Source organism: Dreissena polymorpha, chromosome 1 (assembly GCF_020536995.1).
Source record: "Dreissena polymorpha isolate Duluth1 chromosome 1, UMN_Dpol_1.0, whole genome shotgun sequence".
Lineage (NCBI taxonomy): Eukaryota > Metazoa > Mollusca > Bivalvia > Myida > Dreissenidae > Dreissena > Dreissena polymorpha.
In genome coordinates this window covers 131,095,405-131,360,443 of record NC_068355.1, presented here as the reverse complement: position 1 = coordinate 131,360,443, position 265,039 = coordinate 131,095,405, and the positions used below count along the sequence as shown (strand labels likewise).

The 265,039-nt window shown below is 35.6% G+C and overlaps 5 protein-coding genes across 22 annotated transcripts; 2 read left to right on the top strand and 3 right to left on the bottom strand.

Moving 5' to 3' along the window:
- Positions 1 to 1,984: 1,984 nt before the first annotated feature.
- LOC127850223 (uncharacterized) lies at positions 1,985 to 21,925 on the bottom strand. The gene is made up of 11 exons (XM_052383098.1): positions 21,437 to 21,925; positions 11,535 to 11,807; positions 11,122 to 11,233; positions 10,334 to 10,457; positions 8,617 to 8,797; positions 7,583 to 7,684; positions 6,928 to 7,048; positions 6,043 to 6,164; positions 5,144 to 5,263; positions 3,364 to 3,502; positions 1,985 to 2,522 (listed from the first exon to the last, which is right to left on the bottom strand). Exons 1-11 carry the CDS (start codon positions 21,483 to 21,485, stop codon positions 2,252 to 2,254), a joined length of 1,614 nt encoding a protein of 537 aa, XP_052239058.1. The 5' UTR covers positions 21,486 to 21,925; the 3' UTR covers positions 1,985 to 2,251.
- A 17,152-nt stretch (positions 21,926 to 39,077) lies between these two features.
- LOC127850218 (17-beta-hydroxysteroid dehydrogenase 14-like) lies at positions 39,078 to 50,432 on the bottom strand. Its single transcript, XM_052383088.1, has 9 exons — positions 50,206 to 50,432; positions 46,492 to 46,530; positions 45,959 to 46,056; positions 45,279 to 45,345; positions 44,700 to 44,791; positions 41,415 to 41,519; positions 40,914 to 40,981; positions 40,361 to 40,457; positions 39,078 to 39,700 (listed from the first exon to the last, which is right to left on the bottom strand). The coding sequence occupies exons 1-9, from the start codon at positions 50,291 to 50,293 to the stop codon at positions 39,536 to 39,538; spliced, it is 819 nt and encodes a 272-aa protein (XP_052239048.1). The 5' UTR covers positions 50,294 to 50,432; the 3' UTR covers positions 39,078 to 39,535.
- Positions 50,433 to 56,959: 6,527 nt separating this feature from the next.
- LOC127850152 (metallophosphoesterase domain-containing protein 1-like) lies at positions 56,960 to 65,533 on the top strand. Its single transcript, XM_052382979.1, has 2 exons — positions 56,960 to 58,006; positions 61,694 to 65,533. Exons 1-2 carry the CDS (start codon positions 57,336 to 57,338, stop codon positions 61,845 to 61,847), a joined length of 825 nt encoding a protein of 274 aa, XP_052238939.1. The 5' UTR covers positions 56,960 to 57,335; the 3' UTR covers positions 61,848 to 65,533.
- Positions 63,305 to 149,426, bottom strand: LOC127850081 (septin-1-like). Of its 12 annotated transcripts, XM_052382898.1 has the most exons (14): positions 98,558 to 98,574; positions 97,970 to 98,128; positions 91,772 to 91,877; positions 90,824 to 90,910; positions 89,920 to 90,043; positions 84,643 to 84,777; positions 83,910 to 84,027; positions 83,136 to 83,237; positions 82,093 to 82,238; positions 80,695 to 80,799; positions 76,069 to 76,101; positions 68,993 to 69,059; positions 67,927 to 68,041; positions 63,305 to 66,178 (listed from the first exon to the last, which is right to left on the bottom strand). In XM_052382898.1, exons 2-13 carry the CDS (start codon positions 98,003 to 98,005, stop codon positions 67,943 to 67,945), a joined length of 1,158 nt encoding a protein of 385 aa, XP_052238858.1. In that variant the 5' UTR covers positions 98,006 to 98,128; positions 98,558 to 98,574; the 3' UTR covers positions 63,305 to 66,178; positions 67,927 to 67,942. The 12 variants fall into 12 exon arrangements, with proteins under 12 accessions (XP_052238858.1, XP_052238840.1, XP_052238837.1 ...); XM_052382880.1 differs by lacking the exons at positions 97,970 to 98,128; positions 98,558 to 98,574 and adding an exon at positions 149,276 to 149,426; XM_052382877.1 differs by lacking the exons at positions 97,970 to 98,128; positions 98,558 to 98,574 and adding an exon at positions 136,875 to 137,584.
- A 15,680-nt stretch (positions 149,427 to 165,106) lies between these two features.
- Positions 165,107 to 260,874, top strand: LOC127850028 (unconventional myosin-Ic-like). 7 transcript variants are annotated; one of them, XM_052382780.1, is made up of 32 exons: positions 188,156 to 188,197; positions 189,766 to 189,893; positions 196,265 to 196,601; positions 198,019 to 198,134; positions 208,905 to 209,103; positions 210,474 to 210,554; positions 214,766 to 214,945; positions 216,639 to 216,737; positions 217,517 to 217,633; positions 218,777 to 218,848; positions 220,908 to 221,027; positions 223,326 to 223,393; positions 224,525 to 224,630; positions 226,454 to 226,534; positions 227,048 to 227,185; positions 228,018 to 228,113; positions 228,678 to 228,758; positions 229,990 to 230,213; positions 234,047 to 234,160; positions 236,503 to 236,579; positions 238,396 to 238,464; positions 239,136 to 239,220; positions 239,977 to 240,136; positions 240,524 to 240,607; positions 241,089 to 241,182; positions 242,470 to 242,528; positions 243,462 to 243,603; positions 245,416 to 245,489; positions 246,070 to 246,093; positions 250,047 to 250,147; positions 254,303 to 254,406; positions 255,193 to 260,874. In XM_052382780.1, the coding sequence occupies exons 3-32, from the start codon at positions 196,476 to 196,478 to the stop codon at positions 255,255 to 255,257; spliced, it is 3,156 nt and encodes a 1,051-aa protein (XP_052238740.1). In that variant the 5' UTR covers positions 188,156 to 188,197; positions 189,766 to 189,893; positions 196,265 to 196,475; the 3' UTR covers positions 255,258 to 260,874. The 7 variants fall into 7 exon arrangements, with proteins under 7 accessions (XP_052238732.1, XP_052238750.1, XP_052238731.1 ...); XM_052382772.1 differs by lacking the exons at positions 188,156 to 188,197; positions 189,766 to 189,893 and adding an exon at positions 165,107 to 165,217; XM_052382790.1 differs by lacking the exons at positions 188,156 to 188,197; positions 189,766 to 189,893 and adding an exon at positions 169,037 to 169,117.
- The last annotated feature ends 4,165 nt before the right edge of the window (positions 260,875 to 265,039 follow it).

The following is a 265,039-nucleotide window of genomic DNA, read 5'->3' as shown; positions in this document are numbered from 1 at the left end:
TGTTATTAAAGAGCATGTCAAGTTTCGAATTTATATGCTGAAACGTAATGTTATAACACACAAACGTTTTACTGTAACAGACAGTTTTTTAAGATAAGTGGTACAGAAAATACACGTCAAATACCTTTTTAAAGATATTTCTTGTTATTTTGATCGAGAATGTAACCCGCCTCCCAGTTTCGCTGAAAGGATCAAGTTCCCACCGGGTACTACTTCCCCGTACCCCCATTTTTTTTCGTACCCTACATTTTTCGTACCCGATATTTTTCGTACCCAATTTTTTTTCGTACCCAAATTTTTGCTCGTAACCAAATTTTTTTCGTACCCATTTTTTTCCTACCCAAATTTTTTTCGTAACCAAATCTTTTTACGTACTTAATTTTTTTGGCATAATTGTTGTACCCAAAATTTTCGTACCCAAATTTTTTCCACCCAAAATTTTCGTACCCACATACACAATTGTGGTGATGTAGATAAACATAAATAGATGCTTTTATATCAATCCTGTTCAAAAGCATCGTCACACCAGAACTGTCAGTACTTTGATTTATATTGATTTCGTAAGTATAGTCTGAATAATACCGAGACCGCGTAACTGGCACTATGTTTTAGTGTGTGTGTATATATATATATATATATATATATATATATATATATATATATATATATATATATATATATATATATATATATATATATATATATATACACACACTTATATAATGCAGCGTAACTAAATATATATATATACACACACTAATATAATGCAGCGTAACTAAAGTGCACGTTGTCAATGACATTTAATATTGGATCACGACGATGACCGGATATTATGGTACATTCTGTATAAATCTCATGTTTGGTATGACATGACTGTTTACCACAACATGAACAACAATACTCCGCGCACGTGCTCAGACAACCCTAAGCATCAGTCATACACATGTGCACATGTGCAGGTTTATGTGTGTTTACTATGGTTCAATTTTAGAATTATTTTCCTGCCACGTGTTTCAGTTTTTATTTTTATAACTTGCATGATTATTAATCCATTCAAGAGAAGAGCGCTCTGTTTACACAATCTTGTTAGTTAGGCCATCTATTTGAGTTTTGGTTCCGTAGTAAAAGCACAATGTTATTAGTGTTAAGAAGTTCGTCTAAAAAATAATGGTAAATATTATTTACATAACAAATTCCTGGGTATGTAACAATATCTCTGTCAAATTTCACAATAAGCAACATTAACGATCTTGTTGTTTTGGTAGTTTACTTTTATTTTAAGTAAAACTGCACGTATGGTTGTGTTTATATTTAAATTATTATACGTTTTGGGAGTTGTTTTAATAACAAATTGGTCTAGATTCAGTGTAAGTAGAAGTGATAGTCGTTATAATACTAATACTAATAATTGGTAGAAGTAATCGCTTTATTGGTGAGGGTAATCGTGGAAGTTGTTATCATTGTGTATTATCTGTTCCTTGAATACAATTAAGACTATAAATTATCCCTCTACATTAACCCATTTATGCCTAGCGTCAAGAAAAAAGGCCTTGGCAAACAGCGTAGACCCAGATGAGACGCCGCATGATGCGGCGTCTCATCAGGGTCTGCGCTGTTTGCTTAAAGGATTTCTGTACGAAATATTCTAAATATAGAAAAAAATATACAAGACATACCTAATTTTGGAAATAAATTGATTCAATTTAGAAGGATGGGAGAGTCCATTAAGGCATAAATGGGTTTAACAGTATAATTTATCCCTATACAGAAAAATAACATGCGTATCAAAATAGAGGCCCTCGTGCATATATACGTATTATATATATACGTCTTGTTAAATCATATATTTTAATAGAATATGCCAGTTAAAGGTGCCAAAATAATTTGAAATGATACATATGTTCACAATATTAAAACGGCAGCATCCCAATCAACAATATAGTCGTTGATTCATGGTTATGATTCAAAATAACGTGTAAACAAATTAATATACTTGTATTTATTTGTTCTTATTATGAAGACTTACATACAAAGATCTATACTTTATACTGAAACTGGTTTTGGAATTCATTTATATTTACATGAATCATTTACATAACATATTTACATATATCATATAAAAACAAGTGAACATATATAATAGTAAGATACACATAATTATAGTATAATACATGACTGGTATGCATAGCTGTAGACAATTATGCATCTTATAAGAACTGTGACGTAATTAGTGTCCATCTTTAGCACGTGTTCAGTGCAACGCAGAAAACGCCATAAACATGATATTACACAGTCCAACAAAGAGCATTGGAACGTTGTTTATCACGAAAGCCTTGGTACTGCCAGAAGTGGGGCACGGTTTGCTATATCCAGGGTATTTCGCGCACAATGAAGCTTCATTTCCAGGTTCCCTAGCAACGAGGCGGTACGTGACGTAATCGTCCGTTGTCGCGCGCAGCCAATTTGCACCCACAAGCGTCATGTTGTGGTCAGACACCAGGCGGTTGATGTCAAACAGATACCTAGAATTTGTTGATAACGATATGTTTACTTGTATGATGATCCCCGCACGTTGCATGATATGAGTATTATTATATTTTATGTATACTCTTTGTTTGGTCAATTACGTTAATACTCGATTCACCACATTATTGAACATGCATAATAGCAAAAATATTAAAGTCATTTATAAGTGTTTATTGTGTGTTTGTTTCTGCTAGTTACACGGTATAGACCAATATGCGATGGCCCAGATCTTAAATAAATCAAATAACATATTAGTTCGTATAAAAGGCGTTGTACTAAAAAGTTACCTCTTGAAGCTGTTTGATGAACAATTATAAAATTAGATAACAATATGCAAACTTAGTTTTGATGCTCAAAGTATACATTTTGCTGAAGAAGTAATACTTTTTCCTTGAAATATCATTTGTTTGGTTAAAACTAAACGAGTATGTTACCCGAATATCAAATGTTTTAAATATAAATACTACTGAAGCGAATGTGATATGCTCTAAGATTTTAATAAGAAATTGCATAAACCGTGCATAAGTCAATGTCAATATTACTTTAATGTATTTCAATCTTTATAATATTTATCTTTATTGTATATATGTCCAGCATGACATGTGAATTCTTATTAATGCCATTAGATTATGATATCTTAACGAATTAATTACATTAATTTACACATATACTCTTTTGTCAAAACTACAACTTTTGCCACCTTTGATCTCCTAGCAACAATGCAAAAACACCAAATGCTCTCGAAAATCTTCAGACGCTTGGGAGTTATGTGTTCAACAATGTCCACTTGAGAACAACCATAGTTTTTAGAAAAGAGACATCATTAATCGAGCGTACCTTCCGTTACTTGGGTCAGATGAGTACGATGGCATTGCCGTCGCGTTCAGGGGGACGTCATGTCTGTACAGCATGAAGTAGTAGTAGTGGGGCTTGTTGTCGGGTGGCATGGGCCCCGAATAGTTGCGAACCAACTCCCCTTTGAAAAATGAAAAAGGTATTCTTTGTAACTTTTCGCAACGACTTATCACAAAAGTTTACAACCATACCGTGTACATTAAGTTCCATGAAAAAAAACAGTGCTCAATGTTCATTCGTCAAAGAACACGTAGGTGTGTGCACGTGATTTAAACCTTTAAATTCCAGCGAAATGTGACCGCGCCCTCCTACAGAACCATATCAAAAGTAATGTCGATTTAAAGGAATGTTTCTAATTTGTAATATTTATCATGTATTATATATTTGAAGCAAGATGTAAAGCGAGTAAAATAATAATAAACAAAATAATATTGTTCATCGGCTAATATACAACGCTTTACCTAGAAAAAAAATATGTGCAACATTTTCTTGATCATAGTACATTAAAACATTCAATATGCAGTCACATTATACACATACATTTTGTTCAGATACACATACAACACATAATGAACATGCAAATTATATGTAATTACTTATTACGGAAGTAACATACTGTGTATTAAAGGTATAAAGTCATATATATGTAAATGATCTAAACAATATAAAAATATTGCACATTATATAGGGCTTGTACAAACAAAATTGAATTACAAATGAATACAAAAATAGGTTATTGGTGCAGAATCGGTTCAATTTACTTAGCGATCAGTTTCCATGATCACAGTATCGGTAAACATGCTGACTAGTGACCATTCTTTGAAATCATCATCTGTTCTTGTTTGTTTTTTTTATATAGATTTTGATATTTTAAAAAAGGTATCTTTTAATTACTAGAAATAAAATATTGAAATCATTTGTTTTTTGAATTTGTAATTCCCAAAATCATGTCTTGACATGTGATCTGGATAGGTAAATGCTGTCTATTTCTATTAATAAAATGAATTGCAAATCTAATAATTTCTTGAGTATATCTACAGTTCCAGAACTAATGTGTAATATTTTCTTTGTTTCCATTACAAAATGTACAAAGATTATCAGTAGCTATATTCAATTTAAACATGAGTGATTTTGTTTCAGTCATTCAATGTACTATTCTGTATTGGAGCCATTGGATATAGGTTGTTATACTTATGTCAAAAACAAGTGAATGTACATCAATATGTGAGAGTTACCTAGAAATTACTTACACTTGCGTTAACATATGTTTTTTTAAATATTGATCGGAACGACAATCATCATTTCAATTTTAATTGCAATGCACAATGATTATGCAATAACAACCTCGGGTTTACAAATATCACATGATCTGGTAAATATATTTCCAATTTAAAATGAAATATGCTATTTTCATTAAGCAAACCTTAAAATTGGACTTGCCTTAAAACCTTTTTCAGTATGCATTTTACAACAAAAATTATGTTTTTGTTTACATAAATACCTTCGAGTTCCATTTTAGATTAATGGCGTGTCCCATGTTCGCATAAATTATCTGTAAACAACCGGATTTCAACCGGTTTGAACAACATATGCTTGGCATTTTCTATCCCAAGACGATAACAGAATATTTAACTATGTTAACCTTTTAAACTACTTTTGTTTTGTATGTCTTGTATTGAAATGGTAAGCGGTCACTTGCCTTAAATAAAAAACTAACGGATTGGATAACGAGTTTCTCTATAAACAATGTTCTTAGACTTACCAGTGCTGAAGTTGCCATCCCTGATGTTGATGAAGAGGCCGTGTAACAGGGGCCGTTCCTGGGTACCAGCGGTTGGCGATGGAACATCAGGGTCCATGGTCACGATGCTGTGCATCTCCCCTAAAACCGTAGACGGGAAAACCGTTTGGTCGCTTGTTTTACATCAGAGAGTAGTCTTCAGATGCGTATCAGTTTTACCAACAAATTGTTGCGTGCCTGCTACATTTACAAAATCCCAGTGAAGTAGGCTTCGATGATATAATCAGTTTAAGTTTGGGATTGAACATTTCCATTTACATAATTGTTTGTTTTTGTTGTTTTCATTAAAGACTATTCAATTATTTCAATAAGTAGTCCATGTAATACATTTATTTTCATCAGTCCTTATACCGCTTAAACTTCATATTTGTTCTGTATTTGGAAGCCAGTCATCAGTCAGTAATCATTGTGTCAGTCAGACACGTTCAAACTAAATGTAGTTGTGATATAACTGATTAAGGTTACTCCATATTGTGTGTTACAGTTAATAATGTAAACTGAGCTGTGAATTGCGAAAACTTTTCTTTGATTATGTTATTCCTCAACGAAGTATAGATATATGTAGTTAAATCAAAAATGCACAGGTAAAAACTGTGTATGCAAACACAGTGATTATTTAGGACAGATATTTGGAGAGAACTAAATAGCAACAACTGAATAGTGAAAGTCCGAATGCTTGAAGTCAACATTTTAAATTAAGATGAATTTAAGAACATTGTACCATGATAATTGTTTAAACTGTGCGGCTTTAATATTATATGAGAACATTAGAACACAACCTATATTACAAACACACAACGCTATATTACAAAAACACAACCATAAATTACACAGACATAACAATATATTACAAAACCTACCTGTTAAGTTCGATGGAAGGTAACCGGCCTTCTTAAGCGAGTAAGTGACTATAGCCTCGCTCCTTACTTTCGCCGTGTGGTAGATCTGGTTCCCTATAGGGTCCAACTTTCGGGTTCCAGCGCTGGAAATACGGTGTGTGTTTGAGGGTTCATATTTACGCACAATATGATGCATGTTGCGCGTAATGCCTACTTAATTACATATCAATGACTTTCTAGACGATTTGCTCGATATGCGTCTAGATTAAATTGTGTTATTATGTGTTTTATATATTTTTAACAAGATATGTGTTTGTTAGAAACACTGTGTTCCCTTTTGCGCCGATTTGAGCTATATATTTGACCTTTGACCTTTAAGGATGACCTTGACCTTTCACCATTCAAAATGTGCAGCTCCATGAGATACACATGCATGCCAAATATCAAGTTGCTATCTTCAATATTGCAAAAGTATTCATTAAATGAGCGATTTTGACCCATATATTTGACCTTTGACCTTGAAGGATGACCTTGACTTGACCTTTCGCCACTCAAAATCAGCAGCTCTATAAGATATACATGCATGCCAAATATCAATTTGCTATCTTGAATATTGCAAAAGTTATTGCAAATGTTAAAGTTGGGGCAAACAAACAAACAAACATACACACAAACCAACAGAAAGGGCAAAAACAATATGTCCCCCACTATAGTGGCGGGGGACATAAAAATATGAATGGTAATAGAAGGAGGAGTACTAGTGGTATTTGTTATTGTTGTTGTTGTAGTTATTATTTTAATATTCATTTTAACATTAATAATAATAAAATTAGTATTATTATTATAAGGTACCAATAAATACCTTGTATGACCATGGGTCTTTGGTGGTACCTATAAATAACATACCCGAATGTGGACATGTTACAGCAGACTGAGTAGTTGAGACTGTCAGTCGTCATGGTAACGTCCAACCAGACAGACAGCTGAGTCGAGTTGCTGAAGAATGGACGGGGTACTCGGTGCAAAGCTGCAAAAATGCGAAACTAAATCCATGAGTACTACAACGATAAAAATATGTTTCTAAGGTTTTCTTAGAAAGATGTATGTGCGTTTCAACGATAGTCTTACATGGGCATTTTTATAAATGATATGAACAAAATATATCGCAGTTGTCACAAATAGTAAATACGATGTGAATAGGTCTGCTCCTAAAATATATCAAAGAACTAAAATGGTAGCTGACTTTTTCAGGGGCACTCTGACTTGTTCTGTAAACTCTACAATGTTGGTCTAATTCGAATCAGCGTTACGTATTGTCTTACATTTATTAAGATTATGCTTTAAATTGTATCATATGTACAGAGTGCATAACGTGAAACAAAGGATAAAAAAGATTGTATTACATTCTAAAACAGAGCATTATCACACAAAGAAAAACAATCAAACGAAGCAAATGAAACTGCGTCAAAAAGTGCGTCTTAATTTAATTACCGCGGGGAATAATAACTTATATACTTAAACTATTGAACATGCCTCTAATAAAATATGGTTACTCGCTGACCTTTTGTTGAGAAATCCGGGCAAAAGAATAATCCAAAACTCTCTGACATGGCGGCTCCATACTCGTCACCCGTGACAACCACCCAGTTCACAGCGATAGGATCTGCGCAAGAATGAGGGTGGAATTACCTTTTTGTTTCTGAAGAGTTTGCGCGATTAGTAGACTAATCAAAATGTGATACCGTCCTACTTTCTGAATTGTTTCATACATGGCGTAGGATCTCTGTGTTGTCGTCTCTCATTTCCCCTAAACGCCTACACCGGTCAAGGTAAAAATATTGCTGATGATGATAAACTGTTTATAAACCCCGGTCAGCACAGTGGGACTGATATAAAGTTGATGTAAACAGTTAGAAGAGCTTATTGTATTGATTGAGCATTCGCTCCAGACGATGCTAAGGGTATAACTGCTAAGGTTCTAAGTGTACGGTGAGGGCAGCTGATAATTCAATTAGTTAAGTGATCATTGAAGACTTTTTTATTTGGGTATACATGTAGTAAACCCCTTATAAAACACTGCGAATAAGATTTTTGCAATAAATTGTACATTACTGCTGTAGAGAAAAAAATGTTGTTGGAGAAAAAAATACGATTATTGATCAATTATTGAAAAAATCAATTTTCAAGTATAACGAAGAGTTTTAACCTGTTCTTAAGTAAAAGTCGATAAATCGTTGCCTGATCTCTGAGAAAACGTTTATTTTTTATCATCGAATCTACCATTGGAATATTTTAGTCAGATTAAGACGTTCCAACTGTTTTTCTCAAGCAATCTTTGAAGTTGTTACTTTAGACCAATTTACGTAAAACATTTGTAAGTAAAAGCAATGCATACTAAAATCATATATATCACATAGGCGAAATTACAAAACAAAGCAATCGTCAAAAAAATACCATTTGTTTCAGAAATAGTTTTAAGATATGAATTCGTCTTCAGAATATTTGTTTTGTTCGTTTTTAATTCAAAGTTTGATTAAACAGATCCGTTTTTGATAAATTATTTTCTCATGAAAAAAGAAGCACAAAACCGTTTACCTCCCAAATTGAGTTTTTGTGCGAACTCGTAAATTGGCCAAACTTGGGTCGAGTTGGCGCGTATACTGATATTCTTAAGTTCTTCCGTCACATTGACCGGTTGCAAATGTTTGTAAAGCAGGAATATGTAGGGATTCTGTAGATTGAAGCTTACTCTCGGGCCGTGGTACGCTTTAACAGCCTGAAATATTTGAAAGTTTTTGATTTGTCTGTAATTTAAACCATTCACTTGTATTTAAGCATGCGTTCTAAACTTATTGCAAAAACGTATATCTATATCTTACACCTAATTGCAGGGAGATATGTCATTTTAAATTTTACTTTTAAAAATTTAAAAATGAGTTTCGTACAAGAAAATATTTTACACGTGATATCAATTCGGCCATAACATTTTAGGACTTTATATTGACAAACATTTGCAATAGAAAGTACACATTGATAAAACATGCTCTAAAATAAGCAGTAAAATAACTCTACTAAAAAAGATATCAAATTATCTCACTTTTGATATGAAGAAATTATTTCATAATTCATATATTCTAACATGTTTCGATTACTTTTGTACGATTTGGGGCAACGCTAATAAAACCAATTTAAAAAAGTGAGTATTTTACAAAAACGCGCAGCGAAAGTCATTCTACAAAAGCCAAATAGAACACCATCCAACGAATTGTTTTTACAGTTTTGTTGGCTCTCGTTTAATAATAGATGTAAATACCACACGGCAATCTTGATATATAAATTTGTCAACAATCAGACTCCAGAATATTTAAATAATATTATAACTTTTTCTCAAAATCAAAAGCATAACTTAAGATCTGCCACCCATAGCGATATTGTTAATACCAAAGCAAATAAAGGTTATAAGAAACGAGCTTTTTCATACCAAAGCATGGGTATTTGAAACGGTATACCGATTGAAATAAGAATGGCATGCTCTATCTCTGCTTTTAAAAGGCAATATAAAGCACATTTATTTTCTAATCAATAATATGTCATATGTTGTGGGGGGGGTTTCTAATCAATGATATGCCATGTGTGTCTGTCTGAAAGGCAAACTGTGTGTTATGTATTGGTGTAAGAAAATATTGTTTAAATGTTTTACTTGTTATAGACCTATTTGTGTATGTTAGTTTAAGAAGGCCAGATTGTAAAAAAGTATTGATTCATCTGCATAATATGTATAATGAGTCATTGTCTATATGTGTAACCTTCTGTTTATAAAGCTTTTATTATTATTATTATTATTATTATTATTATTATTATTATTATTATTATTATAATCAATAATATTTCATGTGTGTCTATCTATGTGTGTTATGTATGGTAGTAAGAAAATATTGTTTGAATATGTTTACTTATAGACCTATTTGTGTATGTTAGTTTAAGAAGGCCACATTGTAAAAAAGTATTGATTCATTTGCATAATATGTATAATGTTTCATTGTCTTTATGTGTAACCTTCTGTAAATAAAGGTTTTATTATTATTATTATTATTATTATTATTATTATTATTATTATTATTATTATTATTATTATAATACAATTTTCATGACGAATAGCGGAGTTAAAACACACAAAGAAAAAGTGAGTTTCAGTTCCAATTCACACCAATTAGTTTAGTGTCATAACAACGAATACGACTTACTTTATTATTGACACAATAAAACAACGTACACGAATTCATTTAAATGGATTTAACTTAGTTATATTTACCTGCCCGCTACTTAAGTTGTTTCCCCTGACATTAACGTAAACGGCATGAGCGAACAAGTATCCGGCGTCATAAACAATCAACGTGTAGTAATCTGTAGCGTTGTAACTCCAGGTAATGTTGGGTCTGCGAGAAAAACAGATCACGGCATTTACCATCAGGGTCATCATCTGGTTAAATATCGCAATTGGAGTAGCCAATGATTTTCTCCTTGTCGTATGAAGTTGTCGTTCATTTATTGTATTGTACAAAGTTTTGCTATTCTTTAGTAATCAAATACCATTTCATCATTTGACAACCAAATCATAGTTTGACACGAAAAATTACAAAGGTCTGAGATAAAATTACAAATATCAGTGGCAAGTTGTTTTCCGTCTTTTGAATGTATTTATATTCATATAATATGAAGACAAATACCATGGTCAATATACTTCTTTTTAATGGGTACGTGTGTTAAAAAAATTGTACATATAAAATGCTTATACAGCATCGATAAAAAAACTCAATCCGTCTTTTTAAAATGGGATTATCATAATAACGAAATTGGCGAACAGATTATATTCTCTATCAAGCACATTTAATGAATTCATTGCTGTCAATTTTACTTCTTCTTTGCGGAGATTATTTTTATGAGCGAATTCGATTATTTTACCTCTAGGGAAGCGTGTGTACGGTACATGTATAAATTTCTTGACCATTTATGACCAAAAATCGTAAAATGCAGTGAAAGTAGAAAAATCGGTCAACAACGAAATCGATGCTACAGCTACCCAAAATAAAAAGTATTTACGTGTCTCGAACAAACCACGGCGTCTCTACATCATCTGAAAGTGGGTCGACATCTATATTAACCCTCTCCTTGCCGTCCCAGGTGTACGTCGTACCGCATCCGGTGTAGTTTCCTGCGGAAAAAAAACTTTTGACTTTCTTTTGTCATTGTTGCGGCTTCAAATTCGTAGAGGTCGTATCCTTTATTGTAGGCAATCGATAAAACACTATTTAACTTTGGTAGAACCCTTTATATTTGTATAACTAAACTAATAGCAAAGCGTAATGATATGCATGCTAAGGACACCATTTTGAAGTGATTTTCACGACTGAATAAATTTACTGTTGACGGCGTCCTAAAGCTGTTTTTTCTTCTATGTCCACTCATAACTTTATGTTGTTGTTTTTTCAAGCAAACGGACCCGGGCTACTCACTTCCGATAGATTCGAACCGCACAGAGAGGAACCTGTCCAGTGAATTAATCACGTTGCTTTGGAAAAGCCGGGTACCAAAACTGTCTGCAGTGTTCGGCCGGAAATTGGTGCACTTTGGGTCATAGCTGGCTCCCTTTAGCGGGCACCTTATAGCGTACTGTCTCCCGAACCAAAATGCGTCGTTGTCCATGAATCGCGTTTTGATCCCATTGATGCAGTCGAGCAGATTGCTCGTGCGGTTCTGCACGGAGCATGGTGATGCCAGCACCGTTGCTGAAACAGGAAATGCTCATTTAATTATATCACGAATGTGTTTAGACCTAAAAGGTGGCCTTATATTTACGATCTTTACCTAGGAAACAAAACCATTTTACAGAATTCAACGTTCAGATTATGACACTAAATACGATTCTCATCAACTTAATAAAAGCATCGTTAAGCAGTCCATTGGGACTATACAATTAATTCGGACATACAGACTTTTTGTGGAAATCCATTTGTAAAATAGACTAGAAATGCTCTACACATGTGATAAGGTAATTATAATTTAGACAGGTAATAAAATGCCAGATTGCTTTCTATAGCTTATCTTAAGTATAAGTATTAAATAGTTTAATGTATTTCTAAATTACAAATATCTGTACCAACTGAACTTCTTGTATCGTGCAAAAAATTATAACTGCACAGGTGCTTACATAAGGTTATGTAATAATTGGTATAATGATAATTATATGTGTCTTCATAATTGGTATAAACACGTACGCGAAACATCAAAACAAGAAATTATAAAATTAAACATCTTAAGAGTGTTTAAAAAAAGCGGTAACCGTTATAGTATCTGAGTTATTGTGCTTGTGGTGCAAATCCAGTCCATCACTAACTCCAATCGTTTCAAAGGTAATAAGAAGTAAGCTTACATACAGTACGAAATGTATCTAGTGGAGTAAATCGCATACTCTAAACTGAACATGTGCACACAAATTTGAAACTGTTATGTCTCAGATTTCGAAAATACCATAATAAACCAGATGCTGCGTAAAATAATAGGTCCTTAAATTGGTCAATGTCGATGTCAAAATAAGGATATGTAATGTGGTTAAACATCCATGCAGGTATAAAAGCTTTGTAGGAAACTTATTTGATGTTATATGTATCTTGTCGTTTTTGGTTTAAACGTCGTAGGGACGGAAAAACAAACTAGTGCCGAAAAGACCAATCTCTTTAATTCCCCCGCATCTGCAGATGCAGCGGCCATGAACAAGTTTAGTTCAAATTAACGAAAACACTAGTTGGTACTTATTTTGAACTATAGCAGTTCATTTTAAGCTTGTTATGTGTTAACTGAAATTCATTGAATTTGTAATGGTTTTGTGGTGTATTATGTGAAAGTCGGAGTAACTGAAGGAAAGTCAGCCTTACGGTATGGTGTAGCCAACCAAATTCACATGCGCATGCATTAAATTCGGATCACCTAAGTGAGACCAGTGTATCAACCACTAAGCTAGCCGGACAGCCAAATCAACGTCTCGTGTTGTAATTAAGAGTTTATTTACAGGTCGTCATTCAGTATCGACCTGGGCCAACGTCTCAATACGCTTTTCAGCTATTTATACCACGTGGGCACAGCTAACCAATTAATTTCATTTATGGAGTCCCCATGCGAATTAATAATACGTTCATACGTACAAGTTAGTGTTACATAAGCCAAGAAGTGAAGGCATCTGACTTGCGAAGGCGCCGGTGTTTATTGAGTTTATTCGCTTATAATTGTTAATTGAATTTAAAAAAAAACACTTTGATTTCCAAAACTATTGTATGTTACAGATATAGAAAAATAAATCTATGAACATATCTAAGTAAATAAATAATAAATAAAATGCCTTTCCCTTTAAAAAGCTGTATAACGTGTATGTCCTAATGTATGTACATCTCGATATATGTGAGGTAGCAGCTTTAAGTGGCCAGCAAATTAAATTCCTGTATTTACGTGCGGAAATGTAGTTGGGACAGCTATTATATTTGCTATTTATTTTTAAATCTCCCTCATTAACTCAGGTATTTCAGGTATTTCAAGTTTAAATACCCATGGCTTTTAAAACACTTCCACAGATCGCTGACCTAGGCCAACATACTGGTTAAATAGCTAGTTAAGTGTAACGAAACACTCTGATGTGAACATAGGCATAGCGATTGTCATCTAAAGATTGCAATGTAGGGTTGTTAAATAAAAGCGGGTAAACAGTATATTTATTTATTTATTTATTTATTTATTTATTTAGTGAACCGAAACGCAATCAGGTTGTGCCTCGTACATCATCATCATCTTCTTCTTCTTCTTCATCATCATCGTGGTCGTCGTCATCTTCGTAGTCCACCTCATCATCATCATCATAATCATCAGCAGCAAAAGCATAATATCAAAATCAGCATGCATCATCATCATAACAATTAACAACATCATAATTAAATCATCATAAAATTCGCAATATTCATATCCACGGCCATCGTCATCACCGTCAAACTATCCTCAGCCCAATCAGAGGCATTCTTCCCACCACCAATGTATCAATACTACAATCACCGGTCAATATACATTCGTTTGCATATGAAAATATCAGGAATAATCATATATGGTTACTAAATTATTATTGCTTTGAAACTTTTGACTTATACTCTCATGATGAATATAGATACATTGTGCATTATATGCTGAAATTGGTGATAATATGATGATAATTATAAGTAATTATTTAGATTTTAAGGACGATAACATTGTGATGCTAAAGACAATGTCGATAATGGCGGTGGTGGTAGTATGAAGTTGTTTATTGTGGTCGTGGCGGTGGTGTTTTTGCTGCTGATTCTCTTGTTCATGATAAAATGATGGTGAGCAAGATAATGATAAGGATAGAAAGTGAAGATAATGACAACGATTATTGTCCACTATTTGTTATCATCGGTAATAACAAACAAAGAACTAAATGCTCAGTGCGTTCCAACGGTAACTTATTTTGGAATAGAACAATATTATGGCTTGACACCAACGTGTGGTGCAACATGAAACGGATTTTTTTTTTAAAGATTTTTGTTCGCAATCGAACAACTAAAAATCATACAACTGTATCAAAGAGGAACGATCCAACATAAATTCACCTAGATTATTCAAGGATTTGTCAATGTAAATACCTGAACGTTGTGTAAGCTATAGGAATTAAATTTTGCATAAATGGCAAACAAATAACAAACAATCGCCTATGGATAGTTTCTATCCGATTTTGAAAATGACTGTATGCAAAGATCGGATACTATTGTGTTATTATCATACAATTGAACGATGCTTAGTTGATCGAATAAGATGAGTATCGTATTCCATAGAGTATAACACGGTTTTCATCGGCGTATGTTCCTCAGATTACTTTGACCTAGATTTATATAAGTGATGATGCTGTGGGATTATTCAATGCCCAATTTCATAGCTCAGATTTATATAGGTAATGATGCAGTGGGATTATTCAATACCCAATTGCATTGCCAAGATTTATATAGGTAATGATGCAGTGGAATTATTCAATGCCCAATTGCATTGCCTAGATCTATATAGGTAATGATGGATTGGGATTATTCATTGACCAATTGTATTGCTCATATGCATATAGGTAATGATGCAGTGGGGTTATTTAATGCCCAATTGCATTGCCCATATTGATATAGGTAATGATACAGTGGGATTATTCAATGCCCAATTGCATTGCCCAAATTTTTATAGGAAATGATAAAGTGGGATTATTCAATGCACAATTGCATTGCCCAGATTTATATAGGTAATGATGCAGTGGGATTATTCAATACCCAATTCCATTGCCCATATTTATATAGGTAATGTTGCAGTAGGATTATTCAATGCACAATTGTATTGCCCAGGTTTATATAGGTAATGATGCAGTGGGATTATTCAACGCCCAACGTTTTGGTAAATTGCCAAAATTGAAAGAATGTTTCTGATTCGCAAAATTTCGTTGTAGTTATGATATATGTGAGAAATACTGAACATTTACCATGCTCTAAAATATCCATTATATGCATCTGTTGAAGATTCGGTTATAAAGTGGTGCAAAGCGAAACGATTGAATAATTTGGAGATTTATGTTTTTGTCGTTATATTTCGTGATACTACTAGGATTGTTTATATAAAGTATGACATACTAAATACGGATGGTCGAGTTGTCTACGCCAGATACTTCCTCTCCAGGGGTCAGTGGTTCGAGCGCAGTTGATGGTTACTTTTTTTAAATTGTATTCGTGTTCGTTTACGGGAGCTTTTTGGATCTAATGTTTACAATTATCAATATAAAGCATTTAATGGCAAACTTCAATACATGCCAAAATCTGTGAAAAGGTCCCTTAAATAATTCTCCCCATCAACTCAGGTATTTAAAATTTAAACACCTCGGGCTAGGTAATGTTATATCATGTTAAAACTCTTACTGATCGCTGACCTGAATCCATATTATTGTCAAATAGATAGTCAAGCGTATAAGAACACGCTGCTGTATAATTATACGAAGAGATTGTCATCTAAAGTCTGAAGTAATGCAAAGACCTATAGATAAGAGTATTATAGGTCTTTGAGTAATGTGATATTTGAAGATCATTCATCCATTTACATGCGAAAAAATCCACTGAGCTCTACCTTTAAATTGTTACACACCATATTATTTATTTGGGCCGTGCTCTGTGAAAAAGAGGTTAACAGCATGTGCGTAAAGTGTCACCCAGATTAGCCTGTGCAGTCCGAATGAATTAAACCCATTTACACCGAGCACGACCCATTAAAAGAAATTTGCATTTTACTCTATAAAGTTTGAAACACACGTTTTACGAATAGTAATTTTAATATGCATGTTGTCATTTAATGTATAAATAAATATTTCCGCGTGTCGAAATAACAGGCATTTAGCGTACGGAAATGTTAGCGAATCGCACGTATCAAGGTCATAATACACCAAATAGTTTCCCTATATAATTCAATGTAAAAGCGACAACTTTGAGCGAAAATAAATGCAACATTTTGCACATAGAGACCCCCATAACCATACCTTTTCTTAAAGGCCATTCTAAGCGGAATCGATTTATGCAATAAAAAAGATATGTCATGTACAATGCAAGAAAGAACTTGACACAAATCAAAATCGACTGTTTTTGCAACTTTTTTTTTTCGGCCGTTTCTTAGTGGAATGTAACCTTTTCTAGTGCAATGGTTTACTATAGTCTTCAAGTGTATCATATTTCAGGGATTCAGTAGTGAACACCTATTCATGCCCTACCATTATCTCCGCAAGATAACACCTGAATAATGGTAAAAAGTGTAAAACATGCCTTCCTGTCAACTATGATATTTTTTTAGAGAGTACAGCCCTACATGAAGCGATCATTTAGTGTATTGTAACCTCAAAAGGACATAAAGATATTTCAAGTTGTAAAAATTGCAATTTATTGCTGGTTACATACAATCCGATTATGAGTGGTTGTCAGATACTTACCGTTAGTTTAAACGATCGTTAGATGGACAGATTATAACTGACAACATTTTAACATTGTTAGTGTTGTGAAATATTTGTTTATATTAAGGAAAAATATATCTTTAGCGTTGGTGTCAAATTAATAGTCCAGGCCCGTAGGCAGGGTTTTAGGGGGGTGCGAATTTTCCCTAGAAAATGTTGAAAATGAAACGTAAAATCCTGCATTCTGGTGACTTTTTATCTGTATTTAGAGACTGAAGTTATAGAGCTTTTTATATGAAATATCACTTGTATTGACCATACTCAGTGACTGATGGACATGAATATGATATAACATAAATGAATTCCCCATTACCGTTTTTAATAACCACCTTTTCGATCAGTCACGGACTATTTTATACGGTGTTAAACACGACACTAGTATGCGCGCGTACACTTTGTTTACATATGCAACAACAAATTTATAGAATGTAAAATCAACAATAAGAACAGTATAAAATATCATTATTTATTGGAATCTTGATAAAATTTTTGTATTTTACCATTCAAAAATTCTAATATTTTTAAATCAAGCAAATTGAAAGGAAATATTTGACTATTTTTTCAAAACAATTGTTTGTCTGCTACTAAGGATAGTACCAGAGGCCTAGCATTGCACTAAACGTGATTATAGTGCATTGTACAACAAACACTGATTAACAAAACTGGGTCTTCTCTAATCTGCATCAATACTAAACGAATATCAAAATGCTATAACTGGTTACTTCAACAAAAAACACTATTTTTAACCAATCAGTAATCTATTTCTAAACCAATTTCAGAAACATATAACAAATAAGGCTTCATAAAGACCCTATAACCACAAGCTGCTAGCTCTATGGCCTCAAAGTCCTTAACAAAAAGATGGACTTATTTGCCCATTATGCTCAAGATCCGTCACAGTTAATGAACATTAAACGTTAACGTCCACCTGATCATATATTATAACGCTTTAAATTCATTTTAACAACTGTAAGAGAAGGACGTATGTTCAAGTGTCAAATTTGACATAATTAAAACGTTGTTGAAAGTTCTGTATGTGGAGCTATCTTGGAAATGACTTCATTGAGGAATTAATTATATGGTGACCTGTCGGTAGCCTATTGAAATCAACATTATTGTAACGCTTAAATACGAAGACTCACTGCATTCCGGGGAAAAGAGAAATAAACGTTTGTGCGTCGAATAAAGTTGGCTGCAACTTATAGTACATTTTTTTTACTCGTCAAAAAATATTGGGTGCGAACGCACCCAACGCTTACACCCCCCCCCCCTCCTGGCAACGGGTATGAAGTCGCATGTTGACAAAATATCTAAGGTAACTTTAATTTGAATGACAATACCGTGCTTCAGTGATTTATGTGAAAAACTATTAACAATGCCATTTCTCCGATAACACTAATCCTATTGTTATCAAGCGATAAGGTGTGAAAACATGTTTTCCAATAGGGGCTACTGTATTGATCGATATGTCATACATTAACAACTGTATGTTACATCAAATCAAATCAGTTTATTGTTCCGTCATTTATTTTCAGTTGTAACCAAATTATTTCATCTAATATCGAGATGATTAAATCAGCCATTAATTAATGTGGTATTCAAACATTATGTAGCATTGTGCGCTGTGTGCGTATTTGGTTGTCTTTGTATGCTTTGTACGCTCAGTATATTTGTGAAGTTGTGTGTCTTTCAGTAATTTCGTAACTAAGAAGTATGCTAATAGTTAATCAAACATAAAAATAAACATTTTGTTTATAAAACGTGTTTATATATATTTCTAAAAAAAAATTATAATCGTGATTATGTATAATGGATAACAAAGTAGTTTTTATCTTAAACCAGTGTCAAGATTTTTTTTCCTACACAATGGTATACAGTAATTATAGTTACCCGGTGTCATCGTAAATTTCTACCTCAATGGCGGCGCAATTTTGGCTGGCAGAAAATTTAGCGAATTTATTGCAGTACATTTTGAGGTCGGTCACGATGACGAATGGAAATTAGTGTACATAACGTATAAACCATATGTCCTGTATGACAAAACACCTTCCATTGCGCGACTTCATAAAAAGCGCACGTGCTAACAAATAAAATACCAATTCACGAGTTCATAAAATGTAGAAGTAATATATGCTGTTGTTCTCATTTACATGTTGTATTGCAATATGTAAAGGTGCAGGGGATTTTAGTGGTGATGTAGTAATAGCTGTTAGTGAAAGAAGTATTGGTGGAAGTAGAAGTACACATGTCAGTGGTTGCGATGGTGGCAGTAGTAAAGGTGGTTAACTTTGCTCTTTTATTGTTCCTTAAGGGCCCCATACACCAAGCACGTTCTTAGACAGTTCGACCACGTTTTGAAGAAAATGCAGAACAGGATGTGAACTTGCTTGAACGTGTAGTTTTGGTCAGAAAAAAATCTGCAATATGACTAAATGACGTTCATACATAGTTCGCGCTACGTGCAGCTCGTTCCTATCCCGTCCTATCCCGTTGCCAGTCCGTCTTTATCCAGTTCAAATCGGGTCAATTTCCCCATTGTCCCCGTTGGAATACCGTTTCCAGTCAGACCGAGCCCGTCCTCAGCCAGTTCGATTACGTTCGTACGCAGTTCTTCATTATTCGTTGTGCAGTGGTAACTCGCTCAAAGGCAGTTCTCGATTATAAAACCGACTACGTTCCTGCCAGTTCTCATTTATGTTTCACGCTTTGAGCCGACCAGACGTACCTCCAAGAAATAATTCTGCCAAATTTCTCACCCAACAAGTTCTGTGTCGTCTCCGCCTTCTTTCTCGGCCCAACAAAACAGTATATTGCTGCTCTGCTTCTAGCATAAATTGCACGAAGCCAACATTTACAAAATTAAGAGCTCCAAGATTGTCAATGTTTCAACTTAATATCACAAATGATGAATTTTGAGACAACGACCTCTATTTATATGCACATTGTCTGAACGTATTGTATTTACGGTTTGAACGTTGTAACAACTGCATTAAACGAGTACAACGTACTTGGAACCTACTGCGAACTCCTTAAAACGAGTACAACGTACTAAGAACGTACTGAGAACTCGTAGAACGTGTTGCAAACGTTGTAAGAACTTATCATTAAGTTTCTATTTATTTTCACGAAACAAGATCGTACTTGAGACGTAGTGCGAACGGGGTCGACCTGTCTGAGAACGGATTGGACGGACCAGAAACGGACTCGATCTGTGTGGCATCGTACAGGTAATTTCGGTCCGATCGCACTACGTTCTGGCACGTTCCTAACTCGACCTTAATACGACCTTTCCGTTCTTAGTACGTCCATTCCGTTTCTAGTACGTTGTTACTACGTTTAATTGTAGAACGGGATGATCGGAAGAAATTTTGAGTAGGCTCAAAGTTCTGAAACACCTCTCCCGTTCAACCCCGTTCCAGGGTGTCCACAAAGTTCAAAGACAGTTCGTAACACGTTGCTACTAAGATCACTCCGTTCTCACACAGTTCGAGCCCGTTTAGTCACATTTTTCAGAACGTACTTCGAACGGAGTCGGTGTATTGGGGGTATTACGTGCAATTGAGAGTACATTTCAATCCCTCGACATACGAAAATGCGTGCAGTGTGCAGCGACATTACCGATTACCGAATAATTCAATAATGCATTTGGTTGTTTTTGTATTAGGTTGTTGTTGTTTTTTATCTGACGAGTTGATGCGTCAACCAATATTTTGCATTAAAACAGCGGCAGTACATTCTACAAATATGCAAAGCAACTCGTTCTCGAAAGATACGCATGTACATGTACATAACAATCAACATTATCTCGCTTGCAGCTCTGATTACATCTGTATCGGATCAAAATAGAGACAAAAGGCCTACGTGCATATATATATGTATATAAGTATGTATATATGATATACACTTTATAGGATATTTAAATGTGCCTATAGGTTTATATGAAAATATACAGTTTTTCGCAGTATTAACAAGAAATGTGGTTGTCGGAAACACTATGTCCCCTTCTGCGCCGCTTTGGTTTTTTTATTGATTTTTTTACCTTTGACCTTGAAGGATGACCTTGACCTTGACCTTTCACCACTCAAAATGTGCCGCTCCATGAGATACACATGCATGCCAAATATGAAGTCGCCATCTTCAATATTGCAAAAGTTACGGCAAAATGTTAAAGTTGAAGCAAACAAAACAACAGACAGACCAACTGACTGGGCAAAAACAATATATCCCCCACTATAGTTGTAGGGAAAATAAAAAGTGCAGCCACACCCATCAGCGAAAAATTCATCGATTCATAATTTTGAATTAAAATGCCTTCTAAAACATACATCTAAGTATACTTACCGACATAAGTAGCGACAATGACAGGATATATCCAAATCTTGAGGCTCATGTTTTTCCTGCTTTAAAAACGACGACCTGTTTGAGTATCCAAATTAACGTGTTCCAAGTTCGACGTTACGCAATGTTTCACAGTCACAATTTAGAACACCGCCGAACGGGTCATTGTGCAATCTCACATGTAATTGTGGGTTTACTCTGTGTTTAACGAGCCGTTTCGAACACACTCTGGCCTAGCTACCTATTTAGATGTCACTCTTCACTTATATTGCCTCAGGCGATACGTATCATGTAGCATATATATATATATATAATCAAGTATGTAAGCGACTTCTTCACATATGTTTTTTTTCGCCTTTTTTAAAACATTTCATTTTACGTATAAAGCTTATTTCCTAAAGAACCCACAAATTACAGGTAGAAATGCGTCTGAAAATTGAAACAAAAATGCATCAACCGGTGTTGAAACCTCATACACTACGAATGAAGCAATATACGCCTCAATAAGTAGCCCGTTCCCATTGTGTACACACCGGTCTTACTGACAATAACCAATATTTCAACTGAGAAACAAAACCATTTCACTGAATTTAACATTACAGATGGCGAGACCACATACGATACCGATCAAATACAATCAATCAAAACACCCTTTAACAGTAGCAAATAAGGACTATACAATCATTTAAACGACTCTTTGAGTCGTTATGGTTAAAACCATTTTAAAATGGAATAGGACTCTTCTGTACATATACGTGGGTAATTGTAACAGAGTATTAAATAGATTTGTGATTTTAAAAACTGCAAAACGTCTGTTTCAACTGAACGATTATAAAATCTACTTAAAAGTAAATCTTTCAAATATAATTACTGCAGTGGTGATTAAATGTGGTTATGCAAGTTCATAATTGGTATAAACAAGTGCACAGAACCGAGAATCACGCGTTAAATTGGAATTGCTTTAGGACAACAATCATGCTAATATTTAATTCAACGCTGTTTATCTTTTTTAAAGACATTTCCTGGCTCGCCAGATGTGTGTGCCTCAACATGTATAACGTTGAGTTTGTAAGCACCCCGGCAAGTACGGATATACATGTACCGGGTAGTTGAGATTTATTTAGAATTTCCCCAAATCAACTCCGGTATTTAAAATGTACACACCTCAAGCTACCGGTAGGTACTTTTTATTCATGTAAACCACCCCATAAGTCGCTGACCTGAATCCATATCATTGTCAAATAGATAGTCAAGTTAAATTCACCATAACACGCCACTTTATACATATACACATGTATGTGGCGAATGTCATCTATGGTATGCAGTAATTTGATATTTAAAGACTATGCAACCGTATACATGACAAAAACCCAGACTACAACGCCCAAAACTTATAAGTTGTACCTACGCACCGCTTATTTAGGCGCATTGGGTCATTGTCGACCTGAAATGGCTTGAAGTCACCCGGGGTGACTAGAAGCCGATTCATGTCACCCTGGGGTGACCTCAAGCCAATTCTAGTCACCCGGTCGGCTTGAAGTCACCCCAGGGTGACATTAATCTGCTTGAAGTCGCCCTAGGTTGACAAGAATCGGCTTCTAGTCACCCCCGGATGACTTCAAGCCATTTCAGGTCGACAATGACCCAATGAGCCTTATTTAGTATAAACAAAATCTGGGTTGGTGAAACACGATGCCCCTACTGCGATTTGAACTGCACAGCAGATGTAAGAGAACACTGTTAAAGGGACCGTCAACCACGATTGACGAAAAAAAAAGGTTCTAAAATACCGTATTTTATATTGATTACAATAGTACGACTGGTATATTACATTACTTGAACAAAAGTTCATATTTTCAGTATATCCGGTAATAACATTTCGCGATGTGAAATCGAAAGTACATCGCGAAAATAGTTGGCATAACGATATACACGCTTTAAATAACGCAAGTAGATTGATCATTTTATATATAAAATATATACAATTCACTACGCATGCACATTTTTTCCCTGGGTTTACCACGTGAAGATGATTATCAATCTGCTTGCGTTATGTATAGTGAACTGGTAGCAACCTGGTACCTGTACCCGGTAAAATGTATTACCGAATATACTGAAAATATGAAAACTTAACCACTTTTTTCAAGTAATGTAATACACCAGTCGTGATATTTTAATCAATATAAACTAATAATTGTAAAAAATACGGTATTTTAGCATTTTTTTGTCAATCGCGGTTGACGGTCCCTTTAAGATAAAGTTTTTATTAAACAATTCACCCGAAAGGCCAAAAGCCCAAATGAACTAGTCTGTGATCTGTGTTGGGAGAATAAAGCGCGACCCAGTTAACATTTTAAATGATGTCTTTTTAAATATTTTATCACTTTTAATGGGAAAACGTGGAGAGCCCGCTCATTCGTAAGAGTTTTCTATAGGTATCATGATCTTTTTAAACAAATAAGTATTTTTTCAGTAAAGTGCAACCGCGCGTTTGTAATACGAAGTCCCCACACTGATCCGACATTTTTCTAACCGTTCAAACGCGCGGTAGCACTCAAACCATATTTCAAACACAAATGTGACCTCTATTTAGTCACTAGTCATATGCGCTCTTGCAGCTCAAACCACAGTTCGCACACAATCTTAATTCATATCACACATCTTACGGAAATGATACCGAGATTTAGCCACTTTTCAGATGCGCTTTGGCAACTCAAATGTGAACACACTTTGGCCACAATAGGTGACACGTAAGACAATCCCAGATTCGATAAATTGGCCGCCGCCATATTGGCTATCAAGTGACCCGCTGCCATTACGGTACTGAAGAATCTGGTATACTACAGGGTGCAGAATCAACGGGGTTTCCCGGGTTTTACACACGGGCTGGACAGAATGTAAACACACCGAAAATGTGTAGGATGTCAGAACATGTGTGTGTTTTTTTTAATTGAAAATTGCATATCTGCTTTTGTTTATAACTTTATTTTAATCTTATTATTTAAATAACATTTTAGTATTAAAATCAATGTCTTTAGCCTGAAAACTGTCTTCGACTAGTTATCAATATTAACTTAATTGATTTCTTGCTTTATTTTATTTTTTATTTTCTCAGACAGACAGACAGACAGACAGACAGACAGACAGACAGACAGACAGATGTTCCTTCATTCTGAGATCCACGCAACATACTGTCATTAATTAATCATCGACAATTACGCTGAGATTAATAAGCACGTGTGGCAATTATTAATTTGCCCAAACTGCTTAATAATATTGTGCATCAAACGGCATAACACGTTTTTATAGAACACACAACTGGTGTGGTTAAACTATTTATTGTGTTTGTTTTCTCATTACTCGTTCATATGTTCAATAAATAAAGATACAATAATAACCTTTTATAAAGTATGTATAGCACCAACAATTTTGAATAATGATCGAACAGTAATGATCATGCATTTGATATAAAATCTGTATAAACTCTTAAAAATTACGTCCATTCCAAATGACACGCTTTGTTTGTCGGACAAAATGGCGGCCAGATAAGCGTTGCTAAGGGGTGTGTGAAAAATCGATATCTGATTGGCTGATCGAAAAATGTGGGCGGAGCGATCGATACTTTGGCGACTGGTCAATTGACATGACGCCGCCTGTCAATCAAGTTCTTATCTAAGAACTGATCTACCAATCAGCGATCGATAAATCGGTCGCGTTAGTTAGCAACGAACTGTCCGCCATTTTCTAGACAAGCTATGTATAGGTTCACTTTTACTTTAGCGAGTTTCTTTTGTTTTCCTCTTTAAAAAAAGTAGATTAAAAATGGTTAAACGGTGTCGATGGGGACTTTGTAACTCGGACATTCGATATCCTGAAAGATTAGTTGGTGACATTTAATTTATATCGTTTCCAAAGCCGAAAAGAGATCTTGAGAAGTGTAAGAGATGTATAAATGCATGCGGTCGTCACCACGAACAACTGAACGTCAACACTGTCAAAGACAATTATAATATATTTTTATCGGATATACTAGCAGATTTAAATAGTTTATGTTATCGATCTGATTATCACATAATATTTCACGTTTTTTTTAAATAGTTTTATCAGTTACTAGGTCATTAATATACAGAAGCGAGGTTCATCTGCATTACTTAAAGAGAAATAAAACCCAGCATGAAGCCTAATTCGTACTGTATTTTATTACTCTGATAGTAATGCACTTTATTGCCATTATACATGTTATTAGAATGTGACACGTGATATATTATATTAATAACGGTATCTACACATGTGCAGACATGTGATGTCACCAATGAACGCTTTTAATCCACCTTTGAGATCGAATGCCTAGTTCTCATTTTTTTCAACGAGTTTCGTTTGATTTGTTCGAAAAAAAAGCGGAAATGAAATAAGGCAAAAACGGTGTGAATAGGTTTTATGTACTCTGACATTCGGTATCTATAAGTTAGATTAATTAAATACATACCATTTCAAACGCGGGAATGCGGTCTTGACAAGAGCAAGTGGAAGCTACAATGTGTAGAATTACCGAGATCACCCTTATGGGGCATTTATTTATTTAAAAAACTGGAAATGTTATGTTAGAAATAACTACGCATTATTAAGTATGAATTATACCACGTGTGCTTGTAGAATAATATAGAAGATTGGTACCAACTTTGCTTAACTTAACGAAATCCCCGTTATAAATCGAGTTTTGTGTGTCAGAAACAAGTGAAAACGATTATATGTTTCTATTTTAATAGAATCGAATCGATAAATGCCACATAATAAGATTTATTATTATATATTACTGATATAACCAATAAATGCCGAACTTGGGAGAAGTCGGTACCTGCGCAAGCGTCTGATACTGGTAGCTTTACTGAATTCCCCTTCATACAGCGCTACTTTATATATGACAATGACCAAACTTATTGTGCTGTCTTGCACTTTCAATTATAGTGATTGATAAATGTCCCATAAGCAATGTTTAATATTATTAATATCACTTTTATACGTAATAACATGTGGGATTTTGGTACACTCGGTGTCAGAAAGCGTGTAAAACTCCACCGAAATCCCAGTTTAAAGCGCTATTTCGTGTCAAATACACGAGTGGAAATGTTTCGTAAATAACATTGGTAAATGCCGTTGAAGAAGTGTTAATTTATTGCTAATACCAACATCACACGTAATAACAGGTTCGATTTCGGTCAGCGCGCAAGCGTTTGAGAGCGTTATTCATGTACCGAAAAACCCGTTATAATTAGCCGATGTTCTCTATAAACGTATATTTTTTGCATTCGCAGAATAACTAAATGACACAAACCCCTTATACAAGTGTCATATGGTGTCAAAAAGTCCATAAAAATAATCCGGAATATCGCGTTAATTTACATGCAATATATAGGCAATGAAGCCATTTTGGTTTTAGCTTGTCTAGGTTTGCTACCCGCTGAGCCACGTGATTAAGTGGGCGGAGCGATCATAGATCAGGCGTCATGTGAATTGGGTTCCGTTTAGCGAACTACGTGTTTAGAGACTAATTAAATAACTTATTAACGAGACAAACAACGCATATATAAACGAATATGTAGATTATTTGTTTATTAAATCCCAAAGTGGAATATTAAGACAAAAAACATAAACCAGTACAATCGCTTGCAGTCAATACAACTTAGACGAATAGTTTAATCGATCGAGATTATCAAACCTCGTGCACATGCTTATTTTGCTCTTTGAAACGGGATAACGAAAGGTTGTTCATTCCTTTGTTAGTATAGGTCTCTGGACAATCAAAAACTTGCTTCGAATCGGTTGGCTCTGAAGGGCCATTCATGTGAAACAACGAGCAATAACAACCCGATGGCATTATTCTGCGTCATCAGTAGAATAATCTGAGTCCGAGCCGGAATCATTGAATAGATCACTTCTTAACTCGGCTATACGGTCGGCTTTGTGGTAAGCCGTAATCATTGAATAGATCTCTTCTTAACTCGGCTATACGGTCGGCTTTGTGGTAAGCCGTAATCATTGAATAGATCTCTTCTTAACTCGGCTATACGGTCGGCTTTGTGGTAAGCGTAGTTGTAGTACATGGAACACACACCTTCGATGACAGACATCTTGAGGCGGAGATTGTACCGGAAGACTCCGTTGCCAGATCTCTGCGTCATCTTGTAGCGTTTCTTAATTTCGCGAAGTCTCTGTAGTAGATGAAAAATTTGATTGCAGGCTGTCTTGAAGCGACCCTTCGCTTCAATCAACGAGAATCGCTTTTCAAGTGTTTTCTTTCGTGTACGCATTTTGAAGAGTTGTTTTGAAAGCTTTTGCATAAGTGATTTCACTAACGCCGAACCAGTCATATATACGCCGGTGTCGTGAGTACACAAGTCAGCGATGTTATAACTTGACACGCTCGTATGTTATTTCTAAGATGACACTCGCTTATCAACAATTGTCGTTGAAACAGCAATGACACGTTATCGATAATACATCACCATGACTCGATAATCGAATAAACATACCACACATTATACACATTTAGGTTTGAGTGATAGCCGTCTTGTTGTGGATATACTATTTATTTCTTAGTTTATTATTACTGTCTCATCCAATATTAACAATTTTCACAATTTTACATATATAAAGCATTAAGATAAAACATTGGCCATTGATAAAATGAATTATAAGAGACTTATTTTGTGTATCAATGTACTTTACATGACAATCAATATACATTTTAAAAGCTATATTGCCACCACCAATCTTACCCATTGTCATACAAATGTGTTGCCGTATATTATCCAACATTGTGAGTTGTGACATTATTGCACAAACAGTTAACCAACTAGAAAGAACATGATAATATATACTTGGTGATAATATATACTTCTAACATATTTAAAACTTGCAATAAGTTACATGTATCAGAACGTTGACAATTGCTCTGTATAAGATTGAAGGGAACTAACTCTTCCAACCCTATCGTTAAAATATCTACTTTTTAAACCCTGAAGAGTCACCTTTCCTTCATTAACATTCAAATGCACTAACAAGCAAGTTTAGTGCATTATTGTAGTCCTAGGATATACAATGTACTGTAAAAATGACTTAAGATTCATTAAATTGAAACATTGCATATGACCACTATACAAAAGCCTTATAAAGGGACTTTGATATTCATAGCACCAGACAAACCGGACAGTCGCTCCTTCATTATTTTGACAACCCGGGCAGTCGGTCCTACATTATTTTAACAACCCGGACAGTCACTCCTACATTGTAAGGACACCCCGGCAATCGTTCCTAAATTATTCATATATGACATTCGGTCATATGTGCCAATTTTGCGAGTGGAATTAAACATAAAAATCACATTAGAAGTGGATATGTTGATCTTTATTTAACTTGTCTTTATTATATGATTCGCACCTTTTACTTGTGTTACCTGAAAGTACACGCTATGACATTATCCCCCGGGTGTTTTAAAACGATCATAAATTTTTGTAAAGTAAGTATTTGTATTCCTTTTGAAAATATATACAATTATTAATATGTTGAAGTCTAATATGTTGTTTTGTTTTCAATGTATAGCTTTTTCGGGTGTGAATTCATAATGATGTTAAATACATAACCATTTTTAAAAAAACAACCAATAATTAATTAATTAAATGGAACCATGTGATACCAATTAACCTATCAGAATCAACTTCAATTACTTGAAGTCAAGCATATAGTACAGATTATGCAATACACTTGTTGTTTAATGTTTATTCAGTTGTTAAAAAACTTTAAAAACTTTTTCTTAAGTTTTAATTACTCTAAAAATAAACACAATTTTAAATTAAAACATGGTTATATATGCTTAAAACATGGTTATATATACTTATACTAAGTGCTCTGTTTGTAATTATAAATCTTATAATGTCATCTTGATATTTGTATCATTTTCTACCTTTTAACTGCATCTAATTTAAAAAAAAAGATGAAATGAAATACCTAAAAAAAAATTGGAGGGGGCTAACGTCCTAAGGGGCAAATGTCCTAAAGGCAAATGTCCTAGGTGGCTAACGTCCTAAGGGGCTTATGTCCAAGGGGCTAATGTCCTAGGGGCTAATGTCCAAGGGGCTAATGTCCCAGAGGGCTAATGTCCTACACTCATTACGACTACGCCTACCACAAAGCCGACCGTGTAGCTGAGCTTAGAAGATATTTATTCAACGAATCCGTTGATCGTGTCCGGATCGGACAATAAGTATTCTTCTGATTATGCAGAATAATGTCATCGAATTTTAATCGCCTGTAGTTTCTTGAAAATGGCCCTTTGAGAGCCAAATACACATTATTTAAGGCATTTTCTTTGATTGTCACACAATGAGTTTATTCCATAACATGCACTAAGCATACACGTTTATAATTAAATACAATACAACTTTAAAATTCCATACATGAACGATGTGGTTTTTGGTTTCTTACTAAGTATTTAAAGGGAGATTATACGATTTTGTCAATTATTAATGAATTTATATAAAATGTGTAAAAAAAATATTATACATATATTTCAATATAAATTGAAATAAAAGTTAAGAAGAACATGTGTGGGAAAATGCGAAATAAGCCAGATATTTAATTCTGAGATCGAAAATGTCTGTACAGTCGAATTCGCCATCATGTATATCATGTTATACTACTACTACTACTGATACTACTACTACTACTACTACTACTACTACTACAACTACAACTACAACTACAACTACTACTACTACTACTACTACTACTACTACAACTACTATTATTATTATTATTATTATTACTACTACTATTATTATTATTATTATTATTATTATTATTATTATTATTATTATTATTATTATTATATTATTATTATTATTATTATTATTATTATTATTATTATAGTATAATGTGTGGCATGTTTATTGGATTATCGAGTCATGGAGATGTATTATCGATAACGTGTCATTGCTGTTTCAACGACAAGTGTTGATAAGTGAGTGTCATCTTAGAAATAACAAGCGAGCGTGTCAAGTTATAGCATCTGTGTATGCACGACACCGGTGTATAAATGACTGGTGCGGCGTAAAAGGAATCATTATCTCGTTGCAGTTTCCAGAGCGCAGAACACGCCGCCCCCGCACGAGCGCACCCACGGCTCGGGCTCGCTCGGCGTGGGTACGCTCGTGCGGGGGCGGCGTGTTATGCGCTCTGGGAACGGCAACGAGATACAGCCCTCCACGACTGACCGACGGAAGTAAATAACTGACAAACTCCTCCTCTTCAGCTCCAGACAAATGCACAACAACACACCACAGACTATACACAACCATCTACAGATCACCATCGCGGTGAACACGCGGGTGTGGCACTCGCATACTCATCACTCGTTATGAGTAGTGTGTGGGTGGGTGTTCTGGGCCTTACTCTCCGGGTGATGATGGGATGTGGGTCGTGTTGAGTGTCTTGTATATGAGTAGTGCGCGGGACGATCCGCGTGATCCGCACCCCATCACCACCATACGGTAGAAGGCACATTAAGGTCTCATTGGCCAGCGTGCACTGAACTCTCTCTTAAAAATAACAAGAAATATCTTTAAAAAAGATATACGGCGTTGATAGTTCAATGAATGTGATCAAGGATAGCGAATGTCTTTTTTCTGTGCAGTTCTTAGCTGCATCACACCCAGTACGGGATGTTACGCGGAGTTTTCGCGGCTTATTTTACATTATTATATTGCTGGTCATAAACCTATAGATACAAAACAGAAAACCAAAAGAAGAATGGAAGTGAAATTAAAACATACGAGTCAACCGGCCACACGAGAAGTATCCGTATTTATAGGCGCGTTCTTCGAACAAACCTGTTTAAGTGGTTTGTCGGGCATTGCTATTTGATTCGATTATTAACAGTATCGATAATCATCGCGCTCATGCTTAATACATTTGTCAATATGGTGGAATAATTATTGTTAAATTAATCAAAAATAATATTTATCATTGTATTGTTGAAAACACATTAAGAATCTACATATCTCTGGTCTAAAGAAAATTCCAGGTCACCTAGTTCACAGATAGCGTATTTATTATATAACTATTATTTTACTGGCCGCGAACTCCGGTGATGACCTGTATATAAACTCTGACATTCATACACTGGCCGCGAATTGACCCGATACCTCGCGGGTTGAAATGCAATGTATTAAAGTGAGGCCTCGCTTCCACTGCTCTTTATACTTTTACATGTTAACATGTTGACAAGAATATGGAAGTAAGTACTAAATATGAGAACATATCCTTTAAATATAAACGCGTTGCGCTGGTAATTCTCTGAAAATAAAAGGTGCACGCACAAACTGTATTGATGTCGAGAATTGAGTGTAAAACTGTTCTATCTATTAAGCCTTTTCATTAGAAATAAAATTGTTTCATGCAGTAAAACAGTGTTACAAAGACGCGGATATGTTTCCAATGTTCTGGTGGAATACTCAAATCAGCAAATGGAATAAATGAAGTCTATTCATTCGTACCTAGCCGCGGGAAATCTTATTTGAATTTTATTGGAAACTTACAAAGGTCAGGAGAGGTGCAAAGCTGGCTTAATACAGCTTACGCCGAAAAATCATTTGGCGAATACCCGGGCAGACGGGGTAAATTTGACCTACTCTCTACTCTAGCTCAAAATTAACCTTTATCCCCTGAAAGGTCACAGGGGCAGGTCGGGCTACAAAGACCTCGTAAAGAGGCCAGTAGGACCTGTAAATAAACTCTGTTACACACACAAAAGAAATCATTAATGAAAAAGCTCTCAAAACAACTCTTCAAAATGCCTTCTCGACGGAAAACACTGGGCAAGCGATACTCGCTGATTGAAGCGAAGCGTCGCTTCAAGACAGCCTGCGATCAAGTTGTTCATCTAAACCTTCGGCTTTGCGAAATTAATAAACGCTACAAGATGGCGAAATGATCCAGCAACCGAGGCTTCCGGTACAAACTCCGTTTAAAGGAGGCTGCCATCGAAGGTGTTCGTAACATGTATTACGACTACGCCTACCTAATAAGCGATCGTATAGCCAAGTTAAGAAGAGATCTAGTCAATGATTCATTTGAGATTGTGTCTGGTTCGGACTCAGATTATTCTTCTGAAGACGCAGAATAATGCCAACCACATATTTTCGAAGGAATTTTCGTTGAACATCCAGGGACCTATACAAACAACGGAAAGTTAGTAACCTTGCGTTATCCCGTTACAGAGCTCAAAATAAACAGTTTTAATCTCGATCGATTAAACGATTTATGTATCGACCATGCGTCTTAGTGATATCGACTGCGAGCGATTTCTCTTATTTATGGTGTTTCTTGTTTATTAATATTCCACTTTTGTTTGTTTAATAAACAAATTCATATTCGTTCATTTATGCGTTGTTTGTCTTGTAAATAAATAATTCGTCTTATTAACACGCAATATGCTAAACGGACTCCCAATTACCGGATCCGTTGACAGTAACAGTACCATTTGTTTCTCAGGGTTTCAATTGCCATTGTTTGATCGCACGTATGTGCATACATGTATACAAAAGACCGGCCTTTAATTTATTAATCGCTATATTGCATAATCTTAGACGCAAGTCATTTTCAAAATTATGTTATAGCTTTTTAAATCGAAAGGTTGAAATTAACACAACCCATACACATGTATAAAGAGTGTGTCTTAACGCACAGGTCGAGATGTGTGTGCACTGTTTATCCTCATATTTATGTTATAGAGATAACAAAATAAGAATAACATGTCTCTTTTTTGACGTTCTGAAAGCATTAAAAATATGATGAAAATGGTATAATGAGAACCAGTAAATATAAAATAAAATTTGCAATCACCATCATATTAAATGAATATTGTTGGAAAATCAAATATACATATTACACTAAGAATATAATTTCATATTGGAAATTCCCCTGACAAAACTTTTTTTGGCACCATATACAATTCAAAATATAAAATGAGATAATTGATTAAAATAAATAAATATGTTTACCCTTACTTTCTTGTTGATGCATTACTTGTTACCCTAGTAGTTCGCACGGTGTCAACCATTCTCTTACCTTAACATTGGTATGGAACACTCGTGCGCTTTTTTTGGCATAGCTGTTTTCCCAGCTTTTCACCTTAAATGATCCCTTCATAACACCAGCAGGCACGAATTGATACATTCGAATATTTTCTTTTATAGGCTGATTCGAAAGAAATCCCCTGAAATTTGCCTGCTTCACTGTGTCTGTTTACAGCGGAAAAGATGTAACACTGTTCAATGTACGAAATCCAGGACTTCTCTCAACATGTTCAAACGACACATAGACACAAAGTGTGGCCCAGTTACGATTACGCGTTCCAATCCATCTATCAGAATTTCATGGCCTGTACTCGGTCACTATATCGTCAGGGGAAGACATAATTGACTATCGTTAAACACAGTTTAAAAGGAGAAAAAACACTACCGAAATTGTATAGTGTCACGGTAAAAGGAAAATCGTTAAATTATCTAACCACAAATGTTTGCCGTACTCGGTCAGAACGTCTGGTAATTAGGGCTGTCACGATTCACCGGTATATCGGTATATCGCGGTGCATGTCGTGAAAAAAATCGCACCGCGGTACGGCGTTGCCGCACCGGTTTTTTAAATATTATTATATTAGCACAGATATAAATACATTACATAATTAATTTGATATAGATATCGTTTTAAAAACTGTAGAAGCGATTCAAAAGGGCTAAATAAATAATCAGTTAATATCCAGGTCAAGCAAGCGCTTCCACTGGTAGATGTTTAACTTTCACGTTTAAAATACGGCGATGTATGGGTCCGTACCTTTTTTGGAATTTGGGACAGATTTCCCTAGCAAATCAGTTCATAATTATCCAAAAGATGTTTACTCTATTTCTTATTTTCTTTCTTTAGTATATCGATCGTTCAAAGCATGGCACTTCCGAATCATGTTATCTTAAGATTATGAATAAGTCGCGGAAGAGTCAGAACGCTACGAATTTTCAATACTGGGCCTGCTGACTCCGCATTTTAAACATGCCCTTGAAGCGTTCGATTTACACAGATTGTAGTCACAGCTATTGTAAACAACATGGCGGACATTTTAGAAAAAGACGCGAATAACAATAACAATGACTACTTCTATCAAGTTTATTACAGTTTCTTTTACAGTTTCTAGTCATACTATGATACCAGTGTTTTCTGATTATTGAGTTTAATAAAGTTTGTAAAACTTGTTATTCTGCTGTTTTCTTCACAGATTCATATTTTTGAAATATCGCGGTACGTACCGCGATACAGTGTTGCCGTACCACGATATACCGCGGTACGCTCACGGCGTATCGTGACAGCCCTACTGGTAATAGTTCCTGAACGCCTTAATAGGTTACCCTTATTTGCCAGTTAGCTGTATTAGCGTTTTTTAATTCAATTTTATATTGAAATGCATTGTGCTAAAATTACCATTTACAACTCGAAATAAACAGACCCGCGTCAAGCGAAAACGGGTCTTATGCCATATGCGATCATAGCTATAGCCCATCCAGCCTGCGCACGTCTCAGTCTGGTCAAGAGATACATAATGATACCATAAAACCTTGAGTGTTTTTATAACGGCCAGCATCGCATCTGACCAGACTACGCAAATGCACAGGCTGACCTTTAGCTGGCCGACACGCCATAAGATCTATTTTTGGATGACGCGGTTATGAAAGTGTGTTTTGAATGTTTCTAACGAAAACTGCCTGTAACATATAAACACACGATATATTTCGATGGTGGAGAAAGAAACTCATAATAAGCCATGCGAGGACGCATATGATGTGAACTCCCGTAGTATCTACTAACACTAATGTGTGCTTTGACAGATTTCATGCGGTGAATACGCGACTTACAAGTGAAAAAATACACACAATTGTTTAACTTTTGTTTTTAAATTTAATTATTTAGAAACATTCATTTATGAACTTTATTTAAAAGCCAGCATGTTTGCCGAATATCTTTTTTAAAGGTATTTCTTATTATATTTAGTTGTTTTTATATTAGGTTTTAGCGATTATAAAGTTTTATTGTCGTTGTCTATATTGTACCTATAGTTACTGGTGAACTCATGTCCACCGTTAAGAGATCGCCGCTATCTGTTGAGAACAAAAGAACCTTTTCCCGGACATATCAAATTTAACCCCGCTGAAGTAGCTAGCACTATCAACAAGGTTACGCAACAGACGCGTGATATTGTATTGGACTCTCATTATACCTTGTTGATCACCAATAGTTTTATTTTCCCGCATCTATTAAAAGCCTCAGATTATGAATAATGTGCTGAGCAAAAATACCACGTCATTAAGTCTGTGTTCCCGTCTTTTTTTGGAGCAGAAAACACAATTTATGTTTTCCTTTCTTATTTGGGGTGCGGAAAACACAATTACTGTTTTCCTGTCTTTTTTTGGAGCGGTGATGTCACCTTAGTGCCACCGAACACGTGACGTCGTGTTGACTAAACTTGTGAACATAGGTATTAGTTATAAAACAAGATAAGTATTAATGCAAAGCATCAAAGGGCGTCGGGAATTTCAGTGTAAAAGGCACTAAATGAAGTTAAATGGAACGATTTTTTTCTACTGTAAATATTAATATATTGGCCGATTATTTTAAACTAAATAGAAAAAATATACTGGTATAACCATTATCTATGATTGTGTGTTATAACCCCCAAATAACCATTATCTATGATGTTGTGTTATAACCCCCAAATAACCATTATCTATGATTTTGTGTTGTAACCCCCAAATATTTCATAGTTCATTTTATTTACATTGGCTTCCTTTTTTACTGGCATCCGTGTGCAGTTTTCATTAATGGAACAGAACTGTGTAGGTTTTAAAAAATCTGCTTCATCTTGTAAGCGTAATTTCATATTTGTCTCAACTTCAAGGGGAGATGATTCTGAACTTATTCTAACGTTGCTCATTTACGATAGGGGTTGAGTACTCATTGATATGAAAACACTGTAAAAATGTTTATGTGTTTACAACCCCCCCACCCCCCACCCTCTCACACATACATTTCATGGGCATAATAAAAACAAAAAATGGTTACAATAAAACAGCATATTTATTTAAACTAAAATTTCTACATCAAAACAAAAAGTTAACATAGAACACAAATAAAATAATTTGATTCTACTGGGGCTCGAACCTTGGGCCTCTCACATGTGAAGCGAGCGTGTAACCACTACACTACGGAACCGCTTGAAAAATCACCTTCTAACTAAGATATTAATAGGCTATTAATAGTCGGTTTAAATGTAAACCCGTTAGTTTAAACGCTGGATAGTGAGCGGGGTTAAAGGTCCATACCAAAGGGTCCATACCACTGGCAAGATACAGGTCAGGCCTGCGGACTTCTATATGAGGTTCTAAAAAAAAACCTGTAGGAGGACTTGATAGTAATGAGACTGGAGTGCTGTGATGGTGCTTCTCAGTGATAAGCGGCTGCTTCCTTTATCAAGACTCATTATTACAATTAATAATACGTGGCGCGCTTGGCGCTCTATAGTGCCTTTATTAGTAACTAGGTGGTTGCTAGGATAGTGGAACAAAGAAGTTTTGATTTTATACAAAACCAGAAAGTTTCACTAGTTCGCGATTTTGCCCAGTCCCTGTGATCTTTTATTATTGCCCAGTCCCTGTGATCAATTATTAATTAAAAGAATTAGCTTTGTATTATTGGCAATAAATGTTGTAGTAAATGTAATAGGCACGAAATTTAATGCAGTACTTATTTACACTAATTTACACAAAAAATCACCACTATGCAAGATATTCTGACAACAAAAATATATACATTGATCCGTAAAATAACTTCTCCTCCCATAAGCGAAAAAAAACGTATTACATACTAGTCGCCGCACTTCAGTGCAACGCCAATGATGACTATTTTGAAATCCACATATGCATAATGTAAAGTCTTGTACATAGTGTACACGTACCATGTCTTACCCAGAGTTATTTTATGTATCATCAGGGATCAAGCAAGGTGAACACTGTCACCAGTTTTGTTTATTCGGTTTTTAAACGATATTGGTTAACTGGAAGTGTACCCGGTTACAATGATATCGATAGGCGATCGTTTGATTTTCGATCTGTTTGCTGTAATCGTTTGCCGATGACAATGCACTCATTTGTTCTCAAGAATACTAAATAAATGGAGTATGGAGTATGAATGTATATTATCAGAACGTAAGGTTTGTTGCTGTTGTGTTGTTGTTTTTCAACATAATAAATATATACACATTCACACTGGTGTTAATATTTAGATTTGTTTACGTATTTAGCTACTTATTTAAGGAATCCTTCAATTGCGATTCACTTGAAACGTGCACCATATGCGCTGAATGAGCGGGCTCTCACGTTTTACAATTAAATTATGTCATTATTTAACAGATGCAATTTAGATATTTATACTAAATTGTAAGATATTTATATTAAATTGTTACTTGTCAACGCAATGGTAACACAAATAATACAAAAAGGCTGCGCAGTATGCAGGTCCTGTGGAATTTAAGATATACCCGAGGTGGTTGAATTCCACTACATACTCTGGAAGCAAATACTTGGGAATCGTAAACAATCCTCAAATGCTTCTGTACTTGGTGAACATGGCCGCTTCCAATTTATCTGACATTTATAACGAACTAGTCAAACTATTGGTTTAAAAGCATGAGATCACAGAATGCTTTGATTTATCGAGTAAGTATTTAATTCTTAAACTACTGACGACGGTCATCTAAGGCTATTAAACGTACACGTAAAATATCGAAATTCATCTATTTTGCAATCTCAAAAAGAAAAGATATCATTGATTAACCTGTTGCTTCATACCAATCGTAGTCTCAAATTTGATCTATTTTGAAATTCACATTAGCTTCACTTATATGTTATATTCATGTCATCTCTATACGTCTCTATACCTTATTTGCATGCTATAAATTAGTTTCCTATACATGGAGAATAATAATCAGAATAACATAAAATAATTCTTTGTATAGCCGAACTTTAACTAACTACGCATATGTATTTATAAATTGATTGCATTTTGGCAAAAAGCGTGTATTGTTGATTATGGGAATTAATAAACCATAAGAATTTCTCGGATCAACAACACAATGCACTTTCTTACGGCATCTTTGTATCACTTGCGAAAAAGGGCATTTTCAATAACATTAGTTAAATATTTTCGTTTTTTAAATATTTTGATAAAGTGGACTGATCTATTAAATCATAATCAGATAGAATAAGTCTTTCGCGGTTAGCCTGACTGTGCGGACTACCCATTTTACAAAACATGGAGTGAGATGACATAAAGTTGAAGTATAAATGCAATTTAGAAGTGAAATATTTACTTTTTGGACAAATACACATACACGGAAATTTTCTAGATGATCAAGAAAAGAAAACGGCGCCTCTAAAAGGGACTTTTGTTAAGTTATCATGTCTTCTTTCAACTGGGCATTATACTTTCGAAAACTGGTGTCGTTCACATTCTAAAATAGTTTCAATGACTTACACAAAACAGCCGATCAGCAGTAACGTTTTAATAAACATGTACATTTATGCAGCAAAATAGAAATGCTGTAAGGGGCAGTTCATTTATCAATCCAGAGAATGAATACCTGTATTCTAAAAGAATTCAATTGAATGCCAGTATAACACGAATTCAGTTAGGTTTTAACCGGAAATCTTTGAAATTTTCGCTCAAGATCTTATTAGAATCTTTACAGAAACTAATTTATCGTTTGCTGGAAATCCGGTGGATTAAATAAACATGAATTGAGATTAAAATTAATTTAAGTAAATACAAATTAAAGACCAAAACAAATTCTAACAGATACTAATTTGTATTTTTACAAGAGTTTAATGGAGTTTCATGCTGGAAATCTATGAGATTAAAAAAAGTATTTTTTACAGGATCTGGAATTCATTGGGATCTAAACAGGAACTAATTGGTGTTTTTTTTACAGAAACTCATTTGGGCTATTTACAGGAACTCAGTTGGATCTTTTTGTAGTGGATTTTTCATGCCATAGTTGAGCTCCGCGCCTCCGGACAGCAGGATGTTGATGCCGGTACAGAACGTGGCGTCGGCGGCGAGGTAGAGGCAGGTCAGGCCACACTCACGGATCGTGCCGAAGCGTCCCAGCAACTGCACGAGTTTGTGACACAGATATAGAGACTAAAATTGTATGTACTGATCGTTTTTTAATATATTACGCGAGACTTATGATAAAATAACGTAGAGTCTTTATAGTTGATTCCAGGTAATACGAACAATTTATGTATTCAATTGTAATAGACATTGACTGATCTGAAAACTTCCTGTTCACGCGATATAAAAATGTATATTAGAATGCGTTATATCAGACATATATCAATGTAATTGTATGATAAAAACTAGGGCAAGAGCAACAGGAAAGGATGGTCATCATAAACCTGATACAGCGAACTTTATAATCGGCTTACCGTTTACCTTTGATTTCCGTACCGGATTGTTATATTATGCGAAACAGTATTTTTGTTTATGCATAAATTTAGGACATTATCCGGGAAATGTTAGCGAGCAAAAGTAGAGTTTTAATTACCATCTATGCTTTCACATCGTGCATTCTAACTGATAATAACAGAACATTTTTGTTGCAATTTATTTGCTTAAAAGAATGTCTCTTGGTCTGTATGAAAATATCTATCACATGTAGAAATATAAAATATGTTTTTGTTAATTGACATTACATCTTTCAATGTGTGCGATTTGTTTAAGTTAACTAGTATTACTAGTACGTGAAAACGGTATATGGAAACGGTTTACTTGTGCATTTTCGCCGTTGCGTTTGCACTGTTCTGGATCCCGAGTCTGGTTTGCACCATCTTCCCACATCGGGGTCCAAATGTTACCCGGCGCAAAACTGTAATACACGGTATTATCACAATAAAAATGGGCGCACACAAACAGATACTTCTGAAATACATAATAATTTTGATACCTTGGCACAACGGTTGCAATAGTTTTTTAAACCCTACTTTGTTAAACAAAACAAGTAACATCCACTCATTTGACTTAGAGGCTGGCTATTTAGATATCTATGTATTTTAAATTTTGAAAACCAGTGCTATCGCATTTTTGTAAAAAGGTTCCAGGGAAAAGTCAGAATATTGTTTGAAAAATACTTGGCCTCAAAAGACAAGCGATACATATGCTCGTCTGCCTCTTGTTGCTGGTTATTTGGCGTTGTCCACGTGTATGATGCAATTTATCTGTGGTGTTTTTTTTAGTTCTTTTAGTTGTCGTAATATATGATGTAATGGGTGTTAAGAAATGGCATTTGTTTATTTATTTTTAATAACGTAAATTAGGTACGTACGTGTTTACCCGAACGCCGTTTGCGGCCTCGTCAATGGCAAGAGCTTTAGTAAGAGAGGTTACACCGCCCTGAAATAGACGAGAGCTTTAGTAAGGGAGATAACACCGCCTTGAAATAGACGAGAGCTTTAGTAAGGGAGATAACACCGCCCTGAAATAGACGAGAGCTTTAGTAAGAGAGATAACACCGCCATGAAATAGACCAGAGCTTTAGTAAGGGAGATAACACCGCCCTGAAATAGACGAGAGCTTTAGTAAGGGAGATAACACCGCCCTGAAATAGACGAGAGCTTTAGTATGGGAGATAACACCGCACTGAAATAGACCAGAGCTTCTGGTATTTTCATATTGGGCTTAAAATAGAGTTGCTTCTCAGAGTTATAACGAAACAAATCAAATAAACGATGAGAAGTAAAATCTAAGAACTATAGATAAATACATAAACACTAATTTTAGAATGTACACTCAATTTCTCTTGTGTTCGTTTTACTTAGCGACTCACCTTTGAAGCAACGTACGTACAAGAGCCGGGTTGTCCGATCTCTGCCACGAGGCTTGAGTCCTGAAGGATACAACCTTTGGTCTTCCGTAGATAAGGCATTGCATACTGAAAACAGATTTCAAAAGTGAATCGTACACACTAGACTGTTAACAGGCCTGCATTATAATTTTATCATTTTTATAGAGATTACTCTCTCCTAATTCTTGTACTGTACTTATACTATACAGAGTAACGTTTTCTTATCTGCTTAAAATAATTCAGCCAGAAGAGCAAAGGAGCTTTGATTTTGTATTGCAGTACATCTGAAGAAGTAATTGTGAAATTAGAAAAGAAAAACAAATTATCAGTCTGTTGACAGACTACGTATACACTTGCCATAATTGGTCTCCCTTAGATATGGCAACAGAGGCATATGAGCCTCGCTTTGGGAAAACATAACTCAATGCATGTGCGTAAAAGTTCGTCCCGGATAAGCCTAGCAGTGGCTATTCAGGGACGACACTTTATGTGATGTTTCGTTGTATGGAAGTATCTTAGAAACAATCCAATTTATGTGGAAAGTTACGTCCCTCAGTAGCATGTGCGGGCTGCACAGGCTAATATGAGACAAAACTTTACGCATGCATAAGGCCCGGTTTTTCCATATCGTGGCTCATATACAGTTAAGGATTATTATTTGGTGCAACATAGTAAATGTCTTTATACTATATGAATATTATACACTTCTTAGTCTTGTTTATAAAGGCAACGGGTGCACTCTAAAACGAACAGCATGTACGTTTATGATTTTCCATATGAAATCTCCGTACATGTGGCAACTCATATTGAAATCACAAGAGTATGCCTTAAAAATGCACCGATTGATCGTAGTCTGTAGATGCGATAGGCGCATGTTCAACCCGTAAGGGAATAATATATCAATCTTTTGATCGTAAACTAGTTTGATGACCTTCCTCAGATGATGGGTGGTAACTTCAACAATTATTCAACTGTCTGTGTAGATGACTTTATTGTTTACATTGCCTATGACTGAATTTGATTTCACGGACACAGTTGGTCAGATTAACACAAATAATAATAATATAACATCGTTATCGTGAAAATATGTTGAACGCTGGACAATATGTTGGAACTCGTTTGATAGGCAGGAACTGCAAACTGAACAGCTTGTTTGACATGATTGGGTTACCTGAAAATTCATCAAGTAAAATAGCATGATGCGATGGAAAATCAGACGCCGTTTCCATTCGCAGCAGCAACGGTAGCAGCAGTATTAATGGAAGTATGTGTTAAAGTTGTTGTTGTTGTTGTTGTAGCAGTAGCAGAAACAGCAGAAGTAGTAAAGTAGTAGAAGAAGTAGAAGCAGCTGCAGGTACTGGTAGTAGTAGCAGCAGTAGCAGCAGTATTTATGAAAGTATTGAAGTTGTTGTTATTGTTGTAGCAGTATCAGAAACAGCAGTAGTAGTAAAAGTAGTAGAAGAAGTTGAAGCAGCTGCTGCTGCTACAGGTAGTGGAAGTAGTAGCAGCAGTAGCATTATACGTAGAAGCAACAGAAGTAGAAGTAGTAGTAGAAGAAAAGTCATTGGAAGGATTAACAAGAGCACCGCCTTGCGGGTGCAGACCGCTCATCTATTTTCTTTTTAAAGGTGAAGGGACTCTCATTTTCAATCACAAAGGAGGGAGGAGTGGAGTGAAGAGGGGTGTATAGTGTGGGGTTGTGGACATTTATTACATTATCTTCCAAAAAAGCGAAAAAAAAAAATAATAATAAAAAAATCGGGGGGGGGGGGGTATAGTGTGAGGGTGTGGTGATAATTTGTGAGATGATCTTAAAAAAAAAAAAAAAAAAAAAAAAAAAAAATCAAAAAAAAAATTTGGGGGGGGGGTGGGGGGGGGTGGGGTGGGGGTATAGTGTGAGGGTGTGGTGGTCATTTGTGAGATGATCTTATAAAAAAAAAAAAAAAAAAAAAAAAAATTAGGGGGGGGGGGAGGGGGGAGGGGGGGGAGGGCACGGGGGATGGTTTGGGTGAAGTCTATTGTGGTATGTCAGGTAAGAGTAGTTTCATCAAAGTATCAATCAAATCTAATCATAAATAAAGAAGTTATGGCAATTTTAGCAAAATTTAATAATTTGACCTTGAGAGTCAAGGTCATTCAAAGGTCAAAGTAAAATTCAAGTTGCCAGGTACAGTAACCTCATGATAGCATGTAAGTATTTGAAGTTTGAAAGCAATAGCCTTGATACTTCGAGTGGATCGAAACACAAAATTTAACCATATATTAAAAGTTACTAAGTCAAAAAAGGGCCATAATTCCGTAACAATGACAACCAGAGTTATGCAACTTGTCCTTTTACTGTACCCTTATGATAGTTTGTGAGTGTTCCAAGTATGAAAGCAATATCTATGATACTTTAGGGGTAAAGTGACCAAAACATAAATCTTAACCAAATTTTCAATTTTCTAAGTATAAAGGGCCCATAATTCCGTCCAAATGCCAGTCAGAGTTACATAACTTTGCCTGCACCGTCCCCTTATGATAGTTCATAAATCTTGCAAGTATGAAAGCAATAGCTTTGATACTGTAGGAATAAAGTGGACCTAAACACAAAACTTAATCAAATTTTCAATTTTCTAAGTATAAAAAGGGCACATAATTCTGTCAAAATGCCAGTCAGAGTTACATTACTTTGCCTGCACAGTCCCCTTATGATAGTTAGTAAGTGTTGCAAGTATGAAAGCAATAGCTTTGATGCTTAAGGAATAAAATGGACCTAAACACAAAACTTAACCAAAATTGTCAATTTTCTAAGTATAAAAAGGGCACATAATTCTGTCAAAATGCATGCCAGAGTTATCTAACTTTGCCTGCCCAGTCCCCTCATGATAGTAAGTAAGTGTACCAAGTTTGAATGCAATAGCATTGATACTTACTGAGAAAAGTGGAACTAAACGCAAAACTTAACCAAAATTTTCAATTTTTTAAGTATAAAAAGGGCACATAATTCTGTCAAATGCACGCCAGAGTTATCTAACTTTGCCTGCCTAGTCCCCTCATGATAGTAAGTAAGTGTACCAAGTTTGAATGCAATAGCATTGATACTTTCTGAGAAAAGTGGACCTAAACGCAAAACTTAACCGGACGCCGACGCCAACGCCAACGCCGACGCCGACGCCGACGCCGACGCCGACGCCAAGGTGATGACAATAGCTCATAATTTTTTTTCAAAAAATAGATGAGCTAAAAATAATCACATTTGAGTAAAATGATCCATCGGGTACTCACTTTAGCGACCAGGAAGTAGCTGACGAGGTTGATGTCCAATAGTCGCCGGAAGTCATCTGCGCTGATGTCGTCGATCTTGCGCACCGGTGGGTCTGGAACAAAAACGAACGGATAAAACACGCTTGGTTAGTATTACTGTACACAGGAATTTATTTACAGTAGCATATAGTTTTAATTAACAAATATACAAGCTGCTTATACTGCGGTGTGCATTAAAACACATAAAATCGCTGTCAAGTAATACTTTGCATAAATCGGAGAGTTCAGCGTTTAAAGTGATAACCGTAAAAGAAACCAAATACAAAAGAGTCGCGTTCTGAGAAAACTGGGCATAATGCTTGTGCGTAAAGTGTCGTCCCAGATTAGCCTGTGCAATCCGCACAGGCTAATCAGGGACGACTCTTTCCGTCTTAACAAGATTTTCGGTAAGAAGAGACTTCCTTTAAACGAAAAATATCATAAAAGCGGAAAGTGTCGTCCCTGATTAGCCTGTGCGGACTGCACAGGCTAATCTGGGACGACACTTTACGCACATGCATTATGCCCAGTTTTCTCAGAACACGACTCAAAAGATCTTACGCGTTCCTGCATTATTAATGACGCAGTCAATCTGTCCATATTTCTCAACAGTTGTGTTGATTAAATTCTGAAATAAAATTAAAGAACCACAATAATCCAAGTGCCAATAAATGCAAATGTATGCGAACTGGTTACGCTTTCCCGCTGAATTAATGGTTTAATTTTATGTAACACCAATCGTACGTAATTGGCTATCGTTTGCATTTGCTTCAAAGTATTATTTACAGAAACACGAGTAAGACATTTATATATCTAACGTTCATGGAGTAAATTTACAATTGCGTAAAGGAACGTTTAGCAACTACATAATAAAGACGATGGGAGGGGGTAGGCAGAAAATTACGAACATATGACAAAATGAAGAACGATATTTTTTATTTATTCAAAATAGGTTTAAATATTAAGTTAACTGGTTAAAAACGTCATTCCCAAGCCCGGATTATTTGTCAGACCATACAATAAAATCGTGTCATAAATATACACGTGCTCGATCTCACACATTTTATATGATAACAATAGATAATTATGCGTGTAATAAACTAATATAAACCTCTCGCACCTCCCTTTTTTATTAATCGTCTTCGGTGCCACTTAAAAATTGGTCAAACGAGATTCTTTATAGCTTTGTAAAAGTATATTTGATAAAACAGCATGATTTGTAACAAAAATCTCCTTCATACCTTGATGTCATCCTCGCTGCTCATATCACAGCGAACGAAGAGCGCCGAGCCCGGTCCCTGCGCGTTCATTCGGGCCTCCAGGTCCCGACCTTCCGTCTCTAGAACGCAATCAGTATTTGGTGATAGTTTACATGAGACATAATCACGATGGGTATGATCACCGTAGCCGTTTTATGACTGCACAAATGTGACGGTTTTTTTCTAACCGAGTGGAAAGACGTCGTACAGCTAATGGTACTGTATACGTCCGTGAATATAACGTCTTTTCGAGTGCGTGTTTTTGCTTTGTATTTGACAAAACCATACACGAAAATCAACAGTTAGGAGTTCGTATTCCGATTTGCAGAATACAAGAAACTCAAGGAAGATACAGCTAGCCAAATTAGTTTCATTATAGCGTTGTTCGTTATTCTACTGATTATAAAAGAATATACGAAAACTATGTCCCTATTCATATTTCGTTTCAATCGGAAAATGACGAAATTCAACGTTTGAAACGTGAACTGAAGTTATGAGGGTAGAAATGTACTCACCTCCCCGTGAGCAGAACACGACTTTGGACCCGGCTTCGACTGAAAATGTAATGCACGCCTATAAGCATGGATTTATAAGTGTCGAAAACAGGACGATTTGACGAAATAGGTGCAGCGTATGGTTAGCTTCTGACAGGATTCCAAGTTGAGTAATTCATTGGAGTACAACTTAAACACGCAAAAAATGTCAAATGTCGCTCACCCGAGACTTAACAGGTTTACATTTTTCAACGCAGCATTGATTATCCTTCAAGAACTCTGCCATGATATCCTTATAGCAAACTGTTGAGCAATTCTTCATGACGATTTGGTCAAATGATGAAATCTAGAGTGTTCACATGGTTTCACGCGAGCAATAAACTCACTGGAGACGATGATTTTGAACGGACAGAAACCATTTTTGGAACACTGTCTAGATATTATTAAAACAATTGATCTGAACATAGTTTCACGAAGATTGGACAATAAAAATGAAACTTCTCGAGTGTTCAAAATATAAAAAACATTTTCGAACTCAAACGAGATATTATAAAAAAATACCGGGTATGCTGAGCATGTTTCGTGATGATTTACCTGATATTTAGGGTGATCTTAGGGTTAACCTGTCTCCTACCCTCTAGCGGCCATCTTTTTTTCAACGGCCGGAACCCGTTTGGAATTCGGATAATAGTAGAACAAATTGAATGCGATATTAGTAGAACCAATTGGATGCGATATTAGTAGAACAAATTGAATGCGTACGGTTATGAAGATTGCAGTAAATATTTGACCTCTTAAGTGTTCAGATGCATCCAATTTACAACAAATGGAAAATTGCCACAATCTCCTAGCGGCAATGTCAACGGGCAGGAATAATTTTTAAAAGCAGCTGAAATATCATTAGGTCAAATGTTCTGAGCAAATGTCATAAAGATAGACTTTATTGTAATTTGCCAAAATATGTGACCTCAGTGTTCGCAAGCTAATTCACCAATCCGCAAAATAGAGACATATTTTTTGGAAACGTGTGACCGAGTTCCCGAGCTCAGCATACGGCCTTGGACTTGACATTCTCAAGATAAACCTTCTGGCAACGTTTTATCAAGATTGAGTCATACATGTGGCTTCTAGATTCGTTACAATGTTTTTTTTCTAAAATTCGACCTCGTGATATAGTTTTGACATGCACTTGACCCAGATTCAAGCTCGATCTTGACATTGTCAAGAAAAACATTCTGATGTGTGTCTGATAAAGTGTTGACATAACTAGAAAAAGTGGCCTTATATTGTACGAGCTAAAATTTGACTCAGCACGAAACACGACATACGACGCACCACGTCTGACGCCGGACATAGACTGACTACAATATATCATCATAAGCAGTGAACTGAAATTATGTGTGGTGTTTTACTCAACGTGTGTTTATTATTTTTAATGGGAGAAGAAAAATGTGATGTATCCCAAATCAGAGGTTCCATTTATGCATATTTGCTTTTTAATACATTTAACATGAAATTTATGAGAAATCAACATACATAAATCCCCAAGATCGCAAATAGGAACATAGAAAATAAAAACGAACGTAAGCTCACCACGGGTTTAGTTAACATAATAAATACAAACTAAAAGATGAATGCCCCGACAAGGTCGTCCCTGTGACCTTTGATCTATTGATGTGAAATACTTTGTAGTCATCCTTCGTCAATACTAAACAGCAAACTAATTTATAAAATCCTCAGATTTCTCTAAAAACATTGTTTGGAAACAATTTTATGTCACAAGCCCATGTGGTCATCTCTTTGACCTTATGGCCTCAATATATATAGCCATCTTTATTTGCTCCCTCTTAACATGACTTGCAAAATAAAAGGTTATATGTCAACCCGTTCTGTAGATGGTATGCGGAAACCGAATACCTGATACAACACATGTGGGCTGTGGTCTTGAACTGTGACCTGATGATCTCAAACTGAATAATTTAATATGCATCTTCCTTTCTACCACAGTAACCATAATACCAATACCTGCATGATCGCAGGTAAAAGCCTTTCCCATATACCGGTATTGCGGATAAACTGATCTCTAGCATCATGCGTCTGTGACCTTGTCCTTTGACATGTTGATCTAAACATTAAGATGCGTCATTATTATCGCCGAAGTAACGAGCTTACCAATTTACTCGATCGTATGTAAAGGTATTCTCTAGTTATCATGTTGAAACCAATTTTTTGATACGAGCTCATATGACATTGATCTGTGACCTGGTGATCTCAAAATGCTTCTTCTTTTCTGCCCGAGAATTTAACGACTGTACCACTTAGCATGATGGTAGATCGAAGCGTTCTCAAACAATAGTGAAAAAATAGTCCTGATACAACCCCTGTAAATTGAACTGGTGACCTCAATCTCAAAAGGCGTCTTACCTTTTACCTTGTACAGCTCGATCGGTCATTGTCGGCTCGGGTACTACTTACATGTACCCCGGGTACCCTTAAGTATACTAACATATACCCCGGTACGGTAAATAAACTAAAACTTACCCGAGAATTGTAACGCTAAATAGGTCGTTATCGGCTATTTTTTGTTAAATTAATTATGTTCACATTTATGTTAAATGGCCTCTATATTATCGGAACTCATACTCAAAAAACATGTTGATGCAGTTTTTAAAGAGAATTTTGTTAAAGATAAACAATATCGTTTTACGGTAATCGGTAGCGTGTTTTACGACATCGGATTTTGGGCGGGAATACAACTCGGGTACAGTCTAATATCGACCGCGTACGTTTAAGTATAGTTACCGTACCCGGGGTACATGTAATTATACTTAAGAGTACCCGGGGTACATGAAAGTAGTACCCTAACCGATAATGACCAATCGAGCCCTACTACACGTACACCAATTTCAATGATTATATGTCAAAGCGTTCCCAATATATCGTGCGCAAACGAATTTATTGAGTGCGACAAACCTATGTGATATTGACCATGACCTGTTGACATAAAAGTCGATGGGCGTCGCATTTTACCAAAATTCATCTATGAAGCCTCTAAGTCAAGGCGTGTTCTAGATAATATATGGAAACGAATGGTCAACGGACCAACCGACCTATACCCACGGACAGGTCCATATCAATATATCCCCGCCGACCTATACCCACGGACAGGTCCATATTAATATATCCCCGCCGACCTATACCCACGGACAGGTCCATATCAATATATCCCCGCTTCTTTGAAGCCGACCTACCTATCATACAACGTGTTTTGGCGACTAATGAATTTTTCACACTCACCGAGAAAGGGGAAGAGCACAATTACAACGAGCGAGGCATAATATAGGGGAGATAATCTGGGTTATGGTTAGGTTAGTGTTAGGGGTCGGGTTAGGGTTAAGGTATGGGTTAAGGCTAACCCTAACCCAAACCCGACCCCTAAACCTAACCATAACCCTCTAACCCCCCCCCCCATGCGCATTACAATACCACGCCTCGCTCGTTGTCCGCTTCCCGAAAAGTTAATGTTGAATCTTAGTAACCATGAATACTTCCGGTTTCGATATAAATACTCGTGCATTTTCATATCAATCTTACCCCTTAGGTTAGACTTGATACTGCTATGACACTAGTATTTGTATTATCTTAAACGTCAGGATGCAATTTGTGATGAAAAAAAAAATCATTTAAAAGCGTTGCATTTCTTATTATGTATATCCGAATATCATATACACTCACCAAATACTTCTACGCATCCCTGACCAATTCCCTTGCTTCCGCCAGTTACTATAGTAACTTTATCCTTGTATCTTAAAGCGGATGCCATTTTATGTCCTAGTGTACCTAGCTCTGTGTATGCAACATAATGTGTATCTCAATGTGTAATAGATCTACATGTACAACGGTCAAAGTATAAAGTGCATATCTGTTAGCCACGACCTAGTTATCCCGTGATTGCATATTGTATCATTAAAGTTGTATTCGCAGTTTTACTTCTAAATATAGAAAACAGTTGGTTTTGTAGTCGTGATTATCGATGACTAATAGTTCGTGTTATCTGTATAAGTAGATATTCTAGTTGAATGCATCGTATGCCTATTAAAGGGGCCTTTTCACAGATTTTCGCATGTTATGAATTTTGTGATTAAATGCTTTATATTGATAAATGTAAACATTAATTCTTAAAAGCTCCAGTAAAAAATCAAAACAAAATTTAAAAAGGAAAAAAAAGTAGCCCGCAGCAGGGTATCTCAATACTGTCTCTTCTGCTTGCTGTCTCTTCAGCAAAAACCAAAGGACCCCATTGGAAATAAGTGCTTGCACTTTCATGGGTTATCATTGACCACAAGGTCAAAAAAAATACATTCAATACATTCTGGGGCAAGGGGAAATCAACACTGGCCAATTACATGATGGCCACGCTTGACGCAGTGCTGTTTGAGAATGGCAAAAGCACGGACATTAAATATGCATACAAGGGCCAGAACTATGTTATTTTTGATTTGTGTCGCAGTTGTAGCGAACACATTAACTATGGGGTTATTGAGAGTTTGAAGAACGGTAGATTTTGTAGTTATAAGTATGAAAGTACTTTTAAGATGTATGATGTGCCCCGAGTTGTTGTATTTATGAATGAGGGGCCTGATATGACTAAGTTGTCGTACGATAGGTACGATTTGTATGCACTGTAGGTACATGTTTGGTACCGTGTTTTACTCACAGCATAAAGTATTTAATGTATTTATTGGTGTTGTTTCCCCTACTTAAACCATTACTCCCAATACATCGCGAAGCTCTAAATAGCCGATAGCGAGATACGAGCGCAGGCGTGACCTTTCTGAAGTAGAATTTTCAGTTCTGTGCGTTACGGAGTATAGCACAGAACGTATGTCTAAACATAACGCACCGCACAAAACAGGTATATGTGCGGTTCGTTCATGCGTGTGGTTGTCACGTGAGTGATGGTCACTCAGATGGACATAGGCGGGAATGTGCACGGGGTGTTCATTGTTTGATCAGTTCTACGCTAGACTTCGATCAGTAAACTTGTGTTCGTGTACAAATCCTACATCGTGTTGTCGACTTTAGCAGAACACAGGGTGTCCATGCTGCAAGATTTGGAACGCATCATAGAAAAGATAAGTGCTAAAAGAAACGTAAATCTGTTAAATCCGTTATACTGAATCTCGAGCATAGTATCGAGTGTTACGATGTAGTAACAGAGTTGAAACGATGTATATTTCAAGTAACAATTTCAGCACAAGAGAAAGCCGATCAATTTACAAATAGAAATATTGATGGCACGTGACCGAAAATTCACAGGTCATTAATGGTAGAACACGACAAAAGCTTTCGAACTTACTGGGGAATAAATTGCTATTCTTTGTGGTGTTGTATACATTCTATATGTATATGTGTAAATGTTTTACGAGTCTGATGACGTAATGTTTTTTGCAGAAAAATACAAGGCAGAGGCGATGGCATATAAAAAGGCGGAAACATAACGCCACGCGGCGCTCTTGACGTGTCATATCAGAAGCCGGAAGCTTCATCTAACATCGCAACACAAGGGGCTGAAACTCAATTACCATTGAGACGCACAGGACTATGTTTCGCATGTGGCGAACCGGGTCATCGGAAAGGAGCAGCTGGATGTTCAGCAAACAGCTCGACCAATAAGTTAAGTTAATTATGTATAGAACCCCGTTATCAGAAAATGGGTAGTTTCGTGTTCTTCGGAAAACGTAACGTACAGAAAGTTCCTAAAGTCGAACGTGATCAAAAGGATCCAAGTATAGTTCGCCGGTAAGTTGAAGGAAGGCCCACGCGGTTAAGTAGCAGGAGACTACTGATAGTAAGTACATTGTCGATGTAGTAAATGGCGGTTATAAGTTTATTTTTTCCGTCGGAAAACGGTAACGTACAAAAAGATCTGTCTCAATGTATCAAAAGGATCTTATTATAAAAGTGGATCAAAAGGATCATAGTATAGAAATTGATGCTAGAAGCTCGCCGGTAAAAAGAACGAAAGCCCATGTAGCCAAGCTGTAGCAGGCTACAGATGGTTGTTACATTTTAGATGTAGTAAATTGCGGTTATATGTTTCCTTTTCCGTCGGAAAACGGTAACGTACAGAAAGAGATAAAAGGAGCAATTGATCAAAAGGATCATAGTATAGAAATTTATCAAAAAGAAAAAATTCATAAAATAAAAAATAAATATTGTTACCGGAAGTTTGTCGGTTAGTAGACTGAAAACCCACGTGACATTTATCATGTTGTTAATACGCCCGTTAATACGTTTATAGTCGTATTTAATAAGAATGGGAGGCCTCGATATATTTAAAATTATTATTTATTTATGTGTTCTACTTTCGATATTAGAGGAGCGTATCATGATATTGATACATTCACGAACGGTGTGGTTTGAGCTATCAAGAGAATAGCAGGCAGTGTTAGGTTGTTATAAGCTTATATTTGGCACGATAACGGCCGATCATATATTTATTTGTTCTACTTACGATATTAGAGGAGCGTATCATGATATTGATACATTCACGAACGGTGTGGTTTGAGCTATCAAGAGAATAGCAGGCAGTGTTAGGTTGTTATAAGCTTATATTTGGCACGATAACAGCCGATCATATATTTACTAAAACTCGTTAAAACTAAATTGAGGTGTACTAGCATTCTTACGTCAAATTGACTTAAAATAGTTATTTGCTTTTGTGATGATGGCATACATCACAGTGTAGAATATGAAAACACATTATATGCTAGTGACTAGACGAGTTTGGATGTTAACTGGCTGAAGAAACAGTATTTTGATTCCTTCTCAGAGAGTAGAATGGCTCGGGCATGTGATCGATATGCATAAAATGCAGTTTTTCATAATTAAAAATTGAGTAGCTAGGCTAGAAAAAAGTATTGATTCGATGATCTATCTTATTTATCAAACGAAAGAAAAAGTAGTACCAAAAGATAAATTAATAGCTAGTCTTGTAGGGCAGATAATTTCCTTTCAGAGTGTGATTGTAAATAAAGTTTGTGATAACAATGCATATATACAATTGCATAAATACCAGAGCTAGTTGGAAAGCTCCCGTTATTGTAACGTTGCAAGCTATTTCCAAACTTAGATTATGGAAAGAAAGCACTAGGCAGTTAATCAACGAAAAGATTCAAACACAATCAGTTGTTTTTGTGTAATATATTTGCTGATGCAAGTACCACAAGTTATGGTTTATGGAGGTTTTATAGAAAGTTGTAGCTTTAATGTAGATATAGGCGAAATGACTGTCAAGCTAACGATTTTCATAAAAATAAAAAATAAAATTTATTTTCAATTTGTTTTATTCCATTGACGAAGAGAGTAAAGGTATGTACTCGTGGTCTTTGAGACCCGAAAATGAGAAATTTGGAATGCACATGATCTTAATAAAAAGAGCAACCTGTTCCCGGAAGTGAACAGATTATTGACGAAAAGAGACAAGTTATTCCTGGAAGTGATTACTATATTACACTGTTAAAATCAAGGAAGTACACTGTCAGTGTTTCTATAAACGAAACAGGTAATGCATATTGTGATTTAATATGAAGTCAATGGGTGGTGCGGTGGTCGAGTGGTAACACTCTGGTCTACCATTCCAGATGTCCCCGGTTCAAATCCCGGCCGGGGCACTGGAAATTTCAGAAATGCTTCAAGTGTTTCCCACCCAACTAGAGATGTACTGGTATGATACCCAGGTAATTCTCGCGTGTATCGGTGCTATACACTGAGCACGTAAAAGAACCAAGGTATCTATTCGCAAAGAGCTAGGGTATCGCACCCGGATTCCTTGTATCCCAATACTGTCTCTTCTGCTTGCTGTCTCTTCAGCAAAACCAAAGGACCCCATTGGAAATAAGTGCTTGCACTTTCATGGGTTATCCTTGACCGCAAGGTCAAAATAAATACATACAATACATTAAGCCACCGGAAGTTGGTTTTCAAGATAAACCGGATAAGTATTCCGTCGTTCAATATGACGTAAGCAAAATTTCTTATGATCAAGAAAATGCCTTGCATACGGCTAGACAAGGTATGTTATTGCTCCCGGAAGTGAGCAAAAAGAGTTTGCTATGGTCCCCGGAAGTGGACATAGAGCCCAGTAGATTGCTCCCGGAAGTGAGCAAAATTGTAGGCTATGGTCCCCGGAAGTGGACATAGAGCCCAGTGGATTGCTCCCGGAAGTGAGCAGAGATGCTCCATGAAGAGAGCAGAGAGTATGCTATGGTCCCCGGATGTTATGTTATATGAAATGTTTTAAATGCTTTGCAAAATTCGTACATCAAAGTGTATTCAGACAATGAAATGTAAAATGTATATTATTGAATGGTAGTCAAAAGAAATAGCTTTAGATTTAAATATGTTGTGTGGATACTGGATTCAATGAAAAGAGGCAGTGGGTGCCTTAGTTCAATATGGGGAAACAATGTAAACTGGTTAGTTCAGAAACTAGGTTGGTATCAATCTGTATCAATAAGATGATATCGGAGAAAGCAAAATGCATCCGTGTTGTTCCAAAAAGGGGCAGTTCGCCTTATTGGCTAATGTTGATTTGTCATACGGACATTTTAGAGATATTGTGAAATATTGCACAAAATTTGGTAGAGACTGTATGATTCCAGGTTGTTTTGGTAACACTAGATTATCATTAAATAAGATAGCGTTAAGGTGCATATCACAATACAGTTATTGATGTATAGTGCATATGTTTGACAGGAAATGTTTTGAGAGGTACTCTGAAGGAGCGATTAGAGGGCTCGGGCTTGCATGGGCTTCGAAGAGATTAGATGGCGGACAGAATGGCTAAGTAAATACTTAGAACAATCAAGAGCAGACAATACAGTGAAGAAAAGAATTCTTCATGTGCACATTTCAAATACTGTGAAGAAAATGTAGTCGCCATGCCAGCCTTACATATATCAGTAGTAATGTACATGGCTCAATTGATGGATCGAGGAAATCTAATAACGTTTTTTACATCTGTGTTTTACAGTATTAAATGGATCCATTATATTAATAGTGTAAATGATCCAAAGAAAGATTTAACAGACTATTATAAGAAGCTTCACAGCGTGTGTGCTTCAAACCATTTCACAAGAAAGATGTATCATGTACATGTACTTTCATTAGAGATGATACAAACATTGTGTTTGATATAAGGAGATTCCACTGTTTTCATTGATTGATCATTTTTGGGTTATGCATGTACATGTATCATGCATATTAACAAATTAAGTGAGTTTCATTGTAATGACCTACAATTGAAATCTGATCACTTTGGTATTAATGTACGCCATTATAATACTGGCATGTATACGAATGGTTCGGATATTATAATTGCAAAATGTACAACTACAACTTCCCATATGGCGTTTTATTAACAAATATGTAATTAGCAAATTGGTCAGATGAGTCAAATGATTTTTTGTTCAAACCAGTTATTGGTTATATATATGTAATTATTTAGACTAGCTAACGTCGAGGGCGTGTTTTAGAGATGTTTGAAGCGACATGGTCGATGGAAGTCTGATAGGGCTAAAGATGGGTTCATTGATGATTCTCTAGACAAAAAGCTTTTTATCACTAGACAATTGAAATTATAATTGATTTGCGTTTCGAATTTAAAACCTTACTAACCTTTGTTTTTGTTCTATCGCAAGCCTTGCCCAATGCAAAACGTGTTGTGTTTTGTGCTTAGTTGTGTGAAGACTTCAGTTCTGTGCGTTACGGAGTATAGCACAGAACGTATGTCTAAACATAACGCACCGCACAAAACAGGTATATGTGCGGTTCGTTCATGCGTGTGGTTGTCACGTGAGTGATGGTCACTCAGATGGACATAGGCGGGAATGTGCACGGGGTGTTCATTGTTTGGTCAGTTCTACGCTAGACTTCGATCAGTAAACTTTTATTTTTTTAAATTCGAACCGCATTAGTAGTAAATTGGCTCAAATGACATGTTATGTTTGTATTACATAATGTTTAGTTACATGTTAATATTGGTTGTTTTCAGGTACAGTTTTCCAGAGTTATTTTACATTGGGCTTCTGATGAATTTTTATCTCTGGTTTTTACCCTGGCCTTGAAAACACCAATTAAGGACACAATACTAGAAGTGATGTATACACATTATAGTTATAATTTGCTATATAATTTATAGTTCGAAAATTGTCTTGTCAAGGTTGTACTACGATTGTACTTGATTGCTATATGATACGAATATGTAATATTCGTGGATGTGTGTTGTCAATAAACTGATCGCAAGCCTTGCCCAATGCAAAACGTGTTGTGTTTTGTGCTTAGTTGTGTGAAGACAGTATAAACAGCGCGGTTTAGCGCATAGTTAATAATAGTATAAGTTGGGAACCCAAGTATAAAGTATTGCACCACATGTTGTAATGCATGAGTAATGCCTATAAATAGAGTGACGTAATGGTTTATTTGGTTTGGAACTAAGTTTAACCAATGAGAATCCAGTATACCTTGGACCACTAGTATATATAAGGCTGTATGGTACAGTATTACCCATACAATAAAGCAATAAATCTCAAATACACACAGTATTACCCATACAGACCTTGGACCACTAGCTTGGATCATTTTGCGATAAAGGATATTAAGTGATAATATTGAAGAAGAAGAAGATTGAAGAAGAAAATGGGCGTATGGAAATTATCGAAATTTATAATTTTATTCAATGAGAGAATTTAAGAAAACTGTTAACAAGGGACTACATTCTGTTTCAATGCGATTAATTTTTATTCTAAACTATTATTGGATAGATTCATAAAACATATCCAATTGTTTTCATAATTCAAAGTATGAATTTAGATTTCACAGTTCATAAAGTTGGAGCTGTAGGCGCGGAGAACGCCAACTGTGTGAGGATTGTTCATATATCGGACACCCACATGCGCCATGCTGTTTACAAGAAGGATTTGCCACCAGGTGATATTCTAATCCACTCTGGAGATTTCTGTCAGTACTCAATTGAGGCCATGTTTACAAGGAAAAGCACTTTGATGCGAGAGTATGTATCAGAAGTAAACTCGTTTTTTTCTGATCTTCCATATAGTCATAAAATACTTGTTGCTGGTAATCATGAAATGTGTGCTACCAAGTCAGATAAGGCACTGCTAGAGGCTTCACTGTCATCAGTTACTTACCTGCAGGATAAATCTGTAACCATAGAAGGGTTGAATATTTATGGAACTCCGTGGACAAAAAATCGATGGTATTCATATGCAGACAGTTTCACTAAACGGCAACATGGCTCTTTAAGAAAAGTGTGGGACAATATTCCAGAGTCTACTGATGTTCTTGTCACACATATGCCTCCATTTGGGATACTGGATCTTGCACTTAAGAAGTTTTCTTTAGTGAGGAGTATGTTTTCACAAAGTGAAGAACTCTGCAGTTGTGGGGAGCAACACCCAACAAGGGATCATTGGGGGTGCCATTCCTTAAGAACAGCTGTTTTAGATCGCATCCGGTAAACATGCACATCTTTTTTTCATGAGTTTTTCTTGTTCCTTTCAAGGTAGGATGTCTGTTAGTTAATCTTTTCGAAATTGAATATGAAATCTTTCATAATCAATATGAATTACAATCACTGAAATTAACTGTACTGTATGAATACTTGTGATTTAAATACCTCAGATGCAATACTTACACAAGCTTAAGCATATAACTTTAATTAAATTGATTTAACTTTGAATATTGTAGACATTTATTTGACGTTTGTTTAGTAACAGTTGTTTATTGCGTAAAATAAAAATAAAAGATTGACCAATTATCAGTACATAAGTAATTTTTAATTTCATTCCAATAAAATGCGAATAAAAGCCTTTTTTTCTTTGGGGTTGAGAATGGGTTCCCTGTTCATTGATTTTTATAATGAAAAAGCCATTTGGTATGTTTACTAACATATCTGTAATGGTTTCAATAGTCTTAACTAATTAAAATTGCAAGAAAAAGTTATAAAAAATATTGCCTTTGCCTGAAATCAAACCAGAACGCCTGAAAGAAAAAGCTGAGGTGCTACCACTGAGCCTAGCAAGCTAACAAGATTTGTATGCTCCCCGAAAATTTTCAGTGAGCATATAGTTGCCGGGTTGTCCTTCCTTCCTTACATACTTCCTTCCGTCACACTTTTGTTACAGTTTCTCATAGCGCCTTCAATATTTTACTGATCTCTTACATATTTGGCATGAAGGTACCTTACATGGACCTCTACCTTTTGATGAGGTTTGAGGTCACTGGGGTCGAGGTCACAGAGGCTAATAATAGAATTTTCTGTCACACTTTTGTTACAGTTTCTCATAGTGCCTTCAATATTTTACAGATCTCTTCCATATTTGGAATGTAGCTACCTTGCATGGACCTCTACCTTTTGATGAGGTTTGAGGTCATTGGGGTCAAGGTCACCGAGGCTAATGATATATTTTTTTAGGTGGTTATTGGCTTATTGCCCTTTGATAAGTAATATGACAATCTAAAGAATTTGATGTTTCTATGATAGATCACAGGAATGTATTATCCGAAGTTTATGAAGCCATGCAGTATCCTTCATGGTGGGCATACCTAAATATGTCATAGTGTTCCACTCCAGTGAGTTCTCAAGGAGTTATGACTCCTTGAATAATAATTAGTTTCCACATAATTAACACATAGATTGACAAAGCGCATCATCAGGGAATATCCATCAGTTTCACTGATATTCTTGTTTGCAAAGTATTAACTGTGTATTAGAACTCAACATTTTTTCCAATTATCAAGAAATAACATTACAACTGCTTAATTATTCTAATATTTCAAATGAATATCATCTGTTAATTAAATTTTAATTTCAAACATTTTTGTTAGTAAGGAGTTAATTTCCCTTGTTAAGACTGAAGCATAATTTTTTTAATCCATTACAATTATTTTAATAATTGTGACTTTACCCAATTAACTGTGAACCCTTTAACCAGAACTTTTTTCCTTTACTCAGTCTCACCATCAGTTCTGTTCAATTAGAAAATTCTGTTTTTTTCCCTAAATTTCACATGAATAATCTCCTTAATAGAGCACTTTCATACTGTAACAAAACAGTTGTATGAGTCAATTTTCAACTTTATGTTGTTTCTGGTCAGTAATTGCACATTGCCATAAAAAATCTGCCTTGAATGGATTCTAACTTGGTTTGAAATTTTCTACAGTGTTGTCAAAAGTGCCCATGTTAAGACCCTTGTGTTAAAATATAGGAAACAGCTCGAATTACATGGTGTCTTTTACAATAAACACATTTGACAATGAAATATTGCTTCACACAGTAAAACAACAGGGGATAATTGTTGCTTTAGGTAGATTTTAACTTTAAATTCACCAGTGATCAGAAAAATCAATAATTTTATGCATGGCTTTTCAATTAGTGAAAATATTTATATTTTAAAATTTAAATGACTTCATCCAAGGTTTTAAGGGTATACACATTCAACATAATTGTGTATCACAGTTTGTTTTTCAAACAGATAATCAAGATTCCTCACATAAAAAAATACAAATAATTCTTAATATTACGTTTTTGTTTTGATACTGCAGTGGTTTTTTATGGCAATTTTGGGGCCCGATATTCGGCCCCATTCCCCTCAACCCTCAAGAAAGAGTATATATTTTTCCCCATTTTTGTAGAAAATATCCCGTCCAAATGATCAAAAAAAAAATTATTTTTTTTTTAGAAAGAACTGTCAAATGATAAATATATCTCAATTTATTTCAAAAGCAACAAACAAAGTATATAACTATAATCAATATGATTTTGAATTATTATAAAGAGTTATATTGAGTTAGTTTTCCCCAAATCTGTTGACTTTTCACATGAATTGCATTTTTTTTCCCAAAATAGCCAGGAAAAGGCCGGATATATCTATATTGTGTCAATATTTGTTGATAAAAACATTCCAATTTGGTTAATTTTATTGATAAAAAATGCTCAAATTTGCCATTTAATTGATTTAAAAAATCCCAATTAGACTCAAAATGGCTAGGAAAACTGGGACTGTGCATGAAGGCTGAACTGTCTGAAACTAAATTAATGTTGAAAAAAAACATTGATATATATTTAAGAAAAAGGACAGAGACATTCAGCTGTGAACATTACATTCATACATACATGTGTATTCATATAACAACAAGGGCTGTTTGTAAAACATGCATGCCCCCCCCCATATGGGCTGTCAGTTGTAGTGGCAGCCATTGTGTGAATACGTTTTTGTCACTGTGACCTTGATCTTTGACCTAGTGACCTTAAAATTAATAGGGGTCATCTGCCAGTCATGATCAATGTTCCTATGATATTTCATGATCCTAGGCGTAAGCATTTTTAAGTTATCATCCGGAATCCATTTTACATTTTCAAGTCACTGTGACCTCGACCTTTGACCTAGTGACATGAAAATCAATAGGGTTCATCTGCCAGTCATGATCAATGTATCTATGAAGTTTCATGATCCTAGGTGTAAGCATTCTTGACATATCATCCGGAAACCATTTTACTGTTTCGAGTCAATGTGACCTTGACCTTTGACCTAGTGACCTGAAAATCAAGAGGGGTCATCTGCCAGTCATGATCAATGTACCTACATGTATGAAGTTTCATGATCCTAGGCGTAAGCATTCTTGAGTTATTATCCAGAAACCATTTTACTATTTCGAGTCACTGTGACCTTAACCTTTGACCTAGTGACCTGAAAATCAATAGGGGTCTCTTCCAGTCATGATCAATGTACCTATGCAGTTTCATGATCCTATGCCTGAGCGTTCTTGAGTTATCATTCGGAAACCATCTGGTGGACGGACCGACCGACATTTGCAAAACATTATACCCCCTCTTCTTCAAAGGGGGCATAAATATCAATATATATAAAAGAGTGAATTTTTTATTTTCCCCTTTTCCTAAAAAACAACGCGTTTTGCCCCTTTGGACGAGCCCTGCCACCATTCCCCTTTAGGTGAAAAAAATCCCACTGTACTGAATGTTGCTATTGGGTTGTAATAAAAAATCGGGACAGTCAACAAAATTGACACATTAATTTTGTAATTGATGTTTGTACTTATTGTCAAATCCTGACATTCACACAAAAATGTTCATGAATTAAAAAAATGTTGTTGGTTATAATTTGAAGAATTTATTTTTCAGACCATTGGTTCATTTGTTTGGTCATACACATGAATGCAATGCAATCGTCAACGTGAATGGAGTGACATTCTCAAATGCTGCCATGAAGTTGAACCCTACAATCAACGTGATTGATGTCTATAAATCAAGGACAATTGATGTGGAGGGTCAATGATGGAAGTTATAGAAACTAGTTTTGTACAATAAAAGTGTGGACAAGAAAAAAATAAAAATAAATCTATGTACCTTATAAACAGTATTTTTAATGATATTGGAATTCAGTTGTATTATACTTACTCATCAATTTGTAATCTGTTAAAATGGAGGGGGAAGGATGCAAAATAAGTCATACAAGCATACATTGTATTTTCCCCCAACATGGTGACGCCAATTTAGATGGCTGGACAGACATATTACATGTATATAAGTTTCCTTTATGGTGACTGTCTTTATAACCATAGCAACCACAATTCTGGTAAAAAAGAAACAAAATGTGCATAATATTGTTATTGTTTCTACCCACTACCAATTCCAAGTTTCACAAACCTAGCTTATTCACTCATTACAGTGACCAGATTTGTATGGGCATTTGAAAGGTTGTTAGCCTGTAATTTCAACCATTGAAAGCAGTATACTTATATATCACAAGAGCCGTGCTCTTATAACAGCCAATAATGCTTGTGAGAAGTGTTCATTTAAAAAATCCAGTTTAGGCCCAAAGTATTGTCCCTGATTCTACTGTGTGGACTGCACAGGCTAATATGGGAGAGCACTTTACGCATATGCATTTTACCCAATCTTGTTATCTATCTGGCTACAGATTGTAACAGGATGTGGCTAATAAGCCATCTGGTTATGCCAAAATTCACCTTGCGTTAATAATTTAATTAAATATCTTTATCTGTAATAAAAATTTTGATTTAAAGAAATCCATCCTCTAGCTGATCACAGCATTGTCAGAAAATAACGTTGCTGAACAGAATGGTTTGTAATTGAGATCTGAAGGAACTGTTTTACAAATGTTGTGAGCAAGTTTCATTTGGGCAAAAAATTTAAATCTAGTTGTTTTCAGGCTTAACTATAGCCTTATATTGCCCAGCTATTTTTGTAATGAACCAGAACCGCTATTTTTCAATGAACAAGAACTATTTACAAACTTGGCAGAGATATCATACGAGTGTTAACAAGAATTCGCTATGGCCAGATAATGAAAACTGACCTGCTATCTAACAGACTTCTATTATAAACAGACTGGAACCATTTTCTAACTCAGCCAAGACATAAGAAAAATGTTCTCAACCAAGTTTAATGTGACTTATTGAGTGTTCACATGCATTGTCTTAACTTTTATCTAGTAACTTTGTTTTTGACCCAGCATGGCCCAGTATTTAAGTCTGCCAAGATATCATTAAGACATGTTCTGACCATGTGTCATGAAGATTTGGCAATAGATGTGGCCTCAAGAGTGCTCACAAGAAAGACATTGAACAATGAAGAGGTGATCACAAAAGCTTACCACGTCACCAGAAATGTTGTGCTCAGGTGAGCTAACAACAGATATTGTAAGCGATAAATACCCATACAATACACATAATTGAAATCTATGCAATCCCTTTAATAAACAACAACCAGTGGCAATAACATAATTTATTACTGTTTTCAACATAATTGGACTAAACATATTTATGGTATGGTATGTCTATAAAGTATGCCTACATGTACACGTTTAATGCAATAATACACTCACTAAGATACTGACATCTGATTCCGAGTCATTGTATAAAATAGTATAACATACACATATTATGAAACATCATAAAATAGTTCACTACAAAAATGACAGTAATAAAATACAACAATTCTAAATGAAAAGTGCAAATGACATGGGATTCTAGGCAAAACAAATTAAATGGGACCTTATGATTCAACTAATCATGGTATGAGTTTGATGCAGAAAAGTATTTGCTACCATATATTCCCTTCATATATAATGAAACGGATGTACAAGTTATTGACAACACAAGAAAGATATCTGCTTATATCTGTTTTATGACATTTACTCAATAATTTATATAATGGTATCATTCCAACACTAATGCTGTATGAAAGGCAAAATATCCATACTCAAGCAGCTATTTTAAGGCACCAGTCTTGAAAACGATATATAACACATCATATTTGTTTATACTTACTACTTGCTCATGACCCTCACAATTTAGACCCAAACAAATTAGCCTCTTCAATTTACAAGGAACATGGCAGTAGTCGCATTATGTCTCCATCTGCACAAAAAGATTTGACTTCTATGGAACCTTAGTCACTAAAGATATTTAATATACATTTAGCACACAAACAGAAACTGCTCATAAATATTCATGTGAAACATTACTTTTTTTAACACTGTGATGCATTTTCACGCTTACAACTAAATCATGTTCTTTTCTCTAAAATGGTGCAAGAAATGAGAGATAAATATTGCAAAACAAAAATGCCATTAACTAAAAATGTTCTGGCACTTGTGTATTTGATGAAGCCATTATATTAAGCCAATAATGCACACTGTTCTATATTAAACGATTCCAGCACATTAATTTGGAAGACTTAAGCATTACATGGCACTGCCAGAAAATTCTATATATACAGATATTCTTGATTTGACACAAACATAACAAAATGTAAGTAGGAAGTGTCTGAAATAAATTACTGATTTGTTTTTAAACGAATCCTACTATTAATATGGCTTCAGTTGAATCTAATTGTGTTGATAGTAAACAAACACACAGGTTTGCTAAAAGTACAATCTATAGCAGATCTGCAACTATCATAAGAAAAACACTCGTCAATGGTCACATAAGAAGTATATGATATTAAATGTCCTTTTCTTTTACAACTCAGTGAATTAATTTTTGCAATACTTTTACCATACCACAGATCAGATCTACTTGATAGATACATATATTGCACTGTACAGTTCAATACCAGAATCTCCATTCTAAAACAACTACAAATAAACAAAAGTAGACTAAAAGACAAAACAGACAATGAAACTTTTACACAAACATTGACTTCTAAATTACCAAACTTTTATTTTAAAACATATTTCAAAATAAATATAAATTACATTCTATAGTTACAACAATTGATTAAATTACTTCTAAAGATCCCGCTTATTTGTTGCAAGACATTTAAGACTTAAAAACACCAGCATATGTTCTTCTTTTTTGTATTTTTATCGTGTATAAACACACTAAAACAAAACAAAAGGCAAGTTGTAAATAAATTGATAATAAGTAGGCAAGTTGAAAATAAATGGATAATGAGTACAAATGAAATATTGAGAAATACAGAAAACTATATGGGTGTTAAGGAATTCCTTTCCTAAACATTGATTACATATAACAAAAATAGAGCTTTATAATTGCCTTCACATTTCAATTTGTATGCATCAATATCCCACCAAAGGAACTAATTTTGAACTAAGTCAGCCAAAGGAAAACACAATAATGGAATAAGATGTCCATTTTTAAGTAAAGGTCTGTATACCAGTGACAAAATGTTATTCTAGCTAAATAAATAATTGACGACTGATTTTGAGTTTCACACATTAACTGTGTGTAATATATAAAATCCATTCACTGACTAAAAATACCCTCAAAACAACAAAACAATCTGGACCCTGTTTAGGCCAAAGAGCACTTTACATATAAAATGAAATGTAAAATATACAAGCAAATTGCAACACAGACAATCACAAAGAGGCAGCATGTAATACAACTATTAAATTTTTTATAAGTCATATGTATAAGACAGTTTTACCAGTTGCCAAAAATGACTAAATGTTCTTAATGATGATCCAAGCATTCATTCATTTCCTCAAAAAAGGAAGATAAGAAACATTCAAATATATCATCATATAGCTTTAAGCACTACACAAAAAAATCTAGATGAAAGCAAATGTCCATGTATTAAAAATCACAAAACTTGATTTTCCCAAAACTTGCTCTTTCTCTGATACCTAAAATGCAAGATTAAACAAGATGTGTTTGTGAAACACTATGTCCCCCCTCCATATATTTGACCTTGAAGAATGACCATGACCTTTCACCACTCAAAATGTGCAGCTCCATGAGATACACATGCATGCCAAATATCAAGCTGCTATCTTCAATATTGCAAAAGTTATGGTCAATGCTAAAGTTTGACGCAAACAAACAGACAGGGCAAAAATAATATGTTCCCCAGTATAGACTGGGGGACATGAAAAAATAATTCTGATAGCATTTATGTTCAAAGATTGTCAGGTTACATGGTCTTGAACATGAGTAATCAACTAAACATTATTCACATTAAAACTATAAAAGATTCATTCAAATACATCTCAGACACTGAATGTTTCGTCCCTCGAAATGCATGGTTTGATGCCTGGTCTTTGCAAAGTTGGTCATTAGGGTGATTTACATCACGCTTTGTCAAATATGAACTTGTCTTGGCACATCTTTCGGTCAACTGAAAAATACAATACAAGTCTTGTTCAATGCTTTTAATGCTAAAAAGAATGCTAATGACCCACAAAAAGGAATATTTCAAATCTGATATAAGGGGTGTGATTTTTCCGCGGATTTCCGCGGATCGGGTTGTCCCGGATGTCAGTTCTGAGATTTGCGTAAATTCGTTTTAAAAAATGTGGGGGAGAGGGGCTACCACCGATTCCGCGGACGTATTTCATAAGCGGCCCGAAATATCCGCGGCCCGCGAAATCTCTCCGCATTTTACACTGGTAGATTCTGCCTAAGCATTTTAAAAACGAGCCATATAATTGGCTGTCGTTTCCCAATCTTCCAATTAAAATCGTGTTCTTAAAATGCGCTCTGTGATTTGTTTGCAAATGGCGCCGTTGTGAAGAGAAAATTAAGATTATTGAAATAACAAATAGCAATCGAATAAACGACTGACATCACCTAGTCTGACAGGAATAATGAAATGTGTTTGTCAAAAAAAAGACTACGTTTTAGATACAAGCAACACATATTTTGTTAAGAAATGTGCCCACTGAATTTGTGTCACTGAAACCAGTGTTTGCAAATTGGAGTGTAGTCTACTCGCGAAGTAAAACAATTTAGAGAGTATCGTTCGAACATGGAAATAGACAATCATGATTTGATTTTTATATGTCTGTGGGTCTGTGTATAATCAGATTCATATGCATATTCTGCTTTATTATGTTTGTCACGCTGTTCAGTTAACTGAAATAGCTTTGAACTGAGTGAAGATGTGAAATACAAGATATTGAAAGGTAAACAAATTAAATATATTAATTTAACTCAGTTAATACATCATTAACACCAGAAGAACACTCAAGTGTGTTTGTTTATATTTAGTCTATTAACTGTCATTCAATACATTGAAAAACTGCTGCTATTGATCACAATAAATACTTACTTAACTGTTTACTTTGCATCCTCAGTATGTTAAATGTGAAGTTTAACAGGTTTTTATAAAGAAATATTGTTATGACAAAATTACTTATGAAGTTCAAAAAGTTGTTTATTATAATGTCTGTTTTTATGTCTGTCATTGCGTTATGCGCGCCATTCGCGTAGTCAAAATCAGTCAACAGAATTTTCCTCCCCTTTGACTTTGCCTCAATCACACCCCTGGATATGTATTCTCAACTTAAAATACCGACCAATCACAGTGCTTGTGACATTTGAGCTTTGATTTCCATTGGTCTAGTAATACAGCTTATGGCCAAGACTGGACAACATGAAGGAACAGACACTAAGGGTTATTAAGTTACTGCGAAACCAACATTATTGTTCTGACACTTTTATTTTGCTGGCCCTCTTAACCACCAACTTATATTATTATATTATATTATACATTGTTAAATAAAAAATAAAATAATAATAATTAAACAAAGCCAGATTATATGAATTCACATAATTTATGTCAACACAAAATAAATGAATCCACATCATTGTAAAAGATGTTTAAGCAAACCTTAAACAGGGAAAAATGAATTTAATGCATGTGTAAAGTAATTTCCCAGATTTAACTAAGCAGTCAGTAATGGCTAATCACAGAAGACACAATCTGCTTTTATGGTATTTTTGGTTTAAAACAAATGATAATCAAGTTTAGGTGGAAAGTGTCATCCTTGATTAGCCCAGGCGGACTGTACAGGATAATCGGGGAAAACACTTTACACACATGCAGTTGACCCAGAGCAAACATCTAACATCCTGGTGGCTCACCGTGTTCTCTCAGCCCCTATACGTCATGTGATCGCACTCCGTTCTGCTTGCCACCTTGCTTCTGTGCCTCCATCTCGGCCTGCATCTTTGCTACCATCTCCTGCATGCGCCGTAACTGCAAGAAACACCATACACCAGTCAAAATGCTTCTTGTTCATTGTTGTTCAAAAACAGTACAAGGCTTCATTTTCAACTCTTTGATACTGATGAGAAGCAAACAGCTTAAAACCTGAACAGACTGCGAGTTACTCACAGGCTGTTCTGGTTTTATGCTGTTTTCACATTTTAACTTCGCTTCTTATGGGAGGAATGGGTTGACACACTAGTATCTGAAATTTCTTGGGGAAACTGGTTTTCCAGTACTGAGTGTACATATTCATGTCTATTACTGACAACATTATTGGAATCAGAAGGTGAAGATGGCCTCTGAAATAATTCCATACAAGTTCTTGCCTAGGCTGTTGCTCAAATCCTCTATCCTAAAACAGTTAGTCAAGCTCTCTACCAACTGAGCCAGCCAGGTTTATTAATCTAAATGATGATGAACCCTTTCCTAAATAAGAATCAAAGTGATAATGGCTTTTGCAACCAGCATAAAACCAGAACAGCCTGGGAGTAACTCGCAGTCTGTTCAGGTTTTATGCTGTTTGCTGCTCATCCGTAACTGAGGATTGGAAATGTGGCCTTTAAAACTTGAATCTAGTAACAAAAGTCTTTAACTAAATTAAACTTTCTAAGGGACAACACATGTGTCAAAATATCTAAGTGATGAAAGGTTAAAATTTAATTTCACTAAGACAGATCACTTGATTACCAGATGTGGCAATGTCTGAATGAAGTTATTCACATTGTTTGGGTAAAAACATTTTTCAAGATAGAGCAGTTCCTGGTTTTACAGAAGCATTACTATCCATCGGGAAAAGCTGATTTTTCAAATAATTGAAGGCATGTGTGTAAAGTGTCATCCCAGATTAGCCTGTGCAGTCTGCACAGGCAAATAAGGGATGACACTTTCCGCTGTTATTGTATATTTTTGTTTAAAGGCATGTTGCATCCTGATTCTTACCTCCTTCTCCTTTTCCTGTAAGACTTGTTCCCTCGAATCAGCACTGCCATTGTCTCTGTTGGACCGACTGAAATATAGTGCAATGCAGAATATATGTGACTTGTTTTGGAAAAACAGGGTGCAGTCCGCACAAGCTAATCAGGGACGACACTTTCCGCCTTAATTGGATTTTCACTAAAAAGTCTTCCTTAAAATGACACAATCATATAAGCAGCAAGATGTGTACATGTACCCGGCAAGATCAGACTCCACAGGCTAATCTGGGACGACTCTTTATGCATATGCATTAAGCCCCATTTTCCCAGAGAGCCACTCATACCATTTATGTAACAGTCGAAATCTGTACATACTGGCCATATATTAAACATAACATATTTACACATGTGCAAATTGCAAAGCATTTGTTATATCTTCATGAGATTTCATTTACAAACACTTACATTTAAATGTTTTCACTTTCAAAATACATTCAGTAAGATTCTATGCAACAAAAGTGTTTAGACTTGTATATATTTGGTATTATACTACCTGCTATATATTTTATCTCACTATGCAGTATAGGATTCAGACATGATAAGGTCAAAAGCATAAGGAGAAAATTTAAGTCCTGCATATATGGTATATAAGTGCAGTGTAATATACTTACTTTGTGCATTATACAATTTATGTGCATGGTGATAATAGCGAGGACAATAACCAAATGATCGCTAATGATGATCATAGAGATAATGATGATGGTGATGGACATCAGGTGATGGACATCATAATCTTGATTTAGATCACGATTTAACTGATGATGATTTAGAATATTGATTATTGTAATGATGATAATGGTGTTGGTAATTATTAAGACCTTATCAACGATGATGAAGTCAAACATGACACATGCAAATTATGATAAAATGACCAACACAAAATTACATTGATGAATATAAAATATAACAAATTGCCAATTCAGTCAGGAAAAAGTTTGAGATGCAAGTCTTGAGGTAAAAAAAACTATCAAAGTATTTTAAGGGGGGTGGGGGTGGATTGATTGTAAGAACAAGAGATGTGTTTGTCAGAAACACAATGCCCCCTATTGCGCCGCTTTGAAGCCATATATTTGACCTTTGACCTTAAAGGATGACCTTGACCTTTCGCTTCTCAAAATAGGCAGCTCCATGAGATACACATGCATGCCAAATATCAAGTTGCTATCTTCAATATTGCAAAAGCTATTGCAAATGTTTAACCAAGGTTAGAGTTTGGACGCCGCTTTGAAACCATATATTTGACCTTAAAGGATGACCTTGACCTTTAACCACTCAAAATGTGCAGCTCCATGAGATACACATGCATGCCAAATATCAAGTTGCTATCTTCAATATTGCAAAAGTTATTCATTATTGCAAAAGTTTAACCAAAGTTAAAGTTTGAAGACAGAATGACAGACAGACAGGCCAAAAACAATATACCCCCGATCATTCGATCCGGGGTCATAAATAAAGTGCTCTCTGATCAAGTTCATTTCTCATTAAGAGTGTGCTAGATCAACTCAAATATCAAATCAGGACCGCATATGTTCAAACATATATATGTAAATACAACAGCCAAGTTACTTGAGTCTTAATTTACAGAACATCAATGAATTACAAACTCAATGTACATGACTTGTAGGCAAGTTACAAACCTCAGTGTATCAAAATATTTACTCTTCCTTTTATTTACTTGGGCTTTTATCTGTTTTCAACAGTATTTCAGTCTTATGAAGGCGGTCAGTTCACCAACTCCCACATTGCCTTGGTTAGCTGGTTTACCAGCACTAAGAGCACATTCATGTACCTATGCCAGTTAATGACTTATTGACAACTGCTATAATTCCATCACAGGTATGGAGAGGATGGGTTAATAAACAATTTTCTGACAGATTCCTAAAATAGTGATGCGGCCAAGCAGGGTTTTAAACCTACGACCCTTATAAAGTACACCAGACCTCTACCAACTGACCTATCAAGCCTGACTCAAAATATTATGACACACAAACTATGAATGGATAATTATGTCCATCACCCATGTGTATGTGCTTAACATAAGAAATGAATAACTCCGATGAAGAAAAATGTAAAAACAAGCCAGATTTATTTGGACATTAAGCTTTACATTGGCACATACCAAACATTCAATTTGTGTGAAAATAAAGCAAACAAGATAACCCTCTGTTGCTCACTTGAGAGCCAGTTATTAGAATTACTTTAAAATGGTAGTTAATAACTTGTTTCTTACTTATATATGGATTGTGCTCTGTGAAAAAGGGGTTTAATGCAATTAAGTGCGTAAAGTGCATTCCTAGATTAGCATTTACGGACAACACTTTCCGCCTAAACTTGATTTTCCTTAAAAACAGACTTTCTTAAAACAAAACATATCAGGAGCGCAAAGTGTCTTCCCTGATAAGCCTGTGCAGACTACACAGGCTTATCTGGGATGACACTTTACGTACATGCATTAAACCCCATTTTTCACAGAGCACGGCTCATATAAAATCTGCATTTTGATTCTCAAGATATCATTCAAATAAATGTTTTCATCAAGTGTCTAGTTGTTTGGTAAAAAAAATGTGAACAATATATGAGCAGGACAAATGTTTTCTCCAAGCTCATGGACGAAAAATGATTACTAAGTCTCACAGACAGTGAGCTAAAAATATGTTTAAATATACATTGTATGTATACATTTTATTATAAACAAGAAATGTGTTTGTGGGAAACACTATGTCCCCTTCTACGCCGCTTTGAAGCTATACATTTGACCTTTGACCTTGAAGGATGACCTTGACCTTTCACCACTCAAAATGTGCAGCTCCATGAGATACACATGCATGCCAAATATGAAGTTTTTATCTTCAATATTGTAAAAGTTATGGCAAAATGTTAAAGTTGGAGCAAACAAACCAACAGACAGACCAACAGACAGGGCAAAAGCAATATGTTCCCCACTATAGTATTGGAGGACATAAAAAGTTATGGCCAATGACAATAGCTCGGGTTTTGTCCGAAAACAGCCGAGCTAAAAATGTGTTTGTCAGAAACACTATGTCCCTTTCTGCGCCGCTTTCATTTTTTTTTCTTTTCGACCTTTGACCTTGAAGGATGACCTTAACCTTTCACCACTCAAAATGTGCGGCTCCATGAGATACACATGCATGCCAAATATCAAGTTGGTATCTTCAATATTTCCAAAGTATTCATAAAATGAGCGATTTTGGCCACATACTTGACCTCTGACCTTGAAGGATGACCTTGACCTTTCACCACTCAAAATGTGCAGCTCCATGAGATACACATGCATGCCAAATATCAAGTTGGTATCTTCAATATTGCCAAAGTATTCATAAAATGAGCAATTTTGGCCACATATTTGACCTCTGACCTTGAAGGATGACCTTGACCTTTCACCACTCAAAATGTGCGGCTTCATGAGATACACATGCATGCCAAATATCAAGTTGCTATCTTCAATATTGCAAAAGTATTCATAAAATGAGCGATTTTGGCCACATATATTTGACCTCTGACCTTGAAGGATGACCTTGACCTTTCACCACTCAAAATGTGCAGCTCCATGAGATACACATGCATGTCAAATATCAAGTTGCTATCTTGAATATTGAAAAAGTTATTGCAAATGTTAAAGTTGGAGCAAACAGACCAACAGACCAACGTACAGACCAACAGACAGGGCAAAAACAATATGTCCCCCACTATAGTGGGTGGGGGACATAAAAATTAAACAACATACACACGGCAGAAAACAATTGCTTGATACAAGTATGTGCCAATGTACAGCTAGAACAATAGTAAGTTATTTCAACCAGTACAATTCAGCCAAGAAATGAGCCTCCTTTAGGAACAACATGGCTTAATTCATGTGCGTAAAGTGTTGTTCCTGATTAGCCTGAGCAGTTGCAACTGCATAGGCTAATCTGGAACAACATTTTATACACTAGAATAAAGCCCAATTTCCCCAGAACCATGCTCAAAAGTAAATAGCAATACAGAGTGAGCACTACAACAGTAATACAGCACAACAACCATGTAGATTGTCTTACCATGAATACACGCAGCACACAACAGAGCATTGTGTGTATGAACCACCAAGGGGCGGCAGCAGGAAAGAAACAAAAACAGCAATATGTTAGAAATATGTTCATATATTTATTTTATAAAAGAATGCAAGATCAATAGGGTCACTTTCTAATCTACAATTGAATTCATTTAACTCATGTAATATGTGTATCCATCAATCTGGCACACTTTATGAATGAACTTAGATATTTTACTGAAAAGATTATAATACACTAGTATAAAAACTGATAATGTGTCAATCTGGATTATTCTTGGACAAACCAACAAAAACTGAATTTAAATCGACCATATTTTGACAAACTAGTCTACAGGCTATAAGATAAATCTCCGGATAGTAATATGATCAGATCATTGTCTAATGTTTCTCATAGGTCCAACCCTTCTGATTGGTTGCAAAGGTTTGTTACAACTTGGATTGTATTGGATAATATGTATACCAATGTCAATATAAAAGTGTTAGGTATAAGTTATTAACTATGTGAACCATGCGTTAATCAAATGCTCAACACATTCAATTGAGCATCAATCTGGGAACATGGGGCCTAATGCATATGCATAGTCTGTACAAGCTTATCTGGGACGACACATTCCGCCGTAACTGGATTTTTACCCAGAAGGGACTTTTTTTAAACAAAAAATACAATAAAAACAGAAAGTGTCGTCCCTGATTAGTAAGAGTGGACACCACAGGCTAATCAGCGAGCATTAAACCCAATGTTCCACAGGTGAGTCTCAATTTTTTTTATGCTAGCAAATCTATGCAAGTGATATTTCTCTACAAACTCAATGCAAAACATTCATTCCAGAACTAAATTCATATAATATAAATATTCAAACTACAAACTAGATCAGACTGGCACACATTTATATATATATATATCTTATTTTTTATGATTGAGAGATGAAGAAAGAGACAAAAACAGCCTTAAAACACTCCTAAGAAGTAATACTATGACAGAATATCAACCAGAAATTCTAAGAAATATCTGTCCACATTTTCAATGCCGTATTAGACCAGGCATTTCTGCAGTGGAGAAATTAGTTTCACGGGTATCGAACATTAAGGATATTGGTATGAATATCAAGTATGTCAAACACAAAATTCAAAACAGTCAGTTTTTAAGCCAGACTAATAATTAAATGGGGGATGTAAACTCTTCCTTGCTTTTATTAAGATATGTTCCTCTATTTTGTCTTTCTATCGAGCATGCTATCCAACGTTAAGTGGAATCATTGTTGGAACTCCTTCATTATCCAGCATGGCCAACTAACATCCAGACATGTCACTAGACGAAAATTTTAAATGCCCTAAATATTACAATATAAGTCTTCTGTCTGTTATGGCATTTGATAATATTTCAAGCTCAACATAGACACAGTTAACAAAAGAAAAGTCTTATTAAGACTTAGAGACGGGTCATACAAAATGGGTCTTAAGCCATATACAGCACAAGTGTAGCTCCAAACTAGCCTGTCCATTTGGGCATTCAGGGTTCCCGCTGTTGATCGCCATTGGCGCCAATGGCAACAAAATAAATATTCTGGCGACTAATTTTCGCAAATGGCGATTTTTCGAAAATCCACATTTTTTTCTGCTTAATAATTCCTTCAAATGACATAAGAAGCTCTGTTTACCAGCCGCTTTACGGCAGTCGTTATGCAATCGATTTCCATCACTGCTGAAATCAATGGAGCATGCGACTGTCGCAAAGTGGCATGCAATGGTGATAATTACAATAATCTGGGGTGTTGTTACAGTTTATCTTAATTGGTCGGCAGTTTTATTGCTTCAGAGATAAGGCAACATTGACATATACCGACTTTGCGCTTAAATGTGAAGTGTTTGTCACAGTGTTCATAGCCGATTCAAGATCGTTACGATGACAACCATGACAATCAAAAGGTAAGTATCAATTGTTTTTAGAAAAATTGGTGTTATTATAGAAAATAATTAAACATTTAACATGTATTGGTTCTATTTAAAAGTGATATTTCTGTTTTACTCGTCAAAATGGCAAGTTCAGAGTGTATAACGACTTTAAGAAGGTTAACATAAGATTCTGATAATGTTGAGACCCATTCAAAAATGCAAGCGGTCCCCCGCTAACTTTCACCAGCTAACAAACAAAAACCAAACAAAGACAGTTGTTAATCAGAATTTCCTTTCCTTCAATATGATTTCCAACACACAATCTATGCTGTGTGAACTTTTTATATCAATTCATTCATAGTTAAGCACATGAAAATCAATTTGACATTTGATATACACAAACGCTTATTATATTCGACTGTTGTGCTATGGGCTCTATGCAGTATGCTAGCGCACATTAATATTATTTATATACTTCACAATAATTGATTATTATTAGTATTAAATTAATATTATATTTCCTTTTTGTATTTTCAGATTATCAGAAAGCTGCTGAAGCACCCAAACTGTGGCAACATATTCAGGCTGCTAAGAAGGTGTCAGTCAACAAGACTTACAACTGATTGAATGTGCCTTTATTAAATGAACACTGTTAAATGTGTTGTGATTATTAATAATACTGTTATTTAATCAATTCATTTAACATACTGTAAAATGCTCAGTTTTTGTTTGTTTTATAATAATATGATCTTCATTGCCCAAATGTAGCCCCAGTGTGGCGACAACATTTTTAATTTGGCGAAAGTAAGTGGTGACAACTTTTTCAAACCCAGAGGGAACCCTGGGCATTCATGATCTCATTAGCAGGCTGGTCTGGTCTTATATGACATAAGATACATTTTTGCAAGACACTCTTTACATGTACAAGGTGCAGTGAAATACTTATGTATCTTTTATAGGAAATGTTGAAAAGGCAAAACTGTTTGTCTCTAAACCATCTATGTGAATTATTTTAATATCACATGCGGCAGCGTTACCCTATGCACCAAGCTATGTATAAAAATGCCATGGCAACATACTCTGTCTGCGCGGAGGGTTGTTGGCGTCGAGAACTGACAAGGCAAATATCCGAAATAAGTACATGACAAGGAGTCATACTTGATATAATACTTGGAAATAGTCAATGCTAAAACTATACCTAACTATACGATATGGAAATGATGCCAAAAACAAAAAGTTAGATAATTTGATCTGTATTAACTGCATACCTTGTAAAAAGAATGTATAAATTTAGAATAACTTTTGTTTAAATATTATCACTGACTAAACATATTATTGTTAACCTCTGTATATGTTTAATTTAATTTACAGAGACAAATAACCAAATATCTTTACAGCATTTACTAAATCAAGTCAATCAAGTTATAAACGTACTAATAATTTACATTCTATACTGGAAATAAACAAGAGATGTGTTTGTCACAAACACAATGCCCCCTAATGCACTGCTTTTTTTTTTTACCTTTGACCTTGAAGGATGACCTTGACCTTTCACCACTCAAAATTGCAGCTCCATGAGATACAAATGCATGCCAAATATCAAGTTGCTAAGTTCAATACATGTATTTCAAAAGTTATTGCAAAACTTTACTGTAAGGTTAAAGTTTTGGGACAGAATGACAGACAGACAGGCCAAAAACAATATACCCCCGATCATTCGATCCGGGGGCATAAAAAATTGGGAAATTTAAGTACATTTAATTAAGCAACACCCAAAACAAATTAAAGCTAATCAAAATTTAATTGAATTATTTGCAAATAACTAAAGCATATCAACCACTGAACATTTCACAGGCAAATACATGGGCCATGACACATGTTTAATGAATCTACAAAAACAGTTATCAGCAAGTTAGGCAGAGCTCAGAAAATCCCATGTTTCATACTAAACATAAGTGAATCATACTGTAAGAGATTTCAATGAATCTTGGGTAAAACAAATCAGAGATGCATATTTATGCAGATTAAATGTTGCTTTAAGTATATCAGAGAAATGTTTGAATATCAAGATAATCACATAAGTGTAAAGGACTGGGAAAATCTAGACAACAAATCAACTTGAAGAAGAACACCACCTTTTAAAGTTTAACCCTTTACCATTTAGATACATATTTTCACGCATTTGTAGTCCCTTAGAAAGTTATATTTAATTTAGGTCCTTTCTTACTAGATTCATATTTTTAAGGCTTCATCTTCAAACATTAGATACTGATGAGCAGCAAACAGCATAAAACCTGAACAGCCCTTATCAAGTCACAATTATAGTAAGACATTGACAAAACTTTTTCAAACAATAAAGGTACTATTGCCCAATGTTTGATAGCAAAGGAACTAACACAAACAATGTCCAATCGGTTTTAAGAACTCAACTGATTTTAAGTAAAACTTTCCCAGTCCTTTGCCTGGCAAAGATTCTGCATAACAAAGACAGATCAAATAGAGGCTTCTTACACTTCATCGCTGTATGGTTAATAAAAAATAAATCGTGTCAATTAAACACCACAAATATCTGCAATGCAGAAGCAATAAGCAATACCTTTTTTACAGCTCAACAAATTCATCAAAATCAAAAGTGCAAAGACGCTCTTAGAGCATTGATGCCCCCACATTCCACTTTTGTCTCAAGACTCAACTTACTGTAAACGTATAGAAATTCGTCGGTATGAAATTTCGTGGTTTAATAAAAAGCAACTTATTTGTTGACACGTAATTTCGTGGATTTCAAATTTTTTGGGAAGACTGACCATCATAATAATTAAACTTTTATTAAAAAAATTAACGAAGCATAATCAGCTAATCTGTGTTGACAGCAAGACTTGAGGTAAATGTGCACTGAAGCATGAAAGTATTGCCGATAATTGTCGATAAGAGCGATAAAGCGACACACTTGTGGGTCCCCTCTCGCTAATTGCCATCAATGTCGTTTTGACATTTGCAATTCTCAGCGCAATTGGTTCCCTAGTAGTAACAATTGAGTAATAAGGTCCCCAAAATACACGTGTGAAAACTGTTATGTCTCTTTTAACTTTAATTGGCACTAATTGACATATCTGATAAACTGTTAACTGCTATGTATTATATTTATTAACCATGTTGAATAAAACATTTATTATCGATGATGAATAAAAAAAGAAACACTCATAGATATAGTGGTGTAATGTGACCTTCTGAAGTGAAGTTACTATTACCAAAGACTCATACTATTGCAAAAAGCAAAATCTCGCATAACCGACAACAAAAGAAAATGTTGGAAATGACATTCGCAAATGACTGATTTCGCATTAAAAATGTATGAGTAATCGTTGGTACTTAAATTTGATGTTCAGCGGAACAACGAAATCCACGAAAATTCGTAACACACGAAATTTAATGGTTTTACAGTATGTCAGAAACAACCTCTTGTTTTAAAGGCAACTGTGAATTTTGACATCTATGTCTGAACAGTTCAACTTGACATTTGAGGTCGGAAAATGAGTGATACATGAAAGACGCCTCTTCCTGGTGGGCATTGTGGAATATCTTTTAATTACATAATGAATGTGAATGTCTGGGCAAGGGGTTTTATTCCTCTTTTGACCTTTAAGAGTGACCTTGCAGTGAGATAAAAGCAACTTGTCTGATGATAGTTTACATTTTTGCCAAGTTATTTGAAAAGCCATCAATATATGGCAAAGGTATGGCCTAGACAAAAATATTTCAAGATATATCATGACTAAACTTGATCTATGACCGCTAAGTGTGACCTTGACCTTTTCAGTAGGGGGATGGGTGTTTCATACAAAGCATATAATGTTGAACATGTGTGCAAAGTTATTATAAAATGCATAATTATATTGCAAAGTTATGGCTGAGACAGGAATTTTGAACGGACATGCGGACATTCATACGGATGTACAGGCGGACAGCGCAACTGATTTATGCCACCTTTTTTGAAGGTAGGATAAAGAGAAAGAGTAAAACCGCCACAATAATAGTAACAAAAGTGTATGTTAAAGCACACAATATATAAACAACACTTCATGATATTCAGCTCTTGCAATAATACATGCTACTGAAACTGCAATACTGAACAATAATCTATATTCATCAACATTTTTTTGAATCAAAAACAATATCACTCATATTTTTGCCGACAAAATTGCTCACAATCCTGGTCAAGGCTAAGACGTAGGCTTTTTTGCAGTGAAAAGTTTACTCTTAGTCTATTTCGCATCTTGTAGAAACTAATTTTGATTTATTTGATAATTTATAGACTCTTTTTAACCGCCTCCATAAATGCATGTTGGTTAAGTGTTGTCCCTGATAAGCTTTAAGCAGTTTCTCCTTATATTGTACAATAGAGCTTTGTCACAGACGTGACGTATACCCCAACATGCCGCATTGACACAGACTATTTTGCATGCTGTCTTCACATAACAAGAGAATCTAAATGGCGATTTTTAAGAATTATTATGCCATTATTATTTATGGCCATTTTAACCTTTAAAATCTTGAATTCTTTCGCATAACACCGTCGAATGACTGTGAACAAAATTAATGTACAGAGTCATTTTAAAATCTCACAATTAATGACATAGTTATGGCCCGGACAAGCTAATTTATGGTCATTTTTCACTTTTGAACTCCAGGTGTGACCTTGACCTTGAAGATATCGTCATAATTCTTTCACATGACACATTGTCCAATGATTGTGAACAAATGTACCACGTAATTTTAAAATCTGACAATGAATGACATAGTTATAATGGCCTGGACAAGATCATTTACGGCAATTTTGGACCTATGAACTCACAGTGTGACCTTGATGGTGAACAAATGTGCCAAATGATTTTAAAATCTCACAATTTATGACATAGTTATGGCCCGGACAAGCTCATTTATGCCCATTTTTGACCTTTGAACTAAAAGTGTGACCTTGACCTTGGAGATATCAACGTAATTCTTTCGCGCGACGCACCGTCCAATGATGGTGAACAAATGTGCCCAATGATTTTAATATCTCACAATGAATGACATAGTTATTGCCCAGACAAGCTCATATATGGCCATTTTTTATCTTTGAACTCAAAGTGTTACCTTGACCTTGGAGATATCGACGCAATTCTTTGGCGCAACACACCGTCCAATGATGGTGAACAAATTTGCCAAATGATTTTAAAATCTCACAATAAATGATAAAGTTATGGCCCGGACAAGCATTTGACCTTTGAGCTCCAAGTGTGACCTTGACCTTGGAGATATTGACGTACTTTTTTCACACGACACACCGTACCATGATGGTGAACAAAATGTACCAAGTTATTTTAAAATCTAACGTTAAATGACATAGTTATGATCCGGACAAACTTTCGGTTAAAAACACACTAACTGACCCTGTGACCTAGTTTTTGACCCGGCATGACCCATATACAAACTTGACCTATACATCATCTAGATACAACTTGTGACGAAGTTTGGTGAAGATCGGATGAAATTTCGGGACAGACCAACTGACCGACATAGTATAAAAAAAAAAGTTGTCCTTAGTTAGCCTGTGTGGACTGCACACGCTGATCTTGGATGACACTTAACACACATGCATTACTCCTAGTTTTCCCACAAATCCGACTTTAATATTCACAAAGAAAAACTCCAAAGATACACACCTGGCCTTCTTTGATGGCATGGGTTGTCCAGATGCAAGTCTCTCTGCGCGGAAGTTCTCGTAGTGCACCTCCTGCGTCACTTCCTGGAGATCCTGCATGTGCGTACTGTGAAGAAGAGGAAGATAGTCTCGTACAACATAATAAATAAATTGACCACTTTTTATCAGATATCCAAATTGTTATTAATAAGCCCATACACAATAATGCAACAAATTATTTTGGCTCTAGCAACATTACAATTTAAATTGTGCAAATAAATGGGACTTTTTTTCTTTTTTTTCACAAGCATTTTCTTTAATTTGACCTAGTGTTTGAACCAACATGAAACTGTTTTGAACTTGGCCAAAACAAATTTGTTGCATAAAGGGTAAGCAACAAATGTGGCCTCTGAGTTTTAACAAGCTTTTTATTAAATTTGACCTAGTTACCCCATGTGACACAATTTACAACTGGGCCGAGATATCATAAAGAAAACATGTTCTGACCAAGTAAAATAAAAAATAACAAGGTATGTTTGTGAAACACTATGTCCGCACCCCCCCATATATTTGACCTTGAAGGATGACCTTGACATTTCACCACTCAAAATGTGCAGCTCCATGAGATACACATGCATGCCAAATATCAAGTTGCTATCTTCAATATTGCAAACATTATGGCCAATGTTAAAGTTTGACGCAAACAACCAACAAGCCAACAAACAGACAGGGCAAAAACAATATGTCCCCCAGTATAGACTGAGGGACATAAAAATTGGTAAATAATGCAGCATCTAAAATGTTTACAAGGTTAATAACGTTAATGACATAAGGCAATATAACAATATAAGGAAACATGCTGCAACTAATAGATATCAAGCATCAAGAAATACAAATTAATCACTAATGCAATAATGTTCTCAAGACCTCTTTAATCAAGAAACTTCAATGACCAACAAGCATCAAGCTTTAAACCCTATCTCGCTCAGAAGCAAAGTGGAACTGGGTTAATAAAAAACCCTTAGTAACCGGCTGTTCAGGTTTTATTCTATTTGTAGCTCATCAGTATGTACAGGTAAGAAATAAAGCCCTTAACACTTGAATAAAGAGAGAAAGGTCTTTAATTAAATTTTCTGAGGGACTACACATGATTTAAAGTACGTATCTGAATGATAAAGGGCTTATGCTCTTTAGCTAACGGGGGAAGTCGCAGTGGTACATTGAATATGGTGTCCGCCTAGCTACCAAGAAGTCATGGGTTATATCACCACAGTGGGAGTATTGTTTATATCTCCCCCAAGTACTGGTACTACCCAGGAAAAAAACTTGAGAGCCATTCAATAACACAATTAACCTTGCTTTCGATGCAATTGAGCTTAAAATATAAACAATTGAAACATTAACATCAACTGTCCCTCACATGAGCATGGTCCTCAGCTTGATGAAGTCACAGTGTTCTGGATTCTCCACCTCCACCACGCCCCAGGGGTACATGCGACCTCGCACCTTCTTCCCCTTCACCTCGATGATCGTGTTCGAGCCCACCACCGCAAATGGCACAGCTTCCTGTCAATCGGAAAATGTTGCATCAATTAGTGGGAGATAATCAAGAAGTAGTGTCAGATTAGTGACTCTGAAAAGTTATGTGGTCGGGCCAGGGAACATACCCTAAATCCTCTGAGTGGTAAAAGTTATTACCAAGATTTTACGACAAAATAACACCCAAAGAGTTGTAAAATGTTGTGGTTTTTTTTGTTTGTTATACAATAGTTACTTCCCAGGTGTTAACCCATTTGTGCCTAGCATCTAGAAAAAAGGCTTTGGCAAACAGCTTGACCCAGATGAGATGCCGCATGATGCAGCGTCTCATCAGGGTCTGCGCTGTTTGCTTAAAGAAATTTCTGTGAGAAAAAATTCTAAATATAGAAATAAATATACTAGACATCCCTAATTTTGGAAATAAATTGATCCAATTTAGAAGGATTGGAGAGACCACTAGGCATAAATGGGTTAAACAAACCAAGCGCCACTGCAGCAATACCTTCAGCTGACATTATGAACATGATGTCCACCTAGTGACCGGGAGACCAGGGGTTTGATTAACAACTGGAAAGCATTCTTTGGAATGACATCCAGTACTGGTTCTTCCCAGAAAACTAAATCAAAATCGTCATGATAATAGTTTGGCTTTTGATGCAAAAGAGCTACAATAAATAAGACTCGCTCTGGGAAAACAGGGCTTAATATTTGTGCTTTAAGTGTCATCTCTGAGACGACACTTTAAGCTTTAAAAGTATTTTTTGTTTAAAGGAAGTCTCTTCTTAGCGAAAATCCATGTAAGAAGGAAATTGACGTCTCTGATAAGCCTGTGCTAACTTCACAGGCTAATCTTGGATGACACTTTACACACATGCATTAAGGCTCATTTTCCACAGCGCCACCAAAGTATGTTTAGACTCTTACCTTGAGCTGCTTGCACTGTTCCTTATAGTCCTCATCCTCATCATCATCACAGTCTGGGAGCGGGTACAGGGTGATACCGTACTGCTCTATCTGATTCAGGATCTGGCAATACATTGATAGGAATTAAGAAAAAGTTTGACACTTATCATGCCAAAATGGGTCTTATGGCATATGCATCCGCGCAGTCTGGTCACAAGCTAGCCTGTCCACTAATGAGACATGCTTGACTTTTTAACGGACAGCATAGTTCTTGAACAGATTGTAGGATTGCATAGGCTTGTGGCATATGGTATAAGACCCATTTTTGTAAGAAGCAGGTCATTTTATGTTCATTGGTCGAAACAACATGTTGTGCTCAGGTGATCGAAAAATAATGATAGTGATTTAAAACTCTTTTAATTGTGTTAAATGTGCAATAATATTAAAAGCCTAGAGAAAGAAATTACAAATTCAACTATGTTTAATTTTAACTAATGTTTATACTTTGAACAACTGAGCCAAGAATTTGTCCAGCACTCTGGAAAAACTGTGCGTACAAATTTGTCCAAGATTAGCCTGTGCTAGTTACACAGGCTTATAAGGAACGGCACAGTCTGCTTTGTTGTTTGTTTAAAACAGCTATTTTCTAAGAGAAAATCCAGTCAAGTAGGAAAAATTTGTCCCTTATTTGCCAACGTCACAGGCTAATCTGGGACAATGCTTTAAGTACATGCCATAAGAACAGTTTTCCCAAAATGATACTCAATTATTCTCATTCTACAGAGAAAGGCAAACCTTAGTTTTCTGGTTGAGGACCTCCTTCTTGGTGAGTGTGTCTGCCTTGGCCAGCACTGGGACAATGTTCACCTTGTTGTGCAGGGCCTTCATGAACGCAATATCCAGGGGCCGTAAACTGCAACAGATCAAGTGGATAGCGGGTTAGTTTTTCTTAATAATTTTACACTTTCTCAGAAAGACATTAGTGGTTGGAAGAAAAATACCCAGTATGCTTCAACAAAGAAAAAATAATAATTCATGCATACATAGCACATGTTTTAAAACAATAAGACTATTGCCAAGCAATAAAAGTCCCCTACCTCCTACGCAGGATCCACCATTTTCAGCAATATTTGTAGCTTATTTGTTGCCATAGCAACCAGAATTCTTGACGTAGGAACAAAATGAAATGACATGCATAATCTCCATATTGCCATCTGTCCATGTTTCAAGTTTCATGAAAAAATATGTAGACCTTTTAAAGTTATCGCAGGATCCAGAAAAGTGTGACAGATTGACAGACACACAGAGCGCAAACCATAAGTCCCTCTCCGGTTTCACCGGTAGGGGACTTACAAACAGCAAAATGACTCTGGAAAAAATGGGGCTTAATGCATGTGCGTAAAATGTGCCTGATTAGCAGGTTGCAGTCCAAGCAAGCTAATCTGGGACGACACTTTATGCACATGCATTAAGCCCAGTTTTACCATAACACTGCTCATATTTAAGAACAAGAACACCTTCCACGTACCCGTGCCCTGATGGGTTGATGAAGTAGAAGCAGCAGTGTACGCGATTGTCGATGATGTGGCGACGATTCAACCCACTCTCATCGTTGAGGTATCGCTCAAACTGATCATCTACATACTGGAGTATGGGCTTGAAACTGGTGGGAAAAAAGATATCTATCTGTAAATCAATCATTTGTAACTGATGGAATACTCAGGGCTCTTGCTCCTTCATAGACAAGGATATCAGTAAAACTGATGGATGCTCCCCGATGATGATTTGTTGATATATGGGTAAATTGTGATGAAAAAAAGTGTGACCTTGAAAAAATCTATTATTAGCCTCAGTGACCTTGACCCCAGTAACCTCATCAAAAGGTAGACGTCCATGCAAGGTACCTACATGCCAAATATGTAAGAGATCAGTAAAATATTGAAGGCGCTATGAGAAACTGTAACAAAAGTGTGACAGAAAATCTATTATTAGCCTCGGTGTCCTTGACCCCAATGGTGTCAAACCTCATCAAAAGGTAGAGGTCCATGTAAGCTACCTACATGCCAAAAATGTAAGAGATCAGTAAAATATTGAAGGCGCTATGAGAAACTGTTAGAAAAGTGTGACGGAAAATCTATTATTATTAGCCTTGGTGACCTTGACCCCAGTGACTTCAAAGCTCATCAAAAGGTACCTACATGCCAAATATGTTAGCGATCGGTAAAATATTGAACACACTATGAGAAACTGTAAAACAAGAATATCAGTGAAACTAATGGATGCTCCCCGATGATGTGCTTTGTCAATCTATGTGTTAATAACCACCTAAAAAAATATATTATTAACCTCAGTGACCTTGACCTTGACCCCAGTGACCTCAAACCTCATCAAAAGTGAGAGGTACATGCAAGGTACCAACATGCCAAATATGAAAGAGATCGGTAAAGTATTGAAGGTGCTATGAGAAACTGTTACAAAAGCGTGACGGAAAATATATTAATAGCCTCGGTGACCTTGACCCCAGTGACCTCAAACCTCATTAAAAGGTAGAGGTCCATGCAAGGTACCTACATGGCAAATATGCAAGAGATCGGTAAAGTATTGAAGGCCCTATGAGAAACTGTAAGAAAACTGTGACAGAAAATCTATTATTAGCCTCGGTGACCTTGAGCCCAGTGACCTCAAACCTCATCAAAAGGTAGAGGTCCATGCAAGGTACCTACATGCCAAATATAAAAGAGATCAGTTAAGTAACAAAAGCATGATGGAAAATCTATTATTAGCCTCGGTGACCTTGACCCCAGTGACCTCAAACCTCATCAAAAGGTAGAGGTCCATGCAAGGTACCTACATGCCAAATATGAAAAAGATCGGTAAAGTATTGAAGGTGCTATGAGAAACTGTAACAAAAGTGTGACGGAGAAATCTATCAGTAGCCTCGGTGACCTTGACCCCAGTGACCTCAAACCTCATCAAAAGGTAGAGGTCCATGTAAGGTACCTACATGCCAAAAATGTAAGAGATCAGTAAAATATTGAAGGCGCTATGAGAAACTGTTAGAAAAGTGTGACGGAAAATCTATTATTATTAGCCTTGGTGACCTTGACCCCAATGACTTCAAAGCTCATCAAAAGGTACCTACATGCCAAATATCTTAGCGATCGGTAAAATATTGAACACACTATGAGAAACTGTAAAACAAGAATATCAGTGAAACTAATGGATGCTCCCCGATGATGTGCTTTGTCAATCTATGTGTTAATAACCACCTAAAAAAATATATTATTAACCTCAGTGACCTTGACCTTGACCCCAGTGACCTCAAACCTCATCAAAAGTGAGAGGTACATGCAAGGTACCAACATGCCAAATATGAAAGAGATCGGTAAAGTATTGAAGGTGCTATGAGAAACTGTTACAAAAGCGTGACGGAAAATATATTAATAGCCTCGGTGACCTTGACCCCAGTGACCTCAAACCTCATTAAAAGGTAGAGGTCCATGCAAGGTACCTACATGGCAAATATGCAAGAGATCGGTAAAGTATTGAAGGCCCTATGAGAAACTGTAAGAAAACCGTGACAGAAAATCTATTATTAGCCTCGGTGACCTTGAGCCCAGTGACCTCAAACCTCATCAAAAGGTAGAGGTCCATGCAAGGTACCTACATGCCAAATATAAAAGAGATCAGTTAAGTAACAAAAGCATGATGGAAAATCTATTATTAGCCTCGGTGACCTTGACCCCAGTGACCTCAAACCTCATCAAAAGGTAGAGGTCCATGCAAGGTACCTACATGCCAAATATGAAAAGATCGGTAAAGTATTGAAGGTGCTATGAGAAACTGTAACAAAAGTGTGACGGAGAAATCTATCAGTAGCCTCGGTGACCTTGACCCCAGTGACCTCAAACCTCATCAAAAGGTAGAGGCCCATGCAAGGTACATACATGCCAAATATGAAAGAGATCGGTCAAGTATTGAAGGTGCTATGAGAAACTGTAACAAAAGTGTGACAGAAAAATCTATTATTAGCCTCGGTTACCTTGACCTTGACCCCAGTGATAGATATATATATATATATATATATATATATATATATGGGGAGCTTAAAAAAAAGAAGTTTTTCATAAGATTTCAGATGTCTGGGACTCAAAAGTTAACTTTTAAGACAAGTTTGAGGTTCAGATTTTCAAAACTGCAAAGTGTGCCACTCATTTTTTCACAACTTTGAAATGTTTGCTATTCATTTTTTTTACAAAAAGAAGAGGACAAAGCCGCTTCACAAAAATGTAGAAAAAACATGATACTAGGAATAATGAGTCATTATTGTTATCACAAGGATCTGAACTTAAAAAGGTCATGAAAAACAGTGTTATAGATATGAGGGATGTTCTAGGAAAAATATGGGCTTACTGCATGTGCATCAAGTGCCAATATGGGCTTACTGCATGTGCATCAAGTGCCAATATGGGCTTACTGCATGTGCATCAAGTGCCAATATGGGCTTACTGCATGTGCATCAAGTGCCAATATGGGCTTACTGCATGTGCATCAAGTGCCAATATGGGCTTACTGCATGTGCATCAAGTGCCAACCCAGATAAGCCTGTACAGTCCACACAGGCTTATCAGGGACGACATTTTCTGCAAAGGCCAGACTTTTTTTTTTTAATTGGCTTCTTTCAACTAAATTCTTTAAAGCGAGATGATACGAATTTTTATAAGTGTTAAATTATAATATATTGATAAAATATGTTACAATAACACAAAATAGGCGAGAAAAATTATACATTGAAGAGGAATTTCATAACATGCAGCAAAGACAAATTAGCGCCCTGAGCCGATAATGACGAAGATATTTCGTACATATTTTCCTACAATTACCTAAGCATTCGTCTTTTTATTTGGTTCAGAGTTAGTGTCCGTGTGTCGTATGAAAATATATCGTTGCAGGAATTTAAAATGAACCGTTAAACTAAATTTTGATGCACATCGTACATGCATGATATACATGCTGGCGAATTCAACTGTACAGACATTTTCGATTTCACAATTTAATATCTGGCTTATTTCGCATTTTTGACACATGTTCTTCTTAACTTTTATTTAAATTTATATTGAAATATATATATAATAAGTTTTTTACATTTTTATATAAAGTCATAAATATTTGACAAAATCATATAATCTCGCTTTAAGCAGAAAGGGTTGTCCCTGATAAGCCCACGTGAACTCCACATGCTTATCTGGACAACACTTTGTGCACATTCATGATGGCCTATTTTCCCAAAACCCATCTCATATTTCTGAGCGCCCATCTCTACTGTATTGAAGAGATTTATCTTACAAGAGAGAAATGGGCCCTAAGGTGCTAAACAGAAACTAAAAGGAACCAGACAATTCTGAAATAGTGCTGATGATGCATGAAGATTGGACCAAATAAGGGACATCTAGAGTATTAACATGTTTGTTTGTTTTTAATTTGACCTAGTGACCTAGATTTTGAGCTCACATGACCCAGATTAAATGTCTGCCGAGATTTGATTGGGACAAATGTTCTGACCATTTTTCATAAAAATTGGCCAATAAATGTGGCTTATTAAGCGTCTACAAGTTTTAACTACAGCCATATAAGGAAAAATTGTCCCCCCCCTCTGGAGGCCATGTTTTTTTCGACAAACAATTACCATTTTAGAAATCAGATGAACCAATTTTCTGACTAAGTTTCATATTGATTGGACTTCCAGAGTATTAACAAGGTTTTACAATAGTTTTAAACAGATTTCTTTATGCTTGATTGCAAAAGAGAGGCAAAGGCTTATTTGAAACGCTGTAGAACTAGACCCAGTACCTGGTGTCTATGGGCGAGTAGAACTAGACCCAGTACCTGGTGTCTATGGGCGAGTAGAACTAGACCCAGTACCTGGTGTCTATGGGCGAGTAGAACTAGACCCAGTACCTGGTGTCTATGGGCGAGTAGAACTAGACCCAGTACCTGGTGTCTATGGGCCAGTGTAGAACTAGACCCAGTACCTGGTGTCTATGGGCGAGATCTAAAGCACCCTCCTCCCACTTTGAGGATCGAACCCTTGACTTCCTGCTCGCTAGGCAGGCAACATATCCACTACGCTATGGCGCTCCCTCAAACCGGAACCATTTTTTTAACTGAGCCAAGATATTATTAGAACAAATGCTCTAACCAAGTTTCATATAGATTGGACTAAAAATGTGACTTCTAGCGTGTTAACACTCTTTTACTATAGCCATATTAGGAAAATGTTCTGCTCTTTCGCAGCCATGTTTTTTAACAATCCGGAACCATTTTTGAACTCGTCCAAGATATAATTGGGACACATGTTCTAAAAGGTTTCATAAAGATTGGACTAAAAATGTTACTTCTAGATTGTTAACAAGGTTTTACTATAGCCATATAAGGAAAAATAACCTGTCCCCTGGCAACAATGTTTTTCAACAGACCGGAACCATTTTCGTTATTATTTAAGATATCATAAGAACTTAAGTTCTAACACAGTTTCATGAAGATTGGACAATAAATGTGACTTATATAGTATAAACAAGGTTTTACAATAGCCAAGAAAAAATGCCCCTTCCCATGGCAGCAATGTTTTTCATTGTGACACATGTCCTGACCAAGAATGAACATGTTGCCTTTAGAGTGTCAACAATATCGAAGATGGACAAAAGGCGATCACAATATCTCACCATGAGAAAGTTATGCTCAGGTCAGCTTAAAATCAGGAAAAGACATCAGCTGTAACATGGCAAGAGAGCAATCAGCCCCATACCAGTCTATAGAGTTGAGTGAGTCTCCAAAGCCCGGTGTGTCTACGACTGTGAGGCGCAGTTTGACTCCACGTTCTTCTATCTCAACTGTGGAGGCATCAATCTTCACCGTCTGCTTTACTTTCTCTACAACAAGGTGTGCAGAATTAGATGTGTAGCTTAATTCATGTTATTTTGTTAGAACTTGCAGTAAAATCATTTATATTTGTCAGCATGACAAATAGGGGGATATGGTGTCCACCAAGACATTAGACAGTCATGGGTTTGATTCACATTGTAGGAGCTTTCTTTATATATCTTTAAAGACGACAAGTACAATTTCTACCCAGGTCATGGATGGAGTCTCTACATGCAGTAGGCTTTCTATGCAAATAAAATAAATAGGTTTAATACTTAACAGTTTTAGAGACTTCATGCAAGTACAGTTCTATCTAGTTAAGTTTTTATGCAGTCATTTTAACATAACACTGACATTGTTGAATTCTGTTATGCATGAGATTTATCATGAATCCACACCTGGTTGAAGGATATGCAACAATAGTAGATACATGGACTTGGATAACTGTTCACTCTGCACAGGCTTATTGGAGAAGACTCTATCCACTTTTAAGGTATATTTCATTCAAGGAAGTCTCTTCTCAGCAAACATCCAGTTTAAGTGGAAAGTGTAGTCCCTGATTAGCCTAACTAAGTTCAAACTACTGTTCTTGAATCTACGTATTATATAATTATAATATATGTTCCATTTAATTATTAAAGGTATCTAATATACTGATAACTTAACTAAAAGCTGGATAATCATTTGGGTAATCGCTTACCGAATGATGTGGGTGTCTGCAAGAAACATGCCGTTAACTATTGTAGGAACTAGAATATACTCTGGACTCATCTAGGGCATTCACTTACCAAGTGCTGAGGGTATGTGTCTCTCTGGGTAAAGATCTGTGAGGAACAGGCTGTTGACTAAGGTGGACTTGCCCAATCCAGATTCACCTTTAAATAAGAGGACTTGTAGAGATATATAACAGATTTTATATTTTTCAATAACATGTATAGGGAGTATGATAAAAGGCATGTGAACAATGTTCACATATCATAAATTAGTAAAAGCACTAAAGCCCAAGGCTATGTGCTACACAAGTTTGAAAAGGTATAGGGGCCATAATCTCGTTTGTGTATAATTCATATTAAAACAATATGGGTCAGTGCTCCAGCTAGGCCTAAATTGAAGGGCACCCCGCCCTGCCTCTCTGAACCTCCGCCCTGCCCTTCCTAGGGCCCCCCTGCCCTTAAAAAAAAAAAAAATTTTTTTTTTTTTTTACATATCATAAGTAATAATTTCTTATTACAATACATTGTAATTAATTTATTCCTCATTGTAGAAATTATATTTGAATTTTTTAATAATAATTGGAATAATATATTCTAACAATTATTAATAACATATAAATTAACATGCAAGAGGAAGCATTCCAGAAACGCCCGCACGCTCGAATGTGCCCTTTTGACAAAATACTGCGCGTCCAAAGTGCCCTTTTGACAGAAAAGCCCCCCTGCCCTTTTCAAATCCTAGCTGGAGCACTGTGGGTAGTGTGAAAGCTTGCATGCTACTTAAGTTGCAGCCATACTTCGTGAGTTAACTTACAAGGCCATATCTGCAGTTAACAGAAAACTATGAAAACCCTCTAAAAACAATACTGTTTTAAAATGTTGAAGACAGAAGGACAGACAGACGAACAAGGGCGGATCAATACTCTCCAAGTCCCCTTCCCATATCATAAAGTTGGGGCATAAAACAATGAAAATAATTGTTTAAAATAGCAGAATAATCATAACTGCATCTTGCCAACTAACCTACAACCATGAGCGTAAACTCGAAGCCCTTTTTCACGGATTTTCGGTGCACCTGGTTCGGAAGATTGGCAAACCCCACATAGCCAGATTGGTCCGGGTTCACAAACTGGAAATACAAGATAAACAAGATGTTTATAAACAGCCCCCTTCTGGGAAAACCGGGCTTTATTTATGTGCTAAAAGTGTTGAAACTGATTAGCCTGTGCCGTCTGCACAGGCTGCCGTCCGCACAGGCTAATCAGGGAGGACACTTTCCACCGCACAGGCTAATCAGGGAGGACACTTTCCACCTAAACTGGATTTCAACAAAGAAGAGACTTCTTTAAAAGAAAAATACAATAAAAGCAAAAGAAACTGTTGTCCCTGATAAGCCTGCGCAGTAAGATGAAACTTTACGCACCTTCATTAAGCCTTGATTCAGCAGTGGAAGGCTTAAATACAACTTGATGTATTGATCTTAGACAATATTCAGCTTCGTTGTGAATATTCTAAATGGAAACTGATATCAAGTGAGATTTGTTATTACATTTTAAATGTTAAATCCACAGATTTCTTTAAAGAAATAATAATAAAAAACTAAACATCTCACCCAATTTAACAGTTAAAAACATAAAAATTATTTATATGTAAACATTATTAAAAAACAAGCTTAAGGAATTGTGTAAGTTCTCTTTAATTTATCCCTTTTGAGATTTGTGGATATGAGCTTTCCTGTTGGTGGATGGGATGGAATCCAACCATTATTTATATTCTTCAAAGTCTCCAGTTGTTTTTTTTACAAAAGGTTAAAGTTCATGTACATGTATATATTTCCCCCTAAAAGTAGATGACTGACTGAAAATTCTATCATCAGCTAATAATATACATGTCAGATAAAATAATTCAGTATCTAACCGTTGATCCCCATATCTAATACATGTATTTTAAAATCAATGTACACATTTACATGAACATACATAAAGTCTGCTTTTTAATTTACTCTTCTCCTGTGCAATTTTTACGAGAGCACTTTTCTAGAAAAAAAAATCGCCGCTTTCCCCATATTACATACAAAGAAAGCATGGAACTTCTCAAAGAATTTTGTTTTTATCAACTGATAAGAAATCATCAGGGAGGCTTACAAACGCTGCCTTCATTGCATGAGTTTATCAATAATGTGCCAGATTTCTCAGATACATAACATATCATCAGAACCATCAGTAAGAAATAAAATATATACTTAAATCCTTTCAGAAACGTTTCAAGGGAGACAAACTTCTACTGTATCAGAGTTCATTTTCATATGAACTCCATATGTTTAGTTTGTTTATTTGGATTGTACTCAGTATTTAAGTCATGTCATAGCAGTCAATTTATTTTTGTATCTCAAGCATAGAGGATCTTAGCTTGAATTCTAAGTGTATCTAAGCTATAAAGCTTCCCTGATCAAGCTTGAAGGCTTCGCAGATCTGAGCTCTGAAGCATTGCAGATCTAAGATTTAACCCTGTCCCCCATAAGAAGCAAAGTGCAAATGGCTTTTTGCTGCTCATCAGTATCTAGATTATAATTGAAGCCTTGAAAGTTGAATCTAGTGAGAAAGGTCTTTAATAAAATTTAACTTTCTTAGGGACCACACATGCGTCAAAATAGGTATCCAAGGAGTAAAGTGTTTAGTTTTAGATTTGCTTTAAATTCAGGGCAATCAGTCTCATTTATCTTTGATTTAATTTAAATTAAGCAAAAGTCACTCATTACATGCCCCTTTTATTAAATCCTAATTTTAAATACATGCACTGACGCCAAACTATTTGCATTGGATTTTTATAAAGTGCCTTGCAAAAAAAGGAAACACTGTAGCAACAGCTGTGAATGAAGGATATTAATGAGGACATAGTCACTTCTGTCAACATGTAAAACACTTCACCATAAAATAATAATAATAATGTGAACATTATAGAAGGAACTTTATACAGATACTGCATATATTATTAAATAATTTTGATTGTTAAACCATATTAAGATATTCAAAGTAAAATTAAATGTGTCCATCTTGGAATGAACTGATGCTATAAACTTTAAATGCAGAGTACACTTCTTACTATTTTCATTAATTTAAGTGTCTTAGGGTGATTAATAAACAATAATAAATTCATACACATCCACTCTATAATGCGTCAAGATAACAAATATAATCAGCCACCAAGTGACATTGAAGCCCACCATAATGCAGCAACACCTCACCACGGCACTATAAGTTATACCTACACAGCATTTTCCAGCTCCATTAAATGAGCCAGTCTATGGGATTTATGCACAGGCTCATCATGGCTGACCCTTCCCACTACACGGAATTTTCGTTTAGAAGGGAAATGAAATATTCCATAAAAACTGAAAGTATTGTCCCTGATTCACCTTCAGTAATGTCTATATTAACCACGTGACCAAATTTGGGATCATTGGCCAAGTTTAACCATAGGGCATTTTTAACAAACTTCCAAGATGACCAGAATATATATACCAATTATGACACATTTTGGCTTTGTAATTTAAGAGAATAAAGTTCCTGTACATTTATCAATAGTCTTTAATGAAAATGTGCCCCAATTGGACATGGCTAGTTATGATTCAATGGATATGATTTGAACAAACCAAATACCAAACCTCTTTGCCTTGGGGTTTCAGAAGATTCCACCTCCCTGTTAAAATCTGTACAAATCATAAGACCCTTTGGTTGTGGCAAGTGTTGATCCCAATTGCATAATTTGAGAAAAACAAAATTATACAGAACCACTTTATACAAATACCAAATATCTAATTAAGTAACTGTATAGTTCAGCAGAATCAGTATTCTCCATACAAAAGAAACAAGTCACTTCCAAGAAAGGGCCAGGTAAGACAATCTTCAGGTGCATCAATCTTTGTAATAGACCACTACCAGTATATGATGTTGCATACCAAACAACAAACAGCTGGGACAGTTCCAGAAGTTTTTAAAAATAATTTCTTTCTATATCTCTATTGCAATCATGTGACCTCCAGAGCTTGACCAGTTTTTACCCCCCCCCCCCCCCCAACTGTGCATGTTTGAACAAACTTTGTAGAGGACCAATATAAGATGTCATTACAAAATAGGAAAGGGGATCTTTCCCATTAAAATCATAACAAACTAAACAGCTTCTAAATGAATCTATGAGGTGGTACAACTCACCACCCTGATAAGCCATATGCTAGGTAGTATAAACATGAAATGCAGGGGAACATAATCAGGGTTATCCCAATTTAAAACAATCCTTCTCTGCATTGGAGCCTGACTCAAGGAAACCAGGGCTTAACACATGTGTGCAAAGTGTTGTCCCAGATTAGCCTGTGCAGTCTGAACAGGCTAATCAGGGACGACACTTTGTTAATATGCAGTCCTGGTTAACAAAGAACTTTAAATGCCTGGCATTTTTTAAAATGCCCTGGCATTTTTTACTGCAATGATTTTAACTTTGACTAGTTACTCAACCTTTACCTTCATGTCCTGTGTATAACTCAGCTTTTGACTTGACCTACTATCAACTAAACCTTGAATGGTAACTGTAGACCTGACTGTAATGACTTGACATTTTTTAACTTAAAACTCAACATTGACCTTCTACTTACAGTTCAAGGTTTTGTCAAACTCTAGAATGTTCCGGGGCAATATACCACACGTTTGTTTAGAAACAATTATTTCCTGCCAATGCTGAATCCCATAGGGTTTATATTCATAGGAAAAGTGCTGCATAATCATTCATACAGCAATATATTTACTTTAAAATTACAGTAGGTGGATGAATAAATATTAATTAAACAATGGACATATCTAAAATATATCTGCAATTTTAACATCAAAATGGTAATTTGGAATCTGAGGAATCTGTAGCCCAGTAGCATTGCCCTGATGTATTAGAAACAGCTGGCACAGACTGCACAATGGTATGCTTATATTCATGCTAATAGCTCGGCAGTTTTATAAATCATAATAACAAATAAGTATGTTCTGGCATCTCCAGGGATGCACACAGATTTATCATATAAGCTGCGCTCTGTGAAAAGATGGTTTCATAAATGTGCGAAAAGTGTCGCCCCAGATAAGCCTGCGCAGTCGGCACAGGCTAATCAGGAACGGGACTTTTTGGCTTCTATTTTATTTTTAAGTTTCTTCTAAGCAAAAATCCAGTTAAGGCGGAAAGTGTCGTCCCAGATAAGCCTGTGCAGACTGCAAAGGCTTATCTGTGACAACACTTTACGCACAGGCATTAAACCCCTTTTTCACAGAGCACGGCCCATATATATTATTTCTCATATTCAAACAATAAACCATCACTCTGTGGGATTTCTTTCAGTAGGGACAGGTAGCTGTCAGAACACGTGTGTTTTATATGATACTCATTAGGCGCCCGGAATGCAGAAGTGGTGAAGGAAATAAACTTGTTAAAACTCTAATGGGAAATCATTTGTGGTGGGGCTGTTGGTAACACTTTATAGTTGAATTCCAGTTTGCGCACATATTTTTTAAGTGAAGTGTCATTAAATGAATTATAAATACATTCTGCATCCCCAGAGGCGTATCCAGAAATTTTTTAGAGGGGGGGCTCAACAGAGGAGGGTGCGGGAGGGGTGTCCCCTTCCGTCGACGAATTTTTCGCAACACTCAATGGACGCAGCTTCCTGACATATGATTAAGGCCATCTAATTTACCAGTAAGTTATAACAAGAAATGTGTTTGTCAGAAACACTATGTCCGCTTCTGCACCGCTATGATTTATTTTTTTACCATTTGGCATGTTCAGATAATTACTTCCCTTAGATATTTTTTTTACCTTTGACCATGAAGAATGACCTTAACCTTGACCATTCAACACTCAAAATGTGCAGCTCCATGAGATACACATGCATGCCAAATATGAAGTTGCTATCTTCAATATTGCAGAGTTATGGCATAATGTTAAAGTTGGAGCAAACAAACAAACAAACCAACCAACCAACCAACAGACAGGGAAAAAACAATATGTCCCCCACTATAGTGGTGGGAGACATAAAAAGCACATGTCTATAATCATTCCTGTGCGTGTAATTTCTTGATCAGACATTCATTAATAAGCCTAGGCATTTCCCAACCTAGCATTGTACAGCTTAATAACAACACATTATTACAAATGATCTGAACTTGTATATTTTCACTGACTCGTTAACAGGCTTTTCAAGTTACAACAACAATTACAAGAAGAAAATTATTGATACTTAAAAATAAAAACCAAAATGTTCAAGGGAATAGTCTCTCTTCTAAAATTGTGTTCGGTGTTGCCATAGCATCCATCACCTCCAGGAAGTTCACCACCTTTCGTGATCACAGTGGAATATTAAGGCAGGAAAATTGGTCCCATGCTTTGTGTCAGTGTGTTACCCATAACATCCAGGAAGTTTAAGACAATTAGCATTCACAGTGGAATATTGACAGGGGGAAATGAGACCCATTGCCTTGTCAACTGAGAATTAACTGTCTCCCAGGATAGGGCTAATGATGGTGCATACAGAAGTGAGAAGTCAGTCCCCATACTAGTTGGGTGCCCTTGCCTTGAACTCTTAGAAATTTATTCAGAAATGACACACTTGACCCAAAAACTAATAGGCATAACAACAAAACAGTAATGATGGCAGATTGCACACAACATGTTCTTATGCCTCAGGGCTACGGTCCTTCACAGCCTTCTAGAGCACAGATCATTATCAGATGACTAATTGACAGCACATAAGGGATTGATTTTCCCCCTTATGGATGCAAATGACTAGATCCATTTTGATGGTCTATTTATGCAGTTCTTTTTGTTCAATAAAGGCTGTTTATTCAAGAAGAGGTGCACGCATGTCAACACAAAGTTGAATTTCAGTCTCTTTCGTTGCTTTTTCGAGATGTTATTGATAAATGTACAACAACAAGACATCAACAAGAAATCCATGGCTAGAGCAACAAAGGAAAATTGAAAATTCACCAAATTAGTTTTTGCATTCAAGAAACTTACGCCCATATAAATCGGCGACTCAAAGTAATTAACTATATTCTGCAAAAGATATTCATGCAGGGATGCACATATATGGTACTTTTAAAATAAGCTCTGTACATCATGAACAATATTTTACATACAATGATTTAAATCTGTTCCAAACCTACATTAACAGATCATGTAACTTACATGACTTGGCGCATCATCTGACCCAACAGGCAACATATTTGTATCTCCACGCCTTAGTATCCAAAACTGTTCAACAAACTAATCCTATTCACCACCTGGTGTTTACAAAATCCAGGAAATATTCACAATGAAACCTCCGTCATGAACAACACAGTGAGTCTACTTGGTAATAAAATCATTAGCTTACAAATCATATGTGTCTTGTTCTGTGAAAGCTGGTCATAATGCATGTGCGTAAAGTGTCGTCCCAGATTAGCCTGTGCAGTCCACACAGGCTAGTCAGGGACGACACTTTCCGCTTTTATGGTATTTTTAGTTTCAAGGAAGTCCCTCCTTACCGAAAATCAAGTTTAGGAGGAAAATGTCGTCCCTGATTAGCCTGAGCGGACTGCACAGGCTAATCTGGGACTGCACTTTACGCACATGCATTATGCCCAGCTTTCACAGAACAAGACACAATTAATCATGAAGCATGAAAAAATAATTTGAACACGACCCAATGACAACCATTAAAACACTTGTTACAACAAAACAGAAACAAAAATTCTTCCTCAATCCACTGTTTTTTAACTGCTCATGAAGCCTTACAGAAATCCTAGGAGTGCGCTGAGAGACTGAAGGGTTTGCTTCCCATCTGACAGTCTATGAGTCACATGATCATCTGTCTCAGAAGCTTTTTCTCTGGGGAGGATCTCAAGGCAGAGATTTCTCCAGAGTAAACACTGACAGGGGTGGTCTCATGATGATCTCACTTAGCAGCTATATTTACACTGGGGGACAACTCAGAAAGAGATTTCTCCAAGAGTAAACACTAACATGAGTGGTCTCAGTCAGTGCCCAAGACTTATACAATGGTACAATATCTTATTTTCAGTTTTGCTAAGAAATGGAGTTTGAATACTATAGCTATATTTATTGTCTTTACTGGAAATAGTTAAACATGCGCTTTACAAACACAATGATTTGATACAATTTGAGGGTTAAATAGCATATCATAGACATCTGTAGATCTATAGATCATTTGACATTTATTACAGGCAATACAGCCTTAAGGCTTTTGTGCATATGGTTACATTAAATTATTAAGTATATATAAGAGTAATATAATATTCATATTTTTGGTTAATCCCCACAATCTCAGAAACAAACAGTACATTTTTCGGTGAAGCTGTATACGCCAGCTTTTCACCTTACCTGACCTTTGTAACTGTCCAATAAAATTCAAATAACACTTCCTGCGGCTAGTTCAGAATAAATAGACTTCATTTATCCCATAGGCTGATTGGAGCATTCCACCAGAACATTGGAAACATGTCCGCGTCTTTCTTACACTGTTTTACTGCGTGTTCAGCATGAAACATTTTTATCTCTAATGAAAAGGCTTAATAGATAGAACAGTTTTACACTCAATCTCGACATCAATACAGTTTGTGCGTGCACCTTTTATTTTCAGAGGCAACAGCGTTTTATACTTAAAGGCTATGTTCTCATATTTAGTACTGACTTCCATATTCCTGTCAACATGTTAACATGTTAAAGTATAAAGAGCAATGGAAGCGTGGCCTCACTTTAATGCATTGCATCTCAACCCGCGTGGTATCACGGGTCAGTTTGCGGTTAGTGTACGGTTTATTTACAGGTCATAGCTGTGTCTTCGAATACGCTTATGTGCTGACCTAAGTTTGGGGCCAGTAAAATAATCGTTATATAATATAGACGCTATCCGTGAACTAGGTGAACTGGATTTTTCTTTAGACCAGAAAGATGTTGAAGATATTCAGCGATATTATTATGGTTTGTCAATTATAGATTCTTATAATTGTCTACGTTAGCGTTACCGATCGCCAAAATCGCCATTGGCGATTACAATTCCTGGCTGGCAATTTAAAAGAAGATTTTCATAAAATTGGCAATTGAAAAAAAAGACCCTATATCTTTCAAATCACCATTGGCGATTACAATTCCTGGCTGGCAATTTAAAAGAAGATTTTCATAAAATTGGCAATTGAAAAAAAAGACCCTATATTTTTCAAATCACCGAGCGTATATTGCGTCCGTGATCAAATGCACAATCTAAATGCCTGTTTTCAGGCTGTATAAATCGCCAGTAAGATTACACTGATAACACCATTACCGGAAAGGCCCCATGGGATAATGACAACCGCCTTGGTCAATAATCCACATGGCTAATGTCTTAATTTGTCACGCTTCACACTGCGATCAGACTTTTCCGAACATTGGGTTACTCGGCGATTTACGTAATAACTTAATCACTGACGCGTGCCGTGTAATGACCTATAGATGTTACGCTTCAACGTGATCGAATCAACCTGTACGAAATTGTCATTTAATAAGATGGGCGGAGGTATGACATTATTGACAACTAATTTCTCAAGATACGCGATTTTGATTGGCTAAAAAAGTATATAAGAGTAACTTCCCTTGACGGCTACTAAGTTTTTTTCCTTAGCGCCAACCTAGAATTGTTGTCAACAATACCATGATAAATATTATTCGGTGTACCTGTTTTAAGCCAGCTTTTCACCTTACCTGACCTTTGTAAGTGTCCAATCAAATTCAAATAAAATTTCCCGCGGCTAGGTACGAATGAATAGTCACTTCATTTATTCCATTGGCTGATTTGAGTATACCACCAGAATTTGGAAACATACCCGCGTCTTTGTAACACTGTTTTACTGCATGAAACAATTTTACACTGTTTTACTGCGTGTTCAGCATGAAACAATTTTATCTCTAATGAAAAGGCTTAATAGATAGAACAGTTTTACACTCAATTTTCGACATTAATACAGTTTGTGCGTGCAGCCGTGCACCTTTTAGTTTGAGAGATTTACCAGCGCAAAAGCGTTTATACTTAAAGGCTATGTTCTCATATTTAGTACTTACTTCTATCTTCCTGTCAACATGTTAACATGTAAAATTACAAGGGCTGTTTGTAAAACATGCATGCCCCCCATATGGGCTGTCAGTTGTAGTGGCAGCCATTGTGTGAATATGTTTTTTGTCACTGTGACCTTGACATTTGACCTAATGTAAGTTGTCATCCGGAAACCATTGTACTATTTCGAGTCACTTCCACCTTGACCTTTGACCTATTGACCTGAAAATCAAAAGGGTTCATCTGCCAGTCATGATCAATGTACCTATGAAGTTTCATGATCCTAGGCGTAAGCATTCTTGAGTTATCATCCGGAAACCATTTTACTATTTCGAGTCACTGTGACCTTTACCTTTGACCTTGTGACCTCACAAGAGCTGTCAGAGGACAGCGCGCTTGACTATTCGAGTGCTTGACAGTATAACGTAAGCCATCATGGGGAAATTGTTCATATTCAATAAGTTATTAGACAATCTTTCAAAATAAAAAAAGGAAAAAAAATTAAAAATTGGGGGGGGGGGGTAGGGGGGTGAGAGGGGGGTATAATGTGGGGTGGGGTAATTTATTAGATGTTAAAAAAAAATGGGGGGGGTGGGGGGGGGGTAGGGGGGAGTAAGAGGGGGGTATAATGTGGGGTGTGGTAATTTATTATATGTTTAAAAAAAAAATTGGTGGGGGGGGGGGGAGGTGGGGGGTAGGGGAGTGAGAGGGGGGTATAATGTGAGGTGTGGTAATTTATTAGTTGTTTAAAAAAAAAAAAATTTGGGGGGGGTGGGGGGTTTTAGAGGGGGGGGGTAGGGGGGAGTGAGAGGGGGGTATAATGTGGGGTGGGGTAATTTATTAGATGATGTTTAAAAAAAATGGGGGGGTGAGGTTGGGGGGGGGGGGAGAGATTCTGGTAGGGACGTGGGGTATTGTTTGGGTGGAATCCATTGTGGTATTCAGGTAAGTGCTGTTTTGTCAAAGTAATAATAAAATGTGATCATAAAAAATAACAAATGATCTCACACTGACATGAACATATATCCTCTTTTTATTAAACATGAAATTTAAACTTATTGCATTTGTTTCCCCTGTATATAAGAAAGATATAATAGTGTATTACCTCCCCTGTCCTGCTTATATTTATACTAATCAACAAAATTAAACATTAACACAATATTTAATACACAAAATATACAAAAAATCTCATATTCTGATAATATTTTTACTGATCCACTTTATTTTACTCAAATGATGATGTTTCATTGGACTGATAATTATAGATTTAGGATAACAGACCAGTTGCTTCAGTTATATTGTTCAGAGTCCGCCCTGTTGGCCGCGTATGCGTTCTTGAGTTATCATCCAAAAACCATTTTACTATTTCGAGTCACCGTGACCTTGACCTTTGACCTAGTGACCTCAAAATCAATAGGGGTCATCTGCGAGTCATGATCAATGTACCTATGAAGTTTCATGATCCTAGGCCCAAGCGTTCTTGAGTTATCATCTGGAAACCACCTGATGGACGGACCGACCGACAGACCGACCGACATGTGCAAAGCAATATACCCCCTCTTCTTCGAAGGGGGGCATTATAAAGAGCAGTGGAAAGCGAGGCCTCACTTTAATGCATTGCATTTCAACCTGCGAGGTATGGGGTCAATTCGCGGTTAGTGTGTGAATGGCAGAGTTTATATACATGTCATCACCCGAGTTCGCGGCCAGTAAAATAATCGTTATATAATTAAGACGCTATCCGTGAACTAGGTGACTTGGAATTTTCTTTAGACCAGAAATATGTTAAATGAAGGTATTCAGCAATATAATTATGGTATGTTAATAATAGATTCTAAATGTGTTTTCAACAATACAATGATAAATATTATTTTTGATTAATTTAACAATAATTATTCCACCATATTGACTAATGTATTAAGCATGAGTGCGATGATTCTCGATACTGTTAATAATCTAATCAAATAGCAATGCCCGACAAACCACTAAAACAGGTTTGTTCGAAGAACGCACCTATAAATACGGATACTTCGTGTGTGGCCGGTTGACTCATATGTTTTAATTTCACTTCCATTCTTCTTTCGGTTTTCTGTTTTGTCTCTATAGGTTTATGACCAGCAATATGTAATAATGTAAAATAAGCCGCGAAAACTCCGCGTAACATCCCGTACTGCGTGTGATGCAGCAAAGAACTGCACATAAAAAGACATTCGCTATCCTTGATCTCATTCATTGAACTATCAACCCCGTATATCTTTTTTAAAGATATTTCTTGTTATAACTCTCTTTAAATAAATCATCTCATAGCCCAAACAGGGATCAATTTCAAACAGTCTGATTTTAATCACCGCATAATGGTCAGTACCCTTGCAATGACAGCCATTTGTCATGGTCATTTACAATCAGCAGACCATGTGCACAAACAAGATTTCAACCATAATGATAAGTACTCAGTTTATGCCTACTGACAGTGAATAATTTACAATGACAAAAAAAACGAATACCTGATTCAAACCGTAAACTTTCAATAAATCACCCTGAACACAACATAAATTTCAGATACAATTTCAGAATACAATTTTTCTCTCTTCATTAAGGAGGATACAATTTTGACATTGACAAAGTCATAATACATTGGAGAGTTAGGTATTTTTATTACATGAAAAACTTACAAAAAACTGCAAATTTAAAAATAAATAACCTTCAGAGAGGCTTCCATATTTTTGCCTTTTCCATTTTGACGAATATAAGAACCGTATGATTACATTTTATTTAAAACAGAAGTCATCTTCTTGAAACATAATAGTGTCCAGAAATTTGGCAACCATAGTTCACCTTTTTTTACTGAGAAGCCAAGTTAAAATGGCTATGTGCAAACAGCATAAAACCAGAACAGCCTGCGAGTAACTTGCAGTCTGTTAAGGTTTTATGCTGTTTGCTGCTCATCAGTATTTAAGGTTTGGATATGGAAGTCTTAAAAACTTGAAGCTAGTAAGGAAGGTCTTAAACAAAATATAACTTTCTAAGGGACTACAAATGCGTTAAAATATATATCTAAGTGATAAAGAGTTAATAGCATTTATGTATGTCATATAAAGTTGATCTCATGAAAAATTGTAAAGCCATTACATTACTCACCCTAGGCGAGGTTATTTTCCCCTTTTCATTCAGGAAAATATTAGTACTCTGAGCGCTTACTGGACTCTGAGGGGTAGGGCTCAGAGGATCACTCTCCACCACAGTGGTTGTAGTGACTACCTCGGGCACTGGACTGACAGGTTCAGGCCCTGCACTACCCACAGAACTTGCTGTGCTTGCTTGCCTACTCAAGGTAGATTGACTTGAAGCAGATGACACTTCCGATCGTGAACCCGTTGACCCGTTTCGAACATTCACCGCTGGAGCTTTGTCTTTTGAATCCCGCGATGGTGTGACCTGTTCTCGAGATTTGAAACTTGCACCAGTGTCTCTAGCTTTACCCGTAACATCTTTTGAGTTGGCAGCACCCCTTGGAAGTTTTGATGGCACATTTTCCTTACCAGCTTCTTTTGCCTTTTTCGAGAAACTGGACACCACTGAAGACACTGTTGAACCTGATCCGACGCGATCCCTTCGATTCATGACTTAAAGCTACAACTATTTTATACTTTCAATCTTGAACTATAAGTTTCTCCTCTCTTCAACCGATATGTTCCAAGACAGCATAGTCATTAATTGTCTTCGTCACATACATCTATCTTAAAACAAACAAACTAATCCTTTTTGATTCTTACAAAGCTTAAGTTTAGTGTTATTCATCAAATAACAAAATGTGTAAATAAAGTTTCACTTCTATTAAATGTTAAATTTGTGAGTGACTAGTGAACAAGCATGACATTCAACACTTGATTCTCTTTTGAAACCCATTTATGACAGCGGAAACAAAAAAACCAGTCAGGTGGTATAAAAAAGCATGAATCACTTATTTTACACTCTAAGGCACGCTGTTTAAACATTTAACCACTCCATTTACATTCAATTTAAATTCACACATTTAAATCTTAACTCATTCATAAAAGCTAAACAAGTTTGGTACAAATTCAATCTGAATAATTTTATGGTGTTGTTCAGCAACAAGCCATTTGAATGAATTATGGATCAATGACAGATGTGAAAATGATTTGTATGTAATTTCTGCAGTTCAAACTCATTGCAATTCAACCCATTATTTGTTAGTTAACAATCTGTTTCAAGTGAAGATAACGAATTCATGAAATATCCATTAGAATATTTAGATAATTACAATGTTTCCTGTTGCAGTTGTTTCTGATAAGTCAGGTCTTTTAAAGTAACTAAAGTGTGATCTAATCTTTGGCAACAACTAAAGGATTTTGTTCAAAAGTTGATCATCATAAATATATAAATTACAAAGCTGTGATCAGCCAACATAGATCAATGGTCTTAGGGCATTAGTCCCTTATTAGAACTATCTGTACACATCACACATCATGAGACTAGTTATTGTTCTTATAATCTGTATTAAGTTATTGAGGAAAATCACTGATTAACATTGTATATGATGGATTTTCATTTGAAAGCATGCATGAAATATATTCCAATAGTGTATACATGTAAGCAATGCTGCCAAAAAAATTATGCAATTAAGCTATAGCTCTACCCGAAAGCGCAAATAAAAATATATTCGACTTAACATATCAAAAACTACAATGGAAAATCTGCCACTAACGTTTAGCTTTTATATCCACATACTAAATTTTTAGCTGTAATCTACAGTAAGATTACCTGCACCTGCACTAAATGTAATAATGTTCCTTTTTGATAAAACAAAGTAGGTAGTATAAGATATCTAAGATTAAAGATGCCCTGATACAATGATTGCAACTTTCATTTACATCACAGTGCTCTATCAAATAATATTTTGAAATATTATTTCTGTTGCTCTTAAATTCAGAATTTATTCATGCAACAATATAGCCAGAACTTATGACAAGGCACAAAACACAATTTGTATGCATTTATGGAATTATCCCTTTCCCATTCAGAAGCAAAGTGAAAATGGCAATGAGCAAACAACATAAAACCAGAACAGCCTGCAAGTAACTCGCAGTCTGTTCAGGTTTAATGCTGTTTGCTGCTCATCATTATCTAAGGGTCTGAAATGAAGCCTTTAAAACTTTAATTCAGTATAATGTCTTTGATTAAATTAATTGTTTGAGAGGCTACAAATGCGTCACAAATCGTTTCTAAAAGGTACAGGGTTAATTTCACTGGGTAAATTGTCGTTGAGAGGTGCTGTGCAATCTGCAATGTTATTGAGACTTTCCACATACAATGAACTCTTGATTAGCAGTCTCCACAAAAAGGGGCATGAAAAGGATCCTTGCTATGGAAAATCAAGGCTTAAAGGGGCCTTTTCACAGACTTTGGTATGTTTTGAAGTTTGCCATTAAATGCTTTAGATTGATAAATGTAAACATTGGATCTAAAATTCTCCAGTAAAGAATCAAGAACAAAATTTAAAAAGGAAAAAAAGGTTACCCTCAGCAGGGCTCGAACCACTGACCCCCGAAGTCCTGGAGTAAAAAGTCTCCCATTTAGACCTCTCGGCCATCCTTCCTGGTACAATGTTGCATGCATTTTATACTTTACAAAACCAATCCTTGTAGTTTCACAAAATATAACAACAACAACAGAACTCTCCAAATTATTAATTTGTTTCGCGTTGCCACGCTTTATAATTTTCAGGTTTTTAAATTGTCAAAAGATGCATATAATGGTTATTTTAGAGCATGGTAAATGTTCAGTATTACTGTTTCCTCACAAATATCATAACTGAAACGAAAATTTGCGAATCTGAAACAACTTTTTTTCAATCTTGTCAATATACCCAAACGTGAAAAGACCCCTTTAATGCATCTGTGAAATGTTTTGCCCCAGATTAGCCTGTGAAGTCTGCACAGGCATATCAGGGATGAGACCTTTTTCTTTAATTGTATTTTTCAATTCAAGGATATCTCTTTTTATCAAAAATCCAGTTTATGTGGAAAGTGTTGACACTGATTAGCTTGTGCAGACTTCAGAGGCTAACTCTTTCAGTGCGGGAACCAAATTTTGAAAGCCTTTGCAAACAGTTTGGATCCAGATGAGACGCCACAGAACGTGGCGTCTCATCAGGATCCAAACTGTTTGCTTTTCGTATAGTATTCTTTGAAAATAATCGAAAAAAATGCTAATTTTAGAAATTGAGCTGACGACATGTTAGCAGACAACAAATTTCCCAGCATGCAAAGGGCTAATCGGAGGCCACACATTGCACAGATGCATTAAGCCCTGTTTTCCCAGAGTGTGGCTCAAATGATAGTCATCAAGATTAGTGGACTGCACAATCTGATCCAGGCAACTGCCAGTCTATGTATAGTCATCAAGATTAGTGGACTGCACAATCTGATCCAGGCAACTGCCAGTCTATGTATAGTCATCAAGATTAGTGGACTGCACAATCTGATCCAGGCAACTGCCAGTCTATGTATAGTCATCAAGATTAGTGGACTGCACAATTTGATTGAGGCAACTGCCAGTCTATGTAGAGGGGTGTCAATTGTCCCAAATTTAAAATCAGGAAAATTAGGCCAGGTGTCTGGGTCCCCAAAGGGATAAAGGGCAGAGCCCACCCACCCCCACCCAGAGTCCTAACTAAATGTACTTTTTTATAGTCTTTTAAGTTGCAATTTCTGGTGAATACAATGCAAAATAATATAAAACAGACTGTATCACTGCATGCGTATTCATCATTGTATTGTTTTTATACAGAACATCGAAAAACTAAATAATAATTAACGAAAAATACTGTATCGAAAAAAACAACAGTCCAAAAAATGTACCAGTTTTGCACACGAGATAAAATGTGCATATTGTTTGACTGCAGAAAAATGAAAAAGAGTGACCTAGCAAATATGTAATTAATGTATAATTTGTTTAAAAAATTGCTTTACAATATGCTATTTCACTGATTTAATTTGCTTATCAATCTCTTGAAATATTTCAAGATGGCGGACATTTGCAACGTTTCGTTGACTTGTAAGATTTTTGGTTAGTAGCGAAGATTTGTTGTCAGTTACCGTTCATGTATGTGCCATCCACTAAACAATTACAAATAAATAAATAAAATACCGGCAAAATCTGTACAAGGCGCAATTTTCCAGAAAGCCAATGAAGCTTTAACAAAAATATTGATTTCCTACTCAAATGATCATGCACTCAAATGAACCCCTTAACCCCCTCCTTAAAACTCATCTGTTTATATTGATCTCAAAAACAACATCGGACGTCTCAAATCCGGATTTCCGAAATAATCCGGATAATTGACACCCCTGATGAATGAGTACTGAGCCCAGTTTTCCTATCTCTCATAAGTCATCTCTTGTCCATGTTTTCATTTTTGAAGATTGCCTAAGTAGAAAAGCAAAAAGGAATGTGGGTGCACAATTTCAATGAAACTTATCAACTGAAAAGTGAGATGGCATACTCACAGCTAATGCACTTGGATAGTGTTACTAAAACCTAGCAAAGACACATTACAGTGGAAAAGCAATTATAATGCTTGCTAAAATATTGTCTTTATGCAACAAAAGTCGCCTGATGTTACCAAAAACAATCTTTTTTATGGAAATTTACTGTCACATGCCGAAGGTTAATGCCTTTTCATTAAGCCCATGCACGTCATATCACGCAACCAAAAATTGTCCCAGGTTATCTTAGTAACATGTTACATAATGTTTTCTTTTGAAAGTCATCACTAAACCATGAACTGTAAAACACCCTGTCCTGTGCAGTACTGAATGGGCTAGCTTTCAAGAGCCCAGAATCAGTTTTCAAGGAAACAGAGTCAATTTAACGGGGACAATAATCCCTTATCAGAAAATGAATGGCTTAATGGACCCATATTTGTGTCAGTTTCACTTAGCACAAACCTCATTCAGTGAGAAGAAAATGTAAAATACTCTCAATTCAACTTAATTCAAGGGATCATGGGGTACACACTATTTATCATTGTGTAACAAGTTATTTTACCAAACCATAGCACAGTTTAAATATGTTAATAAGGTAGTGCTAAGGATTTATATGCCAGCAACATTTAAGACACTTTACAAGACCTTGTGGTCAGTCATTTATCTGATGTTTGGCGAAGTCTCAGACATTTAATAACTCAAATATTTTTAGTTATAAAAAAAATGCATGAATTTTGAATACAAGAGCTGTCTCCATCGAAAGACATATGCCCCCGAAAAATGCTTTTTTGAAACCTAAACACAGATTTCGAAACCTTAACGCGGACCCTAAATTCAAGGTCAAGGTCATAGGGGTCAAAATTTGTGTGTGAATGGAAAGGCCTTGTCCATATACACATGCATACCAAATATGAAGGTTACTTCTGAAGGGACATAGAAGTTATGAGCATTTTCCGAAACCTAAACGCAAAAGTGTGATGGAAAGACAGACTGACGGAAGGACAGTGCGACTGCTATATGCCACCCTACCAGGAGCATAAAAAGACAGTCAGGAGTTAAATTTGAACAATAATCAACTAGTCAGATACATTGATAATATGTAAAAATCTAAAGACGTATTTTATTTGACAGTCATGAAAAGCCTTAACTGCAGTTGAAGAAAATATTGTACAAATATGCACAACTGTTTGATTGTTTAGTATGTTATACAATATGATGCATTATCTACAATCAGACTGGTGCACTGCCGCTAAGTGTAGCAACTAATGCACAATTGTTTCTATTACAAGATAATCATGTTTTTACCTAATATACTCTACGAAACCTAAAAAATGGCTTGAAATAGGGGAAAAAATGCCCAAATATTAGCTAATTTACCCAACATCTGCTTTATGCATTACCCAAGTGCTATGAGAAAAAAGTACAGTCTTTATAGCAAGCAACTTAAAGAAAACAAGAAAAACCAAGAACCAATTAATATTCAATATCAGTCTACCAATTTGCTTTTAAAAAATAGTGCAAAATACTAAGAAAATCATAACTTGATTGCTAACGATACAAATTCATGATCACAGTTTCGTATTGTTCTTAAATGCACTGTAAATTGAGTTGAATATATTTCTTTGAAACAAATTCAACAGGAATAAAAAATCCTATCACACTAAATAATACAACTTGCACCAAATTCCAGAAATCAACTCCACTTAACAATCCTTGTAAAAAGTAAATAGAACAATCTCTTTTCTTCCAACCAATAATCCATTAAAGAACAATCACCATGCATTGTTGTATACAATAAATGTAGAAGGGTGGACTTCACTGAGCCAGAGCAAATTGCTATCCAGACCTTCCCATCAGCACAGCAACACTATAAATCACACTACTAATGGGTGTGTATAAGAGGTTACATAACACCAAATTGGTTTTCTGATTAAATGCCTCCATGTAAGTGACTGCAGTTCAATCATTTCCACCAGTCTGTAAGTTCTCCTTTTCAATTGTAAGGTTAATAATAACCCACATTTAACTACACAAAAATATGAAGAAATTTTCCCTAAGTCTGCAAAAAATTCACGACCAAACAAATTCACAAGTTGGATGATGTGTTTTTGTTTTAATATGATAACCCAGAGTAACATAACTTATACATGGAGACAGAAATATTCTGTTATATGTCGATGCCTACTCTTATACTATATTATGATCGCAGCATTTGGTAGTGTGTAACCTGCGCATCGCCTACTTTTTAGCCATAGCTTAAAGCAACTTCCTATTTTAACCAATCGATTCATCAATAACAGAATGTGGTGGCATGACATGTTTGGAAGTATCCCAAAATCATTACACAGTCAGTCCCAGATGGGAAACTAGATATATACAGGCTTGACATTAGTGTCAACCACTGCAAGAAAACACAGTTCTTGGCTTGACAATTATTGTCAACCACTGCAGAAAAACACAACTTCTAAGATCTAAGCTAAATATAAGCCACGAATAAAATAACTCCTAGCTCCTAGCACAAATAAACAAAAACATACATCTCAGTTATAAGCAGATACAAGAGATGTGTTTGTCAGAAACACAATGCCCCCTATTTTGCCGCTTCGAAGCCATATATATTTGACCTTTAACCTTGAAAGATGACCTTGACCTTTCACCACTCAAAATGTGCAGCTCCATGAGATACACATGCATGCCAAATATCAAGTTGATATCTTCAATAATGAAAAAGTTATGGGCAATGTTAAAGTAAAATATTACTTCCTTTGTGAAAATTATCTGTACCTGTCAAATGATAAATAGAAATTCACTCCCTTTAAAGCTTGTTACTTCCCTTGGAATAAGTTTTTTGACATTTGACCTTCAAGGATGACCTGGACCTTGACACTTCACCACTCAAAATGTGCAGCTCCATGAGATATACATGCATGCAAAATATCAAGTTGCTATCTTCAATATTGCAAAAGTTATTGGCAATGTTAAAGTTTTCGGACGGACAGACGGACAGACAGACAGTTCAAATGCTATATGCCACCCTACCGGGGGGGGGGCATAAAAACACATTTCAGAGTTTTAAACTAAGGAAAGAACAGAGATTTTCCCAGCAATTAGCTAACACTAATAACAACTCTTAACAACTAAACAATTAACAACTCTTATTTTTTATGCCACCATTATTCTAAGCCAAGGAAAGACACACAATTCTAAGCCAAGATAAGACAACCGTTTAATTCTAAGCCAAGGATAAACAATTCTAATAGCCATTTAAATCATCAAAGTGACTGTCATGGTAATAAACACCCGTTATTTAAATTTAAGGGAGCCCATAAAAAGTGTATCAACTGTCTTGTCACCTATTTACTACACAGAGTATTCAGCATAGCTTGGGTCAACAGCAACCCTGCTATTTTAATTCACTGACCATGGACAAGAGATAAAATAGACCCATAAAACCTCTTCAAATATAACTAGGACTGGGTTTAAAGCTTCCACAGCGTTAACACACTTGAAAACCTGTCAAATGTAATCAGAGATGCTCATCTTTACAGTTAACAATAACAAAAAAGGGGCTATTTTAAGAAATAACAATTTTCTATACATCAGAATGGCTGTTTTGAGACATAACAAAAAACATACTTAAAACTGACCGTAAATCAGCAACTGTGACCTTACTGCACTCTAAACAAAATGTTCAAATGAGTTTCGTTCTGGAAAAACTGGGCTTAATGCATGCATGTAAAATGTTATACTAGATTAGGCTGTGCATCCAGCACAGTCTATTCAAGGATGACACTTTCCACTTTTGAGGATTTTTGTGTTTCAGGGAGGTCCCTTCAAAACAAAAATCAGATGTTGGTAAGAGTTGTCCCTGATTAGCCTGTGTGGACCGCACAAGCTTATCTGGGATGACACTTTGCACACAAGCATTAAACCCTGTTTTCCAAAAACAGTGCTCAAAAAAATGCACTGTTGTTGTTTCTTGAGAATTGCAAAAGTGAATGGCAGCAATTATCCCATATTTAAATTTGTTGCATTAAAAAGAGAAGACAAAGTTTTGAACATTATTGAATGTAATACGAAAACCTACAACATACCACCCATATGACAGACTTTAAGGTTTTTAAGTAACATGCCTGTCAAACAAATATAAACCCAATCCTGCAACAAGTGTTAATTAGGTCTCGGCACTGACCCATGATGTGACTGATAGACACAGCTGACCTTCCATGTGCGACCTCTCAATCAGATACCATTCAAATGCCAACCAGCCGATAATCCCATGTGCAATGATCAATTCACACCAGTGCCTCAAAATGAAATCTGAAAATTCGAATCTATCAACAAGATCATAAAAAGCACTTGGTTTAAATACGACTATTCAAAACCAGGTGATGAAGTCGGTAGATAACCCATGATGGTATCATATGTCTGATATTAAATTCTTAAATAACGTTACAAAGTTACAAACCACTTACAATGTATGCTATTTGAATGATTTATGTACCAGTATATTTCCTTATTAAGTTATAAATATGACTATGAGGTATAATTAAATTTCCACAGAAAAAATATATTTTAGCCTCCCACTGGGAAAATAGGGTTGAATGCTTGTGCATTGTGTCTGCTTTAAAGGCTTGTGCACTGTGTCTTCTGTATAGGCTTGTGCATTGTGTCTGCTGTAAATGCTTGTGCATTGTGTCTGCTGTAAAGGCTTGTGCATTGTGTCTGCTGTAAAGGCTTGTGCATTGTGTCTGCTGTAAATGCTTGTGCATTGTGTCTGCTGTAAAGGCTTGTGCATTGTGTCTGCTGCAAAAGCTTGTGCATTGTGTCTGCTGTAAATACTTGTGCATTGTGTCTGCTTTAAAGGCTTGTGCATTGTGTCTGCTGTAAAAGCTTGTGCATTGTGTCTGCTGTAGATACTTGTGCATTGTGTCTGCTTTAAAGGCTTGTGCATTGTGTCTGCTGTAAAGGCTTGTGCATTGTGTCTGCTGTAAATACTTGTGCATTGTGTCTGCTTTAAAGGCTTGTGCATTGTGTCTGCTGTAAAGGCTTGTGCATTGTGTCTGCTTTAAAGGCTTGTGCATTGTGTCTGCTGTAAATACTTGTGCATTGTGTCTGCTTTAAAGGCTTGTGCATTGTGTCTGCTGTAAAGGCTTGTGCACTGTGTCTTCTGTAAAGGCTTGTGCATTGTGTCTGCTTTAAAGGCTTGTGCATTGTGTCTGCTGTAAATACTTGTGCATTGTGTCTGCTTTAAAGGCTTGTGCATTGTGTCTGCTGTAAAGGCTTGTGCATTGTGTCTGCTGTAAAGGCTTGTGCATTGTGTCTGCTGTAAAGGCTTGTGCACTGTGTCTTCTGTAAAGGCTTGTGCATTGTGTCTGCTTTAAAGGCTTGTGCATTGTCTGCTTTAAAGGCTTGTGCATTGTGTCTGCTGTAAAGGCTTGTGCATTGTGTCTGCTTTAAAGGCTTGTGCATTGTGTCTGCTATAAAAGCGTGTGCATTGTGTCTGCTGTAAAGGCTTGTGCATTGTGTCTGCTTTAAAGGCTTGTGCATTGTGTCTGCTATAAAAGCTTGTGCATTGTGTCTGCTGTAAAAGCTTGTGCATTGTGTCTGCTGTAAAGGCTTGTGCATTGTGTCTGCTGTAAAGGCTTGTGCATTGTGTCTGCTGTAAATGCTTGTGCATTGTGTCTGCTGTAAAAGCTTGTGCATTGTGTCTGCTGTAAAGGCTTGTGCATTGTGTCTGCTGTAAATGCTTGTGCATTGTGTCTGCTGTAAAGGCTTGTGCATTGTGTCTGCTGTAAAAGCTTGTGCATTGTGTCTGCTGTCAATGCTTGTGCATTGTGTCTGCTTTAAAGGCTTGTGCATTGTGTCTGCTGCAAAGGCTTGTGCATTGTGTCTGCTTTAAAGGCTTGTGCACTGTGTCTTCTGTATAGGCTTGTGCATTGTGTCTGCTGTAAATGCTTGTGCATTGTGTCTGCTGTAAAGGCTTGTGCATTGTGTCTGCTTTAAAGGCTTGTGCATTGTGTCTGCTGTAAAGGCTTGTGCATTGTGTCTGCTGTAAAGGCTTGTGCATTGTGTCTGCTTTAAAGGCTTGTGCATTGTGTCTGCTGTAAAAGCTTGTGCATTGTGTCTGCTGTAAATGCTTGTGCATTGTGTCTGCTTTAAAGGCTTGTGCATTGTGTCTGCTGTAAAGGCTTGTGCATTGTGTCTGCTGTAAAGGCTTGTGCATTGTGTCTGCTTTAAAGGCTTGTGCATTGTGTCTGCTGTAAATGTTTGTGCATTGTGTCTGCTGTAAATGCTTGTGCATTGTGTCTGCTGTAAAGGCTTGTGCATTGTGTCTGCTGTAAAGGCTTTTTTTTCAATAAAGTCTCTTAAACAAAATCTTGGCCGAAAGTGAAGTCCTAGATAAGCCTGTGAGGACTGCATAGGCTAATCTCTGACAAGACTTTGCACAAATGCATTAAGCCCCATTTTCACAAGAGTAAGGCTAATTTGAATTGCACAACAAGCTGTATAATAGACTAGTTTCACAATACTACCGCTGTTGCTATTTTTAGATATCACGTGACGCGTCAAATTTCAGAACGAGGCGGAACGTGTATAGATCTTTGGCGGAGCATATCGATGATTATAAACCAATTGATTTTTATTAATTCCAATCAGGATTTTCATGAGCACTGACACTGGTTACAATTACGGCAAACATATGCATACATGGATGTGTTGTTTAGTCAATAAATTGATGAGGGGTTATGAAATAAACATTCTCACACCCAAGTCATATTTCAAAGTCATAGTATATAGTATCACTAGTGTATACGTGTATATACATTTTATTTAATCTTGATTCAAATTCAAGATACCCATTGTCATCAGAGCAAATGTGATCTGAAGAATAAAAATTGATAATTGCACAAAACAAAGATATACAAAAGTCATATAATACAATAGGTTAATTTATTATATAACTGAACTTCTCAAAGCCAATTTGTTGGTCTTTTATATTTTTTACGAACGATCGAACGTGTAAAATGTGTGTTGACTCAATCATAAGAAAAAGCACTAGAAAATGCAAACAAAGCACATGAACTATTTAAATGTTGTGTCATTTTTCGTTTAACTTTAATTAATGTTCTTTTACAGTGAAAGACAATATTGAAGAATTCTTTAATACAGGTGAAAAAACGAACGTGGAGCAAACTGAACTGTCTATGCATGCGCCATGATTTCTCTTTAAACATGATTACAAGTGATAAATATATGTCACATCATGTCATAAATCTCCCTTGTGTGTGTGTTTGTGTGTGTGTGTCTTTATTTTTCGGAAACATTTTTTAACCAGGTGTGGTCAATGAAAGTGCTTGTTTTAATTGTGTTCCTCCATACACTAAAGAGCACTCTTTATAAGACTATGTAATGACAGAGTTTTATTTTAGCAGTACCCGCTAAATAGGTTTCGTGTTTAGCATAAAAGGTAATAAATATTTTAAATGTATTTTTATCAAGCACTTAATGATGTATCCAAAAATTCTTTCACCAGGAAAATCGTTCTTACGCTAATTTTGACAAGGCAGACATTCGTTCATACGTTGTTTTAACTACCCGGACATTCATTCCCACCCTATTTAGACATCCCGGACAATCGTTCCAACATTATTTTGACAGACCGGATATACATACTCCTACATAGTTTTAACGCCCTGATTTCTGCAACATTTTGGCAAATTACAGATCTCAGTGTAAGTCGATGTATTCGATTATTTTTCAACGTTATCATTCTCATGATCACGATTAAATCTTACAACAATATAAAGTATTACACAAAATATGAGAACATTATTTTTATAACTATTGTAATAACGACATATTAAAATACCGGATAAAATGCCCAGAGTGCCATATTATTTTGATAAAATGTGATAATAATGACCAAGATAACAAATATTCAGGAATGAATCTCCGGGCTGTCCAAATAACGATGGAACGAGTGTCCAGGCTGTCAAAATTATGTAGGAACCATTATCCACATTGTCAAAATAACGAAGGCACGAATGTTCAGATTGTAAAAAAAACATAGGAACAAATGTCCGCCTGTGTGAAAAATAGGCTAGGATGAATGTATAGCATTCACTGTATTATTTTTATTAAACTGGCTAATATCTATACAGTATTAAGATTGAGTATTTGGCGTTACATTAGTCTTAGAAATGACTACGTAATACTTCTACCACGATAAGACATTGGGGTTCCATACATGGTGTTCAATGACAAGGCATCTACCATGGGTGGTTTATGACACCATGCTGTTATTTAGTAATTGTCGGCACGGTATATGATCATAACGAGATAATGGGTTTATTCATAACACGGGCTATTTAACCACAGATGTATCAATAAACAAGATATATCTTTTTTCAAACAGCGTGATAAAAAAGCTCTAACAAAGCGTGTCAAATGTGTGAAAAAATCCAGAAAAACAAGTACTTAAATCAAGACAATTCATTTAATGTATTGACACTTATAATGTGAATTACATATTTATAACTTATTCTGACAATGTCATATTGTGTTGTTTTTTTTTAAGTCGTTACATCGCCAAATGTTCAAAAGAGTGAAAGGTTGAAATCACCTTCTGTGTTGCGCCGGAATATTGGACATTCATACACGTTCAGCCTCGTTCTGGAGTTCTGCAAGTCACGTGATTTTGCGCTCTTATCAATTTTGGCCTATTGTGAAAAGGGTCTATTGATGATCACTCTTTTTAAATTTCTATAATAGGTACCTTAAAGTGCAATTTAGGAAAATTGTTAATATTAGGCACCCAAATACTATTAAGAATTCGTTATCTTAACTCTTGTTTGTATTTCAAATGTTGTTAACAGCAAATTGTCCAATATGTGTGGCGTGAAAATAATTTACACATTAATGTACATTACAGGAAGGTAATCCATATCATTATTTCAGCGCATGAAATCAAAAGTTCAAATCTTAACCACAAATCTGGACTAATATATTCAATCTGAATTCACAAGTTAAATCCCATGAATGGCTGTATATCATTCAGTTCAAATGGCTCGTTTAAGATTAACCCTTTCTGATTTAACGACACCATGTTTTGAACTAATTTATTAAACTTAAACGCAATTTACAGCACTAAGTTCTCCAAAGTTTGAATCTAATCCAAAAACATCCACCATGTTCACTAACCAATATATCAAGACAAAATAAGCACGATGAAATCTTAAGTTATACAATTTAACACTGTTTCTTTATAACAGAAGATGTAAGATGACAAATTAAAATCCGCACTCTTGTGGAAGCCTGTATAAAATTAGGCAAACAAAACCTAACTGTTTGTGACACTTTTGTGGCCACCCTTTGCGGTAGTAAACGTTTACTCAATGATAGCGGTGTATGAATAATGTTGCAAGCAGTCCTGAAGGGGCTAACCAATAAAAACTGATTTAATCAAAAAAAATGAGAGTCAAAAGTTGAAAATTTAATTTTAAGACTAAATAATGCAGGTTTCCATTCCAGAAATGTATATTCCTCTTTACAACATGTAACTCTGGTGAAAGAAAATTTGAACATCATTCTAGATTTGTTTTCACATTTTATTTTATTTCCCCTCGCATTCTGATTGTGACAGTTGTTAAACTTTGTAACATCCTGATCAGAAAAGAACAAAATCAGCACATTACTTGTTAATAATGGTTTTGCATTAAGTTCTGAAATCAATGTCACTGCATATTTAACAATATAGAAGAAGCACAATTTTGGACAAACAATTATAAATTACCAATGTTTTTTATGTGTTTTTTATTGCAAAATACACAATACAATTTCCATTATTTACCTTACATAGTTAATTACTGAAATGTATTGCCTAGAAAACAACAAATATAAATGGACCGAGCTCTGTGAAAAGGGGGTTTAATGCATGTGCCTAAAAAACTGTCCCAAATTAGCCTGTGCAGTCTGAATAGGCTTATCAGGGACTTTCCGCTTTTATGGTATTTTTTGTTTCCAGAAAGTCTCTTATTAGCAAAAATCCAGTTTAAGCGGAAAGTGTAGTCCCTGATTAGCCTGTGCGGACTGCACAGGCTAATCTGGGACAACACTTAACGCACATGAAGTTAACCCCCAATACACAGAGCACATCCCATATATTATAACTAAATGTATTGCCAAGAAACAACAAATATAAATGAATGATTTTATTAACCTTGTTTATTTAATTGCCTTGCAAACAAAAGCTTATTCATGGTCGCACACAGCAAAATTAATTGACAGCACATGACTGAGTCTTACTACATTACTTATAGCACAAATGATGAATATGGCCCTGAAAAGGTTACACAATATATAAACATAACTAGACATCTGCATCATCCAACACACTGTCATACAGACAGGCATCAAATTAATCTGACCAAGCAACTCCAAATTTTTATACAGTTGCACACAGCTATTTCAAACAATGTTTATTTCAGTTATTTGCCATTTCAAAAACTTTTTCTCTGATCCCTCACAATTTTTTTTATTTGACTAAAATACACATCCCTCGTTCAAATTTTTTAATTATTTCATATCATCTCTATTTCCAACTAATTTTTAGTTTTGATCCAAACAGCTTTTTCACATTTTTATATTTGAGCGCTATGATCATGGGTCTTATATAACATAGGTGGCAAGCGAAACTCTAGACAAGCCTGTGTATTTACACAGGTCTGGTCAGGAGTTACCTTGTCCCCTTTAAGGCAACCAATAGGTTTCATGGGACGTGGTAGCCCCTGAACATACTGCCTGAATGTGAAGCTTGGCTTTGAGCTCTGCTGTGCATAAGGAATAGAACCCAGTTTTGCATGATGCGGGTCATTTCTTGTTTATTTCAAGATCACATCTATCTTCAAGCTCTCTTTTAAAGGTGTGACGACTTGGCGGTCATTAAGTGCATTTGTTTTCCGGCCATCGATTGTTTTCTAGATTTTTTTGGGACATGCTTAAACATGTCTATTTCAAACTATTCTATTTCAAACTTTCTTTGACAGTCCAAAAACTGAAAAAGCAGTTTGCAACTTGTATTGAGAGCTAAATGGAAAACTGTTTGCAATGTGTTGAACTCTCCAATGATTGGGTCTCCATCTAACGTAATTCCAACATATGTATGTATTTGTATCTGAACTGTAGATCAAACCACAACATATTATGTCACCTGTAATTGACAAATTGCAAACAGATCCTTACTGAGTGCAATACAGTTTATCACAACAAATGGAATCTTATAATCACATTATTTCTATTCCTAAAATCAAATGTTTTTTAATAGCATCACAATGTTTTAAGGCCTACCATGGTCAATAAATAACCATGAATAAAATGGCCGACTTTGGAAGACTATGATTTAAGTGACCAGGATCAACCAAGTTTGTTTATGGTATTTCATGGTCTCATCCACCTTTGTTAATTGGCTATTAAACACATTTGTGATGTGAAACAAAACATGGTCAACCATTTTGTACCATAGTTGTATGACCATAAAATATCAGGGTACTGTAAACGTATAGAAATTCGTCGATATGAAATCTCGTGGTTTAAAGGGGCCTTTTCACAGATTTTGGCATGTTTTGAAGTTTGTCATTAAATGCTTTATATTAATAAATGTTAACATTGGGTCTAAAAATCTCCAGTAAAAAAACAAGAATACAAATAAAGAATTAAAAAAAAGTAACCCTCAACGGGGCTCTAACCACTGACCAACCTGGAGCCATGGAGCAAAAGTCTGCTGCTCTATCCACTAGACCACGCTCTCATGACAAACAGTGTATTTTTCACATTATATATGCAATCCTCGTATAATTATAAAAAAATACGACAACAACAGAATTCTCCAAATTTTTCAATCGTTTCAAGTTGCAACGCTTTATAATTTTCAGGTTTTAAATCGTCAAAAGATGCACATAATTAATATTTTAGAGCATGGTCAATGTGCAGTATTACTGTTTCCTCACAAATATCATACCTTCAAGAAAATTTTGCGAGTCTGAAACAATTTGTTTCAATTTTGTCAATTTACCAAAGCGTGAAAAGGCCCCTTTAATAAAAAAAAACAACTAATTCGTTGACACATAATTTCATGGATTTCAAATTTTTGGGGAAGACTGACCGTCATAAAAATTAAACTTTTCATAAAACAACCACAGTTTTAACGAAACATAATCTGCTAATCTGTGTTGACAGCAACATTTGATGTTAATGTGCACTGAAGCATGAAAGTGTTGCCAATAATTGTCGATAAGAGCGATAAAGTGGCGCACTTGTTGGTCCCCAGTCGCTGATTGACATCAATGTTGTTTTGACAATATTTGCAATCCTCAGCGCAATCCATCCCCTATTGAAGTAACTATTGATTAATAAAGTCCCCAAAATACACGGGTGAAAACCGTTATGTCTCTTTTAACTTTAATTGGCACTAATTGACATATGTGACAAAACTGCAAACTGTTAATTTGACGACGTCACGTAAATAGAGGATATTTGTTGGATTCGGTGGATTATCGATTTTAATTCACGAGTGATCATAGAAAATAATATTTTCAAGAGTGGCGCAGCCACGAGTGAAAATATATATTTTCTATGACCACGAGTCGATTTTTTTATTTTATGCTCTTTTCAGTTTATATACATTGTTAAAGAGTTTAACTAAAGAATTTCGCTGGGATAATGACGTCATTTCGTTTAAAAAAATGACGTCATTTCACAGTAAACAGTGAAAATTATCGATACTTTTCACTGATAATTTTCATTGTTTGAAACAGTGAAATTATCAGTTTTAATTCACTGATATTTCTCTATAAACAACCGGAAAGCAAAAAATAAAAGAGAACAATCGTTGATGTACAGTTTAAATACCGTGCTTGATTTAAAAAGTATTATTACCCTTACACTTATCAAGAAAACAACATATTGTATAAACTAGCATTTCTCAATCAAACAATGTCTTTTTCAAAATGGTTGAACAAGTGTCGGAAATGACATTCGGAAACGACCGATTTCAGATTTAAAATGTATAAATAATTGTTGGTACTTGAATTCATGGTTCAGCTGACCAACGAAATCCACGAAATTTCGTACCACATGAAATTTAATGGTTTTACATTAAACCATGGCAGTTTATGGTAAAATAATCATCATTTTCCTTTGTGGTAGGAACCTAGAATACCTGGGCACTGGCAAATAAGTAGGGCTGCAACGGGTACCTGAAATATCCGATGATATCGGATCCAACTTCAGATTAGCGGGTACGGATCCATCCCTGGATATTTTGGTTCCGAATATTTATTTTCATAGTTGTATGTAACCTAGCGCTGTTTTCACAAGTATTGTTTTTTATACAGACTGGTTCTGTTTAAAAGATAAAAGATACGTATAATAGTCGATATTTATTAACGGGTGACAGTCAAATGGCAGATCATTCAAGCTCCTTCAGCTTTTATTGTATAAGAGTGTCATTGGACATTACGTTATGAGCACCTAAAGCAAAAAACTAATTCGAAATCATGGAGGATTTACACATTGCAAATGCAATTCTTAATGGCAATAAGTAAGTTTTCAATCCTTATTGTCTTTCTGAGTTGTATTTAAAACAACGGTCGTGGATCCAGTGTGGCTGGAATGTTATTCAGGTAAATATTGCATTATTTCGCGGCCTGTCAAATTGTGTTCCTGCATAAAGTATTGTCTTGAAAGCATATTTTGTCATATACTAAGTTAAAATGCTAAATGTTTAACAGCATGAGACCTTGTCAGTGCTCATAGGGCTTGCCTGGACCCGGACAATGTTGATATGTTAATTTTTGTGAAAACAAACATCAAACTGTATGAATAGTGAAGAGTGTATGTTAATAAGCTAACTATTAAGTGAATAAGTGTTAAGATTTCTTTTTATTTTGACATCGCTACAATGTTAAACGAGAAATTTGTTATCTTTTTGTTAATAAATGTTTGATGTTTTTTAGTCAAATTATACTTCTAAAACATCGATTTCTTTAATTTAGACAAAAAATTCTTATTTTCTTATCTGAGGGATCCGGATCCGAAAAAACTGCAAGAAACCATATTTGAATACAGATTCGGATCCGAACATATATTTGGATTCGTTGCAGCCCTACAAATAAGGGAACAAATATTGGTATGAGGAAATTTAATTAAGGCTTGCAATATGAATATCCCACTAAGATTGGAAATTAAAATAATAGGCCAAATATGTATGATGACAATATGTGTCTTGTTCTGAGAAAACCGGGCATAATGTATGTGCGTAAAGTGTTGTCCTAGATTAGCCTGTGCAGTCTGCACAGGCTAATCAGGGACAACACTTTCCGCTTAAAATAGATTGTCGGTAAAAAAGGGACTTCCTTTAAACGAAAAATACCATTAAAGCGTAAAGTGTCGTCCCTGATTAGCCTGTGCGGACTGCACAGGCTAATCTGGGACGACATTTTATGCACATGCATTTTGCCCAATGTTCACAGAACAAGACACATACAATTATAGCAATACATTAATGCATATTCTATAACACAAATGCCAATAATACTCATATGCATACATTATGTCATCAGTAAACTGAGGATCTGATCTCTTAAAAAAACCTTAAGATTAGAAACTTAACACCTTGCATCTGGAGTCAACATATGAAACATGTTCAACTTTGACATACTTCTGATGAGACAAGATACTGAAAACACTCAGACAAATGTGCACAACCCACAACATCTTGTGTGGCCTTCATATCAATTTCGTCTCATAAAGGTTACTAACATTTAAACTGCAAGGCAAGTAGGAAGGGTCAAGAGAGCTCAGTGGTCACAAAATCCTATCCTCTTGTAATCATGTTGTATTTTTCAAACTGAACTACATGTATTATCATCACAATGTAATATAATCAACATATCGTGTAACCAATATCAAATTAACTTTTAATTGAGACATGCTATTGGAAAATCAGGCTTCATGCATGAACATTGAGTGTAATCCCAGATTAGCCTGAGAAGGTGTTAACCCTTTGCATGCTGGGATATTTGTCGTCTGCTTAATTGGTGTCTGCTGAATTTCTAAAATCATCATTTTCTTCACTTTTTTTCAAAGACCACTATCAGAAAAGCAAACAGTTTGGATCCTGATGAGACGCCACGTTTTGTGGCGTCTCATCTGGATCCAAATTGTTTGCAAAGGCCTTCAAAATTCGGTTCCAGCACTGAAAGAGTTAAAAAGAAATCTGTCCTTAGTGAAAATACAGTTTCGGCAAAAAGTGCCATCTCTGATAGGCCTATGCAGAATTCACAAGCTAATCTGATGCAACACTTTGCGCACATGCATTAAACCCCCTTTTCCCTGAGTGAGGCATAATTATATGCTGGAAATGACACATTGCTTGTGTTCCTAATAACATTGAACATCTGGCATTTAAATCCCTTGTAATGATATACAGGGTACAAATTTTAATATATGGTAAGTAATAAAACTGGGTACATGTCATTAAATCTGAAATGGGAGCCTTTAAGCAAAATTTATGCAAGCCCATGATAATGCTTTTAACACTTACTCAGAGATTCTGAATAAAATACAAAAATGTTCTTTTTTTATTTCCTACAATATTCACAAATCCGATAGCAACTGCCAAATTTGCAAACTGGTTGGTTACTTTGTAAAAACAAATACAGTTGGAAACAAAATCCCAAATATTATAGGATACAGTTACGTGATTTGTGCATGTCCAAAGAGTCACATTACACTACTTGAAATCCTCATGTAAATTAATGTAAAATCTTAAACTTTATTAAACAAGATGTGTTTGTGAAACACTATGTCCCCGTATATGACGTTTGACCTTGAAGGATGACCTTGACCTTGATTCTTCGACACTCAAAATGTGCAGCTCCATGAGATACACATGCATGTCAAATATAAAATTGCTAGCTTCAATATTGCAGAAGTGACATTACAAATTGAACCATATATTTGACGTTGAAGGATGACCTTGACCTTGATCTTTCAACACTCAAAATGTGCAGCTCCATGAGATACACATGCATGCCAAATATCAAGTTGCTATCTTCAATATTGCAAAAGTACTCATAAAATGAGCGATTTCGGCCACATATATTTGACCTCTGACCTTGAAGGATGACCTTGACCTTTCACCACTCAAAATGTGCAGCTCCATGAGATACACATGCATGCCAAATATCAAGTTGCTATCTTGAATATTGAAATATTGCAAAAGTGTACATTAAATGAGCGATTTTGACCCATATATTTGACCTTTGACCTTGAAGGATGACCTTGACCTTTCACCACTCAAAATGTGCAGCTCCAAGAGATACATATGCATGTCAAATATCAAGTTGCTATCTTCAATATTGCAAAAGTTATTGCAAATGTTTAAGTTGGGGCAAACCAACCAACAGACCAACCAACAGACCAACAGACAGGGCAAAAACAATATGTCCCCCACTACTATAGTGGGGGACATAAAAATGAAGTCAACATTTAACACAAAGAACCCAACTTAACCATATTTTCCTTAAAGAGCATTTAAGAAATAAAAACTGTATCTCATGTGTCCACCTTTTGTTTGATTTTTAAACTATTTTTCCCCAGCTTCTTTCTAGTTGATTGTAAACTGCCTTCCGCAAGTGTTCCATTTCAGTCTCTAAGTTAAAACGTATCGGTGATTTCTTAGTGAATATCAATGTTTTCCACCACAAAGGTTAAGAAAAGAATAACATAACAAATCTGCCAGTAAATTATTCTCTTTTTTTGTGGAGAGTATACCATGGCATACCTCAGATATTTAGTATAATGAAGCCAAAGTTTCACATTATTAGTACTAATAAACAAGAGGGCCATGATGGCCCTGAATCGCTCACCTGACTAACCAAATACAATCCCAACCCAGATTTCATCAAGATAAATATTCTGACCAAATTTCTTAAAGATTGGATGAAAACTGTGACCTCTATTGTCTACACAAGGTTTTTCTAATATTTGACCTATTGACCTAGTTTTTGACCCCAGGTGACCCTAATACAATCCTAACCCAGATTTCACCAAGATAAACATTTTGATCAAATTTTATAAAGATTGGATAACAACTGTGACTTCTATTGCCTACACAAGATTTTTCTATTATTTGACCTAGTGACCTAGTTTTTGACCCCAGATGACCCAAATACAATCCCAACCCAGATTTCTTCAAGACAAACATTCTGACCAAATTTCATGAAGATTGGATGAAAACTGTGACCTCAATTGTCTACACAAGGTTTTTCTATTATTTGACCTAGTGACCTAGTTTTTGACCCAAGATGACCCAAATACAATCCCAAACCAGATTTCATCAAGTTAAACATTCTGACCAAATTTCATAAAGATTGGATGAAAACTGCGACCTCTATTGTCTGTACAAGATTTTTCTATTATTTGACCTAGTGACCTAGTTTTTGACCTAGTGACCTAGTTTTTGACCACAGATGACCCAAATACAATCCCAAGCCAGTTTTTATCAAGATAAACATTCTGACCATATTTCATAAAGATTGGATGAAAACTGTGACCTCTACTGTCTGCACAAACAAATTGTTGATGTTTTTCTATTATTTGACCTAGTGACCTAGTTTTTGACCTCAGATGACCCAAATACAATCCCAACTGAGATTTCATCAAGATAAACAATCTGACCAAATTTCATAAAGATTGGATGAAAATTGCGACCTCTATTGTCTACACAAGGTTTTTCTTTTATTTGACCTAGTTTTTGACCTAGTGACCTAGTTTTTGACCCCAGATGACCCAAATACAATCCCAACCCAGATTTGATCAAGATAAAGATTCTGACCAAATTTCATAAAGATTGGATGAAAACTGTGACCTCTATTGTCTGCACAAGGTTTTACTATTATTTAACCTGGTTTTTGACCTAGTGACCTAGTTTTTGATCCCAGATGACCCAAATACAATCCCGACCCAGATTCCATCAAGATAAACATTCTGACCACATTTCATAAAGATTGGATGAAAACTGTGACCTCTATTGTTTACACAAAGTTTTTCTATCATTTGACCTAGTTTTTGACCTCGTGACCTAGTTTTTGACCTCAGATGACCCAAATACAATCCCAACCCAGATTTCATTAAGATAAAAATTCTGACCAAATTTGATAAAGATTGGATGAAAACTGTGACCGCTATAGTCTACACAAGGTTTTTCAATTATTTGACCTAGTTTTTGACCTAGTGACCTAGTTTTTGACCCCAGATGACCCAAATACAACCCCAACCCAGATTTCATCAAGATAAACATTCTGACCAAATTTCATAAAGAGTGGATGAAAACTGTGACCTCTACTGTCTACACAAGCAAATTGTTGACGGACGCACATACGTACGCCGGACATCATACGGTCACATAAGCTCACCATGTCACTTCGTGACAGGTGAGCTAAAAATGGCAAGCTTTATATGGAAAGAACTTAAATTGTAGTATGCAGCAGGTTATAACTTAAAACACATTAAGGAAACTCATTCTTTCTTAAAATCAGACAAACTGTGTATTTTTAAGTTAACGAATGGAATATGAAAATATATAATTATTTGGACTTCTGATGAAAAAATAAATGCTGCATTAAAAATTATATTTGTTTTCCCTACTCATTCTGCCTACCTTCAACTACAATTTTCATAAACCAAAAAATAGAAATTGAGTGGCATCACTTATACCTGCCAAAAGAATAATCATGCCCTTGCATTGTTTATTGTGTTGTCAACTAACTATTTTTATCAATCCCAAACACTTAAATACGTATTTTGATGCATTTGTTGTCCTTTAGAAAGTTACATTTAATTAAATACCTTTCTTACTAAATTCAAGTTTTAAAGGCTTCATATCCAACCCCTAGAAGTTAGTTTCTGATGGGGCAGCAAACAGAATAAAACCTGATCAGACTGCCAGTTACTCGCAGGCTGTTCTGGTTTTATGCTTGTTGCAAAAGCCATTTTCATTTTACTTCTTATGAGGGAAAGGGTTAAGGATAAATTGCCATTTTTATAATTTTTGTATTGGCTTAACAACAAACCTTTGACTTTTAACAAAAAAAATATACATGTATGGCATCATAATCTTTTTCTTCCCCAATGTTGAATGTACACACAAAATTTGCCTACATTACCAGCATGCAAACACTTGATTGTTCAAATGTAAACATTAACCAGCTCTCCAACATGAGGCCAAAGACAGACATCATGGTCTCCTAGAAGCTCAATAACATGTGCTCAGGTGAGCTAAAGACATTTATTTGTGAAAAGTAAACTCAGTAACATAATCTATAAATGCATTAACTAGGAACAAGTTAACAGTATCTAACACTACTAACAGTTACTGTTGACTATCAAAGGAAATTAACTCCTGCATAACTTTAACAGCACTACTTACATCCCATGTGTCTACCTCAAACTGAAATATTTACAAAAGCATTATATTTTGTTTCATGCTAAATAATTGGTGTATCTTGTATTCAAGATAAAAACAAGAGGTTAAAGATGGATCTAGATTGCTCACCTCTATTAAGTTTTATAGAAGATTTTTGTTACAATCTTTCAAGTTGTTGAGGAGAAGTCTTTTAAAGGAAAAGTAAATACATGCATGGATGCTTGCACTAAAAGGTTAGCGACAACAGATAAGATTGGTATCCTTGAAGCTCCCCATGAGAACAATATGCTCAGGTGAGCCAAAAAGCTTTGATTGTCAATAAATTTTTTGGCTTTGGAATTGCATTTAAAAAAATCTTTGTTTATAACTTTTCAAATTATCACTTATTAGTTAATAACAATATCTGAAAAAAATGTGCTTGCAGAAGTAATACACAGTGCTAGTAAAGCCTCAAAAAAGAATATAATCACAATCAATAAAATTGGAATGATTTAGTAAAACCGAAAGTATTTGTCATACAAATTCATTTTCTTCTTTTCTTCATATACACTACGCGGCCTGCGATTTTTGCCTAAATCACCGGCACGAGGTGATCATTATTTATTTTGAGTGAAAAATCACCGCAATCTCGCGCGTTTCATCACGCTAGGTCAAGCATGATCACCGTGAATGCGATTAATATAATCTCCGTGGTGATTCACCGCGATTCACCGCGTTCCCGGTCAACGTGGTGAAGAACGATTTTTCCTACGTTACATGTACATATAAAATCTTCACAGAGATTATAGCAATATGGGATTATTAGCATTGTTGGCAGATATAATTGAGTATCCTTTTTAAAATGTCAACATGTATTTCATACCCATGTCCCTGACAGGTTTTTTTGTGTCTTTTTAAATGCTGCATATAAAACAAAACAGTGTTCGCACCTAGCTGTATAAAACCGCACCTTGAGGACAACTTCTTCCGTCTTTATCCATTACTCAATAATCCCGCATATGCCCGATTTCCATTTTAAAAGCGAATTCTGGTTAATATTGACAATAAGAGTCCCAAAGAATGTCATACACAAACGTTCGAAATTATCAAATGAATTTCCGCATATGTTTCTATTTAAAGATTTAATGAAATAAGCGCCCAATCAGATCAGCTGTATTGTACATGCTTAAATCACCTGACACGGTTTGCACGCGTCGTGTACACCTATTTTCCGTTACAAAATCTAGCCACAAATACATAGTGCAAATGAATTAAATTAATTTCTTTGTTCTGATAAAAAGTGCACGAAAATTGGCGTGTGTGTATTTATTTGTAAATAAACATTTCATAGTGGGTAAAACATTGATATCATTAATTTTAATTTCCATTAAAAGTTTCGTTGTGAATTTCAACTTAATTAACGGGGTACCTCGCGAAATACTTGGCATTGACATTTCCTCTAAATAAAATATAATTAAAACACGCTGTATTGTAACCGCTGTTTCAGCTCCTTCGTTATTGAAACAATTATTGCATTGTATACTGACTACACACATATGTTGTGTATTTTAGCAAGTTTAGCAAGTTTTATGCAAATATATATCGTTTATTTCAACGTTTAAAGCAAGTCTCGTTTCCGAGATTAAAATATGTAAATTTCTTCGATGTGGTTACTGACCTACAAAATCATTGACAGATGACATCCGATGGTAATTGTATAAAGTATGCAGAGAAGCTGACGAAATGTTAAAACAATCGCGTAGAAGTAAAAATATCAAGTTATTATCTGTACCTGTTTCTTATATCCGCGAATTATCGCCGAGTGCCTCAGCATGATTCGGAGTGAATACTCATTGTGGCTGTGGAGAAACTTCGAGAACAAAAGAATCTGTAGCCGCAAACTTTGTTGGTTTTGCATGAGCCGTACTGTACAATTGTTATTTCAACAAATAAAGATATTGTTTGGAAATCAGGATTCCACAATCAGCAAGTACGGTGTTGACTTTCATATTGGAATACATTTTTGCGATATAATGTGATCGTCAATAATAATGACATTAGTTAATAAGTTTAAATTTAACAAGATGTGTTTGTGAAACACAATGTCCCCCTATATGATGTTTGACCTTGTAGGATGACCTTGACATTGTGAAGGATGACCTTGACCTTGACCTTTCACCACTCAAAATGTGCAGCTCCATGAGATACACATGCATGCCAAATATCAAGTTGCTATCTTCAATATTGCAAAAGTATTCATAAAATAAGCGATTTGGGCCACATATATTTGATCTCTGACCTTGAAGGATGACCTTGACCTTTCACCACTCAAAATGTGCAGCTCCATGACATGCACATGCATGCCAAATATCAAGTTGCTATCTTCAATATTGCAAAAGTATTTATAAAATAAGCGATTAGGGCCACATTTATTTGACCTCTGACCTTGAAGGATGACCTTGACCTTGACCTTTCACCACTCAAAATGTGCAGCTCCATGAGATACACATGCATGCCAAATATCAAGTTGCTATCATCAATATTGCAAAAGTATTCATAAAATGAGCGATTTTGGCCACATATATTTGACCTCTGACCTTGAAGGATGACCTTGACCTTGACCTTTCACAACTCAAAATGTGCAGCTTCATGAGATACACATGCATGCCAAATATGAAGTTGCTATCTTCAATATAGCAAAAGTTATTGCAAAATGTTAAAGTTGGCGCAAACAGACAGACAGACCAACAGACCAACAGACAGACAGGGCAAAAACAATATGTCCCCCACTACTATAGTGGGGGACATAAATATAGTAGTCAAAGCCAATCACAGCAATTCGCGGTGTTTTGCGATGATTCAACAGTTGATCTTTATCGCAAGATGGTCGCAGTGAAATCACAGCGGAATCACCGCAAGTCACCGGTAGAGTGTTATCAAGGTGAATCACTGCGATTTGCGGCGAATCACTGCGATTTGCCACGTTGGCCCAAACGCGGTGATCGGTGATTTAGGCAAAAATCGCGGGCCGCGTAGTGTAGTTAATCTTCTTTTAAGTAGTCTCCCTAGCTTAATTGTTTATACATTAATCAGGTACACCAAAGGGGAATTTGAGCAATTGGCTTAGGGAAAAACGTTAGTTCTGCTGCAGAGGGACATAGCCAATACACAGCTAATTAAAAAACAAGAGCATCACATAACGGTGCCAACGCTCTGCTGCAGGTGCAGTTTTGAATAAATGAATGCTTGTCAGAATTTTTTGCTTTTTTGGGGGGTCACAGTGACCTTCACCTTTGACCTAGTGACCCCAAAATGAGTGTGGTGTGTAGAACTCATCAAGTTGCATCTACATATGAAGTTTCAAAGTTGTAGGTGGAAACACTTTGATTTTAGAGCCAATGTAAAGGTTTTAGCACAACGCAAACGTCTGACAACACCTGGCTATGACAATACCTCGGGGTTTTCTCCGAAAACAGCCCAGCTAAAAACTGACTTAACAAAAACGATTGTGATCAGATTTATCATTCATATTAAAATAACAATCAGTGCAGTGGAAAACTGCCTTTACTATCAATATAAATAACAAATTCAATCAAATACCGTATTTTACCATGTATAGCGCGCTCCCATGTATAAAGCGCGTTTGATTTTTTTAAGCCAAAATGGAGAAAAAAAAGAATTCAAGACCAAAAACCTAAAAAATTTGGCTGAAAATTGCCGCCATTCTTATATTGCGCATTAATTTAATCTGAGTTTTTCGGGCGCTTAATTTTTTGTTTTAAAGGTATAGGGAGCGTTTATACGATCAGCAGCATGGGTTGCATAGCACTATATTTTCGACAATTTTTAAGATTATTCTCTCGAGAACACTGTTTATGTCCTTATTGCCGTGCACTGCTAGTGTAATTTAAGACCCCTGCACGTTAAATTCGAACCACTATCACTATTACCTATTCCTCAAATTTGAACAGTGTAACATTTTCATTACCTGCCGCTCACAACATTGTATGACATAGTCTTCTGCAGACCCACAACATTGCAATGTCCAATTTACGCAAATCGTCTGTGGATCCCATTTTATTTTTCATCAACTTAAATATTTCCCCATTAAGAGATGCTCGCCATTAAATCCAGTTTGACCTGGTATTTCACGCCTTCACTGCGTCTAGTTGATAAGTATTTATAGTGAGACAAACAATACACCCGAACACTCGATTCCATACAGTTGGCGTTATCGGCATAAAGCCATTAGACAAATTTCATTTGTTTGTCTCTATTGAAAGAAAATAAAACGAGTCTATATCTCTATTGTTGGTTTGTAACCTACGTAGTATACTTTCACCGTAGCATATTAATGCAGAGATCGGAAAATAATTAGTGTCAGTTCAAATAAGACGTTTTGCGTTGTAAATCAACGAGTTTTCATGATAACAAAAACTTAAACAAACAATACCGCGACGACGTGGGGAACGATATACCTTTTTTTAATGAACAATCAATGAAGAAGTGTGAAAACACCAACAAAGACATTTTTTAAATTTTTTGTCAAAACTGAACTACCACGTTCATTCCTACCCTTTCCCGCTATTTGTTGTTTCGACAACGGCCCCTTCAGTCTATAACATTATAGGGTGTAGTTTTCTGCAATAAAAAAAATGGCAGCAATTGTGAAGATTTACAATTACGAAATGGATTTTTTGCAATTTAGCAACCAGGAAAGCGTTGTGTCAATGTATTACGCGAACTGAATTTTTAATTTGAAATAAGAAGGTAAAAAACTGCGCGCTATGCATGGTAAAATACGGTACTTTTCCCTCTATGACTTACCATACAATTCATATGTCAGTTTATATTAGTCAAATCATGCACAGTTCAGAATAAAAAACTAAACAAATAAATAATAAAATATACATCACTGAACTATTCATGCCAAACTCAATTACAGCATTATACTCGGCAAACTAACGATCCCTGCTTCTTGCTCCAGCCTAAACAAGGCCTAAGCCAAAAGCATTTCACCCCCTGACGATATTTACAGGCGACAAGTGCTGAGGGAAGTGACTCCTTCAATTGTCACAAACTGCTGGGGATAAAACTTCCTCACACAAGTTCATAGAAAACCTATATAGAGGCTTCATTGTTCATACAACATCTTTAAAAAGTGCATCCTACTTGACTAGATTTTTATGACAATTTGGTAAGACCACACATACAACAGCTAAGGATTTATTGGCAAAGTAACATGCTCAAACGGTCTCCAAACTGATTTGTTATTATTGATGTCAGGCCATGTCACTAGACTTTGCTAAACCATTTCAAAGCATTTTTATTTTGTAATAAAAGTTTAACAAACCACAAAAATGCAAACAAACACGTCCAAGTCTTGCATTTTAAACATAATATTGATAAGACAATCCCAATCAGTCATATTTTCGTTGTTATAAATAAAAGATTATTAAAAGTACATACATGGCTCTTAATATTGCCAAGCCTACGGGACACGTGGGGAAACAGCATTAAATGTAAATCATTACCATTTCACTGAAGAAACATTACTAACATTATGTGCAAGCAATAAAAGTAGACCTGTTCATTTATTTGCAAACTTAGGCCTAAAAGTCAATGCACAATGTAATAATGCAAAGGAAATTTGCCCATTTCATGAGGTACATTTGAAAACTGTTAATGGCCAATGCTGATGTCCTGTTACAGCGGGTAGACAATTAAGAAAGCTTGCAAATAATTATATTTATTCATGATACAAGTTTGAATTTATAGATTTACATTCTTTTTAACTACTGGAGGAAACGGATATATAGGGCCAAGCATGTGCAAAGGGAAGCTTTGAAATATACTTGATGTTTCTACCATGTGTCATCTATATGAGTGACAATCTGGGAAAACAGGGTTTAATACATGTGACTAAGTGTGATCCCAGATTAGACAGCAGGGTTTAATACATGTGACTTAGTGTGATCCCAGATTAGACAGTGCAGAGCAAAGAGGATAACAGGGACAACACTTTCAATTTTTATTGATTTTTTTTTTGTTTAAAGGCAGTCCCTGCTAAACAAAATTCCAGTGTAGGCAGAAAGTGTTGTGCCTGCGGACTGAACCTAAAGTGTTGACCCAGATGCAGTAAACTCAGTTTCTCTGGAATGAGGTTCATAGTATTAGGCTTATAAAACATAACCTTTTGCAGTGCTAGAACATACGCATATATGCCATAATTTTCAAGTCCAAATGAGACATTCCATAAAAATTGTCAGGGCATTTGACATCAAAGACAGACTTTTCTGCAAGGACACTCAAAAATACCATTCAATTCATCTTTATTTGTGTGATTAGTAACACTGTTGGTGTTGTAATTGAAAATCATGGCCTACATTGACAATAAATTAGTTTTTAAAAAAATCGACAACAAATGTCTTCCTTTTTTTAAGACGTAAAACACAAGTGCAATATTCGTGTGATCTCAATTTGGTGACATATGGGGTATGACTGTTTTTGACAGCCAACTGAAACAGAGGTATTCCCAGTGAACATGCATATGATACATCGCCAAACACGATGTTTGCCCATCTAGCACTGTTTTTAGTTTACCAATTGTCAATTTAATTTTAATTTAGATTGATGCAGCATAGGCCGACGCGTATCCCCACGCCGTATGTTTGACCCAGGGGCGCCCAGGGTTGGTAATGGGGCCATGCATAGTTGAAATTGACCGTATTGTCATAAGAGAAGTTCAGTATCAATAAGAAACGAATCGGTGTAAAAATGGAGAAGTTGTAGTAAAAGGCAATTTTGAGTGGGTGTGGCCTGTCGGCGGGGCGCCCCAGGGTTGGTAAGGGGGCCATGCATAGTTGAGATTACCCGTATTGTCATAAGAGGAGAGGTTCAGTATCAATTTAAAGTGAATCGGTGTAGAAATGAAGAAATTATAGTAAAAGGTTATTTTGTGTGGGCGTTGCCTATGTTGGCGGGGCACCCCAGGGTTGGTAATGGGGCCATGCATAGTTGAGATTAACCGTATTGTCAGAAGAGAGGTTCAGTATCAATTTAAAGTGAATCTGTGTAGAAATGAAGAAATTATAGTAAAAGTCAATTTTAGGTGGGCGTGGCCTATGTAGGTGGGGTGCCCCAGGGTTGGTTATGGGGCCATGCATAGCTGAGATTGACCATATTGTCATAAGAGAAGTTCAGTATCAATTTGAAGTGAATCGGTGTAGAAATGAAGAAATGATAGTAAAATGCAATTTTGGGTGGGTGTGACCTATTTGGGAGGGGCGCCCCAGGGTTGGTAATGGGGCCATGCATAGTTAAGATTGACCGTATTGTCATAAGAGAGGTTCAGTATCAATTTGAAGACAATCGGTGTAGAAATGAAGAAATTATGGTAAAATAACCTAAAAAAATGAGTAAAAATCTCTGACCCGGCCCCACCCCAACCCCCATAACTTTTGACCCAGAGGTCAGATCAAAATTCCAAATAGTGCAGGGTCGCTCATAGCTACCATGTGTGTAAGTTTCAAGGTTCTAGTGCTAATAGTGTAGGAGGAGATAGTGGCCAGGACGCTTTTCAAAAAGCGTGAGGATAAAAAAATAAGAAAAAATTTATTTAAAAAACAACTCGCATTTGACTGCATTCAACTTGTTAACTGACATTAACAATTTTTGTTTTTAATGATTATACATGTGTCTCTAAACAATATGCATGTTTGGGATTGCAGGGCTTAACACTAAGGCACGTCCGAACGACATTCACTGCCTGTACCTAGGTCCGGGGCTAGCCAATGTCCCAGGAACATGCCTGACCGGTCATGTGTATTTTGGGCGGAATTATGTGTTCTATATCAATAAACTGCGTTTTAAATAAGCTTTTCAAAGATGCAAAAATCTTATACAGTATGATCCAATGACAATTAAATCCCAGAGTGAAGTCAGAGACAACAAACGGATCGTAACTCGAAATAGATTTTGAACCCCCGGATTGCAATCAAAAGGAGGCTGAGAATTCAGAAAATCCCCGGCGTTTTTCCTAGTAAAACACGTCAGTACCTATTTTTAAAGGGAATTCTGCTAGGTACGGTTTTTGATTAGTTTATTCGAAGTGACATGTTTTCTCAATAAAAATACATTTTAAACTAAAAGCCGGGATTGCCCTGATCGTCTGTTACTGTAAAATTATTAGTTATTGATCAATTTAAAATCATTTTAATTTGTTTGATCGATTAGAAGTGTTTTGACAATCTTTTTACGCAATTCAATTAGCAAAACTTATATTAATGGTCGATCCCGGCTTTTAGTAGAGAGTTAACCCTGTACAATTGTTACGACTACCGTAACACGTTATTTTGCGTCACCTAAGATTCACTTACCGTTTGTTGTCAGACGGCAACCGCGGCAATCTATGTAAAAAAAGTTTTTATGTTTCATGTCGTTATTTAAATTTGGCTTTACGGGTGGGGATGGGGGTTCCTCGGATAAGAAAAGGGTAGGAGGAAGGTAAGAGAAAGTATAAGGGAAAAAAAACAAGGAAGTTTCTCCCGAAATGGCCTGAAGATTACAAATAGATGTCTTAAGTAGATGAATATTGAATTCATTAGCATATGTAAGGCAAGCTAATAAGAATGATTGAATCATAATTGCACATCTCCATGCACAAGAAAATACAAGTTGAATGATAAATATAAAGGTTTTGATAATACTTGAGTCAGGGCACATGAACGATTGGTCAGGGCTAGTAGGTTCTGCATTTACTAGCCCGAATGGGCTAGTTGAAAAAAAGTTAGTGTTAAGCCATGGATTGATTGAGCGAAAAAACACTAATGTGCTTTGCTATAGTTAATAGCAACACAGATATCTATAGCAATAAGGATTTAATATTTGTTGTCTATAATAGTGACAGTGGGACAAACAGCCCAAAAGCAGGACTGTCCTGTCCAGAATTATTACTTATAAAAACCATTTCACTCAATGATTCCTGTACATCACATAATAAAGCAAACATAATACATTTAAAACTGCTACCTTCAGATATCGAGACAGCAAAATTTCCCCACAACTTTTCCGCAGTTTTATATCCCTGAAAGCCTCTCCAGGTGAAGATGGCTCTGACGTGACCAGACTAGATGTGGAGTTCATGCTACAGTCACTCACGTTTGAAAGCTCACTGGACGTCTTTCGCAAAACTGGTTTAATGTAATTTTCTGTTGCCATGGTAACAAATATGTTGTTTGTGTTTGTGTTTCTTTTGTTTTTCTTAACTGAGAAATAATCCACAAATATACTTTTTTAAACTATTTCAGCAACTTATTATAAAGATGTTCTTTGTTTCCCAGAGTGAATAATTTTCAGCTTCAACAAATATTATTATCCAATAAGTACATCATAGGATTGTAAGGACAAATTAAGTACAAAATGCTTCAATACAACACACATGAACATTTTCTAAATTCAAAATTAAACATACATGTACTTTTTCTTATTTTAACCATCCATAAGAGGTATATTTATCTTACTCAAGCAAAGATTCACATAACTATTCTCAATTTACTGTGTCAACACTTTGCAAATTTAAACATCATCTTCAAAAACAACTTGTTCCCACAAAAATAACCTATATACTTGTAAAACTGAAACCAGCATCAGCACTTCCTGACAACTTTGGCATTTCACGTTTTAAAGCTTTTCCACACTATAATGAATTACAACACTGCATCCCCCATTAAGTCCATTATCAATGTTCAATTGTCTACAAATTACTTGAGCAAGGGGGATAACTTCCTAGTAAAATCATGTCCATGGGACACTTCAAACTTTTGCTGTTTTGTCGACATCCTTAGAGAATTTGACACAATAAAATCATCATTTTCGCAGTTAGATTTTATATGTAGTGTGAAAACCATCAATTAAGATATTATTTACAGTCATACAATCCAGAAAGTCTGTGTTGAAAGCATCACTGATTTTATTATGTATGTATATTAATACACACAACAAGCACAAGTTATGTAACACCAATTTTATGGAAGTCACTTTAGTACACTAGAAAAACATCATAAGTAACATTCTAGCGGGATGAAGTACAAGGAAAAAGTGCAAATGCATGAAATGCATCCGTCAATGCCAAACACAAAATCAACAACCACTTATTTGCTTGAACATTCTTTTTTGAATCCAAGATAATGATTGAAGTCTGATAAATGTAGATATTTGAAGGTGTTTGTAACCTTCAATAAAATTTAGAGTTCATAGGTACAATTGGAATAGGAATAAACTGTCTGTGTTTTTGTATTATCTCTTGCATAATATGGTTACAAATCCACTACAATGCTGTAAATATTTAAATGATGTTACAGTCAAGTACCATTTTTGTTTTCACAGCAAACTTAAGTTCTCAAGCGTTTTAATGGCCCTTAACTGCTGGAATTTATGATCCGTTCGCTTTTGAGACACTTTAAGTTATCTAACAAATCCAGTTGGGCTTTATATACCATCATCTCAGACAAAACATTGAACTTTAAGGGGCAAAACAATTACTCAACAAAATTTGCTCTCAATATGGTTGTAAATGTCATTTGTGAAACTAAGAAACACTATTTTTTTAAAGAAATTATATAAATTGCAATAAATAGTTCGAAATTAAATACCTCATTTATAGGTGCCTAATGGGTTGCAGGACATCGTTGATGACCAACATTGCTTTAAAAACTAACAATAAACTATTTAATACATTTTAAAGGAGCATGCTTTCTTTTGGAAGTATTTACAGTAAAAAATGTTATTTTCACTGAAGACTATTTAATTTGGAATTGTTTGGTACAAGTGTTATATATTACACTAATGTCAACCTGTACAGTCACAGCATAATTATAATCAATCGTTTTACTCTAGACTTATCACATGAATTTCTGAAACTTAAAGTACATTTATTTTACTGATTTCTGTTTATATCAATATTGGTTAGATATCCATAAAGAATTCCAGCAGAGATTTTTTTATTACTTGGTAAGTCAGTGTGTTTTTCGTTCAAATACGGGGCCAGTACTTTACCCCTTTCCAATGGAAACAGGTATATATTTGTTCCTAATGGGACCTAAAAATTGCTTATTGATTCCAACAACAAAAATATTATTTTTTTTAGATCTCAACATTAGTTCATCTTGCATCCAGCTCAATAAGTGTAACCTTAGTAAATATAACATTAAAACAATTTTATTCTCAACTTTAAACCATGGCAAAACAACAACAACACTAATTTCCCAATTTAAGTCAAAATACCATGATTTTCCCTATCCAAAGAGACCATTTCCGAAAATGGTGATAAAAAACAATGGTTGTGCTTTAATAAAATAATATTGTGATAATGTCAGCATTAAGTTGAAATTAATATTTCTATACTTCTAGCAACAAACGTAAGAAATTAACAACGCCTCATTCCACTTTGTTTCCTGGTAGAATCAGAAGTTGAGTTGAAGGAAATTAAGACCACTTCAACAATGTCCACTTAGGGATTGAAGTCACACACTTCCCATTTGAAAGGCTTTGTTTTGCCTCAGGAAGTAATTCCTTTTTGGTGCATGGGTAGAAACAACTCATTTATATGGAAACCCTATCAAATAGGGACGGTTTAGCTTATTCATACATGCATAATTTCCGAAAATCGGCCTTATTCCCAAACTCAAAAAGTATTACATTTTTTTCTCAAATGAGCCTAAAATTCCCAGGTTTTCAAGAACAAAAACATTATTAAATACAATATTTAGTTTATTTCCCTTTCCAACTCAATCAGTTGAGCCTTAGAAAATATAAGACAACCCTTTTATTCTCCATTGTAGGCAAATGACTATGAAAATGACTTTTCTTTGTCCCAAGGGGCCCTGATTTGAATGGAAGATTGAAAACTGAAACAAACAACATCACAGTTTTTAGTTCAATCGTTTGGCTCATATACAAACCTTTAAGTGTGCTTAACTTTCAGGTAACTTATCAATTAATTAAGAAAGTAATGAAGAGCAAAAGTTCATCCCAATTGAAAATGCCTTTTAAACTTGGATGATATAATACCTGAATTTTATCAAAGTATGAAATTTCAACCTAAGGAATGTTATAATTAAAAATAATTGACTGAAATTATATAGGCGAGAGATTAGAGTTTATTTGAACAGTAGCATTGTTGGCTTTATAATAAGCTTAGGTACAATTTATGTCATTCATTCCTTATTAGAGCCTGGTTCTGGGAAAACAGGGCTTAATGCATGTGAGTAAAGTGTCGTCCCAGATGAGCTTGGTTCTAACTAATCTGGGACAACTGTTGCTTACTGTTGTATAGACATTTGTTGTTGTTTTTACCTTAATGAGATCACACAATGTCAAACTATTTTCTCTATAAAACAAGAGCTGTCTCCATCGGAATACATATGCCCCCGGAAAACTCACTCTTTTTCGAAACCTAAACGCAGATTTCGAAACCTAAACGCGGACAATAAGTTCAAGGTCAAGGCTTAAGGGGTCAAATAATTTGTGCGTATGGAAAGGCCTTGTCCATATACACATGCATACCAAATATGAAGGTTACATCTGAAGCGACATAGAAATTATGAGCATTTTTCAAAACCTGAACACAAAAGTGTGACGGACAGACGGATGGACAGATGGACAGTGCGATCACTATATGCCCTCCTTCGCGGACATAAAAAGCTACAATCAGGAAAAGAAAGAATCAGAGAGACTGTTAAACATGCAATGATTTGATCATTAAGTGAGGCATTTTAGTAGCTTTTTATCAAGGCCATCAGGCATGTCCTTAACAGCTGTTACCCCCTGAAGACTTTATAGTTGGGTAACTGGGGATAGTGCCAGATTCAGGACAAACACCATGCCAGAGGTGACCATGGAACTTGCGCACCTAGTACACTGAAACTCAGTTAAACATGTCATGCAAAGACAAGTTAGTTATAAGGGTTGAATGGAGGATGAAACCTGCAGCTCCTATTAGTTCTGGCAAAAGTGTGTTACCATTAGACCACAGATCCCCTAAATGGGGCCTGTCACAGAAAAAAAACAGACTCAATGCATCTGCGTTATGTATAGAATGTATGGGATGGTCCAGGGTGACACTACGCATATACATTAAACAAGTGTACATTAAGCCCAGCTTCCAATCATCAAATAAAGTTCATCAGACTGACATGCAGCACTCCAAACATTGTTGAGGTCTCCAGAAAATCACAGATGACTGAATCAACCACAAAATAGAAACATTTCTATCATTTAAAGAAACTTACCAAATAACAAGGAAAAGCCAAGAAAACTGGTGAGGTTTTCACTGTTTGAATAATAAGTTAATTTAACTTCTTGTGCTAAGGTCTTCATGAAGGCTATCTACAAACACACAATTTCAGTGCATTAACCCCTATCCAAATGATAGTTATCATTCAGCTCAGTCCCCATGCAAGCACCCTTTATCTTAACCCTTTACGACATAGATAGGTATTTTGATATTTGACATCCCAGAAATTTAAATTAATTTAAAACCTTTCTAGTTCAAGTTCAAAAGGCTTCATTTCCGACCCTAAGATACTGGTGAGTAGCAAACCGCATTAAGCCTGAACAGACTGCAAAATACTCGCAGGCTGTTCTGGTTTTATGCTGTTTGCATATAGCCATTTTCACTTTGCTTCTGAGTGGGAAAGGGTTAAGTTTGACAAGACTACTGTCAAGCAATATAAGTCCCCTACCGGCTCCACCATTGTCAGAAATTCCACCATTTACAGATTATTATTTTTTTGTTGCCATAGCAACCATAATTTTTGACGTAGGAACAAAATGAAATGACGTGCATAATGTCCATATTGCCATCTATCCATGTTTCAAGTTTCATGAAAAAATATTAAGAACTTTAAAGGGATCTTTTCACGGTTTGGTAAATTGACCAAATGGAAAAAAGTTGTTTCAGATTCGCAAATTTTCGTTTTAGTTATGATATTTGTGAGGAAACAGTATTACTGAACATTTACCACAGTCCAATATATCCATTATATGTATCTTTTGACGATTTGAAAACCTAAAAATTATAAAGCGCTGCAACGCGAAACGATTGAATAATTTGGAGAGTTCTGTTGTTGTCGTTTAAATTTACGAAACTACGAAGATTGCTTGTATAAGGTATAAAATACTTCAATTGTGTATACTTGGCGGAATAGCCGAGAGGGCTAATGCGTTTTTACTTCAGACTAACTCCAGGACTCCGGGGGTCACTGGTTCGAGCCCTGGTACCGGATACATTTTTTCCTTTTTTTAAATTTTATTCTTGATTTTTTACTGGAGCTTTTAAGATCCAATGTTTACATATATCAATATAAAGCATTTAATGACAAACTTCAAAATCTGTGAAAAGGCCCCTTTAAAAGTTATCGCAGGAACCAGAAAACCACCATTTAAGCAGTATTTCTAGTCTATTTGTTGCCATAGCAACCAGAATTTTTGACGTAGGAACGAAATGAAATGACATGCATAATGACCATATTGACATCTATCCATGTTCCAAGTTTCATGAAAAAATATTAAGAACTTTTAAAGTTATCGCAGGATCCAGAAAAGTGTGACAGACTCACAGAAGCACAGAGCGAAAACCAGAAGTCCCCTCCGGTGAAACCGGTAGGGGACTAATAAGTTCTTAAGTTTGATCACGATTGGTCAATTCAAACTTAAGTTATTGCCTCCCTTTAGTACCAGCCTCACCCCCATCAAATAACCACTTGTTTGAAAAAATAGTAAAAATTCACTCAGATAAGTCACAATGTAATAATGTCTAAAAGAAACAACACCCTTTTGCATAATTGTAAAACATTACAAATAAAATTCAAAAATACAAAGTTCAGCCTTTTTGTGTGTTTACTTTTAAGTACCAGTAAAAGGAACTTTTCAAATTGAGGAAAAACTGCACATTTCCCAATTGCTGTCTGAGAAATTCCCAAAAGGAAGGAAAATATTGACAATTTAATTCCAAAAGTTGCAAACCATAAGCATTTATAAATGAATATTTGATTTGGTTTGAGCAATTTATACCAAGCAAATAAAAAGACTAGACCTCTAATTCGGCCAATATGAAGATTTGTCAACGCCAATAATCCAAATTTAAGTGTTTTGTGGTGCAAATTTGTCCCAATCAGTACAGTATTAGTGTTTTATCCAGGCCGTTTTAGCGTGGCGCGGCGCCACGCCGCTTTTTTGAAGCGCCTCGCTGCCCCTTTCAAAGCAAATCAGCGCCACGCTGCCCTTTTCAAAGGCCGCCGCCCTGTTTTCCGCCGTGCGCGACCTTATTGATAACATCTTAATTGCCTCTTAACCAAGCTTCTAAGCCGACTATTATCAGCGAAGATTCGCGCGGTTGTGAATTCGTCATGCGTGAATAACCATGTGTCAATATCAATCGATAATTTCAGTGGCTTTGTAACACTAATCGGTCCGGATACAATCGTGCACAGTTACTTAGGAGACTTGATGAAAACCTCGATGTTATTCACGTGGAAATTGTGCATTTCATGCATAATTCAGTTATATCAAAACATTTATTTTTACGCGTAATTAAATAAAAAAAAAACACAAGTTGTATCTGTAAAATATTGATTTGATTTCAATTTAATGCAAAACAGTTTTAAGTTAATAAAAATTAATTTTAAACAGGGCTTGCACTAAGCGGCGTACGGCCGTATATTACGCCCGATAATTGTTTTCATACGCCGATTACAAAACCCCATGACGTCCACTGTTCTTCCTGAAAATTGCAACCCGTGACATATTAAAGCTGTTGATTAAAATAACGCTCCGCCTCCTATCCAATACAATTGGCGCAGGCTCACAGTAGATGTGTGTTGATGAATTGTAGCAGACGACAATCTTAACACGTTTGCTGTTCACGGTTAGGCAGACCGCTCTTAATTGGAGCACGTGCTTGTTTATTGTCACGATGTTTTGATTACAATAACGTGTGAATGTCGGCAAAGAAGTTGATACCTCGTCTTGGACCCTGTTTGGCCAAAAGTTGTTAATTGTTGTAACAGTAGAAGGCCTGCACCATTGGCTCAATTAAGAACATTATGACCCGTTTGTAACTTGTCAAAATATGTTAATTGGCAAACACAGATATGAATTTTACAAAAATATTGAACTTGTACCACTTATCATTCGTGTTTAGAATGTCGCAACGTGCGCTTTCCGATTTTGGCATTCCACTTTCGACCAAACGTTAATTAGAAATTGATGCAAATTGCTTCGTAAGCAAAACAAGTTTATATCGGAGACCAATTAACGTGTATTGAATTAATTGACAATGAACAAAAGACAGTACGGCGCCGTTCCTAGTTACACTTTTTGCGAAATAAAATGTACACAATACAACACGTGGTCATGAAAGTTCAAAGTGAAAACAATACCCGTTTACAATTTTATGCTGCAACACTTTTATTTTAGTACATGCATATTTCACCATGTCATTTAACGCTTTAAATATAAATAATTGTTTAAGAGGGTAACTCATTTAACAGTATTCTAAGACTTCTTTGAAAAGCTATAGTTTGTATAAGATATATATCCTATGGTGTTTAAACTTGTTTTTTGTTACTACATGAAAATATAAAACACATAATATATACATTCTGGACTTTGTTGGTTTAATTATTCAACAATAAATCTCAAAACTATACATACAATGTTTGTGTGTAACAAAGCTTGTTATTAAGTCACTTTACAGATATATTTGTGCCCTTTTTATGGATGTCGCGCCCTAAAGTGCCCTTTTTTGAAATTTTGCACCACGCCCCTTTTCCTTCCTGTATAAAACACTAAGTATGGGTACTTTTTCCAATTGGGCAAAAATAATTGCTGAAATTACATGTACAAGTATGAGGCCATATTGACATGAAACAATCAACAAAATGACTTGTGATGACCATGTTGACTTTTAGGCAATACTAGCATATTATATTAAAAGCTACATGTTCAGTTGTAACACTAATTGATAGAACCAATTCATACTAGACTGTTAAGTGTCAAGTGAAGGTGTCATCATAAAAATTGCCCCTAAAATAGGGGGAAAATATAATAAACATTGAATAATCAAATTGGTCACAAAATGCTTTAGTGACACAACATATTAGCTAAGTAGTTTGATGCGTCTTAACCCTGACAGTTCAGACATTACACTGAATCATTCGAGCAAAAAACTGACACCTGTGATAATGAAAGCCAGATCTGAGGTAATGTGGGATATTCATTACAATTTTCTAAATGTGTCACAGAAAATGATGACCCTACAAAGCATTATATGTTTGGGCAAAGAAATATTCACAACATGAGGGCCAAGATGGCCCTAGTTCGCTCACCTGAGAGGAGTCCGTTTATTCAATCTTTACCTAATGTCAAACTTGACCTAGATATTGACCAGACAAACATCCTGGTCAAGTTTCATCATTATTGAACCAAAACTCTGGCGTAGTGAGTGTTTTTGTTTTTGTAAGATTTGAAATGGTGACCTATATTTTGAGTTGACCAAATATCAAACTTTGCTTACAAGGATTTTGTATAATATAATGAAAATTTGGACAATCTAAGGGCTATAATTATGGCATTAATTATGTGATTTTGCTCATCATCAAACTTGACTGAGATCTTTAAGCAACTTTGATAAAGAATGCTTGAGAAATGTGAATGCTAGAGTGTTTACGAACCAAATGTGGATGGACGGACAGCCGACAAAGACCAATCCTAAAACCTCACCTGAGCAATCAGGTGAGCTAATGTGTGTTTCACCGATCTGAGCCATTTCCCCCCCCCCCCCCCCCCCCCCCCCCCCCCCCGGAGCCATGTTAATCAACTGACCAGAACCATTTCCAACTCAACTCTCGTATCAAGAAAACAAATGTTCTGACCAAATTTCATGAAAATTGGGCAATAAATGTGACTTCTAGAGTGTTCACATGTTTTCACTATATACATATAGAGAAAAATGCCCCGCCCACTGGCGGCCATGTTTTTTCACCGATCTGGACCATTTTCAAACTCGTCCGACATATCAATAAAACCAATGATTTGATCAACTTTCATGATGATTGGGCCAAAATTGTGACTTCTAGAGTGATTACAAGGTTTCTCTGTAGCCATATAAGGAAAACTGCCCCGCCCACTGGCGGCCATGTTTTTCAACAGACCGGAACAACTTTTGAACTCAACCAACATATTAAGACAAACATTTTGACAAAGTTACATGAAGATTGGGCATTAAATGTGACTTCTACAGTGTTTACAAGCTTTTTCTTTTATTTTGACCTAGTGACCTAGTTTTTGACCTGGTACGACCCAGTTTCGAACTCGACCGAGATTTCATTGGGACAAAGCTCCTAGCCAAGTTTAATGAAGATGGGACAATAAATGTGGCCTCTAGAGTGTTTACAAACAAATGTTAACTGACGGACGGACGGGACGGATGGACGACGTCCAAAAAGACCGGTCACAAAAGCTCACCTGAGCAATCAGGTGAGCTAAAAAGAGATTGAAAGGCCAAAACTGGTTGCAATCAAATTCATTCTATAACGCTGAGCTACACATTCAGATGTTAAAGTTTGAGCAATTCTCAAAGCAGTAAGGAGTTGAACACACAATTTCGGAAATATCTATTGATATATATTGATAATAATACACTCGAAAAACACTCAATGGGCTGTAATTCTGCCCCAACTCATAGCAGCTGAAATGCCGTTCTTAACTATCATTAACTATATGCAAAGGTCATCAAATTGTGAAAGCTTTAGCGAAATCAACCAGTTACTAAAGAGGAGTTAAAAACACAAAATTTTGGGACTTTCAAAAAACTTTGGGACTATCACAGTGGAAAAACAAGAGGCCATAATTTGTCCAAAAATTGTGCAATGCAAAATGTTCTTAACAATCCTGTTCACATAAAGGTCATGTTTGAATGTTGAGCAATATTCACTGAGCAATTTAACGTAAATAAGTAAAGTGAAAACACAAAATTTTGAGACAATAATATATTGAGTGGAAAAGATAAATGGTCATAATTCTGAGAAAAAAATGCTGCCAAAATTATTGTCTTTACAATCAACTTAAATAGGAGTAGAAAGCACAACCTTGAGTTGAATTCATATTCTATGTTGAAGAAACAGGCAAAGGGCAATAATTCTACCAAAAGTCGTAGCAACCCAACATATTTTTTTCCGAACCACAACAAAATATACATGTATAAAGGTGAAAAATTATATATAATTTACATATTATTTAAAAAATATTGCCAACAATTAAACTAATTTTTTAATAAAAAGTACTAGTAATAGGTCATTACTGGTAAAAGTGACGGTAAATTTTACATCATAAAAATTTAAAATTGTTATAATTTAAATGAATTTTATTTGAAAATAACTGACACATTTGAAACTGATTTTCCTACAATTTTTTTAGCCAAGGGAAGGAATCCATTCATAAATCAATATTGATTTCTGACATTTATAACCAGAGTGAGATCCCCTGGTTGAGGAAATTGTGCTGATAAGTTGTGTTTATTAAATCTGTACAGCACATGTGGTATAACATAAACAGGACAATAAAAGCATGATTTTGACCTGGTCAATGATATAAAAGTGGTTTCAGTGTTTAGGAAAGGCATGAACAATGTCTGATTGTCTAAACTATACTTAGTAATATGTGTTCAAAGCAATTACCCTCACACCGTACATGCTGATCTGTTTATAGACCAATCAGGAAAGCAATGTAAAAATCATAAAATATGTAATTTATCTACTCAAAAGTAAACAACTTAGATCCTTGTTTTTAGAACATTGCCTAATAATACATACTCACCAACATTTTAGAAAATATCTTAAATAATTTAAGGATGCCTTATTTACGTATTAGCTTCCTGATCTCTAAAACAAATTACTAGTCAGTCTAATAATAAAGAAGTTAAATGCAATTCACAGAATTATAAAATCATGTGAGTAAAAATTTATTTTAATTAGACTTCTCAATGCAAACAACAAGATGCAAACTGGCTTACATGTTTTGCAAATACAGAAAACTATTTTTCGGCGTTATAGCTGTATACGCCAGCTTTTCACCTTAGCCTGACCTTTGTTAGCGTCCAATAGAATTCAAATAAATTCCCGCGGCCAAGTACAGATGAATACACTTCATTGACTGCATTGGCTGATTTGAGAATACGACCAGAACATTGGAAACATGTCCGCGTCTTTGTAACACTGTTTTACTGCGTGTTCAGCATGAAACAATTTTATATCTAATGAAAAGGCTTAATAGATAGAACAGTTATACACTCAATCTCGACATCAATACAGTTTGTGCGTCCACCTTTTATTTTCAGAAGATTCAGTGCGAGAACTTTTGCACTTTAAGGCTATGTTCTCATATTTAGTACTAACTTCCATATTCCTGTCAACATGTTAACATGTTAAAGTATAGAGAGCAGTGGAAGCGAAGACTCACTTTAATGCATTGCATTTCAACTTGCGATGTATATTGGGTCAATTTGCGGCCACTGTGTGTGAATGTCAGAGTTTACATACAGGTCATCGCTGCGTCTCAACCCTTTGTGCTGATCGGAGTTCGCGGCCAGGAAAATAATCGTTACATAATAAAGACGCTATAGCGTGAACTAGGTGAACTGGAATTTTCTTTAGACCAGACAGATGTTAAATGAAGATATCCAGCGATATCATATGGTATGTCAATAATAGATTCTTAATGTGTTTTACAACAATACCATGATAAATATTATTTTTAATTAATTTAACAAGAATTATGCCATCATATAAACTAATGAATTAAGCATGAGCGCAATGATTCTCAATACTGTTAATAATCGAATCAAATAGCAACGCCAGACAAACCACTAAAACAGGTTTGTTCGAATAACGCGCGTATAAATATTTAAAATATGTACGGATACTTCGCGTGTGGCCGATTGACTCATATGTTTTAATTTCACTTCCATTCTTCTTTTGGTTTTCTGTTTTGTGTCTATACGTTTATGACTAGCAATATGTAATAATGTAAAATAAGCCGCGAAAACTCCACGTATCATCCCGTACTGCGTTTGCTGCAGCTAAGAACTGCACAGAAAAAGACTTTCGCTATCTTTGATCTTATTCATTGAAGTCTTTACCTTTCATTAACTGCAACCACAATCAAATAATACCGTATATCTTTTTTAAAGATATTTCTTGTTTATCTTGATGTTGTTTAAAGCTTTTCTTTATTCAGCAGTTTTTTTAACTGAGTCGTACAGTTAATGAAGGAGGGAAACATCACAATTTTAGGTTAAGGACAAAGTGTACCATTAAAAGCATACCTGACCCCTGAAAGAGTAATTAAATGTAACCAAAATGCAGACAACTTACCACGGGTGTTTTCACTGGGGAACTATCAGTGGGTACACTCGGTGGACGAATTTTCTCTTGTTTTTCCTCCGTTGTCATGTTTTCTTCACCACTCAGCACCATAGTTACAACTGCACTCAACACGTATATTTAAAACTTTTGTCTTTAAAAGTTGGACACCTTAAAGTTATAAGTATCGCTTTAAAGTTAAAAGTATCCCTTGTATTTTTGTGCCAAATAAGAATTATACATTCACTGTTTCTAGGCAATATTATATTTTTAAAGCACAGGCTAAAAGTCAATATCAAAAATTAAATAAATGTGATAATGGTATATCAAACACTGACTTTTAACGCAACATGTCAAATTCCTGACAACAATAAAGTTCAAAGTACTAAGTGTTTTCATGTGAATCAAATTATACTGGCAAATTTATTTTTATATAGCATTTGTTATTGTTTACAAACTTAATGTTTCATGTCTGTCATATTAGTGTTCAAAGATTCTATATCTCATGAAGCAATTACGAAAAAACTGTATACCTCACACATAAAACAAAAGCTGTATCATCAAGCTCATATTCCAAGCAAGATTAAACACACAGCAAGTCTTCATAAACCGTCAAAATTGTCACACGCCAGCACAATTATTTTCACCGGGCAATTATCTCCAGTAATAACATTTTTACACCTTTTATTTATGAATTTATTGCCAAGCCACTACCATAAAAACACAATAACTTTGTTACGAATATTTCACATCTACCTCCAAACAATTCATGCCGATTCCCGAAGCTGCTTGCATCCAATCCACAATACGATCATTACACACTGTAAATTGAGCCCACCGCTATGCCTGTGCACAATGACACAATAAATCTTTCTGTGTTTAACCACCCATCAAACTTAATGATCTATAATAGTTGACATACCTCCATACCATAATATACCAGCTTACTTCAAAACCTTAGTGATGTTTTTCTTACAGCTCAGTACCTCAACATTGTTCAGCTAAGTAACCTATCCAGTAACCTATCCAAAAGTGGTTAAACACGGCTGAAATCATCACAATCACACATACGTTTTTACTTTTGGGTCAAGCTTACAGTAGTTTGGATAAATTGCCAGTTATTAAAGAAGATACACACCAAGCTTAACAAACAAGAAATGACAACCGAAGCCCAGTGGTTAATATCTGTCCACAGATCTATCATTCTTTGACAGGCCTCATTTGTTAATGACACTATGCAGTATTGGCAGATAACAATCTTCAATAATCTGATTATCGGGAAACTTTAAAATAACTTGTTTTAAAAGAAGAATTTATTGCTTGCTGCTTAAATTAAATGTCATGTTGTTGCTTTTTGCTTTTTCAATTGATAATGTAATTGACTTTTTAACTTACTAAACAAGAGTTCCGCGGTCGGAGATGACCGCATTGAAGCCGGATTTTTTATTTAAATGACAGGAAAGTACCTTTCGTGTTTTTGTCAATGCAATACTTAAATTACTGAAATATTGTTCAAAGGTCAAAATGAAATGTAAGTACTTTTCAAGGCATGAGCAAAGTTTGAGATTCTAGGTCCAAGCATACCAAAGTTACAACAATTTTAACATTTAAGTTCACAGTGACCTTGACCTTCAAATGAATGACATTGAAATGAATGACCTTGAAATGACCAGTGGTCATCTAAGTGTGCTTGCAAACCTTTACGTCAAGTTTGAGATTCTAGGTCCAAGCATACCAAAGTTATAACAATTTTAACATTTTAACATTGAAGGTCACAGTGACCTTGACCTTCAAATGAATGACATTGAAATGACCAGTGGTCATCTTCTAGTACTGGCCAATCTTTATTTCAAGTTTGAAGACTCTAGGTACAAGCATACCAAAGTTATAACATGAAATAAGAACTTTAACATTTTTACATTCAAGGTCACAGTGACCTTGACCTTCAAATGAATGACCTTGAAATGTCCAGTGGTTACTTACTAGTTCTGGCCAACCTTCATGTCAAGTTTCAAGACTCTAGGTCCAAGCATACCAAAGTTATAACAACTTTAACATTTTTACATTCAAGGTCACAGTGACCTTGACCTTCAAATGAATGACCTTGAAATGTCCAGTGGTTACTTACTAGTTCTGGCCAACCTTCATGTCAAGTTTCAAGACTCTAGGTCCAAGCATACCAAAGTTATAACAACTTTAACATTTTTATATTGAAGGTCACAGTGACCTTCACCTTCAAATGAATGACCTTGAAATGACCAGTGGTCATCTGTTAATCCTGGCCAACCTTCATGTCAAGTTTGAAGACTCTAGGTCCAAGCATACCAAAGTTATACCATGAAATAAGAACTTTAACATTTTTACATTCAAGGTCACAGTGACCTTGACCTTCAAATGAATGACCTTGAAATGACCAGTGGTTACTAACTAGTTATGGCCAACCTTCATGTCAAGTTTCAAGACTCTAGGTCCAAGCATACCAAAGTTATAAGAACTTTAACATTTTTTATATTGAAGGTCACAGTGACCTTGACCTTCAAATGAATGACCTTGAAATGACCAGTGGTCATCTGTTAATCCTGGCCAACCTTCATGTCAAGTTTGAAGACTCTAGGTCCAAGCATACCAAAGTTATACCATGAAATAAGAACTTTAACATTTTCGAGCACGCCGCCACCCTGCCCGCCCGCCCGCCCGCCCCCCCCGCCCGCCCGACAACATCAATCTATAAGCCGAGATTTTTTCGAAAAAAATCCGGCTAAAAACCATTTGTAACAATCGGTAAAACTGTGGAAGTTTTGTCAAGGCTAATCTGAGGTGAAAATTAATACACATGCTTTATTAAGCCCCCCTACCGTCAATACCCCAGAGCAGGCTTGGCGAAATTGCCGGTCCACCGGTCCTGACCGGCAGATTTCCATTTGGTCCGGTAGGTTTAACAAGAATATCGGTCCTGGCGACCGGCAAAATGTGAAATGAATACAAACAAATAATATTTTTTTCAATGTTAAAAATTCGAAGAGCAAACCCCTTACTACATCATGAAAATGAAATCGCTCATTGTTTTGATGTTTGCAATGAGTATGTTGCGTACAATTAGCAAATCCAACTGGTGACACAACACCTACTTCAAACTCAGTCGCAAAATCGGCAACTGCGTTCTAACAAAAAAGATCTTGGTAGCTTTGACATATTTTTCAAGTTGATAAGGACATTAACATATGAATTTCTGTATGAAGCATGGCTTTAAAAAGGTTGTTTATAAAATATAAACAATGTTCTAGTGATATCTTTATAACATGCACTCGTCATAGGTCTCAAACAAGTTATCATTTAAACTTGTACAAGTTAATGTCTGTTAACCACAATTTTATTTTCGATACTTCCTCCTTACTTAAGTCAACTTTGTTATAATGCCTTAATGGATATCATTGGTCAGTTATATATAGTTTGACCAATTAGATGCCCTGTTACATATTTCGTTGGATGATTATCATTATTTATGTTATAAATGTAAATAGTTGTGTTGTTTTTTTTTCGGTCCGACAAAATTTTCTCCGGACCGGCACATTTTCTGAAATGCCTGTCCAGATGACCGGCAGATTTTTTCAATTTCACCAAGCCTGCCAGAGGAAGACTCAAATTAAAATACGCTCAAATAATAAATAACTATATTGAAATAAAAATATCTGCAGGCAACTGACATTGACAGCAATACTTTATCAACAACAACATCTGCCCACTGGTAAAACACATTCAACTCTTAAATAAAACCAACATTTGTATCTCCATTTGTGCTTTAGAATAACACAATATATATCATAACAGCATGAAATAATCTTATTCAATATTCCATAATGTTGTTTTAAAGTTGACAAATTATTGTATATTAGAAACACTTGGCAGCTCAAGTTCAAGCCTTAACCCTCTTCCCCTTAGATACATATTTTAACTCATTTGCAGTCCCGTAGAAAGTTAACTTGAATTTTAGACCTTTCTTACTAGATTCAACTTTTTAAGGCTTCACCTCCAAACCTTAGATACTGATGAGTAGCAAACAGCATAAAAGCTGAACAGACTGCCAGTTACTCCACACTGTGAGTCAGGTTTACTTTAATAGGCAAAATACTTGAATTTGACTCCTAAATGTTGGCATGACCAGCAAGTGAAGACAGGCAAACATAATTATTTTCAAACTCATTCAAGATATCATTAAGACCAATCTTCTGACCAAATTTCATGAAGATTGGAAATAAATGTGGCCTCTAGAGTGTTAACAAGGTTTTACTATAGCCATATGAAGCCATATAAGGAAAAATGCCCCGCCCCTGGTGGCCATGTTTTTAAAGCAACCAAAACCATTTTCAAACTCATCCAAGATATCATTGGGACAAATCTTACGACCAAGTTTCATGATGATCAGAAAATAAATGTGACCTCTAGAGTGTTAACAAGGTTTTACTATAGCCATATAAGGAAAATAAACCCGCCCCCGTCGTGGCCCTGTTTTTCAACCAACCGGCATCATTTTCGAACTCGTCCAAGATATTATTGGGATGAATCTTCTGACTAAGTTTCATGAAGATAGGACAATAAATGTGGCCTCTAGAGTGTTAAAATGCCCCACTCCTTGGCAGCCATGTACTTCAAGCAAAGGTTACCATTTTTGAACTCATCCAAGATATCAGTGGGACAAATCTCCTGAGCAAGTTTCATGAAGATCGGAAAATAAATGTGGCCTCTAGAGCGTTAACAAGGTTTTATAGGGTCTTATAGCCATATAAGGAAAAATGACCCGCCCCCTGGCAGCAATGTTTTTCAACCAACCGGCATCATTTTCGAACTCATCCAAGATATTTTTGGGATAAATCTACTGACCAAGTTTCATGAAGATAAGACAATAAATGTGGCCTCTAGAGTGTTAACAAGGTTTTACTATAGCCATATAAGGAAAACTGCTTTGCCCCCTGGCGGTCATGTTTTTCAACAAACCGGCATCATTTTCGAACTTGTCCAAGATATTATTAAGATGAATCTTCTGACCAAGTTTCATGAAGATAGGACAATAAATGTGGCCTCTAGAGTGTTAACAAGATTTTAATATAGCCATATATATAGCCATATAAGGAAAAAAATCAAAAATGCCCCGCCTCTTTGCAGCCATGTTTTTCAAGCAAAGGTTACCATTATTAAACTCATCCAAGATATCAGTGGCACAAATCTTCTGAGCAAGTTTCATGAAAACCGGAAAATAAATGTGGCCTCTAGAGTGTTAACAAGGTTTTACTATAGCCATATAAGGAAAAATTACCCGCCCCCTGGCGGCCATGTTTTTCAATCAACCGGCATCATTTTCGAACTCGTCCAAGATATTATTGGGATGAATCTTCTGACCAAGTTTTATGAAGAACAGACAATAAATGTGGCCTCTAGAGTGTTAACAAGATTTTACTATAGCCATATAAGGAAAAATGCCCTGCCCCTTGGCAGCCATGTTTTTCAAGCAAACGTAACCATTTTTAAACACATCCAAGATATCATTGAAACCAATCTGCTGACCAAATTTCATGAAGATTGGACAATAAATGTGGCCTTTAGAGAGTTAACAAGGCAAATGTTGACGCCGCACAACGGACAACGCACGGCGGACAAAAAGCGATCACAAAAGCTCACCATGAGCATGTTGTGCTCAGGTGAGCTAAAAACAAGAGCTGTCAGAGGACAGCGCGCTCGACTATTCGAGTGCTTGACAGTATAACGTAAGCCATCATGGGAAATTGTTTATATTCAATAATTTAATAGACCATCTTTCAAAATTAAAAAAGGGAAAACAATTTTATTTTGGGGGGGGGGGGGTATGGAGGGTTGAGAGGGGGGTATAATGTGGGCTTTGGTCATTTATTAGATGATCTTTCAAAAATAAAAAAAAGGAAAAATAAAATTATTATTTTTTGTGGGGGGAGGGCAGGGATTCTGGATTGGGGCGTGGGGTATTGTTTGGGTGGAATCCATTGTTGTATTCAGGTAAGTGTTGTTTTGTCAAAGTATTAATAAAATCTGATCATAAATAAAGAAGTTAAGGCAATTTAACTCAAGTAATATGCGTATTATAATGGGAAAAGGGCCATAATTCTTACAAAATGACTGATACAGTTGTCTGCTCTTGTTTATAGATTGGGGTCATGTTGGTAAAGAAGTTTGCAAAATATGAAAGCAATATGTCAAGGGACATTGAAAATATTTGAGGTGGTACGCAAACTTTAACATAGATTTATCAATAATATGCATATATTCTAAGTGGAAAAGGGGCCATAATTATTACTAAATGCTTGATACAGTTGTCTGCTCTTGTGTATAGGTTGGGGTCATGTTGGTTAAGAAGTATGCAAAATATGAAAGCAATATGTCAAGGGACATTGAAAATATTTGGGGTAGTACGCAAACTTTAATATTTGCACGCTAACGCCAACACCAACGCAAACGCTGACGCCAGGGTGAGTAGGATAGCACCACTAAATATATTTCATATATAATAGTCGAGCTAAAAATACTGTTCAAAAGTGCAATCCTGTTACTAGCTTTGGGTTTAATTACACAAATAGAAATCCAAACACTGTCACAGGTAGATAAATTAAATGCCATTCCTGAGGTTAATAACATGTATCAAATATTCAGTCCAGTCTGTCAGAGATGTTGATTTCATCTGAGTCTTATAATGCAAACCAGGTGGAGATTGATTTTTCTCCTTTTTTTCTAGTTTTTTTCTATTGAAACTAAAGCTTAGAGTCGAAAGAAAGACAGATATAGACAATATACCAATTTCAAAACGCAAAAAAATAGTGGTTTTCCCAGGAGGGCAAAGAGCTAGGCATGGCACAGTCCATTCTAAAAGGGCATTTTAATGCAAAGTTTATGCAAAAAAGCGCAAAACGTTCAGTGAAAAACTGGTTTTTGAGGAACATTCAATTGCATCAGTGAAAGTGGTGGAAATTACATAAAAATATAAACAAACACATTTAAGGGTAACTGATGTATTTAACTTACTTCAATTAATACTCATATATTTACCATGCAATTTCTTCCATTTCAGTTCCAAGCTGAAGTAGCCAAGTAAACTGTACAGCATGACAAACATAATGAAGCAATATATGCATATCAATCTGATTATACACAGATCCCCTTACATATAAATGAAACCATGTTTGTCTAGTCCCACTTGCTAAAGATATTGTCAGATGTTTCAACTTTGCAAGTAAACTGAACGCCACTTTGCAAACACTAGTTTTGGTGACAAATATCTATTGTGTAGATTACCAGTGCTCAACATTAACCTAAAAACCAACTTAGTACTAAGAAAATCTTCTTGCCCTGAATGTAAAGCCATTTACCGAAACATGAAATATCACATTAACTGTTAACCTCATATTTTTTTTATAAAGATCAAAATGATACACCACAAAACCTTTTTTATTTTTGCACATTTAACAAAATGATTACAGCAATTAAAGTCTAATTAAAGTCTAAATTAAATGCTTTGTTATTTTTTGCACTTGCCCGGGCGTAGAACTAGATTATAAAGGAACTTGCCCGGACCCAACTTTTACTTGCCAGGGGCAATAGGACAACCAATAATGTTGAGGAAAAAGTGGTGAGGAAAATCTCTGAACAAAAACACCTACAGAATGGTTTATTGCAACACAAGTTGTCTGAACAAAATTCCCAGTTAAAGAATGTTCCAACTTCCAGGAAGACATAATTCTTTTGTCTTAACCCAGCTCGAATTTTTAGTTGCAATTATTCAACTCTCAGCTTTATAACTCAAAGTGTTGCTGAGAGTTGCAATATGTTGTCTATTTTACAAAGATTCAAAACTGGATCACCAATGCAATGGAACACTAAAACAGCAAAAACTTATCAACGTTTATACCTGTCTAAACAGCAAACCTATGCAAACGGTAGCATTAAAGCTGAGGCACAAAATAACTACCTTTTAATTACTTTGTTGTTTTTTTGTACTCTCTTTCCACCATCATGAAAAACTGCTGACATGTTGCCGACTCAAAGTCTCGCTATCGGTTAGGTTGCAGTACACCAGCCTTTGGCACATTGATTTTTGTCATGTAGCATAGGTCAATAACGTTTTTCGAATATTTACACTGTTCCAAATTACAACATAAAAATGTCAACAAGAATAGTGTGTTGAAAGTTTGTTGTTTTTTTAAGGTTCATAAAAAGGATAATGTCAGTAGGTTGCCATTCAGGTAAATTCAATGTATTTCTTAAGTTCATTCTTCGCTTTCCTTTATTGGTCATGTACGACATCTGTTTAGTGATGCACACTGATCAGCTGCACAGAACTGTGTATGTGTTTATGAAGGGGTGAATTAGTTGCAATAATTAAACTCTCTGCTTTATAATCCATAGGGTTGCTGAGAGTTGCAATGCGCCATCTATTGTCCAATGGTGCAAAATTTTATGACCACTGCGAAGGCTAAGGAACACTGATACTGCACACCTTTATCAATGTTAACCTGTCTAAAGAACAAATTCATGCAAATGGTACCATTAAACCAAGAAATTAATTCAAATAATTGCTTTTTATTTAGATTGTTATTCTTTTGTATGCTATATCCATCATATTGGGAACTGTTGTAATTTTGCCGACAAAAAGTGTCGCTATTGGTTCAGTCAGTCGCAGTACACCAATCTTTTGCACATCATGATATTTGATGTAACTAAGTTGATAATGATGTCAAACAATCGTCGAATATTTACACTGCTCAAAATTTCAGCAGTTCACTCAGATTCATCAAAAGAAATATCAAAACTTCAAATAAAAAGGTTAAAGAGACTGTCTACAAAACTTATGTAAGGCCCCAGTTAGAATACTGCTCCACTGTTTGGCATCCTTGGCAAAAATTTCTTATCTACAAAATTGAACAAGTCCAAAGATCAGCTGCTAGGTATGTCTGTAATGACTACAATTACACCAGCAGTGTTTCCTAAATGCTAAATAATCTCCAATGGCAAACTTTATAACAGCGTCGAAACATCAGTAATGTCATCCTATTATACAAAATCCAAAACAATCTTGTGTGGGTTGACCATCACCACCTGACACCCACCAGAAACCTGAACTACCTGGTACCATACTCAAGGACACAGTATCACTCCAATTCATTTTTCCCAAGTAGTATTTGTCTGTGGAATGGCCTGCCTGTGTCCTTACAAGCCAGTCCCAGTATAGGTATCTTTACTGGGCAGCTGCATCCTTTCCACCAGTTCTAAGTCTACTCTGAGTCTGATTTTAACTTTTTATCTTAGTCTTGTAGCTTCTCTTATCTGATATCTTTTTATCTGTACCTAGTTAATTGCACTTAACATACTATTAACAGCTATTTTCTGACAACGCGCCTGCTTCTGATAATTGTTCATACAATTGTATAGCAGCATCATGTAGATGTAGCCGCCAAAGCAAAACTTATCAAAGGCTCTACTCCTCTAGGAGTATGTTTATATGGACTAGGGGTCACCCGGTGCATATGAAAGTCTGGGAGTCTGTTTATATGGACTAATTTTGTGACTTGAGTACACGCTATAAGTCAACACAATCATTAGTTCATCTAAAATGCTTTAAGCATTTATGAGTACAAAGGTACAGCTCCCAGCCATCCGGAGTTCCATAATTCCAACTACCAAAATTCTTCGCATACGAAAACTATTAAGAACCGGAAGTAAATCACCAAGACAAAAATAAACAATATAATCATAGGTAATTTGCCTACCTGTCTGCCATCTGTAAATAGAAAAAAAAACTAAATAAATTCATTCATCTATGAATACGTTTAGACACTGCATTTTACGCAGCTGCAGAACTATAACAATGAACTTTTCATAAATTTATTTACAAAAATTACTCACCAGCCGCCATTTTCTATAACTAGCCGCCAAATGACGTCATAAATACTATGCCCTACCGTTACGAGTGAAAATTAAAGCAGCTGTCTAATGTATTATTTTTGCATATGTGTATTAAGAAAAAGGTCGATTGACTGTTGTTAGAAAGGGAAGATTGCTTAATTTGCTCTACAAATTTAAGCGGGCGACTGCTACTTGCAAGAATTGCATGCCATTGTTTTTTTCAAACAACCTCTGGATTTCCCAGATATAAGCACTACATTAACTAGTTCTGGCTATCATAACTTTAAATGTCGCTTTTTATGATTTTTGACAGGCGCGACTTTATACAGGTATGTCAATACTATATAAACTGTACGCTGAAGTTTCTTTAGCTACATGTTAACAACAGCAACAACACAAACAATATTCTGAAATTCAATTTTAAATAGTTATTTAATGATCGTGTCTAAACAGCATCTCAAAAGAGATCCAACAAATCCGAATGTCTCGAATGTGATCCATCTCCGCAGACAGATACGACATCAAACAGGACCCCAAAAGCCGACTTAATTACCGACGTTGTTAATCGTTAAAAGGTGGCTATTTCGGAGCCATACTCCATAATTTTCTATTATTTTAATCATGTCTCTGTCAACAGCCTATTCGGAAAGCATGTTCTCGTATTCAGTGAATGCGTTATATTTAAGCCTCGCTCTGCGAAAATATAGTTTATTATATGTGCGTACAGCGTCGTGCATGATTAGCCTGAACTATCTGCACAGGCTAATCATGGACGTGACTTTCCGCTTAAATTGGATTTTCCGTTGAAAGGAGTCTATTCTTAGCAAAAATCAAATTTGGGCTGGACTGCACACGCTAATCTGTGACGACTCTTCCGCACATACATTAAGCCCCGTTTTCCCAGAGCGGGATTCAACCGGACATTGTATTGGTACTGGCCGGACAAAGTCATTACATCAAAGAATGTGTATCAGTCCCAGCGTTTCCGTTGTCGGGAGACATGGTCGGACATATCCTAACATTCCATATTTGCCACGCGGTGTCGCGATTGCGTGCGGACAATAACAAGTATCGTATGAACAAAAGGAGATAAGCGTGTCTGAAAACGGTTATATCACGAACGACGCACGCTTTTGTTCGATCTCTGAAAGCTCCGCGCAAAAGTTCGTATAATTCCGAGTATCGTCTAATTTCTGCCGCCATTAAAAAAATAATAATGATCCATTAAAATATTGTTCAGTTATGTTTGTTTTTATAAGTGGTTATGTTTAGTATTCTTTTTTAATTTTTGCCATTAAACGACAAAACAATACCATGCATGCAGCCCGTGACATAAAGGGGGCATGGGAAATATTGTATTAACCGGCCTCTCTTGCGTGCTCGGGCGATATCTTTTAAGTGCGCACGCAATAGCTATACCGTGCGCACTCGATATCCCTTGAGTGCGCACGCAATTATAGACCATTGAAGCTTGCCGAAATGTCAGCCATTAAGTTACCAGCGGACTTAGCTAATTTATGTCTCTATAACGAGCGCACTTGCTAGCCAGTACGTTATTAAACTTTATCTCTCCATGCGCCCGCGATAGCAATTACTTGCGAATGCTATTGATATGACCTGCGCGCACGCAAGCTTTGACGTGCGCACGAAATAATTGTACCAAGCGAATGTCTCAAATGTTTGTAAAAGGACTGCATTAATAAGTATTCGCAATCGCCAGTTATCGCATGCACACGTAATAGTAGCTATCGCGTGCGCACTTTATAGCTATCGCGTGCGCACTTCATAGCTATCGCATGCGCACTTCATATCTATCGCTGTAGCTATAATACAGTATTTAATATGTCTCATTAAAACCGCCGCACACTTTAAATTAAATTATTCAAATTAAATACGGAACTAATTATATACGGTTAAGTCTTTATATCTGAGCAAATGTGATTGCAGTGTATGCCGTCGGAGGCATGTGATTGCAGTGATTACCATTTGAAGTAGGAGACTGCAGTATTACCGTTGCAAGCATGTGATTGAAATGATTACCATTTGAAGTAGGAGACTGCAGTATTACCGTTGCAAGCATGTGATTGAAATGATTACCATTGAAAGCATGTGATTGTAATGGTTACCGTTGGAAGCTTGTGATTGCAATTGTTACCGTTTGAAGCATATGATTGTAGAAATTACCATCGGAAGCATGTGATTGCGATGATTACCGTTGGAAGCACGAGATTGCAATTGTTAAGTCTGGGAAACAATCCACTGCGTCAGACGTCGAGCACAGACCAGGCGCAAGATTTAGGGATGGAAAGAAAAACGCCTGAGTTTGGTGAAACTTTGTGCAACTCATGGGCTACGTTAGTTCTTTTAATATCAATGTCATTATAATTATTTTATTCCAATCCATAGTATTGATGATGCGATTGGGCTGCACCTATGGCGCAAAACTAATGTTTTCTAACAACGAAGTTGATAGATTCGTATTTTGAACCCCATTTGAAAGACTTTTGTTTCTACAACGGCATACGCATAATCTATTAACCAAAGAAATATGAATTATTTGAAAAAAATTAAGTAGCGTTTTAAAATATTTTGAGATGTCAATTCCATAAAAACATTATGAAGGACATTCGATTTTTCAAAGCCCATACGAATCTTATCGGACTCAACATTACTTTGAACAGATTTAATCATTATAATTTTTACTTTGAACAAATTTAATCATTATAATTGTCAATATCTGTATCTTTAATTAATCGATATGTTAACACCCATCCTCCCATGTTTTAAACAGTGATTTTTAAGCTCCAAAAAAATGAGTGGAGCTCAAGAAATATGACGCTGTAACGGTAAAATTAAGTTGTTTGTTTCTAATAATATCTCCAAAACTGGGGTAAGAAGTTAATTAAGTTCATTTATCCTAATACACTTAAGTTCCAATTTATTTATTTATTATTATATGGGTGTTATTTTCCCTATTCTTGGGCAGTTTTCTTTTTTAACGAGGTGATGACCACTAAGTGGAAAGAATACATTCCGAAAAACATGAACATCGATGAAGGGAGATAACCGTTAAACGTTTTCAACGAAGTATACCACAAGTGAACAGCATTCTCGTTGGCGCGGTACGAACGCTATATACATAAATCAAAGCGCTGAAGGTGCTGAAGTTGTTCGCTGTTATCGTCCTTGATTAGCTTGTGCGCATTGCACAGGCTAATCAATGTGCACAAGCTTATCTTATTTGACATGCAGTAAGCTACGTTTTCCCTGAAAGCAGCCAGTATGTACATATTTCAATGATAAACACTAGACTCGCCAATGCCGTCTTTCAAGCTGGTATATACACTCACTGCAGAAGTAGAGCAGAAGCATTTGTCGTCTGCAGTGCAGACAGGCAGCGGTTATCGCGCCTAGCATAGTGAGTTGCGGTTCTTACCGTAGCTAAGGCTTCTAAGCACATACTGATTAGCAAAATATTCTCTGTAAATTTAGTCGGCCGCTAACGCGACCAACTAAAAAATAAATCATGCAGTCACAGTCTTTGGCTTATGTATCTGATGCTAAGTGTACGTTTGTGTTTCGAAGTTTATTAGGTCCTTCCGCGCCTGAGCCTGCATTATTAACTTACGATACTCACGAAGGTTGGGACATATTATAAATAATAGCTGCGATTTCCAGCTTTGCAGTTGTTATTGACAGATTATATATTTTTGATGTGGTCTTGTGTTTTTAGGAGGAAGCCAAAGTACCCCACCTAGTCGGTATGGTGCCCATAAACCAAACACACATGCTTCCTGGAGCGAGGACAGACCCGGGTCTCCTATGTGAAAAGCGCGTGAAACAAGCATTACGCAAACCGAACGTAATTGAAATATTAATTTTAAATGTAACACTAATAAACTGCGAACTGAACGGCTGATAACGACTTAGGGAGAATTTTGGCAACATCCGCACAGTTCTATCATTTATACGAAATAACAACGATTTGCATAAGATCAGTCAATGTAACACACTAAAAATCCTTCCTCGTTACGAAGGATTTTACCTACCGGTATGTGTCTCCCTTCAACTAGCATAGGAAGGTAAACACAGAGACGTAGCGACATTATTCGGTGCCCGCATACAATGCATAAATTGTGCGCCCCCCCCCCCCTCCCCGTGACACATTGTAGTACATTATTCGGTCCCATTGAAAATATGCGGAAACTAGTCGATGATCATTATTACAAAATAACACTATCGCCAAACCAGGCAAAAGTTGACGACGCACGACGGACAATAGGCGATCACAAAAAATAACATAGGAAGACAATTTGAGAAAATTAAATGAAAAACTTCTTGAACGACGACACAAATGATATTAACGGTAAGTCTATATCAACAGCCACCCAATGTGCCAAGTCCAAAAAGGCATCATACTAAATTGATTTTTCTCGCTTTCATGCCCGCAAAGTTGTCAATGATAAGTCTGTTTTTTCAACTGTTTCCTTCTCTATACTGAGAAGTGCAAGATCACCGAGGCGATCTTGTCCCATCCATGCCCTTAGATATGAGAGAATGGGCATCAGCTGGATGAAGGAACGCTCGCAGCTGGCTATTGATACTGAATTTGTTAAAAGAATTCGCAGAGTAATACGCAAAGTTGGGAAGAAATCACGTAGTCAGTAACATTGTACAGGCCCGAATCTCGTTGAACTGTTCTTCGCATTCTATTCAGTGTCAGAGAAATTCGCTAAATCGAAGCAATTTTCGCGAAGCGTATTCAAATCTTCGCTTTTAGTTTTAACAAGATTATGAACATCCACTAATTTTGAGTTCTTTTCAATGAGGCGAAAAGATCAACTTGTTGTTTCCTGTTGAAATATATTTAATACATTCTTCATTACGCACACAACCTCTTCACCTGCAGAAAGCTCGGCATCCCGATGCCAACTATACGGGCATCCGCCTCCTTCTGTGTTTTAATACCAATCCCCCATTCTTCACATGTTATCTTTGCACCGGTAAGTGTGTGTTCGCACAAAAAATCGCGCGTAGAGTTAATTTGTATTTCAAATGTTTCAAGATCAGATGCTGCATCCATTAAATTCATGGTACGGTCCTGAAGAAGTTTTTGAACCCGACCAATTTTCCTTAGAATATCTTTCCAGAAATCGATAAACATGAGGAAATATAATTCCAAAACATTCTCAATCAACCTTTATGCATCAGTTCTAGTATCATTTGACTGATTCGTATTTTAGTTTCTCTACCTATTCAAATAGTGTCTGTAATCCCTATGAGTTTGCTTTAACAACTTGAAATCTCGCACTCCATCTGGTTTCAGATTCCCTCTTTACAGTGATCCTTATATCTTTATTACAACAAATACTCGAGAATCGTATGCTTATTTGTGGTTAGAATTTGTTAACTTTACACGCACAATAAAATTGCAATGCTTGCCGGATGAGTTGAGCCTTACTCACAACTATTCTTCTTACGCGTAGGTCCAACGAATTTCTCACAATCGTCATAGAAAATAAAATAGCGCGTCTTTCTCTGTTAAGTCTCATAATGGGCGCCTTGCTGTCGTATTTCCAGAACGAGACCGCTGGTCAGCTCAGAACCGGTTCTCCATTATCTAGCCACTCGTTCGCTCTATCGTAGTAGACTTGTGTCTGGCACTTCAAATACTAGTCTAACACGAATACAATTAATCTTCTACGGGCGCCCCATCATGTTTGCGCCCGGGCAAATTGCACTCCCTGCCCTCCCTCTCTACGCCTCTGACCGCAAACACTACGAAAAGTTAGGTCTTACACAACCTCCGCGCAGACTGGCTTCAAGAATTGGATCAAGCAGAAGGTCACTTTGCACTTGAAGTTTGGGAGTTTGGGCCGAGTATGATAGTGTGTCGACAAGAGCACACCGAAATGTAACCGTGGAAATTGATCGTCGTGCAAATCGTGTACCGCGCCAAAACTCTTATAGTTTTGTCTGACTCCCTTTAATGATAGATTAAAAGAAGAAAATGCCGTTTTAAATGCATATATGGTGAGTTTTATGCTAGGTTTTTTTTGTGCGAGCAGCCCACTTACCGTTTTATTGTTGAGTTTTCATCTGAAGCATCGTGAATATTATCACGCATGTTTTATGTTACTCATTATAATATTAGACAACGGAATAATTTGGTCAGCATGGACTGTTCCTGCGAGTTTGTTTCGGACATCAATCTAACCTGTATAAGTAACATGAGTTTAAAGATTCCATCTAACATAAGCAAGTAATACATATTTACTTTTTTCTCTCATTGTTTGTATATTTTTATGTGGTGGGCTATTATTATTGTTTACATAAATTGGGCCTTATTTTAAGTTATTAGGTTTCACTAGTCTGCACAGTCTAATCAGGAATGACAGTTTTGGTGTTTATGGTATTTTTTGTTTATAGGAAGTCTCTCTTGGTAAAAATCCAGTTTCTGCCGTAAGTTTAGTCTTAGATAGCGTTTGAAAACAGCACTGGTTTATCTGGGATGACACTACCCACATGCATTAAGACACTACCCACATGCATTAAGGGGATGACACTACCCACATGCATTAAGTGGATGACACTACCCACATGCATTAAGGGGATGACACTACCCACATGCATTAAGGGGATGACCCTACCCACATGCATTAAGCCCAGGTTTATCTGGGATGACACTACCCACATGCATTAAGCCCTGGTTTATCTGGGATGACACTACCCACATGCATTAAGCCCAGGTTTATCTGGGATGACACTACCCGCATGCATTAAGGGGATGACACTACCCACATGCATTAAGCCCTGGTTTATCTGGGATGACACTGCCCACATGCATTAAGCCCAGGTTTATCTGGGATGACACTACCCACATGCATTAAGCCCAGGTTTATCTGGGATGACACTACCCACATGCATTAATCCCTGTTTTATCTGGGATGACACTACCTACATGCATTAAGCCCTGGTTTATCTGGGATGACACCCACATGCATTAAGCCCTGGTTTATCTGGGATGACACTACCCACATGCATTAAGCCCTGGTTTATCTGGGATGACACTACCCACATGCATTAAGCCCTGGTCTATCTGGGATGACACTACCCACAAGCATTAATCCCTGGTTTATCTGGGATGACACTACCCACATGCATTAAGCCCTGGTTTATCTGGGATGACACTACCCACATGCATTAAGCCCTGGTTTATCTGGGATGACACTACTCACATGCATTAAGCCCTGGTTTATCTGGGATGACACTACCCACATGCATTAAGCCCAGGTTTATCTGGGATGACCCTACCCACATGCATTAAAGGGATCTTTTCACGCTTTGGTAAATTGACAAAATTGAAAAAAGTTGTTTCAGATTGGCAAATTTTCGTTTTAGTTATGATATTTGTGAGGAAACAGGAATACTGAACAATTACCATGCTCTAATATAGCCATTATATGCATCTTTTGACGATTTTAAAACCTAAAAATTATAAAGCGTTGCACCGCGTAACGATTGAATAATTTGGAGAGTTCTGTTTTTGTCGTTAAATTTTGTGCAACTACGAAGATTGTTTATATAATGTATAAAATACGTTAAGAATGTGTACTCGGCGGAATAGCTCAGTAGGCTATAGCGTTTTTACTTCAGGACTCTGGCAGAACTCCAGGGGTCACTGGTTCGAAACCTGCTCCGGGCAATGTTCTTTTCCTTTTTTAATTTTATTCTTGATTTTTTACTGGAGCTTTTACGATCCAATGTTTACATTTATCAATATAAAGCATTTAATGAATAAGTTAAAAAATGCCAAAATCTGTGAAAAGGCCCCTTTAAGCCCAGGTTTATCTGGGATGACACTACCCACATGCATTAAGCCCAGGTTTATCTTGGATGACACTACCCACATGCATTAAGCCCAGGTTTATCTGGGATGACACTACCCACATGCATTAAGCTCAGGTTTATCTGGGAGGACACTATCCTCATGCATTAAGCCCTGGTTTATCTGGGATGACACTACCCACATGCGTTAAGCACAGGTTTATCTGGGATGACACTATCCACATGCATTAAGCCCAGGTTTATCTGGGATGACACTACCCACATGCATTAAGCTCAGGTTTATCTGGGAGGACACTACCCTCATGCATTAAGCCCTGGTTTATCTGGGATGACACTACCCACATGCATTAAGCCCTGGTTTATCTGGGATGACACTACCCACATGCATTAAGCCCAGGTTTATCTGGGATGACACTACCCACATGCATTAAGCCCTGGTTTATCTGGAATGACACTACCCACATGCATTAAGCCCTGGTTTATCTGGGATGACACTACCCACATGCATTAAGCCCTGGTTTATCTGGGATGACACTACCCACATGCATTAAGCCCTGGTTTATCTGGAATGACACTACCCACATGCATTAAGCCCTGGTTTATCTGGAATGACACTATCCACATGCATTAAGGGGATGACACTACCCACATGCATTAAGCCCTGGTTTATCTGGAATGACACTACCCACATGCATTAAGCCCTGGTTTATCTGGGATGACACTCTTCACATGCATTAAGCCCTGGCTTTCCAGAGCATGGCCTTTTTTTTTGCTGCAGCCTGCATTGTGTTGACTGTGAAGAAAGGCGTTTGTTTTAACCCTTATAGCGCTGTTTTTTTAAAGGCTTTTGCAAACAGTTTGGATCAAGATCAGACGCCACAAAACATGGTGTCTGATCTTTATCCAAACTGTTTGCTATTCCGATAGTGGTCTTTGAAAAAAAAATGAAGAAAATGCTAATTTTAGAAATTCAGCAGATGACATTTTAGCAGACGACAAATTTCCCAGCATGCAAAGGGTAAAAGTTGTGGAGCTATCAGGTGGGTAGCTTAGGTGACTGAGGAAGGAGAGAAATGGAGATTGATTTCCTGTAAGTCTCAAGCTGATGTGGTGTCTAATGGTAGATACGGGAAACTGTTTTTTATGAAGCTGGTAATATTTTCTCTTATTATCTATTTCAAATATTTCACAGGAGGATCAGTTATTGGGTGTGGTGGATGTCTGTTTGTGGGAAAACATGGACAATAGTAGACTGGCATTATTAAAAAGCATGGATATGATAATAATGCGTTTTTAGATTTCTATGTTATTTCTTTTTCTAAACATTAATGGAAGCTGCTTTGTCAATGAGTGGAGATAGTGCTTGGATTGCATTGTTTAATAAAAGACATTGCCAAAAAATTTATATCTAGGTATGCATTTTTCTTGTTAATTTTTTTTAAAGAATTTGTAAATATGTGTTTTTTTAAAATGCTGTTTCACATAAATCAGGTTTGAACAGAGGTGCTGCTGGATGAACTGGAACCATGCTTATAAGAGTCTGCAGAGACCAAAAAGGCACAACACTTTCAGCCTATACAGAATTTTCTGTAAAGAAGAGACTTCCTTTAAATGAAAAAAACACATAAAAGCACAAAGTGTCGTCTTGGATTAGCCTGTGCAAACTGCACAGGCTTATCTAGGGTGACACTTTATGCATAGGCATTTAGCCCAGTTTTTCCAGCACTTAAGACTTATATTATAATAAAAAAATAATTATCATAATTTTGCAAAAGGCACTCTTTGACTTACTCCTTTGTTGGCCCTTCTCATATTATCAAGGGGCAATGTTGATAAAATGGAATTGAAAGAATGTTAAGTGATGTCTGTTTGGATGGTACACATTTCCTTTCCTGAGTGGGTGTGTATATCCTGATATTATCAGTAGATGTCTGGTCAGAAACATCACGTTTGTGATCAGACTTTTCTAAATTGAGATCAAACTTTTCTAAACATTTCAGTGATGTTGAGAGTTCATGTTTAATGATATCAGTGCATAGCGATTTTACTTAAAATCCTGGATATATCTGCATTTTGATACAAATTGTAATTAACTGTTTGATTATTTGGCTTGTGTATCTGCTTGCATAGTTTTACATTTTTTATCATTTCTAACCATAAAACAACTCAAGGTCATCATATTTCTGGTGATGTGGTGTTGTTTCTTCACTATCATTATTTTCTTTGAGATAGGTATGAATCTTTGAGATATGTATAAATAAATACAAATATTCAGCACATCAAAGTTCACAAAACTCTAGCATTTTGTTTGCTGAAAAATATTATGTTTTATTTTGAGATTTATTTTTAGTCAAAAAACCCTTTTGGAAACTCCTGTTTTTCAATGGCTGTGTAGACAAACAATATTGCTGAGCTAAAGTACAATGTACATGCACTTTGACATGTTATGATATTTGAAAAATGTCATCTTTTGATTTGTGAACAATTCAACAAAAAGTGCATTCAAAATGTAACAGTGTTAACAGGTGAGGCATAAACCTTTATCTTATAAATTTTGATTATCATTATATTTATTATGCCAGTTATTTTTTATTTACAAGGTTTTTATCCAAGTTGAAAATCGTGGGTACTATAATCAGGCACGGCTGCTAGGTGGGGGCGTTAAACAAGGAGTTGTATGATTTATAAACACAACTTTGCATTGAAAAATCTTGATGTGATTTGAATCAAGGTTAAAAAAACAAACAACAGCAAACCAGTTGTTTCCTGCAAACAACTTTCATTTAGATGGAGATATTTTAACTGAAAGTTTATGTGAATGTAGCTTACATGATAACCTAGCTTGGCATTGCTTTTTGGGCCGTTTGGGTCAAGGTCAAGGTTACAGTTACTAAAAATGGAAAACAGCAAACAGATTGTTTCTGGTTCATAACTGTAGTTTACACAGACCAATCCTGATACAACTTACCATGTAGAAAGCTACATGTAGCCCTGGCTACAGATTAGTTTAAATTTATTTATTAAAGTCCATTTCCTGGAACTAGAACCAGTACTTGGTGTCTCTTATGCATGAATAAAATTATTTTCTAGTTAATTTTAAACAATGCTGTGTGTTTGTCTATTACAAAATCAAGTATGAAACATTCTTTGCGGATCTCGTGCGCATGAGATACCAAATTGACCAATCAGAAAAAGAATGAGTTCATATCACTAGTCTAAAAATAGAATCTCGCACAGCATAAACTTTTGTCATGAAAATTTAACATTTAAATCCTATTAAAATTAGCCAATTTAATTCCTACTTGACGCGCATGAAAGGGGGGGCGGCGCTCAGGTTATTTGTTAATAGAACAGAATAAACACGGGAAATCCTGGTTTCCTTGAATGGTTATTTAATTGATACCTCAAATGCAGATGGGAGTAGGTTTTTGTTTTCTTTGGAAGTTTTGTTATTCAAGTTGTCTGCAGCTTGCTTTTAAAAAAGAATGCTTCTTGGAAATAACAGTATCATAAAATAACTGTTTTCTATTTAGATATTTTTAGCTGGGCTGTTTTTGGAGAAAAGTTGAGGTATTGTCATAGCCAGCTAGTCGTCCGCCAATGTCGTTCTAAAACTGTGACATTTTGCTTTAAAAGTAAAGTGCTTCCACCTACATTTTTGAAACTTTATATGTAGAGGCACCTTGATGAGTTCTACACACCTCATCCATTTTTGGGTCACTAGGTCAAAGGTCAAGGTCACTGACATCTAAAAAAAAATATTCTGACAAGTTTTCACTTATTCAAAAATGCACCTGCAGCAGAGCGTTGGCACCCGTTATGTGGTGCTCATGTTCAGGCTTCAATTACATTTATTATGGGCAATAATCCCTTTTGACTTTAGTACCGATAGCTTTCTTAAACAACAGTTTATCTGAGGTGAAATTCTCCCATTCATTGCTACACCTGGCACATATCAGGAATGCTTGGCTAATTATGTTTATATCTGCACATACTGCCAGTATAATTCTAGATAATTGAAATTGTCTTACCAGAAGGTTGGTGTCATGAATGATGCCGATAAGTGGCATCACTGAAGTATCAGTATTTTCTTGGAACTTAGTTGATTACTAATTAATTTCAGCAAGCTTCCTTTTTATATATTTACTTGTTTGAACAGTTTATGTTCTGAGAAAATCCTATATAAAATGTTTTAGGTACTCATGTATATACTTATTAAAATAAAAGTACGCATTTAAATTTATAAAAAAAATAGCTGAATTTAACATGTATTTTGTGTTTCTTGTATTTTGTTTACTTTCCTCTGGCACTGCCCCAATTGTGTCTTATAGTGTACTGTCATAAGCCATTGACTCACGTACCTCACTCTTTTCTTTGTTTGGTGTTGTAAGCAAATATTAGATTAGTACTGCGCATCAAATATGAGACACCAACATCTTGTTCCATAAAAATGTATCCTCTTTTTTGTAATTATGTCACTTTACAAATTCTTGGATGCATTTACCATAGCCCCAAAGGCTTTGACTAGTGCTAAATCATGGATGACCGTGTCTTGACCAGGTTAAGAATTAACCCTTTACAACTTAGATATGTATTTTGACGCATAAGTAGACTCCTTTAAAAATGTTTAACCATGATATAAATCATTGGCTGTCCAGTAAGCACGATGGTAGGTACACACCCTTCTCATCTAGGCAATCCAGGTTCAATTCTTCCTCCAGTGAGCTGAGTTAGTGGTCTCAATACCAGACAGGTGGGTTGTCCTCCATCAACTCTGGCTTCCCCTCACAAATTTTTGTGAGTCTAGTAAGTAATTAGGTATGAGTCTAGTAAGTAATTAGGTATGAGTCTAGTAAGTAATTAGGTATGAGTCTAGTAAGTAATTAGGTATGAGTCTAGTAAGTAATTAGTCATGAGTCTAGTAAGTAATTAGGTATGAGTCTAGTAAGTAATTAGGTATGAGTCTAGTAAGTAATTAGGTATGAGTCTAGTAAGTAATTAGGTATGAGTCTAGTAAGTAATTAGATATGAGTCTAGTAAGTAATTAGATATGAGTCTAGTAAGTAATTAGGCATGAGTCTAGTAAGTAATAAGATATGAGTCTAGTAAGTAATAAGATATGAGTCTAGTAAGTAATTAGGCATGAGTCTAGTAAGTAATTAGGCATGAGTCTAGTAAGTAATAAGATATGAGTCTAGTAAGTAATTAGATATGAGTCTAGTAAGTAATTAGGCATGAGTCTAGTAAGTAATTAGGCATGAGTCTAGTAAGTAATTAGAAACGAGTCTAGTAAGTTATAAGATATGAGTCTAGTAAGTAATTAGATACGAGTCTATTAAGTAATAAGATATGAGTCTAGTAAGTAATTAGAAACGAGTCTAGTAAGTAATAAGATATGAGTCTAGTAAGTAATTAGATACGAGTCTATTAAGTAATAAGATATGAGTCTAGTAAGTAATAAGATATGAGTCTAGTAAGTAATAAGATATGAGTCTAGTAAGTTATTAGGTATGAGTCTAGTAAGTAACTAGATATGAGTCTAGTAAGTAATTAGGTATAAGTCTAGTAAGTAATTAGGCATGAGTCTAGTAAGTTATAAGATATGAGTCTACTTAGTAATATTAGATACGAGTCTAGTAAGTAATAAGATAGGAGTCTAGTAAGTAATCAGATATAAGTGCCCAGACACATGAAACTTCATAATACACAAACACTCATTGAAATCAGTAGCAATGTAATATAATGCCTACCCGAACGGGTAACTACGCTATGTGTAAAAATCGATCAATGAACAGGGGTGGTGTTATCATATCGATTGTCTCACATTCACAGTCAAACCGAAAAGGCGGCATTGTTTAATGTGGTTGTTAATTGGCTTTAATATACTGGTTTTATGACAGTTTGTTTGCGCAGGCTTTGAATGAGCGTCAACACTCGTAAGCAGTGTAACTGCAGTAAAGTCATGCAGACGACGAGTGACGTAATTTTCATAAGAGTGTGATTTTATGTCAGTTTGATGAATTAATTATGCACAACTGTAAATGTTTCGTTTGATTCTCAAATGAGCATTATTCAATATGTAATCAGAAACACGCTTCCTAATTAATAAACAGTGCTTTATTCTTTGTCTCAATAAAAAGCGTGCAAACATTATGCAGACATGTAGAACGTCGCATGGAAAGTGTGGGTGTATTTTGTGTTGTATAAAAACATGAACATCAGGTCAGGCGATTTAGGCGTGTTCAGTGGAAAAAACCCGCCCCAATTGGACGTTATTTCATCACATCTTTAAATAGTAACAAATGTGCTACAATGTTCTAATGCCGCCATGGATACATCCACGCGTTTCCTGCAGATATGTGACATGTACACAAAAGCAATTTGGTGCTCTTTTTTAACACGAAAAACACGTGGCTTGTATCTAGTAACGGCAGTAGTAATGTTTAATTTGAGTTAATCCCCTGCGAAATGTTGTTCTGCAGTTCACAAATAATTCGTGAACAGTTCATGAACTGTTCGTGAACTGAGTTCATGAACTGTTCACGAATTGTTCGTGAACAGAAAATTAGCCATGTCTGTGAAAAGTTCTTGAAATTTTAGTTCATGAACTGTTCATGAACACTAATGGCATGAAGTGTTCATGAAATATTCTTGAAACCTAATGGCATGAAGTGTTCATGAACTATTCTTGAACCCTTATGGCATGAAGTGTTCATGAACTATTCTTGAACCCGTGTGGCATGAAGTGTTCATGAACTATTCTTGAACCATTATGGCATTAAATGTTCATGAACTATTCATGAACATCAATGGCATGAAGTGTTCTTGAACAGTTCATGAACAACACAATTCTTGAAAAATTCTTTAGGGTTTTGCTGTTCACAAACAGTTCATGAACATTTTCCTTCTATTTTTCAATGGCTCATTTTCTGTTCACGAACTGTAAGTGAATAGTTCATGAACCATAGTTCTTCAAGAGTTCATGAACTGAGGTGGCATGAAGTGTTAAACACATGAACAAGAATTTGTCAATTTATGCAAAGGTTATCATAAGTGTTACTAAAGCTCAACAAACAGGTCAGGGTAAGAAGAAACAAGTCTTGTATTAGCACTTAACATATTGATAGCAACATATAACAATAATTTAAATATAACACTAATAACTTAGATACAAGTGGTTTGATAATACTCTTTATATTTCATAATACAACTTTGCACTATATGTTCATGAATAATTCATGTATTGAAAAGATTATGAATAGTCTCATTTTCAGTTCAAGAATCATTTACTAATCAATGGTTTCCCTGAAATGGTTACACGTACAGTGCCAAAGAACTTGAAATGGAACCAATGGCTGATCAGTTCAGCCGGTAATTAATTAAAGACTTACATTTTCAAATATAACATAAACCATGTGCCTTCCGTTTCAACTTCCTGTGCACACAATATTCTTTCTTTGTAAAAACAGCAATGCAATGTACATTGAGTTCTTGATATCATCTTAAACTGTTCTTGAAATAAGTTGTCCTTAAAACGTTCTTAAACTTGTCTTTTAAGTCTTCCAAGAACAATGACAGATCCTTTTAAGAACATATTGGATTCTTAAAAAGTCCATCATACGTTCAAAAACATAGTGTAGACCTGTTTAAGAACATCAGAAGGAAACATGTTGTTCAAAAAAGTTCTTAAAGTGTTCAAGAATAGTTTAAGAATAATTCAAGAACAGGAAAGGTCCTTAAAAAGTTATTGAAGTGTTCCTGAAGGCAGTTCTTGAACAGTTCTTGTACAAATGTTCTTAAAATTCTCTAGAACAGGTCAAGAACTCTAACTTACAGTGGTGAAAGTACTATGCATATTCATGCTAACTTCACAGGTTTCACAAATCTACAAGATTTGTATGCTAGACATTTCAATATTACTTTCAAAAATATGTATGAAACATCTAGCACAAAGGAATTCATGAATTATTCATGATGGATCCTTTAAGTCTGTCTCAGAAAAGTCATTAGAAATACTTGTGCATGAAATGTTCATCACTAAGTATTTATGGTTAGATGAAGAACTGTTCATGAACTTTGAAATGTTCAACAATTATTCATAAACAGTTCATGAACATGTCTTAAGAACAGTTCATGTCCAAAAGTTCATGAACCAAGCTCAGGAACTTTTTCAGAACCGTTCATGAACAGTTCTTGATTGGCTTGAAGTGTTCATGAAATCATGAACAACATTTCGCCGGGGATAGATCTTGTGTATTTTGGATAGTCTTTCGAACTTAGCAATTTACGATGTGAAAAAAATGCTTATCAAAAATGCATATATGTCTATATATATCGCTATATGTTTACATGTCCCGGAAAATCAGCAAAAGTCCCAGAAAATTAAGCTCGATGTCCCGGAATTGGTCTGAAAATTTATGGCATGTATGTAAAACAACTGGATATAAATCCCATAACATAACTGTCATCTCACAGCAGTAATTAAAGCTATTTAATCAAACTTCCATTTCAACTACATTGGAAAACATTTTATAGCAAATTATTGAGCTGAATCAGCAATTGCAAAATATTAAAATCATCTTAATATCTTAATCTCATCCCAAATGTAACCAATTTAATTAACTACATGAAACATAAAAGACGAGTATAAAAAGGTCCATGGAAAACTTACACATCCGCTAACATTAAACAAACTTAAAGAAATGTTTAGGTACATGCAAATATGTAGTCAGGTCTTGCACTTTAGATATTTATGGATGTCTATAAACTGCAAATTAAATGGCTATAAATTGTGTTTATACTGATAGTACAAATGGCTCAAGTGTGAACATAATGCTGTCTTTCTGAAAGTGTAGTGTAGTGAGATCATCATCAAATCATGATTCAAACAAGTCCAAAACAAAGTACCATCAAAGCCACATAATTGTTATTAATTAACATGCTTTTATAAAGTGTAAATGCATAATGTTATGCAACAGCCTGAATGGCTGAGTGGTTAAGTGTAAAGCTCTTTAATTCCAAGATCGCCAACGGTCATAGCTTGAAGCCCAAGAGGGTAATTTTTAGGTCGGCTGTTTTCGGAGAAAACCCGAGGTATTGTCATAGCCAGATCGTCGTGTTGTCCACCGTCCGCGTCGTGCTAAAACCTTGACATTTTGCTAAAATCAAAGTGCTTCCACCTACAACTTTGAAACTTCATATGTAGATGCACTTTGATAAGTTCTACACGCCACACCCATTTTAGGGTTACTAGGTCTAAGGTCAAGGTCACTGACCTCTTAAAAAAAAAAAAAAAATTCTGACAAGCTTTCATTAATTCAAAACTGCACCCGCAGCTGAGCGTTGGCCCCGTTATGCGGTGGTCTTCTTAAATTTTCAATTCTTTGTTGAATTCTATTCTTCATTTTTAGTTCCGATATTAACAGACATGTACACAATTATAAAATATCTAATTAAAAAAAAAATCAAAATCTGTGAGCAGTCCCTTTAAAGGGACTGTCAACCACGACGACGTAGAAAAGAAAAGTTGTAAAATACCGTATTTTTTTTACAACTATTAGTTTATTTTGATTAAAATATCACGCCTGGTATATTACATAACTTGAAAAAAGTTGTTAAGTTTTCGGTATATTTGGTATTAAATTTTACTTGGTATGTCTACCAGGTAACTATCAGTTAACTATAAATAACGCCAGTAGATTGATCATCATCATCACGTGGTAAACCCAGGCTTGCTAATTATGCATGAAGAGTGAATTGAGTATATCTAATATAGAAAATGATCAATCTTCTAGCGTTATTTATAGTGTGTATACCGTTATGTCACCTATTTTCAGGATGTACTTTCGTTTTCATATCGCGATATTTTATTACCAAATATACTAAAAATATTACCATTTTTCATGTAATGTAATTACCAGTCGTGATATTTAAATCAATGTAAACAAATAATTGTAAAAAAATTAGGTATTTTAGAACTTTTCTTTTTTCGTCATTCGTGGTTGACAGTCCCTTTAAGCTGTAAACAAAAATATATTAATTATAATTTGCTCATAGTCATTAATGCTCCCTAAAAAAACTACGGGTGCCTAATTGACTGTCACCCTGTAAATTCCTAGTGCTTAGGACTGTTCCATGCCTAATTGACTGTCACCCTGTAAATTCCTAGTGCTTAGGACTGTTCCATGCCTAATTGACTGTCACCCTGTAAATTCCTAGTGCTTAGGACTGTTCTATGTTAAGAGCGTCTTTTCTCATTATGATATATTGGAATTTGTGCTCTATAGTATGGTATTTTTCTTGGGCAATTTTCATTGTATTCAAATGTGTTGCAAACATTAGAAAAAGTTATATTGTTGTACAGATAGCTATATAACAATTAAACAATATTTTTCATGTTATGAATTAGGTCACCATGATTTGTATAGTATTTCATAATGTGACTTAAGTCTGAAGTATTGATTAATTGTGCACTTGTGAATTATTAAAGAGCATAGACCTGTCATTTTATATCAAAATTTAGATTGATATCCGGCATGGCTTACTCTACCATTTGCCATATTGGCCAATGGCTACAAACAAGGAAATTTGGATTAAGAAATGTCCATTAGTCTACAAGTTTTTCTGCATAGTTAATACCCCATAATATATCCAAGATAATAATAATTCAAATGTTTACAGTTATATGAAGCTTCAGAAAAGTTTTAGTCAGGGGATGCCTTGCCATGCATTTCAGTTTTCATTATAATGGGAATTTATAACTAGTAATATTTATAAGTTTGTCAGGAAATTGCCTGTGGTTTGTGGTGATTCAATGTTTTTGGTACTGTAAAACCCATCCTTTGATGGTTTTTCACCATACGTCTACAGTATGAAGTGATTTAACCCTCTACCACTAAGATACTATTTTGACGCATTTGTAATCCTTTAGAAAGTTATATTTAATTTAAGACCTTTCTTACCAATTCAAATGTTAAAGGCTTCATTTTGAACCCTTAATTACTGATTAACAGCAAACAGCATAAAACCTGAACAGACTGTGAGTTACTTGCAGGCTGTTCTGGTTTTATGCTGTTTGCACAAAGCCATTTTCACTTTTAAAAACAGGCCTTTTTCTGCCTATCTCACGGGTCCGATAGTCGGACCCATTCCCAATGCCAAATATGGGTGTTTTTTCCCAATAAAAAAAAAAAAATCCCAATTTCCGACCGAAATAATCGAAGCAGAAAAATGCGTTTCCCGGTAGGTACTATGTTTTAAATAATCGGCGCCGTGTTTTAGCGCACCAATGCGAATTCTGCGTAGAACGTCAATGTATTGAGTGCTCCATAATGCAATTTTGCGATCTTGACACTTCAGACAAAATGGCGGCCACTTGTGTCTATGCATTTCTTTAGACATATTTACGGTCATTCTGGTCAGCTTTTAAATAATGAAGTGCTGGATTATTCAGAATTATCAGGTATGTATACAACAAGTGATAACCATGTGTACGCATTAATTATTGTAAATTGGTTGAGAATCGATATTGATGATCTGGGGTAAATAAATGTGGACTAGTTTCACTTTCAACGTTACTGTGGTTCAAAAGAATAAATTTGGGTTAAACATTACGGAAATCGGACCCAGTGTAAAAAAATGCCGCATAATTCGAAGTACTATCGAAGTAAAATACAATCAATTGACTCGAAAGGCACAAAAAAAAATGTTTTGTGGGGAAAATTTATCTCCAGTCAGTCTACGGTTAACCCAGAATCTAATTCTTCTTGAATGCTCTGAGCTTTTATGGGTACATACGTACAGAAAGGGTTTCTGAGCAAGCAAGTGATGAACATTTGCCACTGCCAGATTCAGAGTCACGTAACCCTTTGTAGCTTCTTAACATTTCAATACTGTATATTTATGATGTTCAGCTTTACTTTTATGTTTCAAAAATGGTTGCATTCAGACATTTGGCAACTTGAATTTTGAATAAAAATATGTTGAATGCGGGTCCTATAACTATGAATATTCATAAAAAATCCTTAATGACAGATCGAGCTATGTATTTGATGTGAACTTCAAGCAAAACAAAGTCTGTTGTTGTTTTTTATCATACACATACTTACGTTAGCAGTTGACAATGACTGTTGCATGGTAAAAAACAGTTTAATACTTTCTTGGCAATACAAAAACTATGTATGAAAACATTAGATTTATTTAATCATTTAATAAGAAAAAATAAAAATAATTATTTCCCAAATAATGCTTTTGTCGATGAAAATTCTTCCCAATTTGGAAGATTTCGCGACGCGAATAATCCCAATTTTGCTAGGTACTTTTTCCCAAAATAGACAGAAAAAGGCCTGATAATCAAAGCGCTGAAGGCACTGTAGGTGTTCGCTGTTGTAAAATGTGATCCTTGATTAGCTTGTGGGCATCGCACAGGCTAATCAGTGTGCGCAGGCTAATCTTATTTGACATGCATTAAGCCCCGTTTTCCCTGAAAGCAGCCAATATGTACAGATTTCAATGATAAACACTTGACCAATCTCGTCTTACAAGGTGTTAAACACTATATGTCATATGTATAAACCCTCTGCTGCGTGTACCAGTGGTGAACTATAAACAGGCAAATGTGGTGGTTATCTTTTCTAGCAGACGCTGTATATAGTATTTGTCGTCTGCTGCAACAGGCAGTGGTTGTCTTTCCATACCGTACCTAAGGCTTCTAAGCACATACTGATTTGCAAAATATGGTCAGTAACATTAGTGTGAGCTAACACTCACATTAATCAAAATGCTGAAGGCACTGTAGGTGTTCGCTGTTGTAAAAGTTTAGACGCAACTCAGTTTAAAAAATTATGTTATATCTTTTTATATTGCAAGTTTTAAATGAACACAACCCATTCAAATTTATAAAGAGTGTGTCTTAAAGCACAGGTCCAGATGTGTTTTTTTAAAATCATTAATAAAAATATTAATTTAAGCTTCATTTTGGGAAAACAGGGCTTAATGCATATGCATAAATTGTCATCCCAATACCAGAGGCTCTCTTTAAACGAAAAACATCATAAAATCAGAAATGTCGTTCTTGGTTAGCTTGTGCGCATTGCACAGGCTAATCAGTATGCACAGCCTACTTATTTGACATGCATTAAGCCCCGTTTTCCCTGAAAGAAGCCAATATGTACAGATTTCAATGATAAACACTAGACTGGCCAATCTCGTCTTACAAGCTGTTAAACACTATTAGTCATATAAACCCTCTGCAGTGTACCAGTGGTGAACTATAAACAGGCAAATGTGGTGGTTATCTTCCGTAGCAGACATTCATAGCATTTGTCGTCTGCTGCAACAGGCAGTGGTTTTCTTTCCATACCCTAGCTAAGGCTTCTAAGCACATACTGATTTGCAAAATATGGTCTGTAACATTAGTGTGAGCTAACTCTCACACTAAAAACTGTCATTTAATCTGTGAGCGGCACTAAGTTTTGGTGAAATTTTAATGAGTGTAGAAGTTAAGACCATTTTATTAAATGTACAAATACACATATTCAGAAAAATTAAATCTGCATCATAGACAATTAATGAAATACTTAAAATATAATAGCTAGTTTTTTTGTTTTTAATTAAGAATCTGTTAAAAAAAGTACATTTGCAAATTGTGCAGTAATAAAATCAAGCGAGTTTTGAGTTAAATCTTTTGATACAATCCCTTCATTGTTCACTATGCATTGATCACATTTTTGTACTTCCTACTTTTGACCTTGTGCACTTCTAATATACTTCCAGTGGGTTTATATAGCTGTGAATCATTAAACTTGAAATGCAAAAGTCATGCTAAGTTTCATATGATGAGATCATTTTTATCACAAAAAGCCTTTATCAAAGGCAGCAGCTTTATTTTGTGTGCTAGTGTTGCGAACTGTTAAATTCATCTGAAGGAGTAACTGTTGGTTATTTCTTTTTGTGGTAAACAATTGCATGTTTTATTACAGCCTTTATCTAAGACATGTTTTATTTTGTGTGTTAGTATTCTGAACTGTTAAATTCATTTGAAGTAGTTTGTTATTTCTTTTTTTGGTAATCAATTGCATGCTTTATTATTTTCCCGCAGGTGGAAAGAATAGTATATATTATTTAGACTGCTTGTTTCATTTTGCTTTGAATTTGAGGTGTACATGTAGGTCTGGTTAAGACGTATGTCACTCAAGTAAGGAGTGGATCAAAATTATACCAATAAAAAAAAAATTGTTATAAAATGAGCATTTGGCAATTCCTAAATATCAGCTAAAGTTTTAAATTAAATTTGATTTTGAAAATTATGGTAACTATAATAAAAAAAATTACTCAAAGGTTTGTTTGTGAAATAATTATATTTTATATAAGTATTAAAACATTAAAAAGTCAGTTATACAAAATTTACATTAGGTTATTTTTGTTTCCTTGAACACAGAAGTGCTGCTTGCTCAACCATGTTCTTAATGTCAAGCATTCAATTTTGTATATAAGAAAAAACAAATATAAAAGATAGTTTGATATTTTAAGTTGATCTTGTATGTGCTTAATATTATACATGTATGAGCTGAAATATGTTTATATATATTACAAGCAGGTTACTATGTTGGATGTAAGGATCACTCTAATAAACTTCTTTTTATAACTCGATTTCCATATTATGAAAACATAAATTAAGTTTATGTATTTTTGGATTTTGATGTTATAAAGTTCATTGATTAGATTTCTATTACAAACCTTTTGATTTGCCCTTTATTTTATGAGTAGAATTCATTAAATGGATTTTCATTACATCTTGAAGCAACACATAAGCTGACATTTATTAACTGCATTTTAATGATTGAAATTTTATTGATAAGTTATATATTTGGAAGGGCACTATTTGGATAAACCAATAACTGCTCTCATATACGTATAAAATTACATTACTAAAAATCCAAAATTCATGTTTATATATTCCATTCAAATGAATTCAGTAATAATTAAAAAAAAGAGTGAAGTGCTCATGCACTTAAAGATATAAAGTGTTTTGTCTTCTAATTTCCTTTTCATCCTTGCAAAAGCAGTCTGCCTGGCTAAGTTGCTGCCGGTGTTTTTAAGATGCTGATAAACCCCAGAACTTGGTAACCAAACAATTTGCCAAACAAAATGGATGTAAAATGTGACTTTAAAGAAGATTGTAGTTTTTAATATAGTCAGGTGTCTTAGTCTTATCATAGAATGGAGGTACATGTTTAATGCGTGTGTGATCATATTTTGACATGGCCTTAATTTTTATCTAGAGTTTGGAAAGAAGAGTTGTACATTTCAAACTTTATTGTAAAGTCGAGTACCTGTACTAAGGACACTTAGATTCACAATACTTGTGTTGATACTTTTAATAAGTAGCATACTAAAAACTTTCAAGTGTTTTTATGTTGATGGTTTTCATTCTATTTGATAAGCCATTGTTGAAATTGGTTAAAGTGCCTTTTTTATTACCATGTAGATTGCCATGTTGCATCATAAGGTCTTAAATTTGTTAAAACGAAAATGGGTCTTATGCCATATACAGCCAGCGTAGCTCTACCCCAGCCTGCACATCCGCCCAGTCTTATCAGGAGGTTCCCTGTCCAATAATGAGTCCATTAAACAAGTTGCGCAACTTTTTAGCTGAAAGCCTTGCTCCTGACCAGATTGTGCTGATGTACAGGCTCAGTTTGGAGCGCGACGCTCATGGGCGCTTGTGGCATATGACCCATTTTTGCATGACACCGATCATGTTAAAAAAAATAAATATGTGTCACATAGATACACATGCTAATTTTGTGAAGAATTTTATAAGCAAATGTGTCAGAATGTTTGCACAATCTCTTTGTACAAAAAAATCACTTTCTTGTTTTACAAAATGTTTTCTTACAATGTCACATAAACATTTTTATAACAGAATGGTCAAACATCATTTTGAGGTTGTTCATAGCCAGCGATTTTCCTTGTCCAATTGGGAAAAGTACCCGTACCGGTCCGATTGGGAAAAATTGAGTCGTGAAAACCTCAAAATTGGGAAAAATCGAGTCGTGAAATCCTGAAATTGGGAAAATCGCGTCGTGAAGTTTGGGTCTTATTGAATACATCATACAGTTCATACTTAATTGAACATACCCATTTAAATAATCATTTGCAGGCATGCCTTAATGACCATTAAGTTATAAAGTTTATATAAATAACAAAATATTATAAAGAACACACCAAATCAATTACTAGTTGTTTTAATCTCTTTTAAAGCAATGTCTCTCTCTTTCATTTTTGTGAAATTTCAACAATCTTTGATGTGTAATCATCACTCAGTTGCTTGCATCCCTCCCTGCACAGCATCATTATTGCTGTCAATGTGTCCTGTGATTGATGGTTCCGATTGGTTTTTTGGCATAATATTTGCTATTATGAATCATTTCAAACTACGATAAGGTTACAAACCGACGTAAAACAGTACGCTGGCTGCCTGGCAAAAGAACCGGAAACAGTAACAACTCTATTGATTGAATGCGCTGAATAATAAAACCCGAAATTAATCGAGCGCGTGGTTACACACAACTATACGATTTTCTTTGTTCGCTCGCCGAAAGTTGGTTTTTTTACGAAACTTTCTATCGTTTTGAGAAAAAATTCGGACGCTGATTGGGATTTTTCCAGATGCCGATTGGGAATTTGGGAATTTTCGCTCGATTGGGAAAGTACCGTTTTGGGAATTTGGGAATTTTCGTTCGATTGGGAAAGTACCGTTTACCGGTACTTTATAAAGAAGGAGGAAAATCGCTGATAGCAATAACAAGAAATATCTTTAAAAAAGATATACGGCGTAAATAGTTTAATGAATGAGATCAAGGATAGCGAATGTCTTTTTCTGTGCAGTTCTTAGCTGCATCACACGCAGTACGGGATGTTACGGGGAGTTTTCGCGGCTTATTTTACATTATAACATATTGCTGGTCATAAACCTATAGATACAAAACAGAAAACCAAAAGAAGAATGGAAGTGAAATTTAAACATATGAGTCAACCGGCCACACGAGAAGTATCCGTATTTATAGGCGCGTTCTTCGAACAAACCTGTTTTAGTGGTTTGTCGGGCATTGCTTTTTGATTCGATTATTAACAGTATCAATTATCATCGTGCTAATGCTTAAAGGGGCCTTTTCACAGATTTTGGCATTTTTTAACTTATTCATTAAATGCTTTATTTTGATAAATGTAAACATTAGATCTTAAAAGCTCCAGTAAAAAATCAAGAATAAAATTAAAAAAAGGAAAAGAACATTGCCCGGAACAGGTTTCGAACCAGTAACCCCTGGAGTCCTGCCAGAGTCCTGAAGTAAAAACGCTTTAGCCTACTGAGCTATTCCGCCGAGTACACATTCTTGACGTATTTTATATAAGTGTTGCGATAGACACCTATAAACTGTTACATGCTTATAATATCACTTTAGTACATTAAGCAATATGGACGAATAATTATTGTTAAATTTATCAACAATAATATTTATCATTGTATTGTTGAAAACACATTAAGAATCTATTATTTACATACCATAATTATATTGCTGAATATCTTCATTTAACATATTTCTGGTCTAAAGAAAATTCCAGGTCACCTAGTTCACGGATAGCGTCTTTATTATATAACGATTATTTTACTGGCCGCCAACTCTGGTGATGACCTGTATATAAACTCTGAATGTCCGCGAATTGACCCGATATACCTCGCGGGTTGAAATGCAATGCTTTAAAGTGAGGCCTCGCTTCCATTGCTCTTTATACTTTTACATGTTAACATGTTGACAGGAATAAGGAAGTAAGTACTAAATATGAGAACATAGCCTTTTAAGTATAAACGCTCTTGCGCTGGTAATACTCTGAAAATAAAAGGTGTACGCACAAACTGTATTGATGTCGAGAATTGAGTGTAAAACTGTTCTATCTATTAAGCCTTTTCATTCGAGATAAAATTGTTTCATACAGTAAAACAGTGTTTCAAAGACGCGGATATGTTTCCAATGTTCTGGTGGTATACTCAAATCAGCCAATGGAATAAATGAAGTGTATTCATTCGTACCTAGCCGCGGGAAATTTTATTGGAATTTTATTGGACACTTACAAAGGTCAGGCTAAGGTGAAAAGCTGGCTTATGCAGCTTACGCCGAAAAAAAATGCATTTAAAATTGTGCAATACATTTGTATAAATGTTTTACAAGTACACAGATTTATAAAATTTAAAACTGAACAGTGGCACATGCATATAATAAGTTCATATATGGGTATGATTATCCAATTATGTACGTATATTACTTACACAATATTTCTTTGTTGACAAAAAGCTTTATTTACAATGCAAATGATACGCTAATTTTCTTTTCAAATTACATATAAAAGTCTCATTTGATAACTAAATAGATTTTAAATTTATTAAATTATTTATGAAAGCATTTCATTAAAAAACATGTAATTTGTCCTAGTCAGTCTGTCATATTTAGATTCCTGGTATTTTCATACCACTTAATAATCATAGGCGTTACATGTTATCTGTATAAGTCATATGGTCATTTAATTTCACAAGTAAATGTGGTTGGTAAATGTATACCAAATATAACCGTACTGAAGTGGAATGCAGTATTTAAAGGTGCCTTATCACGTTTTGGTAAATTGACAAAATTAAAAAAAGTTGTTTCAGATTTTCAGATTTTTGTTTTAGTTATGATATTTGTGAGGAAACAATAATACTGAATAATAACCATGCTCTAAAGTATCCATTATATGCATCTTTTGACGATTTAAAAACCTGAAAATTATAAAGCGTTGCAACGGGAAACAATTGAATAATTTGAAAAGTTCTGTTGTTGTGGTTATATTTTGTGACACTACGAGGATTGCTTATATAAAGTACAAAAGAAATCATTAATTGTATAAGCACGGTTGGCCGAGTGGTCTAAGCGGTAGAATTTAACTCCAGGATTCCAGGGGTCAGTGGTTCGAGCCCAGTTGAGGGTTACCTTTTTTTATGCCCCTGAATGGGGGCATATAGTGATCGCACTGTCCGTCCGTCCGTCCGTTCATCTGTCCGTCTTTTCGGCGCACTTTGCGTTTAGGTTTCGAAAAATGCCCATAACTTCTATGTCGCTTCAGATATAACAGACATGGCAAAAGCCAGTCGGCTTGTCGGCCGTTCCCGACGAAAATTTTAAAAAGGCCGACAGTGAAATGTAAAATCGTCGGCCTTACTGGCCAGCGATTTTTGCTTCAAAAGTTGTGTAAACCTCTTGCAGTTTTCACAACTACATTATTTCGTGATTACCGACTCATGATATTTCGGGACATAATTCGTTGAATTGCCTAACAAACTGCATCAATAAACTCTGAAAGTGATTCAAAACGTTAATTGAGTGTCTCGCCGAACGACATCATACTTTGAATTATTGGTTCACGAATGTTGACAAACATATACTAGTTAACGTTTGTTGTTAAGGTGATCAAGATGGCCGACAATGAAAAGAAATAACGATTCTCAGCGAAAAGGACAAATAACAATCGAATTAAGGGCGGGCGTCATATAATTCGTACAGATTAATGAAAAGTGCGTGTCATTCTACGAAGGAACATACGTTTTAGATACAAATAAAACTCTTTTTTGGAAATGTATGTACTGAATGTCACAGAAAAAGTGTTTAAAAATTGGAATGCAGTCTACTCTGGAAGAAAAATAAATCTCACAGTTACAGGGTTATTGTTCGAAAATGCAAAGAAAAAAGGACAAACATGATTTGATTTATATGCAAGTGGATCTGTGTTTAATCAGATTCATGTGCATATTTTGCTTTATTATGTTTGCCACTCTATACAGTTTACTGTAATGGCATGTAAGTGAAATTGATATTTAAAGGTAGACTTATTTAATATATTAGTTACTCTTAGCTAAATACATCGACAACACTCAAGTATATATGTTGAAAGCGTAAATATATCCACAAACTGAAACTAACACCCTTAATTTATTTGCTCAAATCAAATTTTCATGCTTATGTTTGCACTTTTGTGAATTTACTTTGCCATGCCGAGACTCCACGGTCAAACACTTAAAATTGAGGCCTGTGAATATTTCGACTGGCCTGTGAATTTTTTCTCCTGGTGGGCCAGTCTGGCATGTAAATTGTTACGGTCTTTCGCCATGTCTGATGTAACCTTCATATTTGGTATGCATGTGTATATGGACTAGGCCTCTTCATGCGCACACAAATTTTGACCTCTTTGACCTTGACCTTGAGAGGGGGGGGGGCATATGTCATCCTATGGAGAGTTGTTTCTTTTTATGCCCCCGGATCGATAGATCGGGGTTATATGGTTTTTGGCCTGTCTTTCTGTCTGTCATTCTGTCCCAAAACTTTACTGTACAGTAAAGTTTGCCATAACTTTTGAAATATTGAACATAGCAGCTTGATATTTGGCATGCATGTGTATCTCATGGAGCTGCACATTTTGCGTGGTGAAAGGTCAAGGTCAAGATCATCCTTCAAGGTCAAAGGTCAAAAAAATTCTGTCACAAAGTTTAATGTACAGTAAAGTTTTGCAATAACTTTTTAAATATTGAACATAACAACTTCATATTTGGCATGCATGTGTATCTCTTGGAGCTGCACATTTTGAGTGGTGAAAGGTCAAGGTCATCCTTCAAGGTCAAAGGTCAACAACAAAAAGCGGCGCATTAGGGGGCATTGTGTTTCTGACAAACACATTTCTTGTTTTAATTGTATTCTTGGTTTTTTTTACTGGAGCTTTTTATATCCAGTGTTTACATTTATCAATATAAAGCATCTAATGACAAACTTCAGTATGTGCCAAAATCTGTGAAAAGGCCCCTTTGTTTTTGAAAAGTTTTTGAGGGGGCATTACAGAAGGCCTGTAAAAAACAAAATTATCAGAACTGTATGTGATCATTTGTTATACCAGTACATAAATACTTGCACTTTCTTAACAGCTGGAGCAAGTTAAGAACATACAGCCTGTTGCTTGATATATGGTTTAAGTTTAAGTGACAGAGATTAATACATGGTTAGGGTAGATTGCAATATGTTACAAGCTACTGTAGTGTGTTGACTTTTAAGTCCCCATGCAGGAGGATATTAAATAGGGTGACAGGTAACTTGTTAATTTAATTTTGTCACTTTATAATGTCTGATAGTAAATTGAACTTTTGTTTGGTATATACTTTTCAAAGATTTTAAAATATTTTTTTATCATTTAGCAAAATGTGTTTTGTATTTATATAATTTACATATATTTAATGATGGCATTCTGTAATCACTATAAAAAATATTTTTTGGTTATAAGCCACAAGATAAGTATCAAAATAATGTTATATGAATGCACATAAGATTTATAGACGTTAACAAATTATCATTTACAAGAAAACCCCAGTCATAAGTCATACATGCCATACGTCCCGGATTGTCCGGGACAGTCCCGGAAATGAAGAACTTGTCCCGCTGTCCCGGAAATCTGTCAAATGTCCCGGAATTTACAAAATCCATATATACATGTACCTTATCTTAGGCTTAACTGCACCTCGAATCTGTGTATATCTGCAGCGTCTCCATGACAATGCCTACCCGAATAGGCAGACTACGCTACGTGTCAAAATCGATCAATTAATAGGGGTCCTGTTAACATATCGATTGTCTCACGTTCGCGGTCAAACCGAAAAGGCGGCATTGTTTAATGTGGTTGTTAATTGACTTTAATCTACTACGTCATTAATTCCCGCTGCGTAAGAGCAAAGGATAGTTGTTCACACATCTGAAGTCCAACATCGCTGAGTAAAAAATTAAAAGCAGTTTATGTTCGCACATTTAACCGACAAAGAAGTTGAGTAAAAAAGTAAGCATATAAAAACGTCATCCTTACTAGGTTTATTATTGTCTTGTTCTAACTGTATTGTTGTATGTTTTATTATATAAATGTTATAAATGAATAAAGGCGTATCAACAACTACGCGTTACACACCGGTCTTAATAACAATGACGCAGTGACGTCACCATCTGTTTAGAACGCTAACACTGAAAACACGTGGCTTGTATCTAGTAACGGAAGTAGTAATGTTTAATTTGACGTAAATAGATCAAGTGTATTTCGGATAGGCTTTCGAACTTTTGCAATTAACGATGCGAAACAAAAAAAACGTACCAAAATTGCATATGTCTATAAATATCGCTACATTTTATACATGTCCCGGAAAATCGGCAAAAGTCCCGGACAATTTAACGCAATGTCCCGGAATTGGTCTGAAAAATTATGGCATGTATGCATAAGTCAAGATTTTTTCATCCAAAAATTGATTAAAATTTTAGTCTGGACTTATGAGGTGGTTCATGAATCAAATAATGAAATTTGAGGAAGATTGATCCGTTTGGTGTCATGTTCATAGTTATAGTTGTTATTGTTGTAGAGCAAACTTGTTGATTTACAAAACAAAACATAGTCTTTTATCTGACGCCAATTAATTTAACCTCCATTTGCAACTTCACTATTGTTTTTTCATTTAAATAATTTTATCCGAAATTTAATATTAGCAAGTATCTTTTTGACTGAAATCAAAAACAAAGAGTCTGTAACGTAACTAACGTAACAAACATTTTTGGCATTATTGAATTAATATAATAATCAAAATTTGTATCAACGCAATAAACGAAATTTCATACAATTTTCAGTAGGCAGTCACCTAGATCAACATTTCAGTCACCTAGATCAACATTTCAGTAGCCACGGGTTATCAAACGTCAATAAGTGCCGGACACGAATATTTGCTTACCTTGTGTATCAACCTTCAGTCAATTCTGTATGTATTCGTTATGTGTCCGTTGCATACAACATTTTACATTGCACATGACTTTGCACACGACCCATCAGATTTTGCATGCGTTACAATAAACTTTTGTTTTTTTTTTAGTCAAAAGCAGTTTCACACGCACAGTCGAACATAAAAGGCGCATTATTTCTTGCTGTCGTGGGCGGGGCCCATTACAGGCTTTCGCTTTTATCTTGTATTTCACAATCACTGGAAAAGTTTGTGTTGAATTTAATAAGCAGAAATAAAACGCATAGAAATCAGAATTGGACTGTCTACATTTATGTGATTGCGTTCTCTACAAACTATGCCACAAGTCCATGGCATGAAAAAAGTCCTGTAAAAATTTGCACTCTGTGTGAATTGACAGTTTGGCATTTTCAAAAGAATGCCGCCTCCTGTCATTAAGCCATGAAAGAACACCTTTCTTGCAGACAAAATAACCTTCCTTGGCCTAGTGATAATAAGTAATGAACAAGCTAAACCAATTGTGAATTTGTTACTCAATTGCAATTCTCCAATTATGTAAACAGGGTGCAGAATCATAGGGGTTTTCAGGCGATTGCACACGTGCTGGACAGAATGTAAACACACCATAAGGAAGTGTTTTTTTTAAATATCTGAAGTTATTAAAATACATTTGCAAAAAGAAATTGTGCATAAAGACAGATTTTCTTGCAGTTTGTGCCGATATTGGTGTAAGAATAAATCCTAGATTACGTCTTAAATCAGTGACAAAATTTCAGGTTGCGTGCAGCATTACAGTGCAGTACACAACCATTTTTTTAACAAGATCACAGACTTATAAAATAAAGTAATTTTTATGTATTTTACATTGCCATAAGCAGCATAAAAATCTGTCAATTATGCACCAGTTGAAATTCTAAAGAAAATTTGTTATTTGAACAAAAAGCACCACTTACCGGTGTGTTTTCATCCATTAACATTTAATTGGAAACCCAACAAAGTCAGGTGATCCTGTGCCCTGTAATAGCATGTGCATAACTCCATCTCTTAAATCTTTTACTGAGAACAAAGGTGGAGTTCAGTCTATATAGTCTAGTTTTTGTACCACTTATGTTTTACGGTACTGTTGTCTTGTATAGTTTTTCAAATATTATTGTTTCTTTAAATTATATAGATAACTAAAATTAAATATCTTCAGAATATAAGTCACCTTATCTTATTTCATTATTGTGTCTATCTTAACATTTTAGTACCATTCTTAATATTTATTTCAATATTTGTAATTGATAATGACTAATGTATCAAAATCTCTTGTCATTCAGTTCATACTTGCAGTCTTGTTTGAAGGCCTGTGTATCTGGCTCAAAGGTAAAGGTCTGTGACACTTAGTGGTCAAAGATCACATATTAATGATGAAGCTAGTCCAGACTGTAATTCATCATTTATCTTTCCAACTTGTGACAAATGTACATTATAAATGTTGCCTACAAAATAAGTGTCCCTAGCTCAAAGCTTAAGGTCACACTTATTAGTCAAAGGTCAAAAATGGGTTTGAAGGAGCTTGTGAGTACTGTTACTTTATCAATAATCATGCAGCTTTACAATAACTCGCCAAAACACTATGTGGAGACAGTATGTCACGTGCAAAACACTATGTGGAGACAGTATGTCACGTACAAAACACTATGTGGAGACAGTATGTCACGTACAAAACACTATGTGGAGACAGTATGTCACGTACAAAACACTATGTGGAGACAGTATGTCACGTGCAAAACACTATGTGGAGACAGTATGTCACGTGCAAAACCTTTGTTATGGACATGATGCAGCTTGTGTAACTTGTATCATTGAACTGGTAATTTGAAATAAGGTAACCTGTTCAACTTTAAACACTTTCTGGCTAAGAAGCAAATTGAAAATGGTTGAATGCACAGCCCATATTAATACAGGGCCGTCTGTAAGGGCAGTCCCCCGGTCAGGATATAGCCTGACCACTTTTTGACAACAAAAAATAGAAAAGAAGGCTGAGCTAGGAGATGAATTGCTTCATCTCCTCTGGATCAGACATACTTTATCTCATGAAGAATTTATTGGACTTTACAAAGTTGACACTATAGATTCCAACACACTTTAACACACAATATAAGACTGCCTTCTTCGCCTGAACCTATCGTTGAAAAACTGCTGAGGGCAATGCTACGACGGCGCTATAGTAATATGTCTGGGGCAAAGAACGCTGTTGCTAAACAAATAAGCGACAGAGACCCAGGGCAGTATATACCCACTGTTATTGGCATGTACTGTACCTAGCAGTAGGAGACACAGTTAAACAATAGAAAATCATGCGTGATACTCTTGACACCACTTACGAGATGTCTAAACTTGTCAAATTTTCTCCAAAACGCGACAGTCTTTTTAAAAGAATTAAGCATGATTTAGCCCCTGAAACTTCTGGATTAAGTACACTGTGTCCAACCCGTTGGGCTGTGAAGGCAAACAGTCTCCAGAGTGTTGTAGACAACTATAAGTACTTCAAAGTTTATGGGAAGTCAGTCATACGTTTTATCAAAAGACACAGACATAAGAGCCAGTATTAAAGGTGTTGAAGCACAGATGAAATCTTTTGACTTTTTATTTGGTATATCATGCTTGGTCAGTCATTGATGCGCAATACTGACAATCTGAGCAAAGGTTACAGCACCATGACCTGTCTGCAACAGAAGGCCAATCAATGGCCATGTTGACAATTGACACACTGAAAACATTAAAAAATGAAAAGGCATTCAATCAGTTCTTCGATGATGTGCACCAAACGGCAGAGAATCAATAAAACGAAAACTACCCAAACGGTTTCAGTTGGGAGATGCCGAACATTTTTTCCCAGATTCCGTGGCTGTCCACTACTGACATGGCTCTTGATATGGTTATACGTTGTGTCCAGGACAGGTTTGATCAGCCAGGTCTAAAATTACTTAGAAATGTAGAATAACTTATTGTTAAGGCTGCATCGTATAGCTACGAGCATTACAGTGAAGAGTTTCTCTTTGTGACTGAGTTCTATTCAGATGACGTAAACAAGGACACGCTGAAAGTTCAATTGGAGGCCTTGAAAACACACTTTTCTAAACAACACAATGATCAGATCCGACTGTCACACGTACTTGACTATATGCGCAAGCATCCACCTACATTGCGGGTGATCTACTCAGATGTAGGGGCACTTATACGAATCTTACTGACAATGCAAGCTACAAATGCCACAAGCGAGAGGACGTTTTTTGCGCTTTGGAGAATTAAGACATATCTGAGAAGCACAATGTCCCAAACTAGACTCAACAACCTTATGACTTTGCACGTTCATAAGCAAAGAACGGACGCAATTTACTTAACTTAAATTGCAGAGGAGTTCGTTGCTTGAGGAGAAAGGCGCAGTTCTGCAACTTAGCAAATTAACAACTGGAGTGGTGGAAGGAAATGGTTTCTTTCAAACTATTTACCCTAGTTTATCGCATTTGCAAATAATATGGAGCCTGGTGAGGCGCCGTGTAACTTAGTAATAATATCGTTGGCCTCAAAACCTCCCAGATGTCTCCAAACCCCTTTAGTAGCTTAGCGCCTTCGCCGCTCGCAGGCCTCCGGAACTTACAGCCTGACCACTTTGAAAAGTGGATTTTACATACTGTGAAACTAATATTATTGGTTGGAAATCAATTTTCAGGCTTGTACCAGACATATAAAAAATATACTAATCAAAGGCCCTACAAATATGCCTGGTAATTTGCCACCTTGGTGCAAAAAGGTACCACGTGACATTGAAATTAAAGGTCACATGGTTCCTTTTTGCACCAATGGGGCGATTTAAGAATCCATGAAATAACATAAATCCACAGTGTGTTGCAACCTTTGACCAGTGCCTTAAAGACTTAGTAGATAAAAGTTTTATAGTTTTGTTTATGCTGACCACTATCTTTATGTGAACTCAAATGAACCGCCTGTAAACGGCTAACATAATGTATCAAAGTATAGAGCTGGGATTAGGCTCTGACCTTAATTGAATTGTGGTGGGTTTAAGTTCAAGAGCCCATTTGATCACAGACATTTATTACAACACCCTGATTTATAGAGACAATTTACAGGTCATCAGTGTTTGTAAAGCCCAGTGTAATGCCCTGGGAAGTTTATTTAAAGGTTTTATGTGTTTGATATTTTTTGGGTTTTCAGTTTAACTCACTTTTTGCATCAAATTAGTTATGTGGGTATATGATTTTGCAATTAATTAATGTATGTATTGAGTTTTTACAGAGCTTAATGTTGTCTATTATTGTTTGCTTTCAGCTTAACTTATTTGCCCCATTGGTATTCACTATTTTTATTAAGTAATGTGTTTAGTTTTTACAAACCGTGATGTTTTTAAATAAAAGTAAATGTTGCACATGATGAACAAATGCATTGAGGATAATCATATTGGATAGATTTGTTTTCACAGTTTTGAGCTTTCATTTATTTTTAAATGAAGCTCCTTTTAGTAGGGGACATATGCATTTCTACTAAAATCTAATAGGACATACTAAATTTACAGAGCCAACGTATGTGCTTAGAAAATTGCTCTGGAACAAGATGATTGTTAATTGGAAGCTACTTGTTTTTGACTCAGATTAAAACTGTACAAGACTTTCATGAAAACACAAATATATTGGTCAGTTTAAACCCTTTGCATGCTGGGAAATTTGTTGTCTGCTAAAATGTCATCTGCTGAATTTCTAAAATTAGCATTTTCTTCGATTTTTTTTTCAAGGAATACTATCAGAATAGCAAACAGTTTGGATTCCGATGAGACGCCACGTTTTGTGGCGTCTCATCTGGATCCAAACTGTTTGCAAAAGCCTTCAAAATTCAGTCTCATCACTGAAAGAGTTAAAACATATTTTGATAGTGAATTTATAATAGTAAAGACAGTATGTACATACTAATAATATAATGTAAAAAATCAATGCATTTATATATTTTTCATATTTAATATCAATACATTTATCTATATCAGAAAGTTTCGCATTGATGCAATTTAATCAAAATATGAAAAAATGTGTATTAAATCACAGGCTAAAATTTTCTAGATATATTGTGATGCTGAAACATATAGCTTATAAAGTATATTTACACTCCAGGGTACAGAGATTTATTTTGATTTATACAATTTCAAGCAGAGCTACTGAAACTTGATATATATTGAAGTAAATTAATGTGAAACAGTTAAAATAACAACAAAACCGTGGTTAAATGAAAACTGAAACCTTTTCTCTCTCAATGTTCAGAGCATTTTACTGTTGGTAAATTAAAACTTTGTTCATGATAGAGTTGTAGCTTCTAGGTATTGTATAAGGGTGAACATGTATTTGATTTGATTCATTGTCATCAGGAAGCATGAACAGACTTTAATTAAATGTCATATAAATTGCAACTTGTTGTACGTGTAGAACTGCTGTATGTGTTTATCCATAATGTATGGGTGTATTTATAATCGTAAATTTAGGTTGATAAAGATTACAGTTTTTTTTTATATTTCATAATTTTTGTAATTCATATTGTAAAGGGAAGTAAATTTAATCTATAATAACTCATTGAATTTGAATATTATTGTGAAAACCATTACTAACTTGAAAATATTATTTAAAAATATGACATGACTATATGACCCTATATGACATGACTATATGACATATATGACATGACTATATGAGCCTCTCTCTCTGAAAACAGAGTTTAATGCATGTACATAAAGTTTCGTCCCAGGTTAGCCTGTGCATTACAGTAAGCCTGTGCATTTCACAGGCTTAACAGTGACAACTATTTCGGCTTGCACTGGATTTTAGTTTAGCAAAAAAAAAGATCTCCTTTAAATGAGCAATCTATATAAGGGGAACGTGTCTTCCCTGTTAAGACTGCACAGGCTAATCTGGGAGGACATTTCACCCATATGCATTAAGCCCAGTTTTCCCAGAGCTTGGAGTCATACTACTCTCTTACTAAGTCTTCTTCGTCCACTTTTGGGTATAGGTTGTTCACAACTTCTTGAAGTCTGGTTTTGTCTGTGGCTCTTTGTTTGGTTCACACAAGACAAAGGGGCTTTAACTCTACTTGTTGTGTCCTTAAAGGTAAACCCTTGACCACTGAGATTTGCCCTTTGCCATGTTTGTAGTCCTTTTGAAAGTTGAATTACATTTAAGACCTTTCATACTAGATTCAAGTTTTAAAGTATTTTGTTCCAAACTTGAAATACTGATGAGCTGGTTGCATATAGCCATTTTCACTATGCTTGTTAGTTTGAAATTGTAAACTTATTTGTTAATTTATATATATTTTTTGAGTTATTACATTTATGTTTTTACTTTCAGTGCACAATGCCAGTAGGTTGAGTGTTGATAGTTACCAGATAAATCCACTGAGCTATTAGCATCTAATAGAGACAAATGGTGTTTGACTTCTGTAAATTGAAAAAAGGACCCAGAAGGAGTTTCATACTTAAGAATTGAAAAAAAGAGTCAAAGAAAGTAGTGTGAACCCAGATATAAAAAGTAGGCACTTTGCAAGGGGGCTGGATCAACAATGGAGGACCACCTGCACAAACGGGACCACGCTGGGGTTCAGGACTTTGTGTTGCTCGAGGACTACAGAAATCCTGAGGCGTTTCTCGACAACCTGAAGAAACGCTTCCATGAGGATCTTATATATGTGAGGCTAACAGATATATAAATGAATTTATTATACATCCATAAACAAAAGTTTTAAGGGCAGTATTACTTAAGTCACCATGTTGTGTGGTCTGTTGGTTTGTCTTAGTTATTCATGTCCTTTTTTTATGAATTTTCGTTTGATTTTAATGAAAATTTTCATTCTTTGTATTTGAAAGGTTAAGTTGTAAGTGACATTTTTTTCCTCCATAAAATATAAAATGGCTGATAGCCATATTGGATAATAGTCTATCCCTCATATTTCATATTCTAATCCCTCACATTTCATATTCTAACAGAGAAGTAATGTAAGTCATACATTTTCTGTTTAACATATTCAAGACAATCAACTGGCTGCAAAATGAGTTTGTTTGATTTTGTGGAGATGTAGATGGCAATGTCCTTGAAAAGTGATAAATTAGATGAAAGTGTTCATAATCCTGTTGGTAATAATATTTTTTTCTGACAACATTGAAAATATTCACCTCACAATAAAATTTAGAACACTCACTCAGCTGAGCTGACTGGTGCAGAGTGCAGAATCAATGGGTATTTTAGGGGCTTACACACGGGCTGGACGGAATGTAAACACACTGTTAAGAACTTTATTTTTGCAAATATCTCAAGTAATTTAAATACATTTGCAAAAATCTTTTGTTCATAAAAGACAGTTTTTCTTGCAGTTTGTGCTGATATCTTAAGGTATAAGAATAAATCCTTAAATATGTCTGAATTGGTTACAAAATTTCATGTTGCGTGAAGCATGACCGTATACATGAATAGTAAAAATAGAATTTTTTAACAAGAACACATGCTAATTAGATAAAATTCTTCTGATGTATTTCACATTGCCATGAGCAGCATAAACATCTGTCTTGTATGCACTAGTTGAAATTTTTAAGAAAAAATGTTTTTAAAGTTATTTGAAAAAAGCACCACTTAATGGTGTGTTAGATCCATTAATGTTTTATTGGGAACCCCACAAAGTCATGTGATCCTGCACCCTGGGGGGCTATATTTGATAAAATCTGTCATTCCCAATTTATCTAAAATGTTTGTGCGATTTCAATGAAACTTTTCTCGTTCAAATTAAAAATGCATATCTGTGTGAGACTTTCTCTGACTGATGGCCATCTTGGATGATTTTTTTTCATTTGATCTCTTCTTTATTTTTATTTTTGTTAAGGAATTTGATGCATGGAAAACATTTAGTATCAAGAAGAATCAATAGATTTTTGTTAGTTCCTATGTTATAGAAGGAATCTTTATTTTTAGACAAATTGTTTTCAGCCCTGTTGAAAATGCTGTTGAATATTATGCCTGTGGGACAAGTTATCTTTGCTACTCAACATTATTGCAGACCTACATGATTGTATGTAGCATAGACACACTACGTTTACAACTGCTTCATATTGCAGACGTATATTGGTCCAGTCCTGGTGTCCATCAACCCCTACCATGAACTGGACATCTACAATCACGATGTCATCCACAGCTACAAGAATGTGAACTTCTACGAACTACCTCCGCACGTGTAAGTGAGCAATTATAGACCTACCTTACATAAGTTGATACTTTATTTGTGCCTTGTTCCAGGAAACTAGGCTAAATGCATGTGCGAAAAGTGTTGTCCAAGATTAGCCTGTGCATTCAACACAGGCTTATCAGGAATTTTGGTTAGAAGGTACTTCCATAAAACCAATAATTCAATATAAGCGGAAAGTGTCATCCCTGATGAGCCTGTTCCGACTGCACATGCTAAAATGGGACAGCGCCCTCACACTACTTTGGGGGAAGGGGTCCGCAGCCCTTAGGAGGGGGAATTTTCGCGGCGTTTCCCTTTTTGGGGGATTTTTTTACTTATACTCTCATTATTACATTTGTACATGTTTGCACTATATTCATTGCATTTCTCATAATTTAGTATGTTTGCAAAGATAAAATTGAAATAGAATTGAGATATAATAATCATGAGACACATCTTTCTTTTAAAAAAAAAAACACAAATTTTTTTTTTTTTTTTTTTTTAGGGGGAATATTTCGCCCCAAAATGGGAAAAAAGTATACTTTTCAGATGGGGGACTGCCGCCGAATTTCGGCAGCAGATTAAATAGATTGAGGGCTCTGTGGGATAGCACTTAACGCACATGCATTTACCCCATGTTCCCAGAACACGGCTCTGTTAACCACTCTGAGACTATATAAACAAACCTGACTTGTACTGTCAAGAAGCAAATATTTGGCTCTACCTTTATGACAAAATAAAAGTTGTCATTTTATGTAGAAATTAGAAGGTATTGAAGTTGGGTATGTTTGTAGATACTTGCCCACAAGTGTTATAGAACATTTATTGTCATTTGATATTGGACATGTAGCTTTCAATTCTTGATTTCTTTTTATGCCCCCGAAGGAGGGCATATAGTGATCGCACCGTCCGTCCGTCTGTCCGTCTTTCCGTCACACTTTGCGTTAAGGTTTTCGAAAAATGCTCATAACTTTTATATCGCTTTAGATGTAAAATTCATACTTGGTATGCATGTGTATATGGACAAGGCCTTTCCATATGCACACAAATTTTGACCCCTTTGACCTTGAACTGTGGGTCTGCTTTTAGGTTTCCAAAAATGCGTTTAGGTTTCAAAAAATGCTCATAACTTCTATCAAAGCGTTTATTGGGGGCATAATGTCATCCTATGGAGACTGTGAGCTCTTATTATAAGTTTTTTCATAAAGTTTGTTTACAGCAAAAGCTTAATGCTTGCAGAGACACTAGAGTTTAATTCCAAGGAAGACCCATCACTGGTTTCTATGGAAATATCTTACAGGAACTTGCTCACAAAATAAAGCAATTTTTAGCTCGACTATTATATATGAAATATATATAGTGGAGCTTTCCTACTCACCCTGGCGTCGGCGTTAGTGTTCCCGTTCCCGTTAGCGTTAGCGTGCAAATGTTAAAGTTTGCGTACCACCCCAAATATTTCCTATGTCCCTTGACATATTGCTTTCATATTTTGCATACTTCTTTACCAACATGACCCGAACCTATAAACAAGAGCAGACAACTGTATCAAGCATTTTGTAAGAATTATGGCCCTTTTTCCACTTAGCATATGCATATTATTTATAACTCAATGTTAAAGTTTGCGTACCACCTCAAATATTTTCAATGTCCCTTGACATATTGCTTTTATATCTTGCAAACTTCTTGACCAACATGACCCCAATCTATAAACAAGAGCAGACAACTGTGTCAAGCATTTTGTAAGAATTATGGCCCTTTTTGTCTTTGTAACTTTGAATATTTTGTTAAATTATGTGTTTAGATTTACTTCTAAAGTATCAAGGCTATTGCTTTCAAACTTCAAATACTTTCTTACTATCATGATGTTACTGTACCTGGCAAGTTGAATTTGACCTTGACCTTTGAATGACCTTGACTCTCAAGGTCAAATTAATAAATTTTGCTTAAATTGCCATAACTTCTTTATTTAAGATCAGATTTTATTCATACTTTGACAAAACAACACTTACCTGACATACCACAATGGACTCCACCCATACCATCCCCAACGCCCCACCCCAGAATCCCCCTTTTTTTTCTTTTGTTTGAAAGATCATCTATTAAATGACCACACACCCACATTATACTCCCTATCCATGATGGCTTACGTTATACTGTCAAGCACTCGATAGACGAGCGCGCTGTCCTCTGACAGCTCTTTTTATGTCCCCCACCACTATAGTGGGGGACATATAGTTTTTGCCCTGTCTGTTGGTTTGTTGCTTTGTTTGTGTGTTTGTTTGTTTGTGTCAAACTTTAACATTTGCCATAACTTTTGCAATATTGAAGATAGCAACTTCATATTTGGCATGCATGTGTATCTCATGGAGCTGCACATTTTGAGTGGTAAAACGTCATGGTCAAGGTCATCCTTCAAGGTCAAAGGTCAATATATGGGGACATAGTGTTTCAAAAACACATCTTGTTTATATATTTTCTATAAAATCTAAATAAACATCCTTTTCCCAATTTGTGTGTGTGAGAGTAATGCCATGTCTAAAGTCTATATTGTTAAAAATAAAAAAGAGCAAAACAGATCGAAAAAATATCATGCTGCTTTTTTCCCCAATTTTGGCATAGTTGTTGTATCGATTTTATTTTTACTACGCATTTATCAGTTTGAGATATTTCACTTAAAAAAATTGTATAGGATTTTAGTGATATTGATATGTTTTTCATTCTATTATATGCAATAATGGTTACAAGAAATATCTCTTAAAAAGATATACGGCGTTGATTGTGGTTGTGGTTGATGAAAGATAAAGAGTTATATACATGCGACAAAAATGCCTTTATCTGCGCAGTTCTTAGCAGCGACACATGCAAATCAATTACGTTGGGCCAGATTGCGTGGCTTATTTCGCATTATTAGATAATATTGACCATATATCTATAAATATAGAACAGATATACACAAAAAAGGAAATTAAATTAAAATATACAAGTCAATGACCACACACAAATCAACTGTACATCTAATTAATTCATTTAATTTTATCACTCAAGTGCAGTTCAACACTCCACTACCACATATCATGCTGGGTACTCAAGTGCAGTTCAACACTCCACTACCACATATCATGCTGGGTACTCAAGTGCAGTTCAACACTCCACTACCACATATCATGCAGGGTACTCAAGTGCAGTTCAACACTCCACTACCACATATCATGCAGGGTACTCAAGTGCAGTTCAACACTCCACTACCACATATCATGCAGGGTACTCATGTGGATAATTGCTGTAAAGTGGATCAAATTACTGATTAGTAACATATTTATGTATATTATGTGAACATCTGTTATGTGATTTACAATGATGAAGTTGGTATTTGGTGTAAAAATTCATGTTTTTTCCATGAAATTTTCTAGCTAGAAAGGTTGGGGTTACAATCATGACAGTACTTAATAAATATACATGTACATTTGTATATAGCAGCTTATCATTCTATTATTATAAATCATCAAGAACTCTATAAAGTTTATGTGGCATACTATCTATGCTATCTCAACTTGTTTATATGGACAATAGCACATGTACATTGAAAAAGTAAGGAATATTCAATTTGTTACTTTTGAATAATTTGATATGTGTAATGGAAAATAAATTATCTTCATCATAATTTTATATAACATAATTATAAATATGCTCAGAGATAGTTACATAATTTCGAATATATATCATTACAAACTCTTTAAATCAATCATCAAATACAAGCACGATGCTCCTTATAAAAATGTGCTTTCGTTAATTAATATTACTTCTTTGATACATATTAAAATGCATGCCCCTGTATTTTTCTACAATCGAATCATATGACCGGCGTTTCACACCACCTTGGCTTGTTAATGACCCCTTAACAGTTAAATAGATTAGCTCTGATCTTGTTGAATATATGGAGAACGTATTTAACCGAGTAGGACTAAACACGGAGCGTATATTGATGAGAGTCCGTGAATAAAGATATTTCTGGTCATGTTCACCGGGATAACGCGATAGAGTTTATGTAATGAGTCTTGTACTGCCTGCGACCTGAACTTAATACCTTGCGAGATGGTTAAAGAGGGGTATATCATGATAGGGAACAACAATATTTATATGATCAGCAAGAAATACCTTAAAAAAAAGATATACGGCGTTGATTGTAGTTGGAGTTTGTAAAAGGTAAATAATATCAAGGATAGCGAATATCTTTTTCTGTGCAGTTTTTAGCTGCATCACACGCAGTACGGGATGTTATGCGGAGTTTTCGCGGCTTATTTAACATTATTACCTATTTCTGGTCATAAACCTATAGATATGAAACAGAAAACCAAAAGAAGAAAGGAAGTGAAATTTAAGCATATGACTCAACAGGCCACACGCTAAGTATCCGTTTATATTTTTTATATTTATACGCGCGTTCTTCTAACAAACCTGTTTCAGTGGTTTGTCGAGCATTGCTATTTGATTTGATTATTAACAGTATCGAGAATCATTGCGCTCATGCTTAATACATTAGTCAATATATAGTGGAATAATTCTTGTTAAATAAATTAAAAATAATATTTATCATGGTATTGTTGAAAACACATTAAGAATCTATAATTGACAAACCATAATAATATCGCTGAATATCTTCATTTAACATCTTTCTGGTCTAAAGAAAATTCCAGTTCACCTAGTTCACGGATAGCGTCTATATTATATAACGATTATTTTACTGGCCGCGAACTAAGGTCAGCACATGAGCGTAATCGAAGACGCAGCTATGACCTGTAAATAAACCACACACTAACCGCAAACTGATCCGTGATACCACCCGGGTTGAGATGCAATGCATTAAAGTGAGGCCACACTTCCATTGCTCTTTATACTTTAACATGTTAACATGTTGACAGGAATATGGAAGTCAGTACTAAATATGAGAAAATAGCCTTAAAGTATAAAACGCTGTTGCCTCTGAAAATAAAAGGTGCATGCACAAACTGTATTGATGTCGAGATTGAGTGTAAAACTGTTCTATCTATTAAGCCTTTTCATTAAAGATAAAAATGTTTCATGCTGAACACGCAGTAAAACAGTGTTACAAAGACGCGGACATGTTTCCAATGTTCTGGTGGAATGCTCGAATCAGCCTATGGGATAAATGAAATCTATTCATTCTGAACTAGCCACGGGAAGTTTTATTTGAATTTTATTGGTCAGTTACAAAGGTCAGGTAAGGTGAAAAGCTGGCGTATACAGCTTCGCCGAAAAAATAATTATATAATTTTCTTGGGGTTGGTTTCTAATTGCACACTACAAGATGAAAGACTAATCGCATATTTTCCAATGTTTGATCGATCTTAAGTGCAGCATCTGTCTCTACAAGATGTAGTAGAACATCTACAAGATGTAGTAGAACATCTACAAGATGTAGTAGAACCTCTACAAGATGTAGTAGAACATGGGGATTATTTATTCTTGATGGGATATTCTTGTAGCAGGACTACAAGAATGAATCATAAGTTTGAGTGCACTAAAACTATTGTTGTAAAGTGTTCTTCATTGTGAATAAGTTGTATAGCTAATAGATGTCGGAAAACAGACACAATTTAAATTGTTATTAGTCAATAAATAGAGTATATGAAGATGAGATGCAAGACTCCTATGGTTTGTGCAGAGCATGATAGTTTTCAATTATTATTCTGTACCAATCAGTAACTGCTGCTAACATTAAAGAAAGTATATAGCTTACTTTCTTATTTATTAGTTTTTACAAACAGATAAAATGTTGATAAATTCAAAACTTGAATGAAAGTCACAATCATATGTATCCTCCGATAACTGTGTATCGAGCGGTTCAGGAAACAAGCAAAAGTATTTCTGAATTTATGCAAACAATTCCGCAATAAACAGTTAAACTTTAAAGATTTATTTAATTCCCGTTATATCCATGCCAAAATTGTTAATTCTTCAGCGTTTTTAATCACACAAAGCCGAGTTCCATACCAACCTGCAAATTACATCCATTATGCGTGTTGTTTACCTTGTATCGAGACGTCACATCGGAAAAGCAAGACTTCTTGATTGCTATTTAGATTCACTGAACAAATTTATACCAACTGAAACAGTAATTTAACTTTTTTATAACTTCTTTTTACAATTTAACAAGTTTCTGTTTTATCGGTCAATCTTCTTTTGAGCAACATTGACACTAAAATGTGCTAAATAATTTCAGAACACAAACGTTCGCAATTTATTCCTATAAAATTACAGCATAAATGTTACTATTTATTTTGATTTGATAAAATTAGCATCCAATCAAGACGGGCTGTATATCCACTCAACATGTGTATATTGTCATGTCACCTATCTTTGCTATGTGTGCGCACAGATTGTTTCATGCAACATTTTTTGAGGATCGGGGAAAAAGTAAAAGAATTTTATTTAAAATGTTTACACTAGCTCAGTTGTCTGCATCACTTAGCAATTTATGTGGAAGTTAAATGAATAGATTAAAAAAAATGCATTGAAATGGGGGGAAATTTGGATTATTTCATTCAAGGTAAAATTTTGAAATGCAATAAAACTAGTTTTTTCCTCATTTTAGTTATGTCGGTATTTATTTTCAAGCAAAGAAATGTTAGTGAAACAAAATACTAGGAGCACATGCTATGTCAACACAAGAGCAGGGTTCTAAATGTAAACTAAGTGATCGAAATTAGACTATGCTCGATTTAAGGGAATCGTTCGATACCAAAAAACCAATGAAATTAAGAGATTTATACAATTGTTAATAATTTTCTGCTATACAGTCAGAAAACTCATTTTTTGTAAGAAAGATACACATGTATTTCCACTGTTGGGAAACTACTAATCTGTGCAGATCTCATTTAACAACACATAGAAACAATTGTTGGCTCTGCAACAAATGCAACTAGAAATGGCGCGGCAGAGGCCGACGCTTATCCCTAAGCCGCATGTTTGACCCAGGGGCGCGCCATGGTTGGTAATGGGTCCATGCATAGTTGAGTTTGACCGTTTTGTCATATGAGAAGTTCAGTATCAATTAGAAGTGAATCGGTGTAGAAATGAAGAAATTATAGTAAAAGGCAATTTTGGGTGGGCGTGGCGCCCAAGGGTTGGTAATGGCGCCATGCATAGTTGAGATTGACTGTATTGTCATAAAAGAGGTTTAGTATCAATTTAAAGTGAATCGGTGTAGAAATGAAGATATTATAGTAAAAGGCAATTTTGGGTGGGCGTGGCCTAGCTATGTGGGCGGGGCGCCCCAGGGTTGGTAATGGGGCCATGCATAGATGAGATTAACTGTATTGTCATAAGAGAAGTTCAGTATCAATTAGAAGTGAATCGGTGTAGAAATGAAGAAATTATAGTAAAAGACAATTTTGGGTGGGTGTGGCTTATTATGGGTGGGGCGCCCCATGGTTGGTAATAGGGCCTTACATAGTTGAGATTGACTGTATTGTCATAAGAGATGTTTAGTATCAATTTGAAGTAAATCGGTGTAGAAATGAAGAAATTATAGTAAAAGGCAATTTTGGGTGGGCGTGGCCTATGTTGGCGTGGCCCCCCAGGGTTGGTAATGGCGCCATGCATAGTTGAGATTAACCGTATTGTCATAAAAGAAGTTCAGTATCAATTTGAAGTGAAGTGTACCATTTATGCTGGATTAGTTATTTCATACTTATTTATCAAAGCACATATAAAAACATCCTTTGGTATTAATTCCAGCTCAGGTTTTTGTCTAGTATATCAGTCTATTTTAGAACTTTGTCATGCCAACATTCCTTTGATCTTCTTTCATGCTGACATGAATAAAAACACTTTCTTAAATAACAAGCAACAAGTTCTCCTGTTACTTTAGACTGACAAGTAATGAATTGTAGATTATTATGCTTTCATTTATTTTTGTTGACATAAAATTTGGTGAATTCATAAAATTGTGCATATTTTGAAATTTTAAATTTCAGTATTTTTAATTATTTCCAAAAACCTATAAAATTCATTGTCTATGTGTTATTCAATTTTAACACCCTTTACCCCACATAACATATGAACCGCGCATTGCGAAAAGTGTTTAATGCATGTGCAGTAAGAGTCGTCCCTGATGCACAGGTTAATGTTAATGTTAACGCCCTGATGACACTTTTCACGTAAACTTAATTTTTAAGAGACTTTCTTATAACAAAAAATATCATAAAGGCAGATAATGTGGTCCCTGATTAGCCTGTGGGGACTGCACAGTCTAATCTGGGACAACACTTTATGCACATGCATTACACCCCTTTTTTACAGAGCATGGCACAATATTATACTGAAACAACAATGTGTATATTACCCACAGTGTCCGATTCTTATCGTTTAAATATTGCAATAATGTTGTCACTATAACCTAGTGTAATATTCAATGAGCGGGTTGATCTGAAGGTACAATATAGCAGCATCACAACTAACAGTCCAAAATTTATGGTGCCAGTCTTGTTAATTGACATAAATCCAGTTAAGCGAATTATAATAGATTAAGCAATATGCACTTTTCATATACCCTGTATGTTTACTTTGTTTGCTCTAGAACAAAATATTATGCGATTGTCATAAGAACAAATAAATTGAGTAAGTAATTCACACACTTATAATTCAATTCAATAACTTCAAATCATATTGTCAAAGTAATATCCCATTTTATCATCCCTTTACGCATGTTCAGCAAAGCGTCTCTAGTAGCAACTGTGGGTTTTACAAGACTTCCTTTTACAGCTTCTTGTTAGGAAGCACTTATTCAAATATATTGAAATATAAATCAAAGGAGCTAACACATTTTCTGAGGTAAAAAATGTTGCCCGCCTTTAGTATGAGGTCTTCATGTAAGACTTTTGACATGAACTTTCTTCAAACATTTATATCCGTGGGTGAGCGGACCCCAAAAAACCACGAATATTAATGTTTTATCAATAGTTTTGCTTACACAATAATTTTGTTCTGTGTGACAGGAAGAAATTTCTTTGTTATACCTGGTTCTTTTTTCACCATCAAACAAACAGTGTGTTTGCTTTGCAAAATATAAATATATTAAATTTCTTCCTGTCTAGACAGTATATGATTTTTCAAGAAGTAACATTACTTTTTAACTTTTTGAGCCTTAAAGATCAATTGTTTATCTTTCATTTCTCAAGAGAATAGCTTTTTGCAACTCTTGGGTGCATCTACCAGGTGAATGTGTCATCCATGCCATAATGATTTCAAGCATAAATAATATTTTTAATTGAAATCACTTTTATGAATACCTTCTAAAAAAAACATGTTGACAAATGAAACTATATGAACATTAGCAAGATATATTGTAGTGGTGATGTAGTAGTTGCACGTTAGTATCTCAAACCATACAGGTTGACAACATGTATTATGGATGGCTTCTTATAAATAATTTGTGGTCAACATTTTTTGGAGGAAAGTGATACATAACATACTTTATCCATTAGTAGGTTCAAATGTTGTCAGGCAAAATACATTAACGTCACATACCACTGAATTATTATTTACTTTTCCCTTAGGTGGGTAAGTTTTCATATGACATTTAAGTGTGATGTGTTTATCTGATATATTAAAACACAACTTGATTATAGTGTGTCACAGTAGTGTCATTGTTATCATATTACTTGATAATGGTGTATTGAATACATAGCTTTACCCCTACCACCAAGCAACCAGCAATACATAGTACATTCTTGTCCGATTATTAACCCTAGTGTATTGGTACCTTTAAAATATAGTTATTTGAATACTTGAAAGATGCTTTGCTTTACTTTACTGGACTTGAGCATTTTTCTTTGAATGTGGTGGGAATTGAAATTGAAAAAAAAAATGTGAAGGAAATTATTGAATTTAAAATCTGAAGTCCATATAAGATAGTAATCAGTATATTGTTATGTTTTATGAAAATAATCAAATATATTTATTTACAATAGGTATGCTGCATCTATTAACATGTTTTTATGTCCCCCACCCACTATAGTGGGGGACATATTGTTTTTGCCCTGTCTGTTGGTCCGTTGGTTTGCGCCAACTTTAACATTTGCAATAACTTTTGCAATATTGAAGATAGCAACTTGATATTTGGCATGCATATGTATCTCATGGAGCTGCACATTTTGAGTGGTGAAAGGTCAAGGTCATCTTTCAAGGTCAAAGGTAAAAAAAAGCAAAAAAAGTCAAAGCAGGCGCAGAAGGGGACATAGTGTTTCTGACAAACACATTTCTTGTTTTAAATATAATATTGATTCCCAACTCCTGTAATTTCAAATACCTCTACATAATTTACTGGTATTAAATATAAACTGATGGGAATAGAAACCTGTTTTCAACAAATATCAGCATACACTGTAAGTCGCTGAATATGTTATATTTTGATATATTAATTTCACTTTCAACTTAGAATTATACAAGTTATAAGATTGATGTCCTCATAGGTCAAGACCATCTTGCAGTAATCAAAATTAGCAGTATGACCATGCAAGCTGCAATTCTTTCAAGTAGAGATCAAAAAAATGTTACAATAGCCAACCTATATATATCTATATTTAGAGTCCTCACATGCTAATTAGAGATGACACTTCCACTTTTATTGTATTTTTCCTTTTAAGGAAGTCTCATTTTCACCAAAATCCAGTTTAGGTGGAAAGTGCTTCCATTTTGCCTGTGCATACTGCACAGGCTTATTAGGGACAACATTAAAGCACATATATTTCCTTACAGATTTGCAATCGCAGACTCTTCGTACCGTAATATGCGCGGCGAGAGCCGTGACCAGTGTATACTGATATCGGGGGAGAGCGGCTCGGGCAAGACAGAGGCTTCCAAGAAGATCCTGCTCTACATCGCAGCCAGTAGCACGCACTCGCGTGATGTGGAGCGGGTGAAGGACCGCCTGCTGGAGTCCAATCCACTGCTAGAGGTGACGGCTGGTCCAGTGTCAGTTCACCTTGGCCTAGTATCATGTTCATTCCCCATTTTTATGGCCCGGATAGGGTGGCATATAGCAGTTGAACTGTCCATCTGTAATTGTCTGTAAGTCTGTGCGTCCTTTCGCAAACTTGAACATTGCTCATAACTTTTGCAATATTGAAGATAGAAACTTGATATTTGGCATGCATGTGTATCTCACGGAGTTGCACATTTTGAGTGGTGAAAGGTCAAGGTCATCCTTCAAGGTCAAAGGTCAACAAAAAATAATTCAAAGCAGTGCAGGAGGGGGCATTGTGTTTCTGACAAACACATCTCTTGTTTAACTCAAATCAGAATATTTTAGGTTTTAGTTTCCAATCAACTGAGTATTGAGAATTTTTGTCAGCTCTGGAACGGTATCAAATTTCTGCTCTAAGAATATGCACATATTTCTCCACAAAACTCAAAACAACTTCTGTGAAAACAATTAAATCAAGCCATGATGGTCAAAGTCATCTTACATATTTGGAAAAAAAGTACAAAATTTGAGTAAGACTGTTGACTAATTTATGTTCATAAAACTGGTCATACACCAAGGGAGGGCTTATATTAGAATCATTCTGTTAGTTTGAATCGCATAACACATTGTCATAGGTGTGTGGAACGACTTCTTTTATCAATTGATTGAATTGAAACTTCAAAGTATGTCATCACCATGAAGTGAGGATGTGCAAGACCGAATGGTCAATCATATTGATCCACAATTGTTACATGCAGTGATCCACTGATTCCTTAGTTCATGAATTGAACATAGCCATGGACTGGGCTGCTGCCGTGCTTGTGACTAGGTTATGCAGGGGGATTAGTCCGGTTTGTGACAAAAATCTCGTTTATCTTACAACAGGATTTGTATAATGTACTCTGAGAGTTACACTGTAAAAGCTATAATGTTGACCTCTATTTGTGATTGGTTATTATACCTGTCTCTCCCAAATGTGTCTCCATTTGTACTATTTTAGACTTTGAAATATGTCCAAATAACTTGACTAAGGTTTTGATTGCATATTCGTTTTCATAATAACTTGACATGTTAACTTATTGTCACACATAAAATCACATTCGCTATTTTAAAGATGCTTGGAGATCAAAATACATACTTCAATTGTCATCGCTGAGCATCTGTTTGTTAGTAGTTTGAATCTGCCGAGGCCCTAGGTTATTTTGTATGGCACCCTTTTACTATTATTGTCATTATAATTAGGCTACACATTATAAATAAGTCTTTTTTTAATTATTTCATTCATGTTTCGGCTACACATAAAAACAAGTCCTTTTAATATTATTTTCATTATCATCTAGGGCATATGTCTATTTTTTTAGGCCTTCGGTAATGCCAAAACAACAAGGAATGACAACTCGAGCAGGTTTGGTAAATACATGGACATCCAGTTTGATTATAAGGTAACAGTTATATCTAGAGCACAACAGGGTTTCAAGCTGTTTCATTTTCTATTGCATGTTGTTGTTGTATGCTTTCTTCAACTTGAATAGAAGAATTGGTCAGTGTATGCTAATTTTGACTATAATTATTAAGTGAACATACACAAAATGGCCAATTTTTCGTACCACTTTATACCCTTTAACTAATGAGCGGTTGAATTATGACTGAGTTTTTACAGTTATATTCGAGAAAATAATGATAACATAATAGTGGTAATGATATTTGGAAATCAAATAGCAAATTTTACAATTATTAGGAGTATCCATTTTGGAGTTGCTGTTGTGTCACTTGTAAATATTATGATGAGGGTAGCTCTTATAATATAAGTCAGATGTAATAAATATTGTAAATCACTGATAAAAAAGGGTTCAGTAATAAATCTGCTGAGCCATAAAGTGCTCACCTGAGTGATTTGACCTTATAACCTTTTGTTTGAATTCATGTGACCAAATTTCTTTCAGCAACCATTCTGATTGTTTCTAATGATGATTAGGTCACACATGATGCATTTGGAGGACTAAGAATTTTTGTTTCTAAGATTTGAAATGATGATCTAATGTCTTACCCAACTTCACCCAGATTCAAACTTGGACTATTTCTTGTCCAAAAAACATTCTGATCAAGTTTCATTAGGATGAAATCATGAGAGTATTATGCGTAGACAATTTTGGATATCAACTGGATTGCTTAGAAATCAATGTGAGTCAAGGCATTGCCAATTGTTGATGAAATTGGTGACATGGGCAGCATAACACAAATTAAAATAGAGAATGAAATTTGCTACAAATTATAACAGTGTATGAGTGAAATCAACAATTGCCTGTTTACTATACAAGTGATGCTGTTGTGGTTTTGAAGTGGTCATTTACTGGTACAGACAAATAGACTAATACTCTTGACATGTCAAGTGTGGACTGTTCCTGTCAGTGAAATAAGCAACATTACATGTCATCTTTTTTTATGGCGATGTAAACAATTCAAGAGGAAAAACCTGTTTTCTGTTGATTGACAATTAAGGCAACAAATTATTGTAACATGCGTTTTTGGATCATACTTATTGTTAATAAAATTAAATTTGCCAGAGCATCAGTTATTTTATAATCTTGTTTTGACATTAAAAATGATGGGACAGCCGTTTGTAATTAATCCCTTTGTATAACAATTATTGGCATTAACATGATTCAATTTTTTATATTTTCTATGCCACCTTCATCTTTTCCTATTCGTAGGCATATATGGTTTACCCATCAATCTGTTTGTTAGTTGTTCTGTAATACTGAGATAAACCCAAAATGACGCTTGTTGCATCAGCATTATACAATGCTTTGAAACTTCATGGAGGATTTCATTGAACAATATCAACACACCACGATCACTCTGACCTTGTCATATACTTGACATTTTGACCTTTTGGACTAAAACTGATTCATAAGGTCCGAATTCTTTCTGAACCCTCATTGTAGGTTTAATTAAACATTATTACTGGTTTGCTACAACACTTTCATATGTGCGTATATGTTACATGTATCTATGTACTCTCAATGAACCCACATCACCAGACCATCTTTTGGACTACTTTGAATGTCAGAATGTTTTGTTTCACATAATTGAATGTTCTTGCAACATAAAAACTACTTACTCAAAAGCTTGGATGCTTCCATTCAACACTGCATACTCACATCATATGACCTCATTTTGATGATTACCTCGACCTCATTTTGATGGTGACCTTGAGACCTCATTTTGATGATGACCTTGACCTCATTTTGATGATAACCTTGACCTCATTTTGATCATGACCTTGACTTCATTTTGATAATGACCTTGACATTAACTTTCTTGTGAACTTTATTTATTTTATTATTGAATGCAGCATCTTGTCTTTTTTTATAAATTACATGATCATGATTCTACAGGTTTTTTTTGGCTTAAAGGACAACGGACAAGGCATTCAGCGAGTATTCGGTGGATAATCATGCTGAATTTTCACACTTTGCGATCGAGTCGACATTTTTGTTCAAACCAGAAGTGACGTAGTCGTGAGACAACTTTCTTCCAATTCATTACAAAAGACTAGCTGATGCGAGTGTCATTGTATAGTTCGATAAATAACGACCAGTTTTCGTATTATACACACAGGACAGAGTTGTTTAATTAATCTGATTATTGAATTATGATTTAATCAAGACGACTATAAATGACACTTATTGAACTGATCAATCTAGTTATAACTAGAAATTGTTGTACGAATGCATGTCCAATTAACCGTTCAACTTTTAACACTTCAATAACATTGTCAATATGAATAATGTTAATTTGAAATGAATAATTCTTACATAAATGGTCACGTCATTGAAAACGGATTAATCGAGGTTATTCGTTTCGTTTCTTTTGCTCATATCCTGACATGTTCATTTTGTTGAAACCCGTGTGGTTACTGCGATGTGGTTACTGCACACGATTTTTTATTTATGGTAAATTAAACTCATTGTTGATGCCATTCACTACGAGAATTACCTCAGGTCTGCTCTCTTTTTATTAATAATTTGTCTTCATATGACGGAATTTAATTGTTTTAAACATAACACGAGTGTGTTTAATTTATATTTATATCATAACAGAGAAGCACCATGTCACATTCAAACTTTCGATATTATTGAAATGGATTACACAACACTTAATATGTAACACACAAATTTATTGCAACATTTAGAGTTTAAATTACCACTGACACAACAACACAACAAAGTGTACCATAACACCCTTACCATAACAACAAGTTTTAGCAAACTGGACGGATTTACTACATAAGATTTAACAGCACAATTTTGCAATACAACTTCAATCCGAGAGTCAACTCGAGTAACCTGAGAAAACTGGTCATAATGCTTGTGCATAAAGTGTCATCCCAGATTAGCCTGTGCAGTCCGCACAGGCTAATCAGGGACGACACTTTCCGCCTTAACTGGATTTTCATGTAGAAGAGACTTCCTTTTAATGAAATGCGGACTGCACAGGCTAATCTGGAATGACACTTTACGCACATGCATTATGCACAGTTTTCTCAGAACGCGACTCATATTATGGTACATTTCTCAGTTTTGTGTCACTGAACGTATGGACAATAACTCACTTAATACAATAAACAATGTTGGTGGTAGTTTTGCATAATTCAAGAGAGTGTGAGTTTGAATGAACCCACAATAAGTATCATATTTCAAAGAAGCCTTGTTTCAAACACAAGCTTTGTCTAATATGGCTTCATACATATAATAAGTCTATATTGATCACTTATTCAACGCCACCTTCGGGTTTCATAGTCATACTATTGTTACTTATTTCCTCCTGGAAATAATGGTCATTGTGCATCCATATTGTTTAAAGGCGTGTTGTAACCACATGAAGTAAATCCTATTTAAGTACTTTGTAGGGAATGATGAATGCCCTATGAACAATAGGGTGTCATTGAAAATTCTTACAAATGATAAGTACTATGAGTAATACAAGAAATTACAAAAGAGATTACTAATTTTCCTTAAGATAGCTTTAACAAGTTCATATCAGTCATTGTCATATGATAAGGATTGAAACCAAACACCTTTCATATTTCAGAATCCTTACTTTTAAATTGATGCGGCATAAACAAAGATGCCATGATAAAACAATCTAGATGAAAAATAATCTTTCAAACTGATCAGCCACAATTATCATATGTACTATGTTCCATATTGCACTACTTTTTTGCATGGTTCCATGTACAATTCATTTATTCAATGATACATCAGCATTTTTTGTAGTTATGGAACCTCATTTTAAATTTCACTAGTTGAATTAATACAACTTAATTTAATACTTAAACAACATTTTCTGAACTTTCAGAGTATCAACTATTGAGAAAATTATGTCTTGTTTGCATAAACGCTAACGGCTCAAAAATGCTATTTAATACCTAATATTACAACCATAATTACATGAACGAAAATTACATGTACAAAACATGAACCACAGGCTCATCAGGGACAGTGTTCTCTGCCTCGACTGTAGGTATTTTGCTAAGAAGAGACTTCCTTCAAATGAAAAATTCCATAAAGCCGAAAGTATTGTCCCTGATTAGCCTGTGCGGATTGGGAGGACATTTTATGCACAAGTTAGTGTTCCTTTTTCCCTCCAGGGTGCCCCTGTTGGCGGTCACATACTGAACTACCTGCTGGAGAAGTCTCGGGTTGTTCACCAGGCGCCAGGTGAGAGGAACTTTCATGTCTTCTACCAGTTGCTCGTAGGAGCTGCGCCCTTGACCTTGAAACAGCTGCATCTTGACGCTGGGCCGGAGAAATATTTCTATTTGAACCAGGTAATTAACTTTGACCTACTGGTACTTTTTTTGGCTTGATTTCGTCCAAAGCCTTAGTCTTAATGAATACTCTCGAGTCATTTAACTTGGTAGAACCAGTAATTGGTGTCTTTGAGGAAGATCTAGAGAATGCTCTCACAGTAGGGATCGAACCTATGATTTCCCAGTTGCTAGGCAAACACCATTTCCACTACGCCACGGCGACCTTCAAACAGAGGTAGTTGGAGTACGGTTTTTAATGTCGGCTGGTGGGCTGGCGGGCGGGCGTAACAAGCTTGTCCGGGCCATAACTTTGTCGTTCATTGTGAGATTTGAAAATCATTGGCACATCTGTTCACCATCATTAGACGGTGTGTCGCACGAAAGAATTACGTCTATGTCTCCAAGGTCAAGGTCACACTTTGAGTTCAAAGGTCAAAAAAGGCCATAAATGAGCTTGTCTGGGCCATAACTATGTCATTCATTGTAAGATTTAAAAATCATTTGGCACATTTGTTCACCATCATTTGACCGTGTGTGGCAAGAAAGAATTACATCAATCTCCAAGGTCAAGGTCACCACGACAAATAAATATATTTATTTTGAAACAAAGGGGGTTAATTTTAAACAATCAGTTCAGTTTGACTTGTCTCCCTTTATCAGACTTTTTTTTTCAAATTGAAAACCTGGTTTTCTGACAATTTTGTCCCTTGTTACTTGTTTTTCTGCTTATATACATGAGGCACAAATAAAATATGAATCACTGGAGTAATGTAATGTCATTCTAACTTAGTGACCTCAGATCTTTTGTCTATATGTAAATATGAATGGGAAATGTTTGTAGAAAACAGTTGTTTGTATCTTAGGATCAGTTCTTAGTAAAGTAGTCTTTGTAGGAGTGTTGTTAGTGTTGATGACTTCAATTGTGATGTGTTTGATTTTGTAGTGTGTTTTTTTCAGCAGTATTTCAATCATATCATGGCAGTCAGTTTACTCGCATGTTTCGTGGGTGAGCTTCTTTACCAGTACTTTGTGCATATATTTATGCCAGTAAATGACAACTGCCCTTCTTGAATCAAAGGTGGGGGAGATTGGCCGTAGTAAATATTTAATTACCAATGGCTATCAAAGAATGTTGCTTAGCCCGTGATCAAAGCCACCATCTTAGGATTTGAAGTCCAGACCGCTGACAACTGAGTTGTGCAAACGGCATTAAACCAGAACAGCCTGCGAGTAACTAACAGTCTGTTCAGGTTTTATGCTGTTTGCTGCTCATCAGTATCTTAGTGTTGGGAATGAAGCTATTTCAACTTTAATCCAGTAAGAAACTTTCTAAGGGACTGCAAATGCATCAAAATACATATCTTAAGTGGTAAAAGGTTGATGAAATTGTTTGTATGATAATATACTTATTAATAAATAGTCCTGATATGTGAGAGTCAAGAACATAAAAACTTACTTATTGACTAATTTTAGGATATTTCATTATTTAAATTCTTTAAAACTCTTAAGGTTAGTTCGTTTTTGTTATTCCCTGCCAAAGACAGAAGGATATAGAATTTGTGTTGTCCATCCGTCATTCTGTCCCTTCATCCTTCCATTTGTTATTCTGTCTAGGGGTGCCTGTGTTGGCTGCACAGACTAATGTGCGAAGACACTTTACAGATAAGCATTAAGCCTCATTTTCCTAGATCGAGGCTCATATCTTTCATAGGGTGAGGACAACTCTCTGCAGACTATGGGTGACCAGGCCAACTGGCGTGCCGTACAACACAGCCTTGATGTACTAGACTTCTCGCAGGAGCAGCAGAAAGTGAGACAACATTTAACATGCATGCATTAAGCCCTGTTTTCCCCGAGTGTGGCTCAAATGAATATTTGTATGCCCCCGGTAGGTTGGCATATAGCAATTGAACTGTCTGTCAGTCTGTCGTCTGTCAGTCAGTCTGTCCGTCCGTCTGTCCGAAAACTTTAACATTTCCCATATCTTTTGCAATATGGAAGATAGCAACTTGATGTTTGGCATGCATGTGCATCTCATGGAGCTGCACATTTTAAGTGGTGAAGGTCAAGGTCATCCTTCAAGGTCAAAGGTCAAATATATGGCTTCAAAGGAGTTCTGACAAACACATCTCTTGTAATTATCAGATTTTGTGTTAATGTTTTTTGTTTGAATTGTCTGAATGGTATTTTTACAATCAAACTTTATAGTGAACATTTTACCTACTTATTTAAACACTTAAGTTTTTAATTTAAAATGCACATTTGTCCGACCGAATATGTAACACCAAACAAATATCATTTATGATTAATGTGTCCATAAATTAAAAGAACATGTGAATGTTAGCAAAATAAAGAAATTATTCATTGAATAAACTTACATTAAGGGTTGATGATTGGCTAAAAGCTCTTAAAAGTTATTATACATATGTCTTTCATGCCATGTTTGATAAGACCTAGTCCCACTTGACAGCTTTGTTGTACTAAATTTACAAATACTTGTATATATACGAATGAGACATCAACATCATTTTGTGTATTATAATTTCTGTTTTTCAGATCCTATTCTCAAACAGTTTTCTTTGATTGCAGGCGCTGTTTTCCATAGTGGGATCAGTGTTGCATCTTGGGAATGTGAAATTTGACTCTGATGAGAAGAGTGACATGGCCAGAGTTACCAACCCTGAAATCGTGGCAACCATTGCAGAGGTGTGCTTCATAAAAAATGTTTTGTTTAAGTTGCAAAACATTGTATTAGTCTGATGATTGGGAAGGAAGGAACTAAGGCAGAACTATGGCCCTTTGGCTGTTTTTTCTAGGTAGAATGTATAGGACCTAGAATTGTCTGTTCTGTCCACTTTAACTGCTTCACAGATTTGTCTCAAATTTTCACAGTGGGATGACCATCGTGTATTGATAATTATAATGAAAGGAATTTTTGCTTCAACCTGTTTCATTGTTGTCTGGCTCGATGGTAGGTTTCCCACCAGAATATATAATAATCCCCAATATTGTGTGTAATGAACTCCCCTTTACTGATTGTTTGATTTTGTTAAAACTGTAACAACTAAATAAACTAAGTGTATAGTTTATTGTAATAAAAGGAAAGTTTTTGGTTCAAATATTGATGTGTGTGTGTTAACAAGTGTATTGGAGGCATCAGTTTCTGTGTTTGAATGGTCATAAATTGTTTTACACTGCTTTATTATTTCTTTTTAACAGTTTAACTGTGCATAATAATTCATTTCTCAGCATTTTCGCTAATTGTTTCAACATACTTATTATGCTTCATGCAAATCTATATAAAATGATGTGTGTTCACAGCATTACATGTTGGTTTGGATTTTCTGTGTTTCAAAATTGAAGGCAGTCAGTTTCTATGCCATTTTGGAACTAGTGATGCATACAGACATACATTATCAAAACATTCTTGAGCCATAAGTCCTGGAACATTGTTGACAGAGCAGTCATAAGACATCAGTCAGAGCTGCGTTCTGGGAGATCTTGGCTTAATGTATGACTGTTTATTGCGAATGCCCAGTCGCACAGGCTAATCATGAAGAACACTTTCTGCCTTAACTGGATATTTGATGAGAAGAGAGTTCCTTAAAACCAAAACTAGCACAACAGTAGCAAGTGTTCCCATGATTATCCATTGTTGACTGCACAGGCTTACCTGGAACGACACTATAGTTTAGGTATATGCATGAAGCTCAGTTTTCTCAGAACAATTCACAGTCATGTCTGTGTTATAGCTCTAGGTATGATTATAATGCATAGTTATAGCAATCACTGGAATTTGATAATTTTGTATCAAAATGACAAATATCCATTCTGATGGAATTCTTTCAGTTGCTAGGCTGCAGTGAGAAAATGCTTTTATCAGCATTACAACACAGAACTATTGAGGCAAATAATGAAAAGGTATGGTATTCAAGTAGTGACAGTTACTAATTATTATGCGCAAATGACATTTTCAATAAAGACAGATACAAATTGTGAAAGATGCGGTATTTTAGAAATAATCTGTATTGATTTTAAATGTTCATAATAATTTTGAACAATAATATATGTACCCGGTATTAAATGATGTTTGCAATAAATGTAGATCCTTAATTGACTTGTCAAAAATGTATACGGAAATCTAAGAAAGGCACAAGTCAATTAAAAAGTGTCTTTATACCCCCACAAACGAAGTTAAGGGGGGTATATAGGAGTGAACTTGTCTGTCATCGGTCGGTCTGTTGGTCTGTCTGTCTGTCCGTATTAAGTGTCCGCTCTCCAATTCAAGTAGTTTTCATCCGATCTTCACCAAACTTGGTCAGAAGTTGTATCTACATGATGTCTAAGCCAAGTTCGAACATGGGCCTTGCCGGATCAAAAACTAGGTCACGGGGTTACTTAGTGCGTTTTAAACATTCAGCATGTTTCCCGCTCTCTAATTCAAGTAGTTTTCATCCGATCTTCACCAAACTTGTTCAGAAGTTGTATCTAGATGATCTTAAAGCCAAGTTTGAACATGGGCCTTGCCGGGTCAAAAACTAGGTCACAGGGTCACTTAGTGCGTTTTTTAACATTCACCATGTTGTCCGCTCTCTAATTCAAGTAGTTTTCATCCGATCTTCACCAAACTTGTTCAGAAGTTGTATCTAGATGATCTTAAAGCCAAGTTTGAACATGGGCCTTGCCGGGTCAAAAACTAGGTCACAGGGTCACTTAGTGCGTTTTTTAACATTCACCATGTTGTCCGCTCTCTAATTCAAGTAGTTTTCATCCGATCTTCACCAAAATTGGTCAGAAGTTTTATCTAGATGATCTGAAGGCCAAGTTCGAACATGGGCCATGCCAGATCAAAAACTAGGTCACAGGGTCACTTAGTACGTTTTACACATTGAGCATGGTGTCCGCTCTCTATTTTAAGTAGTTTAAATCCGATCTTCACCACACTTGGTCAGAAGTTGAAACTAGATGATGTGTAGGTCAAGTTCGAACATGGGCTATGCCGGGTCAAAAACTAGGTCACGGGGTCACTTAGTGTGTTTTAAACCTCACCATGTTGTCCACTCTCTAATTCAAGTAGTTTTTATCCAATCTTCACCAAAATTGGTCAGAAGTTGTATCTTGATAATGTCTAGGGCAAGTTTGAATATGGGTCATGCCGGGTCAAAAACAATGTCACGGGGTCACTTAGTGCGTTTTAAACATCACAATGTTGTCTGCTCTCTGATTCAAGTAGTTTTCATCCAATCTTCACCAAACTTGGTCAGAAATTGTATCTAGATGATGCCTAGGTCAAGTTTGAATATGGGTCATGCCGGGTCAAAAACTAGGTCACGGGGTATCTTAGTGCGTTTTAAACCCCACCATGTTGTCCACTCTCTAATTCAAGTAGTTTTCATCCAATCCTCACCAAACTTGGTCACAAGTTTTTTTATCTAAATGATCTCTAGGACAAGTTTGAACATGGGCCATTCCAGGCCTAAAACTAGGTCACGGGGTCACTTAGTGCGTTTTTTAACATTCAGCATGGTGTCCGCTCTCTAATTCAAGTAGTTTACATCCGATCTTCACCAAACTTGGTCAGAAGTTTTATGGAGATGATCTTAAGGCCAAGTTCGAACATGGGCCTTTCTGGGTAAAAAACTAGGTCAAGGGGTCACTTAGTGCGTTTTTAAAAATTGAGCATGGTTTCCGCTGTTTTTTGTGAAGACGACATGCAAAATACTATGTGTCAAAGCGGCATGTGGGGGTATTCGTCACGTCACTGGTGCTGCAACTATTTTTTGCAAATGCCCTTGATAATAAATCCTCCTACTCTGATAAGAATTTTCTTAAGGATCTATTGGGTTTTAGTGGGGTCATGGTCCTATGAAGTTGACAGTAGATGGTGGATGAGGCCTTTGACCTTAAATGATAACCATTCGTGTGTTGAATATGTACATATATTGAGTGACTATACTGTATGTTCTACATTCAATACCAGATGAAGTCACCTCTGACAGTGGACCAGGCCCTTTATGCAAGGGATGCACTTGCTAAGGGGATCTACGACCGCCTGTTCACCTGGATTGTCCACAAGGTCAATTCTTCACTCTCCAACAGGGTAGGTCACATTCCACTATATTTCTTAGATTAACTTCCACTACAGGTTTTAGGTCACCTTCCTTTAAATGTTTTTCACTTTAGTTTGAAAAATCCTTTTTCATGCATTTTTGAACTAAGGTCAGTAAAACATTGTTTGTGAAGGTAATTGGTCGCTATAAAAGAAAGGTACGGTAAGAATTGAGTTTTTAATAAGTTTAAATCTTGAGTTGCATTAAAAGCTAAAAGAATTACATAAATTTCATGCCCACAATTCTTTCATTCATGAAATCATTGTTACTACATTCAGAAAAAAAATCACTTTTTTGGCTATTTAACTCCATAAATCATGGGTGGCAATATTGACTGTACATATTGTTCTGTTGTTGCTTGTATGCACAAGGACAATAATGGTATAATTTACTCTATGAATTTATCGTTATGGTCATCAGCTTAGCATCAAACACTTAGTCAAAATTAATTTCAATCAAAGATAATAAACAAATGAATGTTTTTAGCTCATCTATTTTTTGAAAAAAAATTATGAGCTATTGTCATCACCTTGGCGTCTGCGTTGGCGTCGGCGTCCGGTTAAGTTTTGCGTTTAGGTCCACTTTTCTCAGAAAGTATCAATGCTATTGCATTCAAACTTGGAACACTTACTTACTATCATGAGGGGACTGGGCAGGCAAAGTTAGATAACTCTGGCTTGCATTTTGACAGAATTATGTGCCCTTTTTATACTTAGAAATTGAAAATTTTGGTTAAGTTTTGTGTTTAGGTCCATTTTATTCCTGAAGTATCAAAGCTATTGCTTTCATACTTGCAACACTTACTAACTATCATAAGGGGACTGTGCAGGCAAAGTAATGTAACTCTGACTGGCATTTTGACAGAATTATGTGCCCTTTTTATACATATAAAATTGAAAATTTGGTTAAGTTTTGTGTTTAAGTCCACTTTATTCCTACAGTATCAAAGCTATTGATTTCATACTTGCAACACTTATTAACTATCATAAGGGGACTGTGCAGGCAAAGTTATGTAACTCTGACTGGCATTTGGATGGAATTATGGGCCCTTTATACTTAGAAAATTGAAAATTTGGTTTTTGTGTTTTGGTCCACTTTACCCCTAAAGTATCATAGATATTGCTTTCATACTTGGAACACTCGTAAACTATCATAAGGGTACAGTAAAAGGACAAGTTGCATAACTCTGGTTGTCATTTTTATGGAATTATGGCCCTTTTTTGACTTAGTAACTTTGAATATATGGTTAAATTTTGTGTTTCGATCCACTTTACTTCTTAAGTATCAAGGCTATTGCTTTCAAACTTCAAATACTTTCATGCTATCATGAGGTTACTGTAGCTGGCAAGTTGAATTTTACCTTGACCTTTGAATGACATTGACTCTCAAGGTCAAATTATTAAATTTTGCTAAAATTGCCATAACTTCTTTATTTATGATTAGATTTGATTGATACTTTGACAAAACTACTCTTACCTGACATACCACAATAGACTCCACCCAAACCATCCCCGGTGCCCCCCCCCCCCCCCCACCCGAATCCCCCCCCCCTATTTTTTTTTTTTTTTTAAGATCATCTCACAAATGACCACCTCACCCTCACACTATACCCCCCCCACCCCACCCCCCCCCCAATTTTTTTTTGAAACGGTTTAAAAACACAAATATTTATTTTTATTATTTTATGTTTGAAATACCGTCCAACCATCACACCCAAGAATCCCCCCCCCCCACCCCCCTGCCCCCCACCCCAATCCCCCCCCTATTTTTTTTTTCTTTTTTTTTTTTAAGATCATCTCACAAATTACCACCACACCCTCACACTATACCCCCCCCCCCACCCCATCCCCCCCCAATTTTTTTTTTTTGAAACGGTTAAAAAACACAAATATTTATTTTTATTATTTTATGTTTGAAATACCGTCCAACCACCAACCATCGCACCCAAGAATCCCTCCTCCCCCCCCCCCTGATTTTTTTTGTTTTGCATTTTTTTCGCATTTTTGGAAGATAATGTAATAAATGTCCACACCCCCACACTATACACCCCTCTTCACTCCACCCCTCCCTCCTTTGTGATTGAAAATGAGAGTCCCTTCACCTTAATAGATGAGCGGTCTGCACCCGCAAGGCGGTGCTCTTGTTTCTTAATGTTTTAGTTCAACTGTGCTTATAATTGATTATTACCAGAAATTAACCTTACTGCAAAGTGAGTCTTAACTCTTAGTTTGTGTGCATTTATTTTGTTCAAAATATGTATTTTTCTGTTAATTGTCCTTTGGTTTCAGTGCAAACACAGATGCAACCTTATGGGACTGCTGGACATCTATGGTTTTGAAATATTCCAAGTGAACTGGTAAATGTTGTTTTTAAGGCCTGGCAAATTTTTGGTGGTTGCGTTATAGGAGTTCCCTGTCTGTGCTCAATCTGTCCATAATTTGAGCCTTGCTAATGGAAAAATGTGGCTTTGTGCATGTGAGTAAGGTATGACACTTTTGGCTTAAATGGTATTTTTTGTTAAAGAAAGTGTTTTTGTAGCAAAAATCCAGTTTAGGCAGAAAGTGTTGTCCCTGATTAGCCTGTGTGGACAGAAAGTGTTGTCCCTGATTAGCCTGTGTGGACAGAAAGTGTTGTCCCTGATTAGCCTGTGTGGACAGAAAGTGTTGTCCCTGATTAGCCTGTGTGGACATAAAGTGTTGTCCCTGATTAGCCTGTGTGGACAGAAAGTGTTGTCCCTGATTAGCCTGTGTGGACAGAAAGTGTTGTCCCTGATTAGCCTGTGTGGACAGAAAGTGTTGTCCCTGATTAGCCTGTGCAAACCAGAGTGCGGCTCATTTTCTCACCTTGTAGCTCTTAACTTCATTTTTAGCTCGGCTGTTTTCGGCCCTATTTATACTCGTAGTAAAGTGACGTCATACGCATGTTTCAATGAATGACGTCACATGACTAAGCAAATCTTCAATGAATGACATATGATTTAGCACCATTCCAATGAATGACGTCATTAATAGTAAACATTCAAGATGGCGGAAAAGAGCAAATACAGCGAAATACTTGTGAGTTAAATGTAATTTATGACAAAGGTAATCATTATAATATGATGAATTAATAAATAATATGCAAAGAACTTATCAATATATCATTATATTGATTATACTAGTATAACATTTAATAATTATAGAATAAACAATGATTTACTCATGACATTGACAATCGTAATGTGTACATCGTAACTGACTATTTAAAGGTAATAATAGGCATTGACATAGGTCATAGCAATATACTTCATAATTCTGGAGTTATTGATTTCAGATTTGTCTGACCACCTTTGATAGCAATTTGGCCTCCTACAAGAATCTGTATGAAAATTATGTTTAAAATACAAAATCAAACATTATTTTGTTAAGTGCCAAAACACAAGTATTGTATAATAAATTAATTTGTTACAAAATGAAAAAACATGAAAGATTGATTGATTGTTTTTAAGCTTTGAGCAGTTCTGCATCAACTACTGCAATGAGAAGCTGCAGCAGCTATTTATAGAACTGACCTTGAAATCGGAACAAGAGGAATACCAAAAGGAGGGAATTCAGGTAACTGTCAATGATTATTTCTTTTTAAAACTGTTTTTAAATGCCCTCAAGCCCATTCCCCCCCGCAAAAAAACAACACAAAAAACAACAACAATACAAAACTGCTGAATGATGGGAACAATCAAGCAGGAGGTCACACTAAGGAAATGTGTACTTATACTTTGTCCATGGCATGACTTTGTACAGAATGGATTGATTATCATATACCGTGCCTAGAGGTGATTAGCATGATATGAATGTCAAATGAAACAATCAGGTCCCTAGTTCAAAGGTTAAGGTCAAAACTCAAGGTTAAATTTCACATTTAGGAAACAAGTACTTGAAACATTATAAATAGCATAATTTTCCAGATAGATGGATTTTCAAATAACTTGACATACGTAATCAGCATGTTGAGCTTAAGGACCCTGTTCATAGGTTCAAGGTCAATGTCACAAATTGAAGATCAATGGTCATATAAAGGTATTTTCAATCAATAATTGGATTTTTGTATAACTTGCAATCATCATAATGAGAGCTAGTGTCACACACAAGAACCCGGTCCTCTCGTCTAAGGTCTAGGTTTAAAATCATGGTAGAAGATAAAACTAGTATTTTACAATGTGCGGAGCATGTCGTTGTCCAGGGTAAATGGATTTTCCAAAAGACTTGGAAGAGTGATAAAAATGATATGATGGAATTAAGTGTTAATGAAAATGGTCCTCTAGTGTCTAAGGTTAAAGTTAAAATTAATTGTCAAAGGTCAAATAAAAGAATTGTCAATAACCTTCAAAGTGATTTGCATGATGAGACACAGTGTTGTCAAAAAAGTATTACCCTCTCTTCAAGGTGAGGGTAACATTTCAAGGTCAAAGGTCATATTTGAGAAATGCCATCTTGATGCTTTGTTTACAGCATAACTTTGTCCAGCATGGATGGACTTCAAATAACTTGATAACTGTGATCTTCATGATAAAGTGAGTGTCGTGCAGAGTGAGACCAATAAGTCTTAGGTCAATTGCACTAATCAAGGTTGTGGTAAAAACATAGCTTTGAGAAAAGTCAGACATTTTAAATAAATTTGAAGTGTTTACAACCATGCTGAGTGGGGCACACTTTAACAGAGTGCTTTATTTGATGTTCAATGTGGCAATTTTAAGGTCAAAGTTAAAATGACATAAATTAAAAGAGACTTTGTCCAATTTTAACTTGTGTTTGTGTACTGATGGACATATATGTGAAAAGACACTCTTGTTATCCCTCGCCATAGGCCAAGGTCTATTGTTTCGGCGTTGTCCGTCCTTCCTTTCGTCCGTCCGTCCATTCGTCCGTCCGGCACTTTTGTAACTGGAGCCATATCTTGGAAGTGCTTTGGCGGATTTCATTGAAACTTGGTATGAGCATATATATGGATAAGAGGATGATGCACGCCAAATGGCATTGTACACCATCTGTTAATAACGGAGTCATGGCCCTTTTTACAAGATTTTACCATAAAATATCATTAAGTTACAATATTCATGTAAATGAATATTTGAATTGGTTTGTGCAATATTTACCAAGCAATTAAAAAGACCCATCATTCACCATCTGAAGATTTGTTTGACACACATTTTCATAATTTCAGGGGGTTTAGAGCTATTTTTTTCCTGACTGGTACGGTAACGGTGCTTTCCCCAATTTTGCACGCACAAAATTGCTGGGATGATAATATATTATTGTTGATAATGCAACCTGATGATGATAATGGAGGTATATATCACTGATTGTAAAGAACGTGATAATAACACTGATGATGATTATTATGACTATGATGATGTTTGATGATTATTGTACCATTTCAGTGGGAACCTGTGGAGTATTTCAACAACAAGATCATCTGTGACTTGATTGAGGCAAAACCTCTCGGCATCATATCTGTCCTGGTACGTGCTTATTATCGTAGATAATTTATTTGCCCCAGACATTAACGAAGCAAGGAGGAATTTCAAATGGGTCTATCTTGTTTGCTCTTCAGTCTGATGATGCATGTGTCTAACAAATATAATGCTTGAATAAATGTTATCTTTGAACCATCTCAAAAGGCCCAGATCACCTGACCTCCTTTGACCTTGACATCTACTGTTGGACAGAGGCTTATTAAGACTGTCCTAATTCTTGGTCAACCCAAGATGACACGTTTTGTCTACCATCTAATAAAAGTGTGATACTTGCATGGATGATAAAGTTGAACAACATCAACGCATCAATACGCTCACATCAGCCATTCTTGTTCGTCCTTGACATTGACCTATATTTGCACTCAAACTTTTTCAAATGGGCTCATGATACAATTCTGACTTGGCTTCCACTGGGGGGCATATGTGATCACTGATGGCAGCATCCTGTTAAGTGTTTTGTTGTGTGCTCTTGTTTGTGTGACGTATTTTGTCACTCAGGACGAAGAATGCTTGCGCCCAGGGGACACAACAGACATGACATTCCTCTCCAAACTGGTGACCACAATTGGAAAACACCCACACTTCATCAGTCACAGCGTCGCTGATACCTCCACCAGGAAAACCATACAGCGGGATGTGAGTAAACCCTAATTACCACTTAGATACGTATTTTGACACATTTATAGTCCCTTAGAAAGTTACATTTATTTAAAGACCTATCTTACAAGAATTAAGCTTTAAAGGCTTCATTTCCAACCCTAGATACTGATGAGCAGCAAACAGCATAAAACCTGAATAGACTGCGCGTTACTCACAGGCTGTTCTGGTTTTATGCTGTTTGCACAAAGCCTTTTTATGTCCCACACCACTATAGTGGCATGCATGTGTATCTCATTGAGCTGCACATTTTAAGTGGTGAAAGGTCAAGGTCATCCATCAAGGTCAAAGGTCAAATATATGGGTCAAAATCGCTCAATTGATGTATGCTTTTGCAATATTGAAGATAGCAACTTGATATTAAGCATGCATGTGTATCTCATGATGCTGCACATTTTGAGTAGTGAAATGTCAAGGTCATCCTTCAAGGTCAAAGGTCAAATTTATGGGGACATAGTGTTTCACATCTTGTTCACTTTGCCTCTGATTTGGAAAGGGTTAACTCTTTCTTTCTCAAAAGCACATTTATACCCATTTGGAATCCCATAGAAGTGTTAATCCTGTTGTTGATAATGGTGATCTTCTCAGCTGATAATGTTGATGGTAAGGAAGATTAGGATAGGGATAAAAGAGGAAGATGATACATTGAAGTCCTTTTCTATAGATTCAAGTTTCAATTAGGCTTATTTTCAAACCCTAATATACTGGTAAGCAGCAAACACCATACAATCTGAACAAACTGCCCCTATTTTCCAAGAGTGTGGCTCAAATTGTATTTCAAAAACTGCAACGTTTTAAACCTGATATATAGGAATTCCGTCTGCTCCACTATGCTGGGGATGTCACATACAACATCAAGGGTTTCCTTGACAAGAACAACGACCTTCTGTTCCGTGACCTGAAAGAGGTGAGCATTTCATGTGTGTTCTACTGTTATGTTCTTTTGAAGGAATGAAGTGTTAACCATTATTTTATTTTGCTTTTAGTATTTGAAATTATGGGATGTTTTTATGCCCCCAGCATCTATACATATTGCAGGAGGCATATGACAATTGGCTTCACTTTTCGTTAGGTTGTTCTTTTATCTGTTCTACATTAGCCAAAAGTGACACATTTTGTATAACATCAATACGCTTTCCTACAAAGCTATCGTACTGTATTGTATGATGTGTTTGAACTTAAATACCCACACCACTTTTCTTAAATTTCGACCTTGAAATTTACCTTCATTTGATCTAAGACTTATTCAAATAGGTCAATAAACAAGTACCAACGAGGCTTCCCCTTAATTGTACAATATTCAAACTTGCATGCACAATTTGTATTTCAATAATTTGTTATTATCTTTCATTACACTATAAATGCTTATCAGTATCCAATACTAGCTCAGTATTGTATGTATAAACCAAAAGACGATGACTGAATCATCAGAATTCAATACTAACTTATTATTACGTGTATAAACCTATAGACGATGACTGAATCGAAGAATCCTATCACCAGTGAGTGTTTCACCAAGGAGGAGCTGAACAGCAAGAAACGACCTGACACGGTGAGTTGAACAAGGACAGAAATTGTGCACTTGCTGGAAAAAAGTTCCATCACGAATTGATCAGATCTCTGGGAAAATGGGGCTTAATGCAGGTGCTTTATGTGTTGTCCCAGGTTAGCTGGTTAGAAGATGAAAAATTAAGCCTGGTTTTCCAAGAGTGATATATAACTGAGTTGCTTTTACACATGAGAAAGCTGATCTTCTTATGTTCCATGTTACAGGATGTTTTAACTGAGCATAATTGTAAAGCATTAAAATAAGTCTGTTCAAGTTCTGTTGATAACTTATTAAGGGCTATTCAGTTCTTATATGTGTTGTTCTTGATTATAGTGCAGAACAGTTTTGCTGATCTTTAAATTTGAATTTCAAAATTAATTGTTTCTGTGGGCATAGTTGCTCAAAACTTTTAACAGTCAGTTAAGTAAAGAGCAGTGTTTTTTTATGCCCCCGGATTGAAAGATCGGGGGCATATTGTTTTTGGCCTGTCTGTTTGTCATTCATTCATTGTGTGTGTCCCAAAACTTTAACCTTGGTTAAAGTTTTGCAATAACTTTTGCATTATTGAAGATAGCAACTTGATATTTGGCATACATGTGTATTTCATGGAGCTGCACATTTTGAGTGGTGAAAAATCAAGGTCAAGGTCATCCTTCAAGGTCAAAGGTCAAATATATGCCTTCAAACATATGCGCAATAGGGGGCATTGTGTTTCTGACAAACACATCTCTTGTATTTTTTCTATTTATTTTTGTGACTCTAAGACTTAAATATATGTTAATTATAAACATTTTTATGCTGGAATAATATGCATATGTTTGATAGTAATTTTTATTTCTCCCACCACTCTGTCTGTTGGTTTGTTTGTTTGTGTGTTTTTTTTTTTTTGCCCCAACTTTAACATTTGCAATAACTTTTGCAATATTGAAGATAGCAACTTGATATTTGGCATGCATGTGTATCTCATGGAGCTGCACATTTTGAGTGGTGAAAGGTCAAGGTCAAGGTTATCTATCAAGGTCAAAGGTCAAATGTGTAGCTTCAAAGCAGCGCAAAAGAGGACATAGTGTTTCTGACAAACACATATCTTGTTTTTTTAATTAAATTTATTTATGTCTGAAGTTAACAGACAGTTAACTGGCTTGTTAAGTTTTGATCAACCAGGCCAAGATGAAAATAAAAACTACATAGAAGCATAGACATGCTGTGACCACAATTTCTGCTGGTTGTTAAGGCGGCAACCCAGTTCAAGACAAGCTTGGCCCAGCTGATGGTGATCTTGATGTCCAAGGAGCCTGCGTATGTGCGCTGCATCAAGCCAAACGACTACAAGCGCGCAGGCCAGTTTGATGAGCGCATCATCCACCACCAGGTGAAATATCTCGGCCTCATGGAGAATTTGAGGGTGCGAAGGGCCGGGTTTGCATACAGACGCCCTTATGAATTGTTCTTGAAGAGGTACTGGCACTTGTGTTTTATTGTATGTTAGATTTGAATTAAAAAATGCCTTCTAATAAATAGATAGCCCAGGGTTTAATCTTCATTCTAGGCATTATCTCCTTATGCCACACAATGTACTGGTTTTAAACATGAAAAGTAACTAAAGATTTTATCAAATAACTTTTGGCTTCTGAAGTAAAAGGCCTTAAAAGAATAGGTTTAAATGAAACTTATTTTGCATGATATGGGTCATAAAGGCTGTGTATTTTGCTTAATTATAACTAGGGCAAAATGAATATTGCATTCACATTGAATCTTCTAATAAATGCTGGGTCATTGTTTATTGTCATGCATACTTACAACATGGGAAGTCTATTTCCTACGTTTCAGAGCTCCATGACTTTATTAACGAATATCAAAACAAGATATCAATAATTACTATACCCCCACAAACGAAGTTTAGGGGGGTATATAGGAGTGAACTTGTCTGCCAGTCGGTCGCTCGGTCGGTCTGTCGGTCTGTCAGTCCGTATTAAGTGTCCGCTCTCTAATTCAAGTAGTTTTCATCCGATCTTCTCCAAACTTGGTCAGAAGTTGTATCTACATGATGTCTAGGCCAAGCTCGAACATGGGCCGTGCCAGGTCAAAAACTAGGTCACGGGGTCACTTAGTGCGTTTTAAACATTCAGCATGTTGTCCGCTCTCTAATTCAAGCAGTTTTCATCCGATCTTCACCAAACTTGGTCAGAAGTTGTATCTAAATAATGTCTAGGCCAAATTCGAACATGGGCCTTGCCGGGTCAAAAACTAGGTCACAGGGTCACTTAGTGCATTTTAAACATTCAGCATGTTGTCCGCTCTCTAATTCAAGTAGTTTTCATCCGATCTTCACCAAACTTGGTCATCTTAAGGCCGAGTTCAAACATGGGCCCTGCTGGGTCAAAAACTAGGTCACCGGGTCACTTTATAGTGCGTTTTTTAACATTCAGCAAGGTGCCTCTCTCTTATTTAACTCTGGCGTGCATTTGGACAGAATTATGTGCCCTTTTTATACTTAGAAAATTGAAAATTTTGGTTAAGTTTTGTGTTAAGGTCCATTTTATTCCTTAAGTATCAAAGCTATTGCTTTCATACTTGCAACACTTACTAACTACCGTAAGGGGACTGTGCAGGCAAAGTTATGTAACTCTGACTGGCATTTGGACGGAATTATGGGCCCTTTATACTTAGAAAATTGAAAGTTTGGTTAAGTTTTGTGTTTTGGTCCACTTTACCCCTAAAGTATCATAGATATTGCTATCATACTTGGAACACTCGCAAACTATCATAAGGGTACAGTAAAAGGACAAGTTGCATAACTCTGGATGTCATTTTAAAGGAATTATGGCCCTTTTTTGACTTAGTTACTTTGAATATATGGTTAAATTTTGTGTTTCGATCCACTTTACTTCTTAAGTATCAAGGCTATTGCTTTCAAACTTCAAATACTTTCATGCTATCATGAGGTTACTGTACCTGGCAAGTTCAATTTTACCTTGACCTTTGAATGACCTTGACTCTCAAGGTCAAATTATTAAATTTCTCTAAAATTGCCATAACTTCTTTATTTATGATTAGATTTGATTGATACTTTGACAAAACTACTCTTACCTGACATACCACAATAGACTCCACCCAAACCATCGCCTGTGCCCCCCCCCAACCCCGCCCCCCCTATTTTTTTTTTTTTTTTTTTTTTTTTTTTTTTTTTTTAAGATCATCTCACAAATGACCACCACACCCTCACACAATACCCCCCCCCCCCCCACCCCCACCCCACCCCCCCCCCCAAATTTATTTTTTTTTAAACGGTTAAAAAACAAAACTAGTTATTTTGATTATTTTATGTTTGAAATACCGTCCAACCATCGCACCCAAGAATCCCCCCCCCCACCCCCCCCTCCCCCCACCCGAATCCCCCCCCCCCCCCCCCCCCCCCCTATTTTTTTTTTTTTTTTTTTTTTTTTAAGATCATCTCAAAAATTACCACCACACCCTCACACTATACCCCCCCCCACCTCACCCCCCCCATTTTTTTTTATGAAACGGTTAAAAAACACAAATATTTATTTTTATTATTTTATGTTTGAAATACCGTCCAACCATCGCACCCAAGAATCCCCCCCCCCCCCCCCCCCCCCCCCCTCCGATTTTTTTTTCCTTTTTTTCGCATTTTTGGAAGAAAATGTAATAAATGTCCACACCCCCACACAATGCACCGCTCTTCACTCCACCCCTCCCTCCTTTGTGATTGAAAATGAGAGTCCCTTCACCTTTAAAAAGAAAATAGATGAGCGGTCTGCACCCGCAAGGCGGTGCTCTTGTTCAAGTAGTTTTCATCCGATCTTCACCAAACTTGGTCAGAAGTTTTATCTAGATGATCTGAAGGCCAAGTTCGAACATGGGCCATGCCAGATCAAAAACTAGGTCACAGGGTCACTTAATACGTTTTACACATTGAGCATGGTGTCCGCTCTCTATTTCGAGTAGTTTAAATCCTATCTTCAACACACTTGGTCAGAAGTTGTAAATAGATGATGTGTAGGTCAAGATCGAATATGGGCCATGCCGGGTCAAAAACTAGGTCACTGGGTCACTAAGTGTTTTTTAAACCTCACCATGTTGTCCGCTCTCTAATTCAAGTAGTTTTTATCCAATCTTCATCAAAATTGGTCAGAAGTTGTATCTTGATAATGTCTAGGGCAAGTTTGAATATGGGTCATGCCGGGTCAAAAACAAGGGGTCACTTAGTGGGTTTTAAACATCACAATGTTGTCCGCTCTCTAATTCAAGTAGTTTTCATTCAATCTTCACCAAACTTGGTCAGAAGTTGTATCTAGATGATGTCTAGGTCAAGTTTGAATATAGGTTATGCCGGGTCAAAAACTAGGTCACAGGGGTATCTTAGTGCATTTTAAACCTCACCATGTTGTCGGCTCTCTAATTCAAGTAGTTTTCATCCAATCCTCACCAAACTTGGTCACAAGTTTTATCTAAATAATCTCTAGGATAAGTTTGAACATGGGCCATTCTGGGCCTTAAACTAGGTCACGGGGTCACTTAGTGCGTTTTTTAACATTCAGCATGGTGTCCGCTCTCTAATTCAAGTATTTTACATCCGATCTTCACCAAACTTGGTCAGAAGATTTATGGAGATGATCTTAAGGCCAAGTTAGAACATGGGCCTTTCTGGGTCAAAAACTAGGTAAAGGGGTCACTAAGTGCATTTTAAAAATTGAGCATGGTGTCCGCTGTTTTTTGTGCAGAAGACATGCACAATATTATGTGTCAATGCGGCATGTGGGGGTATTCGTCACATCTGTGACAAAGCTCTAGTTTCTTTAGTTGAGTCTTGTGGGAAAATGGGGTTGCAGTTCGCATGGGCTTATCAGGGATTGCATTAAGAAGACAATTTCTTTAAATAAAAATACTATAAAAGCGGAAAGTTTCATCCCTCATTAGCCTGTGCAAACTGCACAGGCAGATCTGGGACAAAACTTAAAGCAACATGCATTTATTAGCCTGTGCGAACTGCACAGGCAGATCTGGGACAAAACTTAAAGCAACATGCATTTATTTGCCTGTGCGAACTGCACAGGCAGATCTGGGACAAAACTTAAAGCAACATGCATTTATTAGCCTGTGCGAACTGCACAGGCAGATCTGGGACAAAACTTAAAGCAACATGCATTTATTAGCCTGTGCGAACTGCACAGGCGGATCTGGGACAAAACTTAAAGCAACATGCATTAAGACCAGTTTTCTCAGAACAAGACGCCATGAATGTGTATATTCATGCACCAATATCCCAGGTACAAGAGCTTGTGCCCAGCCACATGGCCTCACTACTCTGGTTCAGCCCGGGACGGGGTTCACGCACTGGTGTCCCACCTCGGATATGGGGATGACGATTACAGAATTGGCAAGTGAGTCATGTACGACTGTAGGTTTAACTGTTGAGGGATAACTGTAGCTAAGGTTTGAGATTTTGTTTCCTCCCAGTTGCAGCTTGTTAAAATTCCTTAAAAATAATAGACACCTTGTTAATTTCGTTAGGTTATGTCATCATATGCGTATTATTTAGCAGAGCCAGTGTAGAAATACCGTATTTTACCATGTATAGCGCGCTTGCGATTTTTTAAAGCCAAAATGGAGAAAAAAAAAGAATTCAAAACCAAAAACATAAAAGTTGGGCCGAAATGGCCGCCATTCTTATATTGTGCAATCATTTAATCTGAGTTTTTCGAGCGCTTAATTTTTAGTTTAAAAGTAGGGAGCGTTATATGATCAGGAGCATGGGTTGCATAGCACTATATTTTCAACAATTTTTAAGATTATTCTCTTGAGAATACGGTATATGTCCTTATTGCCGCACACTGCGCGTGTTTTTTCAAGACCCCTGCGCGTTAAATACGAACCACTATTACCTATTCCTCACATTTGAACAGTGTAACATTTTCATTACCTTCCGCTCACAACATCGTCCTCTGCAGACCCGCAACATAGCAATGTCCAATTTTACACAAATTGTCGGTGGATCCCATTTTATTTTTTATCGACTTAAATATTTCCCCATTAAGAGCCACTCACCATTAAATCCAGTTTTACCCGGTATTTTGCGCCTTCACTGCGTCTAGTTGATAAGTATTTATAGTGAGACAAACATACACACGAACGCTCAATACCATACAGTTGGCGTTATCGGCGTAAAGCCATTAGAAAAATATAATTTGCTTGTCTCTATTGAAAGAAAATAAAACAAGTCTATATCTCTATTGTTGGTTTGTAACCTACATAGTATACTCGCACTGTAGCATATTAATGCAGAGATCGAAAAATAATTGATAAATGTATTCGTCGTTTCAATGCTTAGGGCCAAGTAATTTCGGCAAATCGGAACTCAACTTACTTAAAACACTTGCTCAATTAACCGTTAAACTTCACCTTCATTCTCTGCAAAAGGTTCCAAGGCGGAGCTTTGAACGTGCTATTATTTAATTGGACGATTGCCATTGAGGAACAAACACACGATTGGTTCGGCATGTTGATTGCTAGACAAAGGAAGCCAATTTTGTCGGCGAGAAACTTGTCGCTTTATTGGTTCAGACAGGAAGCGGCTTTTCTTTGATGACATCAAACTGTCAATTCACATTGAGTGCAAATTTTCGGAAGACTAACTGACTCTTTGTTTATAATTCTAGTAAAATAACAACACTTGCTGACATTAAACTTTGGATTAAATTATCAAAATAAAGCAAAAGCGAAGTTGAGAAATATGATTACAATAATTAGCGTCAGTTCAAATAAGACGTTTTGCATTGTAAATCAACAAGTTTTCATGACAACAAAAACTTTAAGAAACAATACCGCAACGACGGGGGGATCGATATAACCTCGATTTTTTTCGTGAACGATCAATGAAGAAGTGTGAAAAGACCAACAAAGACATTTTTTCATCTTTTAATTTTTGTTGTTTCAACAACGGCAACTTCAGTCTATAACATAATAGGGTGTAGTTTTCTGCAACAAAAAAAAGGGGGTCAATTGTGAAGATTTACGATTACCAAATAGAATTTTTTGCAATTTAGCAACCAGGAAAGCATTGTGTCAATTTATTACGCGCACCAATTTTTTATTTTGAAATTTTTTAAGGTAAAAAACTGCGCTATACATGGTAAAATACGGTATATGAAATTCATAAATTTTGCTGAGCTGTAAATTCTCAGTTGAACATAGCAAACAATGGAATAAAACTAATTATCTGTTTAAAATGGTGACTGATACAGTACTTGCTGCTTGGAAATTATTTTAGATTTACAGAAGATATTCGCTAGTCAATAGTAATGGAAAGAAAGGTACTTGGCCCATATTCACATTCTTAGATAATAATAAAGAATATACTGGTGAAAGGGTTCAATAATTATTCTTATGTGTTTCATTTTAATAACAATTCCTAAGCTTATAGTTAAACTCATTACAGTAATAGATAATTGTGATTTAAAAAAGTCATTAAACAACATAACTGAATCAAGACGGTATTTTGAGTCTTACATCAAAGATTTGGTATCTTAAAACACGTTAAAACTCTGGAAGGTAAGGTATAATGATTTTGATTGCTGCCATTGTTCCAAACATGCACAAAAAAGCATTACAATTTTGGTGACAAATAATTTGCACAATTGTTTTGTTGATTGCAATTTAATATTGGGCACCATGTTTTTATTTTAACGAATTTCAGTATACCTTCAATAACACTTTTCTTTTCAAGGACAAAGATTTTCATACGATTTCCACGAGTTTTGTTTGCCACAGAAGATGCATTCCAGAAAAGGAAGCATGAGCTAGGTGAGATCACACTATTGAACTAGAATGAGTTTGGCGAGATCGCACTATTGAATTCGAATGAGCAAGGTGAGATCACACTATTGAACTAGAATGAGCTAGTCGAGATCACACTATTGAACTAGAATGAGTTTGGCGTGATCGCACTATTAAACTAGAATGAGCTAGGTGAGATCACACTATTGAACTAGAATGAGCTAGGTGAGATCACACTATTGAACTAGAATGAGCTAGGTGAGATCACACTATTGAACTAGAATGAGCTTGGTGAGATTGCTTTATCGAACTAGAATGAGCTTGGTGAGATCACACTATTGAACTAGAATGAGCTAGGTGAGATCACACTATTGAACTTTAATGAGCAAGGTGAGATTGCACTATTGAACTGGAATGAGCTAGGTGAGGTCACACTATTGAACTAGAATGAGCTTGGCGAGATCACACTATTGAACTAGAATGAGCTTGTTGAGATCGCACTATTGAACTAGAATGAGCTTGGTGAGATCGCACTATTGAACTAGAATGAGTTTGGCGAGATCGCACTTTGAACTGGAATGAGCTTGGTCAGATTGCACTTTTGAACTTGAATGAGCTTGGTGAGATCACACTATTGAACTAGAATGAGCTAGGTGAGATCGCACTATTGAACTGGAATGAGCTTGGTCAGATTGCACTATTGAACTTGAATGAGCTTGGTGAGATCACACTTTTGAACTAGAATGAGCTTGTTAAGGTCACACTATTGAACTAGAATGAGCTTGGTGAGATCGCACTATTGAACTATAATGAGCTTGGTGAGATCGCACTATTGAACTGGATTCACTAGGTGAGATTGCACTATTGAACTATAATGAGCTTGGTGACATCACACTATTGAACTGGATTGAGCTTGGTGAGATCGCACTATTGAATTAGGGTGTGCTAGGTGAAATCGCACTATTGACATATAATGAGCTTGGTGACATCACACTATTGAACTTGATTGAGCTTGGTAAGATCACACTATTGAACTTGAATAAGCTTGTTGAGATCACACTATTGAACTAGAATGAGTTTGGCGAGATCGTATTATTGAACTATAATGAGCTTGGTGAGATCACACTATTGAACTAGAATGAGCTAGGTGAGATCGCACTATTGAACTAGAATGAGCTAAGTGAGAATATATCACTATTGAACTGGATTGAGCTTGTTGAGATCGCACTATTGAACTATAATGAGCTTTGTGAGATCGCACTGTTGAACTAGAATGAGCTAAGTGAGATGTTCATTGTTTAAGCCTTTACCATTACCTTACTTTATAGATTCAAGTTTAAAAGGCTTCATTTTCAACCCTCAGTTACTGATGAGCAGCAAACTGCATAAAAGTGTTAAAGCACTTGTCCACCAATAATAATTAACTGCATGTTTAAAATGCATCAGTATTTATGAAGGGGGTGGGGGTGAGTTAAACAGATGGTTTCAGGTCAATAAGTTCAGTTTGCATTGTCCAATATTTAAGAAAATTTGGATGTAGCAAGCTTTCATTGAGATCTAGCTTGGGATTGTATTTTTGAGCATGTTAGGGCAAGGTCAAGGTCTCTTTTACTAAAAATAGAAAATAAAGTTTCTGCTCAATAACTTGTGTAAGGATATTGATATTGCACGACAATTGTGTATGTGGTTAGTTTACATGAAAATCTCACTTGTTATGGCATTTGGGTAAAATTGGGTCAATGTCACGGTCACAGGTCCCAAAACAAAAAGCAGGAAAACAGGTTGTTTCTGGCTTATAACATCTGTTTCCCTACATTGTAAACATTCAATGTTGTGTTTACAGCTACACAGATCCAAGCAAAATACAGGTGTTTCCACCAGAGAAAGAAATATTTGAGAATGAGAATCTCAGGTGAGTGTTTCTCCACAGAACACTTCTGTAATTCTCATGCATTTGTATTGAGTTGCATTGTGGGAAACCTGGGTTTAATGCACGCTTGCAAAGTGTCATCCCAGATAAGCCTATGCTGTCTGTACAGGCTAACCAGGGACAACACTTTCCACTTTTAATGTATTCTGTTTAAAGGGGATCCCTTCTAAACAAAAATCCAGTGTAGGCAGAAATTGTTGTCCCTGATAAGTCTGTGTGCACTGCGCAGGCTGATCTAGAATGACACTTAATGCACATGTTTCAAGCTAATTTTTTCTGAACAAGACTCAATTTCAAAAAGAAATCCATTTTCCTGCAAGGACAATTGTTTGGATACTTATAAATTGATTTATTTTATCCCTTTTGAGCCTGCATCATGGAAAAATATTTTTTTTACCATGAACTGTGTTCAATTATTTGTCATTTCAATTGTGCTTAAGTTACAAACATTTTTGTTTAAAAAATCATCTGAAAATCTTGACAAGAACTAGAAATGATGAGGGTGCTAATCTCCAACAGCTCTTGTTATGCTCTCACTTTCAAAAGTGCGGATATTGATATGTGCTTGTACATCTGTCAGAATGTCTCTCATTTCTTTGTTTCAAATCATCTGTCAAATTTAGGAAAAATCATTTTAAATGACTGTTCCACAGCGATCCTGATACAGTGCCACTGGCGTCGTGTTCTTGCCCAGAGACTCCTCAAGAGAAGACGGTGGGCAGCGGGAATAGTTCGCAAGTAAGTAGATAATTATTGAGTCTTGCTCTGGCAAAATGGGGCTTAATGCATTTGGATAAAATTTCTTGCTGACTAAGCTGAAACGATACTTCCGAATTTATGGTATTTTTTCATAAAAAGGAAGTCTTTTCTTTGCGAAAATCCAGTTAAGGTGTAAAGTCCTTAAGTATAGCCTGTTCGGTATTTTACACATATGCATTTAGCCCTTTTTTTTACCAGAGGCATAATAACAAGAACATATCAGCAGCATTTTGCAAAAACAAAATGTATAGATATCACATCATATTAAGGTATGTTTTCTATTGCTGTGAATTGAGAGTCAAAATACAAGGCATACTATAATTTGACATGTATAATGTGCAGCCACTTCTAAATTGTATGAAAAAAGCACAACATGGTTCAGGATCTGGAATGTTTTTATGAAATTCTTACATGTTTGTGATACTTAACCATGCTTGCACTATTATGAACGTTCTTAAGGGTTACATAACACAAACAGGCATTCTTGAAAGATGATGAGAATAAAGTAAAATGATTTATATTCATTTGCATGAAATTTCGTGGTTTTTGCAAAATGACTTGAACACAAATATTCAGGGAATTCTTATTTTGGGGAAAAAAACACAGGAATTAGTGTTGATCATTTTCTGATGTTATTGTGTTATATTCGTAGTTTGGCCAACCTTCCAAATTAACGAATATTATTGTACAACAAATTATAGTGATTTTACAGTACAGCATGTATTGTTGTTACAGGTTTGTAAAGGGCTTCAAATACCGTAATGAGCCTGAATGTGATGAGAACAGGGAGTTTGTGAAGTTCACTAAGATGAACTGGCTACAGCGCCTGGCTGTGGCAGCCCCGAAATCTATCCTCGATAAGTCCTGGATTGTGGCCCCTAGGCTTCTGCAGGAGGTAAGTTTCCTCAGGAATGCATTGTTGTAAAAGTTGGCAATTGAGTAATGTTATGGTATATCTACTTCTCTTCAGATGACAGCTGCATAATAAATGACTTTAAAACAGAAATAATTTGCTTTACTTGATTTCATTGTAATGACAGTTTGTTCTTCAAAACAACATAATAATGTTTGTTATGAACAAGCATAGGCTGCCCTGTACTGTCTCTAGTCATATGAATTCCAGCTATATTATCATACATGCTTTTAAAAAATGCATGTTAATGTTTGTTTATTATCTTAAAGCAAGATTTAGGAAAATTCTGTGTACCTAGTTCTTAAATGGTAGTGTTGATTTGTGATATTTCTTAAACTCTGAATGGGAAAATAATTTTGTCAATTTCAGACCTCTGGGCTATTACAGAAATTGAACACCAAGAATCTAGTCCTTCGCTATGTGAAGAAGACTTCACCAGCTCAGAAAATTCAGGTATTTATTTTAGCTGCGCTCTGGAAAAAAGGGACTCATTTCTTATGCATAAAGTGTCATCCCAGATAATCCTGTGCACTATGCACAGACTAATCAGGGATAACATTTTCCACTTGAATGGTATTTTTCGTTTAAAAGCGTCTCGTCCAAACACAAATCAAATCTAGCCAGAAAGGGTTGTTCCTGATTAGCCTGTGTGGACTGTGTGAAGTCTGAATTAAGTATTTTGAAGCCAGATTTAAATATAAGGTATTTATTCTAAGCCAAAGGTGAAGGGAGATATGATAGGCGTTTTCCTTTAACCCTACACTTAATTATTTTTTAAGGCTTATATCTAGGGATTTGCACCCATCCATAAGCACAATTTATTTTGCGGGGATATCAATTCAATGAATATGCTGGTTTCTGTTGTTTTTGATAACCAGATTTCAGTATATTCAACACATGTTTGCATTAATTCGTGTGTGCCTGTGTTGTGTAGATGCAGCAGAAGGTGGTTGCCGAGCGACTCTTCAAGGGGAAGAAGGATGTTTACATCTCCAGTGTAAAGGACCACTTTGTGGACTCCAGGATAGGTATGGATGAAATGTAAATGTGCCTCATATTCGGATATGTGATCGGCTTTCTGGGTTAACTGGGCTTAACGCATGTGCATAAAATAATCTTTCAAATTAGCCAACTAATCAGGGACCACACTTTCTGCCTTAACTGGATTGTCGGTAAGAAGAGCCTTCCTTTCAACAAAAAATATGCCATAAAAGTGGAAAGTGTTGGGAACTGCACAGACTTATCTAGGTGGACACATTTCATGCACATGCATAAAACCCAGGTACACTAAGAAGGTAAGTACTTTACCATTGCAAAACCTGTATTTGTAACATTAATGCTTGCATTCTTTAAGATTGACACATCAAACTTGAATGATGCTTTTGAAATTACAAAATCTGTTTAATTGACATAATAGTTCATGTTTATGGCATTGAAAAATTCTACCTTATATATTATAGTTTTTGTGTGAATGGTGAGCACAAATGTTTTGTCATGGCTTTGTCCAACAAACAAGCAAACATGTTTTGGTTCATTTTTATGCCCCCGGTAGGGTGGCATATAGCATTTGAACTGTCTGTCAGTCAGTCTGTTTGTCTGAAAACTTTAACATTGGCAATAACTTTTGCAATATTGAAGATAGCAACTTGATATTTGGCATGCATGTGTATCTCATGGAGCTGCTCATTTTGAGTGGTGAAAGGTCAAGGTCATCCTTCAAGGTCAAAGGTCAAAAATTTAAATCCAAGGAAAGTAACAAGCTTTAAAGGATGATAATTTTTATTAATCATTTGGCAGGTACAGATCATTTTCACAAGGAAGTAATATAAAAAAATTACTTCCCTTGTGAAAATGATTTGTACCTGCCAAATGATATAATCGAAGGGAATAGTCAAAAATAAAATAAAATTTAAATCAAAGTGGTGCAGTAGGGGGCATTGTGTTTCTGACAAACACATATCTTGTTTTACTATGAATGACCTATTCACCAGTAAAATATTCTTATACTATAAATCATTTATTAAAAATTAAACTTGCCTTGGAACTCCTATAATGCATTTTGGTAAACTGGTTTACCTATAAGCAAGACATCATCCTACCGATATTTCCTATTGATTTAATAACCACCCCTTAATTGAACATTAGATTCCTGATGATTAAAATGTTATAGTATTTTAATCATTAGTAATCTATTGGTTAATTAACTGTTTTCAAAGTAGCATTCCACCTGTTTAATTGTGTGTTTCTTTATATAATGCAGTGCTTTGTAAATGCAATGTACTTCAATTGTATTTTAAATTCTTACTTATATTTAGCTGTACATCATGAAAGTTTGAAAAACCAGCTTCTGAGACAAGTCAATGAAACAGTGAAGGTATGTCATCCTATAAATTAAAATTGTTATTCAAATCTCACACTATTAATTTTTAATGTTTAATATCAGGATTTGCTATGGCTTCTTTACAGTTATAATGCTTATTCAAAATATTACACATATGTCAACAAAATTACCTCGTGATTAAAATTAAACTTAACAAATGCCACTACCATTATGAACAAGACAGTGGATACTTCATGATTTCCAGTGTAAAATGGTTTAACAATTTCATGATTGATTATATTAAAAATATATGCACAATTTTGATTGAAAAGAAAGAAGAATAAAACAGTGTTTTCCATTATAAATTTAGTAACCAGTAACCACATTATCAAAGTAGGCAGAAACCAAGCACTGGAATAAGCGTTTTTTGCACTGCTTCAAATTAATATTTTGAGGAAAAGTAGCAGGCACCTAGATTGTTAGTAATCTGTAAAATCGCCGGTCGCCAGTCGGTCTGAAGAACACTGAATTAAAGCATATGTTCTCTTATAAATTGGTGCAAGTGGGGAAGGGGAAAATCAAGTGAATAAAAAAAAGTGTTTTCCATGCTGATATAGTCGATACTCTCACTGTATTTATTTAATACAAGTAAACTTAACAGCCAAGTGAGTACATACACACAATCTAGTTTAGCCTCTCTCTAGGAAAAGGGGGTTTAATATGTGTGTAAAGTGTTATCCCAGATTAGTCTGTGCAGACTGCACAGGCCTAAGCAGGGACGACACTTTCCTCTGCCTTAACTGGATTTTCACCAGGAAGAGACTTTCCTTAAACAAAAATACCATACAAGCGGACAGTGTTGTCCCTGATAAGCCTATGTGGACTACACAGGCCATTCTGGGATGACACTTTATGCACATGCATTAAGACCTGTTTTTTCCAAGGAAAATCGTCTTGCTTGTTCATTGTTCATTGCTTGTTCTTCAGTACTGCATCTACGTCACAAAGTATGATCGACACGGTTACAAGTCACGGAAGCGTGTGCTGTTCCTTACAGACACCACGCTGTATGTTGTGGAGGAGAAGGAATTCAAAATCAAGGACCGAGTGCCATATGATCTGATCAGCAGTATGTTCATTCAGTATTTTAACCATTCTCATAGAAAAAGGGTGTTTAATGCATGTGAATAAAGTGTCATCCCAGATTAGCCTATGCAGTCTGTGCTGGGACAACACTTCAAACTGAATTTTAGCCAAAAGGGACTTTAAAAATAAAAAAGCATAAAATTGGTGTTGTCTTTGATTAGCCTTTGCGGACCTCGCAGGCTAAAGTGGGATGTTATTTTAAGAACATGCATTAAGCCCACTTTTTCTAGAGCGACAGACCTCGCAGGCTAAAGTGGGATGTTATTTTAAGAACATGCATCAAGCCCACTTTTTCTAGAGCTAGTCTCATTTATATTCTTCACAATGAGGCACATGGCATATACTAGATCCATCATGGACATCTATCTTTTGGTAGACACAAACCTGTCCGACTATGTACACTTACACTTTTCAACATGCAACATTCAATTGTTCATGCATATTTGTGTTTCATATTAAAGTGTATGTTTCCATTTTTTATTTTCCTACATGAATTCCTATGATTTGTATAAGTTGCAACATACATCAGAATATGCAGCATCCAAGGATATGTCTCACTTAATTGACAATCTCTTTAGGTGACTATTTTTACTTTGTGTAGCTTGACTCTTAATTAATTAGTTAAAGCTATAGTATTGATTAATCACACATTTTTTCTTTGCTATCATGAGCAAAATGCTATGGTAAAGGTTAAGTTGAAATATCTCCTTATCACTGTTTCTACAAGAGGTATTCTATTGAAACTTTGGTGATGTTGGTTTTAACATATTTATTCAATAATGTGTTTTACAACATAATGTACACGCATCTAACGTTTATAGCATTGGAACGATAGCTAGGCTATTAGGGTTCCTTTCCTCGTGATTAATTTCATGCAAAAGCTGGTGATGTTACTGACCAAGTTCCGTAACTCAGACATGCAATGTAGCAGAATTATGCCACTTTTGTGCAGTTATACATTTGGTTAATGTACAATTGCAACCACTACATAAATTACTAGTTTCCAACAGGTATTGTATTAAAACTGCACACACTTGTTATGGGGTAATTTTGTTAGGTGGCTGATCAAGTTCCATAACTCTGACCTGCAATTTAGCAGAATTTTAAACATATTTAATTCCAGTCAACTTTTGCATGAAATTACTCAATATCTCTATATTAATCACTGATATTCAAATAAATGGGTCTTAAAGCAAGACCTATAATTGTGGCCAGTTTTTTAGCAGAATTATGCCCCCTTTTGCACTAATACGAGTCTGGGTTGTGAGCGATAATTTAAAAGAAGGATGAAATTTGCAGCCAACAAGTACATATCTGTGTTACTATTACAGATAAAAAATCACAAATGACTTTGGGATGATTATGGGAAATTATTGACCAAGGCCAATAACTCTGACCTGCAATTTAGCCTTTTTGTACGTAAAAAATTAAGTTAAACACAATTTAGGTATGCTACAAATCTATATAAATGTATATATGTCTATTACAAATACATGTATCTTGTTGTACTTAGAAAAGAGTTCTTAAGGTTTGCATGCATGTTAAAGTCTAGGTTAAAGTTTGCATGCAACAATTAAATATCTCCACAACTTCTACAAATATTCATCTGGAGCTTCACATAACCAAACACTTTCTTAAACAAGAGCTATTGTTCTTTGTTGTCTTTGTATTATGTAACTTTTCAGATAATTTAAAAAACTTTTCATAAAAAAGTTAATTTAAGTTCTGCGGGCTACAATAAACAAAATTGTCTAGGCAGAGGATGTTGTTTCAACAAATTTTCTTGTTATATCAGGTATTCAGACCAGTAGCCTGATGGATGGACTGTTTGTTGTTGTAGTCACTAGCAAGGAGGAGAACGGATCCAAGGTAAAACTTTCCTACTAGTTTAATATGTTTCTAAATATATCAAATGGCTGTGCAAATTAATATTCATTTTGTCCATTAAGATGTCACATGTTATATAGATAAACTATGCCTGGTTAGAGCTTGATAGATTTGTTATATTGAAGGACTTGAAGATTTGTGTTGAAACATGGAAATATATATATTCAATTCTTGCACTACATGCAGCTTGTTTTCTACAGTTAATGTAATTAAAGTGGGGTTCCTTCATAATCTTATGTTATAATGTTTAGAAATAGTCAATAGTCTAAGAAACTTTAGAGTTTTCACACTCATGATTTAATCCCTATGCAACTATTGTTCATTATTTATTTTCTAACAATGGGATATTTTTACAACAAACTGAAAAGTACAATGTTTTAATTAGTAATAATTATGTTTCTTGTATTTCAATCAATTGTACATAATCTTAGGTATATAAATTGGTCATGTTAAAACATGTTTAGTTTGCATTTATATTCCTAAATTGTATATAATTATGTTGTCTTTGAGGTACGTATTTGAAAGATGTATATACTTCCTTGTTGTTTCTGTGCATGGCCAGGAGGATCAGAAGCAAATAGAGCGGGTAAAACTAGTACTGCCCTTGTAAAGTATCAATTCTTGTCCTAGATCCCTTGTATGCAACCATCTACAATTTAATCATGTCAATGGCTTTCTTTCTTTCAAATGAGTGTCCCACATTTCCTTATCTCAGACAAAATGCATTGCAATTACTATAGTAATTATAGGACTTTGTTCATACAAATGAGTTTTCCACATTTGCTTATCTAAGACAAAATACACCGCATCTTACGATTATAATTATAGGACTTTGCTCATACAAATAAGTTTCCCCATATTTCCTTTTATTAGACATTATACACGGCATCTTATGATATTAACAAGACTATTGTCAAGCAATATAAGTTCCCTACCAGCTCCACCATTGTCAGAAATTCCAGATTTTTTTATATATATATTTGTTGCCATAGCAACCAATTTTTTTTATTTAGGAACAAAATGAAATGAAGTGCATAATGTCCATATTGCCATCTATCCATGTTTTAAGTTTCATGAAAAAATATTAAGAACTTTAAAAGTTATCGCAGGATCCAGAAAACCACCATTTTCAGCAGTATGTCTAGTCTATTTGTTGCCATAGCAACCAGAATTTTTTACATCAGAACAAAATGAAATGACGTGTATCATGTCCATATTGCCATCTATCCATGTTTCAAGTTTCATGAAAAAATGTTAAGAATTTAAATGTTATCGCAGGATCCAGAAAAACCACCATTTTCAGCAGTATTTCTAGTCTATTTGTTGCCATAGCAACCATAATTTTTGACGTAGGAACGAAATGAAATGACGTGCATAATGTCCATATTGCCATCTATCCAAGTTTCATGAAAAAATATTAAGAACTTTTAAAGTTATCCCAGGATCCAGAAAAGTGTGACGGACGGACTGAGACAAAACCATAAGTCCCCTCCGATGAAACCAGTAGGGGACTAATTATAGGACTATGTTCATACAAATAAGCTGCCCACATTTCTGTTAAATGGCCAATATACATTTCATCTTGTTAAAGTCTATACAAGATTTTAATCTTACAATTGAGTCACAGATGTTTTCTTATATTCTTCAGTGCATCTTACTATTCACTCTTAAATTTGAAATGCCCACATTTGCCTTTTTATGCCCCCTTTCGAAGAAAAGAGGGTATATAGTTTTCGCACTGTCGGTCTGTCAGTCTGTCACACTTTTTGTGTCCGGTCTCTAATTTAAATAGTTTTCATCCGATCTTTACCAAACTTGGTCAGAAGTTGTATCTAGACAATATCTAGGTCAAGTTCGAATATGGGTCATGCCGGGTCAAAAACTAGGTCACTTAGTGCATTTCAATAACTTCTATCAAAGCATTTATTGGGGGCATATGTCATCCTTTCGAGACAGCTCTTGTTAGGATTTCACTTTTACAATGTTGTTGCCGATCTTTCCTTGTATTCAATAATATACATTTATCTCATCTTTCCATATTATTTACAGGATTTTACTGTTCCAATTCAGTAACACATGATGCCTTTTATTTACACCTCAACTCTCTATTATATAATAGTCTTCTACTCACAAATCATTGTTTGATTGATGTAAGAGCTGCTTAAAGATAATAGAGTTTATCATGAACCCTAAGGTTTTGTTTTTTGCAAATTAGTGTAATCCAAGGTTTTGATTTATATCAGCTTTTTTAATTGGTTAAGTTTATTGCTAACTGGTAAATGACAATAATATTAATTTGCATATTATTAAGCATATAGATATAAAATTGAAATATTAATTGTCAATCAATACACTTGATGTTTGTTCACAGAGTTTGTAATAGAATAAATTGATTTAACACATGATTGGATTGTATGCATAATCATGTCCCCTACCGGTGAAACCAGAGGGGACTTATGGTTTGCGCTCTGTCAGTCTGTCTGTCAGTCTGTCCTTCAGTCTGTCCGTCACACTTTTTTGGATCCTGCTATAACTTTGAAAAGTTCTTCATACTTTTTCATGAAACTTAAAATATGGATAGATGGCAATATGGAGATTATGCACGTCATTTCATTTTGTTCCTTCGTCAATAATTAGGGTTGCTATGGCAACAAATATATAAAAAAGATAAAAAAAATCTGACAACGGTGGAGTTGCACCGGTAGGGGACCATATTGATTGGCAATCTCTTGTTCAGTATTTATTCATTATCCACTTCTATTAAGTCTCATGAAATTCATGATTGTAACATAATTGTCCCCTACCGGTGAAACCCGAGGGGACTTAATGGTTTGCGCTCTGTGTGTCTGTCTGTCAGTCTGTCCGTCACACTTTTCTGGATCCTGTGATAACGTAAAATTTACCAGGTTTTCCGAAGGAAAAAACTGGTTCTTAGATTGGCGAATGCGGGCGGGCTGGCTGGCTGGCGGGCTGGCGGGCTGTCGGGCGGGCGGAACAAGCTTGTCCGGGCCATAACTTTGTCGTTCATTGTGAGATTTTAAAATCATTTGGCACATTTGTTAACCATCATTAGATGGTGTGTCGCGCGAAAAAATTACGTCAATATCTCCAAGGTCAAGGTCACACTTTGAGTTCAAACGTAAAAAATAGCCATAAATGAGCTTGTCTGGGCTATAACTATGTCATTCATTATGAGATTTTAAAATCATTTGGCACATTTTTTCACCATCATGGGACGGTGTGTCGCACGAAAGAATCACGTAATATCTCCAATGTCAAGGTCGCCACGACTAAAAATAGATTTATTTTAAAACAAACTTACAAAGGGGGTTAATTTTGTTTGTTCATTTAAAAAGTTCAGTTTGAGTTGTCTCCCTTTATCAGATTTTTTTCCACAATGAAAACCTGGTTTTGTGACAATTTTGTCCCTTGTTAAAACTTGAATCGTGGATAGATGGCAATATGGAGATTATGCACATCATTTTGTTCCTACGTCAAGAATTCTGGTTGCTATGGCAACAAATATATATTTTTAAAAATTCTTAAAATTGTGGAGTTTCACCGGTAGGGGACATCATTGCTTGGCAATAGTCTTGTTATCCCCCGCCATAGGCGGAGGAATATTGTTTTGGCGTTGTCATTCCATTCGTCCGTCTGTCCATCCGTCCGTCCGGCACTTTTGTGTCCGGAGCCATATTTTGGAAGTGCTTTGGCAGATTTCATTGAAACTTGGTATGAGTATATATATATAGATAAGAGGATGATGCAGGCCAAATGGCATTGTACACCATCTGTTAATAACGGAGTTATGGCCCTTTGTATCTTGAAAAAATGCTTTTTTGTGTCCGGAGCCATATCTTGGAAATGCTTTGGCGGATTTCATTGAAACTTGGTATGAGTATATATATGGATAAGAGGATGATGCACGCCAAATGGTATTGTACACCATTGGATAATAACAGAGTTATGGCCCTTTGTATCTAGTGAAAATGCTTTTTGTGTGTGCCCGGAGCCATATCTTGGAAGTGCTTCGACGGATTTCATTGAAACTTGGTATGAGTATATATATATACACATATATATATATATATATATATATATATATATATATATATATATATATATATATATATATATATATGGATAAGAGGATGATGCACGTTGGCGTTGTCCATCAGTCCAGAAAACTTTTGAGTCCAGAAATATATTGGCGGGGGATATCAATTCATCGAATTTGCTTGTTAATAATTGGTTTGCCCTATTGTTTCATGCCATAACACTCTTAATATCTTTTAGTTCTAAAAGCATACTAAATGGGTTGTTGATTATGAATCAATATGTCTTATGTAAGAATTTTCTGATAATTAGGTGGTTGATGCTTTTAGTGGTAAATTTTATATACTACATATTATAAACAATGTCATTTCTTGAGGCAAATATAATTTTTAGATGCAAAAGATAGAAGCCAAATGTATGGAATATGAATTTAAGTGTGACCTAGCTTGTTTTCACAACCAGGTCTTGCATGTTTCAATCCAGGGGGACATAATTCTGCAGAGTGATCACATCATTGAGACACTGACCAGGTTTACCATGATTGCCAACAAGGAGAATGTACTAAAAATAGCGACCGGTGGGACGTAAGTGTTATTTTCAATTATTATTCAATTGTTGTGTGGGAGACATTAGGCACTGCACTTGTCCGTTTGTATGTCTCTAAGCTTGTGTTTTAATAAGCTGTTTAACCACTGATTAAATATTTCCCAAACTTTCACAATTTAAGGACCTTCATGTGAACAGGTAAATGTTTGCAAAGAAGGACATTTTGACTGCAACAAGTCTTACCTTTTTGCCACAGAAGAATACATTTGTGGGGGCGTCCGGTTAAGTTTTGCGTTTAGGTCCACTTTTCTCAGAAAGTATCAATGCTATTGCATTCAAACTTGGTACACTTACTAACTATCATGAGGGGACTGGGCAGGCAAAGTTAGATAACTCTGGCGTGCATTTTGACTGAATTATGTGCCCTTTTTATACTTAGAAAATTGAAAATTTTGGTTAAGTTTTGCGTTTAGGTCCACTTTTTTCAGAAAGTATCAATGCTATTGCATTCAAACTTGGTACACTAACTTACTATCATGAGGGGACTGGACAGGCAAAGTAAGATAACTCTGGCGTGCATTTTGACAGAATTATGTGCCCTTTTTATACTTAGAAAATTGAAAATTTTGGTTAAGTTTTGTGTTTAGGTCCATTTTATTCCTTAAGTATCAAAGCTATTGCTTTCATACTTGAAACACTTACTAACTATCATAAGAAGACTGTGCAGGCAAAGTAATGTAACTCTTACTGGCATTTTGACAGAATTATGTGCCCTTTTTATACTTAGAAAATTGAAAATTTGGTTATGTTTTGTGTTTAGGTCCACTTTATTCCTACAGTATTAAAGCTATTGCTTTCATACTTGCAACACTTATTAACTATCGTAAGGGGACTGTGCAGGCAAAGTTATGTAACTCTGACTGGCATTTGGACGGAATTATGGGCCCTTTATACTTAGAAAATTGAAAGTTTGGTTAAGTTTTGTGTTTTGGTCCACTTTAGCCCTAAAGTATTATAGATATTGCTTTCATACTTGGAACACTCGCAAACTATCATAAGGGTACAGTAAAAGGACAAGTTGCATAACTCTGGATGTCATTTTTACGGAATTATGGCCCTTTTTTGACTTAGTAACTTTGAATATATGGTTAAATTTTGTGTTTCGATCCACTTTACTTCTTAAGTATCAAGGCTATTGCTTTCAAACTTCAAATACTCCCATGCTATCATGAGGTTACTGTACCTGGCAAGTTAAATTTTACCTTGACCTTTGAATGACCTTTTCAAGGTCAAATTATTAAATTTTGCTAAAATGGCCATAACTTCTTTATTTATGATTAGATTTGATTGATACTTTGACAAAACTACTCTTACCTGACATACCATAATAGACTCCACCCTAACCATCGCCCGTGACCCCCCTTCCCCCCCCCCCCCCCCCCCGAATCCCCCCTCTCAATTTTTTTTTTTTTTTAAGATCATCTCACAAATGACCACCACACCCTCACACTATACCCCCCCACCCCACCCCCTCCCTTAATTTTTTTTTTAAACGGTTAAAAAACAAAACTATTTATTTGGATTATTTAATGTTTGAAATACCGTCCAACCTTCGCACCCAAGAAACCCACCCCCCTCCCCCCACCTGAATCCCCCCCCCCCTAATTTTTTTTTTTTTTTTTTTTTTTTTTTTAAGATCATCTCACAAATTACCACCACACCCTCACACTATACCCCCCCCCACCTTACCCCCCCCCCCCCATTTTATTTTTTTTGAAACGGTTAAAAAACACAAATATTTATTTTTATTATTTTATGTTTGAAATACCGTCCAATCATCGCACTTAAGAATCCCCACCTCCACCCCCCCACCCCCCCACCCCCCCCCACCCCCGATTTTTTTTCCTTTTTTTCGCATTTTTGGAAGATAATGTAATAAATGTCCACACTCCCACACAATGCACCCCTCTTCACTCCACCCCTCCCTCCTTTGTGATTGAAAATGAGAGTCCCTTCACCTTTAAAAAGAAAATAGATGAGCGGTCTGCACCCGCAAGGCGGTGCTCTTGTTAAAACAAGTTTCTCACAACAAAACTTGTATGAATATTGAAACTAGTGGAATGATTTTGCTTTAAAAGGTCAACTTCTGTAATGATTGTACATACTGTTGTCATCAAAATCTAACCCTTTCCCACTCAGAAGCAAAGTGAAAATGGCTATGTGCAAACAGCATAAAACCAGAACAACCTGCCAGTAACTTGCAGTCTGTTCAGGTTTTATGCTGTTTGCTGCTCATAAGTATCTAAGAGTTGTGAATGAAGCCTTTAAAACTTGACTCTAGTAAGAAAGGTCTTAAATTAAATTTAACATTCTAAGGGACTGCAAATGCGTCAAAATAGGTATCTAAGTGGTAAAGGGTTAAACAACAGAACACATACAATTGAGTCTCACCCTGTACAACCACGGCTTAATGCAAGTGTCCTGAGTCTCACCCTGTAAAACCACGGCTTAATGCAAGTGTCCTGCCTGCTAAGACTGTCTAGTTAGCCTCAACTGGATTTTTCCAAACAAGAGACTTTCTTTTAACAAAAAGTATCATACATGCAGGAAGTGTCGTCCCTGATTAGCCTGTATGGACTGCACAGCCTAATCTTGGACGAACATACATGCATAGTTTCCTTTTTACTCCAAGCGAGGCTCTTTTTAGCTCAACTGTTATGTATATGAAATATATATAGTGGAGCTATCCTACTCAACCCGTGTCGACGTGAGCATGAGCGTTGGAATGTTAAAGTTTGCGCACCACCTAAAATATTTTCTATTTCTCTTGTCATATTGCTTTCATGTTTTGCATACATCTTTAACAACATGACCCCAATCTATAAACAAGAGCAGACAACTGAAACAAGCATTTTATAAGAATTATGGCCCTTTTTATGACCCCAGATCGAATGATCAGGGGGTATATTGTTTTTGGCCTGTCGGTCTGTCATTGTATGTGTGTGTCTGTCCCAAAACTTTAACCTTGCTCATAAAATAAAAACTTTTGGGTCTGTGTTCTTTTAACTTCATATTTGCATGCATCTCATAGAGATCTATTATCAAACATGGTTTGAGGTCACTAGGACAAAGGTCAAGGTCATTGTGACCTTTATTTGGTGTGAGCCTACCTGCATGACTTACAGATAAAGTGTGATACTCGTTCCAGTCCATTGATATTTGGCTAAGTTATCATGGGCCTCTTTTTCTCTTAAATAGCTTCCGTGGGACTTCAAAGCGCAGTAGGGGGGATTGTGTTTCATAAACACAGCTCTTCTTCCACTTATAATATGCATATTATTGATAAATCTATTTAAAAGTTTGAGTACCACCTCAAATATTTTCTATGTCCCTTGACATATTGCTTTCATATTTTGCATACTTCTTTACCAACATGACCCCAATCTATAAACAAGAGCAGACAACTGTATCAAGCATTTTGTAAGAATAATGTTCCCTTTTCATACTTAGAAAATTGAAAATTTTGGTTAAGTTTTGTGTTGAGGTCCACTTTATTCCTAAAGTATCAAAGCTATTGCTTTCATACTTGCAACACTAACTAACTATAATAAGGAGACTGTGCAGGCAAAGTTATGTAACTCTGACTGGCATTTTGACAGAATTATGGCCCCTTTGATTATATTATTATTTTATTATTAGAAAAAATTTAAATTTGGTTTAGTTTCGTGTTTTGGTCCACTTTACTCCTAAAGTATCATACCTATTGCTTTCTGAATTGGAACACTCTTTATCTATAATAAGGGGACAGTACAGGACAAGTTGCATAACTTGGCATTTTGATGGAATTATGGCCCTTTTTTGACTCCGTAACATTGAATATTTTGTTTAATTTTGTGTTTAGATCCACTTTACTTCTCAAGTCTAAAATCACCTTACTATCTTATTGTGTTTTATGTCTTTACAAATGCTCAATAGATTATGGAAAATATACCTCTATAAATGTACAACTTCTTTAAAACATAAGCCATCAATATGTTTTAATTATGGTGCTCTTCCAGTTAGAAAATGACTATATTACCTTGACCTTATTGAATATCAACAATTTCCCCATGATGGCTTACATTATACTGTCAAGCACTTTGTTTAGTCGAACGCGCTGTCTTTTGACAGCTCTTGTTTTATGTGTTTTCAAGCATCAACCATGATCTGACAAGTGGCAAACAAGGCTGCATAGAATTCATTAAGGGAGACAACTATCTAGTCAAGAAGGGCAAGAACGGACAACTCCTTGTAGTAGGTATAATTTCTGCACTGCACAGTTGCACTGAAATCGTCACCATGGTAAATTGCAATGGATATAGGCAAAATTAAAGCTCACTGCGTTCACTTTTGCATCCTGTTAAAGGATTAATTGGAATGTGGAAAAGACTTGGGTTTTTTTATGTTGTGGTATGTTTAATAAATAGAGGAAATTTGTTGGATTCAGTGGATCATCGATTTTAATTCACGAGTGATCATAGAAAATAATATTTTCACGAGTGGCGCATATATGATGTTTATATCTTTAAAAAATGTCATTGAATGTATTTACTTACAAAACTAAAATATCTTCAAAAGTTTTAAATGCTAACAGCATCATGAAAAAGTTGAATAAATCCTTTTTGTCTTCATTGTTATATAAACCAAGGTCCATGAAAAAATGTAATGGGTTATTGAGAGAAAAAGTCCTTAAATTAATACTTAGTATTATAATCCTATGTTAGTCAGTTACAGTCACATATGTTACAAATTTACAGATGAAAAATGCTTTGCAATTGCACATATTTATTTCAATATTTATATAAACATTTATTATACCATATTGTCTTGTATCTGTTTTGAAATAAAACTGATCTAAAAATTCTTTAAAAAATGCTTTCAAAGAACAACAAAAACTAACCTCAACCACAATTTGCACTGTGTGTCCTCATGGGAGTTTTGTTGTTGATGCAGACATGAGGATGGGTCCCATCGGAGGGATGAATAATTTCTTGAAGGTAATGATTTGATGTTGCCATGACCTTGTCATTGTTCTCTGTTACAGATGGTTCCAGCAGCAATGCCTTGATAGGCTCTGAGCTTGGAATGATGACTGACCGCACTATATGACCCTTGTCTTATTATGGACCAATGGCCATTTTGGGGAACAGGTGATTGACATCTAGACCAACTGCCCACTTCCTAGTTGGTCAACAACTGGACCAACTGACCAGCTGGAAGATGAAATGGGTCCAAAATTTGACCAAATAAGCAATTGTCTTATGACCAACTGGTCAGACACTGGGTCAAGCGACCCATTGGCCGTTTTTTGCAAATCAACCGTTAAGAAACTTGCCAGTAATAAGACCCATTGACCGATTGGTTTGAGATCCAAAATGTTGACCAGATTTATGAATTTCAGATAGCCTAAATTGCTATATGTGTTAAAATCCATTGCCATATTTTTCTAAATAGATAGATCTAGATGCATTTTACATTTTGCTTGCGGTTCTAATTTTTGTGCCTTATTCACTTTGTATTATGAAAAAGCTATAATGTACTGTATGTATTTGTGTATACATGTATATGTCAACACATTTGTAGATATTTTGTATGAAACATTGAAATTGTATTATGATTAATCAATATAATTATTATTTGGTGTTAGATGTCATCGAGTTTTAAGTTTCTATATTTAATGATTTTATTCGACCAATATTATTATTATTTGGTGTTAGATGGTTTAGTGCTTTCAGTTTCTATAAATATGATTTACATTTGACCAAACAAGGCGGCGATTGGGATCAAGATGTTTTTGTCACATGCTTTTCTTATGTGTTCTTTTTTATACTATTTTAACAAATATTCGTGTCTGAAACATGAGAAAGATAACAATTTGAGCATTTTCATAGGTTCATAATCTTCATCCCAATGCATCACAATTTTGTGAGGCAATGATGTCATAAACATAAAATGATATCATCTGACAGTTTTTATCATTGGGCCTATTTGTTTGTGCAAGCATTACTTCCTTAAAATGCTTAAGATAAAAAGATGCAATTTTATTCAATTAGGGAAATTTATAGATAAGCTTGCCAATGACTCTCTGTTAAAAAAGGTTGGAATTGTTAAATTTGCTTATTTCATTTAGAAACACAGGGTTTATGTTTATTTGGATATCTTAGAATTTGAAAGAGGTTTGTAAAAAGCAACCTATGCTCAAGCTATAATCACATGTTTATTTAAGTTGACAAAGTTTACATTGACATGTCTGTTCTCTTAGAATCAAAGTAAAAATTGTGTATACTATATCACCAATTTTCTGTGATTTGCTCCTATGTCTTCGATTTTGTTAAACCCCTGTATGAGTATAATGACTGCAATGGATAACAAATAGTTAATTTATTTAATTTGGTTAATTAATGAGCATAATTTGTTAACAATGAATTATTTTCCTCTAAAAAATGTTGTACTTTTTCAACTTACCCAATTGCCACACAGATACACATTTTAATCCGTTAAAATTACTTAGAAATATAACTAAATGTAATACCTTTCTTAATAGATAAAAGCTTAAAAAGTCTTTATAAACGATAAGTGGCAAACCGCTTTGAACATGAAAAGCCAGTAACTCTCGCCCAGGCTGTTCTTGTTTTAGGCTTGTTGCATACAGCCATTTCCACTTTCCTCCTGAGCGCCCAGGCTGTTCTTGTTTTAGGCTTGTTGCATACAGCCATTTCCACTTTCCTCCTGAGCGCCCAGGCTGTTCTTGTTTTAGGCTTGTTGCATACAGCCATTTCCACTTTCCTCCTGAGCGGAAGGGGTAAAATAGTGTTTGTTTAAATGTTGCTCATGCCAAAGATCAGCAGTGTTTTGATTTATATGAATACAGTTGATTTGCTGGTATTTTAAAATATAATTGCTAAAATGTGTACACAATTGCATGCATTAAAGTTAATAGCATTATGTGTGATAAAAAATTGCATTCCTTACATGTGAATAGTACCAATGTTAATGATGTTTAGAATACATTTGTCAATGTTTACTGTTTGTTTTACAATTTTATGTATGTACATTACTTTTTTAAATGACTTGTTAAATTATGTAAATGAAATGAAAGTGCAAATTTGTATATGAAATAATTTTTCCTTTAAATTTATTTGATGCACTCAAACAGAACAGATACGTAGATAACATGTTATCTACGTTTCTGAACAGAAGTATTATCCAGACATTTTAAAATATTCAACTTTGTTAACAATTTTTTCTACAGTAACATCCTATTTAAAGAGGCCTTTTCACAGATATTTGCATGTATTGAAGTTTGTCATTAAATGTTTTATATTGATAAATGTAAATATTGGATCTAAAAAGCTCCAGTAAAAATCAAGAATAACATTTTAAAAAGAAAAAAGAAAGTTACCCTAAACAGGGCTCGAACCACTGATCCCTGGAGTAAAAGTCTACCACTTGGACCACTCGACCAACTGTGCTCATACAATGACTGATGTATTTTTTACTCTTTTTAAGCAATCCTCGTAGTTCCACAAAAATATAAAGACAACAATGGACCTCTTCAAATTATTCAATTGTTTCGCGTTGCAATACTTTATAATTTTCAGGTTTTTATGCCCCTGGATCGAATGATCGGGGGTATATTGTTTTTGGCCTGTCTGTCATTGTGTGTATCTGTCCCGTCATTGTGTGTGTGTGTTGCAAAACTTTAACCTTGGTCATAGCTTTTGCAATATTGAAGATAGCAACTTGATATTTGGCGGGCATGCATGTGTATCTCATGGAGCTGCACATTTTGAGTGGTGAAAGGTCAAGGTCATCCTTCAAGGTCAAAGGTCAAATATATGGCTTCAAAGTGGCGCAGTAAGGGGCATTGTGTTTGTGACAAACACATCTCTTGTTAAATCGTCAAAAGATGCATATAATGGCTTATAATTTTAGAGCATGGTAAGTGTTCAGTATTACTGTTTCCTTACAAATATCATAATTAAAACGAATATTTGTGAATCTGAAACAACTGTTTTTAAATTTTGTCAATTTACCAAAATGTGAAAAGGCCCCTTTAAATAAATGCTTTTCTTATGAACAATGTTCAATTGCTTTACAAGATTAAAATTTTTATGATAAAAAAATGCTGATTTGTACGTAGTTTGTTTAAAACATGTACAACAGTTGTCTGGGTTTGTATATCAACGTGTGCATGCACAGTAAAAACCCAATCCCTGGGTTCACAATTGTTGGTAATTTTTGAAGATTTCTGATTATTAAAGCACACACAGTCTAGCTATTATTAGATGCGAAATTTCAAACGATCATTGATTTGCATTTTTAATCAAATTAATTTGCTTTGTAAAGCATTTCTTTGTTTATTTAACCATACAAAGTACACTGGAAAATACTTCAGCATACTTAAATTAAGACTGTGTTTTCTGTACCCCAGTTATGGCCTATTTTGTTGTGCATACTCACAAATATTAATTTTGTTTACGAAAATGCAAAATGATAAAGAACCCAAACGTGAAGGATATCCAGTTAAGATTTTTGCCGGTATATAACCAACCAGTAATATTATTAAGCAAATGCAACAATAAGAAATTTTATTCAAACAACTTATAACAAGATTCGTATCAGGTCTTCATTGGGAATCTGCTAATTGAACATAGCCCATGATTTGACTGATCATTTCATTAGCACAAGCAGTGAAAACTTTAGTTGTATGTCCTGGTAATCATTCTGCCAGATAACTCTTAAAACCCTGTGGCATCCATTAGTAATTCTAAATATTTAGAAGTATCATTTAAGACAACTAAAAATTCATCAAATGATATTGTTAGTGTTAATACATATGTTTTATCTAGTCATCTATTTCACATATGCCTTATCTTATAAAAATACAGCGATGTTTATTGATTTCCATATTTAATGAAACATGTACAGCATTTGTCCCATTTTCCATTTCAACAAAAATGTATATATGCTTAATCCCCCCCTATCGGTTGCTCCGGAGGGGACTTATGGTCTGTCTGTCTGTCAGTCCGTCACACTTTTCTGGATCCTGTGATAACTTTAAAAGTTCTTCATATTTGTTCATGAAACTTGAAACATGGATAGATGGCAATATGGACATTATGCACGTCATTTTATTTTGTTCTTACGTAAAAAATTCTGGTTGCTATGGCAACAAGTAAAAAAATATACAAGAGCTTGTCACAGTAGTGCCAAATCCATGCCGAAATGTGTTTGCTTGTATGACAACATTTGTTTTAGAGTGTAGAATAATATTTATAAAACAAATAAAGGGAGATAATTAAAAAACTAGGGCTGAAAGAGGTATGGTTCATGTTCACTGCAATTCTCCTAGTTGCCATCTGTTTATATTTCTAGTTTCAAGTAAATCCCTTCAGTAGATTTAGAGTTATGCTCCGGACAAAAATTTACTTTGAAATTAAATAAAGGGAGATAATTCAAAAACTAAGGTAGATAGAGTTATGGTTCTTAGTCACTGCACTTCTCCTACTTGCCATCTGTTTATATTTTAAGTTTCAAGTAAATCCCTTCAGTAGATTCAGAGTTATGCTCCGGACAAAAATTTACTTTAAAATTATATAAAAGGGGAGATAATTCAAAAAGTAAGGTAGATAGAGTTATGGTGCTTGGTCACTGCACTTCTCCTAGTTGTCATCTGTTTATATTTCAAGTTTCAAGTAAATTCTTTTAGTAGATTTAGAGTTATGCTCCAGACAAAAATTTACTTTAAAGTTATATTAAAGGGGAGATAATTCAAAAACTAAGGTAGATAGAGTTATGGTTCTTGGTCACTGCACTGCTCCTAGTTGCCATCTGTTTATTATGCTCCCCCAAAATTTATTGCTGGGGAGCATATAGTCGCCGCTTCGTTTGTCCGTGCGTGTGTGTTTGTCCGTCTGTGCACAATTTTTCCGGGATATTTCTCAGCAACTAATGACCGGAATTCAATGAAACTTCACTACCAAGAGGAGATGTGCATATTATCAGCGGGTTCTGGTCGGATGATTTTTCACAGAGTTATGGCCCTTTGAAATTTTATATAAAAAGATTCTTGTCCCCCCAACTACTGTGCCCTCAAGACGTTTCCTTATATCTGAACATATAGTGCAATATTGTGACAAAAAAAAACTTTGGGGAGCATCACCCGTCTCTGACGGTTTTTTGTATTCCAAGTTTTAAGTAAATCCATTGAATAGATTCCGAGTTATGCTCTGGACAAAGTTTTGGATGGACGGACAGACGGACGGGACCAATTACAATATCCCCTCCGAATTTTTTTCGGCGGGGATAAAAAAAAAAAAATTCTGACAATGGTGGAGCAGGTAGGGGACATGTATTGCTTGGCAATAGTCTTGTTTATCTGCAGGGCACGCATGACTTGTATATGGTCAAATGTTAGTAGGCCTTAAAAGCATTTATAAACCCAACTGAAGTGGTACATAGTAGTTATATTTACATATACCTGCGTATTTCTTGACCAAAACGGTTCTTTAAACTGTTGAAACAACGGTGCTTGTACTATACAGATGTTATAAAGATATTTATATGTTGATATTGCTTTGTTTGCGATTATGTGTATTCTATTTATTTTGTTATGCCAGTAAGTTAAAACTGCTAGTGCTGTGGTGTCGTGATATAATTGTTGACATCAGTTACCTTATGCTTTGTGCATTTAATAATCTTTAAAATAAATGTAGAAAAATAATTTTTGCCTTTTTTTAGCTCCTCTCAGCAGCTGGAAAGTGTTTTACTGAGTCCATATCCATCCTTCACTGTCAACCAAAACAAACTCTTAAAGAACAAGCATAAATCACAATGGCAGGTAGCTTGCATGTCTGGTTTAGCAAGTGGTGTTTAAAAATGTGCTGGGCAATATTCCTTGGTTGTTTCCAAGGTTTATTGACAAAAACTAAGTCATTTACAAGTTGTCAGTTAAAATGAGTGTTGCTGATTGTCGTATCAGTACATGTAGTGAGCTCTGATTTTCTTCTAAGCGTGACCTTCATGATTGGGTTGTGGTTTCATTGATTTACGATGTGCTACAAGAAGAAACATATTTTAATTGTACTTTGGCAATTTATTGATAGTTGTTCGTAATGGAAGGTAAAACACGTTTCTTACTGATTCTGAAATTGTAATAAAAGAGCAAGCTGACTGTGGCAAACAATAGTATTTTATATCATATATTATTTTCACTTAAAATGCTAGCAAACATTAACTTGGAATTGATTTTAAATATAAAAACTGCATCTCTTTATTCAGAAAACGTTAAAACCGCAAAGTTAACCGAAGGATGTACTCCAATTGTATTATTAATTGTAAAGTAAACGGAAGAATATACTCCATATGTATGAATAACTGTACAGTAAGCTGAAGGATATACTCCCTATGTATGATTAACTGTACAGTAAACTAAAGGATATACTCCATATGTATGATCACACTTTATAGTTACCTAGAATATACTCAATTTGTACAATCAATTGTTCAGTAAACTAAAGGATATACTCTAAAATTATGATCAACTGTATAGTGAACTGAAGGAAATACTCCATATGTATGATCAGCTGTAAAATTAAGTGAAGGATATACTCCATATGTATGTAGACTGAAGGATATACTCCATATATATATTTTCAACTGTATAGTAAACTTAAGGATATACTCAATATGTATGATCAACTGTATAGTAAACCGAAAGATATACTCCATATATATGATCAACTGTATTTAGTAAATTGAAGGATATACTCCATATGTATGATCAACTGTAGAGTAAACTGAAGGATATACTTAATAGGTATGTAGACTGAAGGATAAACTCCATAAATACTCCATATGTATGATCAACTGTATAGAAAACTGATGGATCTACTCCAGATGTATGATCGACTGTATAGAAAACTGAATGATAGACTCCCTATGTATGATCAAATGTATAGTAAACGGAAGGATATACCTACAATGTATGATCAACTGTACAGTAAACTGAAGGATATACTCCATATGTTTGATCCACTGTATTTTAAACTTAAGGACAAAATCCATATGTATGATCAACTGTATATTAAACTGAAGGATATACTCAATATGTATGTAGACTGAAGGATAAACTCCATATATATGATCAACTGTATAGTAAACTGAAGGATATACTCCATATGTTTGATCAACTGTACAGTAAACTGAAGGATATACTCAATATGTATGTAAACTGAAGGATATACTCCATATGTATGTTTACTGAAGGATATACTCCATATGTATGTAAACTGAAGGATATACTCAATATGTATGTAAACTGAAGAATATACTTAATACGTATGTAAACTGAATGATATACTCCATATGTATGTTAACTGAAGAATATACTCAATATGTATGTAAACTGAAGGATATACTCCATATGTATGATGATATCAACTGTATAGTTAACTGACGGATATACTTGATATGTACGATCAACTGTACAGTGAACTGAAGGATATAATCTCAATGTATGATCAACTGTATAGTAAACTGAAGGATATACTCCATATGCATGTTAACTGAAGGATGAACTATCTATGTATAATCAACTGTATAGTAAACTATTGGATATACTCCATATGTATGATCAACTGTACAGTGAACTGAAGGATATACTCCCTATGTTTGATCACTTGTATAGTAAACTGAAGAATATACTCTGTATATATATGATCAACTGTTACGAAACTGAAGGATATACTTCATATGTATGTAAACTGATGGATATACATGTACTCTCTATGTATGATCAACTGCATAGTTAATTGAAGGATATACTCCATATGTACATGTATGTAAACTGATAGATATACTCTCTATGTATGATAAACTGCTCAGTAAACTGAAGGATATACTCCATATGTATGTTAACTGACGGGTATACTCCGTATATATGATCAACTGTTTAGTGAACGGAAGGATATAATTCCATACGTATGTAAACTGAAGGATAATCATATATGCCGTTTATATGATCAACTGTATAGTGAACAGAAGGATATACTCCATATGTATGTAGACTGAAGAATAAACTCCATATAGATGATCAACTGTATAGTAAACTGAAGGATATACACCATATGTATGATCATCTGTATAGTAAACTGAAGGATATATTCTCCATGTATATTGTCTAGTTAACTGAATGATATACTCCATATGTATGTAAACTGAAGGATATACTCTATATATATGATTAACTGCATTGTAAACTGAAAGAAATACTCCATATGTATGTAAACTGATGGATATACTCTGTATGTATGATCAAATGTACAGTATGTAAACTGAAGGATATACTCCGTATATATGATAAACTGTATTGTAAACTGAAAGAAATACTCCATATGTATGTAAACTGATGGATATACTCTCTATGTTTGATCAAATGTACAGTAAACTGAAGGATATACTCCATATGTATGATCAGCTGTACAGTAAACTGAAGGATATGTTCCCTATGAATATTGTATAGTTAACTGAAGTATATACTCCATATGTATGTAAACTGAAGGACAAGTCCGTATATATATGAAAAACTGTATAGTAAACTAAAGGAAATACTCTATATGTATGTAAACTGATGGATATACTTTCCATGTATGATCAAATGTACAGTAAACTGAAGGGTATACTCCATATGTATGATCATTTGTATAATTAACTGACGGATATACTCCATATGTTTGTAAACGGAAGGATATACTCCGTATGTATGATTTACTGTATAGTAAAACGAAGGATAAGTTAGCTGAAGGATAAACTCCAATGTAGCCAATTGTATAAATCTGGATATCTCTTATCCAGCGGATAACTTTTGGTTATCTTCAATTTTATGATAGGATAACCAAAAGTTATCCGCTGGATAAGAGTTATCCAGATTTATACAATTGGCCGCAGATATATGATCAACTGTATAGTAAACGGATTGATATACTCCATAAGTATGATCAACAGTACAGTAAACTGAAGGGTATACTCCATATGTATGATCAACTGTATAGTAAACTGCAGGATATAATCCATATGTATGATCAACTGTAAAGTAAACTGAAGGATATACTCCGAATGTATGTAAACTGAAGGATATACTCCATATGTATGAACAACTGCATAGTAAACTGAAGTAAATACTCCCTATGTATGATCAACTGCATAGTAAAGTGCGAGATGTACTTCATATGTATGATCAACTGTATATAATATGTATGATCTAGCGAACTCTTGGGTTAAGGTCAATCATTGTCTTTCAACACGTTTTCCTATTTATGAATGTTCGATTGGTAATTTTCGAATTGGGCACCACTAAAACGTACCCCGGGTACTGTAAAATATAGTTCAATGTACCCCGGGTAGGGAAAATATACTAAAACGTACCCGTGAATACTAACGCTTAATTTGGTAATTTCTTCAAATGGATAATGTTCATATATATTTATGTCAATACTGTGTAAAATGGCCGCTACATTATCAAAACTTGTACTAAAAAGCAATACTGAGGCAAGTACTACGGTTGCATAGAGGTGACATTTACTCCTCTTTTTTAAATTGCACTCCTCTTTTTTTCTATCTCGTGGCCACGACTAAGTAACTCGTGGCCACGAGTTAGCTATGTCGTGGCCACGAGATAGAAAAAAAAGAGGAGTGCAAAACTAAATAAAAGAGGAGTGCAATTAAAAAAAGATCAGTGCAGTAAATAAAGAAATGGTGCATTCAACAAAAGAGGAGAGAATTTCGAGAGCTCGAGATCCCGACTTAGCCACGAGTTAGTCAGCCAATCAAATTAATCCATATGGTCGTTCATGTTGATCTTTATAAAAAGGAAAGTAAACATCAACAAA

What these genes read in the sequence shown, in the direction of transcription:
- LOC127850223 (XM_052383098.1), bottom strand. Translation starts at nt 21,485, where the DNA reads ATGAGCCTCAAGATTTGGATATATCCTGTCATTGTCGCTACTTATGTC. An exon ending in GCGGTTCGAATCTATCGGAA is followed by an intron (nt 11,234 to 11,534) that starts GTGAGTAGCCCG and finishes TTTTTTCCGCAG; the next exon opens with GAAACTACACCGGATGCGGT. An exon ending in CCGTGGTTTGTTCGAGACAC is followed by an intron (nt 10,458 to 11,121) that starts GTAAATACTTTT and finishes TTTTTCTCGCAG; the next exon opens with ACCCAACATTACCTGGAGTT.
- LOC127850218 (XM_052383088.1), bottom strand. Translation starts at nt 50,293, where the DNA reads ATGGCATCCGCTTTAAGATACAAGGATAAAGTTACTATAGTAACTGGC. An exon ending in GGGATGCGTAGAAGTATTTG is followed by an intron (nt 46,531 to 50,205) that starts GTGAGTGTATAT and finishes TTACATTTTCAG; the next exon opens with TCGAAGCCGGGTCCAAAGTC. An exon ending in AACGGCGTTCGGGTAAACAC is followed by an intron (nt 40,458 to 40,913) that starts GTACGTACCTAA and finishes CGTGTATTACAG; the next exon opens with TTTTGCGCCGGGTAACATTT.
- LOC127850152 (XM_052382979.1), top strand. Translation starts at nt 57,336, where the DNA reads ATGAATTTAGATTTCACAGTTCATAAAGTTGGAGCTGTAGGCGCGGAG. An exon ending in GCTGTTTTAGATCGCATCCG is followed by an intron (nt 58,007 to 61,693) that starts GTAAACATGCAC and finishes TTTATTTTTCAG; the next exon opens with ACCATTGGTTCATTTGTTTG.
- LOC127850081 (XM_052382846.1), bottom strand. Translation starts at nt 104,489, where the DNA reads ATGAATCGAAGGGATCGCGTCGGATCAGGTTCAACAGTGTCTTCAGTG. An exon ending in GGAAAATAACCTCGCCTAGG is followed by an intron (nt 91,878 to 104,006) that starts GTGAGTAATGTA and finishes TTGTATTTCCAG; the next exon opens with TTTGTGAACCCGGACCAATC. An exon ending in AAGCTGAGGACCATGCTCAT is followed by an intron (nt 80,800 to 82,092) that starts GTGAGGGACAGT and finishes TCTTCTTCACAG; the next exon opens with TACGCACATGCAGGATCTCC.
- LOC127850028 (XM_052382772.1), top strand. Translation starts at nt 196,476, where the DNA reads ATGGAGGACCACCTGCACAAACGGGACCACGCTGGGGTTCAGGACTTT. An exon ending in GGAAAACCATACAGCGGGAT is followed by an intron (nt 227,186 to 228,017) that starts GTGAGTAAACCC and finishes CCTGATATATAG; the next exon opens with GAATTCCGTCTGCTCCACTA. An exon ending in CACCAGCTCAGAAAATTCAG is followed by an intron (nt 240,608 to 241,088) that starts GTATTTATTTTA and finishes TGTGTTGTGTAG; the next exon opens with ATGCAGCAGAAGGTGGTTGC.